Here is a 288,358-nt window from a genome sequence, read left to right as displayed (position 1 = left end):
ATTTTTCACAGAGCTTAAAGGCTTTTTCATATGAGAGAAATTGTGCAAATGGAAAAGGGTCACAAAATTGCTGTAATGTAATCAACAGTGCCATGTGAATTGAACCCAGTTGTATCACACAATTGGGTAAGAGCTGATTATGGTAATCCACAGTGGTTATATTTTTCAGGTATTGTAGCCTACTGTATGTACAGTCATATTAACTCACACTAAATGAATGATGGGAAAGAAGAGAGATCTGTAAATGCTTGCTAAATGTGGAGAGGAAGAAGTTTGCAAAGTCAAAAATGTAGATTTACATCAGTACATGCACTGGCAAGACATATGGAGTTGAATTTGTAAGAGCCATATAAAGACATATTTTACAGTCATACTGATCCAAATGCAATTTGAAAAGAACCAACTGAGAAAAACAGATGGCAAATAGTGTGTTTCTCAGACATTTTATCACACTGATTGTAAATTCATTTGAACTCACTCCTGGGACCTTGGTTAATGATCTGTGTACCTATTGAAGTCAGCCTGCAGGATATTGATGCCTGTCTGATAAACTAAGAAGAGCTTGACTTCCAAGAGCAGCTTTTGGAATTCATCCAGGTGAGCTTACTTTACTTTGTGGTTCCACTGGCTGAAGAATCATAATGAGGACTCTCTCTCCCTGCCTTGCTTTGGCCTATGGCCCTGAAACAAAATGATTATTCCTCACATTTTGGCTAATGACTTTGGCACATCAGCATATCCTGTTCTATAACACACATCAATTAGTTTGGACTGCATGAATGCCCGAAACACTCATGTGGGCAGAATGCTGACACCAGCAATGTGACTGAGCTCTCCCTGCTTGACTCTTAAGTAGTTCTGATAACTCTTGTTTTAATGCAGAGTCAAAAGGTCCCAATTTGGAGAGCTATAATAGGTCCAGCTCAGTCAAGTCACAAGTAGACTCAATTAGTGAAAAATAATCAAGAGTTCTGGATCAGGACAGTAGCATGTACACAAGTATCCAGAGGAAAAGTGCTCATTATGAAGAGTAGCTAAGGTCTTGTTGTGGGATTTGGGTATTTTTATGCTTACGAAGCACTGACAAAGAAACAGGAAGAAAACAAATGAGATGTGAAAACTTTCAAGAGACAGGGCACTCAAGCCACTCCACTATATCAGTGGCCACCTGTAGTGGGACAATGTACCCTGCAATACTGCAAAAGCTGCTTAGAAATGTAACAAATGAACTGAGTCTAATTTAACGGTTTTCTACTCAAAGACCTTTAAACCCTGAGGCATGGACACATGCTCCAAACCTCCAAAGAGATCCCAATCTGATGGAAAGTTTGAGAGAACAAACCAGATTCGTTTAGGCTCACAGATTAACATGGAGGCGGATCAGCTCCCCATGTCCTGGTTCGAGATGCTAAATGATATCTCAAGAGGACTCACATTATTTCTCCAAAGGCAGAAACCTACAGAATATTAGTCAGGTAGAGTCATTGTTGTGAATGATTGGTGTGTGATACATTTTTTACATACAGACCTGCAGCTTTGCACTATTGGCTCCTCAGCCAAACACATAACGCCAAATGTTTAAACCTGTGGACCCTCTCGTACAGCACAGGACTGCTATTCCAAAAACTATAACTGTATCTAAACAGGATTTTGATTAAAAGGTGTTCGATCATAACCCTGCAGATGGTAACTGTGACAATGACCCACGCTCACATCGCCAGCACTGCAGGGTTAGTGTCCATTTATTTACAATGCTTGCAACACAAAAACACTAATCACACTCTTATGCCGCAGTGACTTTTCAGTTTCTGTTTTTCCAGCAGACCACACCATTCCATTCTGGTGATAATAATGGTACATTATCAGACAGGCCCAAGAATCACTTCACCTCTCTTTTGGTCTTTGGAGACGGCCAGGATGCATTGGCTCTTGTCAAACCATCTGAAAGTGTGCTTGCACACCTCCCAAGTGGAACCCCAGATATTGTGCCTCTTTCAAACCACATACTTCTTGGTCAAAATCCAGCATTGTGAAAAAATTAGCTCGTTGAGCTAGAGCATGGGATAAGCACCAAACTGTAAGACCTTGTTGTACCTTGCACAAGATGACACAGAACCGTATAGACCCATCTTTCTACACTACAAGAACTATGGCTCCTGTGTGATTTTTTTAATCACACCTATTTTCAGCATCACAGTCAAGTCCAGTTGCCTTTTATGTTCAGGCAATCTGTGGGGATGTCAGTATACCGTCATGCCACCCAAGAAGCACCCACTCAATGTTGGTGGCAAGCTAGTGCCTGTCTGAGTCCCCCCTGACAGCAGTGGCAACAGCCTCAGCGACCACTCCACAGGCCACACCCCCGCCAGAGTAGCTTGATACGAGGTTGGTGTGATTCAGAAGGTAGAGTAAGTCTTCTGCAAATCACAAGGTTGGTAAGTGGTTTGACTTGTCCCTGATCAATCGATTGTAGTGTGAATGTCTGTGTGAATACTAGACATACTGCTTTAAGGCATAGAATTGAAAGGCTGAATGACTTGTCATAAAGAGGGATTTGAGCGCTAAGAGTGCAAGATTAGAACACTACAATATATGTATCAGTCCAGTTACCTTCCCAGTGACTTTTCATCTTAATAGCTGAACAATATTTAGAACAATGTAAACATCAGGTTACCAAGTAGGATTTCAGTCCTCTGACTCATTCAACACAAGTTTTATTCTTAGTGTTTAATTGAATGCGTCATTAAATTCTGCCTTCTCTGTTGGCATGGTAATTCTAAAGCTGCACAAAAGAATTTGCTTAGCAAAACTGCGAATACTGCCGACACAATAGCAACAGTGGCAATGTCAGTGATATTTACAGAATCCTTTCAGAAATTACATTTGCAACTCTTCTCCCAACATCCTTTGTTTAGTCCACCAGTCCTTACAGTTTCAAGCATAATAAAACAAGGAACTCCTTAGGAGGTACATGTAGACCATAGTAGCAAACATGAAACTAGACATTGTTTATTGGAATTATTATTAATGGGAGAGTTGGAGAGAGTTGGAGAGAAACTCTAAACCAAAACTCTAATTGCATAAAAACTTAGTTATTTTGCGCTGAAGGGGTCAATGTACTTATTTGGTATTTGTTGTCCCGCCTTCACTGTTCCTGTTTGGTTACGCTGGTAAGGCTGCTTCCGAGGTAAGAGGAACGTGGTCGCTGCTGAAACAGCGAACCACATGCAGCATGGTATCTGCTCGGTTAGCTGCTAGATCTGGAGACCTGAAGCAGTTCTTGTGAATACACAGTGCTTTGCACTGGCGAGTAAATGAACTGTTATAGCCGCTAACCGGCATGCCGAAATGTTAATCTTGTTCGCTTGGGAAAACAAATGATGGTACTGTGCAAGTAGTTAGCGGGTGCTATCCAAACTCACATTCTTGTTTGTTAAGTGTTTTGGTTGAGAATGTATTAGCTGTATTGGGTTTAAGGAAAAAGCATGCATACATGTTGCATTGTTTTATTCTGTTATTTTTATTCACCACTGCTGTTAATTGACAATGAGGAGAGTATGTTGAGGCTGCTGCGAGCAGACAGATTAGATCTATGGACCTAATTAATTTTGGTTTTATGATTGGTGATGACTAGATTGCTATGTAAATGCGTTACAATATTTTGAATTTGATAGTTGTACAACACACTAGAAACAAAACTTGGATTTGAAACTAATTTTGTTAATGCTTCTTTTCCACAATGGGCCCACCGGCGGGCCCATTTTTCAAGTGCACTTTAAATGACTGTAACTCCGTCATGGTTTATGCTATAGAGAAAATGCAAACAGTTTTGAAAAGAAGAGACGCAGAGCTTTACGACAGCACAAAGCATTCACAAGCTATTCCTGTCTGAACACAGAAGGAAAACTCCACCTACATTTTACCATGTGCGCTTTGCACTACCATAACTCCCCGAGCATTTGGGCTAGAGATAAATTTCAAACAGCTACTGAAAGCTGAGAAGACGAGCCTTAGGAAACTTTACGGTGCATCATTGGAATGCACAAGCATGGTTCAATTACAGGTAAGTATTGATGACGCACGGAGCAGATAGAGACGGGTGAGGAGAAGCAACAGCATCAGAATTTAGAAACATGTTTTAGTGAATATTGAGAGAATATGTCAAGAAAGACAGAGAAAACCTTCCAAGAGGTTCACAGAAGAGGAAAATGACCTGGATGACGAACCAAGTTCGTCTGGAGCAGATCCATCTAAATAAGAGTAAGTAATGAATTTTGCAAACATAAGAAAATGACAATTTTACTAAACCTAAATTTTCTGCTTTGTGTGATTTTTTTTTTTATTATTGCCTGTAACTTTATTAGTTTAAATTGTCAATGAATGTTTTTTCTACTTATTCAGTATATGTATCTCCATTATTATTATGCTATTTTAGAATTCTTTTCATTTTTAGCCTCTATTTTATCATTATTCCTATTCTTATTATTATCTGCCTTACTTTTAGTTTCTTTAATTCACAGCTAATGCATGTCTATCATTTAGGCTGGTTTCTGCAGTACAGACAACATCCTCCTCTGTATTGGAGAGGAGTCTCATCAAGGGTCAGATTCGCTGGCAGAGGGAATGCTGTTCGCAGCCAGTCACCATGCTCTTGTTGGAAAACTTATGAAGACCCTGATGTGGTCCCCCAGCCACTAAGGTTTATCCCAAAAAGAACCAAAGGTTTCAGACTTTTGGAGGACAAAGACAATTTTTCAACCTCCCTTTTCTTGCCAATATCATGTCCAGGAGCCAGTTTTTTGCCATCTCAACCAATATTCACATAAGCGATCCAGCTGAATACGTCAAAAGTGAAAAGAAAAAAGGCAGTGTGTCTTATGACTCTCTCCACCGGGTCAGGCGTCTGCTGGAAATGATGAGGACCTGGAGCATGTCATCCGAGGCAGAATATTTCTGTAGATGAGAGGATGGTTGCTACAAAGGCCAGGCTGGGAATCAAACAGTATATGAGCGACAAACCAACAAAATGGGGACTCAAGTTTTTTGTACTGGCTGATGTAAATGTGTACACCATAGATTTCAAGCTGTACACTGGCAAATCAGAAGTGGCCTCGGGAAATGGGCTCTCCTTTGATGTGGTCACATCCCTCATCAATAAGTACTACCTTGGCTCTGGCTACGTCATATACCGTGACAGTTTCTACACAAACCCCTCCTCTTCCATCACTTTGGCCAGCAGGGATTTAGGGCTTGTGGCACCAACCTACAGGCAAGGTGTTGCATCCACCCAAGAAAATGCCCTGACTAAAAGAAATCACAGAGGGGATCTATAAGGTATTATTTGTCAAGTGGATGGACACCAGAGAAGTTTCAATCTGCTGCAACACCCACACTGTCTACACTGGTGACACAGTGTCGCGATGGCAGAAAGGAGAAGATGGTGAGCATTGGAGGGTCCATGTGCCAAGGCCCACAGCAGTGGCTGACTACAACTACTACATAGGGGGAGTGGACCAACCATTTTCCTATCCCCACAAGCACCAGTGAAGGACAGTCAAAGGCAAGCATGGCCACCCAAGGAAGGAAAAGTGCACTGTGCAAAAAGAAAAACTCCCTGGCAGTGTGAGCAGTGCAATTTGAGTCTCTGTCTCCAGGTGGACAGGAACTGCTTTAAAGTCTATCACAAAGGCCCCAGAACACCTGGACATTTGTAATATATCAGTTTCCACTTAACTATAAATCTACTATACTATAAATTCGCTTTATTCTGAGGTGGGAATGCACTGAGAAGGACTTTTTTTTTCCTTTACATAAATTTTATTCTCCAGCTGATCTGCTTTGTAATAATCAATTACCAGAGTACCCCATCAGCACCATTTTTCAGCATGCATATTAGGTCATCACTACCACAAATGGAATTGTTGCTGATGGAATTTTTAATTCCATGTGAATTTGGATGGAATTTGGTCTTTCCCAAAAATTCAACAGAATGATTAAATTGCTAAACTCAACCCAACGGCAACAGAAAAAATACAGTGAAAAACAAAATTAAAGTGCAAAAACTGTCCATCTGCAACTATGTATACTTAGTCTGAAGAATGTACTGTAGTACTGTAGTTTTTAGGCACTCCAAAAATTAAGGGAACACTTTGAAAAACACATCAGATCTATTAAAAAAAAAATCATGCTGGATACCTGAACTGGTATGGACTTGGAGCGAAATATGTTAGGAATGAAAGGATGCCGCAAAGACTGATGGAAATTAAACTTATCAATTCACAGATGTGGCAGGGTAGCACATTGTGCTGAACTTTAATTGCAGCAACTCCACCATCCATGGCTGGAGATGGAGTAATACTGGAAGAGAAACAGGACACAAGCGCAGTCGCAAAAACCATCAAGTGCTTTGACAAAATTGGCTCACATGAGGACTGCCTCATGAAAGGAAGCCCAAGAGTCACCTCTGCTGCTGAGGATAAATTCATCCGAGTCACAAGTTAACAGCACCTCAGATTAGAGCCCAGAAAATTGACACACAGTTCCACTAGCAGACACATCTCTACATCAACTGTTCAGAGGAGACTGTGCGAATAAGGCCTTTATGGTCAAATGGCTGCTAAAAAGCCACTACTAAGGAAAAGCAACAAGCAGAAGAGATTTGTTTGGGCCAAGAAACACAAGGACTGGACATTAGACCAGTGGAAATCTGTGCTTTGGTCTGATTAGTTCAAATGAGATCTTTGGTTCCACCTGCCATGTGACACAGAATTTAAATATATATTTGAATTGCCTGTTTTTTTGTTTTTGTTTTTTTTTATGTCAGTAGTGGACCAACTCCAGTTGATGAATTGTAAAACACTAGTATTTCCAGTTTTAAAAATAGGCAGCCAAAGCCATTGGACGACACGCAGTTTGCATCATGTGAGGACAAATGGCATGTTGACATTGTAGAGAAACAAGAATCACAGTTCGATTTGCTGCTCAGGATCCACTCAGAAACACACACATACAAAAGGTAAGGTGAGACAGCAGCCAACTGCTTTCCCAAATTTCAAAAAGCATTTTTCACATATCCTCTTGTCCTCCTGAGGAATGACTTTGCTGCAACAGCAAGACAGTGATAAATAGAAGCGTTCAGGTGACTCACAGGGAAGCTTAGAGCAGGGTGGAAGTGCAGGACAGCCACTTTAAAGAGCTGTGCTTTGCTGGACTGAGTCTGCAGTGTGTCTCTAGAGCCTTTATGTTCATTTCTGATCCATTCCAACATGGAACAAAGCTTAAAGATAAGTGCCTCACTTAAAGTACTGTTCTCCAAGAAATATACTTTTGTTCTTAGAAAATGTCAAACAGGATTTTGTAAAGAGGGATAAGTAAAAACCTGGCCTGTTGCTCAGTTTCCTGTGTTAACAAGAGGCAGACTTTGAAGACATTTTAACTTTTAAGCTTGTTAAGCCAAAAATTGGTTTTAGTATTAAAAAAAACCACATAATGCATTTCATAAATGCTGGAACATCTATCACTGCGGGACCGTCATTCCACTGGAAGTCAGCCATAACCCGGCGCGGACCAAAACAACGCGGAAGGACACCTTTCGCGTTCCTCAGGAACGCCACGGGTCATGACAAAACATCGGTATGCTACGCCCCGGGGGTGAGAACGGGCTGGGGTGAAATACAGTAGAATGACGGCCCCGCGGTAAAACAGATTCCAGCCACGTATTCCATCCCTAACCATAACCTTATTCCTAACCTTAACCAACACTTTAATGACGTGAAATAGTGTTTTCCAAAGCGATTTGGCGAAAATGAATGGGTATGTGTGGATTTATTTCAAACGGTTCTCATATTTCCTAATTTTTCCGATCTCGTCATTTAGGAACGTGTTGGGTGCCCGGAAGTGTAACATGTTGACGATTTGTCACCTAGCATAAAATATTACGCCTCAGGAGTGAGAACGTGTTGTTCAAGAAGGGCAGCCAGCATAAAATCCATCCACTGTACTGACCCCTCAGGAAATGAGGGACATGCATTCAATTGACACAAAACTGACATGAAACATTTACTTTTTTAAAAAGTCAGTGAACAAAAACACACACAAAAAAAAAATCTTCTATCTATCTTTCACTATCTTTTACGGTGTTTAAGTGATGGTGTATGAACCCTGCTTCCGGGTCCAAACTGCTCTGCGTTTATTAAGGCTGTTGCGTTTTTAACATGTTTTAATGCTTTGTATCTTGTTGTATTTAATCCGAACAATCCCCTAAAAAAAAAGTGGGGTGATCACTGTCAACCTCTCTGAGTTTTTATTACCACTAATCATTTTAAAGCTCAGTTTTTTAAACCCTATGATGTAACTGCAGCCCAGGCTATGCAGCAGTAAATTAATGATTAACCTCGTATTATGGTTTGGTCCGTTTACAGCATCCTGCCATGCAGTTTCATTTGTCCCTAACCATCGGGAACCCTCACGTTAGCTTTCATCAAGTGGAAAAAAGTTAGCGTTCATCCTCCAGCTTCACTGTGCTAATGTGTTTATATTATGCTCTCCATAGCGGTGTAGCTAGCCATCAAGTCTTGATGCATGCTCAATTATCCAGGTAAGTAAATCCCCAAGTTTTCATTCTGTTCATCTGGACGTAGCGTTTTCAGTAGGTAGCCACCAAGTAGCACATCACTATATACTAGCTAGCCCAACTTCAGTAACCCCACAAACGTCACTGCTGTTTAGTCTCATTTCTTCATTTATGTCAGAAGTGATAGCAGAGCTGTACATTTTTATTTTTTCAGAAATCCCTCAGTCAAAACATGATATATTATGAATATTATTACTAGCGAGCTAACTCCCTGCTAACTTCTAACTCTGTTAAATTTATTAAATTCTGTTTTCATGGATGCCTGGATATTAAACTAAATTGTTACACCTGGTAGAGCAGCCACACTGATCATTTTATTAAAGATGAAAGACTTTAGACAGTTTGTAACTCCATGATGCCGCAGTGTTCGTTTGATTTTGGGATCTGAGGCGGATTTGGGACCTGGAAACGGCTAATGACGTCAAACTTAAAGACCGGATGGAAATAAATTCGAGAAAAGACACTACTAAAATCCCTAGGCCCTACATAATGCAATTTGAGGGTCTTTTCTTACATTTTTCCCATCTGATTAAAGTATCAATCTGAAAATGCTATTATTGCGAGAAAATAATATGGATTATTGTCTCAGACTTTGGATTTAGGCTGTGTCCTAATTTTCTTTATTCCTGATGGATTTTGCAGTCCATCATTCTAAAACAAACACTACAGAGAAAATAGACTACATCTAAATTTTCTGGCCAAACCATTCCCTATTTTCCCAGTTCATAAAGTTCAATTGAAAAAAAAAAAACTGAACATGGTTGGGGAAGATTTTCATCCTTTACCTCATCAGCAGTCACTGAATAAATGCCCTATCTACCAGGTAGACATACCTGGTAGGTGGTAGGAATAAGAGTAGGAATAATAGCGCTGCGGTTTGCTGACACTGTGCAGACTGCAAATCATTCAATTCTTGTGCAACACATTTGATCACTCAGTGATAAGTTGTGGCAATATGATAAGCCACCAACACAAGTCTTGGGTAAAGTGGTGTTCCAATGAAGAAATCTAGTGACAGTGTTGCCTACCCCCTTTGCAATCTGTTGAGGAAAACATGGTTTGACTGGCTATAACAACTAACACCAGCTTGCATCCTTTTTGAGCTCTACCTCCCACCTACTTTCCCCTACTAGGTGTGTTTGTGTGTGTCAGGGGGGGATCTGTAAGTATGTGTACCTCTGTGCATGTGTAGTCATGTAGGTTATTTGCACATAAGTTAAATGCACCACAGTGGGAGCCGTGACTGAAGGCAGTTATCGCTCTAAAAGCTGCAGGGTACAAAATGTGCTAATGGATCCCAACAAAACTGCTTTTCAGAGCAGAATGTCAAACAATAACGTCTGAGAATGGAAAAGCACTTGGTGGCCTTTTTGCAGCAAACTTTTCACTCTACAACATCATGCAGGCACACATACATTATAAATGCATAAAGGGTTGTGAAAATACAGAAAATTGATGAATTATTAATGTAATCTATGCAGGACCAGCAGACGGCAATTTTAATGAGCCAATGCAATAAACAAAATGTTTGTTACAGTTTGTAGCATGCATAAATTCTTCTGAGCTTAGGTAGTACACCAGTTAGCCAAAACATTTAAACCACTGACAGATGAATAACACTGATAATCTATTGAAATCTACATGAAAATCATGGTTCCTGACTTTTACCTGGATTATCCTTTGACACCCACCTAGAAATTGTTGCACAAGTGCCCCTCATCTTCCTCTTTTGTAGCAACAGCAACCCCTATGGCAGATGGATAATACAACAGGATTCCAGTGAACACTTCCTTTCAAATTCTTTTCTTCATCTCGAAATTGGGTCTTACTTAGTGTTAAAATATCTTGAAATACATTTTTGAAAATTCTTTAAAAGTCTAAGAATATGGAAGCTGAATTGTATCAAGTGGCAACCTCCAGTGATGAAAAATGATAAAAAGGAATGAAGTGACAAAACTCCTTTAAACTATTTGTGCTTCTATAGTTTCTCTCTTCGTGACAACTGTGTAATGTGGAATGAATTTATTAATCAGTGCCTGAGTTAGGGGTGTGGACACTCAGACAGGTGTTCTGACACAGCCAGCCAGTCTTTTTTGTTAGATCCATTCTCTGCCAGCAGAAAATGAACTGGACCTCTCCACTGTGTTTGTACTGTTGGCACCTTTTCAAGGATTTTGATGCAATTATCTGACATAATGGCCTGCTGTGTGATACAAACCAATCGAAAATTGTTTTTCTACAGTTTTGTTAAGTGTTACAGTTACTGTTTGATTTGACATAATTTTCATTCAGCGTAACTTTTTTTAAAGCCTTTAAAAGTCTTAAATCTTCAAAAACTGCTAAGAAATGTGTTTAGGAACACACCAAAGGACCGCAATGTTGATTTGGTCTTAAGACTCCCTAGATCCAAATCCAATAAGCATCCACAACAGACAGAGAAAGAAGAGTGAAAGAAGCTTAATCCATGGAGACTCCAGCCCACACCACACTGGATCCAAGTGATCTGCTGTGTTCTTGTGCCACAAACCAAAGACACCCCGCTGTTCTATGTCCTTGCCCCTGAGGTCAAAGCTGTTTTGCAAGCTTGAAGGGGACCACACAGAATTTAGCAGATGGTTTTGATTGGTTTATACTGGATCTCCTACTGACTGCTCAAAGCACCATGTTCCTGTATGCGCTGCCAGTGATATCCTTAAGATGATTCTGACTGTACTGTATACACTATAAAAATGTGAAGAACACCCACTCAATTCAGCAGGGAGATAATGTCTCATCACAGAAAACTTCTTCTTTTGTGCTTCTTACATCTAATGTGGGATTACATATGGTGAAAAAGAGCAATGAAAGAGCAAAATTGACAGATTTTCTGCTTTGATATCTGTTAAAAGGAGCTCCTGAGGTGGTCGGCGTGCGTGCATTCTTTGATTTGTTCCTACATTTCACTTAAGGCCTTTTTCACAATCTAGAGCTTTAAAGGGCAAAAATAAGTCTTCATTTGAATGGAGCGCTCACTTTTTTTTTTTTCATCGTGGGGGCAGGGAGGTGATAAGTGACAGCTTATGCATATTTTAGTCAACTTTTCTACCTCGCCTCCAGGGTCACGTTGAAGGTCCACTCCCCAAAATCTCCCCATTATCTCCAGCTGACTGCATAAGCACTGCTACTGTGGAGCCCCATGCTGAGAGCCTCCTGACCTTGCTGAGCAAGGAATTCTGCGCTGTGGGAGGCAACATCATCCAGTAAGGATAGACTCCAGGTTTTTCTTACAGGCATCGCTGCTACAGACTAAACACTCACAAGCCTGAAAGAGTATTTGCTTTTGGATAAGTCAAACATTAATCTTTCAACTCTTTAATTCTTTTTTGTGCCATAGCAAGACTTGTCTCATATTTATGAGGACAGCAGCACTTGTACCCAAACATTTCTCTTTTAATGGAACACATTCATTTTCCCTGTCCCTTAAAGCCAAACTGAGTAGTATCCATAGTTGGTGGGTGTTTTGAGTTGAATATTTGATGAAAATTGTAACAAAGATAGAAGGGGTTGTGAGTTTTCATACAAGGACACTGACAATATCTATAACAGCACAGATTATTTACAACATTACTGGTGAAATTCAAATGGCCTGCTATGAATGAGAACCATTCCAGTGACTGCATAGCTTGCAGGAGATTATAAGTTATTTATTAGTGGATGATTAGCTGTTCATTTTTATCTGAACGCTCACGGTATTCTTTCACTTCCTACCACATATACTGTGCGCCATGATTTGTATCACAGGGGGACAAGAGGGCACATTACAGGAATATCTTTTGATCTGCCAAAGACCAAAAATGCAAATGTTAGCCGAGTACGATCATATCACTGATCATTACTGACTTTTTCCTGTTGCATGACCCAACTGTCATTTAACTGATCTAACATGGCAAGTCTTCTGAGAGCCTTTAAAGTCTCAAAAGTGTTAATATTTTAGTTATTAGTAGAATTTCTTTCCCCCAAAAAATGAACTCAGTTTTCAGTTCAGCTATAAATGTAATAGTTTTTCTGAAAAATGTGGGAAGATGCTAAAGTCTTTGAAGGAGCTCAGCTGCACTGTTTCATATTCATTCTACAAAGAAAATAAAGTAGTTCTTCAGTGGTTACTTTTACCCTGAAATCCAACCAAAAATCAATCTCTACAATTCCTCTCTTGTGCGCTGCTATACACACACAGTGGACAGAGAAATATGGCTGAATATAGCAAACCAGTTTGTTTGCTAAAATCTGATCTGCTTTTAAAACTGTTTTAGTTCCCTCCAATGTGACCTCTAGGGTTGCTGCCTCATACCCACCATACAGGATATAACTGTGTGCATGATGTCTGGAGAGGGGGTGTAGAGGAACAGGACTCAACTCTCCATTATAGCCGTGATTAATGGCACACCTGAAACACAGTTTGGATACAAGGGTAAATGGTTTCCTGCACAGCGTGTCTTAAATAGAAAGAGTCTATTTACTGTCCCCTCTCTCCACTTTTGTGCACCACTCTCTCATCAACATGTTTTTTCATGTCATTTATGAACCCCTGTGTCACTGCTCATTCCATCTCAGTTTTGTTGTTCTTTTGATTTTTTGGTTTTTCTTCATTCACTGATGTTTTTTCCATGTTTTAGTTTATTTTATTTCTGTCTGCAGTCTCAATTCATGCCCTGTGCAACCCAATTTAGTCCTGCCGTTTATTGTTGCTTCATTCTCTTTTCACACCTCATTGTCCTTGTGTTCCTGTCAGTCTAGACAGTGTTGTCTTTTATATTGTGTTATCACACATGTAACCCATGTGAAAAACAGAGTTGTTAAACTTGTTTTGTGACAAAAATATATCTCGGTATGCAGTGCTACTAACCAGCTGATGAAACCTACTTTTTATTGGACCCCGAACTTTGAGCACAAAGAAAAGTAATATCTGTCCAGGGAGTTACATGCTTTCGTTAGCTACCTGCTAAGTTAGATGATGTATTTTACTAGCTGATTAAGCGCCAAAGCGTTTTGGGGAAAAAACAATTGAGAGGTATAAGAATGTGCTGTATTGTTTTACTTATCTTGTTGTTCCTGATATTCTGGTATAAGTGTATAAATGATCTAATGGTACAAGTTTTATTTATGATGCTAGGTGTCATACTAGCTGCTAAGTGCAGTTAGCCAAATCCCCTAGCCGTAGCGTGACAGGGGGAAGTATTCAAATATAAGTACTTGCTCTGTTTATATTAAACCCTTAAATATTTGGTTATACGTGGTAGATAATTTTTGATAATATCCTTTTTGGAGGGAAAGAAGTTTAGAGCTTATGTTAAGAACAGAAGACAGAATGGAAATTTATTATTCTGCACTTTTTGTGTAGATTGTTTGTTTGTTTTTTAAACTGCTTAAAAGGATTCTGGAGAATCTTGTGGAAAATCTCTGAAGAACAGCGTCAAGCCATTCCTTGGATTTCAGATGAGCCCTGCACATTATTAGTCCTACCCAGGTAGTAGACAATAGGGTCTGCACACTGACACTTCCCTTACAGCACTGGTGTTTGGGTCTCAATGAACATTAAATACAATCCAGTACAACTCTTTTAAATTCAGTTTATAATTTTATTTTATTTTACATCTTTTCACCTAAAAGAGCACTACTGGCGTCCAAACTAGGTTGACTGTGACTGTATGTGTTTATGAGTTGTACTGAGGCAATAAAGGTCCGAGTTGTTCACTTCCAAGACAACATCTTTTGTGAGTCCTTAAATCCAAACATCCTTCTGAACCTAGGTAGATGTGTAGGGTCTCTATTGGAATTGATGTTGTACTGGTCCTGAGTAGTGGAGCTACACATGTGTTTAGGCTCCCCCCCCCCCTCTTTTTTATGGCTTGTGAAATGTTCTACTCAGCCCACTCAATTTTGCAGCTCCACCATATACAATTAAATTAAAACATATTGCTTTCTATCACATTAATGACACTGTTGAAATCAATTATGTATAACTACATAATTATATGTATTTCCAAAATAAATTGGTTAGGCAGAGTTTCTGTTTCAGGCTCTTTACATACTCTCATAGAAGTTACATAGGAAAGAAATAAATATTTCTAATTTAATTGAAGTTAATTATAATCCTCAGTAAATAAAACCGGCAAGGTACCAGAACATCAGGTCAGGGGGCGATATGATCTTCCCAACCCTCTTAGTACATGGTACAAAGCCGCAAGAACAACTGGTTTGTTGAAGACATGACAACAGTGATCACTGAGATGGTTGGCTACAAGATGAACAGCTACAAGAAGCCTCCACCTGAAGAGGGATAATAGAGAGAGAGGAGTCAGGCAAATAGATAAGATATTTCCTCTGAACCATCCAAAGTGTACTCAGGAGCAGAGGAACAATATGGGGAAATCCCCACCAAGGCTGGAGATGGCGCAATACTGGAAGAGCACATGGGTCAAGGATGCAACAGATAATAACAATGCTAAGTGGCATAGGGGATCTAAGAGTAGACCACAGCAATCTCCCTCAGCAGGGTCCAGTAACCATCATAATGGCAGACATCCAAGAAAGAATCTCAAGCATGATGAACAGCACCAGCCCCTGACATGATTCACACGTCTATTAGCTAAAGAAGCTAACTGCACTCTATGAGCACCACAAATGAACCAGTTGGATGAGTCCTGATTCCCAAAGGTCCACAGAATGGACAGGTTCCATCCAACTACAAGCCAATAATCGACCAATAGCAGCATGGAAACTCCTGTCAGGCATCATAGAAGCTAAGGAACTGGCAAAAATACATCAAAAACATCTCACTACCACTGAGCACAGCTACAAGTACCTTGGAATTCCACAGGCAAATGGGAATCATTAAGAAGCTGGTAGGAAAGGCGCAACTACCAAATACCCACAGAGAGGTGTCAGGTGAATGGGAAGAACAAGATCTGAGCAATCAACACCTATGCCCTGCCAGTTGTCAGTCCAGCACACTGAGACTGTACACTAAGTGAACAGAAGGAGCCTGAGGACTAGTGAGTGTCAAAACACCTACAAAGTTCAGTTCAGTTCATTTTTATTTCAAACATATACGTTCACCAACATGGGCGATCGTGGCTCAAGAGTTGGGAGTTCGCCTTGTAATCGGAAGGTTGCCGGTTCGAGCCCCGGCTCGGACAGTCTCAGTCGTTGTGTCCTTGTGCAAGACACTTGGCCAGAAGGGCCGATGGCGCGATATGGCAGCCTCGCTTCTGTCAGTCTGCCCCAGGACAGCTGTGGCTACAACTGTAGCTTGCCTCCACCAGTGTGTGACTGGGTGTGTAAAGTGCTTTGGGGTCCCTAGTGGGGACTAGTAAAAGCGCTATACAAATACAGGCCATTTAACATTTCATAAAATCTTTCCATGCAGTTGTTTGAAAAGGACTAGGCAGAAGTATATACTTATTTAGCCCTACCCCCTCAGGTTTACATCCTCATCATCTAAATTTGAACAACAAAAACGTATCCAATGCCTTCAACTTAGAACATAACATCACAAAAAATATTTTCTCATGTTCGACTAAAACTATATTTAGATTTGCTAATTTGAAGAAGAAAATAAACATCAGTTTGACTGCTGTCTTTGGTTAATTGCATTCTCTTCATTCTTATACTTATTTAAAATTTCATTTTTGAGTTTTCTTTTAAACTGGTTTATATCACTAATGACTAATTTCTTTTTTTTTAACTCATTCCAGAATTTAACTCCCGCTATTGAAATAGATATCATTTCCAATGTTGTTCTTAAGAAACAACAAACACCCATGAGTACATCAGGAAGATGGCCACATGCTTAGGGAATACTTTAGGCACAAGCAACCCGGGAAAAAAGAGGAGCAAGGAGAAAAACAATAATAGATGGGATGGGCCCCTGCCCAGTGTATACCACTGTCAGACAGAAGAAAGGGCCGACATCCAGAAATCCTACCAGTAGCTGGACTAAACTGGACTGAAAGATATGGCGTTCTTTTTGTGCCACTATTCTGAGCGCACGCAAAAAAAACTGAGTGCACGTAAAAAAATATTTGCAGGTGCAAGTGTTGCATTTTGAGGAGAAATTTATTTTGAGCGAAGAAAAGCTTGAGTGAACAAAATCCATTGCTGCGTGCAAAAAATGTATTTCAGTGTTTGCTATTATCCACACACACACGCAATAGCAGCCCCTCTCGCTCAGTTTTTGCATTTGCGCTCGCTCGCAATGTGTTGCTTGCGCTCTCAACATTTCTGCCCATGTGCGTTCAACTCTTTCTGTACGCCGTTATATTGGTGCCATAAAACCAGCCAATCACAGACTTGGATGCAAAAAAAATCTGATTGGCTGTTTTAGTCTCCAATCAGCTCGAAATGACAAAATGCAATATCTCAGAATCCATTTTGTCGAAAACTCAAACGAGGCAGTGGTGGAGGAACACAGAGTGGCGGAGTTTGAAATATTGCTCTTTCTGGGTCACAAAATAAACTTTTACGATATTTTTACATTTTTTTTTACGTGTGCTCAGGATAGTGGCACAAAAAATAATGCCATAGAAAGTCAGCACAGAGCCACTAATCATGGCAGCACCAGGACAAGTTCCAAGCACAAGATCGATAGAAATGGTAAATGGCAAATGGCCTGTATTTATATAGCACTTTACTAGTCCCTAAGGACCCCAAAGCGCTTTACATATCCAGTCATCCACCCATTCACACACACATTCACACACTGGTGATGGCAAGCTACATTGTAGCCACAGCCACCCTGGGGCGCACTGACAGAGGCGAGGCCGCCGAACACTGGCGCCACCGGGCCCTCTGACCACCACCAGTAGGCAACGGGTGAAGTGTCTTGCCCAAGGACACAACGACCGAGACTGTCCGAGCCGGGGCTCTAACCAGCAACCTTCCGATTACAAGGCGAACTCCCAACTCTTGAGCCACGATCGCCCAAGTCTGGTCTTACCTGGTCTACCACATCAAACAAGCGATGCCCCTGAGACAATCCAGCACATAACAACAGGGTACAAGACACTAGGTGGTAGGGCATACATGGAACAGTCTAATCAAGTGGCCAGAATAATATACAGGAACATCTGTGCCTGGAAGTCCCGAGGTCAAAATGAGAAACTGACCAAGCTATATTCCAGTGAGACTTCCAGATACAGACGGACAAACTGGTGATGGCTAGTCAACCGGACATAGTACTGGTGCACAAGCAGACAAAGACGGCAGTAATGATAGATGTAGCTATACCAAGGGATAGCAACATCATCAAGGATAGCAACCCATCAGGAAAAAGGAACTGGAAAAGATTGAGAAATACAAATAGCTGAGAGAGGAGCTAGAGGAAATGTGGAAGGTAAAGGCAACAGTGGTTCCCATGTTAATTGGAGCACTGGGTGAGTGGCTCCAGTTCCCAGAAACAATATCTGAGATCTCTGTCCAGAAGAATGCAGACGTAGGAAGAGCAAAGATATGACATGACCCTCAAGTTTCCATCTGTTGTCTCATAACTAACCTGCTTACATAGAGTCTCCTCAACTACAAAAAAAGGAGCAAAGATCAGCAAGCTGATGTCAGAGAAATTTCACAAGGAGGACCAAATGTTTTTACATCAACAGATATTTTCTGTTAAATAAATTAAAAACTATTTTCCTGTTGGTGTTGTTCAAATAGAAAATCTTTTTGTGTAGGAAGCTTGTCAGTTAAGATGTTTTCTTGTTCTAATATGTCAAAAAAGATCAGTTTTAATTCCATGTTTTTATTTTTCACACGGCTGCATATTGTGCTTTTCACATCCATCCATTTCACATTGTGTTAATTTGTTACTCGTCCTGCTGCTCTTTGTAAGAGAGAATTCGTTTAGGCTCGGTGTGTTGCACAGTCAAGCTTACTTTACTGTTTTTCTGTTCTATGAGAAAGAAGGGCGTGATACAGGTGTCACTCTGGGCTGGATAGTATTCTGGCTTTACTGGTGAGGAAAGTATGAAGTATTTTTCTTCACTGACATGACTACCTGGAAGATTCTACACATCAAATTAGTTGTTCTGGGGAGCCTGATGGTTCATCATCCAACACAGCAGTTGGGCTAGCTGTTTTATTCTGTTTTCTCTGCTGGGAGGGGATGGGATGAGAAATCATAATATTAGAACTGTAACTTTATTCAGTAAAGTGAATTAACTTTTTTACATTTATATTTTGCATATGTGGCCTTTCTCTCTTTTTCATTCTTTCTGTGGGATGATTGCCACTTTCTAAATTTAAAGTCATGCCATGCAAGTTTTTATTAAAGTCCTTGCATATTCTAAGTTTCAGATGTTTCATTATTCCATAATATATTAATTGTTGTGTGTCTTTAACACAATATGTAAAGGGTCTCACACTAAAGAGAAGTTTAAAAACTGAAATGATTTGTGGTGTGAGCACACTTGCATTCTATGGACCAATTATCTGAAACATTGTGAACCGCTCACTGTAAAAAGTAGTATATTATTACCTCCACCAAGCATAGTCATGTCAACATTTGTAATAAAATGGTTTGAAAAGTTTTGAATTAATTCGGATAAACCTTTGTAATGGTCTAGAATGTGGTCATGTTAACAAACCATTAAAATCTGGCTTCCATCTTCTAGAGACTTCAAGACCAACTTACTGATTTATTGGTTAAAACCTGACAAAACGCTTTTTAAATGAGAAACTATGATTCTTACAAGTGTGGTGTATACTGTGAACATGTACAAAGATTTAAAATGTCATGTCAAATTTGACCTCTGACCTCTCCTTCAAGGTCAATCGATTGGTTTGAAGGTCAAAGTGATAATAATGCTCCTTTAAGCTATTAAAAACTATGTTTCTGACTGGTTTGTTTGACAACACATAGGCAATATCAGGTCCCTTCTTCAAATTTAAATGAGGTCAATGTCCAGGGATAGCTCAGTAGGTAAAGTGGTTGCCCCATAATTAGAAGGTTGGGTGTTCGAATCTACTGAATGGCTGCCCTGAGATACCCTGGAGCAACGTACCGTCCCTACACACTGGGTAAATGGGTTAAATGCAGTTTTTTATCTTTAAAATTCTACTGGCTTTGTTTGTTTTGGCAACATTTAGGAAATGATACTGGTATATGGAATTCTAAATTTCTCATTATAGTTTGTATCCTAATATCATGTCACATTTGACGTCAGATCTCATTTGTACATTTCACATCTTCCTTTCTTTCAAGATGACCCTAAAACAACCCTAATCCAAGGGTAAGGAAGATGTAAAAAACACAAATGTATATATACAAAATACAGAACTTTTCCCTTAAAAGTAAATATTTCCCAAAGAGTTTTTTTCCCTGTTAAACTTTAAAGTTAGGGGGTTATATGATTATTGGACTACGATCTGTATCTTACAACATTAATCCCCTTGAGGCAACTGTTGTGACTACGTTAATGAACCTGAATTTGATTTGAAAGGAATTTATTTGAATCGAACTGAACTGAAGTGAAGCAAAGTGAATTGATTTGAATCAACTGAGCATGTCTTTGTGTAGCAGCACTGGATCCTCTCAAAGGAACACTGGTGGCAGAAGAGGTATGGACATCACGTCTCACCCTCGCCCAACTAGTTCTGGGTTGACCATCTTGGGGGAATCAACCCATGTCCTCTTAATCATCTTTATGGGTGCAAAACATGCCCACATATTGGTTGTAGACCCCAGCCCCTGCAAGACCGCAGATTCAATGCCAAGCTGTATCCTAGAGAGGCACTGAGTGAGTGTTAGTGGCCTCAAAAGCAGCCCTGCTTTTTTGAAACCACAGCAAACCCCTCATGGAGATCTCTCCCCTGAGCACTCGGGAAGCTCTTTCTCTGTTCTTTCCTCCGCCCAAGAGTGAGGAAGATGTAAGAGCCAATAATTTTCTCCTGATACACACTGAAGGAGCACAAGTTCCCTCAGTGCTCTTCAATTTATTTACTCCCTCTTTTTGCTAGTGGGCTCAGTTCAGAGGAAGAGGTATGCGTCATTCAAAGCACAAAAGCATTTTACATGTTTTTTTCAATAAAAAGGCCACTGTCATAGTCAAGAGTAAGGCTGAGGGCACACTGTGTTCAACAAAGGAAAAATCATAAAGGGCAGGTCAGTTTGTACCCAAAGAAGGTGCAGCTCCATGAGTTTTCAACTTCAAGCGTCAGTACTCTTTAATACTGCCGCTTGTGGAAGAATGCACACATGTACAGTCCATCCCTGTTTGTTCACTGTTACCAAGGATTATAGCATTTGAAACAGTGCGGTGTTGTGTTTTCAGTGGCTGCACGGACTGAGAAAAATGTAATCTCTCTTAAACTGAGGAGCAATAAAAGTTTTACCAGAAGTAGAAATTATACTAAGCTTCTTTTCCAGATATTTCTTAATAAGTAAGGGTGATCCCATACTGAATTTATATTCTCTCAATTTTCATCTCAGGAAATACAAATTCATAATGCTGTCACAAGATATGCTGTTCTGATCTGTTTGACAGGTTTACATCAGTAGATCTGTAGGATGCTTATTTCTGAACACAGGTTCTTCGGGGCATAGCATACAAATATCAGACCCTCCCACCCGGGCAGGTACTTGCCCCGAAGGGTATTCATCAAGTGTTTTGAAACAGCCCTGAACCCCTCGCGGGTGGCAGGGCTGTGATGTGAAATATGCCAGAGTGATGGCTGTTGGAGTCAAATTGTTAAATGTTGTCATTGTGTTACTTAAATTTGTAAGTCTTAGTTCAAACTGTATGATCATTCTTTTGTTTCTATTGCCCACCCCAGCCTGTTGGAGGCTGTAGTGTTTTATAGGGACACATCCTATGTGAGTGTTCTGTTTCTTATTTAGTGAGGATGTTTTACTTCCTGCCTTTATGACCTCACCTGTGTTTGTGTATGGTGAAACCGTTAGAGGGGTTAAACCATATACAGGGTGGGGGAGATGATCCTTTGGTGAGCAGGAGGTCACACAAACACACCCACAAACACACACACTCACATGCATACACACACATTCTCGCACATGCATACACACACACACACATTCTCGCACAGGCATACATACACACACGTGCTTACACATGCACACGAGGGCAGAAGGGCTGCTCTGAGATCCTTCCCTTGCGCAAGTAAAATCGCTGTTCGTCTTGCTTCCTTGTTTCGTTAACGGGAATACGTTTCTAAACCAGCGGGGCCTGTGGGAGCGCAGACCCAACAATGGCATATTTGGATGTTTTTCTAATGCGCACTTCCAGCAGAGAGGACGTGGAGAAAAACATTCAGGTGCTATTACACAGCCTGTCTAGATTGGGTTTTAGTACCAAGAGTATACTGTCTCCCATTCAGATTATAGAATAACTGGACCTTAAATGAAACTGTTTAATTTCTGACTTTTCTGTCATGAGACTGCATGGAGAAATTTCACAAGCAGATTGCGCTGTTTCACAAGGCATGTGTGGTTTCATTAAGACCCTGTTTGCATTTGACCCGCATGATGGCTTCAATAATTTCTGTCCCCTCAGCAGGATTTCTAGGACTGGTGTCCTCTTTGCAGTTGGATGTGAGATGTCAGCTGAGATATGTTGAGAATTTCCCCCAAGTTTTCCCCCGAGTTTCTCTGATACACCGGCTACAATGTTGTTGCATCTGTCTTTCTTATCCTCCCTAGCTGGTGTCTGATCTTCTTTTCTGTGCATCTTTGCTGACTTTACAAACACCCAATTAGGATAACCGCATGTTTTAAGTGCTTCCTTTACATGTGTGTGTTCCTCTCTGTGGGGGGAAACTCCCACTGGGTTTAAATCTGGGACTCTCCACCATTTGACCCTTAGAACTGAAGAAGCTTCTTGGATGAGAGGTGAAACGTCTTCAAGCAACTTAAAGAAGTCCAAACGCTTTTCTTTCCAAGCTCCTTAGACTACGATGACCTGGATGACTGAGAACCTTCACAGAAATAATGAGTTAACATTTAGAAACATGTATTTAGAAACCTGTCTTTAAAGCACTTCTGTGGTTTAAATGTACTATATCTGAACTTTTACCTGTGGATTGTTGCTATTTTAACTAGCCACGGACATCAGGCAGAGGTGGAGGCACAGTTACTGTTTACAAAAAGGATTTTAAATGTAAGCAGTGTTTTCTACAGCCTTCGTTCTCCAGCTTTGAACTTACCTCGTTTGAGGTGAGTCGTACAAACCCGGTTTTCTGCGCTGTCATCTATCGCCCCCCGAAATACAATAAGAACTTCATAAACGACTTTTCTGATTTTTTAGCTGGGATTATGCCCAACTATGATAGTGTTCTTATTGTTGGAGATTTTAATATACATGTATGTTGTCCTGATAAGCCACTGGTAAAGGACTTTTTAAGCCTTATTGACTCTTTTAGCCTGGTACAGTCCGTACGTGGCCCTACACATCAGCACGGACACACACTGGACCTTGTTCTGTCATATGGTGTGCCTGTCACTGACTTGGAGATTTGTGACTTTGCACTCTCAGATCATATGCCTGTGTTATTCAACGTTGGTTTGACATATACCGCAGTTAAATCTGGAGCTGCTACTCGGTGCTGTCGGGTTATTAACCCCGCCACTGCTGCGCAGTTTTCTGCTGCTTTTAATCAGCTCGGCGGCCCTTCTGACTTTGTTTCCTCTGATACAGCAGAGCTAAATTCCTGGTTTTATTCTTGCTGTCAAAAAATCATGGACTCTGTGGCTCCTTTAAAAACCAGGCAGCCTAAGGCTAAACCTGAGCCTTGGTTTAATGAGAGCAGTCGTGCTGTTAAGAGGGAATGTCGTCGAGCAGAACGGAGGTGGAAAAAGGATAAACTGCATGTATCATTTCAAATTCTCAAAGACTGCTGGCATCGCTACCAGAACACTGTTAAAGAGGCAAAAAGGGAATATTTTGCAAATATTATTTCTTCCAACTGTCATAACCCACGTGTGTTATTTAGGACCATTGACACTGTTCTTAATACTCCTTTGAATGTCTGTTTGGAAGTTTCTCCTGAGATTTGCAATGATTTTCTGAACTTTTTTATTGAAAAGGTTGTCACCACCAGGGCTCTTATCACAGCTCCTGACTCTGACCCCTCTGTCTCTGTCCCTTGCGCTGCTGTTTTCACTCAGTTTGAGCTTGTGACACTCTCCACTTTAGAGGATGTGGTTCGCCATATTAAGCCCACAGGTTCTCCACGGGATCCTGTCCCTCCACAATTCTTTAAAGAAATTTTTCCTAATATACAACAGTATGTCCTTGACATTATTAACAGCAGTCTGTCTTCTGGTATGGTTCCTGCAAATTTCAAACATGCAGTAGTACAGCCACTGCTTAAGAAACCTGGCCTTGATCACACAGTTTTAGCGAACTATAGGCCTATTTCCAAGCTGCCTTTAGTCTCCAAGGTTTTAGAGAAAATTGTTTTTGGTCAACTGAAAGATTTTCTAGATGAAAATGGAATCTTTGAGGTTTTTCAATCAGGTTTTAAAACCCTTCACAGCACAGAATCTGCATTATTAAGGGTTTTTAATGACATCCTTCTGGCACGTGATTCTGGTAACCATGTTGTTCTTGTCTTGCTTGACCTAATTGCTGCCTTTGACACCGTGGACCACAATATTCTAATTTCTCGATTACATGATGTAGTGGGTATTGGTGGCACTGTACTTGATTGGTTTAGGTCTTATTTGTCAGATAGAACTTTCTCTGTCAGCGTTCTCGGTTACGAATCGTCTTCTGCTCCTCTGTCATGCGGCGTCCCACAGGGCTCAATTTTAGGGCCACTGCTCTTTTCACTGTATCTATTGCCTCTGGGTTCTATCCTTAGAAGGCATGGGATCTCATTTCATTGTTATGCCGATGACTGCCAAATTTATTTGCCACTAAAACACAAGGATGGCATCTCCATAAAACCTCTCTTGACATGTCTAGATGACATTAAAGCTTGGTTGGCTCTAAACTTTTTAAATTTTAATGAAAAGAAAACAGAAGTGTTGGTGTTTGGACCCAGTGGTCCCTGTGAGTCCTCCTCTGTTGTTTTAGGACCCCTGGAAGTCTATTTTAAACCTGTTGTTACTGACCTTGGTTTTAAGTTGGACAGTGATTTTAAATTGGACAACCAAATCAAAGCAGTGGTGAAGTCCAGTTTTTATCATTTAAGGCGACTGGCAAGAGTAAAATCTTTTCTTTCGAGACAGCACCTTGAAACAGTGATCCATGCTTTTATTTCTTCCCGCCTGGACGACTGTAACTCACTTTATGTGGGGGTCAGTCAGTCATTGCTCTCACGTCTGCAGCTGGTTCAAAATGCGGCTGCACGACTCCTAACAGGAACTCCAAAAAGAGAGCATATAACCCCCGTGCTGGCCTCTCTGCACTGGCTGCCTGTGTCTTTTAGAGTTAATTTTAAAATTCTTATGTTTGTTTTTAAATGCCTTCACAGTCTTGCCCCGCCTTACCTCTCTGAGCTTCTTCATCCCCACATACCCTGTCGGTCTCTCAGGTCAGCTGACCAGCTGCTCCTGGAGGTACCGAGATCCAGGAGGAAGCTCAGAGGGGACAGGGCCTTCTCTATTGTGGCTCCAAAATTATGGAATAATTTGCCCATGCATGTTAGAGAGGCCTAGCATCTCATTTTATTACGTACAACACATGTTCTGTACTGCTCTTGCTCTTGATGAAGGCGGTCGCACTTTTCTCCTCTCCCTTAGCTTCCCTGTTTAGCCTCTTACTGTACACTGATATGCACACACTCATCCCCCCTCCCTTTCCAAACGCCTTCGATGCTTATTCCCTTCCGATGCTGACGGTGGATCATGGAGACCAGCGCACGCAGGCCCGGATGTACTGTCTAATTCGGCTGTCTCTCACCCTTTACCCACCCCTGTTGCTTGTCATGTGTTTCTTTGGTGTATTAAGAGTTTTTTTCATGTGCTATGTGCAGAGGTGTCTTTTTCTGTTCTCAAACTGATCTCCCTGTTGGAGCTCAGTCTGGGGGGAGTTATTTTTTTCTCCTTATCTTTCCTCATGTGGTGCATTTTCCATTGTTATACCTCTCTGACCTGTCTTCCCCATGTGATGTTTTGTGTAATGTATGTATGGTCGGAGGGTAAGATGGCACCGCCATTGCGTGCAATAGGTCGGCAGCCTTATGAAATTTCCCCTTGTGGGACTAATAAAGGTATATCAATTTAAATCAAATGTTCATGGCGCATTAAAGACTGGACCGACTCAAACCAAAATCATTCATCAACTGTGGTACAGATTTTGTCAGATGTCCATACATAAATTTGCATTGCCAAAAACGTCCTGTTTTCCTCAGGAAAAAATCTCTTTGAGCAATAGTTTGTCTGTTGTGTTGGGCTCTTGAATAAAACTCCTGCTCAAGCGATAACGTGGAGCAACAACAATCTTTTTAATACAGCTTGCTCTCGTGCTGTTTACTTGCCCCCATTACCTGTTTAGTCGGTAAGTTGGACTGATGTCACTGTGCCTTGTGTTTTTGTATCCGTGATCCAGACTGGTTGCCCTGGCACCAATTTATCCAGCTTTCTTATTCTATGTCTTTTGTTAAAACATTCGGTTTGTCTCAGCCTTTTCTCTCTCTCAGAATGACAAATCTGCTGAAAATCAGACAGACATGGCTCTAAGGTTTCAGGAAGCATTGGTAAAGTAGTACAAAGCCTGCGCCCCATGAGAAGTTGAGCCGGGCTGTAGCCATTCGCCAGTGTTGTTGTTCTGTATGCCAGCAATGCTTTGTACGGATCGCTGGCTTTTTTGAGGAGATTTTTGAATGTCTGGACGCCTCTCTCCGCCTCGCCGTTGCTCTGCGGGTACCTGGGACTACTGGTGACATGCTCAAAACAGTAGTCCTTTGCAAAGTCTTTCATTTCTTGACATGCAAATTGTGGGCCATTATCGGTAATCAATGTTTCAGGTATCCCATGGCGTGCAAATATTGACTTTAAATGCACCATCACATTGGCTGAACGAGTTGGGCTGAGTTGAGCAATCTCGACATATCTCGAGAAATAATGTACTACCAATAGATAGTTTTTGTCTTTTAGTATGAACAAATCAGCTCCTAAATTCTGCCACGACCTCTCAGGTAAACATGTGGGCATAAGAGGTTCCCTCACATTGACTCTATGCACAGCTTGCACTTAAGGACAAGTTCACTGATCTGATTACTTAAGCCTGGCCACCACACTGCTTGTCGGGCGCCTTCTCGATACTTAACCTTGGTGACCCTCGTGTATTTTGTCCAAAAGTGCATTCCGCATGTTTGCAGGTATGACCAACCTTGTGCCTCGCAGTAGTAGTCCATTGTGTACACTCAAAACTGCTCTTTCTGACCAGTAGTGTTTTACCACTCCCTGCAGCTGGTTCCTGTCTGGCCAGCCCTCTGCACAGAACTTCATGACTTGCGAACAGACGCTGTCAGACTGTAGCTGCTCACGGAGATCTGCAAGATATTTGCTGCTAGTAGGAAAGCCCTCCGCACTGTGTCAACATAAATATCAGTGTCCTCCATAAGATCATTGTCTCTGGGCATCACACTGTGTGTCAGCGGTAACCGTGAGAGCGTGTCTGCTGTGGTGAGGCTTTTGCCTGGAATGTGCCTTATAGTGTAAGAATACCTCATTAGGTGCATGCGGAATCTCTGTATCCGCGGTGGAAGCAAATCCAAGGCTTGCCCTCCAAGTAGGCTCACGAGTGGCTTATGGTTGGTCTCAAGCTCAAAGTGTAGCCCTAGAATAAAGTCACTGAATCTTTCACAGGCCCAGGTGAGCGCCAGCGCTTCTTTTACCAGCTGAGCATAGCACTGCTCTGTGGGTGTCAATGATCGTGAGGCATACGCGACTGGTGACCACACGTCATTGTCTTTCTGTAGCAAAACTGCCCCCAACCCGTATGAAGAGACATCTGCTGAGATCTTTTGGGGTTTGTTTGGGTCGTAAAGCTGTAGTACTGGAGCGGATGACAGTTCTTGTTTTAAACTGTTAAACACGTTTTGTTGCTCGTGCCCCCAGTACCACATGTTTTAGTTGAAAGCAAGTCTCTCAGTGATTTGTCTTTTTCGGAGAGGTTTGGGATGAATTTCCCCAGCTGATTCACCATTCCTAAGAAGCTTCTAAGCTCACTCACGGTGCTTGGCTCTTTCATATTCTGTACCGTACTAGTTTTGTCAGGGTCAGGACTCATGCCTTCAGATGACACAATGAATCCTAAGAATTTCACTGCTCTTTTGCCAAACTCACATTTTGATATGTTCAGGGTGACGCCCGCCTTCTCAGCACGGTCGAGGACAGCGTGGAGTCTCATGTCGTGTTCCTCTTTCGTGGATCCCCAGACCAGGATGTCGTCCATGTGGCACATGACTCCCGCAAGGCCGGTTGTCACTTCCATCACCATCATGTTTTGGAAATGCTCTGGAAATGCTCTCCATTACCTGTTTAGTCGGTAAGTACTGCCGCCTAGTGGTGCATGCATGTATATCAATATAAATGACACCACATTGTCCCCTGTTCTATTTGTAAGAAACAAAGGCACACCATTAGGGGAGAATACACTGGGTCTGTCACCTATGGCCAGCCAGTCATTTCGGCATTGGTAATGCAACAACTAGACAGTACTGGACAGAAGTTTATGAAGGAATTGTTTTGCCTGAGGTTTACATTTAAGCCCGTCAACCACTGCTGGGTTTTATCCATAGTTTTAGAGGTGCTCTCACACTGGACCAATTGGCTTTTCAACCTGCACTATTAACTAGCTATTAGCTGTTAGACATTACCCACAAATGTTTCAGGTTTCATTGCATTGATGTAACTGTGCACTCACTGGCTTCTTAGCTAAATGCTGTCCTTTGAGTTGGATGTAAGGCAGCGGTCCCCAACCCCCGGGCCTCGGACCGGTACCGGTCCGTGAGTTGTTTGGTACCGGGCCGCGAGAGTTGAGGCTCAGGTGTGAAATGTATGGTTTTCAGGGTTTTTATCAGTTTTCAGCGTAATTTTGTTATCGTTTTTATCGTTTACTCGGTTTTCCTGGGTCTTTTCACGTGTGTTATGAATAAATTTTCTTTTTTCGGTACCGGTACTAGTTTTATTTTGTTGTATTTATCCGCGACAAAGGCTGGTCCATGAAAATATTGTCGGGCATAAACCGGTCCATGGCGCAAAAAAGGTTGGGGACCGCTGATGTAAGGTGTCAGCCCTCCTGGGTCAAGTTGTAATGGACTTTGGAGTATGCAGTCCTGAAGTGGGCCAAATTTCCCATAGTGATTTTGATAAAGAATGGTAAATGGACTGATTCTTATATAGCGCTTTTCTACTCTCCTGGAGTAATCAAATCACCCTATACAACATGCCACATTCACCCAATCACACCCATTCACACAAGCACTTTTTCTTCTTCTTTTTTTTTTTTCTTCTTTCTTTTTTTTCGGCCTGTCCCGTTTGGTTCTTTAGCCATCAGAATTATTGTCTGAAGGCCAAGAAAGAGGCCCAATGGATTTACTTTAACAAGTGGGTCATCACGGCCATGCCATATTGGTCAATTTGTTTGACCTTTATTTTCAGTTGTTACAGACGGGACAGACATGACTGGGTGATAGGAAAGGGAGAAAGAAAGAAAGAGAGGAAGGGAAAGAAAAACAGGAGAAGAGGGACAGTGAGAGAGGACACTTAAAAACATCTCCTGGATCACCTGTGAAAGAAGAAAAAAAGAAGAGAAAACAAGCAAAAAAGAGAGCAAGATAATAAACAACACCATCGCAATAATCTAGCTAAGTGTAAATAACAGTAAATACTAAATACTGAATGTTATTGTGCAACACGCAAGACCAACAGCGCACAATGTGCTTTGAGGTAGCAGCCAAGAAAGGTGTACTTTGTGTCTGTGAACACCCATGTGTACACCTGTGTGCACACCTGTGTGGATGAGAGCGCTTGTATTCAAAAGGTTTCTCCATGTAACAGTCTGCTAGGGGGTGGTTTGGAGCCATAGCCCCATCCCCCAGGGTATGAAGCAGGCATGGAAGGAGATCCAGGCCCCAGACATCCAGAGGCCCCCAGAGTGCAAGAGTCCAAGAAGGACCATCAGTGGGGCAACTGTGCCACCGTCCTGGGAAGAGCTGAGGAGAGCCCCAGATGAGGGGTCACCCAGCAGTCGTGGCTCAGAAGCCAGAGGGGGCTGCAGTGACGTGTCCACGGGCTCTGCCGTCAGCCAGCTGTGCCAGAGTGGACCGAGCCCCAGGCCAGAGGCCTGAGGGCTGCCCACCCCCCAGAAGGGGTCCGTCAATCAGCCACCGGGAGTGAGCCGATACATACCTGAGCGCCCAGGCCCTGACACCAAGAACCACCAATGCACCAACATCTGAGGGCATCAGCCACCGGCAGGGAGTGTGGTGAGGAGAGATAGGCCTCCATATTTTGGAGGGCCTGAGATGTTCCTGAAGGGTGGGCCTGAGGGGTGGAGTCTAAGACCTGACCTGACATATAGACACAGACGAACAGGCACACACAGACACAAACACCCTGATGCACACACAGACACAAACACCCTGATGCACACACAGACACAAACACCCTGATGCACACATAGACAAATACTCGGCACTCACCCAACGTGGAGACAGACACAAATGGACACTGTACACACAATCACACTCCCCAAACATACTCTATACCCCAGATCCAGGTACCCTCGCCCCCAGAGGGGGAAACCGCACCTAGACCCAAGGACTTTCTTCATACACATGCATCAGAGAGCAACTTAGGGTTAGTATCTTGCCCAAGGATACTTGGCATGCAGACTGGAGGAGCCAGGAATCAAACCACTAAGAAGAATGTGTGGTTACCAGAGTTTCTCAAGGTCCTGAAAACTGGGTGAGTTTTTTCACCACATTCCCCTGCTTGTATAGGCACATAAAAGAAATACATTGAGAATGCCTGGTGTGAGGCCGGGGCTATTAAAACTGAACAGGAGACTTTGTATTTGAAGTGAGATGTGGTGGTGGAGCTTCTGAGTCTGGTCATAGGAGAGGAGACTTCTGATGATGAGAATTTCTCAGTTTTCATAGAACTGGTCTTACCCTGGTAATCAGACATCTTCCGCTGGCACAGACTGTAAATCTTGCCCTAAATATCATTATGACAGCTTTGACCACTCTTCCTGATGTCCACAAGAGAGAAGACAGCACCCAAGACAGGACAGAGTGATACCACACACGCACACAGGTGAGCTTGCCTCTTACTGGAAATAATCACTTTAGTGATTGATGATTAACGTTTGGCTTGCTAAAGTAAGGACTTGGATTTCTGGACTCTAGCCATGGGGCTCTGCTCATTTTTCTCCTTAACAATGCAATGTTGAAGCATGTTTCAATTCTTAAAATCCGTCTGTAGGACAGGAACGAGAAGCCATTATAGAGGAGGAGTGGCACAGGGCTGACCTAGACAAACTGGGAGAAGGACATATTTTGTTTTCATTAAGATAAAAACAATTTATGAATGCAAAAGGCAGTTTTGCTTTTACCTCTCCTGTTAACCAATCAAGATTGTTTAACTTTCACACACTCTCATTTTAAAGGGTGAAAAGAAACAGAGATTGCACAGTTCCTTATAGAGCTCCTGTACTACACACAACCAAATCAGACTGATGACTGTCAGTAATTTCTGAGATATCTCTCTCTCAGTAGCAGCAGACTGGACTGTGTTAAATGCACTTGATAAATAAAAGACTCACTGTGAAGCCATTACTATCAAAGATGGAAATAAGCTCTCTGTGGAATATAGATGATTGCATCGTCCACTTCCACATTTGGTTCATTTTTAGTTTATTATTTTTATTATTGTTAATGTTACCGGCACCAGACCTAGGGGAATCTGGACCGGCAGCAAGCGGCACACAGGCTAGAGAGCACTGCGTAGCCAAATATGAGCAAACTGTGGATTAATAGAGAGGACACCGAAGTTAGCGTCTTGCTCAGGCCGGAGCTCATTTATTTCTCTACATATACACAATACAAATCACACTAGACCATGCATTCTTCCCATAAAATAACAGAGTTCATAAACAAAAATGAAGTTACAAAAAGCATTCTCTCAAAAGCAAAATAAATACAAACTAATTCAAAATGACTTTACATACAACTTAAACAAAACACTCACGGTTAAAGCATAACAACATACCACATTCACACAACCTTTCCCCACATTCGCGCCATATACGCTATTACTTTTGAACATGGCGTCCCTTGAACGCAACATAACATGGCGGCAGACGACTGCAACGTTGTTTCACCAACAAAAAGCTTTCCTCTTAATACATGTACTCAGTACTAGTGATGGGACGTTCTGTATCGAGGCTTCGGAGCGTGTGTCGAGTAATGGAGGGGGCGTTTCCGCGAAGCGCGTATCGAGGCTTGCTTCATTTATGGGAGGAGCTGAAAATGATGACGTCCGAAGCCTCGCTGCCCGGCTGTACCACGTGACTGGTTCATGAAGTGGTTCGAACTTTGCCGCGAGATATGACAGCGATATAAACCCCTCAGACTTCATTCAAAAATGTGGGTGTTTGATGGAGAGTTGCGGTTAGTGAGAGTTTGGAGACAGTTTGGAGGTTTATGAGAGTGAGGAGAGAAAGTCAGGAGAGAATGGAGCCAGCTAAGAAGAGGAAGATGTCCTCCCCTGTGTGGGAACATTTTGATCTTATTCCTCCCAACAAGGTATGTAAATTTCTACAGAAGATGTATTTTCATGATACTGATGGTGCAATACAATTTATGTTAAGCTGTCTTTACTTTTGTACAAGGTGAAGTGTTTGCTATGTGCCAGGGAGCTGGGATATAACAACAACACCTCATCCATGCTTAGGAACTACAGAGCTTTGCATGAGAATAAGGGAAACACCGATTGTGGAGCAAGACCAGGTGAGCCATCAAATGCAATGATAATATAGCATGCAGTAATGTTACTAAATGATATAACAATATTATACAACTGTTATAAGTTACGTGTGTGATATTTATATTTGTGCTTTATCTTTATTGTCTTTCCTCAGGAGAACAATCTCAAATAGATGAAGACCTGGTTAGCATGGTGATTGAGGACTCCCAGCCATTTAGCATTGTGGAGGACAAAGGATTCAAAAGATTTGTTAAATCATTAAATCCTAGCTATGTTCTCCCCACTAAAAAGGTCGTAAAAGCAGTGAAAATTTAGTTTTTACAGAATAAAATGTGAACAGGCAGGACTGAGGCTCAAAGCCTCAGTGTGTAGCTGTCCATACCGCAACGTTACAAAAGCACAACTACTGTCCACACCCCAACCACACCTCACCTCACAGTAAATGATCATTTCCATTTCAAGCATTTCCAAATAATCATTTTCCATACTGCCACTATAAATATACACAGTATACTGCCATCACTACAATATACATGTTTTACACACTCCTTTTGTTGTTGACATTTACAGGCTGTGTGCAAAATGCCACACTCTTCAAATTCATGCCAGCTATTATTTTTTACGTCCAGTAGGTGTCCTACTAGAGCAAATGAAGCTTCATGAAGCTTCGCGTTGGGGTGAACCAATTGGATGAAAAGCTTCAGTGCTTCATGGGGCTTCATCTGCCCATCACTACTCAGTACTGCTTGGCTAACACTAAAACAAACACTACAACACATTTTCGGAAGTCGCAGGTTGCCACTGTCATAGCATATACTTATAGTGCTACGTAGCATTATAGCATTATGCCGATGATACACTAATACTCATTACAACAAAATACCACAAAACAACATCATCACTCTCATCTCAAAATATAGCCGAACAGTTGTTACTCAACTTACATGACATTTAGAACCAGTTCGGTAACATCAAAGTTTGTTTGTCAGTACCTGTGGATTAATAGAGAGGACACCGAAGTTAGCGTCTTGCTCAGGCCGGAGCGCATTTATTTCTGAGCTGCGCATGCGCAGAGCCTATAGCTAGAGTCTCTCTGGTAGTTCCACAGCAGTGCAAGACCACCATCTACTGGCATAATGAAATATAATCAATATAACAACACATAACAATGTCAAAATAAGTCACAATAATAAACAAAAAATAAGGGGGTAATTGGTTTTCTTACAAAAATAAACATGTAGCTTTTTTCAACCTGCTACATTAACAAAGGGGGGAAGAAGGGGAAAAGGGCAAAATCATTAAAGGTAACAGGGGGGTGTGAAGGCCATGGTGTGTGGTGGAGCAGGCAGTAGAGGGCTGTGAATTAAAACTTTTGAAGAAATTGCCTGCGCAGTGATCCCCAAGTAATCTAATTGTAACAAGCATTTCACTTTATTGGTCCATATTTATAGATTTGTAGTCCATCTTAATGATATTGTAGTTTCACCACAGCAACAACATCCACCATTGTTAAGCAGCGTAACGTAGGTGCATTACAGTTACATTTAGTTCAGACACAATTCCCAATTATCCATCATATATTCAGATCATATATACATATCCAACTGTCTAAGTATCTTTGCAGTTTGTTGTAATATTTCATGTGAAATTCTATTTGAAAATTCTGTCATGATCCTGGATCATTTCACCCAGCATTTTAAATTTGTATTATATTTTTATGTTTATGTTTAAGTTCATTAGATTATCTAAGTTCATTTCTATTATGCTTAGGTTGTTGTTATAGTTCATTATTTCTTAGATTCCCCTTGTGTCTTCACCTCCTGTGTTTAAGTCTCCCTCACCCTTCATGTGTTTCATGTCTACGTCTTCTGTGTCAGGCTCATGTTGCCATGGTTGCATCCCATTATGCTTCCTGTTTCCCCATGTGTTTCCACTTCCCCTGATCACCTCCAGTGTGCATTTAGTCTGTGTGTTTCCGTTCATTCCTCGTCTGATCGTCTGTTGTCCTGCGTTGTTTCCACATCACGCCAGGATTTCATGTCAGGTTTCTATGTTCTTGTTCGCGTTCCATGGTTTTTTATGTTTAGCCTTAGTTCACCCAGTTTAGGTTTGGTTTTCGCCCTCTCCCTTTGTTTGTATTATTTTTGCCAGCCTTAATAAACGGCTCATTTTTTGTTACGTCAAGTTTTGTCTCTTCACGTGTCTGCACTTGGGTCCACCTCCTCACTCCACAGCTTCTCAGCCAGACTGTGACAAATGTATTAGGGCTTGGCATTTAACACAACAGTGCCTTCCAGACTGGTTGCTTAACTGTGAGATTATACTCCTCATGCAGACGGGTCCTGAACTTGGTATCCAAAAGCCCACACGTAGTATGAGTATTTTTCCTTGCCCTCAAAACCAGAGTACTGTGTCTTCCTGCTGAACCCCTGCTCTACTCACTGTGACTGTGATCCTTCAGATTCCAGGCATTAGACTTGGAAGTCCAAGTGGATAGGGTGGGCAGCTTGAAATATCTCTGACCTGTCATCGTGTGATATCAATATTTCACAAAAAAAAAAGGTATCTATCACTTCCATGGTAAGCTGCCTGAAGACATGCCAATCTGTATTATCAGTATTGAGTTTTATCTTGATAGTCCTTGGTTATATTATATAGAAATATATAAAACAGTGGCAACAATATGTCAAACTATACTTCATGTAAAAGAAATGTGGGTGTATGAATAATCAGGCCAATGTCTGCACATACAGTGCAAGACATTACTGCTGTTAAGAAACAACTGACCTAGTATTAAAAGTTAATCAGCTTCTCAATATGCTGGAGATGCATTACTGACTTCATAAAGGATCTGTATCCGTCAACACTCTCTAACTAGATTTTTTGAAAAATGTTAACATCATCAGCTCCGCAGCAGCCAGGATATGGAGTCACCCATACATATGCATGTTGTATTATTATTCATGGTTTAAATCCACTGAACTCTCACTTCTTCAAATACAATATTTAATGCACCATGTTCAGAATATTTTAGTTTACAGAACAATAAATGCATGCTTGATATTGTGGGTTACATAATACTATCCGCAAATTAAATCCTGTGACAAAATCCACAACCATTACGATATATATTCATTTCACCTTAAATTTCCAAGCACATGACACAGTTTTAAATCATTCCATAGCATTGTGTATTGAAAGGCTTTGATTGACAAAGATTTCTAAATCCGAGCTGGTGATCAACCAGCATATTCTATTCCTAATGAAGGTAGTTACTGTGTCACAGGTTTTGTGTCTCTTTTTACACAGTTAAAGATGCAGCTCAATAAAGCAAAGAAGGATTTCTCCTGGGTGTAACAAGAAGACCCTCAGGTGAGTTTGCAGTCTCAACTAGAAGTAGTTCACCTAAATAACTGTAGAGTGTCTATGGATGACAAACATATTTCACTGAATGTTTTTTAACATTTTGAAAGTGTGAAAGAATCACTCTGTTTTTCATTGTTCATGTTGTTTTGTGAAAACATTTTGAGATTTTAGGATTTTTGCTTCCATGTGTATTGCACTAAGAGTGAAATGAAAATGTTTAAAATACACACCTAGTGTATCAAATGAAAATTTGTGTATATTTAATGAGATAGGACCTCATTTAAAGGTTAAACTTTATGGCAGTGTCATGGTCTTGCACTAGTTTGTTTCCTGTTTTAGGGTTTTTCCACTCTCTTGGTGGCTCCAGTTCCTGTACCCAAAACTGACCCCATGAGTTCCCATGGCAGGATTTGCTTTACTGCCTTACTGCATTTTGGCATACGACAGGCAATAACTATGACTTAAAATGTTTACCAGTAAATACTAGGTTCTAATAAAAATGCAAGAAATTTGTACTGGATATCTTTTAACAAACATAAATAACTTCATTTTCATAGTGATCTCTACTGGATTAAAATACCCTCATCACCTGTTTTCCCACTTAATGCATTCTTTTGTTGATTTGAGTGAAATGCAACAAACTGTAATGGTGTGTTCACACTAAATTAGAGATGGACCGATCCGATATTACGTATCGGTATCGGTCCGATACTGACCTAAATTACTGGATCGGATATCGGAGAAAAATAAAAAATGTAATCCGATCCATTAAATATCACGAAAGCACCTCACAAAACTTGCAACACGCCGTAACTCACCTCAGAACGTTAGCACGTCTGAGCAGTATGCCTCACTTGATAGAGCGGCTGTGGCATGCGGGACCTGTCGGTGCTCTGGATAGCATTTGGAGCTTCGCTAGCAACCCGGCATTTCATCTCCGACAAAGTTATCCCCGAGAGAAGTAAAGCAAGTGTGTAAGTCCATCTCTTAATGTTTGTAAAGCATTCCTGCGTTAAGCTTAACAAACGATATATGGAGCGACTGCCTCTTCTTGCTGCTACTTCAATCATGAAACTGCTTAACGATCAGCTGATCAGCTTTTCTGTGAGTCCGTGTCTCTAGTTTGTTTTTGGCCCACTTTGCAAAAGAAAGAGGAAACCAGCGGCTGAACAAACAGCAGCACGTTTAAGCTTGATAAGCTGTTGTTAGAATGTATTTAATATTACTTTCTACTCGAGGATCTTTTTCTACGTAGCTGACAGCTGGTAACTGTGCAGGGGCGGATCTAGCAAAGTTTAGCCAGGGGGGCCGATAGGGCATTAACTGGGAAAAGGGGGCACAAAGACATACTTTTCTTTCTTATTCTCATTTAAAATGTCGAGCTTTTAATAAATAATTATCTGACACCCAAAGTTTTAATTTGATGTAAAATGAATAGAAGTCAATTACTGTATATAGTGACTATTAAGTCTAATATATATACCCTAGTAAGCTGAAGTACTTTTTCCTTTGGGAAGGTACCATCTGTGCAGTCTGCAATTTTGTTGAAGAAAGATGTTGAATCTATTTAATATTTCTTGAAAAATAATTGATTTCTGTGCATTTTTTTCACACTGCATCAAATTAAGGTTGATTACGTCGATTAAGCATCATGAGGTGGAGCGTGAGGGGTGGTTCCCTATTTTTTATTTATTTATTTTTGTTGTTGCTGGGAGTTGGAACCCTATTAGTTAGGTTGCTTAATATTTATGCTAAGTACTCTTTAAAATACCAGAATAGGGAGGATGGTGTAGGTTTAAGTTTATTAGATTGATCAGTATTGCTGAACTATGAAACATTTTTTTTGCATACAGGTATAACAGAATAGCTTTAGTGTAGTTGTTGTTTTAAACTTGAGTATGAACTTATACAAAATGCAGCAAGATATTTAAAAAAACAGTTTTGTTGATTAAAAAACACTATATCGGATTCATATCGGTATCGGCAGATATCCAAATTTATGATATCGGTATCGGTATCGGACATAAAAAAGTGGTATCGTGCCATCTCTACACTAAATGCAAAGTTTTCACACAGTGTGATTGCATACCATGTTTATGTCATAACTGGGTGAAAACATAATTGAATCCATGTTCATGTGAGTTGAAATATTTCATCTTTGGAAAAGAATCCATCAAACGTACTGTTGTGAAAACCAGTGAGCTGGAATATTCCACAGACTGTGGATCCATTTCTGTCAGAAATGGAATACGCCCTTCGTAGATCTCATCGATACCATTTTATTGGGGCTGGTCCAACTAAGTTTTAAAACAGAACAAATAAGGACTCAAGGACTTGTAGAGCTTAATAACAAATTCTGTCAGTGGTGAATATTTAGAGTTTAATAATAGTTAATAGTATAGTGAGATCTCTAGATTCTGATTCCTGTACCAGCCAACATTCATACTTTCAAACGCAGCTGCGAAGTTTTATGCTGTATAAACACTCTTATATACAGCATTCTTTTTTGTTTGTTTGTTTATTGTGCTTTGTTTTTTTGTTGTGGTTTTTTTTTTGGGGGGGGGGGGGGCATAAAGTTGACTTCTTACTTCTACAATGGCAGTTTTCTAGTGTTTTTGTGTGCAGCTAAAACGAGCCCTCTCTGGTCTCTGATAACTCTGTGAGTCTGAACCACCCCCCACCCTCCCCATTCCCACCCCCACCTTCAAAGGACCACAACAACTTAGACTTCTGTGGTAGTGTGGTAGTGGGGGAGGCTGAGCACGAAGGCAATGCATCAAAACGCCTTTGCTGTGCCACTGATAACACGGCGCTGCCTTAGGAATAATAGACTTGATTGAATTAGCCATCCATTTTTTTTTCACGCTCATACATCTCACAGTGGCTTGATCCCACTGCCAGCCAAACTCTTGTGATTGAAGAGTCAGCGGAGGGGGGCGGTGGACTAAAGAAAGAGGAGAAAGTCAAGAGGTGATAGGACAAGTCTGCGAGATGAAGATGGAATGCGAAAAAGGGGGACGGTTACAATTTCAAGACGGTGTGTCTGGATGTGTTTGAGTTAGGGTGAAGTAGGTCACGCTGGACCTAAGCTTCTCTTTTGTCTTTCGTCTTTCAGATCTCGTCCTTCAGCCTGTATAACTGAACAACTGCATAATAATGCATTTCCCGATGGGAGTGTTCAACTGTCAAAGAGAGCAGAATGAGGTCCACTAAGCCCACCAAGAAAAAGTCCTTGACATGAATGATTAGAATGTGTGCCAGGTTGATTTAATATATATTTAAAAAATATGTGATGCAGCATTTTTGAAAGGAATACACCCAGAAACATAGAGGAAGAAATATTCTTTATATCCAGTCTGCCAATGGTCCCCTTGCACTACAGAATTGGGGTAGAGGTGTCATTTTGGATAACGTAAGATCTCAAAAGCTCCAGTCTTTGAAAACCACAGCTTCTTATTAATATTCCTGTCTTACCATAAGCTCTCATGGAGGCTGACATAGGATTGCTCCAATAACTGAAGTACATGGCAATGGTTGCAATCCCCTGAATTACCTGGAACCTGACTGGCAAGCTAAGTCCGCCTGGAAGTAAATCAATTGCTTATAATTGGTTTGTTTCCCTCTCTCTCCCATGTTCCCGTTGCCTCTTGTTTGGCGTTTCATGACACACTCTCAGTTTGTTGCCTTTATTGCTGTTTATGAAGGAATGCAAACTAATAAGTAGGTTGAGATGCTACTAGGTGAAAAATAGATTTTGGAACTTGAATCTTTCCTCTTAACCATACCTGTATGTTTCTCCATTTATCGGCCCGTGTACTCGACATCTACAGATACACAAAATATTTGGTTCGACAGAAAATAACACAAGTTGCTCTGTGAGTTAAAAAGTAACTCAACAGTAACTCAAAATGGCAAAATAATTTCATTATAATGAAATCTTTTACATGTGTTTTAAACATTTATTAATGATGTATTTTCAAAAGCACTTATTCAAACCAATTTGGCATCAGACATTCTGATGCAGAAATACAAAGGTTGCTGCATCAGAATGCCTGCTGATCCATAAAGCCACACATTTAGTGACAACAGAAATGTTCTCAATTGCCACAGTTAAAGGATTCAAACTATGTGGCAGCTGGATTTCTAAGCTGATATTTTACCAACTGCTTGTAGAATAGTTAACCATTTTAGCATCTATGACGCTCTAGCAGAACTGTGTCTGTGTGCATGAGAGAGAGAGATTTACAAATCTAAAATCGGATTTGTAAATCTATAAATAAGTCTTTATATAGATTTGTGAATGTGTCCTTTTAATATGTGTAAATAAATCTGCATGCATAGATGGCTAAAAGTCCATATAAAGTCTTTAAACTTTAGAAACTAAACTTTCTAAAGGCCTTATGGAGGCTTGGAGATATGTGCACATAACAGTAATAATGGACAACAGTCATATCCAGAGGAGCAGAGGAAGAACTCAACTGAACAGAAAAGCCAATTTATTTATTGAGTTAAATCATCGTCATATTCACTTAAGTTTGTTTGTTTTTTTTATGTAGAACTTACACAGTGACAGGACTGGATTTCATTTCCTCTATATTCTATTGTTACTCTCTTGACTGCAATGCTGTAATATTTACTATTTGTCAATATAAATAGTACCACTTCTTTTCTCGGGCTCAGCGGCCCGAGAAGAGAGGTGGACTCAAATGCAGATTCAAAAACCGGAGGCTCGGAGCGTAGTGAACAAAGAGCTTTTTTTTTTACAATGATGAGAGATAACAGATAAACTAGGCTGTGACTATGAACCAAGTCAAAAACACTAAACATGAGCTGAATGATTAGGAAACTAGAAAGGCCAAGGCTGTAAACGCGAACAGTATTATGTTACTATGGCTGCTGTGTGCAGGAGCTTGACGGGGGGGAAACTGTTGCTGACCAAAGGCACTGAAACAGATGAGGAGAGTGGTCAGAGATTTCCAGAGGAATGGTGAGTTTAAAGGTCCAGTAATCAAACTGTGATGCCTGACTTGCTTGCAGGAGGGGAAGGCGAGAGGCAGAGATCCAGGTGAGCCCGAAGTGCAGGGAGTCAGGAAGCTGAGAATGGTACGATGAATGAGGGTTTTTTACCAACAGCAGCAGTACAGTAGACACCAGTGTCCACATAAGCGAAAACAAGGTAAGTACAAACACTATGATAAACAAGAGATACGTGAGGCCACAAACTAACATGGGTTAGCAGATAATCTGGCAAAGACTAGTTGTGAGCGCTGGTCTTACTGCAGGTGATGATTGCCACCGGGTGGGAATCCAGGGAGGTGCAATAAGGGCTCCACCCAGAGGAGGAGAGCAGATGCTGTGGAAAATTACCATGACTCACCCAGACCATGACACTATTAGTTCTTACAACCAGTTTAATAAACTTGATCGTCTTTTTCTCTCAGTGCATGTTGTTTTTGAATATTTTGGGCTAATTTATGTTGTCTTGCTCTGTACATAATTTTGTTGTTTTATGATCGACTAGAGTGTTACATTCAGTGTACAGGTTTATGTAATTTTTTACTTTATATAGTATTGTGACTGATTCAGGTTTTGATTCACATTTATGCAAATCAGAGCAGTCAAGACATTCAATGATTTTTGGTTCAGGAAATAGCAGCTTTGCATTATTGTTTAGGAGTGAGTTGGATACACTGATGCTTTTAAAGAAAATAGCTGACTCTTAAATCTACATGTTTGTGACAAGACTGCAAATAGCACACCGTTCCTTTGCAAAGTATTTTGCAAAATATATAGTATAAAAAGGAAATAAAGTAAACATGCAGCTTTCTCTCATGAGAGTGAAAACACTATCTTTTGCTGAAAACAGTCTGCCTTTAAAAGGATGATGCACTAAAAGCCAACCTGACAGAATACATGTTTATAAAATATTTATCAGTTCTGGTTTCTCACATTTCTTGTGTTTTATTATTTGCATGTCCAAAAATGTAACTCTCAGGCAATTCTAATGTGAGGTTCTAATGTAATGTTCTTCTTGTTCATCTCACAAATAATTTGACATTTTTGTTCAATTTTTAAAGGGAAGGAGGACACTTCTGCCTGTTTTATTACTTAAATGGGATAATTTAAACGATGATACAATCTTGTCTCAGGGCCGTGCAAATAGCCTACTCTTTATTAAGAATACAAAAACTTTGATGTCTGCAGTTATCCTTATTATTTGCTGAAGCAGCTGCATCATGTCACACAGTGGATGGAGGACAAGCTTTTCCAATCTCCCACCCCTGGACTCATCCATTCAGAGAAACATCTGACCTCAGATCAGGGTTTACAGATTTGTTCATCTGCACTGTGCTATTCTTTACACAGATAAATGGCTCGGTCTATTTTCTGCCGTCTAAAGGTTCAACAAAGCCACTGTCACTGTTAAGATGAAACAGACGGGTCTGATGTGATCCTTCACCTTTAAACACTTCATTCTTCTGCATTGCATCCTCTGTTTTCTTCCTTCCCTTTGTTTTTCCCTCCTTCTCCTCTGTTCTTTTCTCTACATCTTTAGATTTCTCACTCACACAGCCTTCTGCCTCAATTAAACTCTTGAGGTAGCAACAATCCTGTGGCAAGAACGGCGATTCATTTCTGAATGAGGTGACACCCACTTCAGTGGAGCTGACATGAGGTCAGATGCAGTAGAATGAGATTCCCTGCCTGCATCGCTCTGCCTATAACACATGGCAGAGGTGAAATGTGTAGCCACGTCACTGTCTTCTTAATAACCACACTCTCTGTGGTATGAGGTCAGCGTGGTTTTTCACCTTGGAACTCTCGCATGGATTCCCTTTGTGTCCACTCCTTTTCTTACTTTTGAATCATGAGTGCTGATCTTAACTGAGGCCAGTGAGGTCCTAACCATCTGAGTCACTGGTGTGCCCTTGGTTCAAATTTGGTAGGTGAGCCACTCCTGGGAAGGTTCACTTTTTCCAGGTTTACTCCATTCATGGCTCTCCTTGTGGTTCGCTGGAGTCCCAAAGCCTTTTCTCGACTGAAAAATTTCAATGACTGCTTCTCATCTGTGCTTGACTTTGTTTGGATCATGGCATGAAGTGTTGCCTTTTTGAGATCTTTTAGCCTACTTCTCTTTGATTTAACAGGACTGACAGTAATTAGACCTTGGTGTGGCTATTGAATTTAAATTCAGCTTTCATAAAACCGTGGTAAATGACAGTTAATTACTTTTTTCATAGGTAAAGGTAGGTTTGGATAGGTTTCTTCTCTTAATAAGTGAAATTGCTTATATAAAAATTGATTTGATGTTCATTAAAATAAAAATGAAAACTGAATAAATTGCTTGTTCCTAGTAAAATCTATGAGTATATACAGAAAACGGTGACATTTTGGAACCTATTTTGTAACTGATATTTCAACTGGGACAAACAAGCTCTCACAAAATAGGGAGATTTTTTTTTTCCTCCAAATAAATGAAAACTCATGCCATAGAGGGGTAAAAAGTATGACATTTCTACAAACCCTTATTTTCTAATGCCTCTAACTCAACTATATTTTCATCATTTCAAGCTACAATTTGGTATGGTTTGATTTAGATGTACAATTCCCTCAACCCCATTAATCGTCTTTGTAATCATCAGCTTGCATCTAATTTTATGAGAAATATAGGTTAGAAAATACAAGCTTTTTTTTTACAGGTCAGGTACTATCAAGGTGGTATATCTCACTCAGTGAAGTAACATTATTTTTTGAAGAAGTCTGTTTAGTCTTCTGCCAAATGTCTCCTCAACTAATTATCCAGTCATTTCACAAAATCAATCCACAGTGCAACATAAATTTTCATGTAAATGATGAATAGGAGAAGCTGAAATTTTGATCATTTTAACAAAGTAAAATGGTTACTTTGTAAGCAGGGGTGTGACAAGTAATACATTGTATCACTATAGAATTGTAATACACTGTAAATACACTGGCACAAAATAATAATGATATCTTATGTCCAGACACTCGAAACAATTCCCTTGCCAGTCTGGAAATAAAATACTGTCTCAGAATTTCCAGGCAGAAAACAATAACCAACAGTTGGCCAATAGAGCACCAAGAACTCATTAATCAAACAAAAGGAGAATCAATACTGTTGGTTTGTTTAGAGAAGAGGTCATCCATAAATTCATCATGAATTCATTTGGAAATAGTTTTTATATACTGCTTAAAAGTTTTAGCACACTGACAATAACTGACTATTGGGCTAATTGCATGCAGGATTGATTTCAGGAGGGGAATACAAAAACATATATTTCCTTAAGTTTATGATCTTCCTGTCCAGGTGTCCATACTGTCTTCCTTACTGTCTCCAAAAGTTGATTCTGTTCATCTGGATGTAGCATTTTGTGGGAGAAACGTTTCGTCACTCATCCAAGTGACTTCTTCAGTCTCAGCTGACTGCAGGTTTCCCCAAATCTTATAAACAATACATTTGCATAATGACTGAAACAGCCCACTGAAGGGACAATGGGCTGGGAGGTCAAATAGAGACTGAAGAAGTCACTTGGATGAGTGACGAAACGTTTCTCCCACAAAACGCTACGTCCAGATGAACAGAATCAACTTTTGGAGATTTACTTTCCTGGATGATTGAGAATGCTTCAAGACGTCTTCCTTACTGGTAAATTTTGTTGCACCAGGATCTCAGCCCGACAGTCAGATGACAGAGAAGTGGAGAGAGCGAGACAAAAATCACCATTCATAGTTTCTCAAAGCATTTAAGTGGCTTTCCTGGACTGCACCATGCCTTAGTACATTTTGAAAGTATTTGAAAGCTAGCTAATACAAATCCAAGTCCAAAAGAAGGCTGGAAGAGTAACTGATCCAAAATATCTAAGAATAATTTTCAGGCTGTAAGGTGGCACTGCATTGAAAACAATAACTTCCTACAATCACTGTCTGTAAACACAGTTTGCTATGCCATCCACAAATACAGGTCAAAACTCGATCATCCAAAACAGTAGCCATATGTGAACATGATGCAGGAATGTTGCTGTCTTCTCTGGGCTAAATTTCTTTTAAAATGAATCCAGGCAAGGCAGGCCTTCACCTCTGATGGTATGGGGTCAAGAATGGGATAACATTACTCTCCCAAAAGTCAGCAACTGGTTTCCTCAGTTCCTAGACATTCACAGACTGTTGTTAAAAGACAGAGAATGTAGACGCACTGAATGGCCTGTCCCAACTTTTCTGAGATGTTTTGCTGCCAACAAATTAAAAATGAACTATTATTTTTCTCAAATTGGTACATTTTATCAATTTAAACCTTTGATCTATTTCCTCTGTTCTATAGTAAATAAAATATGGGTTAGTTAGTTTGACCTGGGATGTGCATAATGTGCCTCAGTGCTGTGATCATTAACTGTCATCACTTTCAAGCTGTATCCAATCTGCCACTGTGCATGGGACAAAATGACCTGACACTGATGTTGAAGACAACTGCAGTGCTCTGATTTTGAAAACAGAAAGTGCCATTCATATTTGTGTCTACTGTCGCACAGATAGCTGCGTGTGCTTTGCTGCTAATGCCTGCACCGCAGTGGAAGCTTGGACTCGGTCTTAGTTGTGAAACATCCATCACCATGGTTCTGCATTCTTACCATGATTGTGTTTTATGTATAAAATCATGCAGTCTGGCTAAACTATTAACTTTTCAGCCATTTTCTTCACTATCTGACTGCTTGTGTTTCTGGCCCCATAGAAATGTACTTAAGTTCTCAAATCATAGCAGTTATTTTTTAAAAACAGTGTTTTCAAATCCAATAAAAATGAGAACAGTACTGTGTTTGTTTTACAGTACTGTTGAGTTTGAGGCAAACAGTAAATGGACTTGTGTAAATTTTTCTAATCTGAGTATTTCACCCAATCTCACACACGTTTTAGACTAGACCTATACCTAAGCACCAACACAAACCACCACCCTTCCCATTGTTAGACAGCCTGCTCCACCCCCTGAGCCACAGCCACCCACCTTTCATGTCACAAACGTCTCTACCCATTTCCAAGCTCAGGACAACATGGATATGACCATTGGTAATTGCGCTTTCTTGTTGATGAGTTAAGTCTCCAGTCTCTGAGTAACGAACAGTCTTCCAAATTTTATGGATGTGGGTGTGGATGTGACAGCAGCATCAGAGACATGGCTATGACACTGGACCTGTGTCGCACACAGAGACAGAGGTCTGGTGCAACGGCATCTCCCTCGCCCACTACATCAACCTACCTGTCATACATACACAAACACACACAAACACACACACACATACTCAGATCAGAATCACATTAACTCTGGCCGCTGGGTTCCACTGAAGACATTACATTTGCTTTGATGTATACATGGAAAGTGATCTGCTACTTCTCTAGTGCCTTCTAATGACAAACAAGGGTGCCCGCAGATATCAAAAGAAGGACTTACAACACATTTTACTCTGATGTCATATCTATCAGGTAAGAGCAGGGATCCTTTGCCAGTCATTAAACCCACACACATCGCTTTCACTCCTTTAACAGCTTCTCCCATGTGAAAACAGACACATGCTTAAAAAACATATCCTGTGCCCCCTCTTGGTCATAAATTATCACAGTGATACTTAGCAGAGTGTGCATGGCAGTATTTGTTCTGTTGGTTAGTACAAGCATGCTGATGCTGAGAGCATAAACACGTTCAGTAACACCTCAGTGATAGCGGGAACACAGAGATTCTCATCATCTCAAGTCCTGCAATCCAATTTTCATATTATGCCGGCCGAATCATTGTTGCCAGGCAATAGCATATCGCTGCTTCACATAACTTGGCACTATGAGCTTCACCTGCATTCCTCCTTCAGTTTAATGGTGACAGAAGACGCTTCATCACTAGCTCTCGAGACCCTTCTATGTATATAGTTCAGACTTTCACCAAGTGCTGCATCCTCAGGGTGCAAAATGAGGATTTTGCTTTGTTACAAGTAAAAGAAGAAAATAACCTGGCAAGTTTGCACTAATGTAAGCAAATTCAAAAATCATGTTAATAGTGTGTGATTAGTTTATTGCATAGAAATCATTATTTGAACTAAACTTTGTTTTTTCTTCGCTTCATGTCGATGTGCATGAGAAGTGAAGCTCACTAGTAGAAATACTGTCGCCATCTAGTGTTGGCTGGTACTGATGCCCACAGATGAGCAGTCAGAAGCTGTTGCAAAGGTTGTAAGAATCAGTGACAGAAACGCCTCCAGACTGCTCACTGTACGCTGCACTGTCATTGCTACCAGCTCGGCTCAAGCTCCACTGTCTGTTTCCTTATCTGGTCCACAGCCAGACAAACAGATGCACATAAGCACTGCAGTAATCCAGCAGCAGACACACTCATAGCACAGAACATCCATGATCAATAGCTTTCTGGGACCACAGCCAGAAACACTTGTATACTCCTTGTAGTGCACATTCTCTAACTGTGTTGCTATACTCTTGTTAGAAGTTCTGTACTAGGTTAGACTGCATTTTCTTATTAGGGAATAGGATACAAACACTCACGGGGTACAGAAAAGACTCTAGCACATTCATTGCAAGTGTCGATGTTCTTTGTGATTTTGTGCAGTGTAAGTGTAGAGTGCATGAGACAGAAGGCAGGAGGAGAAATTTTTCCAACACCAAGATTGCAGAGGCATTTTTGCCGGTTGTGAGGATAATACAGCCTGTGTCACACAGAGAGGACACCAAAGGTGGCATTTGAGCTGAGGAAACATGTCAGAAGTTTATTATTGCCTGCAGGCTCAGCAAATCTAAGCCCAGAAAACTCTTAGCATTCTGAACCCCAACAGTGGAAAGGAAGGAAACAACAGCAGAAACGGTCCAGTTGGTATAAGAATGCTTCTATCCATTACTTAAATACATAAGCCACCACGTAATATAGGTGATGTTGCTTTCTACAGAATCATTTGCAAAAACTAAATACATTTAAAGAAAAAAACAATCTGCAAAGAAAATAAAGACCAGTAAACCATCGCTGGAGAGGAAAGGTTATATACATGTTACGCTTTTACATCAAGTTGGGTGTGAAAGAAGTGATCTTTGAAGTTTTAATACATTGTTCTAGAATCAGTGTCTCGAGTGCACTGTGTAATGACCATTTACTGATAGCTTCTTTGCTTAATGGCCCACTGGATTTCTACCAAATTAAAATCCTTTTTTTGTCCAAAATTTCTATTCAATTCAATTCAGTTTTATTTATATAGCGTCAAATCACAACAACAGTCGCCTCAAGGCGCTTTATATTGTAAGGTAGACCCTACAATAATACAAAACCCAACAATCATTCTTTCTTGTTACATGGTCATCTTCATGGAATATTCCAAAAATGGAGCCACAGCGCCCCCTACAAAATTTCAAAAAGTCTCTTGGCGCAATATCCCCCATCCAACAGGAAGTCAGCCATTTTAAATGGAACGTGTTATTTCTGGGAAATTTTTCGCAGTTTTCAGTTCTTGGACTTTAATGAACTCCTACTAGGGGTTTCATCAGATCGACATGGTCTTTGGTGAGTGGAATCTTAAGACTTTGATGATGTTAAATTGTGAAGCTTTTGGTGTTTCTTGAAACGGTGTGGTTGTGGTGGCACGGCGAGTTTCAATCATTTGCCACAAAGAACAAAACTGCTGTAACTAAAAGCCACATTGTCCTTTCTTTCCCAAACTTCACAGGCATGATGAGAGTCGAGCCCCGAACAGATTGTTGTGCCGTCTGTCAGCAACTGTTAGAGTGCTGCCTAGTGGAAAGAGGAAATGCACCGTAGGTTATCATCCTCATTGATTTAGATGAGATTTTAACTGGTGGTTCCACGCTTGATATGCATCAGATGGAGATTACACCAGATGGTAATCTCCATCGCCGTCTTCTGGACGTAGGTGTTGGGTGGCTCAACGCACCGGTGTGCAAGGGCCCTCTTAATTTAAAATATACCTGTTATATATATGACTAAACTAAAATCCACCTCTACCACAAACCCCCAAACCATTCCAGAACAGCACTGTTATATAATGATATAATGTTTTTTGCTCATATGTAGAGCAGGCTATAGAATAAAAGAGCTGCTTGCCCCAGAAGGAAGAGTCTGAAAGACAGCGAGCACTATAGACTGAAAAGAGAGAAAAATGAATGCCAGTGGTGAGTTTGTGAAAAAGAAGATGGGGAGGACATGAGATTTCCCCTTATCTTTGACCACAGTTGCAGATTTTTATCTCTGCTGACAGAGAGGCATGTGAGGCTCACTTTATCTAGCCTTTAACTGATTATCTATTTGTCAACATTTCACACAATTTCCCGTTTTCAAATTCCCTTGGAGGTGTGGGAATATTGACAGTTTCCAAATTGTATATTCAAAAGCCTCCTCTCCCGCCAGGCCCAGTTCTATGCTTCTGTCTACACCAGGACTCTAAATCAGTATTTAAATATTGACAACAGCAGCGGTTCAGTTATTGGGCATCTCATGTATAACCTTTGGGAAACAGTTTGTGATTGAGCTAGCAGCAGTTAGCTAGAGGAGGCTAGAAGCTAAAGCAGCAGTACAAAAAGCTTCATGTTGATTTTCCATTTATCAGTTATTAGCCAAAGTGTCATTCCGCTGTCCTCCCTGAGACCATGTTTCTAGCTGATTTGAAACAAACAATTGAAGGAATTGAAAGGCCTAATATGATTAAAAAACGATCAGCTACGTCAGTGGCAGGAGCCTGTGTGCATAATTGGATTACTAATAGGGAAAACAAATGAATAGTGGCTGGCAGTGGTGTGGGGGGCAGAGCACTGGACAGACATGGGTAAAGGGCGATTTTTATTCTGATGCTGTGAGCATATTGTGCTGAGAAAATAACCACTATAAATCATGTCACTCTCCCAGATTTAAGGAGTCATTATATTTTTCAAATGAGTGCATTTCAGATAACCACAGCGCATGTCCCTTTAGAAATGAATTTCCAGACAATAAGACCATGTCTCATTAATTTGATGAAATGAATTGTGGTTTTGTGGCAACTGTTCATTGCTGTGACCATGGTGACAATGTTAAAGGGTCAAATTTAAAAAATTAAAAAAAAACTTTCCTTACTTAGTTTTGTATGTCTAAAAAAAATGTAAAACAAGATGTAAACTGCAAGATTGACACAGCCAAAATTATGTCACTCTATAAGAGCCATTTCGCCACTGTACAGAAATCTGTCTATTAAGGCTGATTACTCATGAAATGGGGGCAATCAAATAAATCGCTAATTACCATATTGTGTTTTTTTCCCCATATAGTAAATCTTAATTCAAGTCTGGTTGGAAAATATCAACCACAAGAGCCCCTCCATAGTATGGAAGGGCTGTTTGGTCCAGGTGATCCACCCCGTTGGCCCTGATTGGCCCTGACATTTTCTTTGCATTTACATTTCTCCTGTTCATTCTGTTAAAGGGGTAAATCAGTGGTTTCCTGAAATCAAAGTTTGGATCAAATTGTAGATTCAAGCAACTGTTGTCAGTTTAATGAGTTTATTGAAGGCGGCAGATTGTAATCTGGCAACAGTTCATCATGGGAGTGCACACAAGAGCACTCCTGTGGGAGAGGGGTAAGGGTGTTAACTGCGTTCCAGGCAAAAGAAAACTGTTGTGAAGTTTAGCAACATTAGGATTATTTTTATTTTGGGGGGGACAAATTGAGGTTTAGGGGGAGCAGCAGGGAGATGCAGTCTTCTTCAGAGATGTCTTCTTTAGATAGTTTTCAATCGTCAGTGTATCTCTTGTGTTCGGCACTGATACTGTGAGTGTCTTTAATACCCCTGCCCCTGTGCAGTCAGTGTGAGAGCTCACAGTATGATCACTTACATGTACATACATAACCCACAGACTGCATAGAAAAGATGGACACTTTCATGTCTGATCATTGAAGCAATGCAGGAAGTTAAAAATGCATTCTTTTTAAAACTTTCCTGGTGATCTTTTCTTAGTCATTTCAAGTCTTATTGATTATAGGATATTCACTTGTATGGACCCCAGTGGTGTCAAGACAGGGTGTGCTTTAGGGCCATCCTACCTTGTGACTGACAAATCACTTTCTTAGTAAAATATTTGTCCATAGCTGACATTTAGTAGCCAATAATATTAAATATCAGCCATGTATATCTCTGATATTTATAAAGAAAAATATCTAGGTAAGATATTCCAGAAAGAACCTCTCAGCAGTTGAAATGGTTGAATGGTGTGAGTGTAGCATGCTGTTACATTGAAACACAGTAAGGGAAGTCATAATGCTATGAAACTGTGCTAGCAAAATAGGACTTTAACTTGGTGGTGGCTTCTGAAACGTTAATTAGTCCAAGTTGTCAAACTTCTGACAAAGTTTTATTGGATTTAACTGGTGATTCAACAAATTTTTTATGTCTCAGTTACTATTAAAATTCAAGTTATAGTTCATTTCCTTATTTATTTAGATAAGGACTTCAAGATGGCTTTCAAGTTGTGAGATTTGCTTCTCAGTTGTGAAACTTGTATACCATGGTGCCATCAAGTATAGCCTAGCAAAACAGCAAAAAGTAATAACTCAGGGGGAGAAATGCAACCAAAAACTCTTCGGGAAGGAAGTCCTGTGGTATATGCTACTCCCAACCCACCTGCTCAACATTATCTTTTTTCACACAAGATGTAAAACTGAAAACTAATGCCTGGCGAGTACTTGGTGTGTTCAAATTTGATGTGAGTGACCAATAAACAACAACTTGCGAGTGAGAATTCATTAATGAACTATCCTCTGTTTGACAAGTTTATCTGGAATCACTGAGTATTAATTAATTGCTAAAAATGTAAAACCTAAATTTAGCTGTGTATTCAATATACAGATATGACACTAATTTTTTTCTGATAAATGGGAAGTTAAAAAAAATATTTTGCTGTAAATGCTGAACGCCTCCCCTTTGACAGAGATTAACCACATATATGTATGTTTGGACAACATGTGTGCCATCTCCCAGGCGTCAAAACTATTTATTAGGTACATCAATGATTTACATAATGGGTAGGATTTACTGAAGTTTGAGTAAATTGCTAATGATACTAATTTCTTGAGAATTTACAGTAACAAAATTAATAAAATAAAGAAATGGTTTGACAAAATTAGTTATCACGAATTTTGAATGAGGCAATCATAATCAGGAAATCGCTTTTAATCATAAAAGAAAATCAAGTACAGGTACAAAGAACAAGTCATAGGGTATTAGGGGACATAGGACGTGCATGAAATTACATTCCTTGAGCAACATATTTAGCCACATGTTCTCCTTAAAATGCTAGCTGTCTCTATGGTGTCCAACTGTGCAGCTGTGTTCCCCAGGTGTGTATGCTCTGCTCTTTCTTGTTCTGTGTATAAAAGCCCTTCTTTGGGTAAATGCTGTGTTCTCCCTCTTGTTTCCTGTATGTTTGGTGTTTCCTGTGTAGTTGGGAAAGTCCAAGTATCTCCCTAGTTTACGCTCTCTGTATCTGGTTTTCTGTAAGTCCAGCAATAAACCTGTATTTTGAGTTCAGCTCTGCTTCTGAGTCCTGCATTTGGGTCCACACTTTGCCTGCCACACACAGTGTCACATGACATTGTGAGGAATCTTGTTAATATTTCTGACCAGGATATGTTTTTCAATGCCAATGTTAAATAAGTAGGGCTGTTTCTTTGTGTTTGCCCAGTATCTCTAAAATTAGAAATTAGGGATGGGTATCGTTTAGGTTTTATCCGATACCGGTGCCAAACCGGTACTTTTGAAACTGTGCCGGTGCTTAAACGGTGCTCAAACTGGTGCTTAAAGAATGAAGAACACAAACTTTGTCCAAAAACCTCTCATGTTTAGCTGTTTTTTGGTTTTTTTTTGTAAAAAGATAACAATGTTAGTCTTCTCTGCAGCTATGGAGCATATATGGTATCACTCTTGGCTGGAAGCAGTGCTTAATCAATGGAAAAACACAAACTTTGTCCTAAAACCTCTCAGCTTTTATCCAGTTTTTCTTTGGTCATTTTAGCCTTTTTGGCCAGGGTGAAGGAAGTATCTGCCATCAAACAAGAAGACAGCCGCATGTAGCTATGATGATGTTTGCTAGTTCACCTTACATGCATTAATGTAATAACGTGGTTAGCCTAGTCAGCGTAAATTACACACGAACAACATTAAGCTACTCACGCAGAGAAGAACGGCTGCTGCTGCCATCATCATCCGTCATCATTTCTGCTTCACTGGCAGGGCTAGGGGCCAGGACTCTGCTCTTCGGGTTCATGTTGCTAACTCTGGGTCAGATAACAGGCACCACACCCGCAGTAGATGTGCTCGGTGTGAGGTCTTGCAGCAAGCTATCAAATACGGCGCTTTTCTAGGCTTTTAAAAAAACGCTATGCGTCGCCAGGTGTTTCATCAGATTTGAGGTGTTACCTCCTTTGCACAGTATCACAGTATCAGCTTAAAGCACTTGTTGCAGGCTGCTGAGTTTGCATCTTTTGCTGTGAAGTACAGCCAGACCTTGACTGCTTTGCCTTGGGCGTTTTTAATCTGTAGCTCTGCTCTAAAAGAACGTACGTACCTGGGCCCGCCTACTACGCTTGCAAAGGTAAAATGATTGGCTAGAATCCAAAGTGTGTGACATCTCAGGGAAAAAGAAGCACCGAAATAAAGCACCGAAATAAAGCACCGAAATAAAGCACCGAAATGCGCGCTGCTTTTCGGTCTGGTTACTACCGTTTACGTCAGAACCGGTGCCATTATGGCACCGGATACCGGTACCCATCCCTATTAGAAACAGAGTGATGCTGAAAAATTTGCTCATGTTCCCCACAGATTTCAGTTTCATGTGATGGAACAGTTTGTAATAATGCAGTTCGACTTTGGATTTGCACTCCACCTGGATTTTAATCCTCACAACCCTTTGTATGAGTTCAGTTCATTTCAGTTTCTTTTTTTGTTCTATATAGTGCCAAATTACAACAGCAGTTGCCTCAAGACACTTTATATTGCAAGGTAAAGACCTACAACAATACAGTATCAGAAGAGATATCTCTTAAATTAAAGGCATATTGATTCTCCTGCAGTCTCCTCATTTATCTGAAATGCCTTGCTGTTCTCAGAGAGAAACACATTCATAAAACTTGACCTTACACTGTCTTGGTTAACAGGCCTACCACTCGCTTTCTCATATTCCTCAGGTCCACTGATTTTTGAGCCTCTAATTTGCTGCTATCAGTAGTTTTCTGGTTAGTACTGAAGTGAACTGGCTGTACCTTTAGAAGATCACCCTGCAGTTATGGATGGCATCACAATAATTTGCTGCAATTAGGTGGGTGGCTGGATGGATGGATGGATGGATGGATGGATGGTCTTTACCTTACAACATAAAGCACTTTGAGATGACAGTTGTGGTTTTGCATCATAAGAATAGAATAGAATAGAATTAAACTAAATTAAACTGACATTCTAAAGAAGTATAAACACAGTCGCCCACTGCAGATAATGTTGAAAAACCCTCAAAAACATCTACAAGGCAAGAAACAACTTATTGACAGGGTATAATTTTTTAAAATACAGTTTTTTCTAATGGAAAAGAGCCTCAGTAATGAACTTCCTAGTGATGCTCTGACAGCTCTTCAATGTAGGGCGATCCGATCAAAATCATGCAACACCATGAAATTTGGTCATCTATATTTTACGATAAGATCAGGCTGAAATTCTTGTCATGTTCCTGTAAGAGATGTAATTAACAGAAGTCCTGAATTAATGCAGAGATTAAAAACAAATTGCTTTGGAGAAAATGACACATACAACATGTTTTCTCATTTCACCGAGTCCCATTCTCCTCACACAAACCCAAATGCCGTGATGACCTTGAAAGGACAGTTTGGCCATAAGACTTGTTTCTCTTTTTTTCTCCTCCACTTCATCTTCCTCTGTTCCCTCCCTCCCTATCCCTCTTTTATTCCTCCTCATGCTTTTGCAGACTGATTTATATGACCAGGGTGAAGACAATACCACTCAGAGAGGAGGGTAGAGGTGGAGGCAGAGAGATGCCGTTGACGTCACTACTTTCCGTGTCAGTTTTCCAGGGCTGTGTTAAAGTGGATATAGGAGATGGCTGACAGTTAAAAACAGCTTGTTGGGCAGATCTCTTTGGACAACAGCAGATCGGACATGACCTTTGACTTCAGAGAGAGATGTTGAATGTATACTGTGTGTAAATGCAGTAGGTGGGAAGCATACACTGAGTAAAAATGTAAGTAAATGTCTTTACTAATGTTCAGGTGGTGCTGATCAGTATTTGTAATGGGACAGACTAATGTGAAAGTTGGCATTCATAGTTATGACTGCAAAGAGAATCATTCATCTCTTCAGTGTAGCCTAGCCCTGGAGTGCTTTTAAGAAGCATCTTTCAGCTCATTGTCTTGGTTCTCTACCCTGCAAGATTACTGTTATGGTTCTCACTCAGTGATGCCATCAGCCTCAGTACAGGCAGTTGAAAAACTCTTTTTATGTGTATGATCTAAATATTTTATGTATAACGTTTAAACTGGCAGTGAAAGTGTTGAATCCAAAATTAACTGTCAAATGAATATTGTAGTTATTTTCTTAGGTCAACAGAATTTTCAAGCATCTTTCAGCTCAATGTTTTGACAGTGTCAGGTGACGTGGGGTCGAGACAGAGTGAAGTCCCTCCTGGCCGCCCCTCATCATCACAGCTGAGAGGGGGTAAAAGATCTTAACATCCAGCCTTATGTGATTAAAATTGATCAGAGTGCTAAAACAGAGCCTTTGTCTATTTTCTAATAATAAAGGGTTTTTATTTTTAAATCAAAGGTATACCAAAGTTTGATCAATATATAAATAAGAATTGTAGTTTTAATAGTAAAAATTATTGTTCTGATGTCTGAATTTTGTGTGTGTGTGTGTGTGTGTGTGTGTGTGTGTGTGTGTGTGTGTGTGTGTGTGTGTGTGTGTGTGCCGCTGATTTCCGGGTATCTGTATTATAAAATATTTGATTTATAAGAATAAGTTGTATTAAATAAATAAACAAACCTAAATAAAAGTTAAGTGAAGAAGAGATACAGTGTTATAAATACATATCTATATTTTTGTCTTTTCTCCCATTTTAGAGAATTCAGGAGGATTTTGGTTTACATCAGCTGCTTTCATATTCCTTTCAATCGCTTTCAATTTCCTACAATTTAAGTCTTAAGTATTTAATTGTGGACATCAACTTTTTAACCTTTTGCAAAATAGTAAAGGTAATATTCTGAGTATTATTTTTTTATAAGTGCAAATAGCTCTTACAGGTTACTCTCGCACTTTAATTACAACATTCCCTTGGGGTCTACTGTCCAGGCCTCTAAAATTAAGCCCAGAAATTACAAGTGCTGTGATCAGTGGGGGAGCTACCATTAACAGGTGGGACTGATTTGACCTGATTTGACCGGGCGAGTCCCCTTGCCCACATCAGCTCCATTTGAACTCTGCATTACCTGCTGGGTAAGATTCATAGGACCAGAGGTTTGGAGTATCAGAGAGCTGATACATTCCTGTATACAAGTCGTGGACCCTGCAGATCGACAGAAACAATAAGCTCAGCTTACATTTCAGCAACCAGTGTGCTTATGTGTAGCCCTAACAACTCGAGCTACGCTGATATAAGAACCAAAGGGAACAGGATAAGCTTTTTCAGACCATATTATAAAAGAGAGACATGACAATTGTGACATCACCAATTGGTTTGTGAATTCCCATGCTGATGTCTCTGGTGTGTTTTGGGCTTTCAACCACATGTGGAAAAAAAAAATTGCTTTGCAGCATCAGAGGTGCGCTCCTTTATCTCCTTTTTTGAAATCAGACTATATGCCATGTTATTGTTTGCAAGCTTCTGATAGGTCAGGATTTCTATGCATTTAGGGTGATATCCTTACCTGACATTGTTTTTACATTTCCTTGTGGACGGAGATATTTTTTAAAACAAAAACAGAAAATTCACGTCTTAAAAAATAGCCATGTACGTGTGGATGTAGCCTAAATGGTGAGGGGAAGGTCTGACTGTGGCACCACATGCTCATCAACTAATGGCTTTTCTTTTTTTTATGACTCAAACTTTATTCGATTTTAATATTTAAAAAACAAACAAACAAAACAGAAGATAACAGAATGGACATTCCCAGTCACAACAACAAAACAAATTGAGAATCAATACATATTCTCATCCAAAAAAACAAAATCCAAAATAATGTAAATACACACTGATGCCAATATTTCACATAGACCCAATTACAGGTATCATATTCAGTCCAACCTTAACTACTTTAGCCGGATACGTCACTAACCTGTATATGAAAGGTAATTGGCCCATTTATCATTATAATCATCCAGTCTATTTAGCGGCCTATTGATAATCTTTCGTAAGCTGCCACTTGTCCCAAAGAAATGTACCATTGAGAGAAGGTAGGAGTCGATGAGGCCTTCCACTCTTTCACCAACAGCTTCCTCCCCAGCATAATAGCGGATTGTACCCAATGAGCAAGAGGAATGGGTAAATGACTTGGCCTTGGCCTACAACCTTCTCTACTACAGTGTGAATATGAATCCAATAATCTTGGACTTTGGAGCACCACCAAAGCAAATGTAAAAGTGTACCACTATCCTGCTGGCACTTCCAGCATGCATAGTCAGTCACTAGACCCACCCTGTGCAACTGTGAGGGTGTCCAGTAAACTCTATTTAAAATCTTAAATTGAACCAATCTTGAACACAGTTCACGTGACATCTTTTTCAGATTCCTGAGGATGCCATTCCTCCACTGTAAAGCTGAGCTTTAAGTCCATTTCCCACGTTCTTTTGAGGGACAATGTGTTAGGATCAGAAGCTAATAAAAGCATTTTGTAATAAGCTGATGCCTCTTGTCCACGCCTGAAGATTGTTTTGATTTCCTCCAGAAAGTCGCAGATTAAAGGGAGCTTTGTGGATGAGCCAAATGTGTTTACCATCAAATGTCTTAATTGCAGGTATTTCCAAAATTCCTGCCAAGGTAAATCAAATTCTTCTGCAAGTTTTCTAAATGATTTAAATATACTGTTTTCGTAAAGATCTCCCAGCACTATTATTCCTCTCTGGAACCAGAGCTTCCAAAAAAAGGGTAATTTGGCGACAGAAAGTTTGGGATTATACCAAATACCAGCAGATTGGTTGAGATGTGGGTCAAATTTGAATAACTTGGACATTCTTTTCCATACTTCTTTCAAATGAGAAAATACCGGATGTGATTGGATGTGGGGAGACAGATTAGTTGATAAGCTATATAATGGTGTGAATGGCGAGCAGGCAGTACTTTCAATGGAGAACCAAGGAGGCGCTTTCTCAGGGGGTAAAAACCAATGTGCCAAATGCCGTTGAGAAAAAGCATAATGATATAAAAGTAGATTGGGCATCCCTAACCCACCTCTGTCCACTGGTTTCTGCAATTTTCTCAAATTCAGTCTAGGCTTTTTATTACTCCATATAAATGCTTTGCAAAGCTGGTCAAATTGTTTGATGTATTTCAAAGGAACATGAATTGGTAGAGCCTGCATCAAATAATTGAACTTAGGTGTACATACCATTTTAATTACATTTACCTTTCCCCACATTGAGAGATACATCTGAGACCAACGATCAACATTAATTCTCATATCGCTGAGTAAAGGTTCAAAATGTATCTTTATCAGGTCTGACAGATGAGGCGTGAAGGTAATGCCTAAATACTTAATGCCCTTCTGAGGCCAGGAAAACATACCGGTTTGAAAAATGACCTAGGACACAACTAGTTAACGGAAGAGCCTCTGATTTGGTCCAATTCACCTTGTAACCAGAAATAGCTGAGAACGTATTTATTATTACCTGCAAGGACTTTAACGACTTTTCTGGGTCTGATATAAAAAGCAAAATATCATCGGCATACAACAACAGTTTATGACAGTCTCTCCCTATACTAACACCTGGATAATTGGGCTCCCTACGAATAGTCACTGCGAGCGGCTCAAGGGCCAGAGCAAAAAGGAGTGGGGAGAGGGGATCCCCCTGTCTGGTTCCTCTATCTAGTTCAAAAGAAGGCCCCATTATTCCATTTGTAAGTACTGATGCCTTGGGGTGTACATATATAAGCTGTATCCAGTTAATAAAGCTTTCAACTAATTGCTTTTCAATTACACATGACAGTATGATTATGTGTTAGCACACAAAGTATCCTGCAATGCTGGGCACTGGTTAGTGGGTTTTCTGTGGGGGTTTTTTCATCTACTGAGTCCAGGAGGAGCTGTGCGGCAATTCCTCCCTCTGAGGTCGAGTCACACTTAGCTGTCCAACCCAGTATCAGTGTGCAAGAGACACCCACGTCCCAACCAGTCCACTGTGTCAATTTCATGCTCTGCCTCTTTAAAGCGTGATATGTGCATGCATGCAAAAGTTGCATTGACAATATGTTTAAAGCCAAGGAGTCAGTAAGGAGAGCATTAAATGTATGAAGTACATTCCAGGGTCCTTATTCGCCAGAAACAATTGAGCTAGGCGGCTAATATGTAAATGTGTTAATAATGTCTGTTTCAAAACCTTCCTGTGATTAATTTCATGTTGGCTTGAAATAAAACATCTCCATCTGCTGTTACTGCAAATTACTGCAACTTCTGCAACCACCTCACACATTTCTCTATAATGCTGAATGATGCCAAGTATTGAATATAACTTCAGTTTAACTGTCATATAAGGAAAAGACAGTGAAGTGAAATTAAAAAAAAACACCTGTGGAAAAAATACTAATAACTACTTTATACAACTACAAACTAAAGAAGTACATAGTCCAAATTTCCCATGATCAAAGAGTGCTTTTTCCACAGACAGAATGTGATTCAGCTGTCAGTCGTACTGCTGGCTGCTGAGTTGAAAGAACAAAAATGTTAGAACTCATTAATCTACTTTTGTCTTTTTGAGCTCAAGAGTTTCACCGAGAGCACAATATTACCAAGAATGGAGGATTTGACTTTAGGATTAGTTTAATCTCCACATCCACCAGGTCAAAGACTCACATTTTGTCTTTCAGTGGAAGGTTGTCACTGACTGCGCATGTTAAGTTTATTTAGCTTCAACTTAGAATACATAGTGGTCACGCAATAGATGATAGGCTTTAAGAACAGTGTAAGAATTTAATAGAATCCAAGTGCATCGTGTGGGGAGAAAAAAATGTGTGTGTTCACATGTGTGGGTGACCGCGTATTTGTGAGAGTGGGTTGAAAGAAGAGCTCCACATTGAGCCCCTCAGGGATAAACAGGTAAGAAAAGTAACTGCTCTCCTGAAACACACTATCAGTTTTAATGCAGCCTTCCAATTTTGTACCCCAGGTGGGGAAAAGATACCGCCTCAGATTTGAAACCCCCTGCTTCATCGACTCCACATCCCTCAGTGGCTAAAGCCGTGTAAACATTTAATGAAATTACTCTGTTTAATCCCCCAAGTTCCTCAAAAGTCAAATGGCTCCCTTTTTACATTCCCAACAGGTGATGAGAAGCAGAAACGAAGCATGCTTGATCGAGGAGGAAGAGAATAGAGGAGAATGTAATAGAGAGCTGGGTGCTTTTTGGGAAGCTGGATGGGTGGGCGTGTGGGGGGGGGGGATTGACTGTTTAAACGCTCACAGACACCCATGCATGTCGAGACTCCAATCCTCTGGGAAATCAGGGCCCGGGAAGCCGTCAGCCTTCCTGGAAAGATCCCCATTTCTAAGCACAGAGAGCTGACATTTTGAAATGTGAAGCAGCCAAACCACCTGCCACATCCAGAGGCTCAGATGAGACAGACAGGAATGGCAAATGGCTCCCATTTGTTACAGTTTTAGATCTCATTGCTGCCTTTGATGTCCTCCTTCTTCTTCTCTGTCAGCCTTCATCTCGCGATAATTGAGGCAGTAGAAGAAATTACTGATACACTGGATAAAAATAAATATGCAGTTGGTATTTTTGTTGACCTCAAAAAGGCCTTCGACACAATCAATCACTCAATTTTACTGGATAAATTGGAAAGATATGGTATTCGAGGGAAAGCTGGTAACTGGTTAAAAAGTTACCTAACAGGTCGGGAACAATATGTTAGCATAGGGCATTACCATTCAGAGAAACTTGGTATTACATGTGGTGTTCCCCAAGGGTCAGTGTTGGGACCAAAACTTTTCAATGTATACATAAATGATATTTTTGATGTTTCTCAAGTACTTAAACTCATACTGTTCGCAGATGACACCAACATATTTTTCAGTAGCGATGATTATACTGATCTTGTAATGACTGTAAACAGGGAGCTAAAATTAATAAAAAAATGGATGGACATAAATAAATTATCATTAAATATAAATAAAACTAAAGCAATGTTTTTTGGTAATTTAAAATATAATATAGAATTACCAATTATCATTGAAGGTGTACCAATTGATAATGTGAGTGAAAACAAATTTTTGGGAGTTATAATTGATAACAAAATTTCATGGAAACCCCACGTCAGACACATAAAAACCAAAATTTCCAGAAGCCTCGCAGTTTTGAACAAAGTGAAACAATTCCTTGATAAAGATGCACTTCGTACTCTGTACTGTACCCTGGTTCTTCCATATCTTACATATTGTGTGGAAGTGTGGGGAAATACATATAAAAATACAACTAATCCATTAGTCACAGTACAGAAACGAGCACTGCGTATTATTCACAAGGCTGGTTATCTAGATCATACTCACAAATTCTTTCTTCAGGCAAAGTTACTTAAATTCCAGGATCTGGTTAATTACAATACATCCATAATTTTGTATAAAGCTTTTACTAAACTTTTACCGGCAAATTTACAAACTAGATTTGAAATTCGAGAAAAGGTTTATAATGTGAGAGGCTTTGGAGAATTCAAATTACCCAGAACTCGAACAACCCGTAAAGGCTTTTGTGTGTCTGTATGTGGTGTGAAAATCTGGAACAGTCTGAGTTTACAATTGAAACAATGCAAAAATATTCATAGATTTAAATTTCTCTACAAACAGTTGGTCTGGTCACAGTATACTCAATGATGGGTTTTAGTGTGCTCTGTAATGTCTGTCCTCTTACCATTGCTGGTATGGATTCCAAAATAAAAAATAAAAAATAAAGTGTGCGTATGTATGTACATATATGTACTTGTGTGTGTAGATATATATGTATGTATATGTATGTGTGTCTGTTACTTGTAGTTATTACTGCCTGTTACCTGTGGTAATGCAATTTATAATTTATATATTCTGTATTCAGTTATGAAGGCTCTAATTGTTGGTTGCGAGCTGCCGCTTAGATGCTTGTATCTGCCTGGGGCTGTTGATGGGTCTGTATGCAATGATGGGCGTAGCTGCGGGAAGTTTATTGGTTTTTTTTGTTGATGAGTGAGTATAGGGGTGGGATTTAATAAGTTTTCTTCGTCCCACTCCTTTTTCAGGCAAGTTTTGTTTTTTGTTTTGTGTATTTTATGTTCAATATAGGTATTTGTTGTGCCTGAAAATGAATAAATAAATGAATGAAAAAATGAAATGAATGAATCTCCAGATTCTTCATCACTGAGCTATAACTTTCGGAAGCAGCTGGGTGACAATAGCCCCCTTGATATTATTGATCTACGTCCTCAATTACCTTCCAACTTTCAATTATTTAATACCGGTCCAGCTACTTTACTTCCAGAAGTCGTTCAAAGAGAGAAAAAGCTTTAACTCTCCAATCACACCGTGTCACACATAAAGTATTTATGTGCTACACATCTTTCCTGATTGGTTTTACACTATAATTCAATCACAACAGTGTTGGTTTGTAAAGCATGTACCTCATCCTCCGCTCGGTGTACCCCTTGCATACTCACGACAAACTAAGAGAACTTTCGAGACAACAACATCAATCAAATTGTTTCACATCAAAGTGGAATGTGAGCATGTTGCTCTTTACACAGCTTTTATGCAGAGTGGAGAAAAACAAGTTCAGGCTGTTTTCACTCTCGCAGGCATTATTTTTAAAGATTCTTATTTTCTTGTTTTCATCTCTTTTGACTACCCTGGGGTTTGCCAGTCAAAAGACCGTTTTTTTTTTTTTTTCTTGTACTTGCTCTTTAAAATCAGTGTTTTTTATTTGTATTGATCTGACTCGTATTCATGTGTACCAGTAAAATTACACTTTACAGATATTTCATTTTACATAAACTGCAAATAAAATCACATGAAGAGACTCAGTGACTGACCAACTGGAAGAAATGTAGCTTACTAAATATATTTTTTTCATCAGTGTATTGTATAGATACTGCACAAATACATGTAAACAGCGGTGTCAGGGTATAACACCACTTCCTAATGTGGTGTCTGAATCAGCTTTACTACTAATTTATGTTTCACTAAATGTGTTTGTGTGTTTTTGTCAGTGTTTGTTAAATGTTATAAGCGCATGTCTTTGTTTTCTTATTTATTTATATTCTTATCTTTTATCCATGTTTGGATGGTTTTGTATCCAAGTCCAAGCAAGAAGCAAGAGTTATGTGCTAGCTAATTTACTGATAACTTTAACTTTTCATGAGTGCCTGAACATGATTCACATTACTGAATCATTGACTCAAAGTACTTGTTACCAACACACCTCATTTACCCAATCACACACACATTCATGCAAGTTGGAGTTTTTTGTATGTTTGCTTTTCTACACTTCAGCACCTTGTCTAACATTTAGACACACACTCATACTCTGATAGATGCATTGGCTACAGGGCCTGGGCACCTTGAAGTCACTGAGTTGACCATGAATTCCTCTGTATCCCACCATTTTCTAGAGTCAAATGTAAGCCCTTGGTGGAAACAGGTCATGCAGCAGGACAATAATGCCAAAACACAAGCAAAGACTTTCAGTCCAGACCTCAAAGTGACTGAAATGGTGTGATGGGATGTTAAGAGAGTTGTATATAAACAAATTCCTGACATAAGTAGTCATTTTAAATACTGGTCACTGTTTTTTTTTATTGCCATATGACAACTGGGATAGCCTCCAGAATCCCGGCAATGCAGTGGAAGCGGATGGATGGATGGATGGAAAACCGTGCATACACTGCTTCTCATTTCACTAAATTTGTTTTTGTTGTTGTTGTTTTTTTACAATTCTGACAGATTTTCTTTTTGGAAGAACAACCTGCTGTTAGCACCCAGTAAATTAGCAAAAATAACATTTACTGAATAAAGTCTGACCTGCAAAGTCTAATTTTTTGAACCTTTATTTAATGAGAGAGTGAAGTTCCTCAGATTGTGAGAATGTCCTTGGTGAAGTCAGGCAACATTAACCAAGCATGTCGTTTGTTTGTAAAGGAATAATTCACGCAAGGATTTTTGGACACTTTCAGCACATTTTATATGTGAAACATGCAGAAGGAGCCACTCTGCTATGAGACAGTGCTAACCACTGAGCTACTGTGTTTTATTCTTAAGCTAACAGCTATGCATCATCAGATAGCTGCTAACACTGTCCGGTCTTTTTTTTGTACTGAAAAAGGAAAGTGCAAGATCTGTACAGGCTCCTGCTGCAGCATCACTCCAGTGGAAGGAGAGCAGAGATTTCAGACATCCTGTGATTTTGAGGTACTGGTGATATAAAAATCATGACAAGTGAAGCTTTAAATAATTACATGTCTTTAACTTCTCATATGATAACAAATGTCAAATATTTATCACCATGTGCTATCTAATAATTGAAGAAATTCTGACCTGCTCCATCTCACCGACGTTATCTGGCAGTACGTTATTCCAGAGGCCACTGCACTGCAGTGCATTCACGCAGACTTAAAAATGTAATCTTAGGAACATATTTTGATGTGTCTCCACATGTGCAGTACCATGTTTTCTCTGTAGCTCCACCTTTTTAGGCTTTTTAGGCAGCTCAGAATCAATGATCTAAAGTACTAATTTGTACATATCTTCATCTGCATGCACCCTGATGTGCAACCTTTGCATCGCATGTGCAAGAATTAATTTTCTATTTACTTCAAAGTCATTTCATTTTAAATTTCCTTGTAAAAATTGTCACTTTTCCAGATCTTTTACTTTGGCACTGCTGATTGGTCTTTGCAGTCTGCCTCCATTGCAGTGCTTCATGTAGGTGCGCCTGTGATTTGAAGATGACTGGTGCCCTCTAGCAGCTGGATTTATATATACAGAGACGCATGAAATAGGGGGGATTTTCTCTACATGTCCTCTGTGTCAGTCTTACTCTTACTCACTGTCAGTATACACTCATAAACATACAGCCCTGCCTACTAAGCAGGTTAGACTGTAACTGCAATCACCTGCAAGCTGTTAGGAAAACAACATGATCAGCCCCTTTTCACTCCTATGCTCGTGTAATTTTCTCTAGCAGATGCTTTGCATTTGGCAAAGGAATTATTTTGAGCCATGAAGGACTTCACTGAAGGAAATCCATGTAATGTGCTGCGCCTCTCAGTTAATCAGGGAGCTTAATAATTCATGAAATCATTCATAGTGTGACTAGGTTGCAGTTTCAATGAGCCCAACCCAAAGAACAGCAGAGGGGTCTGGGGTCTACTGAGGGGGAGAATATTTATACCTTCAAGCACTGCGTGAAGTATTGGGGCAAAATGACTGCGCACAGTTTATCCAGAAAAGAGATGAAATACAACCAAAGAAGTAAAGAGGATTTTATGTTATTGTTGTTTCATGTGGCATTTCAGACCTCACTCACAGCGTTTTCCTTGATTAGCACTCAGTAGCTTCAGTAATAGGAAATGCCTGCACAGCAAAGTAAAACTGACTTCTTCATTTTAATATTTAAAGTGAGGTTTGGTCCCTGCATTATGCAGCCTGTACTATCCTTAATGTGATGTTAAAAGGACACAAATGTGGTGTACTCCAAAATGTTATAATACTCCACCCATTCAGTGGAAAAGATTGGGGAAAAGCACAAAATACTCACTTTTCTTTTATTACTACCTCTGAGGTGCCCTTTAGCAAAGCCTTTAATGTCACCCAGACATCACACCCCACCCCAGCGGCTTCAGTGGAGCTGCTCAATGACCAGTAGGGTCAAACTGGGGTTGAGTTCACATTTTCCTTTACTTTTTATTTCTATGTTTTATCTTTCTATTTCATTTTAAGTTATTTGTCAGTAAGGCTGTGCGATATGACCAAAATCTCATATCCCGATATAAGAATTCGATCGTCCCGATAACGATATAAATCACAAAAATGTAACATTTTCTGTAAATTCTGTGAATCTCGGGCAGCTCGTCTTGCCTGAAGTGTTTCCAGCTGCGCGTCATCTGGAGTCCAGTGTTTTAACTGATGCATGAAACTATACATTTTTAGACATAAGTTGTAAAGGCCGCCGTTTTCTTTGTGAGTATTTATCACATGGCGTGCTGCGGGGAAAAGCCTGTTCTAACGTTTGAGTCTAAGGTTTATTTTTTAGCACCTGGCGGCTCTTTTTAATTCTCATCCGTAAATAATCTGCTCTTTCACGTGATTTAGTTTATTTTGAAAAGTCACAACAGCATCTTGAGCTTTATTGTGAAAGGTTTATGTGGAACATAAACAAGCGGACACGCGATGGTGTTACCGTAGTTGTTGCTAATGACAACGCATAAAAACAGGCGCTTGTCCGTCTGTAGTGTGGTTATATAAAATGTAAGAGAAAGAGAGAACTTTAAGAAATTAATATAGCCACTGCATTGACCATCAAAACGATGAAAAAATATTGTCTTAAACAGTTTATTTTGTGACACCACGAAACAAATGATAGCGTAAAATGAAACGATAGACGTTTTTATATCGTCATCTGATATATATCGTTATATCGAACAGCCCTATTTGTCAGCATTTATTAAAAGTTTGGTTTTGATCAGACTTCTCAGCGATCACTTTGAACTGCACTATATGAAAAGTGTAGATTTGTTAACATTAAGTCACCAACTTTTGATATTGAGCTCATTATGATAAGATTTTTCAAAGCTAATACAGCATAATGCATTTAACTTTAACTAACACATGTTTCTTCCTAAAAAAAAACATTATTTTGTGTATAATTCACACAGAAACATTCTCAAATCAAACCTGAGATATGTTGCACTCTACAAATATGTTGCTGTACACAAGAAAGCATATTTTATTTAAAACATGATTTTTGTCTCCTAGGGCAGCGGTCCCCAACCTTTTTTGCGCCACGAACCGGTTTATGCCCGACAATATTTTCACGAACCGGCCTTTAAGGTGTCGAGGATAAATACAACAAGATTAAACTATACCGATACCGAAAAAAAGATTTATTCATAACACACGTGAAAAGACCCAGGAAAACCGAGTTAACGATAAAAACGATAACAAAATAACCTGAAAACCGATAAAAACCCTGAAAACCATACATTTCACACCTGAGCCTCAACTCTCGCGGCCCGGTAACGACTCACGGACCGGTACTGGTCCGAGGCCCGGGGGTTGGTGACTGTCCTAGGGCATATAATTCAATAAAAATCAGTGAATGTGACATATTTCAGAGCTTTAATGCTTAGATAACTATTTTTTTATATTAATAAGACGTTTCAAATCAGATGACGGTGGTGTTACACAATTAAATTGTGCAGATAACACACCAGACTAAACGTGCACAACATAAATAATGAAACACACAGATACAAAAAATATGTTTTATAAATCTAAGCAGCAGCGTGTTCAGGTTAAATCCACCTGACAATCACTGGACAGCTGAACTTGCAGCTTGGATGAAATGACCCTTTCATCCCGATGTAGGTCTTATTTCCATTGTCTCCAGACGACCAGGTATGGAAATTTACACTGTGCATCTAAAAGTGGCATTAAGCACAAGCTACGCTTTCGAGTCAGTGACGTGGAATCAGGGCGGGGTTTGCGCAGTTGATCACCGCACAGGTGTAAGAGTGTGGAAATGTGCGTGCTGAAGAACAAGTTGTTTGAGTTACTCTGCGCCCGGTTCTTGACTCTGCTCTGGGATGGATCGCAGCTTCGTGGGGAACTGCCCGCCGTTATTCTTCCTCGCCCTCATTTTTGACGTTATTGGTCTGATTGTACTGTTGGTCGGGATTTTCGGAAACCTTAAGCTGGACGGCCGCTTCTATGGAGATTTCCTCATCTACACGGGCTCACTCATCATTTTTCTCAGCTTAGTGTGGTGGGTACTGTGGTACACGGGAAACGTACAGCTTTACTCGGCTGACAGGACAAACTCCATCAACTTAAGGTACTGGGCCAGGAAACTGTCCGAGAGGCTGTCCGTGAGCGGCAAGAAGCCCATGGAAGCAGATGACTTCAAGAAGAAAAGCATGGGGAACGGGAAAGAGATGAGCGGCACTGTGCGTGCGTCTGCGCCGCCTCGGGTTATGTGGGAAGGTGGCAACTTAGTCTTGTCCGGCCATGACAACAAAGGCTTTGATGGAGGGACTGAGTGCGCATCCCTAGCATACAAAAACATGGAGCTGGGGGTGCTGAGGAGCTCAGATGTGGGTCTGCAGGCACAGGATTGCAAACCAGAGAGGCTGCTCTGACAGATCATGGTGCGTATTTCACCCAACAGCAAACCAGAGGCCTTATTCGCGTCCTTTCTGTCTTGAGTCTATTATTGGAACTTGTTCAGTGTTGCGGAGACTTTGAAAACTCATTCGCTCCCTCCCTAACCTACTGAATCTCCTGACACTGTAACCTATTACATTCTGTAAAAGTTAAAGCAAACTGAAAAATGAATGATCCCCAGACTGTGTGGAACCCAAAAACAATTCTAATTGAAAGTCATAAATATTCAGCACGTTGCCCTGCTTTCACCCTTCCTGCCACTTTGCTGTTGTTTTGCTTGCTGTTAGCTGCTCACTGCCACAGCATTAACTCTTTCATCAGTGATGTTGGCATCCACATTGTCTTACATAATGACATGGCAACCCACTCGAACTGCCGTCACCCCAGTTATAATTATCAGATATTTTACATCACACTACCCTCAGATGTCACCCACAGGGAAAGGGGAGGAATGGGTGCCCTCAGATTAGAGCTCTGCCAAAGAGTGGAGCTCAACACCAGCTCCTCCAAAGAGTAGCTTTCCAGGACCTTTCTCAGCACTCAGCGCATGAATAACTGTAATAATAGATTGAGGGGTTTTTTCTTTTCTTTTCCTAGCTGCTGTAAAAAGATCTTCAGTGGCCTGTGGCAGCTTTTAATTAATGAGCCTGACCATTTCTACTCACCTTCACAGTTATTATTTTAGCTGTCAGTTTGCTTGTAACTGGCTGGCAAGCCAGACCTTTGGGCCAAAACGAGCAATTGCATTTTAATGGAACAAAGCAGCACTTTTGATCCAGTGAAATGGAGTGCGGTAGATCGGTGGGTGGGTGGTTGTAGGTATGGTTGGGCACCCGGCCACAGAAAACGAGCAGGGATCATATACGAATCTGCCTTTGCCCATCCAGTAGTTCCATGTAGTTAACTCTAATGGCTCCTAGCCAGAGTCCTACATTACCTAACTTGACTAATGATCTTGAGATATGGAAATGTGACAAATGCTGTGGTCACAAAAGCAAACACTATATTCGCAACAATAAGGCTGTGTTCTGTACTCTGACTTTACTGCGTTTGATGTAAGACAAGCAAGCACTGAGACACTAAACTAAGGTCACGTCCCATGTTTCTGGAAATTCAACACAAGAGTCGGTATACCTCCACTGGAGTTTATATTTTTCTACATTTACAAGGTTTCTGGTACTAAATCTTAAAGCAGTTTTTCCATACATGGATTAAACCTAGCCCAGGCCCAGAAAAGAAAAATTCAATGAAGAAAAGTTTGTTTAGTCAGTGAGGCTCAGCTCCCAAAACATAGACTGAGCCCACATAAGCATAAACTTTTTTTCAATAAAAGTCTTCTATTTTATCCAACATTTATACAATGACATAAAAAGGGTTTTACAGTTTATTTAAAAATGTAAAAGCCAGGAAGCTGACAATTTTAAAAATCAAGACTTGATGTTTATTAAATTAGACTTTTGATAAATAAGATATTTACTCTTTAGAAAAGTATTTTTCAGACAAACATCCAGCTGTAATTGGGGGGAAAAAGACCAGCCATTCAGTATACTGAACTAAAAGTTCAGTATACTGAACAGTATACTTTACTTGGAGTCAGTAAAAGTTTCACAGCTGGTTTGGTTGAAGATTTTTTTTTAAAAACACAGGTGTGTTTGGGCGGAGTCACGATGCAGACCTCAGTATCACTGAACTCACTGCCCACAGTTCTGACTGAAGGCACATTATATTACCCGTGTTTATCACTGTACACCAGTGATCACACGCCTCCACCTAAGGATAACATTGCTTTTGTAGCAACCACCTATTCTTTATATAATGAGTCAGCGTGTAATGTGTTTATCAGTTAGATTTGATATTACACTGTGGACCTTAAACTGCAAACAAGATATTAATCCTGCCATTAGCAGTTAGGATCAGGATTTGGTGTTGAGCCGTGCATGTACTTGTTGCTATAGTAGGCTAATAATGCTGAATGGATTCACTGTTTGTTTGTTTCTTTTGTTTCTTTGTTTGTAGTAAACATCTAGTTCTTTCAAAGGTTAATGTATTTTTATGTATTTTTCGTTTCTTTTCTTGGGGGTTAAATAGCAGATAATAATCAGTTATTTATGTTAGTTTATTATTTAAAATTTATATTCACATTCCGATCATGAAAAAAATATTTATACAATTAACTTGGCTCTTAGTTAAATAATGGTAATATCCTATTACCATGTTCTGAAAGTCAGTTGCAATTGATACTTTAATTTAATCTGGTTCTCAACTCGGCCAGTAAATAAAAGCCTCATCTCCTCTTCTTCTTTACAGGTGATGACCGACTTTCCCATTGTTTTGAAGGGTGGTTCTCGCTCCTTCACCGTGCCTGAGCCACGTTCCGAAAACTCCAACAAACTGAAAAACCTGAGCCGATGTCATTTTTAAAAAATATATTATTAAATAGGGGAGACAGTTTCTTAATCAGGGAAGAGCCCCACATCCACATTAAGGAGACGGGCTGTGCACATTGGAAGAAAAAGTCTTGGACATAGTCTTTTTTTTTTTCTTTTTTTTTTTGTGCTCTGTTTTCATGACAGATGTCAATTATTTTTTCAATAAAGTGTATTTGAACGTAGTCATTGCCTGGTTATCTTCATGGATGACTGCTTATGTCTGATCCTCTCCTTTTTTTGAGTTCACCTTCTGTTCTGTATGTCTATTTTTTTCTCTCATCATTGTTGGACGCTGCCTGGTGTTTTTCTTTGTTGCTGTCTCCTGGATGCAGTAGGCTTTGTCCTCTTCTTCTTTGGCATTTTCACTCCCCTCGACTTCTGGGATTTCTTTGTCTTCTCTGGGCCACTTCTCATGTTCCTCAGCCTGGTGTTGTGGATCTTCTGGTATCTTGGAAACCTAGAGGTACCAGTGGAAGACCTATTACATCACTGAGATTCTCCATTTGTGTCATAATTAGAAGCACAAAGCAGATTTCTGGATGGTGATGTTGGACCATGGAATCGGCGCTAAAGCTTCAGGTGCAGATCTTCACATTTAAAGCATTATGTAGTCGAGAATAATTTTCCTTTAATAAACATCTCTATATTCTGTAGGGTGAAAATTCTGAGCTTCATCACAATCTCATAGGTGGATATTTGATTCACCAACAAAAGAGATGGAACCTTGACCTGAAATGCTCCCTGTATGCTGAGCACCTTAAACTCAGCAGCTGCACATCAGCATGTAAGACATTCCCAAAGTAACATTAGCAAGAGAGAAGAGACTAAAAGAAAAGTGCAAATCACAATGCTGTATGCTTTATTGTTGTGGTTGGTTAATACTTCCTTGTGTTGCTTGTTTTACTTTACCTAACTTTGTTCTCATTTTGGTTCTTGTGATTTTGCATGTTTGTTTGGGGGTTTTTTTGTTTTTGTTTTTTACGCTGTTTGGTTTCTTACATTAAGACAGTGACATGGTAACGTCTTATCACCTTCTGATCAGGGACGTGTCCAGAGGGGGATCACTTCGGTCCCCCACCCTCAATCCAGTCCCAATACCAGCAGGCTTAAACTACTACAGAAGAACAACTAGCAGCCAGTGTCAGAATGTACTTTACTGAAATATAGTTATAATGTACTTCAGCTTTATTTTTGTGTTGTGGCGATTTCTACTTTAACCAATTTTTTTTAATCCGTTAGTGCTCTATATCATTAACTTTAAAGGTTTAGATTATCATTTTGCAGATTTTAAAATATAAATCCATTAATTGATGATAATGTGTTATTACAGATCAAACTATCCAGAAGAATCAAAGTAAATCAAATCCAGCTTAAAGTTTGATAAGTGTTACTCAATCAGTAATTATGATCCAGTAATCTAATATATATGATTCTGCATAAATAGTATTTTTAAATATTTTTGATCATAAAATTTTTGTACTATTACTAATTAGGGACAATGGATTTGTTTCCAACAGTTATTCAATACATACTATGTTCAAACTCTTTATCAGTGCCACTTTTTGTGTAGTACATCTAAATGTGGGCACAGAGCCTGAAATTCATGCCCAGTGTTTTTGACACTATATTCATCTCTGATTAAATATTCAGATTTCTTGTGGGCCCTTGAATGCCATGTTTTTAGACCCCTGGAAAAATCCTGCAAGTAAGTGTTTGGGTGCACTGTGGTTGTGCTTATTCTAGCTCTTCTCTGATTCTCCAGCGTAACATGATCCTGTTTTGATTGTTTTGTTTCTGTTTTAAATAGTGTTTCATTTATTTCATCAAATTTTTGGGATGTTAAATGTGTTTCCTCACTCTGACCTGGAAATCAGGAGACTGTCCTCTATTTGCACATTTCTACTTCATTTACATCCTGATGAGATTATTCATGTTGTTCCTTTGTCCCCACTGATTTCCTTCTAAGGCTTGTGCTCGTGATTAGTCTCTGTGGTGATTTTCTTGTTGTGAAATCTAAGAATTGGTCACACAACCCATTTAACAGAAACCAGCCAAACTGGGTCTATTAGTTACTGGGGCAAGTGTGCTCTCATTTTACAAGAATTTGTTTGTGTGAGGAGAAAAGACAGGAAACATTTTTCAGTAGTCCCACACATCTGCATCCTTACACATATGGTGGAGTCAAACTTTTGAACAGAGGTTGTTTAGAAATATGTATTCTGACGTAATCTTTACCAGGAATGAGGTACAACTTGTTTCTCTGTCATACACCTTATTAACAGTCTAAGCTTATCACCACAATAATCCCCAGGCTTACAATACTGACAACAAGAATAGCACTGCAACACTAAACTGTTATCAAGTACATGTGATGAAATGACATGTTGAACAAAATAATGGATTTCGAAATGAAGCTACAGTGCCTCGTTAATCTTTGCACAATCCCTGTTTCCAACTCATAATCTCTTTTGATATAGCTGTTGTTTTTCAAGGAGCAATCCCACGCAGTCATTTAGTCTCTCACAAGGGAAGTCTTTGGGAATGTGTCAGCATTTCATTACTAATTCATAACTTTAGCCTCGTTGCTCAGACAGGTCCAGGAAAATTACTGTAGAGATGGTTGACATGTGATTCTAAGGTGTTGCAATCTCACTTTGTGTCTGTCTGTCTTCTTGTGTCTCTGGGGCTTCAGGTTCCACCTCACACCTAACATGTGTCTCAGTTACCTGTTGTCTGCCTGCTGAACAATGCCCGGCCAGCACCCACATGCAAACACACCTAAGTTTGGCCTGGGTCAACTGACACTGTTTGCCTCAGTGCAGTGGTGACAAAGGCTAAAGTGATTACGTTCTAAGGTAGTGTTGTGTTGCAGTCAGGCATGCCAACAATTCATACTGTTCTCATTTGATGTCAAGCAGTCTTGCAGTCCAAAGTCCAATAATGGCGTTTAATGGTACTTTTTTAATGGTACTATCCTCCAAATTTAAACTAAAACTTGCATTATCAGGGCCAGTGTTTCCCTCGTTAGTGAGCTGAGACATTTTCACATTTGTGCTTTGACTTTTCATATTTCTTTTTAGCCCTACGACCATTTCCTCAGGAGGTTTTGCTATTTCCAAGTCACCAAGGTAAATAAAGATGTGTTCTAATGTTAACCAGGCATGGTTAACCTACTTTACATTGGTGTTGCACACATACACGGCCCAGCCATAGTTCAACTGATAACACTGGCTCGATTGAACACAATACTGTACAATCATTGTTTCTTTATATCCTGCTGACAGGTCTAGTTATTTATGGGCGGTGTTAAGCTATATTTAAATACAATGAACTTCCTTTAAGTTCACTGAAATATAATAGTATTCTACTTGCTTACAGTTTGTCCTACATTTCACTTCATTAACAAAAATTAACTGAATGTGAACAGGTGTATTGTAGCAGATTGACCTTTGGAAAAACTTTAGGAATATGACAGGAAAATACAACATCAACAAACAAAATGTTAAGGAAGTTGGAAATAAATCATTTAAAGCTACTGTGTCTGAAATATGTTGGTATTCCATAGCTTTATCTTATGTTTCTTATATTTTAAAAATAGACATCCTATATTTACTGATTTTTAAATCTAGATTTTGTTTTCATGTGGATGTGGACTGTGAACATGGTTATAATATATTATATATTCTAACTGTATCTTCTCTAACTAATTAGCTTCTTTGACAAGAAATAGCTGTTTTTAATCATACGAGAACAGCAACAATGTAGCAGCTCATCTAGCTCATGATGCATCACCAAACATCAAAATCTGAAAAAATTCTAGCAGTAATAATGATTCTAGTGAAAATGGAAAAGTAATTGTAAAACAATCAATATGACCTTGACCTGAAGCAAAACTTGGTTGACCCCTTAGGTGATCATTGTGTGCAAGTTTTACTAAAATCTGACCAATATTATTGGAGGAAGAGTGAACTGTCAACTGTAGATTGACAGCTGGATCGTCAGAACCCTCAACACTGTATAAGCTTGGCTGGATAAACTAAAAATGACCAACAAATTCATGTTTTTTAAGTTTGAAATGGTAAAGCAAAATTTACATAATTTATATTTGATAAATAAATTTGATAAAATTACGCCTTGTAATCGGAAGGTTGCCGGTTCGAGCCCCGACTCAGACAGTCTCGGTCGTTGTGTCCTTGGGCAAGACACTTCACCTACCGCCTACTGGTGATGGCCAGAAGGGCCGATGGCGCAATATGGCAGCCTCGCTTCTGTCAGTCTGCCCCAGGGCAGCTGTGGCTACAACTGTAGCTTGCCTCCACCAGTGTGTGAATGGGTGGGTGACTGGCTGTGTAAAGCGCTTTGGGGTCCCTAGGCGGGACTAGTAAAAGCGCTATACAAATACAGGCCATTTAGCAAAGATAATTTTCGAGGATTTTTGAAATAACTTATAACATTGTTTTTAATCAGATTTGTGCCTGTGCTCGGAATAGCACCTGGGTGACCAGACTTTGAGTGACAAAGATTTTGCTTAAGTAAAATGTAACTGCACTTTAGCATTGTAGAACAGTAAAAGGTTTTGATTTACAATTTTGGAAACCTTATCTCTTGACGATTTGATGGTATCTGTGAACTGTTCTGCAGCACAATCAACGTAGCACAGAGAACAGAAAGTTCACTTTGAAGCTAAGACCAAGGGTGTCCCATATTTATTATATCATTTGTTTTTTGTACAAATTAAAGAATTTAATTTAGTTTTCTTCACATCAAGTCATATCCTGGTTGTTCTTTTCATTTTTGCTTTGTTTAAATTATTAAACTATTTTTGTTAATGAATATCTAGTTTTTCTACCAATGAAGAAGTACTGAGATCACAACAGTCACAAACTGCTTTAAATATGGTGATAGTGTTTTTCTATTCAGGTATGCTTGTATTGCATTAGCAGTGGGTTTAGAATCATTGCCAATTACATGGTTTCCTGATGGCATTGCATGGTGGCTCAAAATCTCACAGTACTTTTTCCATTCATTATTAATAATAATGGATTGGATTTATATAGCGCTTTTCAAGGCACCCAAAGCGCTTTACAATACCACTATTCATTCACTCTCACATTCACAAACTGGTGGAGACAAGCTACGGTTGTAGCCACAGCTGCCCTGGGGCAGACTGACAGAGGCGAGGCTGCCATATCACGCCATCGGCCCCTCTGGCCAACACCAGTAGGCGGTAGGGTAAAGTGTCTTGCCCAAGGACACAACGACCAGGACAGAGAGCCCGGGGATCGAACCAGCGACCTTCTGGTTACAGATACGCTTCCCAACCCCCTGAGCCACCCCTTCAGCCTTTTCTGCCTTTTCTTAAACATGACACCAGTTCTGATGAAGCTAGGTTTAAGTTTCATTTTTTTCCACGCCTGCCACTTCTTCTTGATATCCAATATTCAAAGAAAATTTCTTAAAAGATCTTCAGAAAGTCTGGAGATCTACTGATCAAGGCTGGTTTCAAATATTACAGGAAAGTCTGCCTCTGCAAAATATATAGAAATAAATGTTAGCTCTAGACTACGTGTTAGTAAGGGTAGTGTAGATGCTTGCTGTGCATCATTTCATTTTGATTTTATTTAGTGGTGGACATTTAAGTCAGCTGTATGACTGGACTTTTGTGTGGCAGAAAAAGGGAACCAAAGACATAACATCTACCTATACTAATTTCACACTTATCCTGACTCTTATCAACCCCCTCCAATCTAACAATTTACATTATGAAGCTGGTCCTGTTTGACCGATTTGTCCCCACAGCACAAGTGACACACATAAAGACACATTAGAGGATGAGAACACACTTAGGTAGCAACAGTAAAACACAGACACGAGGACATAGAGACACAAAAACAGGCGCACACATTGAAATGATGTTTGCTTTTATTATAAGCGCTCTGCAATAAATCCCACCCACCCACAATGCAACTGCATTTCCCAGTTAATAATATTATTATATCTGGTATTGTTCCTGGTCCACAGAAGTCCAAAAGCAACCAGGTGTCTTGTGAAGTGTAAATCCAATTAAAATTTCAGACTAAGTCTTCTTCAAATAGTCGTACTCTTTAATGAATATTGCATTGCAGCTATTTCTTTACCAACTACAGCTGCTTGAATCCAATCAGTATAACCTGATATGAAAGTCCATTTTGCTGTACACATTCAAAATGAATTCCAAAAATTGTTCAGCTGTGTTTCCTGTAAATTAACTCCTGGCTCCAGGACCTAATTTATCAAAGTTTCTCTTTCACTGCATTGGTGCAGGGTCCTCAATACGTTAATGAGGTTCTACATCACTAGAAAATACTTCATTAGTCTGGATTCTGTGGAAAGAAAGAAGAAAAAACCAAAGTGAAAAGTCAGTCATTAAAACTGAAGGATTACACTATTTAACTTTCATCTGAACTCTTTACTGAGTTGTAAAATAAAGCTTGTTTGTGCAAGGTTTTTGTTTGTTTCTCCTTTTTTATAACTACAGTAGTTACAAAGCAGTCTTTACTGTCAGTTTACACCTATGCTACTTTTTACAATGATTCTATTGCAAGCTATTTAGTGCTTTCTAAAACATGATATTAGCAAAGATTGAAGATTAATAAATCAGTTACTACTTTAAAAATCACTCATGATAATATTAATAAAAAGTAACCTTTGTGCATAAGATGTGTTGATATAGACTGAGCCAAGAACATCCTCATCTTTTCCTTTACAGATGCACAGAAACATACTGGTCTTAGTATTTGTGGGGATAAATATTTCAGGATACTGATTAATATTGCACTTCCAGACCTATAGTCATATAGAGCATTTCTACGCCTTGTATGAATCTACCTACCTGCTCTCTTTTATACAGCTGATAAGCTGATATGATTAAGAGATATGCAGGCATACACTTCCTGAGCACTCATCATATAAAGACGCCTCAGATGTTGCAGCATCACCATATAAATCCACCAGGTGGCAGCACTTGACTTATGTTACACTACCTGCTGTGACTGATACCCCATACACATGTAGCACACACGTGGACATATAACAATAATAATTATTATTGTTATTATTATTATTAATGGATTGCATTTATATGGATTGCATATAGCGCATTTCGGGGCCCCCAAAACGCTGTACAATTCCACTATTCATTCACTCTCACATTCACACACTGGTGGAGGCAGCTACAGTTGTAGCCACAGCTGCCACAATTGATTGTTGGTTGAATTTTTACCAGATCACAAACATAAAAACCTAATTCTGGTGAAAATGAAGACACATGAACCATTTTACACTTTAAAATTTGAGGATGTATATTGCAGGACAACTTAAGGTGATGCACATGTTCATCAGTTTGGTCAGTATGTTGTGATTATGAGCCAAAACTTTGTCCTTATACAATTATTACTTGTGGCATTAATCTGGTTGATGAAAATGCCACTAACAAAGTTTAGCTGGCATTAGCACTCCAAACAAATGTCAATCCAATATCACCTCTAAATCCAAAAAGCCTAATTCAATTCACTTCCATTCGGTTTTATAAAACCCCTAAAAACAGAAGACTTGTACTCTGAGCAAGCATTTGGCAACAGTGGAAAAGAAAAACTCAATTGTTGCCAAAGTTGAGGTATTGAAACAGTAATGCACAAATGTGTGAGAGATGCCAAGCGGTCTGCATCACCTTTTTCCCCCTAGAAAGTTCCCTGACTGGAGTCCTTGGAAATAAAAGTTCTGTGGTAGAAATAAAGCAAATTAAACGTGGTAATTCAAATTTATTCTGCTAGCCTACTTTCTTCACCTCGCACATTTGGAAAGGAACCATCAGTGCTTAAAGGTAGGTACGTTTTAAGGTTTGCTCCTATTTAGAAGATTTAAAGGAAGGCCTTCCATGTATCAGCTAGACGGTGATAAACCACATCTAGTTCAATAGCATGGTTTCCTCGTAGAATCTGGGTCCTGATCTGCCCAGAGTCCAAATAAAAATATCTGGCCCATCATGAAACCGAAAATAAGGCAAAGAAGACACTGTTAAGACTGTTGAGAAGCTACCAGCAACTGGTCTCGTCAGTTCCCAAACATTAGCTGACTATTGTTGGAATAATATATTTTTCTCACAAGTTTATACATGTGACATGTTTTCTATTGCTTCTATTGTGAATTAAATGTGTTTTGTCTTGTTTTGAATTTTACACAGATTACCAGTATTTGGGGGCTGTAAATGGTGACGCCCATGCTGTTCCAATTCTTGTGGAAGGAATCAATTAATGTTGGCAACTTGATAATAAGAAGAGTATGTTAAGTCCTCCTTTAGCATAATCTGATCATAGTAAGAACCTGCTTTTTCACTTGAGGAACATTTCAAAACTTAGATCCATCGTGTCAACAAGTGAACTCGAGATGATAATACATGCTTTTGTCTCTACAAGACTCGACTACTGTAACAGCCTGCTTACTTGTCTAAACAATAAAGGGCTAGCTTGTCTACAGGTTGTTCAAAACTCTGCAGCGAGGCTACTGACCCAATCGAACAAGGGAGCTCATATGACCCCTGTTGTAAAGTCGCTGCACTGGCTACCAATCAGATTTAGGTTCCATTTTAAAATTCTAGTTTTAACTTTTAGAGCATTACAGGGACAAGTCATTATAGCTGATTGGATCTAGCTTGGCTAATATCATTCTCATTTTGTTTGAAGACCCCAAGAAACCAGGTTAGCGTCAAGATCAGTGAGTTTTGGATCACCCAGTTGATCCTGAACCTTTTAAGCAGAAAAATTGCTATTTTTTTATTTCCACATACCAGTAAAAGAGTGGTTAAATCATAAATCTCTCAATTTACCAGCTCCCCTAACGTCTCAGCTTTCAAGAATGTGCTCTGTTTGGTTTTATCTGACATTATCAGAAATTTGTTTTCTGTTCTGTTCTTTTGTCTGTTTCTTGTCCCTTTGATTTTTTTTATATATGTATGGTCTGAATTTAATATATTTGTGTTAAGTTCAAAAGTCTGAAAGCCAGCTTTGACTTAATGTCACATCTGGCTTTGAGAGGAAAGTATTTGTAGGTTCAAAATCTATAGTTCCAAATGTTACTCATAAACCTCGTGAACGGTGCATTACTCTTGGATTCTTGCATTACTCTTGGATTACTCAGTTCAAACTGATTACGTCATTGTGAAAGAACACGTGTAGCATGGTGCATGGCCTTTCTCAGGGCAGTACATTTTTTTGAATATTGATGACATCTCAAAGAACGTGCACATACTAGCATCAGACGTCTAACAGCTTGTGGTGCTAGGCCCCTGTCTAAACCAGTCTACGTCTGTGGCAGTGTCTACACAGAATGAGTGATTTTACATGCATTATTTAACATGATCTTCATATACAGACTCTGTCCTCACAGCGTGGTAGCTGCTGTACTACAGTTAGTAAACTAACCTGATGCACAGAAACCCTGGTCTGGTAAATTACTGCATGGAACTGGAATTATGCAGCAATAAATGTAACCAAGTCTTTACTGCTTTTTAAAAAATCTCCTATGTGTAGAATATGTCTACTTTTTATTATTATGTTTACCATTTCCCATTCTCATTAATATAAGATATAAGAACAGGAAAGAAGGATGATTTAAGTAATTTGGAATGTGGCATAGCTGTTGGTGCCAGATCGACTGCACTACTGGGACTTTCCAGCACAATCATCTCTTGGGTGTACAGAGAATGGTCTTCTAAAGAGAAAAAATCCATTAACTCTAGGAGAAAATACCTTGTAGATACTAAGTCCAAGGGCAGTTGCCAGACTACTTCTAGCTGATAGATGACAACAGTAATTCAATTAACTACTCAATTAAACCAAGGCAAGCAGAAAAGCATCCATTAATCCACAACTTGTGAAACCAACAGCAGCAGAAGACCACATCTAGCAACACTCCTGTCAGCCCTAAGAACAGGAATCTGAGGCTACAGTTCACAGAGGCTCTCCATAATTGGACAACAGAAGGCCGGAAAAATGTTGTCTGATTTGATAAGTCTCAACTGCAACTCAAGCATGGATTTACCCTGCCTGAACCATTGTGTACATCAGTGGTTAAGGAAATGGTGTGGAGAATATTTTCTTGGAATGTTTTGAGCCCCTTTGTACCAAATGAGTATTGTTTTATTTAGGACTAATTAGTAGGTGTGTCTCTGTGTTGCACCTGTATATCCCAAAAAGTTGATTCTGTTCATCTGGACGTAGCGTTTTCAGTGGGAGAAACGTGACTTCTTCAGTGCCAGCTGACTGCAGGTTTCCACAACCTTATAAACAGTACATTTGCACAATGACTGAAACTAGAACACTGAATGAACAATGGGCTGTGAGGTCAGTTCCTTGATCATTAATATGCAAATTGAGACCACTGAGTTTTCACTGGCCTGTAGGTGTTGTCACTTGGATGAGTGATGAAATGTTTCTCCCACATCCAGGTGAACAGAATCAACCTTTCAGGATTTACTTACCTGGATGAGAGAGCATGCACAAGACATTGCACCTGTATAGTTTATGTATGCAACTAGTTAATCAAGTGTACTGATAACTTGTCATAACATGCTGACTTTTGGCTACAGAAAGCCAAATCTTGGCAGCCAAAGCAAGAATCTCGTTTCTGGCCAGGTGAACAATGTATACATAGATTAGATAGTTAGTGCACAATTGACTATGAAAAAAAGAAAGAAAGAAAAAAATTGTAATTTGGCGTCAAATGTGTTATTCTGGATTTATGAATGTGAGATTTCGGGAGGCAGAAAATTTAGTATTAAATATAAGACACTGTCTTCATTAGGTTCTGTTAGTTTATAAAATATAAATAAGGACGAACATTAGACATTTTTGGGACACAGCTTGTATGTACATTAGACTCCCCTCCTGCGCCGCATTTTCCATCTCTCCGTCCATCTGCGTGTCAGCCTGCGCCGCAACCGAGCCCTATTTTATACGGCTATTTTTATTATTGTTGTCATTGGTAAACGCCACGCTTGTGTCTATAAAACCTGCTTTCCCATTGGTTGAAAAGATTGTCTGTCACAGTACTTCCGTCCGTTTGGCCGTTTTTGATTGGTCGGTACGCCTTTTTTTTCCTCTTCATCACGGCGGTGGGTCGGAGCCGCTGTGTCCCCGGGCTGGCACGTTCCTAGCTAAATTCTCCACAGTATAAAATTGGGTTCCCCTCTATTTCACAACCCGTCCCCCTAAAAAAATTATTTGGTTCCCTGCAACTGTTTATATATTTTCGCTTAAGACAGATTTCTAAATCCCCTTCAGATATCTTAGAAGATGGCGGTGGTAAGCGGGATGTCAGGGTTGGCGGTAGCCCGGCTGGAGGGCCGAGAATTCGAGTATCTCATGAAGAAAAAGTCCGTGACCATCGGCCGGAACTCTTCGCAGGGCTCCGTGGACGTCAGCATGGGACACTCCAGCTTCATCTCCCGCCGGCACCTAGAAATATTTACCGCAGGAGAAGATGGCACCGGCACGGGGGAATTCTACCTCCGATGCCTTGGAAAAAACGGGGTGTTTGTTGATGGGGTGTTCCAGAGAAGAGGGGCTCCACCTTTACAGCTTCCGCGAATGTAAGATTGATATTCCCAGTTTGCTTAAAGTGCGGGGAAAATCGAGTTATTTCTGGAATCGTGTGTTGTTGTTTTGTTGTCCCGCTGCGGTGTTGCACGTGCTCTGACAAGCAACACTAAGCTGGTACGTGCAGCTCGTGTGTGTGTGTGACCAAAGGAAAAAATGGTCAACCGACACGCAGATATGCACGATAATGGCAGAGGTAACTACTGGAAGCGCACTGAACCCGACTCATAACCGCTGATTATTTATTGCTGGTTTATTCGGCTTGTGTTTAGCGAGCTGCTTACGTCAGTGAGACGTCAGATAGTCATAATTCAGCTAAGAGTCGGTGCGTCATGTGGATGCTAGTATTCTACTTCATTGTTGCATTTGTTTATATGTATCACGTGTTTTGGATATGCCTAATTACAGAGAGGCTTGGCACAGCCTAAAATTTGATAACGTTCATAGTGCTGGCTTGTACTAATAGCTATGTGTATGAAACATCAAAATGGCCGAATTATAGTAGAATTACGTTGAAATTTCACAAAGCGAAAAAATTCTTGTTTGGGGCTATAACCCTCAACAGCTGTCTCTCCCATGTCAGGAACACAGGCTAACTATTAAACTTGCGTGGGTGGTGTTTCTGACATAATACAGAACAGGCTACAGTATTTTCCCTCACAATAAAAGGCTGGTAAAGAGTTATTATACACTAGTTTTACTCATGATGCAGTGTTCCAGCGCCAGGTGCATAGTTAAAGTTGGCAAGTTAAGTACTTGCTTGACTTCATGTTCCCAACCTTTGCTCTGTCATTATTTGTCTCAGTGCTGCTCATGTGCTTACATTAAAAAAAAATCTATGGGTATGAATGTAACCATGCACTGGAAGCTATTCATGTTAGACACGAGCTGTTATATAATGGAGGATGTCCCTATTTAAACAGTGTGAAACTGAATCACAGTAGTTGGACCTCCTTGGCCTGCTTGTCACCAGCTGGTCTGAGCAGTAACATTGTAATAAGCACTTGATTGACTGGCAGAATTATTTCACACATTTAAATAGTATAATAGTTTTTTGGTTCTTTTCTCCTTCTCTTAGGTGTTGTTTCCGCTTTCCCAGCACAAGTATAAAAATAACGTTCACAGCCCTGTCCAATGACAAGAAAGAGCCAAGGAACGTGCCAGAATCACCGATCAAGCCTGTCCAGCCCCAGATTTCCCCCCTGACCATCAACATTCCTGACAACATTGCACACCTCATGAGCCCGCTGCCTTCACCTACTGGAACCATCAGGTAGGACTGCTTAGTTGTATGTAAGCAGATTAGAAAACTGTGGCTTTTTTCCCATCTCAAATCAAGACACATTTTAAATATCTTTCACAGTGCAGCAAATTCTTGCCCATCAAGTCCACGTGGGGCAGGACTGTCCAGCTACAGGACATCTCGCATTCTGACCTCCGATCTTATAGGAGACAGCTCCCAATCAGAAAACGACAAGGAGGCCTCAGGTGAAGACAGTCCAAAGGTGAGAGGAAATGCATAATGTGAACAGGGCAGGAAGGGGTGAGTGCTTACAGTTAGTCTATCTGCTTGATTTCGAAATGGATTCAGACTAAATGTCTGAGAAGAACCGTGCGTGATGAAGGCAGCAGACTTCAGAGAAGTCTCAGTGGATTTGAGGACTCTGAATATCACTGTTACTCATTGAAGTCTAAAAATTGCCCAATGTTTGCAGTAGCAGCATAGACTTTAGAGTACAAACCCTCTGTGTCAGTGTGCATATGTGTGCTTTTGACACACATTTCCTGTGTAATAAACTTCACTTTATGTCTCCTGCAGGATGACTCCAAACCTCCATATTCATATGCACAGCTAATAGTTCAAGCTATCACCATGGCTCCGGACAAACAGCTAACACTGAACGGAATATACACCCACATCACCAAGAACTACCCCTACTACAGAACAGCAGACAAAGGCTGGCAGGTCAGTTTGGTTATAATACTGATAATACTAGTAATAATGGTGTGCTTGCGATTGAATAGTAATACAGACTTGAGTTGGTAACAGTTTGTTTTTTTTAATCTAATTATTGGCTGAAGAGCTTCATAAACTTATTTATTCACCATTCCAGCTAAACCACTGTAGTTCAGAATAGTTAGAAATGAAATACAAGGGTTTAAGTTAAAACAGAATACATTTATGTAATTGTGAGGTACAGATGGATAGTCTGTCCCCCACAGCATGACCCAGTGATGGAGGACCAGATGCAGTAGGGAAGCATCCCTGTTTGTCGTGGAGAGTGAGCCCCATTATTGAGCTTCCACATATCAGTCACTCAAGATTGCAATTATTTTCCTTTCTCAGCATTGGTAAGCGTGGGTAGTTTGCCTGACATTCAGTTAGGGTGTGCAAGTGCATGAGTGTTATACCAGATCTTATAGTTTGTTCACCAAGGAGCTACATGTTTTCACCAATGACTTTTGGCATTCTGATGATTAACCTGCATAGAATAAACAAAAAGCAGTTTTTGCTTAACCATCAAGCAAAACATTCTAAGCAACAAAATAACTGTATTGTTACTATACTTGGGCATCATAAAGTGAAATTGGAGCTGAGCTTTCATTTCAGCAGACATTTATTATTAGATTATTCACTGTTCACAGCTTCACCATGATGTCAGGATGTTTTTCTTCTAAACCATTTGAGTTCTGGATGAATCTCAGGAGGTCACTGTTGGAAATTGTGTGTGATAAATTAGGGCAGCTATTTTTCATTTGTTGAAACAAGAAGGAAATGGGGATGAAACACAGAGGGGAAACACACTTTCACACTTTGTCTTACTGTGTTCTCATTTAATTCGGAGGGTCTGCCATAAAGTCCACTTTTACCATGTGCTTTAGCTGTGGAGCACTTGACCCTATAGTATGAAGCGAGTTCAACATACCTAGGGTATCATTCCTATCTGGAACCTACTCTTATCACCTGTGTAATCACATGAAAGATGGTCTTGGCAGCATGTAACCAATCTAAAGGGGGCATTTCACAGATCATATGACTATTATCCACAGATAATAGTCCCTATGAGTGCCACCTACTTCAGAGAGATTGTCAAATGCTGATTAAAAATCCATAATGAACATAGAAAATACACCGGTAAAATGCAACACTCCTGTAAAAAGGACACATGATTAATAATGGCAGAAAATCTGGCGATTTAGTGCACAGAGCAGGAAAATAAACATTTTAATTCCAGTTAAACATTTTATTGCTGTTTGTGCTCTGTGTTGCTGTTTCTTAATAATGTGACACCTGCACATTAGAGCTCTGAACTGTTAAACTGGATCCATTTACACAGTAAAGCTTACGGTCCCAAGTCTAATAAAAAAAATTTCACTTCAAACAGGTATTCTTAGTGTGCCTTCTAGTACCTGCAGTTTCAGTAGTGTTAGAGAGAATTAGGAGTGGATTAGAATAAAGTATAATAACATGTATACATTTTCTAAATCGTGAAAATAATACCCACATAGGGCTGGGCCATATTATACCGTTCACGGTAATACCGGTATAATGTTAGGCAACGATAGGAAAATGAAATATCACGATAGAATGGGAGTAAAACGCGCACGCGCAGTGCCTTTGTTTTCATACGCACATGGCCGATTGTTGAGTGAAACAGATGAACCAGAATTGGTTTGTAAAAATGGTGCAACTTCAGTGATGTGGAACTGGTTTGGTGTTTGTCCGTCAGATACACAACAAAGCACATTTTTTTGCAGAACATGCAAGCGGCCGTTTTTATTGTCATATTTGTCGGACTGAGATGCTCTTAAATCTGGGAGTAATCTGGGTCCTAAACTCTGTATTCTTCAGGTCAAACAACACTGCAGCATCACTGAGAGTTAAAAACTGTCTAAATTCTTTCATCTTTAATAAAACAATCAGCATTGCTGCTTTACCAGGTGTAACTATGAAGTTTAACTTCCAGGCATCCATGAAAACAAAAGTTATTACATTTAACGGAGTTAGAAGTTAGCAGGAAGCTAGCGGAAGTTAGCTCGCTAGTTTCGCTAGTTACCTAAGCATGATATAGCACGTTCTGACTGAGAGATTTCTGAAAAAATTCAAACGTACAGCTCTGCTATCACTTCCAACATAAATGAAGACAGGAAACTAAACAGCAGTGACGTTTGTAGGGTTACTGAAGTTTGGCTAGCTGGTATATAATGATGTGCTACGTGATCGCTAGCGACACAGCTATGTTAGCATAACATAAACAGTGAAGCTGGAGGACGAACACTAACACTTTTCCACTTATAAAAGTTAACGTGAAGGTTCTTCATGGTTAGAGACAAATGCAATCGCATGGCAGGATGCTGTAAACGGACCAAACTTCAGTCAGGAGAACAACTGAGATAATCCATCCACAATACGAGGTTAGTCATTAATATACTGCAACAACATGGGAATAGAGCAGCTGCCAGAGAATTCAACATTAATGAATCAATGGTACAGAAGTGGAGGAAGCAAGAAGAATGAGCTTAATAAAGTTTGATTTATCTGACTGCTTTGTTTTGCTTAATGTGCCTTATAATCCCGTGCACTTTATGGTCCAAAAAATACGTACTGCACACTGCAGTTTAATGTTGCAAAGCACCTCTTTTTAACTTCAGTGGATATTATACATGGTTATGCTCAGGATATGTCAGCCCATTTCTACTGGAAATGCCTTTTGGTTAAACTTTCAGCAAGGAATTTGCATTTGCACTGTTACATTTTTATAAAGCTTTAATGTACATAAAAACCAGCTTCTTGTTTAAGTGAAAATAAATGGAAGGTTGTCTTTTTGCGCTAGTAATGTTGTGGAGTTGTATTTTGTCTCGCATTAATTATATCGTCAGTTATATCGTTATCGCAAATTTTCAAATATATATCGTGATAAATATTTTTGGCCATATCGCCCTGCTCTATACCCACATATCCATCACTATCTGATGCATAGCTGCCGCTTCATTCAGTGGTTTCACTAAGATCTAGCTTAACAAGCTGCATATACACAATATAGACATCTGAACTTCATTATTTTATTGTATTTGTGTTATTCTACCCCCATAATGTTTGTAAATGGAAAGGGCCATAGTTTTAATGTAATTATCTCGCAGGATCTGTTATTCTTATTTCCAGGTTCACAAAACATCTTATCTGGCTTCATCTTACTCTCTAGTATCTCCTCTGTCAAACCAACCCTCCGTCACTACATCCACGAATCTTCTCTGTGGTCTTCCTCTTTTCCTTCTGCCTGGCAGTTCCATTTTCAACATCCTTTGTCCAGTATATTCACTATCCCTCCTCTGCACATGCTAAATACAGCTCAGCCTTGTCTCTCCAGTTGTTTCCTCCAAACCACTCAACCTGAGCTGTCTGCCTGAAGTATTCATTTCTAATCTTGTCCATTCTGGTCATTCCCAGTGAAAATCTTAATATCTGCAGCTCTGCCACCTCCAACAATTCCTTGGTCTTTTTGTTAGTGTCTTCATCTGAAACCATACATCATAGTGGTTTTCACTTCCCTTTCACTTTTGCTGCTATCCTTCATTCACAAATCATACCTGATATTCCTTTTCATCCACCCCAGCATGCCTGCACTCTCCTTCACCTGTCTTCTGCATTGTCTGTTGCTTTGTTGATCAAAGGTATGAAACCCCTTTGTCTGCATTACCTCTGCTCTTTGCACGTTCACATTTCCACCTGTGTAGCTCATTCACATCCCTTCTAGTGACTTTTCACTACAGATAACAATGTCATCTGCAAACTATAGTCTCAATTGACTATAGTCAATTTGACTATAGTCAATTGAGACTCCTGCCTCCTTATCTGTTTATCGATTCTCATCTTCTGTCTATTACCATTGATAACAGGAAAGGGCTCAGAGCTAATCCCTGATGTTGTCCTCATACGTGTCTTGTACCACCCTGTATACTTTTCAGCCACCCCCAACTTCCTCATGTAGTACCACAGTTCCTCTCTTGAAACCCTATCATATGCTTTCTCTAGATCCACAAAGACACAATGTGACTTATTCTGGCGTTCTGTGTACTTCTCTATCAGCACTCTCAAAGCCAACCTTGCATCTGTAGTTTACTTTCTTAGCTTAAAGCTGTACTTCTGCTCACTCTTCGCACCTAGTTTCAGCATCTCTTTCCCATAGCTTTATGGTTCAGCTTTATCTCTCTGTAGTAGCACATCACAATCGGTACCAGTACACGTCTTCTCCATTGCTCGGGCAATCCTCTCTCTCCAGAATTGTGTTAAACGTCAGTCTGGTTGAAAAGTCAACTTCCCTCTCTCTTAGAGGGAAGTTGACTTGGCAGAGCTGCATACCTCCACAGGTATGCCATCTGGACCAACTGCTTTCCCACTCTTTGTCCTCTTTCTAACTGCCCTCACTTCCTCTTCACCGCTACACACTCTCTGATTCATTAACTTTGCTCAATCTGTCCTACTCTCTCTCATTTTCTACATTCATGAGCTCCACAAAGTACTCTCTACGTCTTCACTTGTTAATTACATTTACATCTCATTCCATTTGTATCCCTAATCATCCCAGTCTGCTGCACATCCTTTCCAGCTGTATCTCTCTGCCTAGCCAGTACTAGTCCTTTTGTCCTTCCTTAGTCTCCAGACTCACATACAAATAACAGAAGGCCTTTTGCTTTCTCTTACACCTAGCCTCCCAGTACACCGGTCTACTTTCTTCATCTAGTAGTTCTGTTTGATTCAGTTTCAAATATTTCTTGTTTTAGGGCCTCAGCAATGTGTACATTTTGAAAAGTGAAATGTATCCCTTTTTAAAATGTACACATTGCTGAGAATCCCAGCAAACCTTGTATAACTGTTGGGGAATGGAAGCAGTGTTCAATACAACCAATGACCTGATGCCCCAGGCGAAGTTAGATGGCCAGCTGTTAGCTCATTCAGGCCAGTGACGGTGTTTCCACTAATCACAGTTAGTAAGTGAACCTGTAAACTGGGTGAAGCAAACCCTGACTAATAAATGGTTTCTGTTTTGTTTTTGGTGTGTTGTTGGGGGGTGCAGAAATAAAGAGATGTTGCCGACTAATGTTGCGGGATGAGGATTTGTAAAATGTGCTTATGAGCATGTGTGTTATAAGATTTAGCCCAGATTTAGCATTGGTTTCCCTGACAACAAGGTTGAGAACATCAGTGAAGTTCAGGCTATCAGCAGTATAGTCAGTAGTGGTTTTTGATTCGGGCGACACAGGCGGTTGCCCGGGGCGGCATCACGGGCATCGGCAAAAAAAAAAAAAAAATTGCTCGTACTCATGCTGCCCCGATATCAGCCAGCGCATATTGGGAATGGCACAGGCACCGATCGGTTTTCTATCGCCCATTTGCTGGGAGTAAGGGTGCCCTTCGTTTGCGAGGTGCGCCTGCTGCTTGCGGCACAGGGAGGAGAGGGCGTGGCGGCGGGGGATTCTCTGGCTGGCTGGAGCAGCATCTAATAACCAACTCGCAAAATAAAAACAAAACACCTTGGGCGGCATGGTGCTAACCACCGTGCTGGTGGTTAGCACTGTTGCCGCACAGCAAGAAGGTCCTGAGTTCAATTCCACCATCAGGCCGGGGTCTTTCTGTGTGGAGTTTGCATGTTCTCCCCGTGTTTGCGTGGGTTCCCTCCGGGTACTCCGGCTCCACTGTCCAAAGACATGCAGCTTGTGGGGATAGGTTAATCGGATAATCCAAATTGCCACTAGGTGTGAATGTGCGAGTGAAAGTGAGTGCGAATGGTTGTCTGTCTCTGTGTGTTGGCCCTGCGACAGACTGGCGACCTGTCCAGGGTGTACCGCGCCTCTCACCCCATGACAGCTGGGATAGGCTCCAGCGCCCCTGAAAAGGAGAAGCGGAAGCAAATGGATGGAAAAACAAAACAACAAACACGAAAACACCAGACATTATGATACAGACTTATAATTTGCACCGATGTTTTTCCGAAATTCTATTCTGGAAAAGTGAGCGCGAGAGCCCTCGGTGCGCCTGCTCGCTGCTGAAGTCAAAGTAAACTTTATTGTCACCTCCGCTACACACAGTCCAGTATGTAGAGACGAGACGACGAGGCTCCAGTTACAGCAGTGCAAGTAAACAAACAATAAATATAAGAACAGTAAGAAAATAAATATACGCTTTAGGACTCGGGGTAAAGGGATCAATAACAATTTAAAATTTATAATTTACGGTTTGATGATTTAAAGTCTCACACACAACCCGTCAAAAGGGGAGGGGGGCGGCTGCTTCCAAACAGAGCACATTTCATTCATAATGTTGTAAATTATGTATTCATGATTTGAATCCTGGGTTGTGTGAAATCCCAGAAATACACCTTAGACAAAGTGAATCTGTGAACTAAGGTGTAGGTCTGTTAGGTTATGCTGTGGTGATCCTCGGGTTGAGGGATGGGTGTTCATACTGGAGTGCAAAACTAAAACCAATGGAAGATGGACAAGAAAAGTTCAAAGCCATCTGGTGCTCAGTTTAGAAAAAAGAGAAGAGGAGGAGAAACGAGCGAAAGATGCAGGTAAGCAGATGTGTCATTGGATAATGGCAGGTCATCCTGAAACAGTCAGAGTCAGAATACTTTATTAATCCCTAAGGAAATTATGTGGGTTACAGTTGCTCCAAAAAGAAATGGTAAAAATAGTAACAGACTAAACTCCAAACATTATGTTACAGATTTTAATATTAATTAGTCCTTGTCAATTGTTGATTTGTCCTGTTCTCATTGTATGACGAATTATGATGGCTGTTTGGTAGCCGTTTGCATACAATGCATACTCTCTCTCTCTTCGTGTGTGTGTGTGTGTGTGTGTGTGTGTGTGTGTGTGTGTGTGTGTGTGTGTGTGTGTGTGTGTGTGTGTGTGTGTGTGGTGAATTTCGACAACAGTTTTATGTTAATGTACAATCCTTAATATGTTTTGTGGGGGGGGCAGCAAAACAGGCTACGACCGCCACTGAGTGTAGTTCATGGTTGAGCTCAGCCTTTCCTCTCTAAAACACATGTGACAAAGGGCAAAGAGGCTGTACTATAACGTCACTGAATTAAGACAAAGTGAAAATCAAGGCGATGTGAAAATAGTTCACATCAGATTTCTGTTAAACTAAACAAGCAATCTGTGTTGCAAGCTAACAACAGCTGTCCTCAGTCTCCTGCACTGGTGAGAGCAGCAACATGCAGGGGTGCATTTAAAAGGGAGGCAACGGGTGTCATTCACCTAATTTAAATGTATTTTCACTGATGTTCAGTTCAATACAACACAGTACTCTTATACAAACAGTTACAAACGCGTGTCTTTTTATGTTGACGTGTCTTCCGCTGTTACCTGTCGTCTGCAGCATACTAGTGTGTTTTAATTAGCATTGAGAGCCAGATGCTGCAGCTTTTCTGCTCAGACGTTACAAGACAATGAACTAGGAGGAACAATGAAGCGCTCATACAGAGTATGGCTATGTCCTCAGTGTTAATGAACACGAGAGGCATGTTTGGGGGTTTTGTTGTATTGTGTTGTCTAAAGCTGAAAGTACACCTCTGATTTCTATTGTATGAAGATGCCCCAGTTGATTTAATACATGGATCTAATTTATGCTCTGAACTTTGACTGAGTGACTTTTTTTTTTCATTGACAGGATGCAGGATTTAACAGTAAAATGCTGATATTTACACACATGGGTGAGGTTTGACAAATGCGCCTCAAAGTGACTAAAAACTGTGTTACTGTCGCAATAAAATGGAAAATCTAATTGCAGTTTACACCAAGCTAAAATCATCCTGTACAACAACATGGGCGTGTTATGCATTATCAAACATGGATACCCCAACAAAATCTTCAGTTTAATTAAAGTTCTTAATTTTATTTAATTTTGATTCTGTAGAATTCAATTCGCCACAACCTGTCTCTGAACCGGTATTTCATCAAAGTGGCTCGGTCTCAGGAAGAACCAGGTAAAGGCTCATTCTGGAGGATCGACCCCGCCTCTGAAGGCAAGCTGATAGAACAAGCCTTCAGGAAGCGCAGGCCCAGGGGTGTGCCCTGCTTCAGGACCCCTGTGGGGCCATTGTCCTCCAGGTAAAGCATCTTGATGCTACGCATACATGACTGTAAAAAGTTTCCTGTACAGTTATATAGTGTGTTTTTTATGGCTGGGATGAAAACTGTACTTTACTTTTACTTTTCCAGGAGTGCTCCAGCTTCTCCAAGCCACACTGGGGCACTGTCAGCCCACTCTAGTGGGGTCCAGACCCCAGACAGCCTGTCCAGAGAGGGCTCCCCAGTCCCCATGGAGCCAGAGCCAACTCCACCACCAGCCCCAACCCAAGCCACAACAATCCAGCCCAAACTCGCCGTCATCCAAGAGGCCCGCTTTGCACAGAACTCCCCAGGTAAAACATTGGGTTTAGGTTTTTACCTTTTTATGAACCATATAACATCTAGTGTGTGCAGAGTGATCACATGTGGGCCTTAACAGATGCATTCACATTTTTCAGTTTTTCGTGACAAAAAAGACTGCAGTACCACCACCACCCCATATTAAACCCTTTTCTGTGACAGTGTACAGTGTTTGTGTGCTCCTGCACATCTTTATCTGAGTGAATGACATCTGCTTTAACCTTTATCACACCGTTTGACAGGCTCCCCTCTCAGCAATCAGCCAGTATTGATCGCTGTGCAGCGCCAGATGCCTCAAACGACCATGAAGCCTGTGACCTATGCCATGGCCACACCAGCCATTGTTACGACTACAGTTAGCTCTGCCCCTGTCATGCAGACTGTGCATGTTGTTCACCAGATCCCAGCTGTCACCATGGCAACTGTTGGTGGACAGCCTGCTTCTGCAGTGAGCAGCGAACCTCAGGAGAATGGAAGCGGAGAGCACAAGGAGATCAAAGGTGGTGCTCTTTTTGTTGTTGTTTTGGTTTGTTTTTGATTCTATGAGCATGTCTAATTTTTGATATTTTTGTGTGCAGTAAAAGTGGAGCCGGTCCCATCCATTACAGCCTCCTCCATAGGTGGAGTCAGTCGTATCATCCAGAGCTCTCAAGCTGCTCCTCTGACTACGGTTACCATCGTGCAACAAGCTCCGCTCGGTCAGCACCAACTCCCAATAAAGGCCATCACACAGAATGGGACCCATCTGGTCCCCATTAGTACTGCCGCTAGCACAGGTGAGTCGGACACACACACAGTCAAACCAGCACTTCATTAATAAAGGCCAGTTTTAAAAAACCTACAGCATGGTTGGTGGAAGTGAAGGTTTGAACTAGAAACCAGGTGAAAATAGGAATAAAGGCCTGCCTCTACCATTAGTCCTAAGTATCTGAGTGCTTCTTCCACCATTCCTTGTCATGTCTCCTGATGCTTCATATCTGAGACTGACTGGTAACTTATTCTTAACAAATAACCTGGTTGAGAGCAGGTTATGTTCAGAGCTTTGGTTTAAACAAATTCTTTTATGGTCAGCATGTGTCTGTGTTGGACAAACACATTTTATATGTGCAAGTTGTTAAGCTGTACCTCAAGCACAACTGTGCATTCACTGGAATTCATGTAATCAGTTTGTGATGATGAAAAGGTGTATATGTTGTTTATACTTGATGGTAATCTACCAGTAGGTCTCATTTTAAATTGCTGGAATTGCAGGTAGTAGGATACAGATTAGAAAATTGCTTAGTTGTATTTGGAGGCAATTTGTTACCAAGGATAGCTGTTCAATCAATTCAATTGATTTCTCTTTGATCTGCCACCAAACAAAAGCAGTTTTCCACACCTCTCCTTTATTGGGCTTTAGGAGAATAACCTTCATAACATTCACCTTCAGTTATTTTAAAAAGGTTATTTTATAGCTCTGTGCACCAAATCCACTTTTTCTTTCCAGGTAGTTTATAGGTTGTTGATGATGTTTATCATCATTTTATTATGCTGATCTGATACTGTCTGATTGGAATAAGACTCACTCACCTGGATCATTTGTTCGGAGAAGAATAATCACATGACAGTAATGCCTCTTTTTATGAGGGTGCATAGAGCCCAAAGCAAAAAGCCCAGCTTAACAGAGAAAGTTAATCACCATCATTAACACCTACCTAACAACTACTTCTGTAGTATGCCACTGAGATTTCAATCTTCTCAGCCTGTACTGGAGAAACATGCATAGTAGAAACGATTGCAGCAATCCTCCCTGTAAAGTAAATGATCAGATTGAGTTTAGGTCTATATTGATACCAATGGTATACAAAGATCTCTGCTAATTATGGTGCTTGTAAGTAGAATTGGAGCACAAATTATTATATGAACATGCTGACTCAAAAACAACACAGATTCACACTTGTTCCATTTGAAGTAAATGATCTGAAGGCATGTTTGAGCACCTTGCTGTATATATTGCAATCGTAGTGATGTAAACCTTATGTAGCCAGAAGATGGAGATGCTATGTTGAGGATCTCCAAACATTGCCATATAACCTAGCTTCAATGATCTACAGTCTCTCTTACCTTGTGACTAATGTGAGTCCACTTCAGTTTGACATGTTTTACAACCAACGTTAACCAGCAGGGTCATTTCCGTTGCTGTTGTACATGCCTGGCTTTTGTAATTGTCGGTATGCTCTAGTGCACCTCAAAGACACGCATGTTGGGTTAATTGGTAACTCTACTGGGTTTTTGCAGGGATGGCATCATGATAGATTTGTCAACATGCTTCCTTGTACCCTGCCTGTCACCTCTCACTAGTTATTATGAAGCTGTAACAATACTTTTCAACGATATCACGGGAAGATTTTGAGACTATCCTGCATATAACAGTGAAAAAGTTAACTTTTTAAATTTTTCAACTAATTTTACCAGTTGTAAGTTTTAGTGAGTATTTAAGATTATTTGTTCATTTTACAAATGATTTCGATAACTGCATCACAGATCGCGAGGTGAAATATAGTTTAGAACCTATTAATAAAGAGACTACAACGAACAAGAGCTACCATCCAAAAAATGTAATTAATGGAAATCTAATTAATATAAATGGAGCATTATGGAATTAGTGGAAGTGGTTCTAATAAATAAAGAGCGCATTTACTGTGAAATAGGACATGAAACAATACACACATACAGGCTAATTATCATCATGGAGCTCTGCTCTCTGACATAGATGTAACTCTGTCTGTGAAGCTGGGTTTAAGAAATAAGACTTAAAGTTTTATAAACATGTTTAGCGCCATGTTCTGTCAGCATGACGTCATGTGATTGTTTGGTTAGTTGCAGCTAATAGGCTTACATTAGTTTATGTTAGCTAACCAGTGACAGAATCAATTACTGGGAGTAAAATAACGACACTAAAACTAGAAATCAGTTTGAAGGGGTCACTTTTGTGCTGCCCTAGGCTGCAACAATGAGTTTTATGTTAAAGCCGAGAACATACTGCCCACTGTCTGTGTCTCTAGCAGTAAGTGGCTGTTGGCTGTCTGGCTAGCTGCGCTGAAATGGAGAAATCTAGCTGTTAGCTGTAATGTTCAGGTTTGTAAAGCACTTTAGTGTTTGTTAACAGTCTGATTGGCCCAGGAGAAGAGGCTGTTTGTGAGTCTGGAGGTGGGGGACCTCACTGACCTGAGTCCCTGACCAGAGGGCAACAGGTCAAACAGGTGGTGGTAGTAATGCTTTTCTTAAGACAGGAGGTGATGGCCTCCAGTGGTGGCAGAGGACAGCCAGTGATTTTTTTTTTTTGTTTTTTTTTGGGGGGTGGTGTTAATTACCCGCTGCACAGCCTTCCTGTTCTCAATGGAGAGCTCTACTGAGGAGCGGTAGAAGGCCAGCAGCAGCTTCTGGTCCAGGTTGTCGTTCCTCGGGACACAGATGAAGTGCAGCTGCTGGTGGGCCTTCTTTAACAGGGTGATGATAAAGAAACCTGAAGGTGGAGACAGATTCCACCTGTTCTCTATTTATAGTGAGAGGGGAGTGGACCTGTCTGTGCCTCCTGAAGTCCATTATGAGTTCTTTTGTTTTAAGGACGTTCAGTGTCAGGTTGTTTTCTGAGCACCAGTGGGACAAGTTCTCTACCTTCACCCTGTACACTGTCTCATCTCCATCAGAGATGAGCTGAACCATAGTGTTGTCATTGGCATACTTGACAAGGGCTGTGGGGGAGGGGTGGCTTCAAACCGAGCAAAGAAGGTTTGAAGCTCAAAGAAGGTGTTGAGGTCCTGCGAGTTTGAGGCTCCTGTCAGGGGTTATTACTAAACTAAAGTGAAAGAGTGCTGCTACTGTGCTACAAGGATTCTGACAGTTTGCATAACTCTGGGGCGTTGATGAGCTGTTACTACTTGGGAAGTATTATTGTTATTATCATTATTATTAATAGCTCTGATCTTACCAGAGTACAAGGAACATTGGAAATTCATTCTTTGTCTTGGTCCTAGTTTGGATCATTTTCTCTCTGTGTAACTCTCTGAGCTTGACTCCTTCTAGAAGTGGTGATAAGAGTCGCCTTTCAGGAGCTTCTGCCATTGTTTGGTGATACCTTCCACATCAGTATCAGTGCTCCTTCTGCCTCGATCATGTCTTCTCATTTTGGGTTCTAGCCAGTGTGAATGCTACATGTATTATTTGTACCACCTTGTGGTAGGAATTGGTATTGCATTTTTATTGTAGTAAAGTACAGTGCAGGCCTGTATTAACCAGAGCTGATATCTCCTCAGCATAGATGTTTTGGATGTTAAGTCCAGCAGTTGTTTCTTCACATTCTTGATGGCTTCAGTTTGTTTTGGAAGTTCCTAAACTAATTTGAAATACAGGACTATAACACTCCATATTGAACCTTATTCATCTTCTCTTCTTTCCCACCAGCTGTTGCAAACCCTCTGCATCTCCTGGCAACTCACGCTTCAGCCTCAGCTTCCCTCCCCACTAAAAGGCAGAACGGAGAACTGCAAGACCAGCCTGAGACAAAGAGGGTGAAAATGGAGGAAGAGGAGAACGAAGCAGCGGCTGCCAACCGCAACAACGGCACCACGGACAGAGCGGGAGAAGGAGGGGTCAGTGAGCAGGTCGGCGACAAGTAGCCCGCCCGCTCCCAACGGCTCCCATCTGCATCCTGACCCCTGCTCTCCTGTACGCATTGAGCCACACATCTGACCTGGTGTCATTATCTTACTCCAAGGTGCCAAAAAGCGAAGGACTACAGAATGTGCAAACTCTTCTCGACCTCTCCTCCATGTATTTCCGACCACGAAACGTGATGCAAAAACTAAAAGACCAAACCTAAAAATGGAATTGAGAGAGTTACTGACGACTGTAAATGCCCAATGTTTGAGACCCAGATGGCGAGAGGAAGCACAGAAAGGAAAAAAGATTTGAAAATCCACATTAAAGGAAAAAAAGAGGCTTTTTTTTTCTTTTCTTTTTTGTATTTTAGCAACAATGAGTCCCAAAACTCACCCAAAGAAGACAAGGAGTCTTATCCTGGTAGCATTACAGACAAGCGCTTAACTGTGTGTCAGATAGAAACAGCAAACAAGTGATCTCACCAGTAGTGTATTCCACAAGGGGAAGTGTGTGTGTGTACGTGTGGACATTCCCATCTTCGGCAGCTAGCCTCCATGTCGACCTAGCTAACCCAGTTGTGAGTAGATATGCAGTATTCTGTTGTACAAGTGTATCTTTGGATATTTTGAGTCTTTCTCCATTTCCCAAGGCACAGATACTATCTAGTAATAAGATAACTAAAGCTATAAGTGGCGTCATTACAACATTATTTTTCTTTTTGTTTGTTTGTTTTTTTTAATAATTTATTTTTTTTAATATTGCTGTTTTTGTATGTGGGCTCTGTTCGGTGAAATGAATGTAGTCTCCAATTTTTTTTTCCTTTTATTGAAAACACTATGGAGTTAATGCCTGTTTTTCTGCTCATTCATGCAAATTAAATTCCTTTAATCACTGTACATCTACAGAATTTTCATATTTTACAAATAGCCTAAGAGTTAAAAATATATTCCCATGTGTATTTGACCGTATGCTTCATTGAGCTTGCATGTTATGGTTCTAGAAACAATGTACCTGAGCAGATTATCCGACTATGGAACTGAAGAAAATTTTGACTGGATCTACACTGATTCTGACCAGTGCTGCACTTAACCTCTAGTTCTTTCTTCTTTTTTCTTTTTTTTTTAAATTGCATTTTTTAATTTGTATATTTCTAGTTTTCCTTTGTTTTGTTTTCCTGTCATTATTGGCTGTTTTTTGTTACCTTTGTGTTGAAGTTGGCAGTCTGTTGGCTGGATTCTTTTACTCCTTTCAGGCTACTAAAAAAAGTCTATTCAGATTGTATTCTATGTTACACAAAGAAAAGCAAGTGATAGGTGTTTGTTCTGCTTCAGTGGAAAAATGCTTCTTTTTTTTTCTTTTTTTTTTTTTATAAATTTATTTAAAACACAATCTCCTAGTTTGTATTTCTTTGAGTAAACGCCTTTTCTGCTGGGCAAATGATGCAAACTCACAGTCTCAGTTTTTTAAAATTTTTGATGGAACGATGGGGACATCTGGGGTGGAGGTGAGGCATGTTAAGTTTTGTTAAAGGCTTCAGAAAGCATTCCTCACATTAAATTGTCCAAGGAAGGCAGTGGAAATGTCCTTTTACAGTTTTCCTAAAGGAACAAACACACTGGCTCACACATTTCCAGTCTGAATGTGACATTTATGTTTATGAAAAGGTGTACAGGTATACTGGATCACCTGTAGAAACCCTTAAATTTACAGTTGGTTGAACTGTAAAGATATTTTAAGAAAATTCCAATCAGTCAACCATAGCATTCAAATTTAGGACATTCTCTTAATTATGAATTGGATGCATTGAAATGTGATTAAAAGGAAGTTTAACAAAGTCACAGGTACAGTTGTTTCTGGTGTATTGATCAAGCGTAGGAGGGCTTGTTTTGGTAGTGCTTAGAGCTTTACACAGCAAGTGCAGTTTATGCATTTTTGACTGAATATGAAGGATGGACATGCCCGTTCTGATGTAATGCATTGGTATTTACTTTGAAGACTACAGTTTAATATTTTAGCCAGATCTATATTTTCTGGAGCCAAAAGTGACCATATATGGCTAAGAAAGTGGGGGCAGTCACTGCAGTTGAGCCAGGACCATAGCAGCGGTTGCTACTATGATAGCTCTCAGTGAAAAGCAGTGAACTCAACTGAACGACACAAATATTTATTTGGAACTATTGTTTTTGTTTTGACAAATGCATTATCAATAAAACATCTTAGTTGAAATGAAACACTGAAGACTTCCCTGTTTTTAGGGGTAACCGTGCCAATCAGCATGCAGCAACACACACTTGATGCCAACTGTAAATGATTACTTCATGTGTAGTTAAAGCTTCCATTTGTTTATGAGAAACATGGCTGCAGTAGCTTTAGCAGGACATAACTGTAAGAAGTTATTGCTCCAGAAGTGAAATAAAAAATGGCAGATTCAGTGGTGTAGCTCCAGGTCATGTTGCCAGGCAATTTAAATACTTAACTTTATCATACTATAGGGATTAGTTTGACACAAAGTTGCCTTTGTAGTGCAACCTCTGCTCTGGCCATTATTCAAAGCTTCAAGTTACACAATTTTTAAAATGTATCCATACTTCTATGACTTTCCAATTCGCACACTTTTTAGTAAATTTTGTGCCCAAAATGCTGATCTTGTTACCAAATGTATCCTTAAAATATTAGTTAGCTGCAGGGCCAGTGCTGATGTGATTAAAAACAGCAGTAAGACAGTCAACAGTTACACAGATTCAGTGTGTTACATGTGGTTTCCACGTCACAGTAGGCATGAAACAGCACATTATTATAACTGAAAAATTTTAAAAATTTTATTCACAAATTTAAATGCAGGTTTTACAATCATTCTGCGTGTGTAAGAAGCAGGTTGGCTTTTCAGTTTGTGCAGCATCCCTCCTGTAGTCAGTACCCGCCAAGTCCCGTGTATATTCAGCGTTACACCTACAAAAGTACAATGCGACCCAAAAAGTGACACACGTGTTGTAAATTTTGCAATGAATCAACAAAATGTTGTCAAGCAGCTGACAAATGGAGAGAGAGGGGGGAAAACAGCACCCATTAACAGCGTGGCTTATACAAGTTCAACCGAGTTGGATCCACACTGAGATGTCCCATTTATGAATGAAAGATGGCGCCGGTGAGGTCGGCTGCCGTCACGACTGCTCCGACCACTTTTTCTTTATCTTTGTTTTTTAAGTTAGTTTTCAGCGTTTCTAAATCGGCAAAATCATCACCATTGGGTACATTAGGTATGACAGTGACACTCTTGTTTCTATTGGTATACAATGTACTCACAATTCGAAGTTTTTAACTCCGGATCCGAGCTGGCCGAGTGAGATCTTACCCTTCATTCTAATTTGTGTTGTACAGTTATTTCATTTTTAACCTTAATTTATATTTTATTCCTTCCTAGTTAAATTTACCCTTTTTAATTTTTCATATTTATTTCCTATCTTATTCATAGCCTTTTCCTTTTTTGTTTTCTTTAGGTCACGAGCAGTTGTCCAAGCATTTCACTACATATCGTACTGTGTATGACTGTGTACGTGACAAATAAAATTTGAATTTGAATTTATGGCCCAACAAACAACACAGCACTTCACTTTGCATTAGCTGAATTAGCTTCAGAGTGAAGAGGTGAAGTTACTTTTACCAAAAATAACGTGGTGATCTTTAGGGACATTTCTGATTAATCATACTGGGCTGAATATTGAATACAAGTGCATTCTTAAAGCAAATTTTAAATGTTACAGTTGATCTCAGCTGCTGCTAGCAAACTTTTTTTTGTTATTTATTAAGGAAATATATTTGTTTGGCTATTAAGCTCCCTGTTGTGGCAGAAACATTCACTCAACATTCACTTTTAACATTTCAGCATTTTGGTAAATGTGGATTTTTTGCAAAAAGATTTGAATATTCTAGAGGTAAACAGAAAACTAAGGCTAGCAGCTAGTTAGCTTTTTCTTTTTTATATTATACACATGCAAAAATAAATTTTCTATTTGAACACTTAAAGTTGTTTCATGACCTCAATTACTGAACTAGAAGGTGTTTATTAGAAGGGCTGGTTAGTGACTTGTTTTACTTTTCAACAAAGCTGTGCTAATTATTTCCACTCTTTCTGCTTTACTTAGCTAAACTGCTACCAGCCAAAGCTTTTGATTCACCGTACAGACTTAAGAGTATTACTCTTTTCACTGAACTCCCACTTTGAAAAAAAAGAAAAGAAAAAGGACTTTGCTTTCACAAACTGAACAAATTAAATAAATAAATAAATAATCAAAATGTGGAGATAATGCTGAGTCACTTGAATGCCAAGGCTTCATTATCTATCGGGTAAATGGGATGCTAAGACTAGAAGCCAGTTACCTTAAATTAGCATAAGTTTAAACAGGAAAAACTCTGCTAGTTTCTATATAGAGAAATTACAGTCAACTAGTCTTCTGTCATCCTCTTTTTGAGTTTGTAACAAGAACTAAATGTATTTATTGTCAAAGTGCAAAATGTGGGCCAAACCAACTGAGTATCAATTTTGCTGGAACTTTTGTTTTTACCTTTAGTGCCCGGGAAACTCTTTTAAACTCTTTTAATAACAACCAATAATTTTCCTTCTTTCCATTTGTGAAAAATTAGTGCCATTAAAAAAATGTCATGTCGTTTGCTACAATCAGTCAACAAAGCTGACATGTCAATTATGTTCCTATGGCAACAAAACTACTACTACTAACCAAAGTGGTGTAAGTAACAGTGACAAAATGTGTTATTTTTACCCTTTTGTTTAAACAAACTGAAAAGCACTGATTGACAGACTTAGACACCTTCATCCAGACCTTATGCTAAGCTAAAGCTAACCAGCTGTGTTCTGTAGCTTCACATTTACCATACAGACATGTATCACTCTTCACTCAACAAGAAGGTAGATAACTATTTACAAATATGCCAAATTCTTTAAGCTGTGTTGATCAGGCAAATATAAAAAAAATCTGCAAAACAAAACAAAAAATAATAATTAAGGAAATTATGTATTGCACAATGTCAAGGACGAGTGATTTCTTTTGCTACTATTCTGTACAGTTTGTGAGTAGAAGTTCTGTCTGGCAGGTTGTGTATATACAATGTCTACAAGAAAATTTAGTAATACTAAGGTGGCATTCTGTTTGGGGCTGTAGATGTTTCTGCAGATAATTAAGACCAAAGTGAAGAAAAACAGTCATCTTCATTCTGATCCTGCTTTTAAACGCTTAGTATGGTACACTAGTATACACAAATACTTGATATATATGAGACAACAATATGTGCACACATACAGATTCTCTCCAGTTTCAGAGGCACTCCCTATTGTTAGGTCAGGTGGTGTTAGTTGACAAAAATCTCTAAATTCTCATTCTAACTATCAGAATCATCTGTGTGATTAAAAATATCCATCCTTTGTAAATTCCTCGGAAGACGTCTTAAAAAGCGGCAAGTTGTCCTTTCAAAAAATAACTTTGTCTTTTATATTCCCCTTGTGTTTTGTTTAGGAGGAAATCGTCCGTGTCCCTCAGTGCAGGTCGATGAAATCTGAATCACTGTTCATACCTCCAGCCAACCACCTTTCCATAGAGGCCCCCTCCCACCCCAAAAAATTCCTTTTTTCTTTTTCCTTGTTCTCCCTTCATTTAATGCTCTTTTTACAGAGTCTGTCAAGATAGCGAGAAGTGAAACAAAAAACTTCTCTAACTGCCTTGAAAATAAAAAGACTGTAGAGAAAAACAAAACAGGTTGTTTAATAGGAAGTCTGAAGAGAGGTCAAAGGTCATATTTTCTCATCGGTCATCTCCAGGAACTGGGCATACACATCTCTGGAACACTCTCCTTTTTGGTTGAACAGAAACTTGTAGTAGCTGCCATCAGCACAAATAGCTATAAATTGAGGAGAAGGAGAAAAAAATTAAAAATGAGTGTTTGTACCAATACCACACACAGAATTCACCACATGGTACTACATCAGATTAGGAAGTTATAAAAATTACAAAATATTGCTTTTTCGTGATTGACAGACTATTCAATTCAATTTTATTTATATAGCGCCAAATCACAACAAAAGTCAGACATGACCAAACACTGCTCCTCAGTGAATCAGGCACTAGCTAGTTTCCAGGAAGAGAAGGTGAATAGCTGATGGGTACCAAATTCACAAAGGCCTATTTACTTGACTCTACTTGGCTTTTAGGGTTTTCCATTAGGTGGTAGCACCTTACCAGGTACCTAGTAGTGATGTCACTGAATGAGTCATGAGAGTGCCTCCATCACAAGAATCAAACCTGCCACTTTTAAACCTGGCAATGAAGAAAATAGTCTGCCTTGCCATAACGACTCAAGGTGGTGTTCAATTGTAATTGAAAACTACAAACAAGCAGAACAGAGTTGAGTGGGTTCTAGTGGAAAAGAGGCAAAAATAGGCAAAACTAAAATGTGTAAAATGACAGCATCTATAACTTATGTTATGTAAAGACTCTACAATAATACAGAGGAAGCAGAGAAAACCCCAACGATCATATGACCCCCTATTAGCGAGCGCTTTGCCAACAGTGGGAAGGAAAAACTCCCTTTAAACAGGAAGAAACCTCCAGAAAAACCAGGCTCATGGAGGTGCGGCCATCTACCATGACCAGCTTGGGGTGAAGGAAGGAAGACGGGACAAAGACACACCATGGAAGAGAGCCAGAGAAGCAGCAGTACAACTAAAACTCAGTGACTGATTGTGCGCTTTGTGCCCATACAAGTCAATCTCACAAGAGTGAGAAAAGACCAATAAATTCAAACGTTTGTTGTGATCTAATGAGCTCTCTCAAACGCAACATCAGGTTTAGGCAATTAGGACACAACATGAAATAAAATCATAGCAAACTGTCCAAGACACCCATTTTTGTTCATCTTATTCCTCACATACAGAGTCTTGAACGATCAGCCCCACCAATCATATAGCACAGATTTCATCGTATATTAGTAAATAAACCCAGTATAGCACTTCACTTTTAGACTGCAGGCTGACATATGGGTCCTAGAATTTCCAAAAGTAGAACTGAGGCAGAGTCTTCAGCTGTTCTTGTGGAACCATGATCTTCAGGGCACCCTGAATATCCATTATGATGCTATGGGCTTTGTTTTGACAGTTGAAGATAAAAGAACCAAACACTTAAAGCAAGTTTTTCGTCCATGGATTAAGCCATGAAACAACATGTGTGTAATCAAGCTGTTTTTTAATGAGAGCAGCACTTGAGCCTTAGCTGAAACGCTTAGAGCTGAAGTCATTTGTGGAACTACAATCTATGAGGAAATGTTAACGTGGCTGGAGCTGAGTGTGAGGAGGAAAAGAGAGAAGTCCAGAACATAAACTAAAATGTTTTTAAAAGAAAGATATAGAGAGACAATAAGCTAGCTACAATAAAAATACATTTTAAGACGATATTTTGTTATAGCCATCCAGAGTTGCTGTGTAAAACAGACTAAAATCAGTGCCATCCCTCCCCATTCTGCTGGTCAGATGATATTAAACTAGAGCTTTGTGGCCACAGAGACGCTGCTTATGTTTGGAGAAACAAGGAAGAGGCATCTAACCTATGGAGCACTGCCCCACAGAGTGAAACACGGTGGAGGTATTGGGGATGCTTCAGTGCATCTGGAACTGGGAATCTAACAAGGTAGAAGGAATCATGAAGAAAAAAGGATATGTGAAGATTTTGAAAGAAAACCTGAAGCAGTCAGGAGCAAAACTGAATATTCTTGTTTCTGTGTGCAAAGTAGAAAAATGCAAACATCCAAATCAAACTAGGGTGTTTGGAAAAGCTGTTAGAAAGCATTCACTCTGTTTAACAGGTTGGGGTAATAATTCTGTCCTCGTCTGCAACTGTCAAACACTGTTACATGATCAGACGATGAGTTGGACATTACAGAAAATATCACATGTGTCTGGAACCTACCTATGACGGCATTGGGCTCTGTTCCAAAGGCACACACACAGGGAGAGCCTGAGGGGACCTGGAACTTGGAGAAGCTCCACTTAGAGCTGAAATATTTAGGCAGGAAGCTGGCTGAGGCCAAGCTGCAGAGACAAAGATAAACAGGGTGTTTTAGGCTTTATGTTTATAACACTGCATCGGATTTAATTACTACGCAACAGATTCTTCTCATCATCCAAGTTCAGAAAAAAGAAACACTTAAGCAAAGACCAACCTTGACTGTTTGTTCCTTTTTGGGTCCTCTGCAGCAAATATGTGCACTGTGCCATGGTCACTGGACACACAGATGAGGGACGCGTCCTGATTAAAATTAATGCTGAAAAGACAGTAGACCAAGAAAATAACACACTTTCAGTGACTCAGATACACAGAGGGACAAAGTAAAACCTGCAAACTGGTTGCTCTATTAATGAGTGTGCGACACAGTAAGTACATTCCATTAAAGCTTTGCTAGACAGGCACTGAAAGATATAGTTAAAGCTTTCAAAACAGTACAGCCCATACCCTGATTTCTTCCTAAGACCAAATTATATGGGAATCCCTCCTGTAGACTCATCACCAGCAGGAGGGACCATACTGCCCATTCTGCATATTGTCAGGTGCCCTGTTCAGTCCAATCCCTGGCTATAGAGGCTGGGCTAGGACAAGGAACCTCACCTTTTGGTGGGAAAGGAACTTGAGGCAGTGTGTCAGGGTGAAAGGCACTGGCTAGATAATATTCAGTGTTCAACTCAAGCTAGGACCCTAGAACCAGTCTCTTGAACAGGAGCTGCGTTCCAGTCTGGAGCTGAATTCATTAAAAGGCAACAGGCAGTGATGGGTACCTCGGCTCGGCTCAATTGACACCCCTTCTCAACGAGAAGTCTGGGCTCGGGTGAGGCTGACTGCTGAAGATATCTACCTATTCGGAACCATGATAACAGGGTTCTGGCGGATCGGAGCTGGCTTGGCCCAGGCTTATCGAAGAATTAAGGAAGCGGAACCGGCTGTTCAAACCCCACAAGGCTGCCCGCTGGGATTGAAATGATGGGAAGAGGCGTGAGTTTCTCAAAATGGGCTCATTGAGTGCAGCACGGAGAAGATCTTGGAGAACGCACGGCTGCCGTGAATACTCAGAACAAGACCTCTGAGTGAAAAACTGGATTACATCTGGAGGGTCTAGCTCGAATAACACCTTTGAGCGCAAATTCGAACACATCTTGGGGAAGTGCACTGCGGTCGTGAGTTCTCAGAACCTGCTCTTTGAGCAAAAAGAACGACAACATCACGGAACGTAAGTTTGGATAACATCATAGGAAGCTCGTGGCTCTCCAACGGGAGATTGAGAGACCAGTGTTGGACTGTTAGAACAGCTTTGAAATTCATATGAGTTGTTCGCACTAAAGTAAAAACCATCATCACTTCATGCGGAGACCCTCTCGGCGCCAGCGGCGGTCTCAAGGCTGGAGCTGAACAACAACACCCTGATAACGACTGTGTTGAGTCTGTTCCTTCCCATTCCATGCAAGGCCACCTGGGTTGGCTGGAAGACTGTTTACTTAGCCTAGCAGGGCGAAGGACACTGTCTCAGCTGAACTCTGGACACGCACACACATACATATACACTGATATGCACACACTCATCCCCCCTCCCTTTCCAAACGCCTTCGACGCTTATTCCCTTCCGATGCTGACGGTGGATCAAGGAGACCAGCGCACAGGCTGCAGGCCCGGATGTACTGTCTAATTCGGCTGTCTCTAACCCTTTACCCACCCCTGTTGCTTGTCATGTGTTTCTTTGGTGTATTAAGAGTTTTTTCATGTGCTATGTGCAGAGGTGTCTTTTTTTCTGTTCTCAAACTGATCTCCCTGTTGGAGCTCAGTCTGGGGGGAGTTATTTTTTTCTCCTTATCTTTCCTCATGTGGTGCATTTTCCATTGTTATACCTCTCTGACCTGTCTTCCCCATGTGATGTTTGTGTAATGTATGTATGGTCAGAAGGGTAAGTCGGCGCTGGCAAAGGTCGGCAGCCTTAACCCAATTTCCTTCGGGGTCAACCTTCAGGATCAATAAAGTTTTATTGAATTGAATTGAATAACTGTACAGTTACAATGAAGGCTTGGTCCACATTGTTAAGTCCAAGCTGGACTTATTCCCAGCGGGTGGCTGGACCTCGACAAGAGCTGCCTTTTTTCTCTGATTCTTTTCATAATTTTTATGGACAGAATTTCTAGCATAGCCAGGTTGCAGACAACTTTAGTGGGCTCAGTATCACATCTCTACATTTTACAGATGACATGGTTCTCTAAGCCTCGAGCTAACCTCCAGCTAGCACTACGGCGGTTCACAGGAGAGTGTAAAGCGACAGGAAGGAAAATTAACACTTCCAAATCTGAGGTTATGGTTCTCAGCCAAAAAAGGGTGGAGTGCCCTGTCTGGGCCAAGGACAAGCGGCTGCCTGTGGAGGACTTAAGTATCTTGGCGCCTTGTTCACGAGTGAGGGAAGTGGGAGATTGAAAGACAGATTGTAGTGGTCCGCTGTGATAAACAAAAAGCTGAGCATAAAATCAAAGTTGTCGATTTATTGGTTAGTCTATGTTCCTACACACAGAATGAGACTGTTGATACAAGCAGCAAATATTAGCTTTCTCTGAAGGGTGGCTGGTCTTTGACTTAAAGATAGGGTAAGACGTTCAGCCATTCAACAGGAACTCAGAGTAGAGCAACTAGCCCTCCACATTGACAGAGCTAGCTTGCTAACTTATTATTTAATCATTTTGACATGTTTCTCATGCTGTTAGCATTGTGCTAAGCACTTACCAGTAAATGTTAGCTGCCTGTGAGCCTCGTCTTAGCTCCTGTATGAGCTGACCTGCAGATGTGTCAAAAATTCTAATGAGTGTCCCCTGTGGAAATATAACACAGAACACAGGTTAGTAAGAAATACAGCAAAATACACAACTGAAGGAGTGTCCCTTTACTACTACTTTACTTAATTTTCTAAAGTCCGTACTTTCTCTGATGCAGTAGCTATTCTTGTGCCCTGAAGGTTGAGCGCTATGCAGCACAGTGCCCCCTCATGGGCAGGGATGTCAACTGGAGGCTTCTCTGTGTTGGCAAGGTCCACAATCTGTACGTGGCCTGAATGCGTCCCAGGAAAGGCCAACAGAGAGTTGTTGCTGTTCGGACACAGCACACACAGACCTGAGGAGGACAAGGAGAGAAAGCGAGCAAGTGTTGAAAATGTCACACACCTGAAGAACAGTACTTCCACAAAAAAAAAAAAAAAGATTTGTTGCTCTTAAACAAAAGGAACATTTTTAGCCACTGAGCTCAGTTTTTTTTTCACTTATTCTTTTGACCAGAGCAGTAGAACATTTGGGACTACAGTTTTGGTGATTAATACGTTTCCAAAGAATCAGCATGGTTTAATAGCTTGAGCAAGTCACAGTTTTATTCAAAGGGTAAACTGACCTTTGGGATTGTAGCAGGTCTCAAACACATGTAGCTGATGTGGGTTGTGGGTAAAGGTGAACACTTTGATCATTGAGTCAAGGACCACCACAATCCTAAGAACCAGGGACAACCGACACACAAGCAAAAATGTAAACTATTAAGTAATGCCAAAAAAAAGGAAAAACAAAATTTAAGAGTTCATTTTTTGGATTTAAATCTTTATCAGCCTGTCTCACTGATGTTAAGATCCTTTATTTTATTCATTTACTCTTTTTTAAAAATGGAGTGTGAATAAAAACAACCACGCTATCAGCAAACAAAAAGATCAGAATACAAAAAAGAGAAACAAAATCATTAGAAACTGCTGCAATAATAACTGAGCTACCTGTCACGTCGAAGTTTCACTGCTTTTACTTCTGTTGAGAACTCAATCTCAATGACAGTCTTCTTCTTCAGGTCATCCCAGATCATCACTGGAGAACAAAAAAGCCGTCACATATATAAAACATACTGCATGTTCTACAGGAAGTGGCATTTTAGTGTTGCAACATATACAGCATTTAACAGACCTTAGTCATACTGTGCAAAATGTGAAAGTATGGTGGAAAAGTAAAACAAAGGGTTATCTGCCTTGGACCTGGAGATATCCCACCAAACTGATATGTGTTTTGCTTCTTTTCCATTGTAATTTCTCAAAACATTACTTTAAGTACTAACAGCAACATCCCACTGAAATCCATAGTTAACACCCTTTGGAACAAAAGCTGCAGAGTGGACAGGTGAATGTATGCATTTATAATCTGTGGCTTTTAGTACAAATAGCAAACAGGTGAGATTCTCACTGTGTATGACAGAAAAAAAAAGAATCTTTCTTAATATCTAAAAGTGATCATTTGTCAGATTACAGGACTGATTTAAATCCAGTATTGACAGTAAAGCAAACAAAGCTGACAAAACATACCTTTGTTAGTTGGGTACTTGGGTTTCTTGCCTCCTCCCACTAGTGCTAAATAGTTACACCTGAACAGCATCTCCACGTGGCCAACCCCACCCTCGAGGAATTCTGAAAATGACATTAATGGGCAGTAATGTAAAATACTGTAAAATATAGTAAGTGACAGTAGTAGGTAAAAAGAAAAAAACAAACAAAAAACTGCACTGCTTGCAGTCTCTTAACTGTGGGTTAGCTCAGAGAAAGGAGAGACTGCAGACCTAAAGCAGTTAAATTTGAGTTTAAAGAAGTGCAGGTCATGTGCTTGGTCACATGCTGTCTTAGCCATGTGCTGGGTGAAATGTCCTCCATGTTTCAGGACTTGCAATGCAGTTACAACACTGACTTCCTGTGAGCAGCATCCGCCAAGTTCTAACAATTATTTTGCCTTTGTTTTAAATCACTGAACTCTACACTGTATGGTATTCATCGTTTACATTCGATTTAATAATATAAGACTTTCACTCAGATACTGTTTTTCTCTTACTCTATTTTATTGAGCTATACATTGTTTGGCTTTTTTGTGTTGTTTTTACTGCTGTAACACAGGAAATTACCAACTTCTGTGATAAAGCATATCTTATGATTTATTATGTACTAAGAAAATTATTTAAATCAAACTGTAAAGTAAAAATATATCATCACTCACTGTGCCTTCTCATGCAGACAGCTGTATGTAAAGATCTCTGGGTTTCCCCACACATGGACTTTAGTAGGGTGTGTTACCCAGCTATAAAGAAGGCTCCCCAAGTGTACTCTGATACTGGACAATGCCCTCACTCTTATTTTAGGGTCACTTGCTGCTAGACAGCCGGTTCCTGTCCTTCCTATCCAGGCTTTTCAGGGTGCTTTTTTGGTGGTCCTCATTTTCACTCAACTGTCTTGAGTCTTGCAATCAGATAGACTCCAACTCCACAGTCTTTGACTGCAGCCGACAATCCACTTTCACAAGGAATGTCCATCAAGAACTGCAAAAACTGAAGGGGGGCTACTGTCACCAGCTGCAGCCCATGATGGTAGAGGATTTTACTGGAAAGGCAGCACTTATACTCATATATAAGTATGATACTTTTTAATATTTCTAACAAAGTATGGGTGCTTATCCATTCACGTGAACAGACAAGTATGCCCATTGTTAGTGTTAGTCCATTTTTATTATATTTGTCCTCTTCAAATTAAACTAAATCAAGGAATTCTTGTGGAATTTCTTTTCAAAGACTGTTTTCCTGTCACTGACTTCTTTTTAAAATGGTTTAATATTTCCACACTGCTTCTTCTAATCCATTATCTAGTATGTGAGCAAACCAGTGACTGTAGAAAATAGTATTTACAAAGTCTGAGGCGTAAAATCCCTACCAACAAAAAATATGACCAATCTTTGCAGTCATGTTACCTTGTTTCTCCTTCTCTTTGAGAGGATCCGTGTTGTACACACGAAATCCATTCTCCATACCGCAGGCAAAGCATCCTGTAGAGAGACACCGAGGTCAAACAGCAGAAATCACAAGATGAACACAAGGTTAATCCACTGTTGTTGCCATACAATGTGGTTCTCGTAAATGACTTTACAATATCAGGTCATCTCAAGATTTACAGTAATGAGAACGCACTACATGAGGACACTGGGAAGAATGAGATGCATAGACAAGTGCAGCCCTTATATAGAAAGTGTTTGGATCTCTTCTGGAATTCATATGAAACTGCCGCATCATATGTTGACAACGACGACAGTGACGTTTAGTGCCATGGCCCCATAGTGTAGTAACAATAAGTTAACTTCAATCTTCACAAATGTGGCTGACGAGTAACTTTAACAAAAGGTTATGATAGAATCACACTCCAACTTTACGGCCTGTGTAAACGTTGGTGGGTGGGGAGCTAGGAAAATGTCGATTTAACGTAAACTACAAATGAACAACATGTTATCTGTATTTTAGAAAATGGACAGTCATAACGAAAAACTGATCACCGGGAAAGCTAACATAAAATTATGCAATTAAGGTGCATTAATGTCGGTTTAACGTTCATTTACCGAAGGGAGCTGTTAGCATTGCTTAGCTAACACTTGCTGACACCCGTTGTGGTCACAGTAATGACTAGTGCGATAAAAACTTAGCTTATATTAGCATTTGTGCTAAGTTTAAATACAAATCAGTTAGTTAATTTCCTCGTTATAGAATTCGACCATTTTTTATCATGTCTGTAACAATTTTTCTAGTTTCTAATTAAGACTCGATAACTGGTTAGCTGAAAACAAAAACGCTAACTATTTTTCGGATAGGTTAGCCTAAGCTAGTATTAACGTTGAGCGCTTAAAGTTAATGTTTCAAGAAGAGAGAGCACGTAGCCATATTTTCACAATGGACTACAATATGTGAACGTGAAAAACTGCAGTTGTTATTTTAGGTTTTATATTTGAAGACGCTGGCTTAGTAGTGATAGATTAGCATCAACGATGCTCCCAAATCACGTTTGGGAGGACAAACCCCCCCACCACGACGCTTCATACCATGATCCTGGTTAAATCCAGCATAGAGGAGTCCATTCCCGTGCGGATTTGAAGGCAGTAAATTCATTATTGTGACAGAACAACCGAATGCCAAACAGCGGTAACAAGTTAATCCAACAGCTGCTGTCTGAGAAGCTAACTGGCTACCATTCCTCCTGACTGTGCTGAATAGGGAGGAGGAAAACAAACGAGGCTGGTTCCTTCTCAGGAAGCGCTGTCACCAGTCGGGAGATCAAAGAGGGTTTGCACCATCCGCTAGCGCATTCAAGAGACGAGAGCAAATGCTGAAATAATTGCAAAAACTTCGTTTTTACGAAATGTTGCTTTCCGACTTAACTAATAAGCGCGTTTTTAAGATCCAAGGGAAAGTCCATCAATATGTAATCCCATCCCATTCTATTGCCCTACAGTTATACGTAATATATACCAAGCACCACGGTTTAATCTGTATTTATCGTCACGATAGTGCATTAAAATATTGTATTAGAAATCATATAACAACCTACCGCCGATATAGCCCCAGTGGCCTAATGGATAAGGCACTGGCCTCCTAAGCCAGGGATTGTGGGTTCGAGTCCCATCTGGGGTGATGTATTTTAAAATGAATTTAGTAAGATTTGGTAGAAAACTTGAAATTTAGACCAACACAACTGCTGGTTTATGATCAGCGGAATCCTGGAGGGTCGCTCATCTTTATTTAATAGGGAACTGTAGCATTACATAGCCTAATGTGGCAGTTCTCGAAGTGAAACATGAATATATAAATACAGCAAAAATAAAACGTCATCAGTGTTCAGTTATGTTCACACCAAACGCCGATAGTACGTGAACAAAAACGCGCCAGACGCCCTAAATGACAGCATTTGCTCCAGGAGCTGCAGCTGCAGAGCGCCTGTCCATCTGCACGGTATGGCAGTCCTTTATTGATACTTGTGCTAATAAATGCTAAACTATTGTTTATACACTGCTAACATGGATGTGGTATGCTATCAGTGAATGCCATCGGAGTTTACTGATAGCAAACTGTGGTATGGAGACGACTGTTTATAATATTTCTAGTGATACTAGACTCATCAAGTCCCGATTTAATTCGATTTATGCTGTTATCAGTGTTTGCAATGATAGCATGGCTGTGGTGTCATATCAGTGTATGCTCTCGGTGTTTCCTGATATCAAACTGTGGTATGAGGACCATTGTGGGTTGATCTTTGTAGTGATACTCACTCCTTTTTGTTTATTTAGACCTGGTTTAATTCTGGGATAGTTGAATATTTGTATATAATCCCCGCAGCTGTCAGACTCTATAACAGGGGTCACCAGCCTTTCTTAAAACTGAGAGCTAGATAAAATTGTGAACAGTTTGGTTCACTTTTAGCTATGTGGTTCTATCTAGCATATTGTATCATGATAAGCTGTCTTATCACGGGTTAATTTTTCAAAAATATTAACAATGATTTAAGCAAGGAAAGGTCTACATGTCAACATACAACTCTTTATTTCTATTAATGTCTTACTTCATTCCTACCTGATTGACATTGTTTTATTGTAACAACCAACGATTTATACAGGAAAATAATGTCTATTAACAAGGTTGCCCAAACTTTTTGCATCCCACTGTATCAGTATATTTTGTCATTAGTATAATATGAAATAAATTCTACATGTGTCAAGTCGTGTGCCAACATTTGCTGTGTAGTAGAACTGAGACATCAGTCATTATAAAAATTTATTTGAAATAATATTAAAATTCTCAAACAGAAAATCATTAAACATAAATATATAAAATATAAGTATTTACAGAGAGACAGGAATAAAAAGGACCAGCTGCTCTCCAGAGCAGGAACAAGGCTGAGGAGGAAATGCTCCATTGGAGACTGGTGTGGACTCTTCAGGGACACCAGGATGGCCAGCTCCACCACCGATGGACCGTCCTGGGACCCGTCCCTCATCCGCCTCAGAGCTGTCCTCCTCTGTGGGCCTGTAAAACAGCACAAAACACAAAGAAATGAGAAGGCTGCTACTAGATTTTCATTTTCAACATTGAAAAAAAACAAAAAAAACAGGATCTAATCAGATTGGTTGTAGATATTTAGTAAAGGTGATCACAGACAATCCCACAGAGTAAAGAGCTATCAGTGCTTGCTGTACATACCTGTGGGTGCAGCAGCAGGAGCTCAGGGACTGGGGAGCCAGGAGAAGCAACAGGGGATGCTCTGCTGCAGAATCAGTTGGTTCTATCAATACAGTATTAAATGTTAACAGGTTGAATACAATAATCATAGAGAAAGTATATACAGTGGTCCCTCCTTTATTGCAGCAGGGGTTCTCAGAATAACTAGCCCCTGGCCACGCACTTTATACACTTTTTTCCACACACACGAACATTAGTCACAGTTCTCACAAGTTGATTCTCAAAGTGCAAACCTTTGTAGATTGCAAAACGTAAAAGTATTATTATGCCGCCGTTTGTCTTCATCTGCCCACCACTTTCGTGCGCCTTTTTCCCTCGCGGTGCAGGTGTCTATTTCCGAATGAAGGTCATAGTTATGGGTGTTTTTGTGCTGTTTTTTCTATTGGACGTGATGGTTATCAAAACCAAACATGATAAATTTGGCAAGCGCAGGAGACACGACATGGAGGAGATTTGTCAATCAGGCTGCAGAATGCAATGCTGTACTGTGCAAAAAAAAATCAGCGAAAAAGCGAAGCAGTGACGGGTGAACAGCGGGACCACTGTGTGCTGTTTATTAATAAACAAAATATATTCCTATATGACAACATGCATAAGAGCAGAACAGCATTTGTACATCAGTGGGAAAATAGCGGTGGCTTGCTAGCTTTTGTGCGCTCAGTGAAAAATTTCTAAAGACAAATGAATGAACTTACCAGGTTGCCCGATCTCTTCACATATCTTCCTCCAAGCTCGTCCTTTATATTCCTGTCTCGGTACAGAAAGCAGCTGGTGTCATACAGCTCCGGGTGGTTGATTAGCCTTTCCTCCATACTGAATGAAGTATGAAGGGCTTTGGCTGGATCTGCACCTTTGACCTAGGTCAGAGCCACATCACCAGGCTCCTGATGGGTTGTCGCGGCGCGAATTGACGCTGGAGTTCAGATTTTTCCAACTCGAGCGGTAGACGCGATACCCGTGTATGCACAAAATGCAACACAAAAACTGAGGCGCGTGGTTTTATTCGCGAGTCAAACGCGCCAGACGCACTGCTGTGACGCGCGTTTCAAGCGTTTTTGCGTTTTCGCGACGCAAATCTGCTTTTACATTGACTTTACATGTAAACCTGATGCTCTGGTCGTGTCTATCGAGTTACCGTAGCCAGCTTAGTTTTCTTCACAACTCCCGTGGAAGCCATGTGTGGAATATGATTCTCTTTTATCTTGTTTATTAGATTAGGGTCACTTATACTCACCTTTGAAATATCTAGATATACCACCTTCTTTTAATTTGGCATTTTTGATGATTTATCACTGCACTGACTTCTAGGTAACATAAGATAAAAAATAAAAAAAAATACCAAAGAGCAATTATTCCAGTGCAGTGGTCCCATATGGACATAGAAATCTTAAAATTTTAATTTTATTATTTTTGCCAGCAATCCTTTACATTCTCTAAAATGTTCTAAATGCTTAAAACCAAGTTAGTTTAGTAATCCTGAATTTGCTAATAGCTATTTTATTCTGCCATTTCCAAATTCTGTTAAATAATTGTAATTATTTAGGTTTTCTAATTTCATAAATGCAACAAACATGGTAAAGTTGATAGCTAGCTAGTCACATATTAAAATGTTTTATTTACAAATAGTAGTAATGCTAATTTATGACTGTTATCATAAGACATTCGTCTTTGGCTCTCAGCAAAGGCTGTCGCACTTTTTCTCCTCTCCTCCTCTCCTTTAGCTTCCCTGCTTAGCCTTTTATGTCCTTGTCTGGTCTCGTGGTTTTTTTTGTATTACTTTTCCCTGGAACACTCTCTCACAGTCTGTTCTCTAAAACCTAAAAGAGGAATTATGGATTTGGATTTGATCAACTGGTCTCTGAATGCAATTGACACCCCTTCTCAACGAGAAGTCTGGGCTCGGGTGAGCCTGACTGCTGAAGATATCTACCTGTTCGGAACCATGATAACAGGGTTCTGGCGGATCGGAGCTGGCTTGGCCCTGGCTTATCGAAGAATTAAGGAAGCGGAACCGGCTGTTCAAACCCCATGTCCATGCAAGGACACCTGGGTTGGCTGGAAGACTGTTTACTTAGCCTGTCGGGGCGAAGGACACTGTCTCAGCTGAACTCTGGACACACACACATACATATACACTGATATGCACACACTGATCCCCCCTCCCTTTCCAAACGCCTTCGATGCTTGTGCCCTACCGGGGAAGATGGCAGTCAACTGGACCAGCGCAGACATGCTGCAGGACCGGATGCGCTGTCTACACCGGCTCTCTTACCCTTTACCCGCCCCTGTTGCTTGTCTTGTGTTTCTATGGTGTATTGATAGTCATGTGCTTTTTGTGCTGAGGTGTTTTTTCTGTTATCAAACTGTTCTCCCAGTAGGAGCTCAGTCTGAGTGGAGTCTTTTTTTCTCCTCCTCTTACCTCATGTTATGCATTTTCGTTTTTTTCCTGTCAGCCTACCTTTCTGACATGTCTCCCCAATGTGATGTTTGTGTAAACTTGGTCAGAAGGTTCCTTTGTAAGTGCGCATGCGCCATTAGCGTGCTGCCTGCTGTAACCCTAATTTCCTTCGGGATTAATAAAGTATTCTGATTATTTCTGATTGTGTCAGCATTTTTCAAATTAGCTGGCAACTAACCATTAAAGGCTACTCTCCTACGAGTGCTGCAGCAAAATCCTTTTTGAAGAAAGACCACACAGGAGATTCATGGATGTTGTAAAGGAGGACATCAAGAGAGCTGCTGTGACCTGTTCTTAGCATCCTCTGGACACGTCACGATGAAGGCTTCCTAAACAGAGCAGCTGAAAGCAGACATATGCCTGATGCAGCTTTTAATTTTTTAGGTCATCTAAAATTTTAAAACCTTTAGATTATGATACAAAAACCTTATTTCACTTATCTATCTTTGGTTGACTGTTGGTTGTCTAAGTTTATCTCAAACTGTGCTTATAAAACTTTTGTGGTTTACAATGCAGTCACTTGTAAAATTCATAACATTCTAATAAAAACTCTCCTACGTTTACGAGAAACCACCGATCCATCACAATCCACCGTGTTATTGCTATACAACAAAGATGAACAAGTCACCAGCATTACGGACTGACTGGCCAGATAGCTGCACTGGTGTTTTTAACCACATGGACCGGTTGTTTGCTGGATTTGGGGCAAAACAACTTACAATTTGCATTTTATACATCAGAAATGAACTAACTGAAAAGATGCAGCAGACAGTGAAGTTAATGTAACATTGTTAAGACTCTGAAGTTGGGTGTTCCTGACTGGGATTCACCTGCATCTTTGGCCATCTAGTAATACGATGGGGGGAAAACCCCATCGTATTACTAGATGATATGATATTGAAATTACTTGTGTTAAATAACTGACACTTGGAATCAAAGGTTCAATTTATTACAGAAAAACATAATCAAAGGTCCCATGAAACCCACTTTCAGTGGAAACATTTTTATAATCATGGAGGTGTAAAATCAAAGCTGTGAAAATGTAACTACTGCTATTTGTCTAGCAATCTCACAACCTCTTAGCTTTACAAGCTATAAGAATTTTTTCCAGTAGCCAGTTTATTTCAAAGTTAGTGAAAGGACAGAATGTTGCCTACATTGTAAATGTAGGTTGATGTAGATGCTCTGATGTTCACTGCATGATTTTCACAGCAGTCATTGTAGCCTAGTCTTCTAGCATTAGGTCGTCTGATGTACTAAACCATAGGCTGTCAGCACAGTTCCAGGTTGGTGATCCAAACAGGAATATCAACATGGACTAACCCAACAAAGAGACCCATATCAATTTTAATGAAGACTACTTGTTTGACAGCCCCTACTGACAAAGAACTGAAAAAAATTTGTGCTCTCAGTCAAAAGCCACAAGACTGCTGACAAACAGTAATTTTTCCTCAAAGAATGCAAACTCCTGATCTATATCGCAGCCGCCAGAGGTTATTTTGTGTGACTTTTGTGTTTGTTTTAATATGTTAAACAGCTGTAAACGAAAAGCTGTGTTGTGTGATGTGATGTTGTGTGAGGGTTGTGTGACAAGTAAGCCTCCAAATAACCTAGTAACCTAACCCTGTGTGATACCTAAACACTCACTGGCTTACTTTTATATTCTGTTCGCATGTCACCACTACAAAATGAGGAGGGGGGAAAAAAAAAAAAAAAAATCACATTAGCATGGTGAGTCGCTAATCCGAATATCAGTTTGGTTTGAACAAACACAGGTCACAGCTATGTGGGGGAAAACAGCGATAGCAGAATATTAGAAAATGTGAGAAAAGAAAGAAAGAGTTAACAAATAAACAGTGATTGGGTGTGGGTGTCTGTGTTTCCTTCCCCTGAAACGTGCATAGGCAACTGCATTTCTAATTCATCTTAAAGCTGCACTTGCTAAAGCAGAGCTCAAAACCAGGAATAAAGAGGCAACAAAAGAAATATAATATGGGACCTTTAAGGGTCATCCCATTTATACATACAAATCTTATGTAGAACAACAAATGTCTCTGTAAAAAATACAAGTTACATTTTCATAATGCATTTTCATAATGCACAACGCAATTACACACATTCTAGCAATCCAAAGCTGTGCCAGCCATAGGAAGAACAATAAGGCTGATAGTTTACAGAAAATGTCCTTCAACTGGAAAACTTAGTCCATCTCTTCGTCAGCATCAACAAAGGTGTCCTTTCAGTGATAGGTCAAATCATCAGCTCTTCACTCTTTGCAAAGTTCTGGTCTACACCTAACACCAACATCCTTCAACATGGGCTGGTTATGCTAAAAATCCTTTTGGAAATATGTATTATGTCACAATGATCTATGCATGAACAAGTCTCCTGTGTCGTTTTAAGCCATGCAGGCTTGAAAACCCCTTATTGCACACTGCACAAACATATGGCCGTTCTCCAGTGTGGGTTCGCATGTGTAAAGTAAGAAAGCAAGATTGAACAAAGCCCTTTTCACAGATGTTGCACTTAAATGGCCTTTCTCCAGTGTGGTATCTCCTGTGTATCTTTAATTCTGCTGCAGATCTAAATGACTTGTCGCAGTCGTCGCACTTGAAAGGCCTTTCGCCCGTGTGTATCAAAGTGTGCCTCACCAACGCGTCCTTGCCAAAGAAGCCCTTCCCACAGTGCTCACACGGGAAGCGCAGCCCTTTGTGATGAAAATTGTCGTGCTTCAGGAGGCACCTTCTTGAAGTGAACGTCTTCCCGCACTGAGGGCAGGTAAAGATCGGCGTAGGTTTTTCAGTCACGGGTTCGCCAGAGTGATGCACACGCTCCACATGTCTCGTCAGCGTGATGCCATGCCGGAATTTCTTGCCGCACTCCCAGCACAGGAATGGGTATGCCTTAGTGTGTTTTTTCTGGTGCTCCACAAGGTCAGAGTATGAACGGAATCTTTTACTACAATGGGAGCACTGAAATGGTTGGTAACCCGTGTGCTTCCACTCGTGTCTAATGAAACGCTTCAAACTGGCAAATGTAGTCTGACAGTGGGAGCAGGTAAATGGCTCGGTGGGGTTGTGGACGTCGATGTAGTGCTTATGAAGGGCCTTGAACACTGGGAAGTTCTCCTCACAGCGGTTACACTGAAAAGGTGTGTGGGATTCTTTGTGCATGGCCAATGCTTCTGAGTCACGTACCAGTTTCATACACACCTCACAGTAGAGCGGGTTGTGAGTCTGTTTGTGGGAATCCAAAGTTGATTTGTATCTGAACGCCTTGTCGCATTCATCACACCTGAAACAATGCTTAACATCATCAGGCTTCTCAGGATCAACCTGCTGCTCATTGTAGCAAATGTTTCTTAAATGGAACCTAAATGTTTGTTTGCATTTGAACTCGACACTGCAGTGAGGACAGTAGAATGGACCCTCTAACACACTCTTCTGTTCTTCAGGGCTCTTCTGCCCTGGTTCTTTGGAAGCCCTCTCTGCAGGGGGAGAGTAATCAGGATCCTGGGTGGTATTGTCAACTGGCTGCTCTTCATTTGTGTCGTCGCAAGGAACCCCGCTTGATGACTGTTCGCCTTCGTCTGCTGGGGTGTCTTGCTCCTTGGCTTTCCTAACAGCCTTTGCCTTTGTCATGCTTGCACATCTGTGCTGCTGCAAGGAACGTAAGCTCTTGTAAAGCTTCTTGCATGAAGGACATGTAATGGGCAGCTCCTCGGAGTGCTGACTCATGTGTCGCTGCAAGAACTTGGCATGACTCACCACCTTGCTGCAGACTTTACAGGTTCTCTCATCCAAGTCGTTGCTTTTGGCTGGACCTTGGGGCCCGGCAAACTTTTTGGGTCCACTGCTGGTCGTACTGGAGCCCGGTGTCTTCCCAGATTTCCTCCACTGTGATAAGTACCGTTTCATCTTGAGCCCTCTGTTCTTACGCACTGATCTTTCTAACAGTGTGTCACTTTCTGGTGTTTCTTTTTTGCCCGCCACTGCACTTTCCACTTCAAAGTCTTCATCTACAGGACGTTTCTTTTTTCTCCCACGTCTGTTTGGCTTCTTCTCCACACCATCCAGCACAGTCACCTGGCCATCCTCGCCGATGATCAGTGTTCCTGATTGGTTGTCATTGCGGTCCTCTGCCATTTCGCTTTCGCTGGCCTCAGTGCCTTCCACAGTATCCATAACTACCACTGCATCAATTTCTGGTTTTACCTCACCAGTGAGGCCAAACCACTCAGGTTGCACACACTCCTCAGAGTTCCCAGTTCCCTCCACATACACCTCTTTGTTCTCAGATTCCACTTCCATCTCTGTGCAGACAGTATACACGAGACTGCTCTCTGCATCCGTTTCAGTTTGCTCATTGACAATCACAACTCTTTCCACAGGAGGGAGACACAGGGCAGACAAAATGCCACTGTCAACGATGAAAGACTCTGAAAGGAACAAGAATCATGAATGAATAAAACAGATTCTGGGGAAAAAAACAAAACAACATGTTGAGAACTGATCCCATGTTTTAAAATATTCAACTCACCAATGTCCTCTAATTGGGTGAGATCTTTTTGATTGTCAAGCAAGACTTTGAGCTCCTGAGGCTGAGAGAAAGCCCCAATGCATTCATTCAGAACAGATGAGGTGTCGTTGAGCAGAGAGGCAATCTGATGAAACAAAGGCTTAAGTAAAATAACAATCATAAGAGTCAAAAGCTCTGCAGTTTCTAAACTTTTGACACAATTCTTATTTTTTTGTTCATATTCTTGTTTTGCTCTGTAGACCTACTATAAGCTGGAGGGTCAGTCTAACATAACCCTGGAACAGATTGAGAACTGTTTGTAAAGTCACTTCTCTAAGCTCCCTGAGGCTGCATAGCAAGAGAAGGAAAAGTACCATCACCAGCAGCCATGACAGACAGTGAAGATGGACTTTGTCTGTGTGATGATAGACCTATTATAACAAATAAATTAAAGTAAAATGAAGTATTTTTGCAAATGAGTTGAATTGTATGTGTACAGCCTTTCACTACTCAGAGCTGCAAACTGAATGCAAGAGATCACAAAAAAGGTAACAAAAACAACTAACAATGCTAAAAAAAACTAATACTACAAGGAGAAATGCTCTTTGCTCAATATAAGACATTACATTTACCTGTTGGAGAGTTTTGGTTGGAAGAAGCTTTTCCAGTCTTGACAGAAACAACCACATCAATGTCTGGATTGCTTTGTCATATGTGGGACCAAAGTCTCCAGGGAAAACATCCTACAACACAATTCAGTTTTATTTATATAGAGCCAAATTACAAAAACCATTTGCTCAAAGCAACAAATACAAACGTACAATTTTATTTTATTTTTTCCTCAAAAGGGATCATATTAACAAGGACCTGCCACCAATCAATCACATTGTCTCCGTATTCAGTTTTAACTCACAATGAAGAAATTTCTTCTCTCTTCGGGATCTCTCAGCAGATTTTGGACTAGGCCCATGAAATGAGAGTCTGACACCGGTTCAGCATTCTACAAGTAAAGAATTTAAAACAGAAGAGGTCATCGTGGAACTTCAGATTTTAACGAGGAATACTAAACGTCACAGACACAAAAAAAGGTTTTCACCCACCTCCACGCTCCACAGTGATCTGAGCTTCTGCATCCGGTCGAGATGTGGTTGAATAACCTGCAGGTCCGCAGTGTCATCAGAACGACACAGCTCCAGGATCAACTGCAATCACCATTAATAAGCGAACAGTTAAGAGAAAAGATGCATTCCATTCACTCTGTGTTCTATAATGAATCTCAGGAAATGCTTCATGTTTAACATTCAACTTCTTCTTTTATTTAGAATAGAATAGAATAGAATTCAACTTTATTGTCATTGCACATGCACAGGTACAGGGCAACGAAATGCAGTTTGCATCCATCCAGAAGTGCTTAGTGATATAGATATATTACAATATATATTAGCAATAATATAGATATGTAAGTATATTACAGAAATGGGTCTATTATGTTATAATGTACACGGTATGAAGTATGTTGTGAATATTCTATAACTATAAGTATGTACAGGCTGTAGTGAGTACAAGCTATGTACAGGATATGTACAGGATATAAATATGAAAAACTATACAGAATATGAAATAAATAACTTTACATGCATGCATGCATATGTGTGTGTGTGTATATATATATATATATTTGTTATTTACTAACTAATCTTGAAATGACTGTTCAGTACAGAAATGAAGCCAAACAATCATGTTTTACAGTCCCGTGGTCTCAGCCTCAGATACTCAACTAATCAAAGTGATGTCATGACAAAAATGAATGACCAACAAAACATTGTTTCTCCTTCATTTATGTCACACAATGCTGTATGTAACGTTTCTTGCGGTTAGTATCATGGTTGCTAGGCAACCTGAACAGCACGACGAAGGCTAGACCGTCCCATTTCACAAGCCTCTCACTTCCGCACTTCTCGTACTTACAGTACGCACCGTACGTAGTGCACGTACTTCAAGCGTGCGGTCTCTTAATTGGGACACAGCCATACTCTCAGTGAGTGAGTCAAAACAAAGACTGTGACAGCTTTAAGATAACGACAAAGGCAGCTGCAGGCAACCATTAATCTCTCTAAAGGATAACTATCATTCTTTCTCAACTTAGTGGGTTCCGCCTTTTGAGGTTTGGATTAAACAAACTAAGAAGAAGAATTGTTTATAGTAACTGCTGCAATTAAAATTAAAACCCAATTTATCATTCAGCCCTACTGCATACATCAAAGGCTTTTTTCTGTTTAAAAGCCACAATTGTTGATCAGATGAGTCTTCAGCTTCAAACAACACACTAACCCACCTACTGTCACCCAAGGAGTATGTAATTAAAATGTATGTTAAGCTGCTAAACAAACAAGTGACAAAATACATGTATTAGTAACATGCTGGAGCGCCATGCGGAGCACCTAGATTCTGCCAACTCACTCGTGCTCTGAGTCCCAAGACGAGTTCAGCGCGCTGCCTCGTAGAGAGAAGCTGAGGAACAATTTCTGTGACCATAAACACAAACTCCTCAAGCAGCCCATAGTCTGACACAACCTTCTGCTCCACAGTCTGCCAGATGGCTGCAGAAACCAGCCGAATTGGTGAGACCAGGAGCCGCAGAGCAGAGAGGGGAAGAGAGGGGCCTGCAAGGAAAAAGGCATTTTTAAAAAAAAGTGCTTGAAAGGCAATACGCAGTGAGAGTGAAGACAGGCCAACAACACAGACTTTCCCATTTAAGTTGTCAATGGAGTGATGACCACAAACTAAATTCCCTTTATTTAGTCACCGTCTTTATATTGGTTCCAAAAGAGAAAGGAGATTCATGCATAGTATACCAAATCAAAATTTTGTGAAGTTTTTCACACAAAAAAATCCCATCACGAACTTACCAGCAGGATTAAAATAAAATGTTTTATTTTGGCTCGAATGGCCATTATTACCGATAACAAAACTAAGGTCTCACGTAACATTAAAGCGGAGTTATTCTTCACAGAAAAACACAAACAAAAACAAAAGCAAAAACAAAACGCTTAAATGCCGAGCTCCGGATAAAGCGGATGTGCCTGCTACTTTCATTTCCGTAATCTACTATTGAACCACTGTTACATATCAATTTGAATGTTTAACAGTATAACTGCTTGCATACGTTGCTAATATGTTTGCATATCCCCTTCCCCTCCCACCCAAAACTCCCAAAGCAAATACATGAATCAGAGATTTACTCAAAACAGGCGGATTCACTTCAACGAGTGAATTGCTGTCAATGACTTTTCCTAGCCTAGCCTAGCCTTATCTAAGCACTATGGATAACTAATACTCACAAACGCTGAGTTAAAGAATTAAGTCCAGCAACGTGTTTCCAGGCTAGTAAAAAGTAGAAGCAGTTTGTATTTTTTTAGACACAACTCTTTAGTAAAATAATAATATAATAATAACGACCGCTACGGCTTTAGCAATGCTATTCCCGCGCGCGGGCTAGATTGCGGCCTAGCCAAACAAAATTGTATACAAGCATTTAAACTCACCAGGTAACTCGGAGACACCTCCGTCCATGCTGCGAGCTGTCTGCAGTTACATTACAGTCAGAGAACATGTAATACTGTGACCGAAGTCAAAGTAACGGTTTTAAATGGGTTGGAAGCCAGAAAGCGAAGTCACACAACTGATCTTTGTGCGTCAACTGTTGCCTTTCGTTCCATCTACAATAACTGTCCGACAACGGGAAATAGTCCTGTTATTCGTTCCGCATCGCGTTTTTTTTTTTTACATTTTATTTTACTGTGCTTTTGGCCTTTCGATCTCCACTCCCCTTTGTTTCTGTATGGCTAATAAAATTGCGAAATAGGTGCAGGAGCAACTTTGGTATGGCCATTTTTAATTCCTTAACAAAGCGTGAACTAAGCAAGCTTTCCACTAATTTCTTTTAGTAGTCTTCAGGAATGGTTCTCCAGGCTTCTTGAAGAACATTCCAAAGCTCTTCTTTGGATGCTAGCTGCGTTTTCTTCTGTTCTCTGTAAAGGTGATCCCACATCTTCAATAATGGGATCAGGGGTCTAGGAATGCAAATCCATGACTCAGAGTGTCCATGTGTAGTGTGTGTGTGTATTTGTGACAGTGATCTGACAGTAGTTTTCTGCATTTAGAATTCCATCAATTTTATCAAGATCTCCAACGCTACTGGGTGCAATGCCACCCCTAACCAGGACAGAGGGCATTAGACATTAACTGTTGTACCTCTCTCCTGACTTTTACAAATTAATGACAGTTTGGACCAAAGGTTTCAAATTTGGATTACTCCATATGGTCTGACACCTTAGCCTTTCCTCCCTTTTTACCTACCGAAGAAGCATAGAATTCACATTATTTTATGTGTACTAAATTAAATGCATTATGGATGTCTAAATTAGTGAAAAATGATGGCTCAATGAAAAGATTCAAAAAAAGATGAGGCTAATTGAAAGGGATACTTAGTTTTTTATAGTTATCTGATTAAGTCCTCAATATACACACTGTCTAAACATCGTGTTGAGTTTAGAAAATAGAAAGAAAGAAAAATGACCCAAGCCTGCCCTGATCCTAATATTAGCTGAAAGAAGAAGAGGCAAGCACATTATTATCAACTTGCTCTTCACTATAACACTTTGTACCGTTGTCTTTCCTTCCTTCTTTTATTTCTACACTAAAGAGTTTCTTCCTCTTAATAAAAAATCATGCAATCATTTTCGCATGTACATTTAAGTAGTTTATTGTAATCTTGGGGTTTACCAATTTTCAAATACAAAAAAACCCAAAAACATGAGCAAAGCCCCACAAAATGAAAGATCACTATTTTAAGTGAAAGCTTCACCATTTTAATTTTTTGATAAAAAAAACAGATGAAAATGATCCACAGAAGAAGCTGAATGCTGCTCACTTTTCTGCTTCGTGCCTAAAACACATTATACACAACATGAAAAAGAACAAAACATATGATGTAAAATCAAACAAACTAAATAGTTAAAAAAATTACACTGCTAAATACAAAGTACACATGAAACAAATATGGTAATTCTTCATATGAATTGAAGTTGGGAGAAGACAAAGATCTTTATACACCGAGCTGAACTCGTTCACCTCCAGTATGTGTCCTGCATTTTTATTGTGTTTACAGTGTTTGTTTGTTTTTTTCATTGTACTGTCAGCTGCTGACTTAGACAACAGTCACCGCAGCCTGTGCCCCACACAGAGATAGTACATTTAACTGTGGGACTGTAAGTATTTTACATGCTGGAACCACTACTTTTTCAGTTTCATCGTAGACTATTTGAATCTGTGTGCTCCTCTTTCTGTGTAGCACAAAGCAGACATTTGTCTAGGTATCTTTGTGAGGTAATTCACTGGCATCAGTGTATTCACACACTTTTTACCTGAGGTTTAAGCATCTAAGTGCCTAACAATAACCTAAAACGTACTGCTAACTTTACCCCTGAACAAGCATTTGGAGGGTTCTCAAAGTGGTTACAAAGTTAGCTGGACATGTTTTGATTCTTTCTCTCTCTCTCTTTTTTTTGTCCAGTTGGTTGGTTTCCTGTGGCAGTGACCTCTGTCATCGCTCACTCTTGGTAGACAAGTGGTTCAAATGAAAACATACATACTTTAAATAGTAAATAGGGAATTATTTTGCCAGCTTTTGCAACATCTGCTCCTTGCTGCCCATTAGACAGAATTCAGATTCAATGCGCATTCACACCAAGAAGCTACTTTCCTTAACCAATCAAGCATTCCTGTGTCACGTAGTTAATGTGTAACAAATGTATGTAGAAGTCTTTTGTGCCTGAACATGCTGTAGGCCTTTAGGAAGGCCTTGCCGCAGATATGGCAAACAAATGGTTTTTCTCCCGAATGTATTCGAGCATGTACATTGAGATACCACATTTTTACAAACCCCTTTCCACAGATGTCACATTTATACGGCCTTTCTGTGGTATGGTGCATGAGAATGTGTTTCTTAACCTCCGAGGTTGATCTGTAGTACTTTTCGCATTCAGGCACAGTGCATTTGAAAGGTCTTTCTCCAGTGTGGATTAATTTATGCCTTTTCATCGTTGATGCCGAAAGCATCTTCCCGCAGGTCGGACATGGATTACGGAACAACTCGTGTAAGTGTTTGCTCCTCTGGTGCTTTTTCAGCGCTCCTTTCTCTTTAAAGGACTTCTCGCACTGAGAGCAAGAGTGCTTCTTCTCATTTCGAGACTCGCTGTGGATGAAGTGCAGGTGGCGCAACATGTTGGACTTTTGGGCGAACGTCTTGCCGCACTCTGCACACAGATAGGGTTTCTCTCTGGTGTGGACCCTCTCGTGGTACATGAGCTCAGAATCACATTTGAATCTCAGGCTGCAATGAGAACACCGGAACGGCAGGTGGCCTGTGTGGTGCCATTCATGTATGATTAAAAATCGCAGCCTGGGGAGAGTTTTGGGGCAATGGCTGCATTTGAATGGTCTGCTGACTTTATGGATGTTTTCGTAATGTTTGAGTAAGGGCTTGAAAAGACTGAAAGACTTGTCGCAGCGGTTGCACTGAAATGGAGTGTGTGAAACTTTGTGCCTTGCCAGCGTTGCAGCATCTCGAAGGACCTTTCTGCATACGTTGCAGTAGAGCTCGTTGTGGGTCAGCGTATGCTTTTGCAGAGCAACTTTGTACTTGAACGCCTCTTGGCATATGTCACATTTGTAAAGATTCTTGACTTCATCTGGATTCCCTGGATCTACATGCTGCTGAGCATATTCATAACAAGTCTTATTCAAGTGCTTCTTCAGAGAGGATAGGAGTTTAAACCTGCTATCGCATCGAGGGCACGCGTAGTCATTGGTGGGAAAGTGGGTTTTCATGTGAGTTCTCAGGTTTGTGTTGACATGCTCTTTGCAGATAAAGCACTGGATTAAACGAGTGTGTTTGGTAGAGCTATGCTTTATGCCAGCAGTGCCCCGATTTCTGCTAGAATCTGACACATCTTTAGGACCCAGGAACGAAGGGTCCTCATCTGAGCTGCTACAAACTGAACCACTTTCAGGGAAACTGTTAACAGGACTCACAATTGAAGACTCATCGTCTGAGTAGTGAGACCATGAATCAGTTACACTGGGACTTCTACTAACAGTGTTATGACTAGAGTCCTTATCCGAGTAGTAAGACCAGGAGTCATCTTCACTGCAAGTACTGATGGGAGCCATGTATGAGGAGTCTTTGCCTGAATCCTCATTGTCTGACAGCATTTGAGAAACCCTCTCGAACTGTTTTGCTTTCGTGGAAATAGATTTGTCAGCAGGTAGGGCCTCTCCACAAAGTTGCCCTTTCACCTCTTGGAGAATCTTTTTCATTCTTAGGCCTCTGTTTGATCTCACAGGTCGAGACTGTAAAGACAGTGGCAGGTCAAGTCTTCTTAGACGAACGTGGCACTCTTTGATTAGGCAACAAGAACCATCTGTCTGACTTTGAAGATTTACATTTTCGGCATGTTTTGTTGAATCTCCTAAAGGCAACTGTGTTCCATTGTGCTCAGGAGTCCAATCACTTTTACCATCATTGGTCTCACACGTCTGCTGTTCTGGAGCCAGTGATTCCTTTTCCAAATCTGATGAAAATAACAATTCATCCAAAATGCTGCCCTTTGCTTGTGTTTTAAGCGTTTCTGTTTTTTCTACACAGGGAAGGTTTAGAGCTGAAATGATCCACTCACCGTCCAGAGAACTATCTGAAAAGACAAAAAAAGGTGTCGTATAACAGTGAACAAGAACAGAGCTCAACACCCAAGTGCCATTCATTATTACATTATTGCACACGTCATACTAATCTGAGAACATTGGATTTATTTTTTTGACCACAAAGCAGCAATCCCACAAGCCAAATACACATCATTAAAGTGGACCGATTAAAAATCAGCTCCACATTTTTAACGTCAGACTCTACTAGAGTAGCTTTGCATGGTTCACAGTTCAAAATAATCCTTATTTGTCTTATACTGGTCCTTTGTTTCAGCCTCGCAGTGAATCTGCTATCTGCAACAAGTTGTTTTAGCTACTCAACAGACCTTTAGGGTAACTTTCCTCCGATTAGCTGTCCTTGCAAACTGCAAGTGGGCGGGGCCTTTAGCGCTCACAGCCAGAGCCATGTGCCTGAGATGGCTAAATCAGGGATACGGAGCTAAGAGTAGAAAATCTGTAACTACTTACCTATATGATCTAGTTGGCTAAGGTGTTTTTGATACTGCAGCAGAGTTTTGAGCTCTTCACACTGAGACACCAACTGCATGCAGTCCTTGAGAGCAGAAGAAGCTTCACCAAACATGGAGGCAACCTTTTGAAAATGAAAAAGAAAGAGCGGCGTTAACATTTGTTAATCTAGCTTAAAATATAATTGGGTAATGTTGAGTAGCACTTTTGTGTACCTGCTGGAATGACTGAAGATGAAGAATCTTTTCAAATCTGGATAAAAACAGGCACATCAAAGTGTGAAGTGTTTCATCATATGCAGGACCAAACTCTACAGGGAAAACATTCTGAGAAGCACAAACAAGAAAGCACACCATGAACGTCCAAAACATACAGAAATATCACTGCACCTGGCGCTTTTAGTAAACTCAAAAATACACCTTTACACATACTAGACTACTTTACCACTACTACTACTTGAAAATGAAAGTACTCCAGCTTTGATAATAAAATAATAACACTTATATGGTATTATTATCTAGGATGCAAAAAAGCAGTGAAAAAACAAATACAGACCTGAAAGAAGTGCTCTCTTTCTTCAGCATCATCCTGCAAGTTCTTTACAAGATCCACAAAGTTTGATTGTGGCAGTTCTACATTAGTACCACCAGCCTGCATAATTCATAATAATAACAATTAATAATGATAATAAGCTGTTTTGGGAATCTAAATTATACTGTCACGATAACAGAAAACAAAAACCAATGAAATCACCTCCACTAGCCATGCATTGATGAGCACTTGCATCCTGTCCAAGTGTGGCTGGATGATCTCAAAGTCAGCAGGAGCTTCACGCTGGTATAACTCCAGGATCAGCTGAGAGCGCAAAGAAACTGATGTTTAATAGAGTGACATGAACGATCACTATTTCAATTTTCAAGGTGTTGGGCAACCTAAATCATCATAAATGAGACTGTAAGGTCCTGAGAGACCTGAGAAAGGATTATTCAACAGTAACCTGCATTGTTTGCCAGCATGCACGGCTTTTATCAGCAATACAAACAGGTAGCACAACCTGTCCCACTCACTTTTGTCTTTTCAACCATTTTCCATAAAAGAAAACGGGTTAGACAGATCAGGGAAGATCCAGAGCAGAAATGAGACTTCCACGTGGAAATGTAAAAAAAGCACCAACACTGAAATAAGTCCAGAGGGGATCAGCCAAACTTTGTTTTGGTTTTGTGTGGAAGTTTCTAGTCATGCTTGGTATAGTATTTCACCTTAGTGGCTTAATTGCTGAACGGCACAACTAATTAATTATTAATATTCTCAATGTTAAGATCATCACAGTTATTAATCACAACTATTCATTGACTGTAGACAAAACTGTTCTACAGCACTGTCACGTAGACGCTACTTTCACATTCAGATTGAGGGGACTTTCCCGCTAATGTGTAAATCTTTGCATCACCAAAGCATGAAGCCAAGTTGCCTCTGATGCCTACACTGAAGCATACGTGTGTGCACGAATTTAAGACTTTGTTTGTTATCTGCACAAGTGCTATATAAATATCAGCCCATTGTCTTTTACCAAATGGAATGCTACCGTGTTGGTGATTTCACTGCGTGTTTTGTGAGCTTGATGGATACGCCGGCACTCTGTACAGGCACGATTTTATGGACATTCACGTTGATGTTGAACGATTCACATTGTCAACCACTGTTTTTCTTGGCCTCTGTATTCACCATACTGCAATGGGTGAATTCTTTGAGATCCAGACACTGCTCTGCACTCTACACTTATTGTAATGGTTCTTGGGTAACATCACTTGATCTAAATGCCCTTAGTCAAGTGTATTCAGGAAACTTCACAATGCGTGGCGCTTTGTGACTGGTATATGCAGACACATCTTCAGGTGGTGATTTAGGGAGTGCTAGATTTTCTTATGCTTTTTGATCATTTAATTACAGGAAGCTAGGAAGTAGATTAATTCTACAACCATATTAGAGTTATCTACTTAAAGATTAAAGGTTTGAGAAGTAGAAACATGGCTGTGTTTGCGGCAGAATGCCTGAAAAAATTGGATCTAATTGGACATTAGATTAGTGGAAATCTGGATTTTGGACTGCATAATCCAAGTGTGACAATGTTGACTGTGGATACAATGTCTTCTGAGACACAGAGAAGGTGAACAGATGGTATCTTAGTGTGTGGTTCCCAAAAGGAAGGATGTAGGAGGAGTGGTGATGGCCACCCAATCAAATGACCTAGAACCAACTGACATTCTGTGTCAGAGCACAGAAGGATGGAAAAGCAGCCAACTGTTGGATGTTGGAAATGCTCCAGTCCTCGTGAAGCTGGTTGCCAAAGAATAAGAGAACAAAAGGCGTGCAAAGCTCTTATCGACGTAAAAGACAATTATGACGAAGGCAAAAAAGTACAAATCCATCAAATCTACAATGACTTCATTTGCAGATGCTGATAAACTCACCCGTGCTCTGAGGCCCAGGCTGAGTTCAGTCCGCTGGCGGCTGGTGAGCAGCTCTGGAAGAATGTCTGTAACCATAGACACAAACTCCTCAAGCATCCCGTAATCAGCTATAACTTTTTGCTGGATGGTCTGCCAGACGGCTGCGGAGACCAACCGAAGTGGTGGGACCAGGAGGCGCAGGGCAGTGAGGGAGAGTGTTGCACCTGAATGTGAACAGAAGTGGGTCATTTTAACATCGGGGATAAATGTTTTATTATCAATATCCATAAAATGAACCATAACTTAAACCCAGACACAAATACTTGGCTTAACACAGCTGTCCAATTGTTTGTATATTGTTTAGTGGTGACCTTGCTCCAAATGCTGTTCATCGTCTGTTTTGTAAATGAATAACTCATTAAAACTGACTGTTTTGACTAATATTGTTGTTATTATTATTATTATTACTACTACTACTAAACTAAAATATGTCATTTGGCCCATAAACTAGTTCCTGGTTTATTGTGCAAATTTTCTGACAATGAGTTTCATGAACATGGGATTTACTAAACTGCAGGGCCAAAATATTGTTTTGCTCTTTTGCTTTGTGTTCCTTGATCCTTTCATAGCGAAGCAGTCGCATATACATATTTAATAAACTCATATATATATGGTGGTGTTTAGCCCCATCGCCTAATAGCAAGAAGGAATCCACTGGTCAGTTGAGGCATGTTCTACCCGTTGCCTGCACAATACACAGACATCTGTAGTACTCAGTAGGCTGGCCAGTAATGAACTGTTGACATACCTCGCCTCTGTCAGTGCACCCCAGGGTGGCTGTGGCTACATTGTAGCTTGCCATCACCTGTGTGTGAATGAGTGTGTGAATGGGTGGATGACTGGATGTGTAAAGCGCTTTGGGGTCCTTAGGGACTAGTAAAGCGCTATACAAATACAGACCATTTATCATTTACCATACAACATTAAATCAAATCTATACATCTGTTTGAAATCTACTCACAATTGAAAAATACAACATACTGTAGTCTACTATTACTTTATGATCAAATGAGTTTTGGTCAGAGTGTCACATTTAAGAATGCAAGTATTTATAATGCTCATGACAGATGGTAGCATCGCAGCCTCACAGCAAGAAGGTCGTGGGTTCAAATCAACCAGCCAGTTGGGGCCTTTCTATGTTCTCCCCATGGTTGTGTTGGCTCTCTCCTGATACGTCTGCTTCCTCCCACAGTCCAAAGGCATCCAGGTTAGGTTAACTGGTGATTCTACAGTAAACTGGCCATAGGTGTGAATTTGAGCGTGATTGCTTGTCCATCTCTCTGTGTTAGCCCTGCAATAGATTGGAAACCTGCCCAAGGTGTAGACTGCCTCTCTTCCTATGAAAGCTGGTACATGGTCCATTGTAACCGTTTATAAGTTTGTTGCAAAATTTCCACCACAGTGCATTTAGATTAAGTCAAAAGAACCCACGACAAACATCTCCAACATGTTATGGAATCCCTGGCATCAAGAACGGAAGCAGAGACCACTTTAAATGAAAGCGTTCACTTTAATTGAATTCGGTACTACAACTAATACCAAATTCATTTGTAGACAGTGCCTATGTTAGATGTTGCACGTATTTGCATAAAGTGCCTATTCAAGAAAATGCAGGCAGTGTTACTCATAACTGTGCTATTTTTATTCGACACTAAATCCCCAATGTTTTATTACTACTCATCAGCGTTTGTGAAATATCTCCTCCGTTAAAATGCCACATAAGCAGCTTGTTATTCAGACTGTCTGACTAAAAACCAACTCTTTACATTGATGCTAGGAAAACTTACCTGAAGAGTTAGTAGATTTCCCTTCTGAAATATCATTTTCCATCCTGTTCATCCACTGCACTCGATCGCACACAATCAGAAATTAGCTATAAATATAGGGGGGTGTCCTTTCTTTTCTACTACTTCTCCTTTCTTCGTCAGACACGTTAAAAACGTCACTTGTTATTCATGACAATGACTAAAACCAACGCGACTTAAAAATGGGGGGAAAGAAAAAAGCTTGGTCCGACGACGTTTTTGTTCCGGGTGGCTCAAATCGATGGTTCCGAGCACACTCGTCATATAATCCAGCCCCGTCAACATGTAACAGCTAGTGCCGTGCGATACTTCAAAATCGGGTATTAGTCTGATACCAAGCAAATACAGGGCAAGTATTGCCGTTACTATAAAGGCCACTTATATAGGATAGAGCAGTTATGAAAAGAATAATAATCAATTTGCATTTTTTTTCTTCTTTTAATGATCACTAAATCACTATGATTTTTCTTTCTACAGTAATTAACAGAACAAAACTCACCCCTCTGCTTTTATTTTCTTTGTTTTTTGGAGACTTATAATTTAAATGTGTCTGTCTCTAAAGCACTTTGAGTTAGCTTCTGTTTTTTAAATGTTCTATAGTCTATAAATAAAAAATATGTAAATAATATAATAATAATAATATAAAAAAGCACAAAAAGGTTAATGCATTTTTCGCTGATTGGTTGGTTAAAAAATTCATTAATCTAGCGAATGATTGAGCAAACAGTAGAATCAGCAGTCTGTTCACACACCACATTTAATGAAAATATGTCTATAAATCTGCAGTTTGGAATAGTATCATGCTTAAGAATACATTATTGTCTGCATTTTATTTAAGTATTTTTTAAAAACAAATAGTCCGTGGTGTAGTGGTTAGCAACTTCCTTCTCCAGTCCAAACACATGGGTTAGGTTGTTTGGTAATTCTAAATTGGCTGTAGGTTTGAATGGTTGTCTGTCTTTATATGTTTTCCCTGCAAACTTATGTCTTGTCTCTGTTGTCTCCATATGTACCCTATAATATAAGTACATACAGGTTTTAGAGCAACTTGTGCTCTCATCCAGGTGTTTCTTGAATTTTTCACCAAGACAATGCATACCAGGATATATGTGTCCAGTCTTCCTTCACTCTATGATACTAGCCAGCACTCTGTCTTTACCAGTCATAGTCTCTACATTTAAATGCGTCCTCTCACCTCTACTGCTTTCCTTCTCTCTCACTGCCCCTTAGCATGCCTTCCATCTTTTGTCTTCTGCCAACAGCAGCACAGTTTTGACCAGCAGTGAAAGCACTCGTTGTTAAACTGGGCCTTAACCAATCCGGTATGAATGGAAATCTCATTCTGTATTATTTGCATGCTTAATTTATATCAGATGCACTTCCTGAGGCAAAGTTCCCCATTCATCAGGGCTTGGGATACTAGGAGTACACTGGTGTGTGCCCCCCAACATGGGTGGAATACTGACACCAAAAAGGGAAATTCCAGTATATATGAAAATGCGATGAGCTTATTAGACTTTCTGCATCAGCGGATAAAAAAAAAGTAATAAATCTGACCGTCACGTGTAACGTCATAGGAGCAAAACTTGAGTGGAATCACAGTACTAAGACAAATGTTTCCCACAAAGCTTTTATTAGTGGTGGTAATATCATGCAAGAGCTCTGGTGAGAAATGAAAAAGAGAACTTGAGAATGATGAGCATGAAAACTCTATCAGAAACCAATATAACTTCATAGGATACTGCCGCAGTCTCTTTCCAAATCCAATAGGGAGATTCCTTTCTTAGGGTCAAATTATGCACAACAGGTAGAACTTTCTACAGACTGTTTATTGGAAACCAGCAGGAAGATTAAAAAATAAATACATTTGCAGCTAAAAGGGAAAAAAAAGACCTCTGCAGTGGGACTTCACACACAGCACATAACCAGTGAGTTTATGCATCTCAAACATATAAAAGGAACCATCTGAAATGATGTATAATTACAGGTGGCATCGGTCACTTTAAACGAAAGCAATTAACGGCGAGTTCACTGACTTTCTTCACACGTTTGTTTACTCCTAATATGGACAGTGCTTCATATGGCGACGGAGAATACACTGAGGATCTAATGCCCATCATTTCTGACAGCATTTGAACCAAAATATATTCTAAAGTTACCTTCAGAGTTGCTTTGATTTTGAAAAAGAACTATTTATGGCATCTACTACTATTTTTTTTTTTCCACCAAAAGGCATGAGCAGCAGTCATTACAAATGGGAATGCATACTGGCCAAAAACAGAACGGCAGAATCAAAGTTATGGGATTCAATACAAGCCTCCTCAGTCAGATTTAGAAAAAAACAAAAACAAGAACAAAGAGATTTTATTTTGATTGCAAATACTATTAAAAATGCTCAATAATATCCCACCACAAGAAGTCTGCTTCTATATCATACAGTGCCAAATCACAGGCAATTTTATCTCCCGAGCTCCATCGATGTGTCGAATCTCCAGATCACACATTTTATGTAGAAAACATTTCTCGCTTTTTTTCCCCTTCCGTTATACAGAGTAATAAAAAAAGTTAAGGCAAGATGCATCAAACAGAAATCTGCAGGCCAAGGAGCAGCTGCTGAAGGTGTTCCAATTCCACTGATTCTGGATCAGCCAGTGGCTCCTGCTAGCTCTCTGTCTCAGGCATCTTACACTGGTGGGAGGGGAAGAGGAGGAAGTGACTGCTGATATTGGGGGAATGGGGCTGTCAGAGGTGTCTGCTGCCCCTCCTCCTCCCCTCCAATTGCCCGATTTGAGTCTGCCAAAACACTCTTCTTTGGCACTTAGGCTGGCAGACTCAGCTTCTTTCCTTTCAGTACTGAAACCAGACAGGACAGATTTATGTTAAACATATTAGACAGGGAGCATTCATCACAAGAAGACACACTGATGGATTGATTTTTTTCAGTTTAGTGTTTTTGCTGCCTGAGACTTGAACACCAAAACTTATATGAAAACTATTTCATCAACATTTGTTTTAACATCAGTGTAGTTAAAGGGAACTTATTATACCTGAATTATTTAAAGCAATCAAAGGGATGTGAAGAAGCCACTGCTATTTATATCCAAATGTCTACGCACTGTGTTTAAGAGACATCAGCTGAAGTCGACCTATGATTTTGATGAACACCAGTTTCTACCACAAGATGGTGGAGTGACTACTGCCCAGTGTGCTCTGAAACATGAGTGTAAAGCCTGGTTTATGGCCACTGCATTGGTTGTGTTGTTTGTGATGTCACCAGTGAGAAAAGAAAAAGGAAGTCGTCTTAAACTCATATTAAAAACTCAATAAATGATGAAGCATCGAGGGCGTTTCTGAATTTTTCATTATAGTGATGCAGTAGTTGATATGACAATGCATCTCTTCCTGATACTCTTTTGTAAACAAGACAGTTATGAACTCAATGACATCAATTTATGGACAAACCTTAAAAGTTTAGGATTGCAAATGATGAAAAAAAAAAACCCAAAGAAAAAAAACAAAACACTACACACAGTAAAAACAAAATGTTCAGATTGGAGAATCTAATCTTGTGCTCATGTTTGCTTTGTCCTTGAAACAAGTTACAACATATCTGCACTGCTACCATTAAAGAGATTTTCAACTTTGGTTTGAACAAATATATATTTAATTAAAAAAATGAAATGAAAAATGCAGCAGCACTCACCTTTTGTTACATACAAATAGAAGAAGTCGCAGTAGAGGATGGTCTGCACCACTCCAGCAACGATGGCAATCATATCAAAGAACCCCTCAAAGTAGAACCTCCATATCCAGTTGATGAGGTAGAGAGCTCTGTACAGACCCAGGAAGAACAGGTAGTGGGTGGTGATGGTCTCAGCTTCTCCCGTCTTACTGATCATGAAGAGCTGAGGTAGGATGGCCACTGACTCCAAGTAGATAGAAAATGTCCACAGGATCTGAGGTGGAGGAAATGGATGGCAGAGTGTCAGCAGTGATGTGTGTTTTAAATTTACATACAGAGATTTTATCATGTTTGCCAGTGTTGAATGGCGGGCATAACTGTGAGTACTTGGGCAAATGTTAAAGTGATTTTCCTGGACTGAAAATCAAGCTCACAAACACACTCTGCAAGTCAGTGTGTTGCAAATACATGAAAAAAGAAAGCATGCACATGTAAACAAACCAGCCAGAGGCACGGTAAAAGAAATCAAACTGAAACATAACCCTTTTTTCATAGTAAGTCTGCACTGGTGCATGCATGCTGCATGGCAGCTGTCTCACGTGACTGAGTTTAACATGTATGTGCATCCTGTTCCCTCTATAGAATGAAGTGCTGGGTGATTCCTCAGACTTTGGTTTCAGTTATGATTTTGTCTTCCAAAGATTTTGAAAACAACTTTGTTTGGACCTAAGTTGGGCTACATGTCAGTCACGGATAACGCACGTGATCTAGGCTTTGAAGGAGGCATACTCCGTTTCCTCCATGTCCGTGGTATAAGATGCAAAAAACATAGCCTAGTGAATGATGGTAATGCAGCATACAGCGACCCACATCAGGTAGAAAAGTGCACATTTGTTTCCAGTTATGAAATATGTCATTAACTCTGAACGCTGAATTAAAGCCAAGAAACTTTCCGAGCCATAAACAGCACCCAACACGGCTGCCTTTGAGAAGTTTTAAACAGAGCTCCACCACAATGATGGAAACTTGAAGCTGGGTTATATCATACCGTTCACGGTAATACTGGTATAATTTTGGGCAACGATAGAAAAATGAAATATCGCAATAGAATATGGGTAAAACGCGCATGCGCAGTGCCTTTGTTTTCATACGCACACGTCAGAAAAAGCATTGCGGCGAAAGCAAATCGTTGAATGAAACGGATGAACCAGAACTGGTTTGTAAAAATGCTGCAACTTCAGTGGTGTGGAACTGGTTTAGCTTTCGTCCGTCAGATACAAAGCAAAGCACTATTTTTGGTAGCGCATGCTAGCGGGCCCTCGTTATTAAAGTGTTGTTTGGAAAATACGGCACACTTAAAATCAATCCTTTGATTTTTCTGAAAGTCGACAGAGCCCCTTATAATCCAATGGGCCTTATGTATGAATTCTGGTTGTGTTTACTGACCTCGAAACGATTTTATGTAAACGGCGCTTCAAAACCTGTCAAATGTTTTAGTACGACTTTGCTGAGCTACGAACCCGCACTGCTTGATGGATTGTTGGAGCATTACAGCTAACGTAGTCAGGAGCCTGGCGGAGTGATACGTACTGTGCTTCAACATAATATTACCGTATCGTGTGTGTATGACCTCTTTTTAAGTTTTGTGGATATTACACATGGTTATGCTGAGGATATGTCGGCCAGTTTCCACTGGAAATGCCTTTTGGTTAAACTGTCAGCGAGGAATTTGCATTTGCACTGTTAAATTTTTATATAACTTTAATTCACATTAAACAGCTGCTTGTTTAAGTGAAAATACATTGATGTTTTTTTTTGCACTAATAAAGTTGTGGAGTTGTAAAGTATTTTGTCTAGTGTCAGTTATATCGTTATTGCAAATTTTCAAATGTATATCGTGATAAATATTTTTGGACGTATCACCCTGCTGCTCTACTTGAAGCACCATGTTGCTGTTCAGCACATGAGGATTCCCATACCTGCTGCTCTGTTAATAGTTCGACACTACCATCTATGGCACTATGACAACACAGAAGCCGCATGAAAGATCGACTGCTCTTAGATAGTTGGCTTATAGGTGCTGCAGAGAGCCTGTCATAGTAGGAATCAATCTAGATGACAGCCCTCTTTTGTCTTCCATAACTTGCATACCAATTTCTCCTCGCTTCTTCTTTTTTTACATTATCTATTCTTTTTTGGAGTCTGAGTAGTTGTGTCTAATAACAGTCATTTCAAGATTTAACAATATAGTCATGAATTTTATTTTATCATAGAGCAGCCCTGGCTGTGTGTTTGAATGTCTGACCTCCAGAGGAGAGAAGTCATGGTTAACCAGGAAAGCCAGGCCACCAACAGGGACGACCAGGAACTCCACTCTGAACGTGTCATGGTTTCCATCATAAGTTGCCTTGAACTTCATGTAGATCAGGTACACAGTTGCGTATGAACATCCGATGTAGATGATCTGAAATATAAATGGGAAAGCATTAAGACTCTCGTGACCTAATGGCCTGAGGTACTTGCAGTTGTGCAGCATGGACACCTCGTACAAGCCTACCACAAATTATTTGGCAGCTGTATCGTTTAGCAAACACTGACATGTTGGGCCTGGTGTACTGGTTACGCCCACACTGTGTTCATTGCTTGGATGGAAAATGCTGCAGGATGTGATGATGAGAAGGGGGCAGGATCTTACCTTCATGGTGGTGTTGTAGAGAGAGATGAACGATGTGAGCAGGTCAAGGTATCGAGTGGTGAACACCAAGGCAAACAAGATCTGACTCTTTCCCGAAATACCTGTGAAAGACAGCACAAAGTATTTTAAACTTAACATTATAACGTTTTACTCCCTATTATATGGTTAGTATAGGAGCAGAGGATATTATATAATTGGAACAAGTATCTGGTATGTTGTCATGTGACAAAACCTGTTTTTTTTTTTTTTAAATCATCTGATACTATAAAGGCCAAGAGTTTTTCCACCTCATTCATGCTCAAATAGCTGCACTACTATTACTCACTAATAACAGAAATCTTCCAGTGAGTTGATTTTAAACGTTAAATGCTTGTTTTTGAAGTTGTACATAATCAGAGCTCTGGAAAAAGCCACCAGAGTATTCCCCCATGGAAACACAAATTGTGAAGCTGCTTGGAACAATCTAACGTTGTATGTTCTGCTACTCCCATTAAGTGTGCTCCAACAACATAATTGTTTAAAACTAAACTAAAAACTTGTGTAATTATCTGAGGTTTTGTACTTCCTGATATTCATGTATTGTTTTATTCAATTATGGCTCCTTTATCAAGTTTCATTTGAAAGTTTTATCACCTTTACTGGTCCACTGTTTGTGAGTCATTTCAATTTATTTCTGCTTCTTTAAGTATTGTTAAAGCAGCCACTCCCATTAGGATGTAAAGGGATAAAGGCAATCACTCAGAAGTACTTTGATTTGCAGGAACAAATAAGCCTAAGGCAGAGATGTCTGGGGGGGCAGAACTAGTCCACCAAATGTCCAATCTGGTCTACACACAGACAACTCATGTGAATTATAGATTCAACTTGAATTGAAAAACATGCAATACCAAAAAGTTGATTCTGTTCATCTAAACGTAGTGTTTTCAGTGGGTGAAACGTTTTGTCATTCATCCAAGTGACTTCTTCAGTCTCAGCTGACTGCAGGTTTCCCTAACCTTACAAACACTACATTTGCATATTGACCAAAACTAGCACCACATGAACATAATCGATTTTTTGGGATTTCTTTACCTGGATGATTGAGCATGCATCAAGACACATGCAATAAGACTTTATGTTAGAGTGTGCACTTTAAAAAATGCATTGCTTGCTGTTCATGATCTGTTAATAAATGTCAATTAATTAACAGATGCAATGGCTTACTTGCACTTCTCTACATTAAAAAACACAGGCTATTATGCAACTGCTTTACTTGCTTGCTCAACTTGTAATCAAATTACATTGTTTGTAACCCATTAATGAATTCAACAGTCCTCTAAGGACACCAGGTGATCCAAACCTTGTTAGCACTTCAAAGTCAATTATTCGTTTTGTTCCCCTTTACACTCTCACACACCATTGTGTGGTTTAATCTAGGTATGGCTCCCTTGCAGTGATAGCAACCTAACCTTTGGCCACAGCAATAACAGGAAAAAAAGTTTCACAGAATGCAGGAATTTACTTTTCCCTCAAAGTCCTGGACTTGCAAGCAAAAACATTCACCCAGTCACCGACTTTGCATGTGCAGACTCGGGAGCACTCGATGCTGCCACGTCAGAGAGGTCATACCAGGCTGTAGTAAAGCAAGTCACAGGAACAGTAAGGCTGAAACGTGGAACTAGCTTAGTGTCAATCAGGTGAAATGACGAAGCCAAACTATCAAGTACTGTGGCCCTCAGGTCCCCCGTCTAACGCTAGTTTGGGGCCAAATGGACTGTCAAGACAAGCTAGTAGCACAACTGATGACAGAACCACATAACAAGTTTCAGGGTCCTATTCTTAAAAGGCACAGTGACAGTAATGACAGCCGCGGGAGTGGTTGTCATTACTTGATGACAAAACATACCGCTTGAAATGGACAGGACTACTAGCCAGCTAGCTAACATTAGCCAAAAGCTGGCTAATGAGTTCCAACTAACTACAGATAAGTTCCACGGTGGACAGCTTTCACTTCTCCTCAAACTGCTAATTACACGAGAGGACACATGCTGTGCCTACTAAGGTTCGCTTAAACTCTTAAGTTAAAGACTTTGGCTACTCACCGGCACAAGACCTGGTTTTCCATATTTTTAGCAGCAGGATGATGATAGCTGCTAAGTGGGAGAGGTCGCCGGTTAGCCTGAAAATATTCATGTTTGCAGGAACGCGGCAAGTAGCAGGGCGATTCTAGATTCTCTGAAGAACTCTGCCTGTCTCCGGCAACGGTTTTTTTTTCCTATCCGACAGCGCTGAATGACACTGTGATGTTAGAATAAACGGTTTCTGGGTCCAGAAGATGGGAAAATGGCGAGTCAAGCGCGACGTGGCTTGGGGACGTGGCCAAGACCGCAGTATCCAATGCAAGACGGGAAACTCTCTTGGTCCCAGCCAATCAGGACAGAGCGATTGGTAATTTGCATAAACTATGCTGGAGGAAACGTTGCCTTGAAGTTCTACGAAAAAAGAAAGTAAATACAAGTTTCCCTTTTCCCAGTTGCAATGGTCAAGGAAACGAACCAGGAAATCAGCGTCTATCCTTTACTAAGACACGTGTAAATACGTGGAGTTAAATTTTACTTTAATATCCAGTTTCATTCAGGTGGTACTATGTTCATCCTATTTATAGCCTAGTTGTAATTCGTTATATTTTGCATAGTTTAAGATTTTCTGTAACTTGTATTTTTCTTTTTAATCTTCTCATATTTATTGGCTATACCTACTGGAGTCAAATTCCTTGTTTGTTTGCACAAATTTGCCCAAATAAAGATGATTCTGATGTGTAGTTAAATTCTCCTTATAAAACAGAATTTAACTCTACATATTGCTACGACACAGAATAAGTATTTTTATACATATTGAGAAGAATGTTTAACTACATTTACACAATTTGGGAGTAAGTTCTCTCCAAACATTAATTCCAGAAACTGAAGAGCTTATTTGCAGAGTTTTAGAGGCAATCCTGTTTCGTCTGCAGCAGAGGTTGACTCTCAGGTGGTTCCTGTAATCAGCCATCTGCCCATACTCACGTACCAACTTTAAGCAGTCCTTGCCAAGTCCCCCAAAACTTTTGTTAGTGAAACATAAACACCCCATTATATGACCCCATATGCTCATTGTGCTTTCGCTGCTCCATTTTGCAAACCCTGACCAACCTTTTAAACAGGTACAACATGAGACTTAATGGCAAGCAGTACGTTGGAGTCTGGTAACAAGCAAGAGCAGAAATGCATTTCTTAAATATACATCAAATCAAAGATAATCCTTAAAATATTCAAGTAATGCCTACTTGCCAATCTTTGAAATATGTATAAAACCTTTGAGACCACAAGAGCAAATAAATTAAAAAAAAAAAAAAAAAACCCACAGAGATCTATTAAGAGTAGGGGATAATCTGATAGCTGGACTAAGTTTGAATCTGCTGTTTGGAAGCAGTGCATACATTTATAGTTCTCACAGAAGACTAGGCTTGGGATACACTAGTATTGAATTTGTTGAAGGTACAGATTGTCAAATTTCTTTGAGGCAAATATTATCTTACAGGAACGTCACTGCAGCATGACAAAAATAAAATTAAGCCAAGAAATGCTCAAAAGTGTATTTTATTTAGAACAAACACTTAGACTGCATTATGTGTGGCACATTTCCCCCCCCCCAAAAAATTCATTCTGCACCATTATTTGAGCAGCATAGATTCAGGCCATAACATTGAGAGACAAAGTTTAATTCATAAACAGCCATAAATGCAGGGCTTGCTGCTACAGCATTGCTTGGAATAGTAAAACCAGTAGTTTACAAGTCAATGCGGTAACTAAGGCCTTGTCCATTTATATCATAGTTACATCTACTAGCACCAACAGGTATTTTATATCAAGAATTAAAGATTTAGATGTTATTGTCAAAGAATAAAGCTTTAATCTATTTTCATTAAAAAAAGAAAAAGAAAGAAAGAAAAGAACTAGCTTTGAACAGTCTACAATATTCTTTTTGTGGTCATTGAAGCTGGAATTCCATGGGCTCACTTTAAAAGTTCTGCTTCAAGTTATTGTAAAATTATAATGAACTGGCTACAAAATGGGTGTTTAAATGCCTTTCTTTCACTTGCACCATCTTCACTGTCTGATATTGGGTAGAAAATTTGTTGGGAAAAATAAGGGTCCAGTTAAACACCATCTCAAGAGGGTCCTCTGCATCAATACAGAATGATACTTCCAGTGAGCACAGGTAACGACAAAAAAAAATCTCATGTTTTGTTGGTTGTGTAAGAGTTATGACATCAGAGTCCATTAGTGGCATTTTCTTATAGGCCAAATGCCTTCCAGATTTTTGGGTAGAGGTCTCACTAAACAAGATGGCTGGTGAACATTGAAACTATGTTACCTGAGCTTCACACCCGACTCGCCACTTCTAAAAAAGTCAAACACTGCGATTCAAGAATGCTCATGAAAATATAACTACATACTCTGTGCTTGTAGTACTCATGGAGCAGCCACTTGATCATCTGAGGACTTTAGAACAAAAACTGCATCATCAAGAAGGTAGTAATCTCTTGCTATGTCCCCTTCGCAGAGGTATGGCAATCGGGTGAAGGACTCCACCTCAAACCCCACCTTTCGGAAAACCTCATTTGTAAGACTGTTTACTTGCTCCTCCCAAGTCTTGCCTTGAATTTTTATGTATTCCCTGGGACGCTCCCATCTCCCTCCTGGGGAAGAGAGACAAAAAGAGGCTGCTTTATCTGGACAGAAAATGGTTACAGAGCATAACATACAAGCAGCATTTATTTTCAACTGACCGATTTCTAGCCAAGGTTGGAAAGGAATCACAGCAGCCACGATGAGTCTTCCCGTCCCTGGAACCAGTGATTGTCGGATGTCCTTCAGGAGATGCAGGGGATCGTCGCAGCGGTCGAGAAGGTTCAAACAGCTGATCACGTCATACTTAAAGCCTGTCTCCTGCCACGCATCTATACCCAGCAGTCTGATATCAACAGGAATTTAGCAGGAGAAATAAGCATTCAGTTACAAGAGATCATCCAATTCAATTCAATCTTTATTGGCAGACTTCATGTCCATAAAAACAAGACAAAACATCCCCCCCCCCCCCCCAACACAAGGTATAAACCATTAAAAAAAAAAAAAAAAAAAAATACACAAACACTTTAACCAGTGCTTTCTCAGACTGGATGCGTAACGGGAACCACTCACTGTTGGATCTGTAAGTGCTAAAATTATACTGTTACTCGAACAATCCAGTCGTTCTCTAAAATTGAACATTAGCTTTCTTAAAAGTGCTTTAAAAGTCCAGACACCCACAGCTACAAACATCTGGCTGGCAGGTATTTCACCTTTTTATGAACTTCAAGAGTTTTTTGTGCCAGTTTAAACAAAGGGAAATTTAGCTGTTTATCCTGCTTGGTTCTACATATCAAAACAGCACTTTTAGCAGCATTGTACTCAATGTCATATTGCACACCATATTCAGTACAGACATTAAGAAGATCCTGTAACCCAGCACTGCTTGGACTAAAAACAACCAGGTCATCTGCATACATAAGATAATTTATTAATGTTTTACCTAATATACACCCAGTGTTACAGGCTCTCAGCTGTATGGACAAATCATCAACATACAAATTAAATAAAATTGGAAACAAAATCCCACCCTGTCTAACACCATTGCTGACACCAAAGGGGGCAGAAATACTGCTTCCCCATTTAACCTGCATGTTCTGATGAGCGTACCAGTAAGAGAGAATCCTCACGATGTACTGAGGAACTCCCCGTCTCTTCATTTTATCAAAAAGTTTTCTGTGGTTCACTCGATCAAAAGGCTTAGAGGCATCAATGAAACACATGAGGACAGATGAATTTTTAGCCCTATACAAACTAACTATTTCCTTGAGTGCATATATGCACATGTCAGTGCTGTGCTTTGGTTTGAAGCCAAACTGATTATCCAGAGAAGAGATGAACACACTAACTCTGTCAAACAAGATTCTTTCTAACACCTTAGATAAAATACTGGCTAGTGCAATTGGCCTGTAATTATCCAAACAGCTCACTTTTGCAGCTTTGTCCTTCATAACTGGTACCAGTAAAATACACAGCATTGAGTCTGGTAATATGCCATGAATCATAAACCCAGTGAAACAGAGTGCTACATGTTTTAAATGTTCTGCAGTGATGTGATCCAAACCAGAGGATTTATCATCAGACAACCTATGAATGGCTTCATATACTTCATGTGTCCTTACACTTATTGTGTCATTACTCATGTCAAGATTGTCCTCATATGGATCACTTTTTATACAGTTAAACAATGCACTGTAATGCTGTCTCCATAATGCTGCAATGTTATCTGCCCCAGAAACACCTTCAACAGTTGATGGTAGAGATGGTTTACAGTTATTAAGAGCTTTCACCTCTTTCCAAAAATCTGCCATATTATTACACAGCATTTTCCTGGCCAAAGAATCTGCTCTCAGCATTTGCTCATTTTTAGTTATAAAGCGAACAGCGTACTTATATCTGGCATTCGCACATTTTTTCTGTTCAAATTCTGGGCCTTGTTTAGGTCTTCCAGCCATGGCCCAACATTTATAAGCTATGCGAGCTTCATCATGGTACATGGATACATGTTCTTTCCAGCCAGGTCTGATGTTAGGTTTCTTATGCTTATATTGTTTATCAAGCAGTGTACCACTTTTATACAGAGCAGTCACTATATCATCATACATTGAGCAGAGTAAATGTTTATGCAGAGCTTTCTTACAGTTGACATCTTTGCACAAAATAGCTTCTTTGGGCAAAGAAATGTTGTTCAGATGTATATCGGTATTACTATGATAAGCTAAGAAATCATCTTCACTACATGCTGACCAGTCTAATTTTACACTGTGTATTTTATGTTCAATATAGGTATTTGTTGTGCCTGAAAATGAATAAATAAATGAAATGAAATGAATGAACACTGGTAGCAATATTATTTCCAGTAGTTGCTGGCATTTGTTCCACATTCACAGTAAAACCAAAAGGTATATGATCTGACACAGTTACCTCATACCTAATAGTCATGTTTGCTAAAGCTGCATGTCCATCAGCTGTACAGATACAGTGGTCCAGCCATGATGTACTATGCCAGGCTTCACTTATGTATAGCTATCTGCAGGCAGTAACACTTTGGTAGACGAGATAAGATTATTAACTTGACAAAAGTGAGTTAAGTGTTTAGCAAACTGAGAACTGCTGTCTGTGAGATCAGCATTAAAATCACCCAAAACATATATGCTGTAAGTATCGTTGTCTTGAATAAATGCATTAATAAAAGCCAGCCTACTGAGGTATTCTTGCTCATTTTGACAAGATTCATAGGGAGTATAAATATTAAGAATGATAAAACTACTATTGTATACCAATACACCAGTCTACATCCAGTCTAATGGGCTTTATCACAGGGTCTATTTTTTTGTCCCAAAGCACAGCAACCCCTCCAGGTATTCTGCCTCTGACTATGGCTGTGCTGAGATCAGTTGTTGATTCCCCCACTCCCAAAAAACTTGCATTTAGACAGTTAAGTTTTCCCAGGTCCTGTTTGGACAACCATGTCTCCTGCAAGCATAAAATGTCACATTCTGCAAGCAGACTGTCCACAACAATCCGTCGAGCTTTGTCCCCTGCACTCTGTCCCAAACGTAGACCACGACAGTTGTATGATAATATCCTAATAGACATCTTCATGTTAATACGTTGGTATCGCAGTTATCTCCCCTGCTGGATCCACTGAGCTTGGCACAACCGTACTGGGCTTACGAGGTTCATAAAAACGCCGGCCCTTCAGGCCAGAGTTCAGGATTGTACATTTCACCTACATCATTACGTTCAGCAGTAACCTTGAAAGAGCCGAACCTGCTACGTTTAGTAGCAATTTTTTGACAGGTCACATCTCTTTTGAGTTTCTCTCTCAAATACAGAGCAAGAGTTTCTGCATCTACATCCAGGGCAAATTTAGTGGCAAACACGCTCACCAATTTAGTTTGCACAGTTCTGATTGTACTCACAGCTCCAGTGCCGATAATCGATACAGGTCCAGGCCTCTTATTGTGTCCAGTGGTAGCAGCATGCATTCCTGAACCCGAATTAACCTTCTCCAGCTTGAGACGAGGCTTGCCATTTTTCACAACTTTACTCCATTGTGGGGAGCATGTAGAAAGCACTGTCTCAACGGGATCCTCCGTTGTTGCTGTAGTTTCCATATTACGACCTGAGGCTGTCGTCGGAGCCCTATCTTGACCACATAGCAACATCTCCGGACAAAATGCTGACACTGTGCTTGTCCCAGTCCTTGAAGCAGCCAAAGCTCTGGCTTCCTGCCTTTCACGCGGGCCGCCTTTACTTCGACTCCCCCACCGCTCCTCTGCGTGTTTCCCCAGGGGAAAGTGGGAAGCGGTCCCCGACCCCTGAGCATTCAGCGTAACAGGCTCAGCCGGTACCTCAGGCCGACACTCAAGAGCAGTCACACGTTGGTCGACCTCCACAGCATTGGTCATAACTTGCTCGCAGACATCCGCCTGTAGTTTAACTACATGTTTTAAAGCACCCACCTCAGCACACAGCTGGTCCATTCGCCGTAGTAGACAACACACATCCATGCTGGAGTATGTAACAGGCGGCAAATCATCCAGGTGATGAGATACAAATCTTGGGATATTCTCCCCACACTCATTCAGCACTTTAAGACAGAGTTTAATATTGTTGGCGTCTTTATGCTGTCCTTTATATCCAACGCACCGCTGTGAGGTAGTGGGGCAGAGCTCAAACAAAACTTTCTTGGAGGCTTCAATCCCCTCGGATTCAAATGTGTTCGTGGCCAACAACACAATTTCATCCTGACTTAAAGTTTTGATTTTTACAGCAAGGAAATTAAGTAGTTCATCCTCTACAATTACCCTTCCATCAGTTGTTTTATATATCTCTGGTTTTAATCGTGACCGTTTGAAAGTCGGAGCTACGTCTGCACCACCACCTGCTACATCCGCCATCCAAGATCACCCAGAACTTTCATTTAGTTTAACAAAACAAAAATCCCACACTTACTTGAATTTCTTCTTGCGGAGACGCCTTTTCATGGTCAATGACACTTCAGTTACATAGACCTCCGTGAAATGTGGTGCCATCACCTTTGTAACACCACCATCCCCCGCGCCGAGGTCCAATAGTCTGTCAGCCACCCAGTCTGGCTCGATCCGCATAAGCTGCTGGAACTGGTTCTTGGAAAACACGAACATAGAGCCGCGACCCAGAAACCTAAGAGGGAGCGCAAGTCAGGCAAAGATGGACTACAGGTGAAAGGAAGACTAGTGTGTAAAGAACTCACCCATTAATGGAGGTACGCGATACCAGCGGGCTGAGGACAGTTGAGACGAGAGAATAATAGATTTGGGTGAAGAGATACGTAGACTTCTCTTCACTCTGTTCCACAAAAGCCCTGGTGTCCGCATCCAGCTGGTTTTGGATAAACAGTGGCTGCAGTGATTCTTCCAGTTGGTCAGGGTTGCACCTGTACCACTAAACAAGTTTTAGAGAAAATATGAAATAATAAGGCACAGCTGAAAAGTACAGAAAACATACAGTTGCTGAATACAATCAAGTGAGCATTGAGGATAAGTCACAGTCATACACATTCTGAGTTCTCATTCAACACCAACCCTGCTGAGTGAACATGCTAACCTTGCTTTGGGCTGATTTGCTGGAGATCTTGTTGTTCCAGTAGTGTTACACTACATTTTATTTGCAAGATGTGCAGTAAGTGGGGGGTGTGTGCATGTTAAATGAAGGAACATGTTCTGCTTCAGAACACATTGTTCATTACAGTAAGATTATTATCAACAGTCAGTTTTTTTCCTTTCAAGCACCACAACCATATTATTCGCCCCGTTTATAATTGCGCAACACTTACAAGTCATCCACCGATACAACCCCGGTGTTGTGCCAAGTGATTTCTGATGTTTTCAATGTATACTTTATACATTTGCCTATACTGGTGAATATGCTGGGCATAACAAGATTTATGAAGAAGTTGTATATAAAATGAAGAAATGACCTGTTTTGCAAGTATATTTATGACTGTGTTAGTGCACCTACATTTTAAATCAATGCAGTTCATATGTTTATAAAACTGTTGTATGTGTTGAAATAGCCAGATCTCCCTTTACAAAACAAAAACAGACATTTTTGATGTCAGTGACACTTGAGCTGATACATAATTGCTATATATAAAAGTCACTTTGCCAAAAACGCACATATGTCTACATTGTGACAGGAATGTAGTTCGTGGCTCAAAATTACCCTGTCATACCCACGAGAAACTTCTTTGACATCCTGTTCACATATTATAGATCAGCAGCTTAAATACAGGCAATAATCTTTGGGCTAATGCCGGAAATCACTTTGGCAAACGATCACTTTTTAGTCCAACATCTGCACAATTGATTCCAACTTTTCAGTATTTCACAAAGCCTCGTTTTACCCTTTACAGAACCCCCGCAGTCGTGACAAGGACCATTCGCAGGTAACCTACCTTTGTAACGTCTATCGTATCCAGGTCGCTCAGCATGTTCACCAGGAGAGAGCGGACAACCGGATTTCGGATGTACTTCCCGGTCCACATCCTCTTGATTGAGAGCAGAAAGGCGACGTAACCTACGACCCACCCTACAAAGAGCAACTTCCTCAGCTGCAGAGGACACATAATGAATAAAGTCTTGAGCAGAAGAGATGACAGAAACCGAGAGAGAAGAGGCAAAGTGGCCAGAGTGCCGCGGTTAATATTAGATGGTGTTAAAGAGGCGAACAGCAGCCACTTGCAAAGCAGCACGCAGAGGCATGTGTCCGGTTACACGACGGCAAACTAACCTGCGGGGGCAAGCGGAGGATTCAACAAGGCCTGTTACCATGTACTTAATCCCACTGTCAGCTTATTACATTTAACTCAGTGCCATCTAAGTCAATGCTTTGTCTTCTTTTGGCTTTATTGGAGGCGTTTAAACCGCTTATGCGCGCTTTACCGCCACCCTATGCTTAGGCGTATCCATTAGACGTGCCAAACCTAAAAAACCCGTTTCCAGCACCTATCACCTCATTATTTAAAACTCAGCATTTATTTAACGCGCCCGTGAATCATTTCCTGCAATATGTAAACGTTTTCCAGTAGTTTCCTCCCCAAACCACGGCTACATGACATCACCTGTTAGTGAAGTTCAATTTTTAAGCTTTGAGCCAGTGTTCGCTGTAGTCTTGGCACTGTGCAGCCAGGCGTGATGGAAGGTTTGATCTGACCGAGAAACAAGAGCATGCTCACTTGCTAACAAATGGCTGACCAATGAACAAACCCTGGATATGCTTCTGTACTATAAGACTAGAAATGTGTAAATGCACTGCATTTTATTCAACAGCCTGGAAGTAGAAACCAGTCTCAAATGGGAATGTTTAAAGAGGTCAGAGCAAGGGAACTCGGGGCCAGTTTTCCACAGACTCCTGGTATCCTGCAGTCTTTTGACAGAGTCACCCTCCGCCCATAAACAGGAGCATGTTTATGGTCTGATATAAAGGCTGTTCGACTCTAGGAATGTTTCCTCTAGAAATCTAGCAAGGTCTAAAAATAAATAAATAAATAAATTATTTTTGTCGGTTACTTTCACCAATGAGCAAATATGTGAATTTTTCCAACCAAGCTCGCAGGCATCTAGTACACAATTTTGTCCAAATACAGTTACTTCTGGATCAAAATCAAATGCACAACAACACAGTGGCTATTTCTGTCTTTTTTTAGTTGGCATTGATTATACGAAATATGAAGACAATGCAATGTTGCAAGGCCTCAGTTTCAGATAAGACTGCAAAAGCAAAATGGGGCACTGAAAGAATCTAAAGCAATATGGGACAATTAAATTTTTTAGAATTAAAACTTTAATGCCAACAATTCATCCACTGAACTAAAATGAGTCTCACGTTCCCTCTTGTGGCGTCTCAAACTCTATTAGAGTTTCAGCAATATACAATACACGAGAAGTCTTGCTGTGGGTAACAGACAGCCGTGGAGAAACTTTGATTAACTGATTGAATCAACTTGGGCATCATGTCATAATTCATAAAATATGTGCAAAAAAATTTTTGCAAGAAAACACTCTTCACCCGATTACCTCTAAAATGCTAACAATGTAAAAAAAAAAAAAATTGGGTCATTTAGCATCAGTTTGTCATTCTTCTGCAGTGGCTCAAAGTTGTGAGAAGCTTTACTTTAATTTCATTTGTTTTGCTGAGAGAAGCATCTCACAGAATTCTGTATACAAGTCTGTCTAGACATTGTTTGAATTAGTTTTTCTTACTTTAGGTTTCAAATAATTAAAACACAACTGCACTATGTCCTGTTTTACTGCTCAAGAGAACTTTTTCATGCTTTGCATGGTTAGAACAGCCAGCAAGATGAGTCACATTCCTCAAATCAGTCTGCATGGTTCCCAGTGACTGACCTTGGAAATAAAGAGTTTATGTTCATCTCTAGCCTGTTTCTTTCCCAAAGGGAATACTGCATGATAATCCTAACAAGGCCTTGCACACAAAAGCAAACTCCACTAAGAATAGTTCAAATAGTGACATTGTGAAAGATATCCCAGATGAATTCACTCAGGGCTTTTAAAAACAAAGCTCAAAAGCAACCTTTTTGAATTTGATCTTCAAATGTCTCCTTTCCAAAGCTAAAAACTGCTGGAAGCTGTCACTCATTTACATTTATATCGTTTAGATAAAAAACGAAAATCTTATAAATAAAAATGTAACTAGAACCCAAGAGAAGTAGCAGTGGAAGCCTTCTTTGTTGTGAAAAAATGTTATATTTTAATTTTTATTAAAGACTATATTCTATATAACATTAAAGTATAGTACAATGTCACACTTAAATTAACAGAAAGGGAAGTGTGCACACCTTTCCTCGACATAGACAAACGCAACCAACAGGCTCTCTGGGAGACATTTCTACAGCAGTGAATGCCAAGGAATTACACGGACTTTGAAAACGCAGCATGTGTTACATACCCCGACGGCGCGCGAAGAGACGAGGCGTTACCTGCACCTACAGAAGTAAATGAATTTCAAAGTCTACTACTACAGCTATTTATTTCCGGGGCTAATGAGCAGAGAAAAAGTGGGCGTGGTTGACCGAACCTGTTGTCTGAAGACCACTTGATGCCTTTGACTTCTTATGTGATAATTTTTCTCGTCTTATTTTGACCTTATGCTTTATAACTTTCTAGCTCCTCTTTTCATCTCACAATTTGCCATTCTATCTTCCCATCTGCATGTTTTGTCTCATCACTTAGATTTTCCCCTCATAATTTTAAACAATTTGTCATACTTTCATTTTCTTTTCAGTTTTTCAAAACTCTCACCATTTACCTTTGTGATTTCATAATGATAGTTTTATTTTTAAAAACGCTGATCATTTTAGCTGATCCTTTTAACATGCAAGTCAAATCATGATAATTTCTATAAATCATGACTAACTTTTTTGGTTTTTAACATTTCTGGATTTGGTTTTTCTTTTTAATGGCCGAAATGGACTTTTATACAAGACTGTAAACGCGAGGTAACAGAAAATCGCGCTGCCTTGGATTTGACTAGGAGTAATGTTAGTAGCAGTGTTTCATCAGCAGATGTCGCTACTACATCACTGCTCTGCTAGCTCTCGCTCACTCTTCTCACCAGCAGGGTCCACTGAGGGAAATAAGCTTCTAACAAGACTTACTTAATACTGACTAAAAATGGTCTGAGGATTTAACTCACACTGCCATCACACAAACAGTCAAATTTAAATTCGTCAAGAAAAACAAAACAAACAAAAACAACTATGGCTAAAATAAGCAATTAAAGTATATAAATGGGGGAAATGGCTCCTTAGTAGCGAGAACTTTGCTTTGTAATAATAGTAATAATATTTAGTTTTCATAATTATTAATAAAAAAACAACTTTTGTTTCAATATGATGGTCATACAGTAGGCTGGTTACTCACCTCCGTTAAGTTAACCAAACCGAAGAAGGACGCTAGATCGAGTTGTGTAATTTTCCCTTCATAATAAAATCATATAGAAGTGGAAGTCAGACAATCCAAGGGTTATTGCTCAGTGGCGTCAGAAACTGACGTTGAATTTTCCGGTCCGAACATAACTCTGTGCCATCTGATATTGAAAACAAGCAAAAAACAAAGGAAGTTTGACAAGCAAGAATCCAAGACTTGTTGCGCAACTTTACTTTGAAAGTTTCTACCAGAAGTTGTGTCAGTGTTCGCGGGTCTCTTAACGCTGTAAGTCCGTCTCGCGCTACCCTGAGCGCTCTTCTTGCTCGGTTGTGAGCTATCCTATTACACCGCCGTAGTTGAGCAGGTGAGAACCTTTTCCCTTCTTTAAACCTGTTCATTGTGAACAGACTAAAAAGAGACGGACTCGGTTAATAGAAATACGACAGGATTATAGTAGGAAGGACAGTAGTTGGGACACCTTGATAGTTGAGATTGGTAACTTGGCGAACTAGATTTGAACGATGAGAGCAGACGGCTGTCCCAATGAAATGCGTTCACAAGTCGCATGATCATGTTTTTTTCACTTACAGGCAAACAGCTGAAAATGTACGATAACTTTGAACGAGCTATTGGCGTTTTCCAGTAAATTTCCCTGGTCGGCAAGGACCTTGTTTTCATAAATCACCAACTTTCAGGGCTTTTTCCATCCATCTGTGCTTCACGGTGGTGGAAGAGGGTGTTATAGATTTGTGATGTTGATGAGATGCCGATGTTTTGATTTCACAAAGTTCTCAGTTTTTTGTATATTGCATTCGTCCGTTTGCTGCAGTGGGATGTAAATGAAATTGTCCCAGTGAAGAATAGAGGTTTGGTCTGCTTGCTATTGAGCTGAATATTGCAGAGAAAATTAGGTCTACAACATATACATGTAGTATATTAGACTATATTAGACTGAAGAATTTCTCGTACAGTGTAGTGCAACTCAAGGATTTGTCACTTATCACTTTGGTCATCCACGATCAACTACAGTGTAACCCTACTGAAGTAAGCTCTCTATCCACTTTAGGCCAACATGCCAATTTTGACTTTCTTGTTTACATTCTGCATTGCTCATGTTAGTGATGGGCTGTGCAGTTGTTTCTGCGTGTAGAGGTGCATGGCTAGTTTTAAACCATGTGCATTGGCATCTATTGCTGGGCTACCCTGCTGCATCATCACCTAGAAGTCTGCAGCAGAATAGCTGAACTAGGTGGACATCGTGCCTGCAGAGCACTATTTCATCCAAGACAGCCTCCTCCAGACTCAGATTGTTTTGTTTTGCATACAGACAGAATCTAATTGGACACTGTTTGACTCTGTGAAAAACCCTGTTTAATCTGCCTCAGTGGTAAGTGTAGAAACCCAGGGAGGCTGTCTCTATGTTTCCCTGAGATCAATTGTATGGTCACTTTGTGTCCCCCTAGTCTGCACTTGCTAACCCGCACATCTGTGATTTTGAACAAATTGGTTCTGAAGTGGCTCTGCCTGCTGCTTTTTCTCAGAGAGAAAAACACAACTTTTTCTCCCAATAACGTAAGCTGGCAGAATGCCTGGCATTGCTTCACTGAAAAGATGCTTCCTCTTAAAGGTCAGGGGGATGTTATCAGTGAACGGAGACCATGTTGCTGCACGGGAAGAGTTGGAGATTAGTTGCACACTCCAGAGGGACCTGGCTTCCTGGATCAAAGAAAACAAACAAATGCTGGGTCAAGTTTAAGTCACTTGCTTATTCTTGACTGTATTTAACTACTGAAAATTTGCTTATTGATTTCTTGGAAGGGATTGCATTTTATTTGCCTGTTGAATTAGACAACTTTCTTCAATTAGAGCTTGATAATTGTTTTATATTAAAGGATATCAAATAATGGTGCCATTGTTTATTAGGTTTCACAAAATGCTTACTAACTTATCATGATACCTGTATAAGCTGAGCACTTTTAGCGCTTTTTTAAGTTTTCATTGATGTTTATCTGTTGTGCCACATCACTGGACTTTTATAGTCTCCAAAGAGGTAAATACATTTTCACACAAGTCATAATATTTCAACTAAGGGGAAAAAAAATCCATCAGCTAGATTTCCCAGAGACCATGAATTCTCTCTTGATGTGATGAGCAGTTGGAAAAGGAGGACAATATTACTGATGCTGTTTGAGGGCAGCTCAGATTGTATCGTTCAGATCAGAATTTCTATAGAGACAGGAGAGGAAAGGGCTTGGAGAAAAGTAAGTGTTGGTAGGTTCTCATGCTAAATTGGGAAAATATGTTGCTTTAACTCATTTCCAGCTACCTGTTCTACTCATCCTTGTATTACTGGCTATTTGGGGTGAATAGCTGTGGTTTTCCAGTTTTACCTAATTCACGCATGTAATGAAAGGCAAAACTTTAAGCATGACTCAAAAGATTCCTATGCATCACCTTGCCTTGGACTGGTTTACTGTGGAGTTCATCACCCCCTACAAGGTTTGCCAAGCCCTCCACCTACAATAACCTACATCTCCAACAAGCCTTTAACAAACCTACAGCAGCCTCCAGCTACAGCAAGCCCTCCCATGACCTAGGCTCCTTGCTTGGTAAGGTGTTTCAGGCACGTTGAACTGGGAGGAGACCCTGAGGTTGAACTGGGAGGAGACCCTGAGGTAGACCTGGTTAGACTGGAAAAGATTATGTCTCTCAGCTAGCATGGCCCCATAGAAGCTGGAGCAGGTACCTGGGAGAGAGAAGTCTGGGCTTCTCTGCACTACCGTAAACATCTGTGTTATAAAACATCCATGATACGAGTCTGCTCATCCTCTTCTTCAGTGGTTCAGTGTCACTGGCTGGGGGAATCGGCCCGACTGCTGATGGTTTCTACAGAACAATGTCAGAAAGCTGTTGATAATTGACCGTTTTTAATATGAAACGGTGCATTTTTTGGGACTGTGTGGTAATGCTCTTTTCACTGGCTGTATTTTTTTTAAAGTTACTGTGAACTCAAAGTGATTTCATTCTGTTCTTTCTTTCCTTTGCTTCTACTTGGCAGTGTCATGGCAGGTTGGGTTGCAGCTGCTTCCAGTTTGTCAAAAACAGACTGTGAACATTATGCTCAGTCCTGCGAGCAAGTAAAACTGCTACAGAGCTTACTGTAACTTCAAATCAAGGTCATCATCAGGAAGCCAAACAGCGATCAGAGATAATGGAAATAAACATTAGTGACAAGAGGAAGAAGACGTCCTTGACCACCTCACCTGATGCGCTGTTCCCTCTAGATGCTGCTCAGTCCTGCATTCACCCGCCTCACCTCATTGCTGGGAATTAGCAGCTACCTGTAGCTGAAAAGACAAGACAAAAAAGCCTTGGCGGCTGCCTGCGATCAGTTTGTGTGTCTGTGGTTAGGTCTGTAATCATGGGAAAAGAACAGGATCTGCTGGTGGCCGTGAAGAGTGGAGATCTCCTGCTGGCTCACAAGCTTCTCTCTAAAGTCAAGTGCAATAAAAGCAGTAAGTATGGAAAGGGTGGGGGATTGCTTTTGTATGACTATTGTGTTTGTTCTTTGCTCAGAGCCTGGGAATATATATTGTTTACACTGTGAAATCCAACTGAGATAGCAATGGCGGAGTTCCTGCCATCAGTGTTGTTGCTTACTAAACCAAGTGGAGTCTCTTTGTGATAATCACAGGATCAAGTTCAGCAGCAGACCACAAAGCGTGGCCCTCCCTCTGGCATTTAGTTTGGGGACAATTTGAAACTAAGTGGATTCAAACTGCGGCATAACACGAGCTAATCTCCTAAATGCAGACCCCAGCAGCTCCTGCCTCTTGCTTTGTGGGGTTTACGGGGCTTTCTTTGAGTCTTATCTGCTTAGATTTGAATTGGCCGACAAGCAAGCTCTCTTTATAGTTGCATTGTTTTAAATGACAGGGTTCTCCCTTATCCACGTCTGGGGAGAGTAGAGGCCAAACAGACTGTGAAGCTGAAGCTGCCTCTGTTCATGGCGTTATCTGCTCTGGGCTTTCATCAGGATGGTTGGCTGTTCAGTGACGAGTGCTGGGAACAAAGCTGTGGCTGTCAGGAAAAAGCCTGTTATACACTTTGCACACTACACAGGCAGCGAGCATTGCTTTGTAGAGAATATTAAAAGTGATATTGTCTGTCTTTGTGCTGGTGTGTATTTCTGTTCATGAAAAACCAGCGACTGTTAGACTGGCTGAGGCAGTGCAGCAGGGGAAAGTGAATGAGTAATGTTCTCTGCTGTTTTCTAAACGACCAGCGAGGGTGGCCTGTAGCAAGTGCTGCATCTGTTATCAAAATGCAGCTTTGGAGCAAAATACAAAACTGTGGATGTTCATTTACATTTTTCTGTTTTTGCTATGAAGTATGAAATGGTTACATACAAGCAGCCCATGTAGGCTAAACTGTTAACCAGTCATTTCAAAGCAGCTACCCTGCAATGCTGAAATCAGTTGCATTTAAATGAACTGCAATTAACTTATTTTAACTGCAAATTCTATGACAATTTAGTATATGGTTAAATTCTGTGATGCCATCTGTAGATGCTATATCTGTAGATGCTATATATATGTGTATAAATACCACCCTGAGAAAAATTCAAGTGCCCTTTCAACTCAGCTGCCGATTGATGTTTGCCGGCATTAAAAACGACCATGTGCTCGTGGGGGATGATTGAAAATAGTAGATGGTTTTTTTTTTAGCGAAAGGGGTTTGAAAAGTTGCAAAATTAGGTGAAAGTTGCAAAGTTGCTCAAGTTGCCTGCATTGATGAGATGAACATGGGGTTAATTTAGAGAGGAGGGGAGAGCGAGGGTTCACAGAGAGTGAAAGCAAAAAGATGCAAACAGCGGGACAGCTTTTGTCAGCAACATCTCTATTAATATTTTAAAGACAACAGCAGCAATAAAGCAACAGCACACTCCTTTGACTGAATGTGGCAGTCCATGTCGAGGCAACTCTTTCATTTCTTGTATTTAAAAAAAGGTGAAAGCAATCCAGCATTTAAACTGACGTCAGAGAAAGAAAGTATTCATGTAATTTTTAGAAACTCCACGTTAAACTACATGTGCAGTTACAAATTTCAAACTGAAGTTGTACATATGTAAAGTGTTAGCTAAAATACTGAATAAGTGTTCAACAAGCAATCTACTCTATATAAGGACACAAAAATATATAAAGAAGACAAACAAATGTATGAATGCATAGAAATATGTATATTAACAGAGGTGTAAATCTGAGTATATAAAAAGTAGAATTAAATTGATCAAATTAATTACCTTTTTATATCCATGTTAACAGTATGTTTTAATGTGCAATATTTAATTTGGTATATGCTTTTTTTAAGCACAGTTAGGTTTTACAAATGTATTAGTGTCGTGTATTCTTTGCAGCATATCCTCTGGTTTTGTGTAGTGAAAAAAAAACAACTCATTACTCATTTGCTTGTGTGCTAAGTAAAACTTCAGGCTGTACTAGACCTGATGGGAGAATTTGCACACTTTTATGCTTTCCACCAGCACAACAAGAGCACGAGTGTGATATTGCTGTTCAACAAAGTGTGTATCTGTTGCACCAGTGGACTGAAAATTGTGTTTGCTGGGATCAGGACTCACAATTTAATATCAGTGATGGAGTTGTTTGTCATTTTTGTCAGAGCCTCCACTGTCTGACAGCAGCTACGCAGATCCCTGGAGCAGCAGGGAGCTCTCTGATGTTGACCTGAATTAGCTAACATTTACACAACTGCTTATCGATATGAACAAATCAATCTGAATTCTTAGTGACCTGCTTTGAAACTCCCTATGATAATACTAGATTAGATAGTTGCCATTGGTGCTGGATAGTAAATCAGGGGATCATCAGAGGTACTCAGGTTTCATGCTAAAATACTTAAACATATTGCTATAAACCTTATTAAAATGGTCATTTCTGCTGGAATTCAAGTTTCAAAAAGTTTGACAATTGCTTGGGTGGCTGAAGCTAAGGTGGTAGAGCAGGTCACCTACAAACTGGTTGGTGGTTCGATCCCTGTCTGCTCCAGTCTGCATGGCAAATATCTGTGGGCAAGATAATAACCCCAAGTTGCTCTCTGATGCATCCATCTGAGTATGAATGTGTGTGAATGTTAGATAGAAGAGTGTAGAGAAAAGTGCTTGTGCGAATGGATGTATGAGGCAAGTTGTGTAAAGCGCTTTGATTGCTCAGATAGAGTAGAAAGGTACTATAAAGGAACTTGTTCATTTACCATTGGTGAAATTTGTCACACTGCATACCTAATACAGTATAATAGATATTCCTCTCCATCATATTAATGCTCTAATATAGACTTTTGTGGTGCAGTTTGTTGTAAGTCCTTCTCTCCATCTTCTATACTTGTCTGCAGCAGCAAAATATATCTTATCAAGGCTAAAGTTGGATTTATTCCGGTAACCTGGCCAGAGGTGGTTGGATGTCTTCATTATTATGATTATCATTATTATTTTATCATTTATGGTGTTCCTTGTTTTCCCTTTTTAAACATTTGAAACATTTAAAAAAAATTAATTAAAGAAAATTAAATTGTACCCAGTAAATACTGGGTACAATGTGATCTTTTTGACAATCATATTAATTCCCTCTAAAATTATGAGATTATTGTTTTTACCAAATGTAGCAATTCTGAGATATAGTTGGCCATTTTTACTTTATATTTAGACTGTTATTTTCCATCCTTCATCTGACTGTAAGACACAGTAGGAGCTGTGCTGTTCCTGTGTCTCACTTTTACTTCTCCCTGCAGCCTAAAAATGCTTTTGTAAAAGAAATGGATGCAAAGCAGAGAACTGATCATGGGATTGTTCCAAAACACACTGTGATACATCTGGTAGAAACACAGATGGGTGGGTGTGATGAGCTCTGGCGCCTCAATGGAGTCAGATTTCTGTCTAAAAGCAAAGGGACTAAACACTACAGTTTTCAAAATAATGGACCACAACTAAGATGCAACAAGTGTAATTTTTTTCCCCTTTGCACAGATCAAACGAGCCTCAGCTTGTACACAAACTAACGCAACAGCACCTGACATACAGTGAAAGACAAAACAGGGAGAATGGATAAACTGTCTGCTTTTCAGCAAAGAGATAAGTGCTTAGTTTGTAACAGTGCAGGAGGATGTCTCCTCTTCTCTCCTTTTGGTTATTCTTTAGGAGTTTGGCAACCAAAATGGGCACACAGGTACAACTTAAGCTGTGCCTACACTGGAATTAATTTGCTTGTCGTGCATCACTTTGAAGCTGACAGCTAGTTGACCAAACAGTTTGAGTGAGGAGTTTTTCATATTGTGATGCTGTTACACCCTGCCCTCCACACAGACCTCGCTGAAACCTGAATCCTGCTTTAAAGCTGTTCTGTTTACATATCTTTTCAGAGTTAGTTAGCGATACACATACGAGGTAATAATGACCTGGTGCAAATAACACTGAAGCTCAAAACAAGCATCATGTCTTTTAAGTAAGTTGCGACTGAAAAGCAGTGCTGTTTTGAAACAAATTACAGTAATCTGCTGCTAAGGATATTATAATAGCTTTATTGCCTCTGTGAGCTGTGTGTCCCAGCCTCTCAGCCTCAGCTACTGCTATAACTGTTTATTAGTGGGTGCAGTCAGTGGTTTAACTAGATTCAATTTTTTTAAATTCAAAGATTCATCTCAAAACATTTGTCAAATATGTTAAAAGTCTGAATATGAGCATTACTCTCAGCGTTATCTCTCTCAGTGCTGGGTTTAGGGACCTCTGCCAGTGAGGGCTTGTCCTGAAGGGGATTAGCGATGGCACTGTGGCTGTCTTGATGGACGATGAGCTGAGAAGGGAGGTTTCTTCTCTCGATCAGCCATCTGCTGACTTCAGGTTAGGTGCTCAGTCAATTTAGCTGGAATCACCACAGCCGTTTTCTTTTTGCTTAGCTGTTGCAAGCAAAGTGTATATAGATACACAGAAGGCTGTAGGCTGTGGGTAGCAACTCAGATTCACAGCTTGACCCGTAAAGTCATTTTTATGTGGGTGTTGTTTGCCTCACCCTGGAAATTATTACTAGAGGTTTTTCACAGGCCTCCATGATTATAATGTCTTTCATTGTAACACATGCTTGCTTTTATCTTGACCCTTGGTCCAGCCCACCCTTTTGTCACAAGTACTAAATACAAGGTTATAGTTGGGCAAAGAGCAGCAACACAAAGGCAAAAGAGTATACTGTGCTATTGCATGCACTTTTAGATGTGTATATAATATACTGATAGCTCACCCAGCAGATATTATGCCAAAAAAAGTCTGCAAGTTGCAGGATTATGTTAATTAGAGGTTGTTTTTCACTCATTTTTGATTAATTGACCAGCCCTAGTTTAGCTAATAATCTCCAAATATCAGCAATAAATTATACCACCATTATATCTTAGAGTGAAACCTATATTTATATATTTACCCTAGAATATATATATATATTTATCACCAAGGTGAGGTTGGGTGGATTGTTCTTTGGCAGGCATGTGGTCAAAAATCTCCACACACTGACTATATTGGTATAGACCTGTCACGGGTACATTAATATAGATTTAGACCTTATACATAATAATGAAAAAAAGATCATTGGTGTAAAATTGAGTTTGTCCAACAGCATGGTTCCGACTTGTTCAGCTCAAGCCAAGATGTTTAAAGAGCCTTCGGTCAACAAGATCTACAGTGGGGCAAAGAAGTATTTAGTCAGCCACCGATTGTGCAAGTTCCCCCAACTAAAATGATGACAGAGGTCAGTAATTTGCACCAGAGGTACACTTCAACTGTGAGAGACAGAATGTGAAAAAAAAATCCATGAATCCACATGGTAGGATTTGTAAAGAATTTATTGGTAAATCAGGGTGGAAAATAAGTATTTGGTCAATAACAAAAATACAACTCAATACTTTGTAACATAACCTTTGTTGGCAATAACAGAGGTCAAACGTTTACTATAGGTCTTTACCAGGTTTGCACACACAGTAGCTGGTATTTTGGCCCATTCCTCCATGCAGATCTTCTCGAGAGCAGTGATGTTTTGGGGCTGTCGCCGAGCAACACGGACTTTCAACTCCCGCCACAGATTTTCTATGGGGTTGAGGTCTGGAGACTGGCTAGGCCACTCCAGGACTTTCAAATGCTTCTTACGGAGCCACTCCTTTGTTGCCCGGGCGGTGTGTTTTGGATCATTGTCATGTTGGAAGACCCAGCCTCGTTTCATCTTCAAAGTTCTCACTGATGGAAGGAGGTTTTGGCTCAAAATCTCACGATACATGGCCCCATTCATTCTGTCCTTAACACGGATCAGTCGTCCTGTCCCCTTGGCAGAAAAACAGCCCCATAGCATGATGTTTCCACCCCCATGCTTCACAGTAGGTATGGTGTTCTTGGGATGCAACTCAGTATTCTTCTTCCTCCAAACACGACGAGTTGAGTTTATACCAAAAAGTTCTACTTTGGTTTCATCTGACCACATGACATTCTCCCAATCCTCTGCTGTATCATCCATGTGCTCTCTGGCAAACTTCAGACGGGCCTGGACATGCACTGGCTTCAGCAGCGGAACACGTCTGGCACTGCGGGATTTGATTCCCTGCCGTTGTAGTGTGTTACTGATGGTGACCTTTGTTACTTTGGTCCCAGCTCTCTGCAGGTCATTCACCAGGTCCCCCCGTGTGGTTCTGGGATCTTTGCTCACCGTTCTCATGATCATTTTGACCCCACGGGATGAGATCTTGTGTGGAGCCCCAGATCGAGGGAGATTATCAGTGGTCTTGTATGTCTTCCATTTTCTGATGATTGCTCCCACAGTTGATTTTTTCACACCAAGCTGCTTGCATATTGTAGATTCACTCTTCCCAGTCTGGTGCAGGTCTACAATACTTTTCCTGGTGTCCTTCGAAAGCTCTTTGGTCTTGGCCATGGCGGAGTTTGGAGTCTGACTGTTTGAGGCTGTGGACAGGTGTCTTTTATACAGATGATGAGTTCAAACAGGTGCCATTCATACGGTAACGAGTGGGGGACAGAAAAGCTTCTTACAGAAGACGTTACAGGTCTGTGAGAGCCAGAGATTTTCCTTGTTTGAGGTGACCAAATACTTATTTTCCACCCTAATTTACGAATAAATTCTTTACAAATCCTACCATGTGGATTCATGGATTTTTTTTTCACATTCTGTCTCTCACAGTTGAAGTGTACCTCTGGTGCAAATTACTGACCTCTGTCATCATTTTAAGTGGGGGAACTTGCACAATCGGTGGCTGACTAAATCCTTTTTTGCCCCACTGTATGTAGAAAAAGTAAAATTTAATTGCACTTGCTCATGATCACAGAGGTTCTCTGACATGGTCCTCTCTGTGCAGTGTGTAACAGTTTGCGGTCAGCTCTCCCAAGGCTGCTAACTGGGCCGTCTTCACCCATAATGGGGGCTGTGGGTTAGTGGGGTTAGCTGTTTTTTTGTGTGTTTCAGTTATTTAAAGTTGAAAGAATTCCATTGTAAAAAGACTGATGTTCAAAAAATGACATGAAGTTCGTTAAGTTTTAACAGTGTTAACACATAGCTAAGATAAGAGTTGACCAAAATAATAATATTTGTGATTATTATTATTTGTGGTATAAAAGGCTTGCCTTAATGTGTACGTTGACTTCTTTGGAGGTCTGTGTTTATTTGATGAGTCGCTTTTCTTTTTCATGGGCTAAATGTTCAGAATCAATTTGATGAAACACTAAAAGACTTTTAAACATGTCACTTTTTATTTTATTAAAACAATTCCATGTAACAAAAGGTGGAAATAAATATCAATCAAAAATATTGTCTACACATTAGCTGTTTTAAGCATATTAGCGTATTAGAGCACAAGTCAAGGTAAGCTGAGAAATAGCTTGTGAGCTACATTGCTGAAAAGCTATTGAAAAATGATCTAATCCTTTTCAGTGTACTCTAAATAAGATCAGACAATATTGCACAAACTACATTTTAAAGAAAGTTGTGATTCTTGATGTTTTAGAAGGTGGAAGTATAGAAAGTTTGCCACTTTGCACAAACTACTTTTTAACACAAAACTATAAAAACAGTGACATTTTGTGAGTTATGTGCGCTCCACTGAGATTTGTAAGATTTGTAAGATTTTTATGGCTGCTAACGAGACCACTTGTTTCTCTGCTGCGGAAAAGCACAGTGAAATTTATTGCAAGAAATTGGGCTTTCTGATTGGGTGCTTGCTCAAAAATTCTGCTCATACTACAAAAAGAAGTTCACACTTCATACCAGGCTTCCTACTGATTAATCATTAATGACCTTTCTACAAAACTATATAATTTCTAAACACTAGTTTTCTAAACAAATGTGGGGATTTCACATCTTTCACATCACACAGCAAACCTACAGTATAGTCTCATTAAGTATTGTGTCAATACTGTGGTCTTATTTTAAGGTCTGTTGGTAGTATTGCATCTCATTTTGACATGTTTTCTTTTTTGTTCTGGGCTGGTTTACAGTCAAACTGGCTCTTTACATACAAAGTTAAACCTACAGATGTACAGATCAATCTAACCCTAACATTTAACTACAATATTTAACTGCAAAGGTTAGGTGTGAAAATACCTAAAACACCAGTCAAAAAACTCTAAATACTAAAGGCTACCAAAAGTGAACGTAGGATTAGATAATAATTTGCACAACACAGTTATCAGAAGTTAGTTCATAGTTAAATGTTAGTCGTTCAGGCCTGAGGAGCAGGGTTGAGGACGTGAAGGGCTGCAAACTGAAGTGTAATTTATGGTACCAGAAATTTGTCCATCTGTGTACGCAGGTTTTAGATCTCACCCTGGGTCAACACACCTGAATCAGATGGTTAGACATTACCAGGCCTCTGCAGAACTTCAAAACATATTGAGGAGCTCATTTAACCATTTAAAACAAGTTGTTTTGGATCAACGACACATCTAAAACCTGCAGGACACTGGCCCTTGAGGCCTGGAGTTGGACACCCCAGGTGAACAGGTTTCCATTTGTCCAGTTAGCAGAGAGGGGTTTTCAGTCACTACAGACGTTCTCACTTGCTGTTCTCCGGAGTCCTATCTTTCTAAAATGTAGTCTTAAATTAGATGAAAATTAAAAATGTAACTTTTTCAAAAAATGACAAGGATGGTGTCAGAATTTTCCTTAAAAATGCTAATGAATATCGAGTATTTCCTGGGTTTCGGCATCAAGTTGGAAACTCTAGCATTGCTACAACCCTTATAGAGTTAGATCTATTTTAAGATGAACAATAATTTCCATAGCTACAACTAAGATCTATGCAAAAACCTGCTCAGACAACCTTTATGTAATAATTCCTGCTAGAGGTATTGTAAAGAAGTGTAGTGCGTATGTCAAGAAATGTCTCTAGCATGCCAAAGTTAAGTCAGAAGAATCCAAACCTAATGCTTAGCTATAACAGTCTTGGTTTCAGCTTGTCTTTTCTAAAAACAACCCCCACTTACACTTCCCTCATCCCTGTACCTTGATTTAGGGATAACCCATCTGGCTAAATGTCAGATTAGAAGTCTGTTAGACTTGAACGAATCTAAGTGTCTGTGTCTGCATGCAATTAAGTGTCTTTGTGCAGACTGCCACATGTGTGCTGTGTTCTTGAGTATCCAGTAGTAGCACATGAATGAATCTCACTTCTTTAACTTTTGTCCCGTCTCATTAGTTTTGAGTCTTCAGCAGCAGGGTGCTGTAGTTAGCCCATTAGCTAACCGGCTAACTGGGCTAATCAGTCTTCTACTTTATTACCCAGACAGCTGGGTGGCAGCCAAGTAGTGTGTGACAAGCTCTGGAGTTCACCTACTCTTCTACACACATTAATCCTGACCCCTTTCCTTCCCTGACAGATGGGATAGCCTGTCTAGGATTGCTATTTAATTACTAAAGTAATTAAGTAGCATGTGTGTGGTTCCAATAGACAGCACCACTTAATCTAGCACAACTAGGCTTTTATTACATGCTCCAGGCAACACATAGTTGGAATTGGAACTCATCTTCAGGGCTATCTTCAGGTCTATTATGTATTTCTTGCTAAAAAGAACAAGCTGCCAGTCAGGCAGGTGAATGATTGTGGCATTCAGATTGTGGCTACGGTGTCGCTGCCTCCACATGCCCTGGAACAGTTTTCTTGTGTTTGGATATGAATCTGTGATGCAATGAAAGAGAACAAATCTGTATCTGTAGGCAGCGTAGTTTGACTTTGTGGAATTACTTGCGTGCTTGTATAGACAAGGACATGTGATTGTCTGACATGGAGGTGTTTCAGTGTTTATTTACTGGAACGTGTATGGACGAGGAGCATACTTTCCAAATGCATCTTGTAGCTAATGAGCATCAGCAGGAGACGCTGTTTATGTTGCTTTGATCCTCTCATTTTCTCATTCTTTTGTCTTTTTAACACATTCATTTACATTTTATCATTTGCAACTCTTCATGTCTCTTCCGCTGATTTGAATGCAAATAAAAATCCCATCCTGTGCTGACTTTGTACTCTGTTCATTGTAAGAACTGCCAGGATAACAGGATAACAGTGTCTTGGATGAACAGATCAGTGTGTCTATGTTAGGCATCTGTGACATGGAAAGAACAAGCGGATCTGATGTTTTTAGGTTTTCATTTTAGTTGTTTTTCAAATTCTGGATTCTCAACAGCCCAACAAGGATGCAGAAGGATGTGAGGTTTCTACGATGTGAGACTTAAAGTGTAACATTATTAGAACTTTATCCCTTTATTCCAGTGCCTTAAATGCTTTGAGTGGCTGTCAAAAACTCTTTTCCCCACGTTGTTTCTATATTTGCCTGTAGTTGAATGTGGAGATGATTCGCTTCTTTATAATAATAATGCTGATAACTGTTTTAAAGATATTTACATAGGCACTCGAAGCAGAGATAGTAACGTGAGCGTCACATTGTAGCTTAGATACATTTGTGTTTTAGTCAGGTTACCTCTAAGCTTGCAAATGCAATTCAGGTCATATGAAATAGTAATTTTTCCCATGCCTTCTGTGCTTATTTGATATATTGATTAATATCAAAGCAAATAAAATGTCAGTTAATTAGTATGGATGATGGGGTTTGTGTCATGGCTGTTACGTTTTGTTTGATTAGAGCAGTCCGTGGTGTTGTAGCTTCTGTCCTGGTTTGTGTCCTAAAAGAAGAGTTTGGGATCTTATGCCTAATTTGCAGAGAGGACAAACTGAACTCTCTTCTTAAGCTAGAAAGAAATATTACAGCTTTTCCATCTGTGTAGTAGAGTCGGGCTTCATGTAGCTGTAGCTGCAAGTTCAATAATCATTTGATAGTTAACTTAGTGGAGGGGGTCAGTAGCTCATGGTCAATTGATTTTTGTTTTTTACACCTCAGCAGCTGGATTGGAAAAAGCCTCAAGGCTGTGCTGCTGGCACGATTTTGAAAGTGGAGTGAGCAAACAGCTGGTGGAAGATGAGTCATTCAAACTGTACTTTGTGTCTTTGCTTGATAACAGTAAATACACAACAAATGACCCAGGTAAGTTACCTTCGAGGCTGTAACCCAAGTACAAATGAAATAAACCAAATATAGAGCATACAATTAAAAAATAAATACGATTTGCAAAAACGGGTGCACACAGCAGACTCCTTAGACAACTCCACATCATCAAAGAGCTGATTATGAGGTTATGAGCCAGCACAAGTTGTGCAAGCAATACACAAAAGTTTTCCAGGCTGGTGAACTTTTGGTGACCGGTCTCATATTTCCTCTAGTATTTGGAATGACTGCCTCGCCACTCAGTGAAGACAAAAGAAAGAGAAAGGAATGTCTCCTTAGTCGATCTATCATAATGTTTTTTGTTATTAAGAGGTGTTTCAATCCTGGTATGTGTCTCTTCCTTTGCCTCTTCAGTGGTATATCTGTTCTCCATTTGTGGATTAACGTTTTAGCTGGATTAAATTGTCGGTGTGATCCCAGCTTCTTGCTACTTTGAAACAGTTGTTGGATTGGCTGTCAGAGCAACATATCCGGAAGGTCAACCTTACTAGGAAGCAGATTTATCCTATGTAAACAAGATTACATTACTTAAATAATGTTGCTTTGTAAAATCCTTCTAGTCGTGGCTGCGCCATTGATATGGGAGGCCGGTTGCAATCGTTGCTTTCATAAGAGAGAAAATAATCTGTGATTGCCGTGATGTGTTTGTGTAACCAGACTGATAATTTAGAGAGGTGTAATGTATTAGCATTCTGTATTAGTGGCTAAATTATGGTACTTCATGGAAATGAAATATCATATACCTTATATAGGGTTGTTAACTGAACCCAAACCATAGCACAAGGAGCAAGAATGTCCACTGACCTATTTTAACTGAAATTAAGCCACTGCTCCTGCATCCTTTTAGCATGTCCAAGGAACAATTTCCCCCTACAATCCAGAGATTACTACAGTGGCTTGCAAAAGTATTCGGCCCCTTGAACTTTTCCACATTTTGTCACATTACAGCCACAAACATGAATCAATTTTATTGGAATTCCAGGTGAAAGACCAACACAAAGTGGTGCACACGTGAGAAGTGGAACGAAAATCATACATGATTCCAAACATTTTTTACAAATAAATAACTGCAAAGTGGGGTGTGCGTAATTATTCAGCCCCCTGAGTCAGTACTTTGTAGAACCACCTTTTGCTGCAGTTACAGCTGCCAGTCTTTTAGGGTCTGTCTCTACCAGCTTTGCACATCTAGAGACTGAAATCCTTGCCCATTCTTCTTTGCAAAACAGCTCCATAACTGCCCTGTGACGGCCTCAGAGGTTGTCTAAGAGAATATTGGGAGCAACAACACCATGAAGTCCAAAGAACACACCAGACAGGTCAGGGATAAAGCTATTGAGAAATTTAAAGCAGGCTTAGGCTACAAAAAGATTTCCCAAGCCTTGAACATCCCACGGAGCACTGTTCAAGCGATCTTTCAGAAATGGAAGGAGTATGGCACAACTGTAAACCTACCAAGACAAGGCCGTCCACCTAAACTCACAGGCCAAACAAGGAGAGCGCTGATCAGAAATGCAGCCAAGAGGCCCATGGTGACTCTGGACGAGCTGCAGAGATCTACAGCTCAGGTGGGGGAATCTGTCCATAGGACAACTATTAGTCGTGCACTGCACAAAGTTGGCCTTTATGGAAGAGTGGCAAGAAGAAAGCCATTGTTAACAGAAAACCATAAGAAGTCCCGTTTGCAGTTTGCCACAAGCCATGTGGGGGACACACACCTAACCACATACAGCAGTTATGTATGTCTGAGAGCACACTTGTCCATCGCCTGTGTATTGGATCAATTCCTTTAAAGTTACATTTAAAGCGTATTGTGCTGGATATATTTGTATAGCTATCAGGTTCATTTTCACAAAAATTATAGCCTCTTTCAAAGCATAGGTACTGATTATGGGTTTTTTCTATTCCACCCAAGCAGATAGGTACACACGGTACTCGTAATGCTAGTGTTTACTTATGTGCTTCTCACAAGTGAACAAGAAATTCACTGTGTTTGGTTCAAAACAAGATGACGTTTTGTCATTCAGAGGTAATTCAAACCTTAAAACCTGATCTCAGAGTATGGTGATTCACTAGAGAATACAAAAGTACTACCAAAGTACACCCAGGAAGTAATCATTCCTCCAAGACCAATATTTTTGTTATTTTTAAAACAGTCTAACAGAGCTTCGGGTCTTATAATTGTGGAAGAATGCATGAAAAATGAAGGAGGGGCAGCAAAGTGACTTGGGTAAACATGATTTGAATGGTATGTAAAGTGTTTAGTTGCTAGGGTGCAAGGTTGACATGTTATGTAATATGAAATGTACAGCTGTGCGCATGTCTCCTGTGTACATTCACACTGGTTCATGTGCACGCTGCACAACAGATCTGTTTCATTTCCATACTGGCTTATTGGCAGAGAATATTGAGTGTGTCTGACCTAGTTGCCAGCAGCACCATGGGAGATTACTTTCTTCATTTTTAACAATGGAGCAAATTTATTGGATAATGCAGCCCGGAGCTGTTTTGATATTAAGGGTTTTTCTCAAGACCCAGTTCAAGCGCTTATTCTTATAGCAAGCGATACAGCGCTGGAGCAATTGATAAAGAATTGATGAAGCCAAAGTGTGTCACTTTGCAAGTTTGGTGTATGTGCATGCCCTCGGGTGTGTGCCGTGTGCTGTTTACGGTCCTGTCTTTAATGAGTAGTTTTAGTAAGCTCTGCAACTCACTTGAACATGCAGTTCTCATTTTCATTCACAGCTCATGTGCTACATTGCGTCCCTGCACAACTGGGGGTAAAACAAAAGGTGTTCTGTTGCAGGTGTTAGTCTGCTAGGAAACCCCATTTGGCTGCCACTCAGTTATGTATTTAAAGACTCATGGTGCTCTTGCTGTAGGGCTTGTTTGTCTGTGCAGGCAGATGTATATTCCTCTGCTCAGCCAGCTGCATTAATATGCATTACATGCTGGGCTGTGGAGCTATGCCTTTGCAGGATTATACCTTATTACACCTGACAAGCTGCTGTTCTCTGAGGCATATTAAATGGACACACAGTGACACTTTGGTCAATTCCAAATTTGAAGTTTCAAATTGAATGAAATGTCAAGCTGAATGAGGATATTTAGTAAAATCTGAGGTGAAACTAGTAATAACTTTGGAAAGAGTTTTGAACAATATGGCAGAAAGATTCAACTTTTCCACTTGCTGATAGCATCATTTTACTACAGCGATCCTCTGGTGTGTAACTGGTAAGTGTATTTATCCCAGCAATAGTAGGGGAACAGTCTAGAAGAGAAACTGCGCCGCCAGGAATTCAATTCAAGTAAAAATATGCAAGTTCCTCATCTATTGTATTGTATTGTATTGTATTGTATCTTTATTTGTTTCAGACATATAAAACAAAAAACAATATATACACACTACATATATTTTCATTTACAGATACGAATATATATGTAGATATACACACACACACGTATGTGTTCAGATAAACAAAAAATATATAATGAAATAAAACAAAATCATCTGACATAATGTAACAATGTTTGGTCTGAAAAGGAGTAGGAAGAAGTATGAACATACTTATTAATTCCTACCCCTGCTCAACATCTTATTGATCCCACATAATTCACCTAATTCCCATCATCACATACTCCACACGATACACGAGGAGAACCTATATAAACTTGGCTACCGTGATTGATATAATTTGGATATAATTTGATATTTTTATACATACAATGGGTGATCATCTTTATCGGTATCATATTCTTCCAAAATCAGTTTTCGAAGTATTTTCATGAACTTACTAATTCCTGAGCATTGCTGTAGATCTATAGTAAAACTATTCCACAGTTTTACCCCATAAATAGTGACACAAAAGGTTTTAACCTTTGACCGTGCTTTAAGAATCCTTAGATTCAATTTCCCCCTCAATTCATAGTCTCCTTCTCTGTCATAGAACATCCTCTGTATATTTCCTGGTAACATATTGTATCTGGCCTTGTACATAATTTTTGCAGTTTTATATTTTATAAGATCCATAAACTTCAGTATTTTTAATTTCAAAAACATGATGTTAGTATGGTCTCTAAATCCTGCTATATTAATCATCCTGATTACTTTTTTTTAAATTTTACATATTGGTTGAAGTGCAGTTTTATATGTGTTTCCCCAAATTTCCACACAGTATTCCAAATATGGCAATATAAGTGAACAATAAAGTACCCGGAGTGATTTGGAAGGCAAAAAATATTTAACTTTACTTAGTACGGAGATGCTTCTTGACAGTTTGGCTTGTATATGCTTTATGTGAGGTTTCCAGCAGATTTTGTTATCTATTATCACACCCAGAAATTTTGTATCCGAAACTTGCTCTATTTGAACATTGTTTACTAATCATTTTGCTCCTGCATCTTTTTTACAATTTCCGAATAACATAAATGTAGTTTTTTCCAAATTTAATGATAGCTTATTTCTATCAAACCATGTTTTCAGTTTAATCATTTCTTGTGTGACAATTTCCAAAAGCTGCTGTAAGTTCTCTCCAGTACAAAAAATATTTGTATCATCTGCAAATAGAATAAACTGTAGTATATCTGATGTTCTGCATATATCATTGATATAGAGGATAAACAGCTTTGGTCCCAATACTGACCCCTGCGGAACTCCACAAACAATGTCCATACACTCTGATTGATATTCACCAATTTTCACAAATTGCTGCCTGTCTCTCAAATAACTCTTTACCCATTCTAACACCACTCCTCTAATGCCGTAGTACTCCAGTTTATCAAGTAATATGTCATGATTAATTGTGTCAAAAGCTTTTTTTAGGTCAATGAATACACTAACTATACATTGTCTTTTATCTATATTGTTGGTGATATTTTCGATCAGTTCCATTAATGCCAATGATGTTGATCTATTTGATCTGAAACCATACTGACTATCCATTATTATTTTGTGTTTATCTATAAATTTGTCAAGTCTATTACTAAAGACTTTTTCCAGTATTTTTGAAAATTGAGAAAGTAGAGAGACAGGCCTATAATTTGTGAATTGGTGTCTGTCACCATTTTTAAACAGTGGTGTTACTTTAGCTGTTTTCATTTGTTTTGGGAATGTACCAGTTTGTAAGGACAAATTGCAAATGTGTGTTAAGGGTTTGGAAATGCCCTCTATCACTCTCTTAACGATTTCCATATCAATGTCGTCAGAGTCTGTAGAGTTTTTTGTTTGTGATTTCCCAACAATATCAATGATTTCCATTTCTTCCACCACCGTTAAGAACATTGAATGAGGATTGCGGTCAATGAGTCTAGTTTCTTTCTCTACAGAATCTGTTATATCAGGAATTGTTTCAGCCAAGTCTGGCCCAACACTTACAAAGAATTTATTGAACTCATTTACCACATCTCTCATATTAGTAATATTTCTATCATTATTTGCGAAATACGAAGGATAGTCTGCCTGCCCCGAGCCCTTTTTGATGATGGTATTTAATGTTTTCCAGATCCCTTTAATATTATTTTTATTCATAATCAGTAATTTTTCATAGTATTCCTTTTTACATGACCTTAAAATACTCGTTAATTTATTTTTATATTTCTTGTATTTATTTTTAGCTTCTGTACTTCTGTTCAATATAAATTCTCTGTATAAGGTATTTTTCTTCTTACATGCATTTTGCAATCCTTTTGTAATCCATGGGCACTCTGCATATTTTTGTTTTTTACTATATTTCTTTACTGGGCAATGACTATTATATAACAGTTTAAATTTTCCTAAAAAAATCTCATAAGCTTTATCAATATTTTTTTCCTTATACAGCATCTCCCATTCTTGCTTGAGTAAATCACTTTTGAATGCGTTTATTGACTCTTCTGTTCTCACTCGTTTGTATTTTATTGTGTTTTGCTGTTTAACCTTCCTGTAATTGCTGTTATACACTATAAAAACAGGTAGATGATCACTGATGTCATTAATTAGGAGACCACTTATGGTTCTATTTTCTATTTCATTAGTAAATATATTGTCTATTAGGGTTGCCGACTGTGCTGTAATCCTGCTGGGCTTAGTGATCACTGGAAAAAGTCCCAAGCTATACATTGTATTAATAAATTCCTCTGTCGCTCTCTGCTTGTTTGGATTTAGTAGATCTATGTTAAAATCCCCACAAATGAACATGACTTTTTGATTTGTCCTAATGAATGTTTTATCTACCCACTCCTTAAAAATTTCAATATTAGAACCTGGTGTTCTATATATACAGCTTACAATGACATTTTTCTCTTTTCCCATACTAATTTCTATTGTTACACACTCTAATATATTATCTACCGCCATCGTCATTTTTTCTACCATCTTGTATTTTAAATTTTTATCCACAAACAAGGCCACACATCTATGAAAAGTACAAGTGTTTAAAGATGAGTTTATTTGAATGACTGTACTTTTGGGTGGTTTAAGTTGCAGTACTGTATCATATTTTGTCACTGTTGTGTCAAAAAATAACGCTTTTTTCAGCTTTTTTGCCTTTATGCATACATACATTATGGAGCCAGAGTAAAGCAGGGTTAGTCTCTGCTCTCCCTTGGTGGTTTGGTTTGAGGGACTGTATTTACTCTCTCAGTAATCAGTGCACTTAGATGGATGTGCTCCTCAGATAAGTGTTTCCCTTGATGAGGTCTTTACCACAACCCATGGTGGGGGCGGTTGTCCCAGCCCACAACTCCTAAATCAAGTGTCCTTCTCTGCTGTTGTAAATGAGAAGTCTGTTAGGGTGTAATTGGGTTTGCATATTCTGTGGGATAAGTCCATGGACTGTTTTCCAGATATAGAGGGAAAACTATAATGACATTCCAAAGAGACTAGCTTGCAAGTAAACACTGGGATTAATGCTATGTTTTTGTCAAAAGGCATTTAAAAGACTTTTCTGTCTTTCTGATATCATACTGAAAATACAGACACTACAAATTACATAATTGGCTATCTGACATATTACATTGCAGAGTTGCACCTTAGTACTTGCTGCTGCTTGCTTAAAATGTAAAAATGAAGAAAAACTAATTAGTTAGGTAGCAGTACTTGCTATTTTCTTGTACAGTGTACAAAATGGCAACAAACAGCATAAAACATGATGTTATTTCCAAGTGAGAAGAATTAAGCCAATGCGAACATCCCTCAAATCTTTATTCTATCTGAAGGCCACCATTTGGCAATACAAATGTACTCTTTCCTATTGAGTTTATGGGATTTGTCATGCTTGTGGGTCATATTGACTACAAAATTGTCTGTTTTAGAAGTCTTGGTCATACTGTGTTTCATTGGCTCAATGAATAATTATTTTTCGATCACAAGTCATTACCCAGTGAGCTTGCGGTTTTGCAGTCAGACGCGCTGCTTCCTCAAGTCTAGTTTTATGGAGCAGAGATGGTGAAAATGCTAATATCAAGGCTTCAAAATGGGATTTAAGAAATCAGTGGATGACTTCATGCTTCCATCTTTTATATGGCTAATGTGTGTAGCTCATAGACAGTGTAGTGTATAATGACACACTCTTGGGACCTGGAGGAAAACTGCAGCATTTTAGTAATTTTTTTAAATGAAGGTTCTGGTTGTTGCCATCAACGAGTTATCTCTTGCCAGCATAGAGACAGAGATAAACAGTAGGCCTTTATACACAAGTGTGTATTTTGGCTTTATGCATTTATTTTTTACGCAAGTAGATGATGATCAAAGCCATTTTAAACAGAGTTTTGCAGCTGTACAAACTAAACCAACACGGATCTCTGTCAGCTCCAGTCTTGTTGAAGGAGACAAAAATAAGCAGGCCAGCTTTTTTTCTGCTCTTTCTTTTTAATTTATATTTTCCAGCCGGTTTTTCCCAACATAAAGAGGGTTCACAGCCGTACTCGTCTGATCTTGCAGCAAGACTTTCCACAACTCATTTACATGTTTTCTTTCACCTCACACATACATATACACTAAAAAGAAACTTCCCCCTCATATTACCTGAAACTCATTTCTCCTCCTGCTCATCTCATCTCTTCTGATTGTTCCTCTTCCTTCATCTGCATTCTCTCCACATCAGAGTCGAGATCCGTTTTTTCTGTCCGGGATGCTTGAGCAACAGTAGTTTTGCAAACTGCTAATGCATCTGGTGATGCTATCAAAACACAGCACTGTGGGTTGGGGTTTTTTTTTTGGCTCTTTGTTCTGGCAGAGAGTGTTCACATCAACATCGTCTCATATCTTAGTGTTTAATCTTTTCATTTGGTCTATACACATCAGCTTTCAGAGGAGAGCAGACCCCGTCATTTCTCCATCTCTGCAAGAAAACACAATATTAGAGATTTACTACATCCCTTGTTACCAACTCTTAGGAATGACGTTGAGTCAAGATGCTGCTAATTGGATGTATGCTAATGTGAAAAGGAGGCCCTTGCTGCTTTTGTGTAAAGAGATAAAGAGCTAGGGCAGAAAAGTCGGGAGGCCACAGTTCATAGAGAGCTAACATGTAGGATTTCATGGTGGGCGTGCTATGTTAGGAATTCCAACTCATGTTGTAACTAGAACTCCTGAAAGGCTCTGTTCTTTCCTGGTGGCTGGGACATCTCAGACCCCGCTTTGGCACTGAGCCCAGCCCCTCTGTCTAATTATCAATGTGCCTTTTTGTGTCTTTGGACTCTTGTTTTTATGTATGTCTTCAGCAACATCAGCTCTACAAAAGGCCTGGAACTGCTGTAAAATGAACACAGCAACGTTAGGCATGACTGTATTTATTCTCTATGCACAAGTGTTCAAACACTCTTACTGATTTCCTCACATGAAGTGAGAATTTCTAATTTATCCACTGAATTCACTGAAGTTTCCTAGAAGTTACCCAAATTGACCCGCATAAGTCTGTAAAGGTTAAATTGGATCATTAACGAACTTAAGTTTTACACACGAGTCATTACAGGATCGTGTTACTTTAAAAATCTAAATCCAAGTCATTTTCTCTTGATGACTTTTGTGGACTAGAAAATCAATATATCAGAAAGAAAGACAGAAATAATATTTAATCATTGCTCCATAGGTCTATCGTTTAGGAGGCTGAGGGGTAGCAGTGGCCAGACTCCAGCGAACCACGATAAAAGCCATTATCCACAAATGGAGAAACCTTGTAACAGTGGTGAACAGTGGCCTACCAAAAAGTTAAAGAATTTTGAGGTCAAGTCCAAATGCACTTCCTTGGGTTCAGTTTTCAGACCTGGGGATGTTCCTGGCAACTAATTTCTTAGTCGACTACATGAGGAAAAAAATGAGGCTAACCAGCTCGTCTAAAACTAAGAAACACTCAGACATTGAGTTACATTTGTGAACCTTGAATAGGACAATGTCAAAAACTCAGACAAAGGCATTTGAAACCATTAATCACAATTAAAATGTTAACAGTTACACTAAATGACTGGTACCAAATAGTGATAACAATGACTAATTGTGTTGTCGCACACATCCCTAATCTATACCGTGTTCATCAACAACGCGGTCATTTTTTAAAGCGATGAAACCTGTTATCCATCCGTCTGCAGTCTGCTATTTGGCTCAAGCACTAATAAAAATGGTTGCAGCAAGGGTGGATGTCACAGTTTGCAATGATCAACATGTCAGCTGTAATCATAGCTGTAGAAACAGTGGACTGTTGAGTTGATGCTGGCAGTGTTTCTACAAGTGCAACAAGTTTTCCACACTTCTGCACACCTCTACAGACACACACACACAGTCACATGTGATTTTCCACACCTGTGTGGGAAAACACAATGAAAGGAATTGACTCAGATGAATGGTGCTGATTTAGAGGGCCTGGTAATCTGGTTCCTTGGTAGACAGTGGAGCCTTTACTTTGCCAGTCTCTGCTGTAGGATGAGAAACAATAGAGCTATGTGAGGAGCATTTTCATTTCTTTTTAGATGCTGAAGATGGATTATATTTGCTATCGGAGTGTAGTTTGGTATTAGTTAAAATGTGGCATTAAGGGTGGAGTGAAGCATTGGGATGATGTAAGATGTGAGTTGGATAGTTAAAGAAAAGAGAAATATGCACGTACAAGATTTAGTTCTGTCACACTGAAAGGTCTGACTTTGATATTTTATCAAACTTTTTAAAGGTTCCTGAATAAAATGTATTTATTTCATAACCGCTAAACCTGTTTGTTGGCAACTACTCTTCAATTTGAGTTCACCTCAGTTGTTGTGAGTCAGGATGATTGCAAGACAAAAGATCATTGCAGTGTAGTCTGTCTTGGAGTGCTGAATGAATGAGTGAGACATGGAATAAGAAGCACTGTCTCTTCCGAGGAGAGTGGGGAACAAAACAACAACAACCTGTAGTCAGTTAGGAAGACTGAACTGGTATATTTGCACCAAGTATATCTTTTATCCGTGCATGCTCGAGTTTTTTAAGCTGTCACTCTCAATTTTAAAGAGCTGTGATAAGATGCCGATGTAAATGAGGGCAAATCATACATTTCTGCAAGGTTGAATCATTTGGCTGCTGTGAGGGTGTCAGACTCGCTGTGAGATGGGGAAGGGTGAGGCAACGGGAGGCGAGGAAAGCTCTCCATCCTGTCAGGGATGTCACGTTGTTTGATAAAGGGAGTGACGACAGAGAGAAGTGCAGAGGAAAGAGAAACATTTTGAAGGCACACACAGGTTTGAGGGATTGGCAGAGCGCTCTGAATAAAAACAAATAGAATCAAATATGTCGGCAATGACCTGTTTTTGACCCTCTTGTCATTTTGTCCATGTCTGTCTTTTTCCAGAGCTGCTGGGCTCTACCAAGAGGCTCAACATCAACTACCAAGACTCAGATGGGTAAGAGGCGTGCATGTGTGTACGTGTTTATGTGCGTCTCAGCGAGAGATGAACACGAAGCTGAGTCAGTGGAATGCAATGGAAGAGTCATTGTTTCTTGATTGATGTGCAGATTGTGTTCAGTCTTCACAGAATGACTCACAGTAGAATCACACGCATGTGCTGACAGAGTGTCCTTCAGTTTTTACCTCACTCTTTGTTTTCCGATAATGTCTGTTAGAGCTTGGAGTAAAATGATTCTTTATATTCACTTAGATTCATTCTGACTTCTTTCAGAGGTTTATAGAAGATGTTACCTTTATTCCTGCAGTTTAAGGCTACAGACACTCTACGGAAAACAGTGACTGGAGACCACCGAGCAACATTATTGCAACCATATCCAGTCGAAGTGGTTGCATCAGGTCTGAGACCGCTCCTATTCAGTTGCTGCCTTCAAAGTGACTTTGGTGCATCATGATGGCGATGAATCAGAAATAAAACTGTGTTAAGATGGATTATCAGCTTATGAATGAATAGGGTTAAGTTGGCACTTATATGCAATATGTTTATTGCATATAAGTACCAACTAAATGTACCATAATTAAATGTGAAAAACCTCAAATCTGTTGCTCACTGTTTCTGTTTGCATCACAGCTGCAGTGCGGTACAGAGCCAGGGGCAGGCTTGCCACTGTCAGCGTATTGACAAACTAAAAATGAAAACAATAAGAAGAGGCTGAGGAAAACTGAATATGTTTATGATAGAAGGATGAACTCTGAAAATGCCGGGGACTGTGTTGCTCTGAGAACTGAGACTGAGGTGGAGCACGAGTTGCTTTATTACTATTCTTCCATATTAACATGAAATCTATGTGTCATTGGTGACATGTATGAGATGCTGACTGACACAAAACATTTATTTATTTATTATTTATTTATTTTCATTTTCATGTTTTTTTGGAGGGGAGGTCTCATGCATATATGTCTGGAGGTAGAATAGAGTAGATAGAATAGAATAATCCTTTAATTGTCCCACAAGGGGAAATTTGGTTGTATCAGCAGCAAAAAAACACGCATACACAAAAAGAACAGGACACAGAACAGAAAACACAATTTTTACATGTTTACATCATGGACAATAGCTACAGAGCAGAGTACAATACAGTTGTTAAATTTAGCGTACAGATAGTGTGCAAACAGAGCAGGATACTGAAAGAAGAGTGACATGTTATAGAGCGACATATAGAGTACATAGGGTGACATGTTATAGAGGGACATATAGAGTACATAGAGTGACATGTTATAGAGGGACATATAGAGTACATAGAGTGACATGTTATAGAGCGATATATAGAGTACATAGAGTGACATGTTATAGAGGGACATATAGAGTACATAGGGTGACATGTTATAGAGGGACATATAGAGTACATAGGGTGACATGTTATAGAGGGACATATAGAGTACATAGAGTGACATGTTATAGAGGGACATATAGAGTACATAGAGTGACATGTTATAGAGGGACATATAGAGTACATAGAGTGACATGTTATAGAGCGACATATAGAGTACATAGAGTGACATGTTATAGAGCGACATATAGAGTACATAGAGTGACATGTTATAGAGCGACATATAGAGTACATAGGGTGACATGTTATAGAGGGACATATAGAGTACATAGAGTGACATGTTATAGAGCGACACATAGAGTACATAGGGTGACATGTTATAGAGGGACATATAGAGTACATAGAGTGACATGTTATAGAGCGACATATAGAGTACATAGAGTGACATGTTATAGAGCGACATATAGAGTACATAGAGTGACATGTTATAGAGCGACATATAGAGTACATAGGGTGACATGTTATAGAGGGACATATAGAGTACATAGAGTGACATGTTAGTTTGCATCCTGTGTCATCTACCAAGTTGGACACCTGTCGGTGTTAATTATTGAAGTTAAGTGGCACAACTCACTAAACAGTACTATAGGGATGATTCTATATATTAAACCGTTTGTGTTGTTGCATTTACTGTTGAGTGTCTGAACAGGAAAGAATAGGACAGGGAATATTGCCCATATTGATTTGGCTAATCTTTAACTTAACATTCAGACATTATTCCAGCAAGAGATATTTGTTATGCACTAGCACCTATTGAGGAAGGGAAGGGAAAGAAATGTGAATGTTGCTTTGTGTGTGTGCACTGCTGAGAAAAGACACACAAAGCTGCTTTCATTGTGTGCTGATCTCTGTGTATAAATGAAACTAAAAGCCTAAAACACTGGAAAAGAAAGGAAAACAAGGTGTACTATATCATTGTGTGTGTGTTTTGGGATTTGCCTCCTCTCTTCTTCAGCTTGCTCTGTTTAGCTCAGTTTTGCTCTGTTTCAATGAAAAATCTTATCTTCATTTTAAGTATTATTGCAGAGAAGGAATATGTGGAGTTTGGCTCAAAACACTCTGAGTGAGAATTGAGAGTTGAGTAAAGAGTAAGAGACAGAACCAAAACTTTTGGCAATGCACTTACAGATTTGAGCCATCCAGCGAATTATGCATTTGTTTTGATACATTTGATCTCCCCTTGAATTTTAACAAACACTTAGCGGCATTTACTCACATATGAGATGCACAATAAGGTTTTCTGAGTGCTTTTCTGTGTTAAACTTAGTGTAATTTATACAAAATTGAATGCCACAAACATTAGTAACTCATTGTGTCTCGACTTGGAGAAATAAATGATGGAGCAGACGAGTTGCTCCTTGGCACAGTGACTGATCGCAGTGTGTTGGCAAGCTGTCCAACCGAGATAGTTTGGAGACAGGTTACCTTTGCAGTCACCTTGTGACCTAAACTGCTGTCCCAGGGGTTGAGGGTGCTGCATGCTCTCTGGGTGACCAGTTAATCGTTGTAACTAGTTACAGGTGATCCCAGACAGCCAAACTTAAATGCAATCACTTTTCATGGTCCCATGATGGTTACCAGCTTTTTTTCCTTTAGTGTGGCTGAGGCAGCAGGAAGTTATGAAGGCAGAGAAATAAAGCATCTTTGCTACCTGATGAGCCGTGTTCTAAATAGTATAGATAGGACAATGGTGCCAACATTAGCCTAACTTCTTATGATGTAGCATTCAGAATTGGCTTTCATGGAGCTGGAAGACGCGGTGCCATTGTTGCACCACTGTCCTGACTGCACTGTGTAGATATTTTTAAGGCCTATTTCTATGTCATCTTTAAGCAAAAAGAATATGAAAATATGAAATGATGTCCGTGCTCCACTGTGTCCACGTGTTGCCTGGTTATACTTCTGTGATCAGCCAGTGTTGGTTGGTTACATATGTTTTAGTCTTGTTTGAATACATTTGCAGACAAATAAACTGCTCCCATTAGGGCAGCTGTGAGTCAGTATTGTACTCTTTTATTATTTAGATTTTTAAGTAACCGCTTTTGATTCAGTTTGGCTCTTCTGTTCATCCTGTGTAGATATGCTTCAAGAATGCACATTTTATGTAAGACGTTTACTGTTTTTCCCTTCAGATGTACTTTTGTAGTTTTATTTCAGTAGGCCTTAAAACACGCAAAGAATCTCCCTTTCCAGACTGCAGTCTGAGTCTCAGTCTACGTGTGATGTGATTCTGTGTTGACTTAGACCCGCTGCGTGTGTCTACATGCAAGGTCAGTTCAGTGTGTGGGAGGTGACATACAATAGGGGTGCTGAAATCAAACATGCACGACTGCGACAAGACGAGTGCAGAAGGTGAACAAATCGTCTGCTGTCACCAAGTCAAAATTATCCCAGGAGGACATTTTCAGACGTGTTTGTAGAAAGTCACCGTAACTGATGACTCAAGATGAGTAGACAGGAATGTGAAAGAATAAATGGTGGTATATGTGTGCTGAGGAGACATCTGAATAATGTGAGTGATAAGATACGCCATCTCACAGTCTGCAGATACAGTCGGAGCTTCGGGTCTGGTCTAAACTCTAAAAGACCTTACAACTCAAGTTTCGTCTTGTTTTCTTTTTTTGGTGTACCTGGCCTCTTTAAAGCTAACTGTACCTAATAACTCTGGATCAAAGGAATGTATATATTATAGTTTATAATAATTTATATCGATGTTTCTAAATACACATCTTGGATAGAAGATGGGACATAGGTCATCTATTTGTTCTGAACTGAACGTTTTGAAACCTGGACATTTTCTGCCTTTTAATGATGTAAAGTTCAACCTTTTGACATGAAAGTCTGTGGGTCACTTTGTGTGCCAGGAAGCTGTGTGTCAGATCTGCATGAACCTGTTGCTTAATGTGAGGTATCGGTAAAAAATTATCTGTTGTGACTACGTAAGTTTTGTTTTGCAATGACTGCATCAGGCTGTGACAAATCACCTGAAAGCATGAATGAAGCAGATATTTAATCCCCATGTCAGACGAGTGTGTCACAGCTTCAACTGTGGAGTGTTCACTGTGTTTCTGTCCCCCCAGAAAAAGCAAAACTCATCACCAAAGAATTTATGTCTTTAATTTCTCCCTTAGTCATCTATATCGTGACCTGACAGACACCCAGAGACAAACACTTAGATTTTATCTCTGAAGCTGTGATGAACAAACACACTCACACATTTTCAAATTATACACACACATAAACCGTCACACCCACTTTATCAGAATTAGATCAGGTTTGATGTGACCACACACATACACATCAGTTTACTGTTTTTTTTGCAAAAGGTCTCACTGTAAAGGCAACAGGATGATTTCTAACTCTCTCATGCCCTCACCTGTCCCTACTCTTGATCTGTCTTGTCTCCATGTTTTTCCTCTGTCTCCTCTCGCAGCTTCTCGGCCCTGCATCATGCAGCTCTAACGGGGACCATCGAGCTGCTGTCTCTGCTGCTGGAGGCCCAGGCCACGGTGGATATCAAGGACATAAACGGTATCATGATGGCGGAACAGCTTTGCCGGTTAACCCAGTGTCACCACGCAAACCCACAATTTAGGGGGGGGGGAAAAATCCCAAATGTTCATGATGAAGAAGTCAGTTGAGGTTAAATTGAGCATGAAACCTCTTCACAAGTTTTCTGACACTCTCAGCTGAAAATAAATTTGACCCATATGAATAAATATGATTCACTTTGAAGTGGCTGCAGTGCTAATGTAGATATCCTCAGACTCCAAGTGGAACACATACAGTTGAATTTGGCAGCTTGGCTCCTGAAACCAGAGGTGTGTAGAGCTCTTGAAGCATGTCCTGCCAGCTTTTCAGTTTTGTTGTATCCACTGGCCTCAGCAGGGGGCGTCAACCCTCCTTTGGGCATTATTGACAGCCAGTGCATGGAAACAGAATAGCTCTATATCCTAATCAGACAAACAAACAAAATCAAACAAATTCACCTAACCAGAAAACAACAGGAAGTGAAAGACAAACAAACAATAAAACTGCTCTCCTTATTCAACATGGCATAATACTTCCAAATCATTAATTACAGATAGTGCTGGATCTTATGGGACATGAAAATATCTTCTCAAATATGAAAAAGCTTTAGTCTTTCTGTACTGTGAAACAAAAACTGTTGCTCCAGCCTCTGTACACTTACTACTGTTATATTGTCATTAGAAGTTAACTTTAACACATTAACCACATCTGAGTATGAACTGCAGCACTGACTAATTTCCAACCTTTAGCTGAGAATTCAGTTTTCAGATCTTCTTTCCATGTGTTTAACTTCTAATGTGGACTCCTCCAGTAAACAGAATGTAAATCCACTTTCTTATCATCATCATTATTTCAATAAGTGTTTGTGAGGAACAGTTACAATAAAAAGCATATTCCAATTAAATGTATGCCTTAGTTTGTCAAAAGATATGATTGCATAATGATCTGGATGATAATTCAAGTGGAGGGAGGTGGTGCGCGAGCCTACAAAAATAACAGTGACAGCCTTAATATATGTGTATTACTGATAGTTATTATGAAATAAAATAATTTTTCATTTTAAGAGGTCATGCCTAAGTAGCAGTCCCTGTATCTAATAACATTTTAAAACGATTGCTTTTTTATTCTTGCCTCCTAACCTCTTCTTACCTTTCTCATTTCCACATTTAGGCATGCGTCCCCTCCACTACGCAGCGTGGCAGGGTAAAGCTGACTCTGTTCTATTGTTGCTGAGAGCCGGCGCTGCAGTCAACTCCCCTTCCAATGATGGACAGATACCATTGCATCTCTCTGCACAGTACGGACACTATGAGGTGGTGAGTAAGCAGACAAACACCAGAGGCTAAAGGCAAAGTTCCAAGGTTTTACCTGTCCTCCCATTTCACTGAAATCGATCCCCTTTGTGCCTCAGCTGGTATTGTCCAGCAACAATAGCAGTAATACCATTAATGCATACCATACCAGCCTACAGGGAGTAACGACGAATATTCCTTTCTACGTGCTTGCTGGAATGTTTGAAATGACAGTTGCGTATACCGTGCACATACAGAACTTGTTACGTCATACAACCCCTACCCATGCCTGACCTCTTTAGAACACACACACACACACACACACACACACACACACACATTAATGAGCATGTTGGGAAGACTGACATGTGAAAGCAAGTAAAAATAATAATAATAATGGATTGCATTTATATAGCGCTTTTCGGGACCCTCAAAGCGCTGTACAATAACACTATCCATTCACTCACACATTCACACACTGGTGGAGGCAGCTACAGTTGTAGCCACAGCTGCCCTGGGGCAGACTGACAGAAGCGAGGCTGCCATATCGCGCCATCGGCCCCTCTGGCCATCACCAGTAGGTGAGGTGTCTTGCCCAAGGACACAACAACCGAGACTGTCCGAGCCGGGGCTCAAACCGGCAACCTTCCGATTACAAGACGAACACCCAACTCTTGAGCCATGAGTTGGGCCACGAGTGCGTAATATATTAGTTGATTGCACTAATTTTACATTCTCTCCCTCTTCTTGGCTCTCAGTCTGAGATGTTGCTGCAGCATCAGTCTAATCCCTGCTTCATGAACAAGGCTAAGAAGACACCACTAGATTTGGCCTGTGAGTTTGGCAGACTGAAGGTATGAAAAGATTTTTGTGGAAGTTCCATATCTTTGATGTCTTCTTTTCCAAAATAAGAATGAGGTTGTTTTTTCTGCAGGTATTTGCTTATAAACCAAAATATTCCCTGGATTAAAACTGATTATGACATCACATGAAAAGTTCACACATCTGCTCAAAATGAAAATTATCCATTACTTTATTTTAAGTAATAAAATAATTTCTGAGATCATGATATGTACTCAGCACAGGGTTGCTGCAGGTCAAAAAAAGCCTGAAAAAGTCTCAAAGTTTGAAAATGAACGTTTTTTAAGAGAAATACTGTAGTTGTTAAATGTTCAGTCGTTTTTACAGCTGGCAAAAAAAAGTTAAAAATCAATGTATAGCGCTTTACTAGTCCCTAAGAACCCGAAAGCGCTTTACACATCCAGTCATTCACACATCCACACACTGGTGATGGCAGCTACATTGTAGCCACAGCCACCCTGGGTGCACTGACAGAGGCGAGGCTGCCGGATACTGGCGCCACCGGGCCCTCTGACCACCACCAGTAGGCAACATGTGAAGTGTCTCAAAGACCGAGACTGTCCAAGCCGGGGGTCGAACCGGCAACCTTCCGATTACAAGGCGAACTCCCAACTCTTGAGCCACGATCGCCCCATGATGTGGGTTATAATGTGGGTTATTTTCTATATAATGTGGGTCATTTTCTATAGCCATAGTTATTACAGTAATGTCACTTGCTCAGGTGACAGATGGATGTAGACACTGTGACTTCACCGATAGCTTTCTCCCCAGCACGCTAGCTTATTAAAACCACAGTGCCGGTAGATCTGACTTTAAAATCGAGGTCTGTTGCCTGTTTATATGGTATTATTTACAAAGTAGACATGTCTATGCTTTTTGTGCACTTCTCTGCGCTCTAATGTGGACCATAATGTGGACATGTTTCATTTAGTAAGACCTCGAGACCTTAAACTCATTCGAAAGATCGAAGGTGGTGAGAAGCTCCATACACCTGAAGTTATTCATGAAACCTACAGATGACCCTTAGTGGCTGTTAGAAGGAACTGAAGTTTAAAATGCCCCAGTTTTCTGAGCCATAAGTTAAGCCCATCTTTCATATGCAGTCTATGACTGCTCCATTAGCAACTTCACAGTAGAGGCCCATGCACTTATGTTACACTACCTGTTAACTGATGTAAAGAAAAAAAAATGAAAGTACAAATAGGAGAGACAACGAGAGAGGCAGCGGGAGTAATGTTCAATAACCATGAACAGCCTTCAGCTCCAAGAGTCTGTTTAGTTCCAGTTCAGTTAGTTTCACTTTAATGTCGTGTACCATCATAGTCCAAATAATATATGTAATTTCTTTTAATGTTGACCTTTTAATTGAGTTTAATCTAACTGAATGAGGGTGGAACAGTGGTGCGATGGTCAGCAGTGTCGCCTCACAGCAAGAAGGTCCTGGTTTCGAATGAATCAGCTGAATGGTGGTCTCTGTGTTATAGTGACAGACTAGAAGGTGCTCGAGTTGTACCCCGCCTCTCACATTATGACGCCTAGTATAGGCCCCACCCCCTCTGCAACCCTGAATTGGATAAGTGGAAGAAACTTGATGGAAACAGTTTATTTATTGATGTTTTACAAAGGTCACAGGAACCCCGGGGTTATTTTTTAAACAAAAAGAGTACTGAAGTTAGCCCTTTAGTGAGATGTATATAGGTTTTCTTCATATGTGCAATCCAGTTGTTTGCATATGAGAACACGTGTTTTTCATGCTTTTTTTTATTTTAATGTGAATGGCCTAAGGCAAACACAAACCTTTGCTGAGACAACAAGGCTGAGCTAAATCGAGCTCATTTCTGTGAAAGCAGAAGAGGCTTCAGTAGCTCCTTTTAGACTTTGTGAAGAGATTGCATATTGCAGTGCCTCTGCCACATCAGTGGATAAGCCCAGCTGTGAGATGTATAGCTGGCTCTGTTATTAAGAATTAGACAGACGCACACTTCCCATGCTTGTTAAACGTTCGCTCGTCTGCTCTGAGTTTGCAGTTTGGCTATGAAAGAAAATCGTAAGCTTTGGGCTGTTTTTTGTCACACAGTATTTGTGGGTGTATGCAGAGGCTGTGGTATCTTTAGACGACTGCTGAGTAGTGGATAAGCCTCTGTGCTCGTTTAACCCTATATATAAGTCACCATTTACACTCTAATACGTCAATATATATTTTTAGCATATATACATATATATATATATATGTGTGTGTGTTACTAAGGCTGTAATTCCTGTCCTGATTCTGCCATTTCATCTCAATTTTTTTGTTAGGTGACTCAGTTACTGCTGAGCAGTAATATGGTTGCAGCCCTGTTAGAAGGAGAAAGAGGAAACGGCAGCCTGGACTCTCCCTCCACCACCCCACTCCACCTAGCAGCCAGGAATGGACACAAAGACATCATCAAGTAAACAGCAGCTCAGAGTGGCATTAAATGTTAAACATTATGATACAGTATCATGTAACACAGTGGATTCTGGATTCAATATCCAGGCATTGCTTTTCCTTTGATTGACAGTCTGAGCATCTGCGTTCACAGCCAGCATTTGCACACTGTTGTAGTTCAGCCCTTAAAATTGAAAAAATAAACTCTTAATTTTCAAAGGAATATAAAATACGTATAGTATGCACGAATAGTTTAGCTACAAAGTTGTTGTTGAACTGATACTTATGCCCACTAGTTAAAGAACTAGTATTTACAGTCATGGGAAATAGAAAGCAGGCCCACTGCAGGCAAAAACACACCATTAAGTACGCTACAGGAGATTCGCGCCCTGAATCATTCCAACGAATGTCACTAGAACAATCGCTAGCTGCACTCCACATGACAGGAAGCGCAAACAGGGGATGGGAATTACCGGTGCAGCTACACAGCTGGTTTAAAAGCTTGAGCCCAAGTAGAAAATATTTTATTAGGCGACTAGATGACTAATTGTCAATATTGTCACTAGTCAGTACCAGGCACACTAGTCATTTAATCTAATTGTTTCACATTTTAATTGATGCCCAATTCTGATGGAGCAGTTTTCTGCTGGAGCATCGTTGTAGAGAAGGGCCATAAAAGTGTTGACCTCTGTCTCTTTTTTTTGTTAACTCTATTATTGTTAGTTCTTTAAAAGGCCAAGAATAAGACTGCAGATACAAGTGGCAGAAATACTTTTTCCGAAGGGTGGATGGACTCTTCCTCAACACAGGGTGAGCCAATCAGTCATTCAGGAAGGGCTCAGAGTAGACCTGCTACTCCTCCACATTGAAGGAGCCAGCTGTTTGCCTCCTGGGTAAGGTGTTCCAGCCAGGATTGTCCTACTGGAAGGAGGACGCGGGGCAGACCTAGCACACGCTGGAGAGATTATATCTCTCAGCTGGCTTGAGAATGCACCGACATTTCCCCAGATAAACTGGAGGAGCTGGCTGGGTTGAGGGAAGTCTTCCCCCGCTTCTGCTACTGCCCCAAGACCTCACTTTGGATAATCAAAAGAAAAAAACCGCCTAAACTACTTTTGCACTTATGCTGTGCAAAAAAATAGAACTTTATTAATCCCTTGGGGAGGTCCCCTAAAGGAAATAATAAAACTACTGTCACTACTACTGTACTATAATTCTGCTGCTGCTGGCATCATTTAAAAAAAAGGATGCAAAATGACCTTCACCTTATAAATGCTGCTGCTTTAACATGGTGTTTATTGTAGGCAAACTGTAATGGGTAAACTTAACACAGAAGTCCAATAACAGAACACCACTTGAGTTCAGATTAGACTGACCAGTCCTGCCAGTCACGCCCCTCCAGATTTCACTGGCCTCCACGTGAGCGGTAAAGTCTCCCAGTGGAGTGACATTCTCTGACCTGAAGGGTAGGGAAGCAACCCTCTTATCGCTTAAAATGCTGTTATTGCAGTCATATCCTCTCTGTGAATGGTACTCATAGCCAGTGATCAGTGGTCATGACATTTTGGATATTAACAATCATGAAACTGACCTCACGGCCCATTGTTAAGCAATGGTGCTAGCTCAGATGAGTCACAAAACGCTTATCCCACTGAAAGCGCTATGTCCAAATGAACAGAATCAACTTTCTGGGATTTCTTTACGTGGATGTTCGAGCATGTGTCAAGACTGAACAAGAACTGTTACCATTTGAATTAATTCTGTAACTTTGTAACAATCTGTCCAGCACCAAAAAGAAAACATTGTACTATGAGGTTTAATCCCAATCGACTTTGCACTTTCAGCCTGTTTCAGCCTAAAAATGTCTTTGCCATGTAATCCCATCCCGCTGTTTTAGACATGCTGCCAACTATTCCCATCCCGTCTAAATTATTAAATATCTCATGCAACACCATCCATCTCCCCCTCTCCTGGAGTTGAAAGTGAATACTTAGTAATAAGTCCGTACAACATCATACCGCCTGTGATAATACTGGTGGAAGTTTGTGCATGATACAAAAATGTCATACTGCGATATCCTTGGTAGCAGAGAAGCCTATGCTCAACACAAACATGAACTGAAAAATAACACACACACACACACACTCCTACACTTCACTGACAACCACATAAGTTTATTCAGAATTTACACAGCAGAATTTGGAATATGATACTAAGGGATTTATGGCACTTCAAAGACTGCCATACCTAAGCTGCAAATGTATTTGTAACTTCTCCCTTTTTGCAATAACTGGAGGAGCTTTATGCAAACAGGATATGACTTTGTGCCTGGAAAGATGGGAACTTTCTGTTGTTTTAGTATCATATACATCTGCCTGTGTTAGAAACTACGCTTTAGCAATTCATTCAGAGATCATTTCTGATCATGACACCTCATGTTCAGAATCTTTGCTCTAGCACATTCTGTACTGTGTACAGTGTAAATTGAATGGAGTATCTGAGAATAACAATTCTATGGAGGACAGAAAAGTCTAAACTCTGTGAAGGTTTTCAGACATTCAGCCCTCTCAAGATTTCATACCATCAAGGTTAAAAGTGGTGCAAGAAGATTACAATAGGAACCTTTTATCCTCACAAATTACAACTTGGTATTTCTCCTGTCAGTACTATCTGCAGCATTTGGTTTAAAAACTCTACACTCACAAGGAAATGTTTTAAATTATTTTTAACAAGCTGTTAGATAATTATTTAAGGTTCTATTCATTAAAACATTTCATGAATGTTCTTAAAGTATGTGATTAAAAAAAAGATCAAAAATAAAATAATTTTGTTGCTGCACCTTTATTCCATATTCCATAAATGTCTACTTTTGATAGAATAATTACAAACATTTTTTGCTCATAAGTTGCAACATTTTTGAGTTTAAAGGACTGTGTTCAGTCTTGCAAAAAGCTAAGCAGTAATGGTGAGGATAAGAGAATAAGTAGCAGCCAGGTGCTGCTACTCAAATGCACTTGTTTAATTGATCATCAGGAGGTGTCACCACTTATAATATTATCAAAAAAAATACCACAGTCTTCCCAGGAGAGGGAGCAAATTTACCCTAAGGTTCCCCAATGGTCAGAGAAACTGCAAAAGATGTACTCTTAGACACTACCGGCCTCAGTTAGCATGCTAAATATTAAAGTTCCTGATAGTACAGTTAAACTGAACAAGATGGACTTGTATGGAAGGGTTGTCATGCCAACCCATGCCTTCTGTATACCAAATTTTTCTAGAGTCAAAGTTCAGACCTCAAACCAATTGAGATGCTGTAGGTGGAGTAAGATGTGTGGCCTAAGCACACAGAACAGCTGAAAACAAAAACAGAAACAAAAAGAATTGAGGTTTTGCCATGACCCAGTTAAAGTCCAGACGTCAACCCAATTAAATTTGCAATTGCTGACTGTGACTATATGACTTCATAAATTGCTGCAGATGTCTGCACACACCTGCACACTAACACGGTGTTTCTGATTGGACTTCCTAGGTTGCTCCTCAAAGCTGGCATTGACATTAACAGAGCCACCAAAGCGGGGACGTCTTTGCACGAGGCTGCCCTCTATGGCAAAACGGATGTAGTACGGCTGCTCCTTGACGTAAGGAAAGAAGAGAAACATTGTATCTGTTAGCCTTATGAGCCATGTGGAAGGCTGCTTTTTTACAACAAGTGTCAACATAAAGACTCTTCACGGAAACATCACACTATGTTTTCACCTGCTCAGTATTATTCTTTAATAAAGCAGATTGGAATTTAAGGGAGGGTTTGTTTTTAAAAGTCCGACTCCCACGTAGCCGTTTTACGATCTGTATGTGTGTGTGTGTCTAGGCGGGCATCAACGTGAACATGCGCAACACCTACAACCAGACGGCTTTGGACATTGTCAATCAGTTCACCACTTCCACAGCCAGCAGGGAAATCAAACAGCTGCTGAGAGGTCGGTAGCTCATGAAATGGTGTCTTGATGTTGCACTGATACATTTGGGTAATTTGGCTTCTCTGGTTTAGAAATGTGATCAGGTGTCTTTTTCTTTCTTTCTTTCTTTCTTTCTTTCTTTCTTTCTTTCTTTCTTTCTTTCTTTCTTTCTTTTTGCAGAAGCATCAAGCTCCCTTCAAGTTAGAGCAGTGAAGGACTACTGGAATCTCCATGATCCCACTGCACTTAACCTGCGGGCGGGAGATCTGATCATGGTACTGTTTTGTGTGTAAAAGTCTCAAAATGTTGTTTTATGGTTGTCATATTGTTTTTGTTCATTATTTTCATTGTCCTTGTTTATAGAAAAATGTAATTAAATGAAATTAATTTGAAAATCCCTAATATCACATTTAAAACAGTCATTATTATTCATTTCCTGGAAAAATTATGAAAGGAAAAGATTTCCTTATTTAATGAATTTAAAAACCTACTGAACAAAAATGTAGCCGACATTTGTTTTTATCAATCAGTAGCAGCAGTTTCTGTTTGGTAAGATTTTGCAAATTGTTTAAAGAAGAGAAGTTGAATCATTTATTTTATTATAAAAATTTCAAGAAAAGTGTTTTTTCGTTTGTATATGCTGACATATATAATTCTTACAAAGAAGAGCCAACACAAACATCGGAATCGGCTTGATTGAGATGAGAAAATGAGATGAAGTTGTTAGGTGAAGTTATAGTGAAGCCTTGTTGTTAGGATTTGTGTGGTATGTTTCAGGGTAATTTCATGTACTCCAAAGCAGGAGACCACAGCAGAGGAACAGGCACAAACTTGCTGCTGCTGTGTCTCTCATTATCAGCATCATTATCACAGTTTGCTCTAATTCGTGTGTTCATGTCTTTATGTGCTCTCTGCTGTGTATTTTGATATATTTATGTGAGTCATAGGGACATCTGAGAGTTGTGTTTGAACTTGTATGCTGTTGTCTCTTACTCTGCCAGAAAGCAGAGGTGTTTGTTTTTCTTCTCTCGAGGCGCTTTGCTAATACTCACAATGAATAGATAGTGTATTTCCAGCCTACTGGCCCACTCATTATGGACTTAAGTGCATGCCTGTGGGTGTCGCACACAACATGCATGCTATTGTATTTTTGCTAACACATAGCATTTTTTTGTTTTAATCAACGCCCATAGTGTTCATATGACTGTATCAATTGCTGGGACTGTGAAGTATACCAAGACTAATGCCATTTGTAATGAAGTGTTCTCATGGCTTCTTGCTGACAGGTCCTGGAGCAGCACTCAGACGGCCGGTGGAAAGGTCACATCCATGACACCCAGCGGGGGACAGACCGGGTGGGCTTTTTCCCCCCTTCAGTGGTGGAGGTCCTCAGCAAAAGAGCAGGTAAATAAATAGCTTATTCACACCTGCATAAACATCAGTTACCTTATTAATAATTAACATTAATACACTCCAGAATATTTATGCAAGTATTATAGTTGTGCTCCTCTCAGTAGTTGTAGAGTTATCCAGTTAGCAAGACGGTGAACAGAGAGGACGGCACCTTGGTTTGCATCTTCAGTTTACAGTGGCATACTTTGAATTTTGTGTACATGGCAACCTGTATCCAGTCCAGTCCAACTCAATACATGCCATTGCCACAAGGTTTGCTGTGTCTCTTTGCTGGGATATTATCTTCGATCCATCCAACGCCGCCAGGTTGCACCTCAGATGGTCCAGGAGCTCAGTGATGCTTTGGTCCACATCTGGGAGGAGATCCTCTAGAACACTAAGCTATCCTATGTGCTTAAATGGATGCTTAACAACATCTGGATAATCATTTTCATTTGAATTCAATTTCAATTCAGTTCAATTTAGTTTTATTTATACAGCGGCTGTTTGGCGACAGTGGAAAGGAAAACCCCCCTTTCAACAAGAACATTTCCATCAAACTATGTGCCATCCCTTAATTGCTAACACATTACCCATTTCATATCAGTGTAGACATACAGCATGATTTTCTTCCACTGTTGAGAGCTGATGTGTTTTCAGAGTATTCCTTTAATTTTTTTGAACAGTGTACATGTGCACTGTACAATTTCACATGAAATACCAAGCCTACCTTTTTCATTTAATTTGTGTCATTTCAATAGAAATTCCCAATAGTTTTACAAAATGTTAAAAAAACAAACAAACAAAAAAACCCCAGTGAACTAAAACATACTAAAAGGGCTCAGAAATACTGCTGAGAAATAAGAGGAAGTGCCAGGTCTCATATTCATATAATTATCTGAGACATGAAAATATCTGTCAAGTTTCATATTTATTTATTTGTTTACTTGTTTATTTTTGTAGTCCAGGGGCCCGTTCTTCGTACCTCGCTAAGTAGGTTAGCTGGATTAGATTGTTGACGATTTCGCGTGATCCTGGATCGTTCGGTTCCCCGAAGCTCATCCGGGACTTGCTGCCATAGCAACAGAGCCGTAAGCGTAAACCTGCTCGGGAGCAGGTTTACTTTATGTAAACAGGATTAGATCGCGGCCACGCAGGTATGTCCGCTTCATTTATACGAAAGCAACAGCGATATTCCACCACTGTTTCACCATAAATAAATAACATCAATGTAACTGAAGATAATGCAGCACTTGATCCTTTTATTGATGTCACACAGATACATACAGGTCATTTCCTAAAAAAGGGAAATGTACTATTAACATTCTATTACATGTATGTGATTATTACAGATGTAATTCATATTTCAGAGTAGCAATTGCAAATTACTTTGTGTAATCAAGATGAGAGACCACGGCTATAAAAGCGAAGGTGGATTTGGGAAGTCTGTTGCAGCCATGTCCTGTCCGTTTACGCGAGCCACCCATTGCGGAAGGTGCAAGATTGATAAGGAGAGTCCTCAGAATCCAGCGTATATTGCGGGACAGACAGGATCCTTTAGCTCAGCGCGACAGTGTGCTCATAGAGAGATATCGATTTTCCCGTGAGGGTATTATTTACTTAACCAACTTGTTGACGAGGGGGTGCAGGACCACCACCTGTCTTTTGTTGCTCTGCCCTTTTCTTGGTTGCTGTTATGAACAAACAAACAGATTATTTCAGGGTCTCTTTCCAAGAGACTAAAAGCAATATAAGTGATAAATATTACCATTCTGTAGAATATTCTTATATTTCACTTTTACTTGTTCCCATGTTCTAGTGGGTCCTGTTTTGTGGCTCTAATGTGAAAGAGGATATAATATAACATATTATAATATAATATATAATGTAATTTAATATAATGAATTTACCCTACTGCCTACTGGTGTTGGCCAGAGGGGCCGATGGCGCGATATGGCAGCCTGGCTTCTGTCAGTCTGCCCCAGGGCAGCTGTGGCTACAACTGTAGCTGCTTCCACCAGTGTGTGAATGTGAGAGTGAATGAATAGTGGCATTGTAAAGCGCTTTGGGTGCCTTGAAAAGCGCTATATAAATCCAATCCATTATTATTGTTATTATTAAATTACTTACGAGTTTAATTTGTCAGCAACTTCCTGCCAGCCCTCTCTCCTTGCTTTTGCAGCCTTTGCAGTGTTCCCTTGCGTTTTAATTAAACTCTGAAACTCCTGAAATCCCTCAATCAAGAGTTCTTGCTCTGCTGCTGAAAAATACCGAGCGCGCTCCTTCGACATTTTCGCCGACCAATCAAAGGGTTGCCGATCAATGTTTCTACTATCGATGCGTAGCCCCTTTTACGACACCCAGTGATCTCACATTACTTCATCCAGCTATACTAATCGTCAACAACAGGTGTGTTCGGAGAACCGGGATAGCGAGCTCAAAGTTAGCGCGATGATTTGATCTTGGATGTAGTAAGCGAGGTACGAAGAACGGACCCCTGAAGTACCACCAGCCTGGGCAAACACATTTATTGTGGACATGAATTCAGACAACTGTATTTTGGTGTTGATAACACCTAATTTGACCCATGACGACTCTTATATATCTGGGCTACCAAAATATCTCCACACTTGTACACGAGCAGGATCTATCATGTTTGCAGACATGGCCGCTGGAGAATTCAGCATGCTTGTAAATCAACAAATTTAATCCCTGTGAATATGAGCTCCTCACTTGTTTGCAGCTGTAAAACCCCCGACTTTCTAGCACAGAGAGACCAGCACAGTCAGGGCTCCAAAAACAGCTCCAGACATGAGTGCACACTTCTGTGTCTTCAACAAGCCAGTCCACACACACACACACACACACGACAGTCTCACGGAGAAACACATTAATAGGATTACTATGGCCAGATTGCAAAGTGTCAGCTCAGTGTTAAAGCCTTCACAGCCTACATCGGGGTATTCTGTGTGTGTGGGCGTGTGTGTGTGAGACTGCTCATGCTTGAGGAAAGAGACGAAAGAAGAGAGTTCGCCTCAAAGTTGGTGATGGGCTCTTTGCTTATGAGGCAAACTCAGCAGGTTGTGTGCACCTGTGCAATAGTGTGTCTGAGCTCTGTGATAATGTCAGTGATGTCAGCAAACAGAGACCAATACCACACTAAGGAAGAGTAAGCCTTCTCAGTGTCTTTGGTGATCTTAAACTTCCATTCAGCAGCCTGTTATGTAACTGTAGAGGGGATTTACCGAGAGGGGGTCTGTCTGTTTTTAGTTGTTGTTCCATGTACTCAATGAAAAAGAATACATGACGGAGACAAATGTTAAAGTTGATGATATTCATAGCTCTTCATTGCATGGTTAAAGAGCTTTCGATGCCTGTGCATGCATTTCAAACTGCCACCGAACACGCATGTGCATTATCTGCTTTCCCTCACTCATGCATGTCCACCTCAAACCAAACCTGTCTCCCTGGCCGTAGGAGGCACGCTCTTCCGCCAAGCTTCAATGCCTTGCAAACGACAACACTTTGTGTCCGGAGCTCCTCCTTCGAGTCACGGCCCTGCCCCTCAGACTGATGACTTATACATCCTTGGCTATGACCCTGCAGGTACACACACAGATGCACTCACCAACCTTTTCCCTGTTTTACCACCTGCGGTGGATTCACGTTATCCCAGGCAAGGCAAGGATTGTTGGACAGGAATGTTTCTGTCCATATGCTCCCAAACAGCACCCCAATCCCAGTTTTTTCTTGATGAAAAAACTTTCCCTGATGCTGTGTCAGCTTGATAGATCCAGTCCCAGCTCCGGTTCTGCAGTAGGCAGAGTGTACCGTGAACGTTTGTCTAAAGTGTGTGTGTTTATTAGGTGCTCCATTGGGCAGTCAGCTCTCAACCCCAGCTAGTTCTGCTAGCCCCACTCAGGAAATCTGGGTCCTCAGGAGCTCTCCCACTGGTAAGAGTGTGTGGTCCTAAACCCCTAATACCCCACCCACCGAAACCCCAATCGCCGGTGAACTTGTAGACCAGTCAAGTCACCACATTTTTGATAAACTGGGTCTTTTTAAAGAAGCTTATTCCTGTTTTATCCTTTTATATACCAGAGTTTTGACCTTACCATGCTAACCCTTCAAATCCCACCCTCTGCTTTATACACATCTAACAATCCAGCAACCATAACCAGTTCTCTTGCAGCAGGACATTACTATGAGGGAGCAGCATGAAGGTCTCTTTTTAAGTTCTTCTTCTTTTAAGCATGTTGGAGCTTCCTCTTATTCTCTGAGAATCTCCGCAAACATATTAATGTTTTTCTTCTACTATGTAATATATATTCAGTTATTTCCTGAACAGAGAGAATGTCGATTCCACTAAAACATAATGTTTTAATAATTTCATAAACGTTGAAAATTCTTTACATACATAAGAAGCTTGATATTAGCATCTTTTTGTTAAATATGGAGCTAGTGGCAGAGCGTGATTAGCCTTGCTTAGCATAAAACAACTTACTAACAAACACCTTGCATCGATTCAATCTGTATGGTGAGGCAATAAATCCTTCAGTAATAAATAGGACTTAATAGTTTTTATGTATTTATTTATTTACTTATTTTTAGTACAGTAGGCAGCACATATAAATATATAACCTATAAACTGCCGGCTACAATTGTCTCCTAACTCAGACACTCCACAGGTCTCCTGTCAGTCTGTCATCTCTCTCTGTTTTGCTTTCTTTGCTCTTCTCAGGTGACAGAAACAGTGTCGGCAGCGCTGGCAGTGTTGGTAGCAGCCGCAGTGCAGGGAGTGGTCAGAGCTCAGAGAGCGGCCACAAACAGAATGGGATTCATTGCTGCCACAACAATGACGCTGGCAAGGTCAGATATGCACAGAGACAACCAAGGTGGACACTAAAAAACAAGGAGATGCTCTGCTTCATATGTCGACAGCAGACAGTAATGCACTAAAGTACTTTTCTCTATCGTTGAGTACGCCTTTGTTTTGTGTGTGCAGCTGGCTCCCTCTGCTGGCGAATCAAGGGACCGCGTTATAGGAGTGGACCACAGCACACAGGTTGATGGATCCACAGGTTAGTAAGAAGATGACAGATGTTTCATTCGGTGACTCTGTTTGACAATAATAATAATTCTGTTAGCTGTGATTCTTCCAAGGTCCCAGACTTTCTGAAGGTCTTTCAGAGTTTTTCTTTTGCGGGTTGGCTGCTTTTTCAGTCCAGTTGTTTTACCTGACCTTTTAAATGGTAGATGGTAAATGGACTGATTCTTATATAGCGCTTTTCTACTCTCCCGGAGTACTCAAAGCGCTGTATGCAACATGCCACATTCACCCAATCACACCCATTCTCACGAGCACTTTCTCTATACATAGTGCTTTCTAGGTACATTCACACGATGGATGCATCAGAGAGCAACCTGGGGTTAGTATCTTGCCCAAGCATACTTGACGTGCAGACTGGAGGAGCCAGGGATCGAACCACCAACCTTCCGATCAGTAGATCGGGGGTGGCTCTACCTCCTGAGCTACAGCCACCCGATTCTTCTTTTACAGAAGAATGTTTTTTTTGTTTCTTTATCTACTTAATACTGGCCTATGAATCTTTCAACCATAAAAGGGTTGTATCTTTAGAAACCACGGGGCTGCTGTGTGCAGGGATCATAGAGCATTGTTCTGCTGTTTTTGTTGATGGTCTGAAAGGAAATGAGATGGAGGGGGACAGTAAATGCTTACCATACTTTACTTCACCACTGAAGCCAATAAAACCAGCATCTTCTTTCATCTACGCAAGCCATAAAAGCCCAGATCACTACTTCACAAGAAACACTAAAGGCCTGGAGAAATGTGCTCTGCTGTCAGGTATAATGGCAGGTGCAGGATTGCATGTTTACAGTATTTTCAGAACTTAAGTTCATTCTGCTGAGATAAGGCTTTTCAAATGTTAACACTCAAAGAAGCAGAGAATTCCCGTTGACCTCAGGGTGAATCGGAAGGGGGGGTTAAAGTGCAGGAGAAGAGGGAGGAGACAGGGAGCATCAGGAGCAAAAGACATCTGTTAAATGCCTGAGAAAGAGGAAGGAAGACAGGGAAGAGGAGCTGATGTCTGCCCTGCACGAAGGATAGGTGGAGGGAAGGATGAAGTGTGAGACATCAGGAGCTCTCCGGCTCTCGTTTTTTCTCAGGGGTAAGACCGTTGTTATAATTTGACATGATGTTTGACGTTTTGTCAGAGGAGAAAGGGTTCGATCCTGTTTTAAAGGACCCACTGCATTCCAAATTTTTGGTTAATATTTCATTGGGAATCACCTTATTGGTGCAGAAATATAATTTTATGCCTGCCAAACTTTGTTATCTTCGACATTTTTGATAGATTCAGCTAAAGAAATGGGAAAGAAATTGTGTTTTTGCCACAGTCTGATAGTTATTGTCAATATTTCAACCTTTCTTTCTTTGCTTGTTGTCTGTTGTGGGCAGATAAAAGATAAATAAATAATAAGATGAAAAACTGTTTTACATTTGATCATTGAGTTCCTCTTATGCTGTACTTGAATGAGTCGTGGTCAGACTTAAGTGGCTTAAAAAAATCAAACAGTTGGAAATAGTTGGGTGCAAAGACTGGAAAACACGTGAAAGCCCTTCAGGAAGCCTGGAGATACCAATCTTGCTTATGGGTTAAGGACCTACAGCCCTGTCTAGCTCTCCTACAGTGACTGCCCGTCTGATGTAATCTCCTCCATGCTCTTGAGACTATGCCGGGAGACACAGCAAACCTTCTGGCAATAGCATGTATTGAGTTGGACTACCTGCACGACCTCTATTCCTATCCAAATGCAAAACTAGTGAAAAACAGTCAGAAAAGCTGAGGAGAGAAAAAAAAATGTCAGTTTCCTCCACCTTTAAAACCATTCTTGATTTGATGGGCGATCACTAACCTAGAAATGTAACTGACTGTATTTGAATTGTAGTTGTACTTTTCCACAGTACAATGACACAAATTCCTCATCTCTTTCCATCTTGTACAAAGAGCATGTCGCAAGAAGCACGACTGCGTTGTTTTGATGGGTGATTATCATGCTGAATAAGTTAACTCATCTCCCAGGAACATCTTGACAGTGCAGTGTCTTATATTACTTATTGCCCTGTTACAAGGTGTATCTGCGTGTCTGTAAGAGGTCTTAAATAAAAGTTATTGAGAAATGAAAAGATCAAATGTTGTTGTGAGAAAGGACTAGAAGAGCGGAAAAAAAAGACTCAGCCTTGGGCAAGAAGAGAAGTGAAATTGGAGCAGTTGGCAACAAAGTATCGTTCCTCTGAGATCTGAGTATATAATGACTGTAAATAAGATGAGTGAGGGGTGTATGAGATCTGGTAGATGGCACAGCTTCACTCACCCGGAGAGACGTGACGGCCCCACTCAGTCACACAGCTGCTTGGAAAAGAACGATTTAACATGACTCAACTAATGCAGACCGGATTGATCTCTTGCTGTCACAAAGCAGAATCTTGTTACTTTGAAAACATGGCTGTCTTTTTTTGGGTTCGTCTTGTTTTTCCTCCAGTGTCTGTCTTCCTCCACGCACTCATCACAAAACACATCCCACAGGATTAATTGTGTGTGTGTTTTTTAGGTGGTTCCCGCCAACAGGTCAACGGCACTCCTCAGAAAGACTTTGTGAGGCCTGAACAGCTTTTGGAAGGCAAGGTGAGCTGAGTTTTAGAGTTGTGCAAGTTTGCGTAAATGTTTTCTACACACAGAGGTTTTGGAAATGAATCTCCTCTCTGTCGTTAGGATTCAGAAGCTATCTACCAGTGGCTGTGTGGGTTCCAGCTCGAGCAGTACACGTCCAGCTTCATCAGTGCAGGATATGATGTACCCACCATCAGCAGAATGACCCCCGAGGTGTGTATTTATGTTACAATTTTCAGCATTTTTAGCTCTATGCCGTTAGACTTTTCTTTGTTCTTTGTACTTTAAAGTTGTGTTTGTTTTTTGCTTCTTCTTTTTTTACATAAAACCTTGGGATGACTGTTTTGTGAAGTAATATGAAAATGAATAGGTTCCATTTCAGCCTGAAACCCTCTGAGCCTGATATGTATGTTTAAAAAAAAAAGGTTTAAGAAGTCCATTGAAAACTTGACATGACTGCAACTAAAGCACTCTTTTTTTACACTCTTTTTTTACAGATGAAAAAATGATTTCTCTTGGCTAAAGTACAGTTATTTAATTGATTTGTTGTTGATTCTTTCATTTGTTGCTTATGTTAATGATTCACTCATTATTTGCGTGGATATTCTTCAGGATCTTACAGCTATCGGAGTGACCAAACCAGGCCACAGGAAGAAGATATCGATGGAGATTAGCAAGCTGAGCATTCCTGAGTGGCTCCCAGATTACATTCCTGTGAGAAATCAGTCCTCCCTCTTATTTGCCATATACATCATGTAAACAGCTGGCTCTTGCAGCCATTGTAAATTTTGTCTGTGTTGTCGTGTTCAGTCGGACCTGGGGGAATGGCTGAGTGTGATTGGATTGCCTCAGTACCAGAAAAGATTGTGTGACAATGGCTATGACTCCATTGCCATTGTCAAGGACATCACCTGGGAGGACCTGCAGGAGATAGGCATTACTAAACTGGGTGAGGAATTTCTATAATTTTCTATAATAACTTCTGCTAATAACTTCTCTGATCGGTGACTGGTCCGGGGTGTACTCTGCCTCATAGGCTTTGAAACTGAATCTTTTGTGTGCTGTGACTGCTTGTGACATTGTCAAAGCACAGAAGGGGAATGTTTGATCACTTTTATTAAATCTTTTTGAGCTCTGTAATAAATAAATAAATCTGTGTGTTTCAGGTCATCAGAAGAAACTAATGTTAGCAGTGAAGAGACTGTGTGACCTGCATCGCTCTCGTAACCATGCCGACAGAACCGGAGGCGAAACTCTCAGACGAAAGCTGCCTGCTGCTCTCGAGCTGGTGGTTATCGAACACGCGCCGACACACAATGCTCAGGCACACGCTGACACTCCATCCAATGACTGTTGCTCCTCCCCTCGTACTCCCAGAGCCCTCCTTTCCTTCCAGGACAGCGAGCTAAGCGTGGAGCTACAGAGTGCAATGATGGGAAAGGCGGGTGGAGGTCCCGCTGAGATGTTCAGCATTAAAGGTGTGTCCTCTGCTGCAGGTGGGACTGCCATGTCAGTCAGTCAAGAGAGCATTGGCATGCGTTCGCGGGGCTCAGGGAAATCTGGGAACTCTGGAAATGTAAATTTGGCTCATTGTCAGGATCAGCAGGCCGTACTGTCTTCAGCCAGGACATCGAGCCGGTCTGAGGAGAGTTTAAGTAGTGGAGCAGGGGAGGAGGTGAAGAGTGGAAGAAGCAGTCCTGGAGGCAGAAGTAGACAGAGACCCAGTGAGTCATGGGTGTATCAGAGTCAATCTGCTATCCCAAATAAAATCCCCTTCTCCCCTCTCACACCTCCACTGACCCCCAGCAAGATGCCCCGCTTTGCCTACCCAGCTGTCCCACCTAAAGCCAAACACTTCCAGTCTCCTAACCGCCCTTATCAGCCTCAACAACACCCACCCTCCTCCCCATCTTCACCATCCCCGCAAGCTTCTCCGACACAGAAGGCTTTCAGTTATATCCAAGCTCAAGCAGAAGTAGTCAGTGGGGCTCCACGACTACTTTCCAAGCCACTGCCTGGGGCTGTCCCGCTGCTGGGGCCCTTACTTGTACAGCGCCCAGCCAATGAAACTCAAAAAGGCCCACAAAAGAAGCGCTCGCAAAGCCTGAATCGCTATGCTCTGTCAGATGGTGAGCCAGATGAAGACGACAATCCCACTTCCCCTTGTACCTCTGCTTCCTCTGCGGTCATGCCATCTTATGCCACCATGTCACGCAGGCCGGGACGTGGCCATGCAAGTCCTCTAGGGGCCCAACGTCACATCAACCGTAGCCACTCCTTTGCTGTGCGCTCTCGACGCAAAGGTCCGCCTCCACCCCCACCTAAGAGGATGAGCTCGGTAAACGACACCCGTGTGTGTCAACCAGGAAACCACCAAGGAGTGGAGCCAGAGGTGAAGGAAGGGGTAGAGATGGAGAGTGCAGGCAGTGTGAGGAGTATCGCAGCCAGGCTTGAAGGCAGCAGCAGCAGTAGCCCATCTAGAAGAATAGATATACCACCAGCCCACCTCCCTGTTTCACCTGCATTCAGCCCTGTTTCCTCACCGATCCCACGTGGATTTCCTTCTCACACCATCACTCAGCACTCCAAACCTGTCCCAGCCTTGGGTCTCGGGGGCCTTAGGAGGGTAGGAAGTGAAAGGACAGAAGGAGACTTCAATAGACAAAGAGGTAGAAGTACAGAGAGAGACTCTGGTGAGGAAGTGAAAGCAAAGAAAACTGAACACATATCAAAGAGTGCTGCTGCATCTCCCAAGCACAGGTCCAAGGACCATCTACCGTTTGCTGAAGAAGGCAACCTGACTATCAAACAGCGACCCAGGATAGCAGTCGTTAGTCAGCCGGGTGCTGAAGTTAAAACTCCTTCAGAGGCGGTGCAGACCCCAGACAGCCTTGAACTCCCAGAGTTCAATCTAAAGGAGTCTGACACGGTGAAAAGACGGCACAAACCCAAAGACAAAGACGCGTCCACTCCTGAAGAGGTTAGCACCCCACACAGAAACAACAAGCACCCAGAACCCAACAGCCTCCACATGCAAAATAACATCAGTACACTGAGTGACGATGAAGCTCAGAGGCCACACAATGTTTTCCAGAGGATAGGATCAATGGGCAAAGGCCCAAAGCCTCCAGTGTCCTCAAAACCTCCCAGTCCCCTCAAACAAACCCCCAACAGCAAACCAACAACTCCTCAAAAAACTGTTTCGCCATTGCAACCAAGTGGACAAACAGCCATCCCTAACCTCACGAGCGTACAGATTCACACAGTCTCCCCAAAGCTGAAAAGCAACATGTACATTCAGACTTGTATGTCCAGTCCAAAACCTGCGAAACACAGACAGACCTTCACGTCCGAACCTGAGAGTCCACAGAAAGCCGTCGCTGTGTCAAGACTCCCTCAGAACACCTATGCAGCAACAGCAGGTAACAATGAAAAGAAGATATAATACCAACAAGGCCATCAGTTGGCTTTTGTTTTAGCCACATTTTCAAATCCACTCTTTCAGATTAATTTTGGCATGACGGTTTTCTTGTTAAAGCTTTTAAAGTTGCTATAAAAATGGCCGGGTGTAAACATAATCCAGTCCCTACACCAATTCTAGATGGGCGACCAGTGATCTGGTGGATGTTAAGAGGTTAAACTTGTTTCCTAACAGCGAGCTTCTTTTTGATGGTTACATAATATTTATTGTTCCTCAGGTCCGAATCTCAGCATGGCTCAAAGTGTTGCCTTTGCTGCTCCACCGTCACCATTGCTGAACTCTTGCTGCCCACCCTCGGCACTACCCAGTCAGCCAGGAAAAGGATGGGTAACTCCGCCTGGTGTGGCCAGTGTGGAGATGCTGGCCCAGAAGAAACTAGAGCAAACTAGTACATCACTGGAAGCTGCTCTCAAAGTAGTGGAGACCAAACTGGCACAGGGGAGCAATGTGGACGGGTAAGAAGTATTGTATTGGTGTAGTTGGGGTGGTGTGCTTTACCTGGAATGATAATATTGTGCTCTTCATACTGATTGCTGAGCTGTGGTACCGCGGTAACCGTTGGTTTGCACTGGTTGTTTGAACTGTTCCTTGTGAACATGCAGCAGATCTGACAGATCAGCTGCTGGGCTGTAACTAAAGTCCCTAGTGAGGACACCGTCTACAAGCTTTACTGTTGTCAGTCTATATAACCTGTGGAAAACTTGAAATCATGAATCTCCAAAGAAAAAAACAAAACAAAATTTCTTTTTCAGTTTTTCTTTTGTCTTCTTTGTTTTAGCACCTGCCCTCTTTTTTTCAAGTTTCTAAAATTGAGAGAAGGCCAAATGTTATCACTGATAGAAACATGTAGTCTCAGTGTAGTTGGCACTGCACTGCTCATGCTAACTCTAAATTTAGCAACAGGGAAAATGCCAAAAACATCTGCAGAATTCAGTGAAGGTCCTCGAGCATTAACTTTGTCCTTTGTTTAGTTCTCTAGTTATTTGTTGCTCCACACTGATGAAAAGAGAGGTTACTAGAGTAAACCTGGTTCTCTTTCAAACCTCGCTTGGTATTCCACTTTGAAAAGCGCCCTTTGGCATGACCCCCTTTATAACAGCCCTTGGACCCATACCCAAAGTAGTTCTTCCTGATGTCCATGCAAATGGGCGCTGCAATGAGCCAAACTCAGTTTGCAAAGTTATGATAGTAGCCAAGGTTGTCTGTCAAACCTCTCTTGGTAGCTCACTATGGTAGATGTAGACCCCTCTGAGATTGCATGGTCCAAACACTATAACTTCTCCACCCAGGAAGAGCACCACCTCACACAAATTTAAGAGCCCACAGTAAGCACTGAGTGTGCCAGTGAAGGTTAATGTTAAGGCAGTAAAACCTAACAGATGTATGTAGAAATTTCCAACTAGCAGCTGCACAGATGCTCCTGCCAAGAAACACCCTTAAAAAGGGCCCATGAGGTAGAATGTGCACGCAGGTGCGCAGGAGGTTGCTATCCCTGGCATTCATATGCCATCACAATATCGTCTACCACCCACTGTGACAGCTGGTATAGGCTTCCCTATGTGCCAAGGAGCCTGGAACACAGAGAGCTGATTGCTTTTTACAATTCCCTTATTTCTGTCTACATAAATGCATAATTCTCAGACAGGCCACAGCGAATTAAGCCGCCTCTCGTTCTCATCAGCAGATGGCAGGGGCTTATAGCCTGAGAGCGAGGTAACAATAGGTAGACTCCCTAACCTTAGGCACAGAGGCTGGGTTAAGGCGCAGAACCACTTTACTATAGTTGGGTTTATCTCTGAAGTACACACTATTTGCCATCATAAGGTCAGCATGTGGAAAGAAGTCTTACACCATGAGTGGTCTCAGTCAGCCTGAAAGGGAGACCAGACTCATTTAAATTTAGCATTTCAAATGTCAGGCTGAGAAAATTAACTCAAATGCTGATGACAAATCTGTCTGCAAGGCCTAGTCACTGCACAAGGCAGTGGCCATGAATGATTGTGGAGCAGACAAGCTAGCTCCGCCATCCATGGCCAAGCTGTTTCAGTGCCTCACCCAGCTCAGTACTGAGGGCATGTGGCTGAGGAAATTAATACAGTCTAGTTTTAGCCATAATCACTAATACTCAGCCTTGAGAGCTAGCTATAGCTACACAAATACAAACACAAGCTTCCTTGACGTGCTAGCTTTGTTGCAGACCCACGTGTTATAATGTCACAACCGCTCGTAGAAGAATATATTTTCCACCTATTTATTCATCCATTCTCTTCTACTTATCCTTATCAGGGTCACGGGAAGCGTATCCCAGCAACCATGGGGTGAAAGGTGTTATACACCCTGGACACAACGCCAGTCTGACGCTAAATCTTGTGATGAAAATATTACAGTGTCATAAAATTCCTGAAACAAGAAAAGCTAATGTTTGAGGATCAGCAAACAGTTAAATGGATAATCCTGTTCCAGGACCGCCGAGGAGCTTTAGTGATCTTCACAGGAAAGAAAGCAAACATGCCTGATGTGGGGACAGGGGCTAAGATGTCCTTAAAGTGATTGGTCTGTTTTAGACAGACATGGTTGTAGTGGAGCTTCTGTGATTGTGCATGCCAGAGTGCTTGACTACAAGCTACACGATACCATGCATTCATATAGTGCTTTTTTTCTCTATACAAACACTTTGTCTCACATTCATAGCTGTTCTGAATCACCAGTTAATTTGACAGTTAGCTTAACTCTTTTTTTACTTCACATTGTCCCATCTGTTTCCTAGTGGGGGCACCACAGTGAAGGCAGCAGGCAATATTCTGGATGACATTGGCAACATGTTTGATGACCTGGCCGACCAACTGGACGCCATGTTGGAGTGACCTCCCAACTTCTGTCCTGCACACAGAAAAAGTTTCTGTCTCAAGGGAGCAGCAGACAGAAATCCGAAGAGTGAGCACGGGGTCAGAGGGAACCTTAGATGCTGGGAAGAACAGAGAGCGTGGAGCTCAGCACTTCCTGGGGTTTAAGATCAATCAGTTTGTGAATATTTGAGGACTTTCCTGCACAGCTTTTCCTCTGTTTTTGAGCACTTCGCCTTAGGACACACACCTGGGAAAGTTATTGGAGGGAGTACAAACAGCCGCCAGAAGAGCTTCCCGATGTTGTTCAGTATCTTCAGTATCACTAAAAGGGAATAAGAGTCCATTGTATCCATGTAACCTGTGTATATACAGACACGTGTTTATGTGTGTAGTCAAATATCTTTATACTTAACATATTGACCTGTGATTATATTTATACTTATATATGTTGGGGTTTTTTTAACCAAAAGAGTTCCTATTGGCTGCTTTAACCCATTCTATTGTATATTAGCAAGATGATCTAATATGTATATTTTGCTGCTTATGGTCTGTAGCGTGGGGAAATGAGTGTTTAATATAGGGAAAGAATTATATTTCATAAATGTACGATGGATTGGCGTGGACCTGTTTTAACACAAGTGTTTGTTGTTGTTGTTCTTTAAAGCACTGTTACTGTCAGTAAAAACAGATGCTTATTGGTTTTAAAGTTATTTAGTAACAGAGCTCATCTCAGGTTGGTATGGTACCGTCAGCACGCTGTTTCATTTCAGCAGTGGCCAAAACATTTCGTGGAAGGCAACATGTTAATGAACTCAGAGTGACTTCATTTGCTGCCAAAATGTTTAATTGGCGTATTAACTGATAGTTATATATTTGATTATATATTTAAATGAACAAACTCGATGTGAATTTGACATCAAATTTTTAAGAGGCTTTAAATTTTTTAGAACATTGTCTCTCCCATTTTAATTTCACAATCAGTCGTTTAGCATTTCCTGTTCCCATTTTTTTCGCTCAGTGTTAAATGTTGTTCCAGCAGTGTTCAGACTAAATCCCACAGAGGTTTTATGTGCCAGATTTCTGACAACATTTAGCAATTAGTTGCTTTTGTCTTACACTCTTATAGGTCTTTGAATGCAGTATAGGCTCACAAAATATGTCACAAACACTCTGTGGCGGGGCAGGGGAGGGGCTGGCCCAAATGGTGGCTGAGCTGGTGGCCACACGGAGGGAGCAGGCGGCGGTGTCGCGCTGAGAAGTGGATGAACTGCAGGACCAGACCGAGTGCACGTGATTATGATTCTGGCGGCTCGGCTCCGTTCCTGGCCAACACCGCTGCCGGCGCACCACAGCTGTATGGGAGTGGCAGGTGTCCGATCTGCTCCGGTCCCCAGGGTGAGGCCAGCCAGGATGCCGTCTGCCTCCACACCCGTGCCCACTCCTCAGGTGGAAGCAGCTGGTGCATGCTGGTGCCTGCACCCATTCCTGCTCCCCGGAGGAGGGCCGCTGAGCAACCTCCGCGTCCACCACCAGCTCACTCACCTGCTCAGCCGGGGCCGGAGAAACTGTTTGTTGTTAAAGAAGAAAATAGAAGACTTAGTTTGTGGGATCAAACTGGTCTGATTTGTAGAACTGAGTTGTAAATTGAGAAAATGATTACTTTGAGTTTTGTATCAGTTAAATTACTCTGGCATACTTCAGCCTCCGTAGCGAGCAAGGACCAGTCTCATAACTGTAAATAACCAGCAAAGTTTTATAAGAACTTCACTTTGGAGTTTTGTTCTTCGCTTGTTCCTGCTGCAGTGAAGACATTTGTCAGCAGATGCTAAATCTATTGTAGCACTGACAGTTACTCCTGTACCAATTCACTTTAAAATTCCCTTTTAAAAAAAAGCTGTTGCATGACTCAATACTTCGCTTACTATCCAGTGGAATATCTGTTTTTGAGCCATTCTTTTTTTAATTGGGCTCTTTTAGAAAAGTCATTACCTTCAGCCATCTTTAGGCTTCCTTCTTTTACTCCTCTGCACGCCTTCATTTTAAAAATGGAGTCGAATCTCTCTCCCAAACCTTTGCTGGGAAGATTTGGTTAATGGAAGCTGACATGTTTTTAATTTTTTAAGATACCAAGCATGTTCAAATTCATGCAACAGCTTTTTTCTCTGTGGTTTCGATCTTCTGTTTTGTTTATTAATGTTTCCTTCTGAATTCTGTGTCAAACCAGAAATAATTAAAGGGATTTGTACTGACCGGGTGCTGTTGTTTTGCTTGTCAATATAAAATATGCATTACTATTTCAAGATTTTTCATTTGTTTTTGCCATTCTCATTCAGAGCTTTTGATGTGCCATATAGTTGATGCATACATTGTTTACAGTTTACAGCTGATCCATAACCTCCTCTCTGTACATTTAGCAGCTTTTTGTGTTCAGTCACATCAAATGGCTTTAATTTGCATAAGATAATTGAAGGAATATGTAATATTTTTTTCTTTTGGGGCTGTAGAAGCAGCTGTAAGTACATCATCACCATAAAAAGTTGATATGGTGATAACAGTAATATAGTTTGGCTGTTAGCAATAAAGGGAGTGTGAACTTACAAGGCAGTTCACACAACAGTCACCTCATGTCCCTTTATATTGTTGGGTAAAGACACAATTATTACCACTGTTGTCTTTCTCCACCATTATGTTATTTTTCTGTGGCCAAGAGGCTTAATAAAACAAACAAAAACCCTGATTGGATATGATGGGAATCACCATGAAAAGGTTCATTATATGCATCATTTGACTCCTCTGCACAAAATGATCTCTGAGTTCTGCCTCCTCCAATCAGTGACTGAATCAGAGGATGTTGTTAGAATGGATTAAAAAGAATATCAAACAACAGAATAATGGGCAGTTAGGAATAAAAATAGATCATTGCAGCTCAGCTCACTGAGCAGTAAAATAAACACTTTATTTCAAATGAATCATTGAAACATTGAGTGTGCTTTTGTTGATGTTTAAGGTAATGGCTGCACATTAGAGCTCTGAAACTGGATACATTTAAACATTAAAGGTTATTGTCCCATAGCCTAATAGAGGCGGAGACATTGTTTTAGTTTATCGGCAAATCTAAACTATGTGTTTTTTCCCCAGTAGATGCAATTTTAGCAGTTCAAAATAGACTTGGCAGAATATTCAAATCAAGTGCAGATACATTTATAGATTTTTTTTTTGCACCACCAGCTAAATACATGCACATTCCAGTTCCAATGTTATGCACAGCTAGCATTTGCCCAAAGTCAAAGTTGACAACAGCGCCCTGTGACATCACTATGAGTCCATAACAGGCTGACGTCAGCACGTTGTAATATAAAATTGTGGAACATCAACGTTTTAGGATAGCCCTTCTCTCTGAGTGCTCCTGTTAAACTTGCTTCATAGTCGGCTCCTTAGTACTCTACAAATGTGGTAAATGCAGACAGAGATGAACAGACGTGTAAAACCTAGTACATCCCACTACCTCAGGAATTAAGTGATTCCCACTGATCTGCGTATGCTTTCACAGCCTGTATAAAACACAGTGAGGACCAGAGAGGCCACCCTTCGGAGGAAGCTCATTTCTGCCGCTTGTATCCGCGATATCGTTCTTTCGGTCACTGCCCACAGCTGGTGACCATAGGTGAGGATAGGGACGTAGTAAATCGAGAGCTTTGCTTTTACACTCTGCTCTCTCTTCACCACGACAGACTGAAGACATAAAGATGAAATATCTAAGATGTGCTTTGTTGGACATCTGCAACACCAACATCTGCTGTCACATTATAAAGCAGCTTAGTATAAGTGCAATCACATTCTTTCACCGTGCTTTGCCTCAGTGCTTATGGATTCTCCTTCACATTCTTCTTTCACCTCATGACATTTTCCATTAAAAAGGGAATTTTTGGACTGATCTGACGGAGCACCAGACTGTGCATAGAGTATAAAACAGGTAAAACTTCACCAAGCACAGGTTCATCACCCCAAGTAGCATTGGATCCTCAGTTATAACAGGAATTTCAGGAACGCTGCTTTCAGATCAGTGTTTTCAAGGTTGATCATGTGCATTAAAAACCAGACTGGGTTCCATTTTATTGATATGCTATGTTTATCAATGTTCATTAAGACATTCTACAGCACAGAGCCATCAGTACATTCTGTATATTTCCATTGGAGTGAAAGTGTGTAAGTGACGCTCGAGCCAAAAGATGCAGCTTTAAAATTGAACAGACTTCAGCAGAATCAACAAAACACAGAACATTTCTTTTCCTTGAGAATACATTTGTGTGTATATACAAATTTATCAAAAGCCACATTAAAAAGAAAAATAATAATCTCGTTTGAATCACAAATTAAGACTGAAAAAAAAAACAAGGTAAAGAAGAGTAGACAGAGGTGCTACATTCTTTCTAAAATGTTCAGATTTAAAATCACGACTCAAAAATAATCAATAATTTCTCGTTCCTATGCCCCAAAATTCCTTTCACGCTCCTTTTCGTATGAGAAAGTGCACACTGCTAGTTCTCTTCTTGATATATTATTAACATTCATTTCTGTGTGTGATGCTGACATTTCAAACGTCATTCAAAAGTTAAGAAGTCACAGAAACCCTAAATTAAAACAAACAAATCATCATATAATACTGTTTAACATGGGAGTTTAAAATAAGCTTGATGCCACATTATTTTTCACTCAGAGCGTGGGTTGATTATTTCTCTGGATTGGCCTCTGGATGGCAGTACAGAACCACCTGGAGGACATGAGGACGCCCGTGGTGTTTATAAGTTGCTAAACAGTTCATTCCTCTTGCTCCAGTCCATGGCCGGGGCCTTCTTGGCGCCACGCTTCTGCTGGGCTCTTTCTTTGGCCTGAGCTACTGTCAAGGCAAGACCCAGGTTGTCAATGGCTGGGGCCGGTTCTGACCTCGAAGCCCTTTCAATCTAGAAACACACATATATTCAAACAAGTTCGTTTTTCTCTGAGCTTTAAAACTATTCCAAATCTTTCAGTGGCATGGAGACAGTACCTCTGAAGGCGAGGAGTTGTTTGTTGCTGCTGGTAGGGAGCTGCTGGAAGAGGCACTGGAGACGGAAGAGCTCGCAGATACTTTAGGCTTTGCATTTATCTGCCAAACACACAACACACATTCAAAAGGGTCAATTCATCCAAAGTACAAAACACCATCCGGAAAGCATCTCAGCTTCAAAGGACATGAACATTTCGATTATGCAGAACTAGACTCTTTTCAAACCCAGTGGAAACTCAAAGTTTAGCGGTAGCTCATTTCAACTAGCTGCTCATTAGAAGCCTTTCTGAATTTCCAGAGAAAGGAAACTTCACCAAAAAAGCAAAAATAAAAGCTCATTCAATGTTAGAGTCCAACACCTGTAGCTCAGGAGGTAGAGCAGGTCATCTGCTGATCGGACAGTTGGTGGTGTCTGTAAGCCAAATGTCCTTGGGCAAAATATTAACCCCAGGTTGCTCTCTGATGCATCCATTGGAGTGAGAATGGTAGATATAAAGCACTTTAAAACATAGAAGACAGTGCTTGTGTGCATGGGTGAATGCTGTATAGAGCGCTTTGAGTACTGTGGGAGAGTAGGAAAGTGCTATATAAGACAGTCTGTGTTTTTACATCAAACAATCTGAAGCGAAGTACAAGAACACAGACGTGGTGTATTTCTTCTACGAGAGTCACACAAACATTTCTTTTTAATTATCAAGACCAAATGTGCAGGCAGAGAGAGGGGAGTGTCACCAGCAGGGGGGGCTGGTCATTCAGAGGCTCAGTGTGAGCAGTCCTCTCTCTGAGCAGACCGTTCAGGGATCGGCACATAGCCCTGCTCCTATCTGATATGCAGTGTGGAACTCACCTCATCTATGAAAATTTGGCCTCCAGTGTGGAAGCAGCTGTTTCTCTAAAAATAACCCCAGCCCCATGCTGCACACGAGCATGAGCCCTCTGCTGTAAGGTGTCTTCATCAGACGCCTCTAATAGTATTCCATTTGCACTAATGCCACTTAAAAGCCTTTTAAGTTACTGAATATCTAAGCAGGACTATTGGCCACCTGATGATAAAAGGCACACTGGAGGTCAGAGGTCAGGGTATGGATTCATGCCGCCATGTTATATAACAGCTGGTGAATGACTGATTGTTCGCTACAGAAGTCTGGCTGTATGCGAGAGTGTGTGAATGCTGCTCATTAGCATAATCCTCAAATTAAAGCCACTGCAATCCCATGATCTTCTACTCCTGTTGCCATGGTGAAGAGGTCAGCCACAATGTCACTAGAGGGGCCAATCCACAATTCCCATGTTGTCACTGGGTGTGTGTGTGTGCGTGTGTATAGACGTAGTGGGTGGTGTTTATTTTGATGACTGAGCCTGTGCTAATTAAAGGGGCATTGCACTGGTTTTCTCAGGCTGAGGAGAAGTGAGTCTGCTACATTTTGAACTCTTTATGTGACATTTGTTACTTAAGTATATGTCACACAGTTGCATCCTGCTTCACTCTCTCGGGCTGCTTAATGTTATCTCTTCAATTGCAGAAGACTCGTTAATATTAATGTCAATGCAACGACCGTGATCAATTTAATGTGGAAATTCAAAATCCTTTAAAATAACCCTACTATGAATACAGACATGTACAAAGTAGCATGCATAATTGAAGTAATGCAAATCATGATGGGACAAAGAAGAAACAATCAGAGCTTTAAATGGAACTCAATGCAAAAGCATCTTAAAGTGTAGGACCACAGACAGCCACTAGGGGGCTATTTTCAGTTGGCAGATTTTCATGCCAGATGCAACCCCAAAAATGTCTCTCCCACTGGATTCAAACCAGCAAGCTTTCACTTGCCATCAAATATATGAACCCCTGCACAGTGCCAGTTTACTTCCATGAAGTACTAAATATATTTTGTTTATAACATTATGTGTATGTGATTTTTCTTTCAGCTTTGGTCCTAATGGTTTGTGTGATGATGATCACTTTCAACATTATGCTATAATCAGGTAGATAGTAGACCTCAAAGACAGCATCTTTTGTAAAGGCTCACCACTCAGCACACTCACTTCACTAGATGCACCTTGTTTCTTTTCCTCACCTTTGATTGGGTGTGGTGCTTGCCCTTAATTGAACTCACCTGTAACTCGTTATATAAGGACTGCACTCACCTACAGCTCACTCTTTCTTCACTGCCACATGGGGCGGCAGCTGAGGTGAGTTTCTGTTCAAGTCTTCTGAGTTCATGTATTATTTTGAGTTACTTAAATCATACTTTATTTCCTTTCAGAGATAGAGTCCATGTGTGTCTTTCCTTTTGCTCATTATTTAATAAAACAAAAAACCCTGCAAGTGATTACTGACTGTTCATTCTCATCCTGACCGGATGAGCCCATGATGGTAACAATCTGCAACCTCCTCTGAACCTTCCTTCAAAACAGCATCCTTGGGGGTGTGACTGGTGTGACTCCAAACTGTCTAGTTTGGAATGATTGACAAACATTAATAACTTGAGTCACATGCTCACTGGTTTCATTCATTAGTTTGTAGTCAGAATTTTGAAGTAGACGACACTTTCTTACTGTTCTTTAGGTTGTTTAACTGTGATAATGATCCGTTATTTTGGTAAATGTAGAAAAAATAGCCTTTTAAAGGGCATCTAGTGGTGAGAACAAAATGTATTAGCATTGTCTGTGTGTGTACGCATGCAAGGGGTCCTTACCTTGTCTTCTGCCATTGGCTCTGGAAGAGGTCCTTCAACAACAAACAAAACAGAAAAGTCCTCGTTTCACTCTGTTTCAAATAATTTTCCTCAGTATTATGTTTTGTACTTCTAAATATTAAGGAAACAGTAAAAAGTGTGGTACCACTGATGTGTTCCTCAGTGGGCATAACATTGCATTTCTGGAAGAATTCCTCTGCCTCAATGTCAACCACCAGTAGCCTAGTCTCGTCTCCTCCGGCCTTTATGGCTGCCACCACCTCTGAGTGCTGCATCCCAGCCACAGACATACCATTAACCTGAAGAGACAAAAGGAGAAACTTAGGAAAAAGTTCTTAAATTCTAAAATGATCCATTTTCAATGTTTCCCTCCAGAGACCGAAAGTTATAGCATGGCCCATTTTACTAAAGCCTGCTTCTTATTTTCTCAGTTAACGGTTTGGAGAACAACCTTATCTTTGTATTTTTGATCATGATTTTTACGTGTTATAAATCAGTAAATAAGCAGAAACATTTTATTGTGTCCAACTTAAACACAAAGACTGAATAAATAGTGACTGTATAACCAAAGGGAAGCAGAAACGATCTGAGTGTAAAATTGTTGCTCTCTAATTTTCTGTTATTGAAGGTTACACTTGGATTGACGCTCGGCTGTTTCACAGGTAGGTTTGCTGTGTCTCTGAGGACGTTCCAGGAGACAGAGCCCAGCGTCCTTAGCCCTGTGTTAACTGTCTGGTATGGTGGACTATGGATTTGCCATAGAATACTAGAACTGGCAGGTCCCCCCACTGTGCTTTTTACAGATGAGAGAGAGGTTCACCCTTAGCACATGTGACAAACTTAGAAGTGTCTGGATAAGTCACTGAGAATGTTTCCTTTAATGTCATTCAGCACGAGTGATTTGATGGAGGGTCAGTGACGGTCTGGGGAAGCATATCCCTGCAGGGATGCAAAGACCTCTCTACAGGCCAGGCAACGGCACCCTGACTGCTATTAGGTATTGGGATGAAATCCTTGGACCGACCGTCAGATGCTACAGCGATGCAGTAGATGCAAGGTTCCAACATTCTGTGCACAGACTATTCGGACAGAATGTTCATGCGAAGTGTTTGTGCCCAACATCCTGTGTGCGGGATGTTCATACCCAACCACTGACTGGCCCCCATGTTCGCCTGACCAATAGACCCAATAGAACAACTCTGGGATATTATATTTGGATCCATCCGACGCCGCCAGGTTGCATCTTAGAGAGTCCAGGAGCTCTGGTCCAGATCTCGGAGGACATCCTGCAGGACAACATCCATCTCTTCATTCGGAGCATGTCCTTATGTTGTCAGGCATGCATACAAGCACAAACTACTGAGTACCATTCTAAGTTGCTGCAATGAAATTTCAGCAAACTATATTAGCCTGCCACATCATTTTTACACTTGGATTTTCAGGGTGTCTATAATTCAGCTTTGAAGTAAGTTAATTTTTTACTTCCATCAAACGATGTGGCATTCTTTGATTCCAAACATGTTATTTATTTTTAATTTTTTTTTTTTAAAGTTCTTTATTCAATGATTCAATGAGTACGATGCATATATGAATTCGATTTAACTTTCAGTTTCAGTATCCAATTTTTACCATGCTCATTCTTTATTAGTACAACATTATTACTCACTTTTTATTACTCTTGATTTACTTCTAATGACAGAATGTTTCAACTTGACTTGGCGTGCTCAATGACAGCGACAGAATTTAGCCAGCTGATGCAGTTACTAAAACCAGCATGAAAACGAACCCTTTATTATAGTTTAGCAAAAATCTGAAACATGTACGTGTTTACCTAGATTGTGTGTGAGCTTTTACTATTGTCTGTTATCAAAGATATTGGTAATACTAACAAAGCAGAATGAAAAGCTACTGTTTATTTAACTAACTAAACAAACTGATTGGTTTACCTCATTCTGCGATCAGAACTCCCTGTGAGTGCATAGCAGTTAGTACCAACCATTTTATGTCATCACTGACAATGTCGCAAAATCTCTGAAGTGCCCAAGAGAGTGTGTTGGTAGAACGTAGGGTAGATGCTTTAAACAACTTCTTTTTGTTGAGCATGACTATGTTAAAAGCATATTTCTTGGTTTGGAAATCTATGCACTTATTTTCTTTATATTTCTCTTCATCGCCCCAGTCACTTGTTACATTCTCTAAGAAGTTTTTTGGTGCAGGTCGCTTAACATGGAAAGAGGGTTCTTCTTCCCCACAATTGCCAAGTTATTGGTAAAAGGAGACTGATTGCTGGTGTTCTGTCTCTAATATTGGGAGAATATATACATATCTTTAGATGAGTGCTATTGTGAAATTGGAGCCACATAAATAAAACTGAATAAAACGAATCAGGATATTTAACACATGGTGGAGAGCATCATTCCTTTTTCTTGCATTCATCTAACAGTAAGTTAACCGGCTTACTTTGGCAAAGAGTTTCTTTGGACAAATGGAAATACTCAGATCCATTGTCTGTAGGCTGTCACTGCCCATTCACACAGAGGACTACATATCAAGTCAGTGAACTGTCATGATAATGGAATGGACACCCTAAAGGAGATTAATGGCACTGGTGATGGCTAATATTGTGTCATACTACGAGGAGTGTTGTACTAGAATACTCCCAGAGTTGAAACTGATTAAGCACCCAGGGAGATAAGTCACTGAGGAATTTTTGTGGGAGGAAAATCAGAGAAGTTTCACCAGCTCCCACACAGGAACATCAGGAGATGGTACAGAACACCCTGCTTCAGAACCTTGACATGAACTTCCAGGACTGCCCACAAGACTCAAATTACACTAAAATTCAGCTTTTAAATCTTTACAATATCCCAAATGTAGCCTTTCTCTCCCATGCATGGGAGAAGCCCGAGTGGACAGTTTGAAAGCTTCTAATTCAGCCGACAGACATGTTAAGCAGATTAACTCTAAAGGATTATTGTCTCTCCCACACACTTAATGAGGCAGAGAATACCGATTTCTCCTTTACACCACATGTAAACAAAGAAGCTTCTTAATAGTTCGGCTTCTGCTAATATTTCATTCAGTTTCTCATTTTCACACTGAAGTAATAGGATTACAGCTGATATATATATATATGGCTAACACAGCGCGCGCACACACACACACACACACACACACACACACACACGAAAGTTGTTTAACTTTCATTATAGTCACCTTAAGGCAACTGTTGCTGTGTTTGGCACTTTTAAACCATAAAACGAGCCCTTTTAATCTGCGGTTGTGACTGTGACTGGTTCTCCTTAAGAATTTGTTTTCAGACTTTTCCTAATATGCCATCTCAAAGAGCTTTATCACAATTTATCAATTTAAGTTTTTGACTGCAAATCCTACAATTACGTAGAATACCTTTAACTTTCTGAGCTTACTGGTGTTTTAATTTTGCACCAAAATTATTGTGGCTTGGACTTCCCAAATGTCTCAGCAGCGTTGCACTCTATAGCAACGGGATACTGGCATTGCCTATCCCTAGCCTGGTAGAGGAGTTTAAATGTGCAAAAGTGAAGCTTGAGATGTCACTCACAGACTCCCGGGACCCCATAATGAGAGGTACTGCTCCCACCCTAGCAACGGGGAGGAAGTCGACCCAGCCACATCTGTGCTACAGGCCAAATCTCCTCTTTGACATCGTGACGTGGTGGGTCACATCCAAAAGGGCAGAGGAGGATTCGGTCTTGGAGCAGTAACACCTCGGTGACAACAGGCATCTGTAACCGAATGTCGAAAGTAGTGGAGGAGGTGCGACGACAGGAGGAAACAGTCAGACATGCTAGAGCCGTAGCGCTGGCCAAGCAGGGTCGCTGGATGAATTGGGAGAGTGTTGAAAAGAGGAAACTCATGGAGTGAAATCTGGGGAATGAAGTCTAATAGACTAAGTTTCATCATCCGAGCCACGTACGATGTGCTACCTTCCCCAATAAATCTGCAGATGTGGTTTGGAAAGGACCCAGCCTACCTCCTGTGTACAGTCCCAGCCACACTCAAGCATATCTTGGTTGGTTGAAGGACTAGCCTTACTCAGGGCAGATACACATGGAGACACAACCAGGTTCTCAGGTGTCTGGCTGAGAAAGTTGAGCGCAAAAGGAAATCCATCAACGCTCAACCCTTCACGAAGCAAGAGGACCGTCAATTTTCATCAGCATTTGTCCGGGAGGGAGACGAGCCGAGGTCGAACCCCTCAACCCCAGACCTGGGCCCGCTGAAGGTTGCCAGGGATTGGCAAATGCAAGTGGACTTGGATCAGAGGCTAATTTTTCCTACAGAGATCGTAACAACAACTCTGCGACCAGACCTCGTCCTTTGGTCTAACTCCCATAAACTTGCGTATGTCATTGAGCTGATGGTACCATGGGAGGAAGCAATTGAGCGTAAGAAGCTGCGGTATGCCAACTTGGCAGCTGAGGCAGAGGACAGAGGCTGGAAGATCAAGGTGCGCCCGGTGGAAGTGGGGTGCAGGGGCTTTGTTGCCAGTACAACAGCAAAAGTTCTTAGAGAGATTTGGATCAGAGGACAGGCACAACGGCAGGCTATAAGAGAACTAGCTAACACTGCTGAGAGGACCAGTCACTGGCTATGGCTAAAACGGGCTGACATCACTTGGGCATCTAAGGCAGTCAGCTAACCGCGATACACATGCCAAGGATTGATCGACTGGTGGTGGGCCTGCCACAACAGAGGGCGTCGAAAGGGTAAAACATAACATTAGAATTTTTGGTGGTTGACTGCTACAGTCTCAGGGCCTCCTGGGGACTGTGCAGTTAACCTCATGGTAGTAAAACTAAAAAGAAGACTGAAAAATGTTCCGCTCTTCTCCCCTCTGCTCTTCTCCCCTTTTCTGGGAGGCAGTGGGGAGGTAGAGCGTACAGCCCGATCCGGTGGGGAGGTGTGGGAAGCCAGATCGGGCGCCCCCCTTCCGGCTCTCCTCTCTGCTCTCTCCTATCTTATCTTACTTGTCTTACTCCTCTCTGTCACCTTTTCTGTCTCTTTGAAGAAACGAGGCTCCATAAATGCTAAAGAGGTAAGTATTTCTCAGTTGCAGTGAATAGATAGAATAAACTGTAGAAAATTAAACAGGAGAAAGAAGAAGACAAAAACAATTTTAACATAAACCAGTGACACACTCCGGGGTCTGATCAACCCTGGCAGAGCCTCCTTGTATGAGGGTGTCTAGTGATAATGGCCGAAACACCTGATGAATCCAAGGTCCACTACTGACGATGTGTCCCACATTTGAACAATTTGGATCTGATTTCTAATCCCTAACCCTAACCAGGGAAAATGGCAGGTTAGGTTGGGTAAAAGAACAAAAGTTGAGGCACACAACAATGTACGCTGCTGGTAAAGTTTCTGGGCTGCTTTCCTCATAACAGCCATCCCTCAAGATTTTCTCCATTAAAAGCAATGCATTGTCTGGGATTGTAACATCTAGTCCTTTACTGAATCATGTCAAAAATCTTTCTTCCCCTAATGTTATACTTCCCTCAGTATTATTTTCAATATTCTTTGAATGTCACATTGTTTTCTTCTTCTTCTTCTTCTTATATCGTCTTTCCTTACACTCAGTAATAAAATCCAACTTTGATCACAAAGTTTCACACTAATTTTCAAACATAATTGTCTTTGATCTTCTTGGTTATTGTTGCTATTTAACAATAATAATAATAATAATAATAATAATAATATTTTAAAAAATAATAATAACAATAATAACAACATATTTGGTTTCTTATTGTGTGACGTTTTTAACGACAGGTGAAAAAAAGCAATGGCCACAATACTGAACTGTGCCATCATCTCTTGTCGTAATGGGTGTTGTTTATCAACAGCAGCTGCTGTCAAAGCACAGGGATGTCTGAAAAAGTGAGTGTGTACCTGGATGATCTTATCCTGCGGCCTGAGGCCGGCGCTGTGTGCTGGAGAGTCCTCATCCACAGCTCTGATGAACTGGCCTGGTCTTGACTTCTCGCTGTGCAGGTTAAAGCCGTAGCCACCGGGGCCCTTTTTCAAGCGGCAGAGACGAGGCCGGCGCCCATCTCTCTCCTCCTACACAGGATCACACATGAAACTCAGTGTGAGAGTTCAGCCTAAAGTGTAACATTTTACTCTCATAACATACATATTCATACACATCGGTGCTTCGTCAAAATTATTAATCTGTTCTTCTAATTTTAAATATAAACCTGTCACAGTTATGAAGAAACCATAATTATAATACTCGGAGCAAGACACAAAGTATTTAACATAATACTTTATATTTAAGACTATTTAAATCAAAACAATCACAGGTCATGACTCAAAACAGAAAGTTAGGAGATACTGATAAAAACTAAAAAACAACATTACAATGATAAAATTATCAAAAAAAATAAAAATGGTACCATTTCTAGCACATTCTCAAAGTCATGTACTATCATCCGCTTATTAGAAACACCAACTAACCCGGCCCCACTAACTACATCTCTTTGGACTGTGGGAGGAAGCTAGAGAGAACCCACGCAAACATGTGGAGAGCATGCACAGAAAGATCAAACCCAGGACCTTGCTGCTGTGAGGCAACAGTGCTAGTCACAGCTCCACCGCTGCACAACTTGATATAAATAAATAATGATATCACATTTTAACATTTAGTACAATGCCAATTCTTTTTTATATATTATTTTAGAATTCGGACTTAATTTTTTATTGAAACTGTACATCAGTCTAGCACACGGGTGACACTCTTAAATCTCGTTATTCTTTGCAGTGAATCAGTAAAAGCAGAATGCAGGAAATCATCTATTTGTGATTAGAGTGTGTGACGAGGTTTATGTCTTATGTCAACCTGAGATGCCACATCAACAGTTCCTACATGTTTGTTCTACGCTGCAAGGTTTGGACATCATGCAAAGTCCCTATTAACATATTGTAGACATGAAGCTTCTTCAAATAACGTCAAGTACATTAAATGTTCATGTATATAATGAGGTAAGATGGGTAACCGAATGAAGCAGCAGCATCCTGGCTCTGCTGCTCAGGCTAATCCTGCTGTGACCTGTGCCTAGTTAAGTGTTTAATCCAACATATGTTCTTATAATACTGTAATCACACATGTGCTCCTGTGCTGACATCATGAACTTTATCTTTATTACAAGGCTCTTGGAAATGATTACAGATTTTCTAATACCTCACTTTCTCTCTTCTAAACATTCACTGTTAGTAAACTTAATTAACAGAACATTTGTATATAGACTTTTTTTTATTACTTATTTATTTAATTTTCAAAGTCCTAATTATAGCATAGGCCACAATACCAACATATTAATTAAGAAAATCTTTTATATACTTAATTTAAACTTCAACTAAATTATTCTAATTTAGAACTGTTGCTGGCCACGTCCACCCCTTCGTGACCACAGTGCCCCCATCCTTGCACCTCAGTAGAGACTTTGATACTGATGATATTTTATTACAGAGAACAGAGCATGTGTAGGTCTTAAAGATACTCCGCCACAGCACTTTGAATCATATCTATCTAACAGACTCCATTTTGTTATTTGTGATGCAAATAAAACATAAAATACTCACATACAAAGTCTCGAATAATGAGGCCCCATCTTATCTTGGAGACCTCATAAAATCACATCACCATGATCAATAATAACAGCACTTGGCTCTCAGACTGCAGCTTTTCTGGTTGTTCCAAGAGTAATTAAAAGTAGAATGGGAGGCAGAGCCTTCAGCTTTCAGGCCCTTCTTCTGTAGCACCAGAATTTGGGAGACAGACACGGCTCTACTTTAAAAATTAAGATTAAAACTTTATTCTTAGATAAACAGTTATAGTGTATAGTTAGGGCTGGATCATGTGACCCTGAAGCCTCCTTTTGTTATGCTGCAATAGGCCTAGTTTGTACCAAGTGTTCCTTCTTCACTCACCTCTTTTCACTCTTGTGTCTTTACATGTTACTGCGAATGTAATGAAGATTTATTATTTATCTCTGGCTTTTGTTTCATCGCCCAACCTCCAACCAGTCGCAGTGGATAGCCCTGCCTGAGTGTGGTTATACTGGAGATTTCTTTTTAAAAAGAGAGTTTTTCCTTCCCACTGTCACCAAGCGAGTGCTCCGTATTATTGTAGGGTGTTTATCTTACAATATAAAGCACCCTGAGGTAGGGCTGGGCGATATGACCCAAAATTCATATCTCGATATTTTTAAAAAACTCGATATATCGCCCAGCCCTACCCTGAGGTGACTGTTGTTGTGCTTTGGAGCTAAATAAATTAAGTTGAATTGAACTGAATCTTCTGAGGCTTCTAGCAGGATATTGTGCCTTGTCAGAAACCTCAAGCTCAAACAAAACAAGCTACAATTGAGCACCTTTGGGATGTGGTGAAACGGCATATTTGCACCATGCAAATCTTCAGCAACTGTATTAACTGGTAACATGTCAACATGAACCAAAGTCTCTGAGGAATGAATGACCTGAAATCAGGCCGGTTGATGATTGCTGAAAAATGATGGGTTGAGGCGATAGTCAGGTGCAACCTTTGGATGGAATCACACATTTATGACACAGTCTGTTAATGATGATAAGGATGACAAAGTAACTGAGGTGGAAAGTTACACCAAAGGAATGCTGCGAGCAACGGTTATATCACAAAGGCAGAATCACACCTTTGGTTATAAGTACCACCTAGAGCTGCAACAATCAGATAACAAATCAGTTGGCTGATATGGCACATAGTTTGATTTTAAAATAATGATTCAAGTTATTGCTCGAGGGGAAGCTACAATTGTTGCCTTATTAGATAAACAGGAAACTGAATATTTACAAAAGGCAAAACTGGCATATTAGTTGAAAATATATTTGCAAAAACCAAACAAAGCTGCATTTTATGAATATTCTGTGAGCACCAAATTGACAATGGGTAATTTTCAGACACTGACATGGATATATTCTATTTGCCTAAATAACAGGGCAATATTCACAAACATCACATCAGTCTCATTTCAAACAGCAGGCAACTGCAGGTATATATCAGGTACTAGACTAGCTGGTAGAAACAGTGCACAGTTTAATCTGTTTACTGCACCATAGGTGAGCCTGAGAATCAACCTATGGCAGAGCAGCACAGCAGGTGACCAGGAATAGACTGCCAGCCCTCATACTTCAGTCTCTCTGTTGACATCAGTGACTCTTCACAGCGAGGGGAAGAGAAACACAGGCTTTGACTTCACAAGCCAGGCAAGTGTTTGTCGTCAGACCACTTTTTGTTCCTAAATGTTTAATACAGCCCTGCTGTTTCTGTCAAACTGGACTCTAAGAGGCCCCAAAAGCCCAAAGTCTAGGCGTGGTGACAACACTCAGCAGGGAAATGGAGGACGGAGAGCAGAAACTCAAAGCCAGGCTAGCTTTCCTTTAGATTAGACTCAAAATTGGATTGGACACTTTGTGCCTGGAATGAGTAAAATCCTCATCATTGTATTGTTTTCAAACTACTGGGTCTGTTAGCAAGCAGGTCAGCAGGTGTCTCTGCACTGTTTTCTCCCTCTCTGTATGAACAGGCTGGAGACTGTTTGCTAAAGCAGGGAACTGAGTAAATATAGACAGAAAAATATATGAGAAGCACAGAGAATGTCATGTTATGAACTCCCTCAGCTTTTGTCTGATTTCTTGAGTGCATTGAGTCCGACTCAACTTTTCAGATGATTTTGTTTCATGTGCAGGAAATACAGCATCAGCAAATTCGCACAGACACGTACACACTCACACTGCAGTGACAGTGAGATTTGTATGATAATAAAAGTGCTGGGTAAAGTCCAGCAGTGCCCTTTTTACACACACTGCTGCTAACCAATCAGGATGCATTTTCATTATTCATTAGCGAACTAGTTACTGACCATTAAAAGGGGTTTCCACATCATAGAAAAGCTTAGGCAATTTTTTTCCAATTTCTTAACACTAAAGGAGAAAAACCAAAGTTGCGTCCATCAGCTACTATTTACGTTAGCCAGCAGGCTACTTGTAATGTTTAGATGCCTCAACCCAACTAACATAAGCATCTGCTGTGCCTTGTAAACTCAATCATAATTTGCATAATACATCCATGCATAACTTCATTACACATGTTATGTACTGAGCAGGTATAGAGCGCTTTGAGTACTCCGTGAGAGTAGAAAAGCGCTATATAAGAATCAGTCCATTTACTTTAAGTACACTGGCAGCATTAAAATCATACAATTTTTAGATTTAAAGAAATGTAATCCATGCTAACAAATCTCAGACAACAAGGAAAACAATATTAAATGTGACCAACAGGCATCAATATCATCAATATCTCTAAGCTTAATTGGTTGGTTGTATTGTGTTGCTGATTGACAGGGGGTATGCACTGTACTGGTTGGTATCAGTGTGCATGTTTCATCTGCACATGTTACTTGTGATATAATCTAATTTTGTGCCTGCATAGAAAAAATATCTGGTGTGTGATCTGCCATAAGCAGCTGCAGCGTAAACGTAGGATTACCCAGCGTTGGTGTGATGGTACAAGAGGCATGGAGCAGCCATGATAAACATTCTCTAAGCTTGTTCAATATCAAAGGTTAATGGTTTTACAGCTGACTATAGTTAAACATCAAATCCTGTGCTTTAACCTCATCATAATGACAGCTGGGAGGACCTTGTACTGAGGGAGTGAGTGATGTGAAAACTTTATGACCATCTATGCCACACAGATAAAAGCTACTCCTCGAACAGGGTGTAAATGGAAATTCTGAACTGCACTAACCTGTGTCTGCAGAACTGTACATACCAGGTTTGTCAGTATTATGTAACCAACAGCCCCTCTTACCTCTGCTAACAGCCAGAGTTAAATAACTGATTTAACCAGGATTTAAACTTCTGTGGTTACAATGTAACCAACATTAGTGGTCTATGTTGTTGCCAGCACTTGTGCTTGTGGTGGTACGTTACAACTTACTTACCTTGTGGTCACGTCCTGGTGTTCTACATGTCGTGTCAGCACATAAAAAACAAAAAAACATGGGACTTTTTCCCAGTCTGGGTCTCCAGTCTTTGCTGTGGTTTATTTGGGGTTTTTTTGGAGGCAAACACATTTATCCCCCAAGGTTTACCACATCTTTGGTCTTCTTTGGTCCATTACCTCCAGTTTCAACAATCTTCCTACAGGAATTTGATGACATTTGTGAATCCTTATATTGATGCTATGATTATTATTACTTATATTGAGGATGATTGTTAAAATTCAAAAACAGTGCCAAAAAATTATCTGGAAATTAAAGTAGAAATCAACAGTACTGAAAAGGCCAATTAGCCACAGAAGCTGTGGGCTACGCTGACCTGACATGTAGTTATATTGCTAGAGAAGTGCATGTGAGACTATGCTGTAGCTTAGGGGGTAGGATTTCAAAGGCGTTTACAGTCTATGTTTGTGCACTTTAGAAAAAGGAGTCAGTGCTTTAGTGCCTGATATCCAGTTATTTCAAACTGCTCAGCCACAAACTGACTTTACTTCCTGATATATGCACTAATATTTAGTTTTGCCTGACAAGCTTATTTGCTTACATAATCAAAACCAAACATATATGCCTTTGTACACAGCTTTATGGTTATCATTAATCGGCTGAGACAAAAAACAAACAGTGATGTTTCAGCACTATAGCAACTAGCTAAAAGGGCAGGAAGTGGTTTCTTCGCCTGTTCCACCCCAACACCCGAACAACTCTGCAGAGGAACCCGCTGTCTGTGTCAGTCTGTGTGTATATGAACACACATTTGCTCTGGTTGTATGTTTATATTTAGAAAATCCGCTACTGAAACTGTTGTTTTTGTCAAGACCAAGTATGTCCTTTACTTATTTTCTCTAGTGGCTATTGAACTAACTTGCTTAGCTTTACATGGTAGCATGATATCAAAATGAGCTCACAGGAATTAAAAACAAAAACATTACATATACAGTCCTATAAAAAAAAAGAAACCTTTGATTGGATTCTATTTAGTCCTGTGAAAAACTACACCCCGTGATTCAATACCTTTTTGGGAGTTCATGGTCACCCAGTGACTGCTGGGTACCACTTCTGTTGCTACAAAACAAGCCTAAATCATCCGTCTCTACCACAGGGGTGGGTAACTCCAGGCCTCGAGGGCCGGTGTCCTGCAGGTTTTAGATGTGTCCTTGATCCAACACAGCTGATTCAAATGGCTAAATGACCTCCTCAACATGTCTTGAAGTTCAGGGGCCTGGTAATGAACTAATCATTTGATTCAGGTGTGTTGACCCAGGGTGAGATCTAAAACCTGCATAACATGGCCCTTGAAGGCCGGGAGTTCGACACCCCTGGTCTAAACCACCTACAGTTGTTTATATGCTAACCTGTGCTGCTATATTTTTTAGAAAGAAGCTTTCTGTCCTGGGAATTCTTCCAAAAGAGCCACTTGTCCAGTCTTTTTCTATCCGGTTGTTCAGTCTGACGTCACTAGCCGTGTCTGGGCCTAAACTCCGCTGCAGGTCCATATATCAAACGATCATATGGCATTACTGAGAATTGAAAAACTGTCTAAAGTCTTTCATCTTTAATAAAATGATCAGCGTTCTGCTCTACCAGGTGTAACAATTGAGTTCAACATCCAGGCATCCATGAAAACGGAATTTATGACATTTAACGGAGTTAGAGGTTAGCAGGAAGTTAGCTCGCTAGCTTCTATCTAAATACAATATAGCATGTCCTGACTGCGGGGTTTTGGAAACAAATTAAAACGTACAGCTCTGTTATCACTTCCAACATAAATGAAGACAGAAAACTAAACAGCAGTGACGTTTGTAGGGTTACTGAAGTTTGGCAAGCTATAGCTAATGATGTGCTACGTGATCGCTAGCGACACAGCTATGTTAGCATAATATAAACAAGCTAACTTTTTTTCCCACTCGATAAAAGTTAACCTGAGTGTTCTCGGTGGTCAGGAACAAATGTAATCGCATGGCAGGATGCTGTAAAAGGACCAAACTTCAGCCAGGAGAACAACTGAGATAATCCATCCACAATACGAGGTTAGTCATTCATATACTGCTGCATGGGCTGGGCTGTAGTTACATCCTAAGGTTTTAAAAACTGAGCTTAAATAAATAATTAGCGGTAATAAAAGCCGAGGGAGGTCAACAGTGATCACTGACTGTTTTAGGAGCTTTTTGAGATTAAATAGAAGAAAATACAAAACATTAAACATGTTAACAACACAAAAGCCATATTAAACGCAGACTACTTTAGGCCCGGAAATAGGATTCATCACGTCATCACTTAACAACCGGATTTCTATTAATTTTAACATGTAACATGCTAACTGAGGCCTTCAGAGTAGCTCGTGAGTTTTTGCAAGAGCTTGGAGAGGAACTAGAAGTCTTTGAGTTAGTTGAGCCAATTGTTCTTCCTCTTTGTTAGATAGGCGAGCAAATGAAGTTCTTCTGTGCTAATTTTATTATTTGGCTGAGGTGGAGCCGGCAGAATACCTTGTGAACCCATTTGTGGTTTTCCTGAAATATCCCATTAGAAGGATGCTCTGAGGAGGGCCCAGGGATTTATGGAAGAATTACCACATCCTACCAGGAGCTGATGGAGGTGGTTGGGAGAAGCATTACTTTGTTAAGCCGCATGCCACCATCAACCAGATACAGATAAGCAGTAGCAACATATTTCAGTTCAAGCATGTTTTGGTCTATGTGCACACTCAGTCTGTTTTGTCATACTGAATGCCCAATTTAGCTACTGCTGACTGATCAGAGCTGAAAACAGGCTGAGCCCACAGCTTGGTGACACAGGAGCCCATATGTACCAAAGTATCAATGCACTCAGAGTTGAAAAGAGGGAGAGATATCAAAGATGCTTTCCTAATTGGTTGCAACAAATGTAATTATAATCTCTGTAATACCAAAAAGCCTGAGCGGTGGATATAAAAGGCTTTCTCCAGACAGCTTAACTATACAGTTCATCCACAGCCTGAGCCAACAAAATGATGACAGAGGCTGAAAGTCTCCTCTACTTTGGAAGGTCCTTAAATAGCCTAAAACGCCTAAAGTGAATGGTTGTCTCCATGTTCTTCAATGTTACGAATGAAGGAGAGAAGCTTGGATAATAAACACAGTATTTTGTAAACTTTGGGAATGTGCTCAGTCAGATGATACCAACAGCAGTTTAATGGAGTTTGTTTTGGACGGCAGTCCATACAAAGAATTCTCTGAGAGAAAATTGCTCCCCATGGCAAAGTATTCAAATTCTGGTCCCAATCACAAATTTATAACTTTAGCATACACTCTGTACAAGGAGAATCAAAATACTACACACTCCTCGAGATGTTTTCTATGTTCTGCAAGCTATAACTTGCAATACGTGGGACCCATTTGATGCATTACATGATCACTGCTGAGAGGTCCAAACGATTTCTACCATCCACACTATTAATTCCTCAAAAATCTACTTAGACAATAGAAAAGGTAGTTTACTATGTGCAGTTCCAGCAATAGATGGGTATAAATATCCTAAGTCCTACCCATCCCTTTCAACTGAAGTTGATAGGCAGCTTGGCTATTAGTAGCTATCAATCATTTTTACGACTGAGTTGGTTGTTGTTGCCATTTTAATGAAATATTAGCACAGAAGCTTAGAGAGTCGGAGATTATACAGAGGGGGATTTTGCAACAACCTGAAAAGACTTTGGAAAAACCATTAAAAAAAACAACAAACTAAAATGTGACAATTTCTTAGACTTCTCCTGGGTGCTGATGTTGCAGTATTGTTGCAGTATTGTTGAGTACTCAGGTATTCAACCCAAGTACTGACCAACTGCAGAAAAAGTGTCTACCTGTGCCAAAACTCTGAGAATAAATAGCCATAGCCATAGGCTAAATTGATGTGGCTATGTGATGACTATGTCTGTGCAAAGTAACCAACACAGCAGGTATACAGAGCCTTCAGGTTGCAGAGGGATTTCCAGTAATGTACTGTGCAATCCTTTCCACTCCATTCTTGTATTTTTATATATACATCTTTGCATGTACATAATTTTATCTACTGTCTCCAGTACTTTGCATTTGTCCTGTTTGTCATTTTTTTGTTTGATAAAATGACCTCAACAGTCATTACACAAGAGAGATTACCTATCGAGTGGAGATAATAAAATTAGTAAGTGGTAAAACACCCATATGCCTATCACAGTTATATCAGTATGAGAATATATTGTTTGTTGGTCGACGTTTAAACTGCAGCAGAAATATCATAGACTTTGAGCTCATTATCTCATAATCTACTCACCATGCAACACTCACACTCCTATAAATGGTTCAGTGAAAGTTCAAAAATCCACCTATTAACAGACTCAGGGTTGTAGCACTAATAAAACAATGAGAAGAAAACTATAATCTTCAGTAGGCGCAGAGGAATACATGAACTTTTCAATGCACACAAAATAAAGTCTATGTGTGATTACATCCACCTGCATTTTCCCTCAGAAATGACTTAAATGTCTACTCAAAGCCTTGTTCTCCACAGGCAATCACTGTGGACAAAGCCTCTTTTTGCTGCCGGGGATCTCTATGGTGACCAACAGACAACCTCAGTGTAGTGTGAAGACTCTGGAAGCTCGAATGGTACATGCTAACATGCTCACTTAGTTTGTGCTTTTATGTGACATGAAAAAAAAATATTTGCAGAACAAGAAGAAGATATCCAAGTATGTCATGGAATTTTAGGAAAACTGAAATCATGTATCGTTTCACCACAAGCAAGGCTACCCAAGTGTATCCCACTGAATGGCCAATATCACACAATCAGAAAAGCTCTGCCAAGTTTCCCATCAGGCAGGAATTTCGCTGATGGTTTGTAGCAATACAGACAAGCCAATACACACTTTACACGTAGTGTAAAGTCAAGGGGCAAAGATACAGGCAGATAAAAATTCCAGTTAAATAGAAGCACAGCAAAAGGTGGGAACTTGGTTCACATGGAATGTAGAAATGCTGTATGTTTGATGAATGAGATACTTTTGCAACTTTAACAATAATGATTTAGAGGGCCACTGGAGTAACTTCTTAAATCCTTGCCAAGTCCAAAGATTAGAAACTATGTTATAACAAATGGGTGCAATGAATGCTTTTGTGATAACAGATAACCAGTGGTATTACACAAGCAAAAAGGAAAAGTACATTTGGAAGCTCACTTTAACAAACAGGCAATAAGTAAGAATTTACACAAGAATATCAAATTGACAGGGTTTCTGCCAGATGATTACAATTATGGTGGCAGTGGCTGCACCATGCAAAACACAAGACTCAGAAATCCGATAGTCAAGGCCAGCAACATCTAGCTCTTAACCTAATGTTACGTAGCCCAAGAGCTAGCTTTACAAACATTAGCTCAATGAGCGCTTGACGTAATGGTCCTCTAACTGAGCTTCGCCTCTGAGTTTGGACAGCTAATCCGTTATCTATTTAAATCATTTTTTTTAAAAATTGTACAGTGTAGCATTAGCTATTTGTCATAGCTATTTGTCATAGGTGGCCACGAGTGAGATTAGCTAACACTGCTACTACTGCATTTCCATATAAAAAAGTTAGAACAGCTAGCAGTTATTGCTGTGCAAAATATCAACTCACTTTAGTTAGGATGGACGTTCCGTGCTCTGGTTGCTTATGTAACTGTTTATGTATTTCTCACCAGATTACGCCACAGTCAGCAATGTCCTTTGTTTCCACAAGTAGTCGCTTCGGTCAGTCAGCTCAAAGATGAAGTTTGAATGAAGAATAAGTTCTATAGTGATGCTAGTCTCTTCCTACGTGAACCGGGTGTTCTGGGCTTCATGAGGCTAGCCTCTGACTAGGCCTTATTGTGTGAGAAACAAAGAACTTGTTTTAAAAGTAATTAATTATTCATTGAGTAGCAGAAAACATGAAAACACACTTGTTTTGTAAGTCCCCCCCTCTTTATAACTTTCAACCTGCTTATAGTAAACACATTTTCCACTTGCTCTGGAAATAAAATAAAATAAATCCACTTTTTCCTGAGAATCCTTAATAAAAACCGCTCTCCATTCTGAGACCTGAACACAGCTTAACACACCTCCAGGCTATTTTGCAATGCTCTTACACAACATTTAAATCTGGGTCCAGACTTTGCACTGGCTAAACAGTTACATAGCAAACAAATTCTTGCCATGTTTGTGACCGCTTCAAACCATAACCTTATAAAATGCTTTCATAACTGACAGAAAATGCTCTGCCTTACAAAGAGGCATGATTGTGGTGAACAAATGAAAGAAAACATGTCATAGTACTCCACCAGTTACGTTGACAGGTCCCTGAACATTACCATTGCACCAAATGACGTCACAAAACCTCTAACATACCTTAATATTTTGAGTGTTTGAGTAATAACCACATTCACAGCAGTCTCAGCTCTCAGTGAGATCATTTTAGATAATATTAAAAATGAAAAAAAAAAAAAAAAGACACGCTCATTCTCAGAATGTATCAATTGTGACACATTTCCTGGACAAACCTGACAAGAAATTCAGTACAGAAAGCAGACAGGATCTGATACACTAACATTCTGTTGAGCAGACACCCGTTATTACCGCAGTGTGCCACATCTTTGTCATAGATAGCAGTGCATATACTTTCATGTATTTTCATGAACTAAAACTATGCCAAAAACAACCTTTAAGATTAATGGAGTAATGAATAATAATAATAATGATACAAGAAATACAACTCACTCCTAGTCAAGAAATTAACAGCTGACCATTTTGACGTTCGACCTTACAATTCCACGTGTCTACCAGTGTGGGTTTAATTAGAAAAGAAAAAACTAAAAACAACACTTTAAAAAAGAAAGGAAAGTTCAGGGTACATTAAATAAAGTTTAGTACTCACTTAAGTGAGTTTCTGCGCTTTACTGTACCTTGTTGCTTGAGCTGACACTATGCCTCTCGGATCTCTCCGAGGAAGAATCCCCGTTCTCAAGCGGGGCAGGGGTGCCGTTGCTCTGAGTGTCCCCGCGGTCTGAGTCGCTGTCACTGCCTGGTATGGGAATTCCTTCTGTGACGAATTCTTTCCGACATTGTAGGTTGTGTTTTTTCAGCAGCTCCGAGGTCTCGGGGTCCACCACAATAAGCTCTAAAGCCCCAGAGGTTGCCCGTATCTTGGCGACCACTTGCTGATGACTGTCCCCCTCTACGTTCTCCCCATTCACGAACATCAATCGGTCTCCAGCCAGGAGCCCGGCCTCGGAGGCGGGAGTGTCGGACTCCACGAGCCTGATGAACTGCCCGATCTTGCCCTTCTCTCCGTGCAGGTGGAACCCATACCCGCTGGGTCCTTTCTCCAACACACAAAGCCTGGGTCGAAGTTTTGACATGTTGGCGTTTTGTTAACCAACGAAAACTTTTAGTCCCCCTATTCAAACAACTTTCAAACAGTGAGCTTACGAAAAGAAACTGACACCTGTTGCGCACAGTGACTTTGCTACAGTTCTACTTCCGTTGAACTAAGTCTCAGTGAGATTTCCGCTGCTAATGTTGCCTTTTGACTCGTTTCACAGATCCACCCCTGTGCACTATGTTGCAACGTCTGGGGTTTTTTTTCCGACTCCAACCTAACACGGTCCCGTCTTCAGTGGCTCTACCACGAGTCAAGTTAACGCATTCAAATGAACATCCGCCATCAAATTTTCAAAATAAAACTCATAGCGTAAACCATCATCATTCTTCTTTATTATTATTATTATTATTATTATTATTATTATTACTAATAATAATCAGATACATATTTTAGTAGGCAGGGTAATACATTGCATTTTTCAAAGACCAGATAACTGCAAGTATATGTTTAGTCCTTAGAGTGGTTCGTTTTTAATGTTCACAAAAAATAAGAGGCATGCTTAAAAAAATAAAATCAAATGTACCTCTAGCAGTCAGCTGGTCAAAAGAAAATACATAATACAGAATGATGCTGTTGTTTCCTTTAAGACTTTATCTGTACAGTCAAACACACTACCTTAATAAATGTATTATTGAACCTGTATTTTTCTAGTACAGGGACATATCATAATTTTAAAAAGTGGTGTTAGAAAACTGTTACATGTCTTTATACAAATTGAGCATTTTAAATGTTTAGAGTAAACCAGCCTGATTGGATAGTTTTACTGTTATATAGCCCATACAATATTCAGTCACAGTATTTAAAATATAAAAATCATATGGTCTAACCAAACCTCACATAATGTCCAATCAAATTTTAAGAAAATTGTACGATATGAAATTATACATGATATAAAAATGATAAATAAATAAGTAAATAATCAATGAAACCTTGCAATATGAGATAAAATGGGACCCCACAAAAATGACCTAGCTTAGTTACTTGAAATGCTTTAACAGCATAAATTCAGATATTTAATAAAATACTATGAGATGAAATTTGGAACAGGATGGTTTCATCACATACTTGATAAGTCTGAAAGTTTAAAGTAATTATCCTACTTTCTCAACAAAATTTCTTCTCTTAAGTCCATCTGCTTAACAGGTGGAGTTTATGTTTCATTTGATCTGGACTGAATTTAGTGAGTAGATTATTTTAGCTGTACTAGAACGGCTACGATGACTGTTAGACAACCCATGCTATTATTTTGAAGGCCAGGCCTACAAACAGGAAATTAGTTTCTTTTTTTTAATTCCTGTTGGGTTTTTACAACTGTGCACCTGCACTAGATGGTGATTCTGACAAACAGATCAAAGTAATGACGTTAGTTTTTGTAAATTATTGGTTTAGTCCATCTGTCCTTGCTCGTTGTGACTTACTGCAACCAATTACCATCGGGGGTATGGTAATCTCTCTCTCTCTCACACACACACACACACACACACACACACACACACACACACACACACACACACACCATTGCGGCTATGGTGGTTGTCTGCAGGTAAGAGAGCACCCCTGCAGGTAAAAATAATTTATTTATTTTTATCCAGCATACAGCACATAAAACACTGCTTGTGGCAGTGGTGTTGTCAAAACAAAACAGCTGCTCAATAGACAAAAGGTCTGCTGACCACAATCTGAATAATTTAGAAGTATATCAAACCTGTCCAAACTTAGTAACACAGCAAACATACACTCATCAAGCAGTAATATTTGCAGAAGAGCATTGTAGACTACTGTCCAAAACAAATGTCACAAAAGCAACCTTTCCTTAATGTATTAACTCGTGTTATTTAAAATGTGTAACCTGGAGGGACAGACACAGAGAGAAATACCACTCACTACTTCCCCTCTTCTTTACGTAGCAGTTTGGCATTCTTCAGCTCATTATGGTTTTCTGGTCAATAAAAACTTGTACTCCCACTCTTTTATTTCAGATTTCAAAGGTTTTGGTAAAACTCCTGTATGCTCTGTACAGAATGTCTCTTACAGCGTTAGCAAATAACACAGTGTAGCATTAAGATACATGCTACTGCCAGGAGATGAATGAAAACAGTTTGTTTTCCTCTTCAGAGGAACCAAAAAATGTAATGCAGCTTTGTGAAAATATCTGTTGGAGGATCTAAATTCAGCCCTGAGCATTTAAAAACTGATTACCCAAATTTACTGTTCATATTAGTGTATTCTTATACAAAAATAAAAATGGAGGCACTTTCAAATGCATGTTCAGCGTGCATGTGCAACTGAGCTTTTAATTGGCCTGTAGAGCAAAAACAAACTATATAAAGTGCTAAAAACGAATTATTTATTTCAACTGACATATTCATCAGTTGACTTTTTCATTAATTCATTCTCAGAAAAATCTGATTATTCAAAGTACTGCGTATATCTTAAATAAACTGTAATTAGTTTCTCTAAGGCAACAAGTTTGCATAATTTTTTTAAATACTGTCATCTCATTAGATCTTACAGTGCTGAAATGGTCTCAGTGGAAAGATGGCTGTCAAGAGGCTCTTGTTAAGGAATGGGAACAGGGAGAAAAGGCTTACCTGTGCCAAATTACACAAGAACTTGAGTGAAAATCAGTGCTAACAGGTCTTATGCAGTGATAAATCCAAATTTGGCTCAATGAGTTGCCAGTAGAGGTTGAGTTTCAACAGCCATCTGTAAGTGGAGACCTTTTCATGGTTTGAGGCTGTGTTTCACCCAGTGATGTTGGGGATATTGTCAAAACTTGATCAAATTACGGATGCAGATAAGTATGGTCAGAATTTGAACTAGCATTCAATACCATCGGGCAAGCAGCAGATTGATAATGGCCTAATTCTTCAGCATGACAATGATCCCAAACACACTTTATGTACAATAAAAGCACACCTGGATAGAAAAACAGACAATGGAGCACTTGGTTTGACCCCCCCCCCTCCCCCCCCCCCCCCCCCCCCCAGAGATGCTGCAACTATTACAAGGATGACCCAAGACTTTTGCACAGTATAACACCATATAAAATTATTCAACTCATGCTGTATGTACATAACGCCTCCTTAAATAACAGACAACAACTCAAGTACTTAGTATCGAATGTTCGCTCTTCACAGTAATCCTTCTCCCAGAGACACAGTTCACAGATGCATTGCTCTGCATGCCAATGTTTATTCTACATGCTCCAAGTAGTTTAAGTTCCTTACATACGGTCTACAGTTCATTTAGAAACACCAGTTAACCCAATATGCATGAGAAAAATCATCACAGGCACAGGGAGAACATGCAAACTCTACACACAATGATCCCAACCAGGGCTTAAACCAGTAACCTTGTTGTTGTGAGGCAAAAGCGCTAACCAGCCTAGCGCCTTACCGTCCACATGTGAGGAAACAACAGAAAATATTAACAAAAATAACTGTTCCAAAGACACATGAATCATATAACTTCACCAAGAGAAAATACATTTTATATAGATAATTATAATTTATTATAATTACTTACAAATAAATAAATAAATAAATACAATTTTAAAAATAGAAGATGCATGTAAATGTCATGAAAAGGTTTTTAATTGGATTTATAACCAAATATTCTCTAAATGAAAGGCTCCTTTAGCATCGGTTGCACTGCGCTTAATCAAAATTAGTAAAAGTTCTCATGCTAACAGGCTAGGATACACTGTCTGTTAGCATGGTTCATGTTAAACAAATGAGAAAACTATGTTATGGAGTTGTAGGTGGTTTGTGACAGGGTCAGGCTAGCTGTTTGCTCCTGCCTCCAGATTTACTAACTCTTGACTGCAATTGCATAAAAAAAAAAAAAAACAAATACAAGAGACTAATATTGATCATCTAAGTTACAAAATATTCCCTCAGGAATTTTTTTTTAACATATCAAATAAATAACTACTCTTTCCTTGAATGTACTTTAGAAAGCATCAGTAGTGCAAACTGACGTCTGGAGAGTTGGAGGTATTCAGCTAAAGAAAATTTGTGTGGGTCTGTAGCATGGTTAATCCACTGATGTACGTTTGGCTTTTAGTCTTGAATGAATGGCAGTGTAACATTTTGTGAGCAGCAGTGAGATACAGGGCTTCCTCCCACTCAGTAATGTGTCTCTGACAGTCTGTTCGCCCAGAGCTATGGGAGGAGGAAGAGTTGGGAGATAAGTTTTAAAAGTAGCTGCAGCAACCTGACTTCTCCTTCTGTGCCTCAATATATTCATGAATCTGGAACTTGGGTTCACTGGGATGCTGGATGGCCCGATGCTTCAACTCCCTGAAGAACAGAACAAGGCATATTTTAGAAGATAACACTGATATTGATAGAATTATTCTACTGCAGAGGATTGTGGTAAGAAAACACAGATAGCATCATGAAAATAGTAGTGGACTACTTAAGAATAAATCCCTTGCAATAAATACGTTAAATTATATAGTACTAAGGGAATTGAAACATTTCTTTATAATGAATCCTGGAATTTTCTGAAAATATATACTATGTTCAGCAAAGATGTGAGATAAAATTGAGCGATGTGAAAAAACAATCTCAAATTCAGTAGTAACAACTTTGCTGCTGTCATATGAAAATGAAATTAGTGGCAGAAGAAGAAAAGCAAAGCAAATGATAATAATTTATCTTTGTTTAGTCCCATTACATGACTTCTTGTTGGCTCAAACAAGGACCATTTCAGATCATACACATCTATAGTTTATGGACTGTTCAAAAGCTACTGTGTGGCATCTGTGTCATACTTGGCCACAGCAGTGAAGGCCAGATCTACATTGACCCCTGTCTTGGCACTTGTCTCCATGAAAGGAACTGAGTACTCCTGAACACACAAAGAGAGCACAACACAGTAAGTAGCAGATTAAACGCTATCAGTTCTGTTTTTATGGAAGTAAATAAAATACTCACTCTGGCCAGCCTCTCTCCTTCATCTCTCCTGATCGCTCGGTCACTGCTCATGTCGGCCTGATAAACACACATTAGTTTAGGATTTTAGGAAAGACTTGGTGCAGAAAAATAAACACATTTAAACTATTAAGTAAAAAAAACAATGTACATCTTGATACAGCTATTTTTTTTTAAAGCTGAACAAAACCATGCACAGGTATGAGTATTTACATTTTTAGACTTCATAATATACAAGATCAATCAGGATATTTCTAAAGGAAAACATATCTTGTGGAATTTTCAGTGTTTGCTACCACTATTCAATGTTGAAGAGTAGATCATGTAATAAAACTAGTAGTCTAACACGTTTGTAGTAGTTTGCTGGTAGTTCAGATACTTTTATACACGCATAGTGATTGAAGTAGTGCAGCAACTGTACATTTGATTAAATTTACACTGTTTTTTGTGAGGACTTGTAAATTTAATATATAACAAAATGTGATACAGCATCATATATGTTATATATAGCTTTTAAAAATGTTATTATTACTAAGCTACCTACGATGTGGCGCCACTCACATTTTTATCATTGCATTCATATTGTTACATATACTTAAACCCGACACTTGAACCCAAAGCAGCACTATCACTTTGCTCTAACTCTTTTATAACTCGTTTACATTATCTTTACAAAATGCCCTGATCCAGAAACTGCTCTGTCTTCAGCACAGATCATATCCTTCTTTTGCACTTTTTGCTCCACATGCTAAGCTTCTCAAACAATTTCCTCTTACCTTGTTGCCCAGCAACATGATGACTACATTGCTCTGTGCATACTCGTGGATCTCTGTTAACCAAGCCTGAAGCAAGAGACATACAAACACACTCATAAATAAATCTTTAACTGTAGCACATTTTCATATTTTCCCAGGGTACAAATACAGACTTACCCTAATGTTGTCAAAAGATGATTTGCTGGTGATGTCATACAAAAGGAGCAAAGCTTTGGAAAGAGAACCAACAAAAATTGAGTGCCAGTGTAACACCTGTGATGCTGTGATATGGATTAGGGTTTGTATCGCCTCACCGTGTGCATCTCTGTAATACGCATGTGTCACGCTTCTGAACCTTTCCTGTCCTGCTGTGTCCCATATCTGAAACAGAAAAGAACTGGCCTGTTTCCACTTGGCTACTTCTTATTTTCACTTATAATGGTGATGCCCAAGAGGAAACCAGCCACTACTCTAAAAATAGAGTGCTATTGTGTAAGCACATCAACTTTGCACTGGAACTGATTTACTTACTGACCTGCAGTTTGACCTTTACGTTATCCACAGTCACCACTTTATTCTGAGAGAGGTAGAAACAGAAGAACAGTACGAGCAGCTAGTAGAACAAATTAAAAATGCAAAGTACAAAGACAAGTTATCTATGTTTGTCGATAGTTGTGGCTTTATTTCTTCAGATTTTGAAATATATGTTTAGTGAGAGAGGCAATGTACAACTACCTCAAACCTCCATTCCTTTTAATGGTCAGCAGGGGGTGACTCATGTTGCAAAAAGAAGTCACAACGTATAAAAACTTATGGGAAAGAAAACCCTCCCACTTGCTTCATTTAATACTATATTAAATCGTTGCAAACTTCAGAATTGTTTTAAAAAATATTTCTAAATTTCACCATTTAAGATTTCAGCGGGGTGGTTCTAATTACATTCTCATGTCATTAATGTAGATAGTATTAAAGATAGATGTAGCTTTAAGGCTTGGAAAGTGAAACATGTAGGTGCAAAAACACATCTAAGTCCAATGACTGTAAGGAAATGTTTCCCTGGCCCTGACGTCCTATATTGAATAATCTGCTTGGCCCATTTTGTAAATTTTCATCAATCAAGTGATAAGTTTCACAAAGGAGGATACTCCCGGTGAATTACTTTTCAATCACAAGTCATTAGCCAATGAGAACCATCCCTTTCTCATCACATCTGGTTTCAAAACACCAAGACAGAAAGGGTCATCTTGAGGCTTGATAATAAGAACTTACAAACCAGTGAGTGACGTCACACTAGCTACTGCCTGTGCTCATTACAACCTCTCTTCTGCATTGATTTTAATGGCACTGAGTGGCAAATGTGAATCATCAGCTTTTTATCGAAATGAGCAAACTCTAAAGAGGATGGAAAGTATTCATTTGCAGATTATACATATAAGTTGTATAATCTGCATATATATATAAAACGGAGACAGACTGGTGACCTGTCCAAGGTGTACCCCACCTCTCACACAATGACACTTAGGTTGCCTCCTCCCACACTGCTAATGTCTGAAATGCCAGAGGCAAATCTAAAACCATGGATAAATAAAAGCCAGTCCAATTTCATAAAAAAAAAAATTGTTCCAAGCACTCACTGTGAATCCGATGCCCACTGTGGCAGAGAATGAGCCAGGGATGAACTTGCCCTGATCAAACTGCACCAGCAGAGATGTCTTCCCCACACCACTGTCCCCAACCAGGATTGTCTGTAGGAAAACACATAAAATCCCACAGTTAAATTTCTTACCTCTATATATATGGTCTAAGTATATGGTAGAGGCACAGAGTAAGCTGTGGTGACCCCTAGTGATACGGGAGCAGCAGGCTGGCTGCAGTCTCAATTGGCCTTGAAAATCTCTTTATGGTTGAATGCTTGCAATCATTTCATAATTTTCAGTTGTGAGTCAACATCTGTGTCATGGTCGACAATTCTGTTTCCAAGCAGCACCGACATTTTCTTTTCTAAGAGCTTGGCAGTGTACCACTATTACCGCATGACTCACAAGCCAGAGGAGATAACCTTCAAGACAATGGAATCAATGAAAGGCAGCATTCACACATCCAACTTAGTCACCAGGACCATCAGTCCATATTTCATTGTCTACTGCGCTTTAATTTCAGTCACACCAGGGTACCCACCACCTCCACACCCACAAAGTGTCCTTTAACTGTGGCAGATTAAGTAAGTGCGACACAGTCAAGCTGTTCTCTGCTCTCTTCAAGGAGTGATCTGGGAGTTTTGATGCAGGCTATGTGGCTTTTATCTTGTGACAGCCAAATGACTACATTTTATCCTGTAGTGAAATATATTATAAATATTATTGCCAGAAGAAAAATGCAGTAAATAATGCAGTAAGCCACAAGAATGATGGATTTCTTCAATCATTATGTGGTTATGTTTAGGAAGAGACAACTAAAAGGATTGTAGATTGTAAAGACAGGCAATGAAAAGACCTGTGTTTGAACGTTTGTTCTTGAAAGCTTTAAAAATCGCAGAAAGGCTAAACCTAAATTTTTTAAGCATAGGTTAGGGTATATTGGCTACATATAAGTTTTGAATAAAATATATGTAAATATTTTGGTAACCCTTTGCAAGGCAAAGGAAATGCCATCTTTAAGAAACTCAGTGCCGAAATCAATGCCAATCTTTGTTCTTTGCCAAATTCACATTCTTTCCTCTCTGTGGCACCAGGGTAGTTCTTCATTTACACCCAAATGCATTTTATAGAGTGGCAGGTTGAGACAATAAAAATCTTAATTATGTTTATAGAAAGAAAGTTAGGCATAAAAAATAGACTTCCATTCATTAACTCTCATGAAAGAACCTTCATCTTCACACTCTTAGATTTCACCTTAATACACATTCAGTAATGTATTTTATGCACTAATTAGCTGCAGTGGCCGTTAATCACTGGGGTAGAATACTAGAAGAGCTACTGGGCTGGAGCATCCACTACAGTTGCTTTATGATTCAAATGCAGATGTGCTGTCAGAAGTGGTCTTCACTTGATGTCTAGTAATAGTAACCATGGAAATGTAATAAAGTGGTCTTAAAAAGGCAACAAAACTTTCAACCAGTCCTGTCTTGATAAAACTCAGGAGTACTCATTGTCATTGTGGCCAAATATTGTGTGAAAAGACAGTAAATGTGATTATCGCTCTTGGTCAGATATGCACAAGTAGGCCTGCCTTAAAATTGCACTGAATGACAAATGGCCCAGGGGTTAAAGCGCTGAGTTTTTCAGTGCTGCTTTAATAATAGCAGGTGAGTTTTCTGGCATGCTAAACTAATAGAAAAAGGTTCATAAATTGGGATAGAATGCATAAAGTTCTTGAACTTGAACTTGATCTGATGATGAGCAGTTTGTAAAGAACTAAGACAAATCAAGAAAAAAGTGAAGGCATGACACTCATCAGATAAACCAGGCAGTGGTTGAACTCAATTTTGCCTCAAGGCTTTATGAATGATCAGGGATAAATAAAAGAAGTGGGGGGAATGGAGGAAAGGATTAGAGCTGAGAAGCTAAAGCAGCTTTTGTAGCCTCATTTGATTTCAGCATATGGAGGATTTTTAGAAAAGAGTTACATCCCAGTGTGCTGGATTAAATATGGATACTGCCTCATCAGTCATCCAGTGAATTTTCATATCAGCTTTACTCAGGAGTCACCAGCAAATTCACTTCCTTATTCTTCCTTTGAAATACACCTTGTACAGAGAGGCTTTACATGTATTCTGTTTTTCCAGTTTACTGTGTCCTGAAAGGTGGGGAGCCGCACAGTAAAACTCACAGCATAAACCTAAGGAAATTTGTATCTGGTTTTTCTTTGATGTAATAATGCTTTTAGGCAATAAATTTGATAGCTTTGAAAAATCTGTTTATTTCTCCTTAAATAGTGCCACAAAAAATGCATATGCATTTTGAGTAGCAGAGTTGAGTGTGTGGGTTGTGTACATCAAAAACCAAATCTTCTCTGCCAACGTCAAACAGATTATTCTGCTATTGACTCTTATTTTGAGTTTCTGGTACTCCAGGTGCTGATAACCAGGTACCCAGTTGGTGCCTGATTAGGGCTCTTTTTCTAAAGAGTGGAAGTCTACTCCTGATGGCTGTTGGTAAGACTGCAGGTCAAACTTTCTAACATCTGCCAGTACACTACTTCGTAGGGACATAGGAAGTGGTGTACTGGATATACCACATTTCACTGATCACATTAACTCAGTAGAAAAATTATTTCAGGCTCACCACAGATGATATGAAAAATGACAGGTTAGCCTTCTTAGACTGTGAGATTTCCATCAGTAATGGGGACATTTGAAAGTTGATGTGTACTATAAACCTACGCTTACGGATCATTATTTAAGGCTTGTGCTTCTGCTTCATCCACTGAAGCACAAACTGGGTGTCATCAGGATGGTACAACGCAGAGCGAACACCATCCCCACAGATACAGATATCTCTGAATTGAAGAGGGTGCCTAAGGGTACATCTTTGACCATCTTATAATGCTGTGATTGCAGCCATTCCCCAACTCTCTGTGAATGGTACTCATGGCCATTAATCAATGGTTTTTGATCAGTGGTTGTTGATCACATTAACGATCAAGAAACTGACCTGACAGTCCATTTTTCACCATTGATTCTAGTTTCGGTCATTATGCACATGTACTGTTTATAAAGTTGGGGAAATCTGCAGTCAGCTGAGACTGAAGAAGTCACTTGGATGAGTGAGGAAATGTTTCTCCCACTGAAAACGCCACGTCCAGATGAACAGAATTAACTTTTTGGGATGTGGAAGATACATCTGTCTTTTACATGCAGTCTGTGATCACATAAGCCACTGACTGCATCTAAAGCTGAAGACAATAATTTATTTAAATATTTTGATCTGATCCTGCTGTGATTCAGCTGTATCACTTCCCTCTTTACTGGACATAACTGAGAGTGTGTAACATAATGCCTCCATGTGTACATGTGAAGATGGAATTAGTGCTGAGAAAAAAAAAACATACTCATTGTACTCACTACACACGTACATGTGGTGATGCTACTAAATTGTAGTTAGCCGAGAAGTGAGACTGTCTCATGAAACCCCTCTAGAGACAGGAGGTAATGAGGCGAATGCACCACAGATGTTTGGGAATTACACACTGATGATGTATATTGTGTATATGTGTTGTAGTGCGCGAGAGAAAGAAGAATTAGATTTCTCTCATCTCTGTGGTTCACAGGCAGATTGCTAAGTGCCTGCAAATTTCCTTTCTAGCCTCAGTATGAGCTTCTGTGGAGGTTACTGAGGCAATAAGCATGGGATGTCTTTTTACAAGTCGTTGGAGTAACAGCATTAGGGGATGTGGTGAATTTAGAGTGATACAGTTCTCTGAAATGTCACTTTTCTCTTCCTGGAGCATGTGCAGTATTGACCAGAATGTAATTTAGCTTGACAGTTTCCAAATTGCCACTGATTTAAGCTTTGATATACTGCACAGCTGGGGTTTGAAACCACAGAACAACAGGCGATAAAGTCACTGTTTCCGATACTAAAAGTCAATGTGCCCTGCAATCTGTAAGACCAAGTGTTTGTTTTTTTAGACAAATTAAAGTCCTGTATCCACCTTTTTAGTTCTGTTTTGGTCTGCCGCTATTTAGCTAAACACTCAACCAGCTAGTTGATAGTGATGTCTGCTTTTTTGTGGTGGACAGGTAGCTACCATGGTTTTACTACACTTACAGACTTTTTTAAAATGAAAAAAAAAAGAAAAAAAAAAGTGCTTTGCAGCTTTAAAAATGTGTCTTTTGGATGAGGGCCATGGAGAGAATGGAAAAAACAGGAAACCACTGTGAGATACAAAAGAATGCAATGTTTTTGTGGGTATTAATGTGAAATATTGGCAGTAAGAAAAAATACAAAACCACTCTGTCTGTAAAGATGTCTCTAAGCTAATCTTTCCAAAAATATTACAAAAGCAGTATTAGGTTGACTTTATTAAAAATGTCATCTGGGACAACTGTGAGTATTGAAGGGAGAATTAATAACAGAACGGAATCCACAAAGCAACTGTAACCATTTCAGCTTCATGAGTAAGTACTGGCCTCACCAACGAGCTCTTAAAAAGAGCCTTTTTTGTTGTGTAATTAGAACTCCTCCTGGGAGGAAAAGGTAAGGCAGAGTGAAAGCCTGAGAAGAGTGAGTACAAAAGATAGGATAAACCTTTATTAGTCCCTTTATTATTTATATTGGCAAAGGAAGGGCAAAAAGGCAAGACTGACTTTTTCAAGTTCACTTGAAATTACTCTTCTTGATTTAGACACAAAGAACACGGTGTATTCTTAGAATATGACCCCTTTCAGTGCACCTGCTTCCCTGACACTACAAGTCTGTGTGTGGTGTGTATATGTGTGAGCTGATATAACAGTCACATGTTAGAATTGCATCTATCTTTGTGAAGACTCGCACTGCATTCCTTAGCCCTTTACAGCCAAACAATGCCGAGTAAATCTACACACAAAATCCACCCCATGACAGTGATGATGGTTTTTGGAGTGTTTGGGAGTAAATTTATTAAAACTTAAATACTTAAAATATCTTTTTACACAAGTATTCACAACCTTTTTTATGATTGAAATTCATTTGAAATTATTAGGAAAATCACAAACGTTTCTGCATAAGGTCTTATAGCTGGCAGTGCACAGAATGTATTTGTTATGGCAGTGACGCAGACCACATGTGCATGTGTGTGCACATGCATGAGAATGGTAAAGAGGTACATCCAGACTTTTCATAAAATAAAAATATTAAATATATATAAAATAAAAAAGTTATTTCATTTTCAATTTCACAAATTATAATTGTGTTGTTTGAACAATAATCGGCTGCTTCCCAGCCCAAGTCTATGTAAGGAAACTCTGAATTGCATTTAAAAGATAGGCTTTGTCTGAGCCCGCCATCTTCAAAGAGTAAGCCTGGTCCTCCGTAATGCTGTCCATCACCACCTCTGCACCCAGCTTGGTGGAGATATCAATGCTTTGTGTGCTGCAGCAGTGCTTCCACCTAGGTCAGTCAATGGCAGGGCCCGGCCTGCTCTAATTCATTTCATGTTTAATTCTACCTTCCTTTAGGGTCTGCATTTTGGTCCCAACCAATCACATTCCACACTAAGATGACACATACACATGCCTTTAGACTTCAGAGAGATGAAGTGAATTTGATTCTGTTAATTTCCCAGAGACTCTCTCTATAAACTTAAAAATAAGTGTATGCCTAACCTTGCCAATAACCCTGAACCTAAACCAAGGGTGCACCCAATGATCTGGGACATTTATGAGTGCAAACATAAATAAATAAGTAGCAAGATTATAATAAATTTCTAAGGCAATTAAAGGCAGCTAGTTAAAGGGAATACATTTTTGACTTTACCGGATAGTTTTATTTTAAAGTTTATGTCTTATCAGTTGAATCAGAGTATTGATGTGCTAATTCTGCTCAGTTGCTATATCTAAAAAGAGAGAAATTAGAACATAGCAGGCTGGAGGCCAGATGCTTATCAGAAGAAAGATATGCCATTTGAATGACATGACTCCTCCAGACTGAAGGGAAATGGTTTCTGCAACACAGCTCTGAAATACAATGTGACATTTCACTGAAGCCTAAAGGGAGCTCCTCTTTTATCTTTGTTCCATCAACAGTGAGGTCAAATGGGAGCACCAGGAAGGATTCAGTGGTTCTCTTTAAATCCAGACATTAATGTAACTTAACTGCTTGCTGCGAGCGCAATTAAGCTTTTTGAATGACAAATGGCTATATTGTACAGTTTTTGTGACAACAGTCAAAACAGGATCACATTCACTCTGACATTTTAGTGTGTTTGTGTATTTTAGTGTGTTTGAGTTATGGAATTTAAGGTGTCAGAAATAAATTAGTGTATTTACTGTTGTATTTATGGGTTATTTGAGCTTTGGGTCGCAGTAAGGAGAAACTGAAAGTGTACTTGTCAACTAAAATTTGAGTTTGAAATGTAATTTTATTCTACAGCACTTTTTGGTGATCAACACCTAAATGTGAGGATTGCTTTGGGAATTTGGCGTTTGGTTAAGACATTTTTTCAAAGAAAGTGACCTCTTTTAAAGCTTTCCTGCCCTGACAGCAGGAAGTAATCGGCTCATATGTGAAGGGGGACCTTCTTGTAAGCTGACAGCTCATCTCAGAAGGAATTAAGTGATTTGACACACATTAGGGCTGGAAACAGACCAACTATAAATTGCATCTGAATGTAAATCAGCACCACGTGAGCGCAAATCCGGTCAAGGACCGGGATGCTGCGGGGTTTAGAAACGTTTCCTCACATTTCACCAGTAATAAACAAGAAGAAATAAACAAGAAGCAAAATCACGTGAAAAAAACGCGCAGCAAGTAAGTGCATAAAAGTGCTCCTGGCTATGAAACCTGTTGTTGTATCATGATGACCATATGGTCGTACCTTGTGCACCAACTCCTCGTCATATGTTGGAGGTGGTGGAGTCATTGCCTGGCTCTCGGTTGTCTCTTTGGATCCGTAAGTACTGTCTGGTTGGATCTCCGGGTAATCCGTGGTGTAGTATGCCGAGATCGGCTCCATTGACTCCATCCGCTCCATCCTGAGAGTCCTTCACTTCACAGGCTTCTTTATGACAGCGTCGAGGGTTCCGGAGGAAATAAAAAGCTGGTAAACCTCGCACTCTCGCTTCAGCCGACTCGTCGTCTCACAGCCCTCAGCTCGCTTTCTTCTCTCCTCCTCTCTTCTCCGACAGTCCACGCTGTTTAACTGGCTCCTCCTTTACAGTGAATCACAGTCTGTGGGCTTCTGCCTACATCACTCCACATGATGGTATGTCGTGATTCACGCACATCACGCTGCATGAGTGGTCAGAGGATGGACCGAGAAGGATTGAATGGCTGTCACTTTTTTTTGTTGTGGTGGTTTTTCTTTCAAGAGTTCAGATATTCGATCTATAAAGTTCGACATCATTTATTTTACCCAGTGCTTTGGATCTCTGTGTATATTTCCAAAACAATGATACTATGATATTAAAAAACGGAGACGAATGTATGTTCCGTTTAATTATAGTTGTTTTAGTAGAAATAACAATGAGACAGGATAAGATAACAAATGTTTCATTTGGGAAATTCTGTTAAAGTAGTTGAAAATTATTATTATTAGTGTTATTATTATTCATTCATTTCCTTTCATCCCTTATGAAAGGAGAGGCGAAAAATGCCATAATTCATTGTGATGTCCCTGAGTTCATGAAAAAAACCCTACTTGTTAAGATGTTGTCTGCCCTGAAGAACATGAATCTATATTAAGGTTAATTATAATCAATTAATAATGTTTGTTTTTGTATTGTAGGCTTTAGGATTATTCAGTTCAGTTCAGTGACTGTTATTGCATTTATAGAAATCCTAGGGAGGAGGAAATGAGTTGGTCAATTGGATCACAACAGGCAGGGCAAATTATTGTGATACTGCATATTGCAAATTTTCTGCAATATCACACTGAGATCTACTAATAATGCACTATAATTTATTTACAAAGATGGAGCCAGTTCACTTTAGAAATAAACAGCATTCTGCCCAGAGCTGCACATATTAGCAGCTCAAAATTCAGCAGACCTGAAGGGGAAATGTAAGGAAGGGAGTGGAAGGCCTACTAGCCAAATAATCCAGTGTAAATTCAGGTTTCAACATATGTTTCCCTCTGAAAACAGCATGAGAGGAGAATAAAGGAGAATCAATATTTAAGGGCTAATTTTTCTGATATAATCAATGGGCACAGTGCAAAAGGTTCTGTGTAATTTATCCAGAGGAGGGCTTTATTATTTCAATAAGGAGAGGCCATTAGAAAGAATGAACATGATTTATTGATGTAGAGAATAAAGATAGAGATATTTGGTGGTTAGACTCCAATGGCCTGACTCAGTGGAACAGAACCCCAGGTGTGATAGGGATTAGAGGAGGACCCCCCAGAGTCTAGACGCTGGTGGTGGAGATGAAGACAGTGGCTTAGATGGAACCTAAGTGATGAGAGGCGGTGATGAGGAGGGGGTGGGCTGCACGAAGGCATCTGCAAAGGAGAATGACAGATTCAAAGTATGTGGCACGAATGCTGATTGGCCTGAAAAAGGCCGGGAGAAGATGATTGGACTAGACCAGGGATGTCACAAACAGCTTGACAGTGCGGGAAAGTGGAAGTGATGTCAAGCTTAGATTTAGTCGGCAACACCAGGGAGCGGACAGATGTGAGACCATAGAACTTCGCTATTATACTTCGCATAAGGTTCATTACAAACTGTTCCACCGTATGAAACTGAAGTGTGGAACAGCTGACCCGTATGATATGCAGAACACAAAACAGTATTTACTGTCAGATGACAAGCTGTCTCTGTTGTTGACATTTATGCGTGAGCCTTTTTAATAGCACATTGCAACACTCAGGCATTAACATAACAGAGTAACATGGATTCATTAATAGTTGAATTTTCCCTGACATCAACAGAGAGCAATTACTTGTTCTGAGTTGAAGTTGCTTTGGCATCACTGTGTATAACATTAAAAAGTTTAAGGTAACAATACATTAATACAGTAATATAATCCTTCTTCTATATTACGCGTTTACATAGCAGTGGGTTTCTTTTAATGCTTTCAATTATTTTGGCTTATAATTTAAATCAAGTACTGTGAGATGTACTGCTAATACATTTATGAAAACACAAAATCTTTAAATAAAAATGAAGAGAACTGGGTCAAGTAAAATTTACAAGCAGAAGTCTGTAGGTTCAATATTTAGGAATTGTAAATAACTTGGTTGTACCAAATGGCTTCACTGCATGAACTATATTATATGTGCAGCTTGAAACAGCTGAAACAGTAACAGCTTGTTGTTCTGTCTCTGTCCTAAACCTCTTTGTAGTGTTTTGTTTGGTGATCCTGATGATGGTGGTGGTCATCTATAGAAAAGAACCTCTCTGTTGCAGGCTTAGACCATATAGAAGACAGGAGTACACAGTAAGGAGTACCAACTACCACCGGGGTGGCTGTAGCTCAGGTGGTAGAGCAGATCAGCCACTGACTGGAAGGCTGGTGGTTTGATCCTTGGCTTCCCCAGGCTACATGCCAAATATCCTTGGGCAAGATACTAACCCCAAGTTGCTCTCCAATAGGAGTGTGAATGTTGGTTAGATTGCACTTAAGTATAGAAGCAAGTTCTTGTGATTGGGTGAATGAGGCATGTTGTTTACAGCGCTTTGAGTACTCTGGGAGAGTAGAGAAGGGCTATATAAGACTCAGTCCATTTACACTGCTATTAATTATTTAGCTTGTCTTATGAAATAAGACAGAGGTTATTCAATTGGGCCTTAGATTAGGGCTTAGGAGGTTAGCACTGTCTAAATTGTAGGTGTATAGACAAATAAAAATTTATCTGGTGAAGAGTGAGTAGATAACGAGTAAAACAAACTCACCACTGTGGGTCCAAATCAAGCCATTACTTCGTAATAACTTTGTTAAATCTGCCTTCTCTTGAATATCTTTCCCACCAAAACAGCAGGCATTCTTTGATCGGCATTGCCAACAATGGGCACAATGCTGCCCAGAACTTGAGAACTATTGGACCAAGGTAAGGATAGTCTGTGTGTGTCAAACCGAGCTTCCTAGAAGGCTGTTCATCATCAGGATACCAAATAACTATCACTTAGATGGACATTTCCCACCAATGTCTTTCCAAGAGCTTTTTCATAAGGAGGACAGGCAGAGACAGATCTAGAGCATGATCGGCCGGTACTTTGACCGTATAGGCTGCCATGACGAGATGAGCTGGAGATAATTAGCCTCACTTAGCATAAAGACTGGAAGTGGGGTCTAACAGCAAATCTGACCTGCTGTTGAACATCACAAAGGATTCTGTGCAGGCCAGTCAAGTTCTTCCACATCAAACCTGCTTATCCGTGTCTATATGTTGGAATACAGGCACTATCCCCAAACTGTTCCCTCAAAGTTGGGAGCACGAAACTGTCCAAAGTGTCTAGGTGTGCTGAAGCATTAAGAATTCCCTTCACTGGAACTAAGGGGTCGAGGCCAGCTCCTGAAAACAACCTTACATCATATTCCCACTTCCACCAAACTTTACACAAGTACCGTTCTTTTGACAACCGCCAAACCCAGACTCATTCCCCAGACTGCAAGACAGAGAAGCGTGATTTGTCACTCCAGAGTCCAGTGGTGGCATTACAATAGGGCGTCTGACAGATGAGCAGTCATTGGATATTCACCTGTCAAACCACACTTGGAAGGACAGCTGAAGACACACAATGGCAGAGTCAATCATATGCAAGGCTCCAGAGGCCAACTTCCACGTACTGCACAGGCCTCAAGGATTATGCTCTTTGAGGAGGCTCTTCATCAAGCCACAACATGAGGGCACTTTCCATCTTTTGCAGCTGGTAGATCGACAACAGAGCCATCAGAGAAAGGAAAGGAGTTGTGGGAAGTGAGTACTTATGCTTTGAGACTGCTGATTGAGCTCTCTGATTCTCGAGTATTCTCATGATAATGACCATGACTCAAGCAGTACATTCCTTAATGATGTGAATGACTTTGTCATTGTCAGAATTGTCTATTCCTTTAACATCAGTTTCCAAATAGTAACTGTTCTGAGTTCACCAGTGACTGTTAGTTCCATTTGAGAGGAAGGTATGAATGCATGTTTGATCTTTAACTAGATCAAACATTTACCATAGAAATAAAAAACCACAGAGCATCTCAAAGATGCACTTTGAAACTTGCATGTTTTTACATATATTGAGAATGGTCCATACTGACCTGAACTTTGGGTATTCAGAAACTGTAAGACTCTTTATTAGGAGGATCATCTATACTTTAAATCCAAATACATATACAGTGCTATGCTTTAAAAAGTAAACTTCTCTGGTGCATTGTCAGAGTAAGCAGTGGATACCAAAAGGTTGATTCTGTTCATCTGGATGTAGTGTTTTCAGTGGGAGAAATGTTTCGTCACACATTGTCTCATACGACAGCATTCCAGCTCCTGTTCAGTGGACCACACATTACGCTCACTTGTTCAGAAACCTCTAAAATACAGCTGTTCCTGTTTAACTCATTTAAAAACTCAAGAGACAAACTGTTTTCCTGATTAATCCAGATTATTCACAACTGATCTGGCACAGAACATGATATTTATTTATCTGTAAAGATTTTTTTTTAAATAAAAAAATTAAGATGAAAAGTCTTTGCATTGTAAATGCCAATGTATATAAACAAAAAGAGATCTTTTATGCCCATGTGCAGTTTAAGTACCAAGCCTTGTGTACATTGCTGTGGAGCATACACAAGATTGCATGAGTGTGTGGACAAATCTTCAGTTAGAGCCAGATAAGCCCCTTCATGTGATTAGTGAAGCACTTATGTGGTTAAAAATGAAATGTAGGATATGAAGGTGCAGAGATAAGCAAGATATGGGATAATCAATTCAAAAAATGATCATTGGGCTGTCCTCCAATGAGTGTTGAGTATGCCCAGAACACCCTACCCAGGAAGTGCCCATAACCGGGTCATAATGGCAGCTGGCTTTTATGTGAAGGAATAACGGGTCTTGGCAAATGAGTAAAACTTAGCTGCAAACAATCCCAGTACGAGCTGGAGGGCACGTAATCTGCAAAAAGTACAGATGAGATCCTGAGACCACCAAAGTGGAAGCCTTCTACCACTTGGCTACACCAGACAAAGCTCTAGGTGTGGGTGTAGTGAGTCCAACCTTAAAACTGAACAATGTTTTTAATATAATGGAGGAAATATCTTCTTTTATAAGATTTAGAAACAAATATTAAAAGTATGAGGACAATGCATTGTTTCATTAGTTCCTGTTTTCTTACTCTCCTGTAAATTAAGTATTGAATTGTTTATATATGTTTATGACTGCACATGGGTTTGATTAGGTGGATTATGCGTAGGTGCTTGTAAGTCTGTAAATGGGCTAAAACAATAATTAATCAGAATCAGAATATTTTATTTATCCCAGAGCAAATTATTTAAGCAAGAGAGTTTACATAAGCTTACATAATAATAAGCTCAGTTATTATTGTTGTTATTGAAATCTGGGTCTTATTTTAATGTTGGAGCTGCCAAGACCACATAGAAATTGCATGGATGTAAAAAAGGAGAATATGCAGAAGACTGGTGTGACAGAAGTCAGTGCAAGAATAGGGTGAGATCTGAGTCATCTGCTGTGACTCAGATTATCTGGTTTGGTTTGGAGATGGTGAAATTAACAAAAAGACACAAATAACAAGAGCCAGAACTGAAGGTGGCAGAGTTAATAAGGCAAGGTTCACATGGTTTGGACATGTGCACAGAGAAGACAGTGGATCTACTGGCCAACAGATGTTGAATATGGAGGAGGAAGACCTCAGTAAAAGTTAATAGATGTAGTGAGGAGGACTTGCAGGGTTGGTGTGACAGAAATGGAGGCAGATGATCTACTGTGGTGACTCCTAAAGGGAGCAGCTAAAAGAAGAAAAAAAGTAAACTGGTTGTGCTAAGTTGCATTGTCCATATTTATAACAGTTTGTACAGTCTGTGTGATATAGATGCACATTTATTTTGTACATTATCATGTGTTATTATTATTATTATTATTATTATTATTATTATTATTATTATTATTATTATTATTATTAGGGATGAGTTCCTGCCCCAAGTGGAGGAGTTCAAGTATCTCGGGGTCTTGTTCGCGAGTGATGGGAGAAGGGAGCCGGAGATCGACAGACGGATTGGGGCTGCAGCTGCAGTAATGCGGACGCTGCACCGGTCCGTCGTGAAGAGGGAGCTGAGTGTAAAAGCGAAGCTCTCAATTTACCGGTCGATCTACGTCCCTACCCTCACCTATGGCCACGAGCTGTGGGTAGTGACCGAAAGAACGAGATCGCGGATACAAGCGGCAGAAATGAGCTTCCTCCGAAGGGTGGCTGGCCTCTCCCTTAGAGATAGGGTGAGAAGTTCGGCCATCCGGGAGGGGCTCAGAGTAGAGCAGCTGCTGCTCCACATCGAAAGGAGCCAGCTGAGGTGGTTCGGGCATCTGATAAGGATGCCCCCTGGGCGCCTCCTGGGTGAGGTGTTCCAGGCATGTCCCACCGGGAGGAGGCCCCGGGGCAGACCCAGGACACGCTGGAGAGATTATATCTCTCGGCTGGCCTGGGAACGCCTTGGTATTCCCCCGGATAAGCTGGAGGAGGTGGCTGGGGAGAGGGAGGTCTGGGCCTCTTTGCTTAGGCTGCTGCCCCCGCGACCCGGCCCCGGACAAAGCGGATGAAAATGGATGGATGGATGGATATTATTATTATTATTATTATTATTATTATTATTATTATTATTATTATTATTATTATTATTGTTGTTGTTGTTGTTGTTGTTGTTGTTGTTATTTATATGGTTTGCCACTGGATTTAAAAATGCTTGGTGATGTCAAAGTGCCATTGAGGGAATAAATTCATCAGTTATTGAAGGACTGTGCAGGAAATGATACTGGTGGTGGGAGATCATTCTGGCTTAATTTTTTTAATTGCTTATCCAGTTATGGGGAGGGCTATTGCAGCAGACACTGAGTATGACACAGAGTACACAATAGGGCCAATTTAGTCTCACTAATTACGTCAGAGTATCCCCAAAGGGGCAGCATGCAAACTCCACACAGCAAAGCCCTGGTTAAGGTTTGAGTCTAGAAGGTTCTTGCTGTGAAATGAGGGCGCTAATGACTGCAGCATTGTGTTCACTTATTAGATTAAATCAGTAATTTAAAAAAACACCACCTGCTCTGCTAATAAAATGCTTTCCCATAAGAATGAAACCTCCCCCTCCCCCAAACAAACAAAACCATTTTCTGTAGGTCAGCAAAAGTTGGTGCATCAATGACTGGTTTACACCATGATTTGTTCAATTTGGACCATCGTGGGCTTAAATCAAAGTACACGGAGAACAGATTACTTTGCGCACAGTAGCAAAATTATTTCACAAAAAGTTACCACTCCCAAAAATACTAGCCTCCATAACCATAATCATTGTCAATCATTTAGTCTATTTGCTTCGTGCAGGCCGTTTGCTAATGTTCACTGGAGGTACTTCTTCACTAGGAGTGATATATGTTGTGGGTTGTTGTCATGTGGCCCAGACCCACTTTTCCTGAAACCTTATCATATTAAGGACATACTCCTTCAAGGACTTGAGCCTGACTTTAATGTTGTACCCCCTCAAGTTTTACCTCTACTTCATTTAATTTTCTTTTAGTCTTAAATTAAACAAACAACTTATGAAATAAAAGTAAAGCAAAACAAAACAAAACATACATAAATCAAAAACAAGAAATAAGCAAGCCCCGCCACAGTATAGTTTCTTTCATATGAAAAATACAGAATGTGTAAATTTGCAGATTCACAAGTTATGGAAAAAAAAACCCCCCACAAAAAACCAAAAAACCCAAAATAGCACTACAACACTATTCTATTCCTTGCAATATTTTCACCAGTGTCCCTTTCTGTTCCATCAACCTTTATTTCTTCTGCCAGTTTTGGCCCTATGTTTACGAAGAATTCATTAAAACCATTTACTATCTCTTTCATGTTATTAATACTTCTTGTCCCTTCTATAAAGTACCCAGGGTAATCATTATTCCTTGATTCATTTTTGACTGTAGCTGCCTCCACCAGTGTGTGAATGTGAGAGTGAATGAATAGTGGCATTGTAAAGCGCTTTGGGTGCCTTGAAAAGCGCTATATAAATCCAATCCATTATTATTATTATTATTATTATTATACTTGTGAGGGTGCTGGGAGCATCTCCCTCACTAAGTGATGTAGGCACTCACAGTGTCTGATAGGAAGTTTTGATTTTGTTATGTTTTTGTTTTGAAGTCCGTTAACCTCTCTCTCTCCCTCCCTTGAAGTCAACTTCCTGAAGGCCTTAGTCATGGAGTGCACACATGATTATGGCCTAATGATGTTCACCTGAATGGAGTTGAACCATCTGATGAGAGCGGGGGGGGCAGTGGGTTGAATTTTCAGTTTGATTTGATTTAGTTAGTTGGGATATTGCTTAGCTGGGGGGTGTTTTGTAATCAGATATTTGTGAGGTGTGTCAAAATAACCGCAGTATTTCACTGTATAGGTTTTTGTAGCTGGGCTGTGTGGGTGGGAAGACCTTTTACATTTTATTGGTGATGGTATGACCAGCATCTATTTAAGGAGGGGTTTGTTGAGAGGCTTGTGTGGTTATTTTTTTAGATGTGTTGCTGGTGAGCATGATGGAAAACCTCTGTACCATAAAAAGAGAGAATATATTCAAAGCTTAGAAAACAATTGAAGGCTCGTGTGGTTGTTTTTTTCCATTTGGTCCCCTTCACATTGTCTTGCCACCCCTACAATACTGTTTAATACATTCCATATACCTCTTGTGTTATCTTTGTGCTCTAACCTTTTAATGTAATACTCTCTTTTACAGGATCTCATTATATTAGTTAATTTATTTTTGTAAGTTTTATACCTCCTTTCAGTTTCTATGGTTCTCTTTTTTTTATGAATTCTCGATATAGGGTATTCTTTTTTTTGCTGGCATTTTGTAGTCCTTTAGTTATCCATGGTCTTCCTACATAGTTGTGTTTCCTGTTGATTTCAATTACTGGGCAGTTTTTTTTTTTATCAAGTAATGTGTTAAATGTTCTTAAAAATACTTCGTAAGCTTTATTGACTTCTGTTTGTTCATATATAATATTCCAATCTTGCTTTAAAAGTTCATTTCTAAGACAGTTTAATGTCTTCTCTGTTCTTATTCTTTTGTAAATAATCTTGTGTCCATCGTTCACTTTATAATGGCAATTATAAGATGCAAAGACAGGTAAATGGTCACTTATATCGTTGATTAATAGCCCACTTTTTATCTTTCCTTCTATTATATTTGTAAATGTATTATCTAATAGAGTTGCGCAATGAGATGTTATTCTGGTCGGTCTTGTTATCAGTGGAAATAAACCGATGCTGTACATGGAATCAATAAATTCTTCTGCACTCTTATTATGATTTGGATTCAATAAGTCAACATTAAAGTCCCCACAGATAAACATTCTTTTCTGATTTATATTTGTAAATAAGTCCTCCATATTATCCTTAAATATCTCAATCTTAGATCCTGATGTTCTGTATATACAACTGACAATTAGGTTTTTCCCTTTTTCCATACTTATTTCCACTGATAAACATTCCATCACTCCATCAATAACAGTCGTCACTGTTCCCATTCTTTCGTACTTTAGGTTTTTATCAGTGTAAAGTGCCACCCCACCTCCTTTCTTGTTGATCCTGTCTACATGAAGGAATTCATATCCATTTATTTTAAAGTCTTCTTCTTTTCCAGGAGTTATCCAGGTCACCTTGAATGGCTGTTCAAACTGTGTTATGTAGTCTTTGATGGATTGAAAGTTTGCATATAAGCTTCGACTATTAAAGTGGACCATTGTTATACCCTTTTATACCTTGATTTTCTTTTTAAGTTGCTCATTTGTATAATAATTGCATTCATTTGTCTTATTGTTAAAGAAATCACAATCAGGATCTATGTTGCTGTCATACACCAATGTCTTATTTTCAATATCTATATGAGTTGTTAGTTGAAAACTGTCAGACGTCTGAGTTGGTTGTGCAGCTTAGACGGTCCCATCATATTTAGCACTGCTTTGCATTCTGATTTAGCAGTTATATTTTTCTATATGATATTATTATATATTTTCTGTCATCTCTTTGATGACTAGAACCTTAGCCTGCACTGGTGTTCCATTTAACTTAATGAATATTTTACAGTCTGACATTCAAGTTGACTGTATTTTCTTCTGTTTTCTTAATATTCTTGCAGACTTCTCAGTCCGGTTCTTAGAAATGCTGCGATAACTTTCTATATCCATTTCCTGCTTTGTGAGCAGCAGCAGTTTTCTTTTTGACTTGATGCTTGTCAAGTTAAAGGTCAAACCCTTGTTGGAGATTTTATACTGTATGTACACTGATAACTTGTTAACTTGATTTTATTAGTCTGAGCATTAAAAAGCTAAAGCACATCATTACACACTAGGAGGCTAAAAATATTAACCCTAAAATTAACCCGTTTTTCTGAAATTATTTTGTTATTGTGTGCAAATAGAAATAATTTATGCTCTCTAAGAAAACAAATAAACTGCTATATTTAGAAATCCTATGTTGAAAGTCCCCTTGCTTTGTTGAAAAAAGCAGTTTTAACCAAAACATGAAGTTTCATTGGATGTTTTATCCTCGTCTGTAACAGGTGAGATAGATGTGCCTTCTTGTGGTTGTTTTTTTTAACTTAATTAGATATAAAAAATAGAGCACCAGAAAAAAATATCAACCCTTCATTTCAAATCAGACCTCTTTGTACTTTTTAGTACTCCAGCTTCCATCAGACAGTAAACACCGTTTTGTGGAGTTTGCATAAAACTGATCCACCATACTTGAGATTGTTCCTTTCACAGTTTTGCTGAATGTAAAGCTGTGCAAATGATTCTGGGTCAGAAAAGCTTCCCTGCATTCTGTCCACATATAGGAGAATATTTTAGGCATACTGTTATAAACATTTTAAACATTCTCTAGCATATTAAAGAGTATGGTTGGGTAAATGAGTGTTTGTTTGATTTTATCCAATTCTAATCAACCTAGTTACATTTAAGCTATAAACAAAACCACCTACTTTCCACTTGTGACACTTCTTGGTTAATTAATTATTGGAGTAAATGCACCATTTTTCCTTTACATATTTTTCTGTCCTAATGCTGATCACACCATCACTAAGCTGGTTCTAGATTAGTGATACTAGGAATTAGGCATTGGATGAAAAGAAGTATATACAGCAAGTAAAATGAACATTGAACGTGTCACCAGATTTCCAGATGAGTATATTTGTAAATGTGCTATTGACTTGAAATTCTCAACTCATCCAATCCACACATGCAACGAAATCAAACCATAGATGTCCATAAATTAAATCATGTGTATTAATGAGAAATGACACTGGAAAAAAGTACTGATAACGCTTACTGAAATGTATTTAATACTAAAAGCGTATGTTGGTGATGACAGCTTTAAGATGCCTCCTGTATGGAGAGGTTAGTCCCATGCATTGCTCAGGCGGGATTCACTCATTTGTCCACAGTCAGGTTCTGTGGGCCCCTTTTATGAACTCTGAGCTTTAGTTCTTTTCATAGATTTTGGATTGAGGTCAGATGATTAGCTGGGTAATTCTTGCAGCTTTATTTTCTTTGTCTGAAACCACATAAGAGTTTCCTTGTCTGTTTGGGATCGTTCTCTTGCTTAAATGTCCACCCTTCAGCCTTTCTTCAATTGTGCCATGGTGAAAAATGACCACACACCATGATGACACAGGTTTGTCTAAATGTTGTTCAGCAAGCTTTCAACCTGCTTTTTCTCATTAATGGAGTCTTGCATGGTGAGCATGCACACAAGCCATGGTGGTTGAGGTACTTACTGTTTTCTTTCTTTTTTTTGCAACAAAAGATCCAAAGATTTTGAAAGTACTCATTGGTTTTGCCCATCATGAAACCTTGGTAACAAGATACCTTATTAAGGCCATCACCTGGGACTGAACCAGCTGATATTAATGTGCACTAAGTGGCAGGATTGTTTTTTAATCACTGATAGATTTCAGCTGGTGTCATGACTTTTCACACCTTCCTTCCTTTTTTCTATGTTTAATACACTTTCCCTGTGTCATTTTTCCATTATTAGACATAATTTATTGACACTTTTGGTTTGATTCCTTTGTATGTTTGGAGCGGATGAGCTGATACTGACGTCTGGTGAGAATTTAATGTCATTAAAACCTTTAGAAATATATTTACTTAGAAAATTGGTGGCATGTTCAATTACCTGGTGTAAGGACACTATAGTTGACCCTGTTGCACAACTATAACAATAGCAGCAGATCCCTCTGTCAGTAAACAGAAGCCTATTCACAATCAAAGAGTAAGGACAAATGCAGACAAGTCATATCTCCTATACGACTTTGTGCAATGTCTAGAAATAGATTTATTTTTTTTGCCCCTTTAAAAACTTACATGGGTACCTGTAGAGTGCTTTTCTACTCTGAAAACTCACAGCACTTAAACACAATAAGGCTCTTGACACAACTCATTCAATGTAAGACTTTCACATAGAAAACTTTAATACACTAAATATATGTATATTCAGTATGACACCAATGATGCCTCAGTTCAGTCTGATGGGAATTCCTGTGTGAACTGAGTCCAGTTTACAATCATAATTTACTCTCTTCACTTTACTTGTCATGTACTGTACATTTATTTTCATCACACTTCCTGTATCATGGACTACTGGAATGACACCATGAAATATTGGATTCATACCAGTTTTACCTCTCGTCTCAAAGACTTATACCGAACAACAGATGTCTTTCTTCATTTCTGTTTTGTAAAGAAATTGTAAAATTATTTTGTTTATAAGTCAGACTGAGAGAGTCGTGTAACTCCAGGGATCCCAGGAAAGATCTTTGAGGTCAGCAGCCATCCTCTTGAAATCCAAGTCAGGGTGAATCCTAAACAATCCTGACCAACATATGAATGAGCTCTATGTGCTCAGTTTTAGACCATGTCCACTAGCTTGAATTTACCCTCCTGCTTGACTGGAAGGACATTGATGAAAGTCTTGTAGAGGACGGCTCCTCTTGGCAGCTTGGTGATGACCTGAGTAGCCTCTGGGCTCCGTGGTGCTGGGACATAGACCTCCTTAGTGAACCTGACATAGCCATCCTCCAGAGCAAAGAGTGTCTTGTTGGTTCCCATTCCAACCTTCAGGGCAAGGAAAAAGGACCAGCAGTGAAACAAGATGAAAAGCAGTTACACCAGCTCTTCACTGTCTGCCACAGCTCACTAGGGATGGGTATTGATAAGATTTTCACGATTCCATTTTCGATTTTGTTTAACGATTCGCTTCTTTATCGATTCTTATTTCTAAAAAAGGAGAACACTAAGGTCGATTAGCTTAGAACTTTGTTTTAGATCTTCTCTTTGAACAACTTTTAACATAAATTATTCTGTAGCAATTACACAAGAATATCCAGTAATGTCTACAATTAAACACATTCACTTACTGAAAATCATCTGCTGTGGCAAATGGGTGCAAGGCTTTGACCACAAACTGAGTCACTGCTCGGTGACATTCGTCTATCCTGGCCTGAAAGGAGACGCTAACGGTAGACTGCAGCGAGAACTGCCAGCATCTGAGCCAGACTCTGTCTGTCTCTCTCATCATGGTCACCTAAATGCACAGTAATGGCAGGTTTTGTAATAAGGCAGATCGCGCTAACATAATATGCACTGTTGATTATTTATCTGCCGCATTAACGGGAGAGGACGTGCAAATGTTACCGCTGCTGCTGGGCTGAGATTCACGAGTCCGGAGCGGAATTAAAAACACGACATTCATTTAAGGTCATTGCGTGTTTTGTGAGCAAATGCTTTTGCATATTCATAGTGTTTCCTCCCTTAAATGAAATATCTACTTTGCAAGTTGTCCTGTTGTCATCTGTTCTCGTAAAGTATAACCAAACTTTTGTGCGTTTGAGCTGCTTAGGCGTCGTGTTTCCTGCCAGGTAAATGACGCTCCGCAACGTGGTGACGTCATTCGGAGCGACTGGAACCGATAAGGGAATCGTTTGCAAAAATGGCAAACAATTCCAAGGAATTGAAACAGTGGGAACCGGGTTTCGATACCCATCCCTACAGCTCACAGTGCCACATGGAACTAACTGTTGACAGTGTGGTGTTAAGATGAAACTTTTAATTCTAGGCTGAAAGTCCATCACACCAACATTTTTGGATAGTGTGCAACTTACATGAGCTCCTGGGTGATACCGCATCAGCCTCTGTGTTGCAAGGATGTTACCAGCATGGACAAAGTTTCCTACCACACGGAAGAGGGGGAAAAATAAAAAATGAATTCCAGCCCCGACCTTTTATGCCAATTCTAGCTATTGTATACACTTCTTGCTTACGCTATGAAAAGTCAAATTCAGCAATGCCACCAGTTTTAGAAGCCATCAGTGACATGTGTCAAGTGTCTGTATTGCTGTATCACTGCATTCTTCTGAATTTCTCAGTCTGACAAATGCTGCTCATATCATAATAACAAAAGCTAAACATGAAACCAATATAAACTAAACTGAATTGAGCAGACCCATTCTGGAAAAAACCCCACAAGCAAACATTAAAACTAAATGCTAATAAAAACTAATGGAAAGCACAAAAATACATTAACTGTCCCACATCCTGTTAACTTCACCTGCACATCCCAATACTGCAGGCTAGAACAGGTCCTAACTTGGAATACAAATATATGGATATAATTGTTTGCTGCTACCATCTTGTTTCTTGAAGCCATATCTTCTTCCAGGGCTCTTTCCTCCGAGGTTCTTGCTGCTGCCGCCGGCTTTCTTAGACGCAAACCTCACCGAGTCCAGCAGAGAGAGCTGACCAGGTACCAACAAACCTGAAATCAGAAAAACAAGCGCGTTCACTTGAGTTTTTTTCGCTTTAAATCCAGTTTCGGCACGTGACACAAATCTATATGTAGGACATGATATTGCCCCACTATTATGCCCTGACTGTTACCTAGCGGTATGAGGTCTTCAATCAACACACAGGGTTAGCTTACAGTGAACACGATCTACATTGCATTTATTGAGACGTGTCCCACGTATCTTAAACTAGCAGAACTGAGGAGAATCAATAAACTGCATCAACAGTGACGTGTACGTTAATATTTTAAAAGAACAAATCCTATTCGCTCTTCATTTGATCTGCATCGTGACATTCAGCGCTACCTCACATGCAGACAAGTTAGGACACAGTGGTTGCCAAGTTACACTTCGACAGAAGCACTTGCGCAAACTTCAAAGCCGCTCGTGTGAGCAGTAATCTGTAATGTCCGTTTGAAAGTTTGCCGCACTCACTGAAATGTTTGATACCTGTTCTGGACTTGACCATTAACGACACCAGCGTAGCCATCTTGAGCAATGTTGCCTACGTCATTCACCCGCGTCACATCCGTTTACCTTTGCTACGTTCAAGTTCCTCAAGAAATACAGAAAAGTCCGAAATAGAGACCAAAATGCACTACTTCTTCTTCTGTTAAATGAACATATAAGTATACCTGTCCAACCTGTATTGCAGTTAAGATACGTGATTTCAGTTGACAAATAGATGCCTTTGTTTGTTTGTACATATGTTGAATAAAGGCTTGTTGGAAAAAAACAAACAAACAACTTATTCTTCTTCCTTCTGCTATTTCTGTTGGCGGTTTTCAAACAACGACGGTGCATTACCGCCACCATTTGGTATGGAGTGTGGACCGAAATTACTAAAAAAAAACAACAAAAAAAAGAAAAACCCATGGTGTGTTAAAGAGCACAATATGGCCTGCTGAGACACTTCTTGAGCTCTTTTGAAATAAATCAACAAAGTCCAGTTTCATTTTCATGTAACCAAATTTTTGGATTAGCTGTCTTCTCTCAACCTCATATTTCCGATAATGCACTAAATCACGCTCTATGGTCTCATCTTCTCTATTGCTGTCATATTTTCCTGTATAATGCTATCCTATTAAAAATAATGTGCTGTTTAAACCTGTATGCCCAAGTCAAAGATGTGATCTTCTCTATGCTGTTCCTTCCTGTGCTTCTCCTCTCTCCTACTTTCCTTTGGATTTTGTAAAACCAACCTTCCTTTTCTTTTTTCATCCCATTGCTTTTTCCACCTCTTTTTCATTTTCTTATTATGCTGTTTATATCTGTCATGCTGACACTGAGTGACTTATTGTGGCTTTCTTTCCTGTTCTGTCATTTCAGAATCAAAATCAGAGAGACTTTATTAATCCCAGAAGGCAATTGAGTTGTCATAGCAGCAAATATACAACAAAGATCAAGCGCTCATAGAAAATGAGTGTAGAAACCAATGACTGTAGAAAACACAGTCATTGTTAGAAACAGGCACGGTGGTTAGCACTGTTGCCGCACAGCAAGAAGGTCCTGAGTTCAATTCCACCATCAGGCCGGGGTCTTCCTGTGTGGAGTTTGCATGTTCTCCCCGTGTTTGCGTGGGTTCCCTCCGGGTACTCCGGCTTCCTCCCACCGTCCAAAAGACATGCAGCTTGTGGGGATAGGTTAATTGGATAATCCAAATTACCACTAGGTATAAATGTGAGTGCGAATGGTTGTCTGTCCCTGTGTGGTAGCCCTGCAACAGACTGGCGACCTGTCCAGGGTGTACCCCGCCTCTCGCCCCATGACAGCTGGGATAGGCTCCAGCGCCCCCCGCGACCCTGAAAAGGATAAGCGGAAGCGAATGGATGGATGGTAGAAACAGAGATTTAATTTCCTTTAATTCCATATTGTGCTGGTACCCACAAAAGTAACCCTAAGTCCCATCAAACTGACTCTGTAAAGTGTTTGATGAATCTGCATTGTATGTGAGTTTAAAATAAAAACCGGGTCCTTTTTCTTCTGACCTGATCCAGATTAAATTGAGTTGCTTTCCTACTCACCATCCAGCCAAAGCTCTGTATTCCTCTTTTCTCTATTTCCCAGCTAATCTTGGATGATCTTGTTCATGTCCCTGTAGATTTGCCCAGTAGTTGAGTGTTAGCTGCTCTCTTCGGATTTTATCCTGCTGAATTATATGCTATACACCTGTAATCTAATACCTAACTAATAGTAATATTTGACTGTCTGTTAAAAAGACAGAAAAATACAAGTACAACTGACCATTTATACTAGTTAATAGACCTTCTCTCCACATCATATGCTTTTTCTATGTAAAAGAAAACTGCCAATACACCTGTGGCTTAAGGATGCTGGATCCACATCTCCCTCTTCTAAAACCACTCTGATATTTCGCCATAAATCCTTTATCCTTTATTTATATAGTATTTCATTTTTCATTCTCTCCATTATTTTGCAGACATTAGATGTTAAAGTTATTGGTCTGTAGTTTCCTGGTTTTGGTTTCCTTCCTGGTTTATGTAAACCATTGTATAACAAACCTGATCCTTTGTCTTTGCAAACGGTATATTCAAGAAATCCTTTGTGTCATTTTCTAGATCTGTAATGCCTCTACCTATTTTCCCGTCGTCACTATTGTTATTTAAACGAACTTTAGCAAAAGTTTCTACTAGCACACCTGCCTTCTCTTCATGATTCTCTGCTGCAGCTTCCTTGTCATTTTTAATGGTTCTTCTTACATTAGCCTGTGACCTTTTATGTTCAATAATATTCTGAGAATTCTGATTCCTTTTTAATATCTTAAAAGCTTTATTTCAGCTCTTAATTGCTTTATCACATTCCTTTGTTCCCTCGGGTACAATCTTCTTTTTGCTCTTATCTTCTTTCTACTCTGGTTTGCTGCTTCTTGAATAGCATTGCAGACAGAAGAATTTAAATCATCATTATTAACATTCATAAATTTTTTTTTGCATCTGCTGGTCACTAACAAGTCTAAATGTCTTCCAATCTGCAGAACTAAAACATCGCTTTTTGTACGTCGCCTGTATCACACTCCTCTGTAGTTCTGTCATTTCCTGCTCTTGTTTCTTTAACTACCTGCCATGAAGAAACACATACCAGTGAACCTGATACTAATGTGAGATCAACTGGTTATTCCGTACCATCGAGGACATTGCTTCTTGTACCACTTCCATCATTTAGGCGTACCAGATTTTTCTTCTTCTTTAATTCTTCAGTTACTGCTCCTTTTTGATCATTATGTTTTATTTCTGATGTAAGTGGCCTGAAATGTTGGGATATTAAAACAAAAAGATACAGACACAACTGCTATTAAAAGACTTCCATCTATAAGGATTTTAGATAGTGTGACCTCTCCTAACCTCTTTTTCAGTTCGTGCAAAAAAATTATTGGGCTCAACTGCACCCCCCATCCTCCTTGCTGAATTTTAGGACTATTTTAAACTCTTCTCTTATAATCTCTTTCCAGACCACACTACCTTCGTCTGAACTATTTCCTCTAAATTTTTGTTTGCTGCTCTGTGTTCCTAATAAATTTCCATCCACTCTTCTGTTTCTCTCTTCGTGACTCCTTTTCACCAACCGGCATCAACTCTCCCTAATCCATGTCGTCCTCATCCTCTACCTGAAATGTCATTCTAGTCCAGCCACACACCAGCTTATGCCAAGCGCAAAAATCTGTGATCCAAATCAGGAGGGCGTATCGATCCAGTTATTGATACCAAAATTGGTATTGGCATTAGATCAGCACTATTGCAATAGGATCAATACTTTGTTTCTGTCCTCCAAGTTCAGCAAATAGCCCACTGAATTGTGTTAAATCTATTATTTATTAGGAAATGAAAAAAATACACCTCAAACATGGACTATGAAAAATATCTCACCCTTTTGTATTGACTGTCACAACTATTTTATATAGCACATTTAAACAACAGAAGCTGACCCAACGTGCTTTATAAACACGCCTATTTACATTACAGGTCTCAAAGAACCCAAATTTTGAAATACACCTGTGTTGTGTTTTGTTGTGTTAACTAAGTATTGTAGAAATTAAATTTCTGAGTGATTTAGTGGTCGATGACGATTCATCTCATAAATCATTACACACTGCACTTCCCTACATAAGCTGCCTTTATAAGTTAAAAGTATCAGTACCGGCAATACTGACCCTATATTTATTTGATATCGGATCGATACCGACGTTTGCAGTATTGCACAGACCTGACGTAGTCCAAAAACCAAAAAAAACTAAGAATCACTTTTGTTTGTAGTTTAAATCTCGCGCCGTCACGTTCTTTCCGTCTGCAAACCTCTACTTCTACACGCACGACTACTATCTCTACTACTGTTAGGGCCACATTAAAAAAAGGTTAGTTTCTATTTTGGGATTAAGGTCGATACTTTGAGTTTAGAAACATTATTTGAAAAAGTTTTTCTTTTCTTAATGTGGCCACAAGACCCGGCCTCAGTGTCCACGGAAGTTTCAGAAAATCTTCGCCCTCGGGGAACCCCTGAATGCATCATTACCCGGGGAAATCAAACAAGTCTCGCAGTTCTCTGTGTTCGGGTAAATAAATAAATAATTTCTCGCTGTAGTTTGAAGTTAGAGCGAATAGTTAATTTTTTTTCTTATCTATGCTGCTTCTTTATTAACTACTTAATTACTACTGCCTTGTAATTTCAAAGAGTTAAGCGAACCGCAGTAAGTGACGCGTTAAGCTAGTCTGCTAACCTTCAGCTGATGCCTGCAGTCGGGTAAAATGTGCTCGGGTTGTCCTTCCTGATCGTTTCTAAAAGAACATTAATGTCGTGCCAAACTCAATTTAAAAAGTAATTTCTTTATCGCCAGGTCCTGTTTGGTTAGACACAGCGTAGCTGTAAGTTGGATATTCAATTAAGTGAGAGAAGTCAATAACGTTACACCAAGCGACTCCTATAATTGGCCTTGCTTATCTTCTAACTGCAGAAAACACTACGGTGGGCGGTAACAAGCACTGCGCACTGTTTATTCAAATAAGAATTTCACTGAAATAAGGCTTGCTGGTTGGACTGTGTTCAAGTCGAATTTACGAAAACGCCTTTACCTGTTGCTTTAGGTTTTGATTTTCAGGTTTACCTAATAATTTGTTAATTATTTAAGAAGCATAAAGACTTTTGTTTCAAATCTTGTTGAGTGATGATGCTCTTGTTGTTCTTGTGTCACACAATATGTACAGTAACCTCCGTGGACATGTGATCATGGGCAGCCAAAGTGACTGCACCAGTGACCCAGATGAGGAGCTGCCTGTGTTTGACTTCCTCCAGCCAGCCTCCCACAGACGTGCAGAGAAACCAGACTTGGTCGACTTTGATGGTTCTGATGCTGCAGCAGCAGCTGTCTCCTCCCCAGGGAGGGGGAGTGGTGGCGTGTGCATGGGAATAGCTAATGTAATGATAATCAGCAGCAGTTCCGATGATGATGATGCACCTTATGTTCCTTTGGCACAAAGAATCAAGGCAAGGCGAGACAATGTGATTAGCGCCTCCACCATCGTGACTAACGAGAACGATGCTGAGCACTGTTTGCCGCTCTGTCTGACCAGCTCACAGTTTTCTGGCCAGAATGGCTTTTCAGAGTCAGAGTGCCCGCTCGGCTCACATCAGGTGAGAAAAATGAGCTGTGGACAGGAGCTTCCTCTGAACGGAGCAAGGAACACAGACACTTCTCCTTCCAAGAGGAAACTTGGCAAGCGAACGGTTGAGGAGATCCAGGCCTCCAGGGAAGTGGCTCTGAGTAAGAGGGAGGCTAAGAAGAGACAGCAGCCAGACAAGGATGTGCTCAGGGAGGAACGAGAGAGACAGAAAATGGAGAGGAAAGCTCTGGCAGAGGCAGCTAGGGTCCTGAGGCCAGAGGAATGTATCAAGCATATGGTGGTGGTGGTGGATCCAGGTAAAAAGAAAACATTAAATTATACTTGGCAATGTAGATAAATGCAGATCATTACAAATTTTATTTTAAACTGCACATGCAGCCAGTCTTTCATCTGCAGTATTATTGAAGTCATTAAATGTGCTAATTGTGGCTGTAATTGTGCTGAGTGTGTTTGTGTGTGCAGCTCTCCTACAGCTGGAAGGAGGCGGCACTTTGCTGGCCTCGTTACAGGCTCTGGGTTGTAGCTGCGCCATCAAGAAACAATCCCTCCCACGCAGTGTGAGCTGGATGAGAAGAGCTCCCTGTGCGCAGGTGATAAGACACATGCAATATTTTTCTCTTTACCTCACTTTACTCAAAGTGAAGCATGAATGTGAACTTGTCAAATTTGCCGTAATTGCCATAAATGAATGAGAAGTGGTTTCATGAGTGCTTATTTAGCAGTAACACCTTTTATTATCTTTGCCATGTTTCAGGGAGATGAAGGAGCATCTGTACCAGAGGCCAATGTTGTGATACAGATGACAGTGGAGGACTTCATTACTTTGATCCACAACTACGTTCAGGTTTGTTGTGGGTGCTGATGGTATGCTTGAAGGATCAACAGAGCAGAACCACTGCTTCTTCTACTGACTTCTGACTTCTTCTACTGTTTAGAAGAAGTCTAGATGAAGCATAACTGCATCTGATCAGAAACTAGGCGAGTTTAGGAACAACAGGAGGAAAACGGAGAAGGCAAGCGCCAATTAGAAAATGACATTAGGTAATGTTAAAGGAGTTATGTATTTTGGCCATTAGGGTAAAAAAACCACACAAATGATAAAAACTTCCATCGGTCCATTAAAAAAAAAAAAAAAAGATCAGATGGTTCAAACCATAAAAATTCTCTGTGAGACAACAGTAACCATAGAACAATAAAAATACGAGGATGAGTGTGAAAATATTTTGAGAAAAATATTTATTTATTCTTTACTTATTTAAGAGGGTGAGTAACATACTTCCCTTGACCTACAACCATTCATGTAAGCACTATTTAACTTTTTTCTCTGCTTGTTCTATCGCAGTGCTTTCTAACATTCACACACATTCATACTCCAATGGCTGCATTGGAACTTTGGGTTACTATCTTGCCCAAGGATATTTGGCATGGAGACTTGAACAGCCAGAGATTGACCCACCAACCTTCCGATTAGTAGCTTTATAGCTATTGCTAATTTCTACCCTTAGAAAACCAGTGGCACCTGCAGTGCTGCTTATATGTACAGCTAGTGTGAGCTTAAACATTGATGACATCCACGTTTTGTACATCAACCAAGAAAATTAGATTATGCTAAACATGTACAAATGGTCAACTCCAAGCTAACGAATTCCCCATAAAATGTAAATATGTTTAAAAAAATTACAAATATTTTCTGAAACAGGTAGTTTTAGCAGTAGTTTTCAACAAACCTTACTAAGACTAGGGTAAATTATGTATTTGTAGCCAACTGTTTTCAGTAGTGGATTCATATATTCTTGGTGGCATAGAATGATTTTTGTTGCAGAAAGACACTGAGATGAAAGGTGTTGTCTTATTTATGTTTTTTAAATAACATGTACAACACTGGAGCTTCAAGGCACAGAGAAATAACAGGTATGAGGCTTTCAATATTCAATACACACAATCATAAATTGTGTGTATTGAATATATTGTAATTGTGAGCGTGGCGAAAAACTGACGCAGAAAATTGCTTGTGCAGGACATGGCAAACAAGAAAATATGTTATTACATGTAAGAAATAAAGGTAAACGTTTACATAATTTTCATTCTTGTCATTAGTTGCATAGTATAATTAATTTGAAAGAGTTCTAATTGCATATCAATAGAGTTAATTTCTTTTCCTAATATCTACCTCCCTGTCTAATCCAGAATGAGAGGCATGGCAGATCAGACTGTGGGTCCACATTGACATCCTGGGTCCAGGAGCAGCAGAGGCGTCACCTTGGCAAGACCCTTAGCCTAGCAATTATTGAGCTTGAGAAATACTTCAGGTAAGGATTTGAAGGTTGAGCTGTAGAACATTTTAAAGGATAATTTGGTTATTGTTGCTCTATAGTATGTGCTATCGTTGTATTTAGCCCCTCTATTAATGGGAAAGTTGTTCATCTGGCTCAGGATCCATTGGATTTTAATTAATTTAATTATGAAGTTCCACAGGGTTCCGTGGTAGGACCAATTCTGTTTACATTACAAATGCTTCCCTTGGGCAGTGTAATTAGAAAGTACATTTTCACTCCTGTGCAGCTGACTTTATCTATCTATGAAACCAGGTAAAACAAACCAGTTAGATAAACTGCAGGAATGTCTTCATGACATAAGGACCTTGATGACCTAAAATGTTTTGCTTCTAAATTCAGCTGAGGTTAATGTACTCGGCCACCAAAAATCTCAAAAATATGGTCTCTAACCAGGTGCTTACTATGGGATGGCATTACTTTGACCTCCAGTAACTCTGTGAGGAATCTTGGAATCGGTTTTCACCAGGATATGTCCTTCAATGCACGTATTAAAAAAATATGTTTGACTTTCTTCCATTCACAATATCTCTAAAATTAGAAACACCCTATTTCAAAGTGACACTAAAAAACTAGTTCATGCATTTATTACTTCTAGGATGGACTACTGTAATTTGTTGTTATCAGGGTGTCCTAAAAAACTCCCTGAAAAGCTTTCAGTTGATCCAAAATGACTGGGAAAGAGAGCATATTTCAGACGATATTAGACTGGAGGCTTACTTATGATTCCCAGAAAATTTAAGTAAAAAGTAAGAAAGTAGAATGGGAGGCAGAGCCTTCAGCTTTCAGGCCCCTCTTCTGTGAGACCAGCTTCCAATTTAGATTCAGGAGACAGACAGCCTCTCTCTACGTTTAATATTAGGCTTCAAACTTTCCTTTTTGATAAAGCATATATTTAGGGCTGGATCAGGTCACCCTGAATCCTCCCTTAGTTACACTGCAATAAGCCTAGGCTGCTGGGGCAGTCCCATGATGATGAGGTTTTCCTTCCCACTGTCACCAAAGTGCCTGCTCATAGGGGATCATATGATTGTTGGGATTTCTCTGTATTTCTTTGTGTTTTTGTCTTGTATTTGCGTCTTTGCCTTACAATATAAAGTGCTTTGAGGCGACTGTTGTTAAATTGAATATATCACCAAATAGATAATCTCTCAGGCTTTATTACTTTTCTTTCTCACTATGAAAAAAACTTTTTTTAATGATCACTGCCAGAAACAACACCACCCAGTCATGAAAGCTCTTATTAAAACCCATTTGATGTAAAATGCAAAAGAATATTTTTTTGAAACCTATCTTCTTTAATGTATTTTTCAAAAGTATCATGATCCATTTTAAAGTTGGGACCCCCCCCCCCCCCCCCCCCCCAAAGGAAAAAAAGGCTCATTTTTTAAGTTGAATAATTTAAAAGCCCTATGACTTTGACTACATCAACACTTGTGGTGGTATCTGTTTCTCAGGAGGCAGAAGGTCAGGAGATTGATTCCACATGCCCAAGTGTCCTTGAGCTACATGCTCACCCCAGAGCAATGAACTGTGACTGTGTGGGTCTGTCAGTAAGCTGTATGAATATGTGTGTGAATATGAATGTGGCTGGTGGCAAGAAGCACTTTGAGTGCTCAATTAGAGCAGGAAAGCTGTATGTAAACACTAAAGTAACATCTGGAACTGAATAAAAAACTGAAAGATACTGAAATTAAAATGATAAATATTTACCAAAATTGGGAAATTAATGTATTACAATTACCAATTAAATACAAAATACAAATAAACGAGTACCCCCAATTAATCAAAATCTAAAAATGATACAATAAGGAACTTAAATGTACAATCAATATATGCAATGAGGTGGTAAAGATTTTCTGTATCTTTGCGACAACCGAGCTAAAACGCAGAGAATGGTCTGTCCATTACACCGGTTTTATGGTCCTACAAAGGTGTCTCTTTGTGTAACTTGCATAATAGTATAGAGTAAAGTGCTTCATAAAGTGTTTAAAAACAACAAGGCAAGCACTCAGAAACTGCATAACTGCGGAAACACATGGCTGTCTGAAAATATGGCAAGCATCACTGTGTAATCTGGAAAACCTCTGGTGGAAATGCTGTGAGGAATAGGTGTGAAGAGAGTAAATGCATCAATGAAGGTCCTGAGCATTAATGTCTAAAATGACCAAAAATGTTTTTTCCCAAGATCACAGAAATCACAAAAACAGAAGCATTTTCGAGAGGCTGTTGCAGGGGAGGAGACGGGGGGAAGTAAAGCCAAGAGGAGAAAGAAGAATGGTGGAGCTGGTGTACTGCCTGAGGTGTCGCGAGTTGACGTAGAGGAGGTAGGTTAGGTGGTTGACACAGGACAATTTATAATTATATAGAAAAATATAAAATTAAAGAGCTTTTGTATTAATTAAACAATTCCCACGCACTGAATCAATATATCCCTTAAATATAATAGTGGATAATGTGTGAAAAATGAACGTACATGGCCATGTGTGGAAAAAGTGATTGCTACCCCTAAGAAATCACTTAAATGGAAACTGCATGACAAAGTGGAGTAGACCAAAAGATCCTAAAAAGCCAGACATCATGCTGTAATCCAAGGCAAGTCAGGAACAAATGAGAAATAAAGCCATTGAAATTCCAGTCTGGAAGTAATAAATGCATGAACTAGTTTTTCAGTGTCACTCTGAGACAGGATATTGTGCAAATGGAGGAAAGCAGTCTTACATATTTGTTTAATATGTGCATTGAAGGACATGTCCTGGTCAAAAATGACTCCCAGCTCCCTCACAGTGTTACTGGAGGCCAATGTAATGACATCCATAGTAAGCATCTGGTATGATACCGTATGACTTTTAAGACCGAGTACCAGAACGTCAGGGTTATCTGAATTTAGAAGCAGGAAATTAGCGGCCATCCAGGTCTTTATGTCTTTAGGACATTCCTGCAGTTTAACTAATTGGTGTGTGTTATCTGGCTTCATGGTTAAATAAAGTTGGGTGTCATCTGCATATCAGTGAAAATGTGTGGTATGCCCTCTAATGATACCTCCGCTAAGATAGGACTGCCTTTAACATTCTTGATCAGTGATGAACAGTAAGATATTATAGCTTTACTAGTTATCTGCTTTAATCTTTTAAATTAGGACTACGCTTCCTCCTCATTGTCATCCAGCCGTCCTGTTTTCCTGGCTGCTCGGGACAGTGTTCTGGGGGAGACGCTACCTTTTGTTGCACCGGCTACAGGGGCTTGCCTAACCTGCGTTTTTCAAGGGTGTGAAGCTGGGTCTCAAATTCAGTGATATTGGCCTCCAGGACTGCAAACACACTACACTGATTACAAGTATCATTATTGCTACAGGAGACCAAGAAGTAAACTAAACATCTGACACAATGAGCAGGAAAATGCAGGAGGAACAGGTGTAGAGGCCATGGTACTAGCAGGTTTGCTATGAGCTAAGCTAGTGAATCCCTAAATACAGAGTGAGTGAATATTTTAAATTAAATAATTTAAAATGTAAAACTTCTTCGTGTGTTTTGGATAAAGTGTGTGAAAATGACACTGTGAAATAGGATCTTATCTAGTTTTTAATACAACTGGCTATACAAATAAGCTACACAAAAACACCACTGTGTTGTAACAGGAAGTGATACCCTACCGCAGAGAGAGCCAACACCAAGCGGAGCGCCATCCAAAGGAACGTCAGAGTGACTCACTGACAGCTATCGCAAACGCTTGATTGCTGCTAAGGATGGGCCAACCAGTTGTTAGGTTTAGGTTCAGTGCCACGTAGGTCTGCCCCCCCCCAACAATAAACACCTGCATTTTGCATTTACTTGTGCTATTTTTGTCTAATGTTTAATGTTGAAATTTGTTTAATGATGTGAATCATTAAGTGTGAGAAACATAAAAAAGGGGAAATGAAGAAGGGTGCAAACACTTTTTCACACCACTGTAAGATGTTTATTTAGTTTTTTTATATCGGTCTACAATTTCAAGGATCTCTGGCTGCAGTGGCAAACATGTTGATTTATACTGAAGAGTCTGGTGTGTTTTCAAGGGGCAAATTAAATCATGGTTACTATTTTGCTTAGGCTTACAGTGATTCATGTTTGTTTTCTGATATCCCTTCAGGCAATGGTGCATCTCCAGCTTCACACTGGTGTCTCAGTCTGCTTCTTTTGTACCTGGAGGGACTTCTCGGATCACATCACCATGACAACCAAAGCAGTTGCAGAGGCCCCTTTCAAGTGAGCAACTGTTTTTTTGGGGTTTTTTTTTCTCTCTCATCACAGTTCAGCTTAACACCACCTCTGCCAGATCAAACAGTCATTTCCCATGTTTCCCTGTTTTTTCAGGAGAGAGAGGGAAAAGACTGGCTTTTCCTTCTACCTAGAGAGTGAGTGGGCAGGGGGCCAGCGGGTGGATAGAGGTGGTAAGGGCCTGCTGCAGGTGTGGAAGAGACAGATCCAGCAGTTCAACAGAGTGAGCCCAGACATGGCTGCTGCCATCTTGGCAGCTTATCCCTCTCCACAGCTGCTCAAGAAGGTACAAGCTTGATTATAGCAACAGCTTACTGACAAGGCCGTGGTGAAGAATATATAATTCTGCCTTTCTGTTTTACTCCTGCTTCTGTATGTAATTAGAACAGTTCTATCAGATTCTTCTAACATGAAAAAATATTTTCTATTCTTATGGCAACAACAACCCCGATTCACAGCTTGTAAGGACTTAAAGGATCCACTGCTAACCTCTTATTGCGTTGCTCAGAACACAGTTGCAGAGAATTATTAGGTTTTTCACTGAAGTTCCATATAACGGAGCTCTGCTACAGTCTTTATGTTAAGGCAGGTTCACGTTGACTGCTTGAAAGTCAAACAATGTAATGTAATATTTGATCATTTTATTTACAGACTCTGAGGTAATTTTCTTTTTAACTTTTCTTTGATGGTTTGAAGTCCTTTACTTCTCTGGATTATCTTCACGTTTGTCATTCATTGAGTTGAGTTATCTTTATCTAATATTAGAATTTGATCCTAAACATTAAAAATATGTTCAGTAGACAAAAATATAAAATATACAAAAAACATTACATTACAGTAACAATCTTGTATATTTTTGATAAGCTACATACCTGATACTTGACGAGAGTTAGCAACTCCAAGTCTGATGCCAGGCGTTCAAGTTGGGGATGGATTGCTGCCTCAAGTGGAGCAAGTAAAGTGGGAGAAGAGTGGAGTAGGACACTGACAGATGGAGTGATGCAGGTGCTGTACTGGTCTGTTGTGCTGAAGAGACAGCTGAGCGTGAAAGCAAAGCTTTTGATTTCAATTCAATTCAATTTTATTTATATAGCGCCAAATCACAACATAAGTCGCCTCAAGGTGCTTCATAGATACAGAGAAAAACCCAACAATCATATGACCCCCTATGAGCAAGCACTTTGGCAACAGTGGGAAGGAAAAACTCCCTTTTAACAGGAAGAAACCTCCGGCAGAACCAGGCTCAGGGAGGGGCGGGGCCATCTGCTGTGACCGGTTGGGGTGAGAGAAGGAAGACAGGATAAAGACATGCTGTGGAAGAGAGACAGAGGTTAATAACAGATATGATTCAATGCAGAGAGGTCTGTTACATAGTGAGTGAGAAAGGTGACTGGAAAGGAAAAACTCAATGCATCATGGGAATCCCCCGGCAGCCTACATCTATTGCAGCATAACTAAGGGAGGATTCAGGGTCACCTGGTCCAGCCCTAACTATATGCTTTAGCAAAAAGGAAAGTTTTAAGCCTAATCTTGAAAGTAGAGATAGTGTCTGTCTCCTGAATCCAAACTGGAAGCTGGTTCCACAGAAGAGGGGCCTGAAAACTGAAGGCTCTGCCTCCCATTCTACTTTTAAATACTCTAGGAACAACAAGTAGGCCTGCAGAGCGAGAGCGGAGCGCTCTAATAGGGTGATATGGTACTACAAGGTCATTAGGATAAGATGGGGCCTGATTATTTAAGACCTTGTATGTGAGGAGCAGGATTTTGAATTCAATTCTGGATTTAACAGGAAGCCAATGAAGGGAAGCCAAAACAGGAGAAATCTGCTCTCTCTTTCTAGTCCCCCCTCAGGACTCTTGCTGCAGCATTTTGGATTAGCTGAAGGCTTTTCAGTGAGTTTTTTGGACATCCTGATAATAATGAATTGCAGTCGTCCAGCCTGGAAGTAATAAATGCATGAACTAGTTTTTCAGCGTCACTCTGAGACAGGATATTTCTAATTTTAGAGATGTTGCGCAAATGGAAGAAAGCAGTCTTACATATTTGTTTAATATGTGCTTTGAAGGACATGTCCTGGTCAAAAATGACTCCAAGGTTCCTCACAGCGTTACTGGAGGCCAAGGTAATGCCATCCAGAGTAGGAATCTGGTTAGATACCATATTTCTAGGCTTTTCAGGGCCGAGTACAATAACCTCAGTTTTATCTGAATTAAGAAGCAGAAAGTTAGCGGCCATCCAGGTCTTTATGTCTTTAAGACATTCCTGCAGTTTAACTCATTGGTGTGTGTTATCTGGCTTCATGGACAGATAGAGCTGGGTGTCATCTGCAAAGCAGTGAAAATGTATGCTATGTCTTCTAATGATACTGCCTAAGGGAAGCATGTATAATGTAATCAGAATTGGTCCTAGCACTGAACCCTGTGGAACTCCATAATTAACCTCAGTCTGTGAAGAGGACTCTCCATTTACATGCACAAATTGGAGTCTATTAGATAGATATGATACAAACCACTGCAGTGCAGTACCTGTAATACCTACAGCATGTTCTAATCGCTCTAATAGGATATTATGGTCGACAGTATCGAATGCTGCACTAAGGTCTAGCAGGACAAGCACAGAGATGAGTCCACTGTCAGAGGCCATAAGAAGATCATTTGTAACCTTCACTAAAGCTGTTTCTGTGCTGTGATGAGCTCTGAAACCTGACTGAAACTCTTCAAATAAGCCATTCGTCTGCAGATGATCTGTTAGCTGTTTGACAACTACTCTTTCAAGGATTTTTGATATGAAAGGAAGGTTGGAGATTGGCCTATAATTAGCTAAGACTGCTGGGTCTAGAGATGGCTTTTTGAGTAAAGGTTTAACTACAGCCAGCTTGAAGGCCTGTGGTACATAGCCGATTATTAGAGATAGGTTGATCATATTTAAGATCGAAGAATTAATTAATGGCAGGACATCTTTGAGCAGTTTTGTAGGAATGGGGTCTAAAAGACACGTTGATGGTTTGGAGGAAGTAATTATTGAAGTTAACTCAGAAAGATCAATTGGAGAAAAAGAGTCTAACTTAACATCAATGGTACTAAGAGTAGCTGTAGATAATATTACATCTGTGGGATGATTACTGGTAATTTTTTCTCTAATGATAAAAATTTTATTTGTGAAGAAGTTCATGAAGTCATTACTAGTTAACGTTAAAGGGATGGTTGGCTCAAAAGAGCTCTGACTTTTTGTCAGCCTGGCTACAGAGCTGAAGAGAAACCTGGGGTTGTTTTTATTTACTTCAATCAGTGACGAATAGTAAGATGTTCTGGCTTTGCGGAGGGCTTTCTTATAAAGCAGCAAACTATTTCTCCAGGCTAAATGATGATCCTCTAAATTTGTGACACGCCATTTCCTCTCCAGATTACGAGTCATCTGCTTTAGGCCTGGAAGTTTGAGAATTATACCACGGAGTCAGGTACTTCTGATTAGAGACCTTAGTTTTCACTGGAGCTACAGTATCCAGAGTCGTACGTAGTGAGGAGGTGAAATTATTAACAAGATAATCGACCTCTGTTGGAGTAGCGTTCAGATAGCTGCTCTGCTCTGTGTTGGTACAGGGCATTGAAGATGATAACAGTGGGTGGATTATATTCTTAAACTTAGTTACAGCGTTTTCAGAAAGACATCTACTTTGATAAAGTCTACTCTCCACCGCTGTGTAATCAATTATTGTAAATGTTATCAGGAAATGATCAGACAGGAGAGGGTTTTCAGGAAACACTGTTAAATGTTCAGTTTCTATGCCATATGTTAAAACAAGATCTAGAGTGTGATTAAAGTGGTGGGTGGGTTGTTTTACATTTTGAGAGAAGCCAATTGAGTCTAATAACAGACTAAATGCCATGTTGAGGCTGTCATTTTTAGCATCTACATGGATGTTAAAATCACCCACAATAATTATTTTATCTGAGCTCAGAACTAAATCAGATATAAAGTCTGAGAAATCAGACAGAAACTCTGTGTAAGGCCCAGGTGGACGATAGATGATAACAAGTAAGACTGGTTTCTGAGTTTCACAGCTGGGGTGGACGAGGCTAAGCATCAGGCTTTCAAATGAATTAAAAGTCTGTCTTGGTCTTTCATTAATTAATAGGCTGGTGTGAAAAATTGCTGCCACACCGCCCCCTCGGCCTGTGCTTCGAGGTTTCTGGTAGTTAGAATGACTCGGGGGTGTTGATTCATTTAAACTAACATAATCATCCTGCTGCAACCAGGTTTCTGTAAGGCAGAGTAAATCAATTTGTTGATCAATTATTAAGTCATGTACTAACAGAGACTTGGAGGAGAGAGACCTAATGTTTAATAATCCACATTTCACTGTTTTACTCTTTGGTTCAGATGTGGATACTGTATTGTTCTTTCTTTGTAATTGTTTATGTTTAAGTTGTTTGTTGCTGGTTTTTAGTTTGTTATTTGTCTTTTTGGAAGCTGACACAGTCTCTATGGAGATGGGTTTTTGGGGGGGTAGCAGGAGGAGAGAAGCTGCAGAGAGGCAATAGCAAAATTCTGAAAATGTGGTACTATAGGAAGCAAATGTATCAAGGTTGTAATTCTTCCTGAACTGATGAGAATTGCATACATATACAAGTCTTCTCATCTGTTTTTTTTAGTGCTGTCAGCGTTGATCTTGTTAAAACGACGTTAACGGCGCTAACGTGTTGACGCCGTGTGTCGCCCGCGCACGGGGTGATCCACGCTAACTCGCTAACGGAGATTTGCCGCGTTAATGCGGTTATTGTGTTAATGTCATTTTAATGAGATTAATTCTGACAGCAATACTGTTTTTACATGTTGATAAAAGATGATGGCCATAAGAAAACTACAAATGGCACAGCAAAACTACACGAGGAAAATGGCCCCATGTAGTTTTTGATGTTAAAGGCATCAAGAGTTGGGTATGAAGGCATACTTTACATTTCTGGTATTGTGACGTTTTTAGTTCCTACCCTCAGCTATGGCCATGAGTGATTAAAAGAATAAAACACACACAAATGAACTTCCTCTGAGGTGTGTGTGGTCTCAGTCTTTTTAGGTGTATTTTTTGCCAAATGGGTGTTTTTTAAAATCCACAAATATTTACCACAACATGAAATGGTAGGGGACCAATAACTGGAATCATTAATAGTAATGTGCTTTCAGAAGTCCTACTGCTTGTTTTTATGTTCTGTCTCTGGCTTGTGAAGCCAATTTTGAATTATAGGGGCCCTATTATACAGTGGCTTGCAAAAGTATTCGGCCCCCTTGAACTTTTCCACATTTTGTCACATTACAGCCACAAACATGAATCACTTTTATTGGAATTCCATGTGAAAGACCAACACAAAGTGGTGCACACGTGAGAAGTGGAACGAAAATCATACATGATTCCAAACATTCTTTACAAATAAATAACTGCAAAGTGGTGTGTGCGTAATTATTCAGCCCCCTTTGGTCTGAGTGCAGTCAGTTGCCCATAGACATTGCCTGATGAGTGCTAATGACTAAATAGAGTCACCTGTGTGTAATGTAATGTCAGTACAAATACAGCTGCTCTGTGACGGCCTCAGAGGTTGTCTAAGAGAATATTGGGAGCAACAACACCATGAAGTCCAAAGAACACACCAGACAGGTCAGGGATAAAGTTACTGAGAAATTTAAAGCAGGCTTAGGCTACAAAAAGATTTCCCAAGCCCTGAACATCCCACGGAGCACTGTTCAAGCCATCATTCAGAAATGGAAGGAGTATGGCACAACTGTAAACCTACCAAGACAAGGCCGTCCACCTAAACTCACAGGCCGAACAAGGAGAGCGCTGATCAGAAATGCAGCCAAGAGGCCCACGGTGACTCTGGACGAGCTGCAGAGATCTACAGCTCAGGTGGGGGAATCTGTCCATAGGACAACTATTAGTCGTGCACTGCACAAAGTTGGCCTTTATGGAAGAGTGGCAAGAAGAAAGCCATTGTTAACAGAAAACCATAAGAAGTCCCGTTTGCAGTTTGCCACAAGCCATGTGGGGGACACAGCAAACATGTGGAAGAAGGTGCTCTGGTCAGATGAGACCAAAATGGAACTTTTTGGCCAAAATGCAAAACGCTCTGTGTGGAAAACTAACACTGCACATCACTCTGAACACACCATCCCCATTGTCAGATATGGTGGTGGCAGCATCATGCTCTGGGGGTGCTTCTCTTCAGCAGGGACAGGGAAGCTGGTCAGAGTTGATGGGAAGATGGATGGAGCCAAATACAGGGCAGTCTTGGAAGAAAACCTCTTGGAGTCTGCAAAAGACTTGAGACTGGGGCGGAGCTTCACCTTCCAGCAGGACAACGACCCTAAACATAAAGCCAGGGCAACAATGGGATGGTTTAAAACAAAACATGTCCATGTGTTAGACTGGCCCAGTCAAAGTCCAGATCTAAATCCAATCGAGAATCTGTGGCAAGATCTGAAAACTGCTGTTCACAAACGCTGTCCATCTAATGTGACTGAGCTGGAGCTGTTTTGCAAAGAAGAATGGGCAAAGATTTCAGTCTGTAGATGTGCAAAGCTGGTAGAGACAGACCCTAAAAGACTGGCAGCTGTAACTGCAGCAAAAGGTGTTTCTACAAAGTATTGACTCAGGGGGCTGAATAATTACACACACCCCACTTTTCAGTTATTTATTTGTAAAAAATGTTTGGAATCATGTATGATTTTCGTTCCACTTCTCACGTGTGCACCACTTTGTGTTGGTCTTTCACGTGGAATTCCAATAAAAGTGATTCATGTTTGTGGCTGTAATGTGACAAAATGTGGAAAAGTTCAAGGGGGCCGAATACTTTTGCAAGCCGCTGTATGTATGACAAAATTGACATATCTTCTGTTGCAAACCACTTTCTCCCAGTTGTGCATCTCTTGTGTTTTTGGAAGCTGGCGCGTTGTGCTGTCACTGCTACCGCTGGGTTGAACACTTAGCGTACCAGCATGTTGTTGTTAATTTTTTTACCATGATTTTATTGACTTTACTCAGTTTGTATTGCAACAGTTGGAAAAGATCACTTTGTTGGGGTAAAAAAATCTTCTGGTTTTGACATCTTCTCTTCCTATATTAACCCTTTAAGACCTACCATAGAACCAAGTCCGCCAGAGCTTATATTATATTTTACGTGCTGTAGTGCCATTTTTGGGAGCATTTCAAGTTGCTATACATCAATACAACCATTACAGCCTAAATTTTAATAATATGTATGCATTAAGTGCATAGTAATTACATAAATTGCAAAAAAGTGCAATAAACTACAAAAAAATTGAAAATCGTTTTTGTTTTTTTTTAACATATATTTCTAGTTAGAGAAATTTAAGAGGCTTATCCCTCAAAACTGTAAATACAAAAAAGTTGCACAAAATAGTTTCCCACCACAGGAAATTTATTTTGAGTGTCTTCATAGTTTTATTTTTGAAATACACCAATTACTGCAGGAAAAACGAAAATAAATATTATAATGCAAATTTGCAAAAAAGCAGCATATGCATCAAAATAAACTATTTCCAACAGTGCAATATGAGTCCTAAGCATCCCAGAAACGACACAGAAAGTCATAAAGTCAAACATAACTTTTAAAAACACCAGTATAGGCTCATGAGGCCCTGATGGTAAAAAACGACATTTCCGCGAAAATGACGTCACTTCCGGTTTCGGGCAGGTCATGGCGGACATGCGATAGTTCGCGCTGACGTCTATTCCAGCGTAGGAAGTGTTATGAACAGCTGATCAGATCGGCAAAGCCTGTTTCTGGAATATTATGTTTTTGTTGCTGCAAACGCTTTTTATGCAGTTTTTGCAAAGCTATATGTGGAAGAAAACTGTGACCGAGGACAAGCTGATGGCATAAGATGCAAGTACAACTCCTCCGGTTTCATATGCAAAAAAAATTATTGCGCTAGCTTACGTGGTTGCAGTGCTACTGGGATTTAAAAGTAGTTGCGCAAAACGGAGCGTGCCCCCTTCTACCGGTTTTAAAGGGTTAAGTGCTGATGTAGAGGTATTTCCTTGGGTAATGACATCTATGGTTCAGAAGAATATTACAGTACCTATGCTGAGAATCCAGTTCATTCAAGCACCTTAAATAGAGTACAAAGCATTTTTTTTTCAAATCCTGTTGATGTGTGATCACCTCTATTTGCTCTATCCTGCATAAATTTGTGTCGGCTTGCGTCTTTTCATAGACTTTGCAAGCAAAACAATTACATACAAACTTCACTTTGTGTTTGGTCTGTGGTCATCATTGGAGGTGGCATGAAGAGCTTAGGCTTTTTTATTACTTTATTTATCACAATGTTAAGTGCAGCCAATAAGATTTCTCGGATGTGAGTCAACACATCACAAGGCACATCTGCAAACATGTCAGTTTATTTGTTAATACTTGATATTTCCTTGTCTGTTTGTAGGCTTACAACCTGTGCAGAACGAAACAAGAGAAGATCTCTTTGCTCTCTGACCTTCTGATCCGGAGAGGAGAAGGTGTCACTTCCACCACTCGTAGGATTGGTCCGGAGCTCTCCAGACGCATCTTCCTGACAATGAGCTCCTGTGATCCAGAACTGAGTCTAGACTCTAATCTCTGAAATTTGAATTTGATTTTGTGGCCCACCTGCTTTGATTTGGCAGTTTGTGGTCATATCTTTGAATTTAATGCTATGTAATTAAAGTTCAGATTTTTAAAACTTTTATTTATGTATTAAAGTTTTATTCAAATAACAGTTTTGAAGACCACTATAAGATATGCACATCAACCATACTAAATTGATTCTGGGGGAAATTGTGTTACAGCTCACTTTAAGCGTTAGTGAGGTGACTGATTTTAATCTTTGGCACTGTTTTATTTACACATGTATTCCCTCCCTGCTTCATAGCATTGAAAGACACCTTCAGTTGTGATAACTTTGAAGTGAGATGACGGGTATTTCAACATGTGTTTCAAATAACTCAAAGACCAAACCTGCCATATCAGTCTAAATCATGTTTCACAAAAATGTAAGAAACATATTAAATATATTATTGTGAAATTAGAACAGTCACAATTTATCATCTCATCCACATCTGTTTCCAATCACTGGACCTTAAGCCTCACCCACAGTGCTCAGGTGGCACGCCCCAACACAATGATATTGACCAATCAGCTGAAAGGAAAAGATTTCTGGTCAAAATTCGTATTTGCAAGTTGAAACTCAGAAGCGAGGGAACTTGAGCGCAGAGTTTTACGCTTTGTATCTGTAAACAGACCTTAACAAAAAAAATGTGTAACTTGTGTAATTTTTTCCATTTTCAAACAAATCTTTTTTAGACATACGCAAATTCTTATCTATATACAAAAATTGTAGATCTTGACAAAATGCACAAAGACACAATTTTCAGATATTTTTGTTTACAAGGTTACAAAACTCAGTTCACAACTACACAGTCTCATTTACAAGTACAAAATATGACCACAATTTGAGCCCATTACGTGTGAATAATGTAGAAGTTTGTGGAAAATTGTAGCTGACTAAATGTCACTAGTTGGGCATAGCTTTGAGCCTTTGAAGCTTCAAATGCTCTTTTGTTACAATGAGAAAGATGTATTACTCTATCCAATGCTTCATCTGCCCATCTGTAGTCCAAGTGGATTTGAGGTGTCGCAAACACCTGTCTTCCCCTTTGTCTTCTCCAGGAATTTTGGGCATGAGAATCAGAACAGTATTTAAGGGTTCTGAGAGAGACCAATGAATAAGTTGGGTGGGGGTATGTGGTAGCACTCGACTTAAGCGGTCAAAGAAGTGCAGGAGACCGATGCTGTCCAGTGTAGCAAGTGATTTATTCACCATTTTGTGGCCCAAACAATATTTACAAAGAAACTCAACTCTATAATTAACTCAGTTCAAATAAACATAACTGAACTTAAATCAACAGAAATTAAGGTCAAACTGCACACAGCTACACTGACCTGAACCTTTTTTCCCCCGAAACACCTGAGTTCTTCTGCTTAAATAGTCCACTTAACCAAACAATTTCTCCTCTGGAGAGTGATTATATTCAAACCTCTACTACTCCTCTTTACTGGCAACATAAACTCTGGTGTAATCAATACATATTACAACAATAAATCTATTTCTTCTCAAACCCTCTAAAATCAACTTTATTAAATTATAAGAGTTCTTCCCCTTCTGCACTTGGTCTCTTCCTGTGACCTCAAACGAACCCAGAAGTTATAAAGCAGGAAGTAAAACTACATTTCCTCCTTTTGCTTCTGGAAGACAGGTAGGTAAGGTAAGTTCTAAACAAGACCAATTAACAGTTGAAATAAAGAACATGTTAACTTAACAAACTTGTATGAATTGATTTAAACCAAGATGTTATATAATCTGTAAAAGTGCAGAACATAAACAAACCCGGGATAGTAGATGTTTGCCTATTGCAGATTGCATGTGAAATATGGTTAACTCAAAGCAAGAATGTTAACTAAGAATATAGACAAATGGTCTTCTCACCCACTTTGTCACAGGGTAATGCGTGGAGAGTTTGGGTGCGTTTGGTAATTGTAGGGTTACACGGTCTTATTGCAAATGGATTTACAGATGCTATTGGCTGATAGTTTTAATTATAAATTCTAATATATAAATGGTTACAGGGCTTAAATGGCTTTTAGGAAGTTTGGAAATACCCCCAGCATGTTATGTAAAGTGTGGCTCATTAGCAGCAGGGTATAAAAGGCTGCCAATTACCCAATTAGCGCTGTTTATATTTGCTGCTGATATAGGTCACTAGTGTTGCACAGAGCTGTTAAGGTATGAAAATTAAAACTTTCATAAATAAAAATAATAAGACTTGGGTTGTTCTAAATCCAGCCTGCAATAATTGTAGCCTGGCTGCTCGATGGTCATTCATCACACTAATATTTGTGGCATGCAATTTACTGCAAATTGTGCTAAATCTAATATGGGAAAAAGCATGTCTTATGCCTGTTGTGAAGCCCGTATTGGTTGCTTCTAGCAGTCAGGGGCAAATGCTATCAGAATGAGTGTGTAATTGCCATTTTGGATGGATGATTCGGAGCTCTTAGTGCAATACCAAAAATTTTGTCTGTTACCTTAAACCCTTCACTCATCCCCCTTTTCTCAGTAACAAAGCAGTCACAAACGTACCATAAACTTACCATAAACTTCCACATGTGGATGGGAACCATACACCTATTAAGTAAATTCTAAATGAAGTCCACCAGATGACTGTAGATTTGAGGCACTTCTGCATTGGCTTCTGGAACCTATACATTTTCTATATATTGCAATGAAGAAATTATATGAATGTTTTTTTGTTAAATAGATGTTACACATT

General features: G+C 40.1%; 13 protein-coding genes, 1 long non-coding RNA gene, 1 other non-coding gene and 1 pseudogene across 28 annotated transcripts; 5 read left to right on the top strand and 11 right to left on the bottom strand.

The window, feature by feature from the left end:
* The first annotated feature begins 67,888 nt into the window (after positions 1-67,888).
* Positions 67,889-71,254, top strand: LOC146567956 (transmembrane protein 238-like). Its single transcript, XM_085283332.1, has 2 exons — positions 67,889-68,564; positions 70,888-71,254. Exon 1 carries the CDS (start codon positions 68,004-68,006, stop codon positions 68,553-68,555), a length of 552 nt encoding a protein of 183 aa, XP_085139458.1. The 5' UTR covers positions 67,889-68,003; the 3' UTR covers positions 68,556-68,564; positions 70,888-71,254.
* Positions 71,255-82,149: 10,895 nt separating this feature from the next.
* foxk2a (forkhead box K2a) lies at positions 82,150-99,954 on the top strand. The gene is made up of 9 exons (XM_085283663.1): positions 82,150-82,635; positions 83,721-83,915; positions 84,006-84,147; positions 84,462-84,608; positions 92,568-92,761; positions 92,873-93,075; positions 93,325-93,582; positions 93,661-93,858; positions 97,526-99,954. The coding sequence occupies exons 1-9, from the start codon at positions 82,340-82,342 to the stop codon at positions 97,738-97,740; spliced, it is 1,848 nt and encodes a 615-aa protein (XP_085139789.1). The 5' UTR covers positions 82,150-82,339; the 3' UTR covers positions 97,741-99,954.
* Positions 99,955-100,527: 573 nt separating this feature from the next.
* On the bottom strand, positions 100,528-113,033 carry wdr45b (WD repeat domain 45B). Of its 2 annotated transcripts, none has more exons than XM_085283664.1 (10): positions 112,668-113,033; positions 111,552-111,626; positions 110,129-110,230; positions 109,553-109,640; positions 109,186-109,280; positions 108,725-108,915; positions 108,532-108,617; positions 105,947-106,048; positions 105,694-105,815; positions 100,528-103,633 (listed from the first exon to the last, which is right to left on the bottom strand). In XM_085283664.1, exons 1-10 carry the CDS (start codon positions 112,732-112,734, stop codon positions 103,527-103,529), a joined length of 1,035 nt encoding a protein of 344 aa, XP_085139790.1. In that variant the 5' UTR covers positions 112,735-113,033; the 3' UTR covers positions 100,528-103,526. The 2 variants fall into 2 exon arrangements, with proteins under 2 accessions (XP_085139790.1, XP_085139791.1); XM_085283665.1 differs by lacking the exon at positions 112,668-113,033 and adding an exon at positions 112,191-112,341.
* A 150-nt stretch (positions 113,034-113,183) lies between these two features.
* trnar-ccu (transfer RNA arginine (anticodon CCU)) lies at positions 113,184-113,256 on the top strand. The gene has a single exon. It is a non-coding gene; the product is annotated as a tRNA-Arg (tRNA).
* Positions 113,257-114,383: 1,127 nt separating this feature from the next.
* LOC146567952 (uncharacterized) lies at positions 114,384-115,632 on the bottom strand. The gene is made up of 2 exons (XR_014893502.1): positions 114,820-115,632; positions 114,384-114,645 (listed from the first exon to the last, which is right to left on the bottom strand). It is a non-coding gene; the product is annotated as an uncharacterized LOC146567952 (long non-coding RNA).
* Positions 115,633-118,249: 2,617 nt separating this feature from the next.
* Positions 118,250-125,578, bottom strand: LOC146567951 (uncharacterized). Its single transcript, XM_085283659.1, has 7 exons — positions 125,380-125,578; positions 124,295-124,497; positions 122,935-123,036; positions 122,748-122,834; positions 122,467-122,577; positions 121,856-121,979; positions 118,250-121,754 (listed from the first exon to the last, which is right to left on the bottom strand). Exons 1-7 carry the CDS (start codon positions 125,405-125,407, stop codon positions 119,686-119,688), a joined length of 2,724 nt encoding a protein of 907 aa, XP_085139785.1. The 5' UTR covers positions 125,408-125,578; the 3' UTR covers positions 118,250-119,685.
* Positions 125,579-126,589: 1,011 nt separating this feature from the next.
* LOC146567950 (uncharacterized) lies at positions 126,590-134,590 on the bottom strand. Of its 3 annotated transcripts, XM_085283661.1 has the most exons (8): positions 134,364-134,590; positions 132,692-132,740; positions 132,538-132,602; positions 130,820-130,921; positions 130,622-130,717; positions 130,282-130,392; positions 130,067-130,190; positions 126,590-129,588 (listed from the first exon to the last, which is right to left on the bottom strand). In XM_085283661.1, the coding sequence occupies exons 1-8, from the start codon at positions 134,397-134,399 to the stop codon at positions 127,631-127,633; spliced, it is 2,541 nt and encodes an 846-aa protein (XP_085139787.1). In that variant the 5' UTR covers positions 134,400-134,590; the 3' UTR covers positions 126,590-127,630. The 3 variants fall into 3 exon arrangements, with proteins under 3 accessions (XP_085139787.1, XP_085139786.1, XP_085139788.1); XM_085283660.1 differs by having other exon boundaries at positions 132,538-132,740; XM_085283662.1 differs by lacking the exons at positions 132,538-132,602; positions 132,692-132,740; positions 134,364-134,590 and having other exon boundaries at positions 130,282-130,318; positions 130,820-130,915.
* Positions 134,591-135,997: 1,407 nt separating this feature from the next.
* On the bottom strand, positions 135,998-143,134 carry kdelr2b (KDEL endoplasmic reticulum protein retention receptor 2b). Its single transcript, XM_085283658.1, has 5 exons — positions 142,840-143,134; positions 140,759-140,859; positions 140,369-140,527; positions 138,085-138,337; positions 135,998-137,234 (listed from the first exon to the last, which is right to left on the bottom strand). Exons 1-5 carry the CDS (start codon positions 142,928-142,930, stop codon positions 137,200-137,202), a joined length of 639 nt encoding a protein of 212 aa, XP_085139784.1. The 5' UTR covers positions 142,931-143,134; the 3' UTR covers positions 135,998-137,199.
* A 1,225-nt stretch (positions 143,135-144,359) lies between these two features.
* On the bottom strand, positions 144,360-153,946 carry mettl9 (methyltransferase 9, His-X-His N1-histidine). 3 transcript variants are annotated; one of them, XM_085283657.1, is made up of 6 exons: positions 153,865-153,946; positions 151,352-151,507; positions 150,149-150,339; positions 149,869-150,078; positions 145,569-145,753; positions 144,360-145,478 (listed from the first exon to the last, which is right to left on the bottom strand). In XM_085283657.1, the coding sequence occupies exons 2-6, from the start codon at positions 151,439-151,441 to the stop codon at positions 145,252-145,254; spliced, it is 903 nt and encodes a 300-aa protein (XP_085139783.1). In that variant the 5' UTR covers positions 151,442-151,507; positions 153,865-153,946; the 3' UTR covers positions 144,360-145,251. The 3 variants fall into 3 exon arrangements, with proteins under 3 accessions (XP_085139783.1, XP_085139782.1, XP_085139781.1); XM_085283656.1 differs by lacking the exon at positions 153,865-153,946 and adding an exon at positions 151,687-151,806; XM_085283655.1 differs by lacking the exon at positions 153,865-153,946 and adding an exon at positions 151,687-151,783 and having other exon boundaries at positions 151,352-151,534.
* On the bottom strand, positions 147,569-148,512 carry LOC146567948 (uncharacterized; annotated as a pseudogene).
* On the bottom strand, positions 148,590-149,860 carry LOC146567947 (uncharacterized). The gene has a single exon (XM_085283654.1). It carries the CDS (start codon positions 149,811-149,813, stop codon positions 148,590-148,592), a length of 1,224 nt encoding a protein of 407 aa, XP_085139780.1. The 5' UTR covers positions 149,814-149,860.
* Positions 153,947-155,131: 1,185 nt separating the features above from the next.
* On the top strand, positions 155,132-211,400 carry caskin2a (CASK interacting protein 2a). 4 transcript variants are annotated; one of them, XM_085283650.1, is made up of 22 exons: positions 155,132-155,208; positions 157,903-158,359; positions 180,243-180,294; positions 185,121-185,218; positions 186,389-186,534; positions 187,269-187,364; positions 189,670-189,803; positions 193,311-193,419; positions 193,650-193,758; positions 193,918-194,012; positions 195,024-195,141; positions 198,607-198,735; positions 198,996-199,082; positions 199,871-199,998; positions 200,135-200,210; positions 202,765-202,838; positions 202,926-203,036; positions 203,436-203,537; positions 203,634-203,772; positions 203,990-206,245; positions 206,522-206,759; positions 209,072-211,400. In XM_085283650.1, the coding sequence occupies exons 2-22, from the start codon at positions 158,266-158,268 to the stop codon at positions 209,166-209,168; spliced, it is 4,488 nt and encodes a 1,495-aa protein (XP_085139776.1). In that variant the 5' UTR covers positions 155,132-155,208; positions 157,903-158,265; the 3' UTR covers positions 209,169-211,400. The 4 variants fall into 4 exon arrangements, with proteins under 4 accessions (XP_085139776.1, XP_085139778.1, XP_085139777.1 ...); XM_085283652.1 differs by lacking the exon at positions 198,607-198,735; XM_085283651.1 differs by lacking the exon at positions 198,996-199,082.
* Positions 211,401-213,234: 1,834 nt separating this feature from the next.
* On the bottom strand, positions 213,235-235,606 carry LOC146567944 (Na(+)/H(+) exchange regulatory cofactor NHE-RF1-like). Its single transcript, XM_085283649.1, has 6 exons — positions 234,905-235,606; positions 222,834-223,004; positions 217,045-217,198; positions 216,900-216,931; positions 214,198-214,296; positions 213,235-214,111 (listed from the first exon to the last, which is right to left on the bottom strand). Exons 1-6 carry the CDS (start codon positions 235,358-235,360, stop codon positions 213,950-213,952), a joined length of 1,074 nt encoding a protein of 357 aa, XP_085139775.1. The 5' UTR covers positions 235,361-235,606; the 3' UTR covers positions 213,235-213,949.
* Positions 235,607-238,554: 2,948 nt separating this feature from the next.
* On the bottom strand, positions 238,555-250,048 carry LOC146567943 (ras-related protein Rab-37-like). Its single transcript, XM_085283648.1, has 9 exons — positions 249,593-250,048; positions 242,713-242,823; positions 241,614-241,655; positions 241,393-241,459; positions 241,256-241,308; positions 241,100-241,165; positions 240,327-240,383; positions 240,164-240,240; positions 238,555-239,687 (listed from the first exon to the last, which is right to left on the bottom strand). The coding sequence occupies exons 1-9, from the start codon at positions 249,746-249,748 to the stop codon at positions 239,582-239,584; spliced, it is 735 nt and encodes a 244-aa protein (XP_085139774.1). The 5' UTR covers positions 249,749-250,048; the 3' UTR covers positions 238,555-239,581.
* Positions 250,049-262,361: 12,313 nt separating this feature from the next.
* mrpl27 (mitochondrial ribosomal protein L27) lies at positions 262,362-265,324 on the bottom strand. 2 transcript variants are annotated; one of them, XM_085283647.1, is made up of 4 exons: positions 265,213-265,324; positions 264,606-264,734; positions 264,082-264,149; positions 262,362-263,035 (listed from the first exon to the last, which is right to left on the bottom strand). In XM_085283647.1, the coding sequence occupies exons 1-4, from the start codon at positions 265,250-265,252 to the stop codon at positions 262,829-262,831; spliced, it is 444 nt and encodes a 147-aa protein (XP_085139773.1). In that variant the 5' UTR covers positions 265,253-265,324; the 3' UTR covers positions 262,362-262,828. The 2 variants fall into 2 exon arrangements, with proteins under 2 accessions (XP_085139773.1, XP_085139772.1); XM_085283646.1 differs by having other exon boundaries at positions 265,198-265,301.
* A 3,728-nt stretch (positions 265,325-269,052) lies between these two features.
* Positions 269,053-286,035, top strand: eme1 (essential meiotic structure-specific endonuclease 1). 5 transcript variants are annotated; one of them, XM_085283328.1, is made up of 10 exons: positions 269,107-269,131; positions 269,220-269,329; positions 269,979-270,691; positions 270,858-270,985; positions 271,150-271,239; positions 272,583-272,704; positions 274,917-275,055; positions 276,857-276,972; positions 277,081-277,270; positions 285,436-286,033. In XM_085283328.1, exons 3-10 carry the CDS (start codon positions 270,001-270,003, stop codon positions 285,610-285,612), a joined length of 1,653 nt encoding a protein of 550 aa, XP_085139454.1. In that variant the 5' UTR covers positions 269,107-269,131; positions 269,220-269,329; positions 269,979-270,000; the 3' UTR covers positions 285,613-286,033. The 5 variants fall into 5 exon arrangements, with proteins under 5 accessions (XP_085139455.1, XP_085139454.1, XP_085139453.1 ...); XM_085283329.1 differs by lacking the exon at positions 269,220-269,329 and having other exon boundaries at positions 269,053-269,131; positions 285,436-286,035; XM_085283327.1 differs by lacking the exon at positions 269,107-269,131 and having other exon boundaries at positions 269,171-269,329.
* The last annotated feature ends 2,323 nt before the right edge of the window (positions 286,036-288,358 follow it).

Source organism: Mchenga conophoros, linkage group LG8, assembly GCF_057382185.1.
Source record: "Mchenga conophoros isolate Kocher_MC1m ecotype Shallow Benthic linkage group LG8, M_conophoros_male_GT1.1, whole genome shotgun sequence".
Lineage (NCBI taxonomy): Eukaryota > Metazoa > Chordata > Actinopteri > Cichliformes > Cichlidae > Mchenga > Mchenga conophoros.
Note: the sequence above shows the minus strand (reverse complement) of the source record. Positions and strands in the feature narration are given on the sequence as shown.

Excerpts from the sequence above, each read along its gene's own strand:
- mrpl27 (XM_085283646.1), bottom strand. The coding sequence starts at position 265,252 with ATGGCTACGCTGGTGTCGTTAATGGTCAAGTCCAGAACAGGTATCAAA. Across the intron at positions 264,735-265,197 it reads AACAGGTATCAAACATTTCA|GTTTGTTGGTACCTGGTCAG; the intron begins GTGAGTGCGGCA and ends TTCTGATTTCAG. Across the intron at positions 263,036-264,081 it reads GGTATCACCCAGGAGCTCAT|GTTGGAATGGGAACCAACAA; the intron begins GTAAGTTGCACA and ends CTTGCCCTGAAG.
- mettl9 (XM_085283655.1), bottom strand. The coding sequence starts at position 151,522 with ATGTGTCCTCTGCAGCTGAGGAAGTTGCTCTTTGTAGGGTGGGTCGTA. Across the intron at positions 150,079-150,148 it reads TCGCGTACCTCCATTAATGG|GTTTCTGGGTCGCGGCTCTA; the intron begins GTGAGTTCTTTA and ends GCTCCCTCTTAG. Across the intron at positions 145,754-149,868 it reads CTCCGCAAGAAGAAATTCAA|ACTGCTGGGTATAGATGCGT; the intron begins GTAAGTGTGGGA and ends TGTTGATATCAG.
- foxk2a (XM_085283663.1), top strand. The coding sequence starts at position 82,340 with ATGGCGGTGGTAAGCGGGATGTCAGGGTTGGCGGTAGCCCGGCTGGAG. Across the intron at positions 83,916-84,005 it reads TCACCTACTGGAACCATCAG|TGCAGCAAATTCTTGCCCAT; the intron begins GTAGGACTGCTT and ends TATCTTTCACAG. Across the intron at positions 93,859-97,525 it reads TAGTACTGCCGCTAGCACAG|CTGTTGCAAACCCTCTGCAT; the intron begins GTGAGTCGGACA and ends CTTTCCCACCAG.
- LOC146567950 (XM_085283660.1), bottom strand. The coding sequence starts at position 134,415 with ATGAACAGGATGGAAAATGATATTTCAGAAGGGAAATCTACTAACTCT. Across the intron at positions 130,718-130,819 it reads TCAATGCATGGCTAGTGGAG|GCTGGTGGTACTAATGTAGA; the intron begins GTGATTTCATTG and ends TGAATTATGCAG. Across the intron at positions 130,393-130,621 it reads AAAGAGAGCACTTCTTTCAG|AATGTTTTCCCTGTAGAGTT; the intron begins GTCTGTATTTGT and ends TGTGCTTCTCAG.
- LOC146567956 (XM_085283332.1), top strand. The coding sequence starts at position 68,004 with ATGGATCGCAGCTTCGTGGGGAACTGCCCGCCGTTATTCTTCCTCGCC.
- kdelr2b (XM_085283658.1), bottom strand. The coding sequence starts at position 142,930 with ATGAATATTTTCAGGCTAACCGGCGACCTCTCCCACTTAGCAGCTATC. Across the intron at positions 140,528-140,758 it reads TCTACAACACCACCATGAAG|ATCATCTACATCGGATGTTC; the intron begins GTAAGATCCTGC and ends TTTATATTTCAG. Across the intron at positions 137,235-138,084 it reads CTATTTGTATGTAACAAAAG|TACTGAAAGGAAAGAAGCTG; the intron begins GTGAGTGCTGCT and ends GTCTGGTTTCAG.
- LOC146567944 (XM_085283649.1), bottom strand. The coding sequence starts at position 235,360 with ATGTCAAAACTTCGACCCAGGCTTTGTGTGTTGGAGAAAGGACCCAGC. Across the intron at positions 223,005-234,904 it reads GTGTCAGCTCAAGCAACAAG|GAGGAGAGAGATGGGCGCCG; the intron begins GTACAGTAAAGC and ends GATCCTGTGTAG. Across the intron at positions 216,932-217,044 it reads CACTGAGGAACACATCAGTG|GACCTCTTCCAGAGCCAATG; the intron begins GTACCACACTTT and ends TTGTTGTTGAAG.
- wdr45b (XM_085283664.1), bottom strand. The coding sequence starts at position 112,734 with ATGAATTTACTGCCTTCAAATCCGCACGGGAATGGACTCCTCTATGCT. Across the intron at positions 111,627-112,667 it reads TGGATTTAACCAGGATCATG|GATGCTTTGCCTGCGGTATG; the intron begins GTATGAAGCGTC and ends GTCTCTCTACAG. Across the intron at positions 109,641-110,128 it reads CAAGTACCCAACTAACAAAG|TGATGATCTGGGATGACCTG; the intron begins GTATGTTTTGTC and ends TTTGTTCTCCAG.
- LOC146567947 (XM_085283654.1), bottom strand. The coding sequence starts at position 149,813 with ATGGCGGATGTAGCAGGTGGTGGTGCAGACGTAGCTCCGACTTTCAAA.
- eme1 (XM_085283329.1), top strand. The coding sequence starts at position 270,001 with ATGGGCAGCCAAAGTGACTGCACCAGTGACCCAGATGAGGAGCTGCCT. Across the intron at positions 270,692-270,857 it reads GGTGGTGGTGGTGGATCCAG|CTCTCCTACAGCTGGAAGGA; the intron begins GTAAAAAGAAAA and ends TTGTGTGTGCAG. Across the intron at positions 271,240-272,582 it reads TGATCCACAACTACGTTCAG|AATGAGAGGCATGGCAGATC; the intron begins GTTTGTTGTGGG and ends TGTCTAATCCAG.
- caskin2a (XM_085283650.1), top strand. The coding sequence starts at position 158,266 with ATGGGAAAAGAACAGGATCTGCTGGTGGCCGTGAAGAGTGGAGATCTC. Across the intron at positions 185,219-186,388 it reads GGATATCAAGGACATAAACG|GCATGCGTCCCCTCCACTAC; the intron begins GTATCATGATGG and ends TTCCACATTTAG. Across the intron at positions 203,773-203,989 it reads GATAGGCATTACTAAACTGG|GTCATCAGAAGAAACTAATG; the intron begins GTGAGGAATTTC and ends TGTGTGTTTCAG.
- LOC146567951 (XM_085283659.1), bottom strand. The coding sequence starts at position 125,407 with ATGGACGGAGGTGTCTCCGAGTTACCTG. Across the intron at positions 124,498-125,379 it reads AGGTGTCTCCGAGTTACCTG|GCCCCTCTCTTCCCCTCTCT; the intron begins GTGAGTTTAAAT and ends TTTTCCTTGCAG. Across the intron at positions 122,835-122,934 it reads GATCACTGTGGAGCGTGGAG|AATGCTGAACCGGTGTCAGA; the intron begins GTGGGTGAAAAC and ends CTTTACTTGTAG.
- LOC146567943 (XM_085283648.1), bottom strand. The coding sequence starts at position 249,748 with ATGGAGCGGATGGAGTCAATGGAGCCGATCTCGGCATACTACACCACG. Across the intron at positions 241,656-242,712 it reads CAGTGGGCATCGGATTCACA|AATAAAGTGGTGACTGTGGA; the intron begins GTGAGTGCTTGG and ends TACCTCTCTCAG. Across the intron at positions 241,166-241,255 it reads CATCTTTTGACAACATTAGG|GCTTGGTTAACAGAGATCCA; the intron begins GTAAGTCTGTAT and ends CTCTTGCTTCAG.